At 36.4% G+C, this 288,358-nt stretch overlaps 14 protein-coding genes and 2 long non-coding RNA genes across 16 annotated transcripts; 9 read left to right on the top strand and 7 right to left on the bottom strand.

Annotated features, from left to right (window-relative positions):
* Positions 1–8,940: 8,940 nt before the first annotated feature.
* On the bottom strand, positions 8,941–23,313 carry LOC100369751 (angiotensin-converting enzyme-like). The gene is made up of 9 exons (XM_085492949.1): positions 23,204–23,313; positions 20,778–21,016; positions 20,078–20,272; positions 17,244–17,511; positions 16,866–17,089; positions 15,748–15,892; positions 13,773–13,871; positions 9,660–9,782; positions 8,941–9,097 (listed from the first exon to the last, which is right to left on the bottom strand). The coding sequence occupies exons 1-9, from the start codon at positions 23,311–23,313 to the stop codon at positions 8,941–8,943; spliced, it is 1,560 nt and encodes a 519-aa protein (XP_085349075.1).
* Positions 23,314–23,372: 59 nt separating this feature from the next.
* On the bottom strand, positions 23,373–26,259 carry LOC146731605 (uncharacterized). Its single transcript, XR_014927089.1, has 4 exons — positions 26,067–26,259; positions 24,379–24,443; positions 23,929–24,091; positions 23,373–23,492 (listed from the first exon to the last, which is right to left on the bottom strand). It is a non-coding gene; the product is annotated as an uncharacterized LOC146731605 (long non-coding RNA).
* A 33,065-nt stretch (positions 26,260–59,324) lies between these two features.
* LOC146731604 (uncharacterized) lies at positions 59,325–60,339 on the bottom strand. The gene is made up of 2 exons (XR_014926939.1): positions 59,996–60,339; positions 59,325–59,502 (listed from the first exon to the last, which is right to left on the bottom strand). It is a non-coding gene; the product is annotated as an uncharacterized LOC146731604 (long non-coding RNA).
* Positions 60,340–67,034: 6,695 nt separating this feature from the next.
* Positions 67,035–81,132, top strand: LOC100372453 (metabotropic glutamate receptor 2-like). The gene is made up of 6 exons (XM_002731581.2): positions 67,035–67,074; positions 74,751–74,971; positions 76,622–76,900; positions 77,452–77,767; positions 78,523–79,098; positions 79,731–81,132. The coding sequence occupies exons 1-6, from the start codon at positions 67,035–67,037 to the stop codon at positions 81,050–81,052; spliced, it is 2,754 nt and encodes a 917-aa protein (XP_002731627.2). The 3' UTR covers positions 81,053–81,132.
* Positions 81,133–96,347: 15,215 nt separating this feature from the next.
* Positions 96,348–103,247, bottom strand: LOC102807857 (small ribosomal subunit protein eS21-like). Its single transcript, XM_085493199.1, has 6 exons — positions 103,160–103,247; positions 102,986–103,051; positions 100,594–100,657; positions 97,866–97,937; positions 97,262–97,333; positions 96,348–96,446 (listed from the first exon to the last, which is right to left on the bottom strand). Exons 2-5 carry the CDS (start codon positions 103,033–103,035, stop codon positions 97,274–97,276), a joined length of 246 nt encoding a protein of 81 aa, XP_085349325.1. The 5' UTR covers positions 103,036–103,051; positions 103,160–103,247; the 3' UTR covers positions 96,348–96,446; positions 97,262–97,273.
* A 267-nt stretch (positions 103,248–103,514) lies between these two features.
* On the top strand, positions 103,515–136,768 carry LOC100372603 (uncharacterized). Its single transcript, XM_085493200.1, has 18 exons — positions 103,515–103,680; positions 108,199–108,270; positions 109,530–109,694; positions 111,235–111,444; positions 112,159–114,063; positions 114,961–115,129; positions 116,345–116,483; positions 120,606–120,844; positions 121,562–121,679; positions 122,895–123,116; positions 123,876–123,993; positions 124,816–124,884; positions 126,850–126,954; positions 128,251–128,341; positions 129,368–129,476; positions 131,242–131,342; positions 133,274–133,418; positions 133,980–136,768. The coding sequence occupies exons 1-18, from the start codon at positions 103,638–103,640 to the stop codon at positions 133,986–133,988; spliced, it is 4,029 nt and encodes a 1,342-aa protein (XP_085349326.1). The 5' UTR covers positions 103,515–103,637; the 3' UTR covers positions 133,989–136,768.
* Positions 136,769–142,560: 5,792 nt separating this feature from the next.
* On the bottom strand, positions 142,561–147,981 carry LOC100372754 (uncharacterized). Its single transcript, XM_002731583.4, has 2 exons — positions 147,944–147,981; positions 142,561–143,333 (listed from the first exon to the last, which is right to left on the bottom strand). Exons 1-2 carry the CDS (start codon positions 147,955–147,957, stop codon positions 142,802–142,804), a joined length of 546 nt encoding a protein of 181 aa, XP_002731629.1. The 5' UTR covers positions 147,958–147,981; the 3' UTR covers positions 142,561–142,801.
* A 7,850-nt stretch (positions 147,982–155,831) lies between these two features.
* LOC100372305 (small ribosomal subunit protein uS10) lies at positions 155,832–158,585 on the bottom strand. Its single transcript, XM_006812508.2, has 4 exons — positions 158,447–158,585; positions 157,615–157,717; positions 156,484–156,683; positions 155,832–155,953 (listed from the first exon to the last, which is right to left on the bottom strand). The coding sequence occupies exons 1-4, from the start codon at positions 158,447–158,449 to the stop codon at positions 155,897–155,899; spliced, it is 363 nt and encodes a 120-aa protein (XP_006812571.1). The 5' UTR covers positions 158,450–158,585; the 3' UTR covers positions 155,832–155,896.
* A 224-nt stretch (positions 158,586–158,809) lies between these two features.
* Positions 158,810–186,075, top strand: LOC100372904 (transmembrane 9 superfamily member 4-like). The gene is made up of 17 exons (XM_006812509.3): positions 158,810–158,856; positions 168,032–168,292; positions 168,863–168,972; positions 170,658–170,760; positions 171,647–171,702; positions 172,095–172,222; positions 173,484–173,633; positions 174,509–174,579; positions 175,037–175,169; positions 175,635–175,716; positions 176,527–176,602; positions 178,957–179,136; positions 179,260–179,339; positions 180,068–180,131; positions 180,638–180,757; positions 181,356–181,445; positions 182,427–186,075. Exons 1-17 carry the CDS (start codon positions 158,845–158,847, stop codon positions 182,574–182,576), a joined length of 1,866 nt encoding a protein of 621 aa, XP_006812572.2. The 5' UTR covers positions 158,810–158,844; the 3' UTR covers positions 182,577–186,075.
* A 1,894-nt stretch (positions 186,076–187,969) lies between these two features.
* LOC100373052 (kelch-like protein 24) lies at positions 187,970–197,123 on the top strand. Its single transcript, XM_002731584.4, has 6 exons — positions 187,970–188,052; positions 190,514–191,495; positions 191,883–192,107; positions 193,648–193,940; positions 194,632–194,781; positions 195,450–197,123. Exons 2-6 carry the CDS (start codon positions 190,546–190,548, stop codon positions 195,704–195,706), a joined length of 1,875 nt encoding a protein of 624 aa, XP_002731630.1. The 5' UTR covers positions 187,970–188,052; positions 190,514–190,545; the 3' UTR covers positions 195,707–197,123.
* A 2,311-nt stretch (positions 197,124–199,434) lies between these two features.
* On the top strand, positions 199,435–226,017 carry LOC100373199 (elongator complex protein 3). Its single transcript, XM_002731585.4, has 16 exons — positions 199,435–199,580; positions 200,741–200,843; positions 201,172–201,262; positions 201,799–201,846; positions 202,753–202,887; positions 203,126–203,194; positions 203,450–203,604; positions 204,151–204,231; positions 204,521–204,601; positions 207,377–207,503; positions 210,059–210,252; positions 211,243–211,399; positions 212,155–212,327; positions 213,644–213,698; positions 215,657–215,738; positions 225,676–226,017. Exons 1-16 carry the CDS (start codon positions 199,559–199,561, stop codon positions 225,750–225,752), a joined length of 1,650 nt encoding a protein of 549 aa, XP_002731631.1. The 5' UTR covers positions 199,435–199,558; the 3' UTR covers positions 225,753–226,017.
* Positions 219,118–220,991, top strand: LOC102808029 (uncharacterized). Its single transcript, XM_078013187.2, has 2 exons — positions 219,118–219,652; positions 219,937–220,991. The coding sequence occupies exons 1-2, from the start codon at positions 219,118–219,120 to the stop codon at positions 220,989–220,991; spliced, it is 1,590 nt and encodes a 529-aa protein (XP_077869313.2).
* Positions 226,018–232,585: 6,568 nt separating the features above from the next.
* Positions 232,586–253,042, bottom strand: LOC102809149 (solute carrier family 2, facilitated glucose transporter member 12-like). Its single transcript, XM_085492948.1, has 14 exons — positions 253,018–253,042; positions 251,298–251,468; positions 250,481–250,597; positions 250,032–250,138; positions 249,362–249,445; positions 247,113–247,325; positions 246,098–246,184; positions 244,568–244,654; positions 243,702–243,812; positions 243,219–243,335; positions 241,400–241,739; positions 238,615–238,737; positions 238,183–238,315; positions 232,586–234,211 (listed from the first exon to the last, which is right to left on the bottom strand). The coding sequence occupies exons 1-14, from the start codon at positions 253,040–253,042 to the stop codon at positions 234,061–234,063; spliced, it is 1,866 nt and encodes a 621-aa protein (XP_085349074.1). The 3' UTR covers positions 232,586–234,060.
* Positions 253,043–256,427: 3,385 nt separating this feature from the next.
* LOC100373348 (ectonucleotide pyrophosphatase/phosphodiesterase family member 7-like) lies at positions 256,428–257,345 on the top strand. Its single transcript, XM_078014413.1, has one exon. The coding sequence runs from the start codon at positions 256,428–256,430 to the stop codon at positions 257,343–257,345; it is 918 nt and encodes a 305-aa protein (XP_077870539.1).
* Positions 257,346–259,833: 2,488 nt separating this feature from the next.
* On the top strand, positions 259,834–273,968 carry LOC100373502 (ectonucleotide pyrophosphatase/phosphodiesterase family member 7-like). The gene is made up of 2 exons (XM_002731587.3): positions 259,834–260,025; positions 272,470–273,968. Exon 2 carries the CDS (start codon positions 272,515–272,517, stop codon positions 273,868–273,870), a length of 1,356 nt encoding a protein of 451 aa, XP_002731633.1. The 5' UTR covers positions 259,834–260,025; positions 272,470–272,514; the 3' UTR covers positions 273,871–273,968.
* An 8,844-nt stretch (positions 273,969–282,812) lies between these two features.
* On the top strand, positions 282,813–284,481 carry LOC146731603 (uncharacterized). Its single transcript, XM_085493415.1, has 3 exons — positions 282,813–282,948; positions 283,666–283,932; positions 284,056–284,481. Exons 2-3 carry the CDS (start codon positions 283,851–283,853, stop codon positions 284,385–284,387), a joined length of 414 nt encoding a protein of 137 aa, XP_085349541.1. The 5' UTR covers positions 282,813–282,948; positions 283,666–283,850; the 3' UTR covers positions 284,388–284,481.
* Positions 284,482–288,358: the final 3,877 nt, after the last annotated feature.

Below are 288,358 nucleotides of genomic sequence, written 5' to 3'. Positions count from 1 at the left end.
ATACACTACATCCATTCTATTTAATCACCTTTCGCTTTTTCAATCCGTTCAAAGCATCATTTGATTGATCTTTTAAAATCACCCTTAAAAGTATATTTACTTTATATTATTTTCACAGAAACATGCTCACTAAAAATACTTTGTAAAAGTATATTTACCTATGACACAGGGGACGAGGATACAGAATCAATAAACATCCATATTAACAGGACAAAATTAATTCCCAATACATGTATTAGCCAATATTACAATGACAATATAAAGTCATCTCGTTCGCTCCGATCTTTTCTTTGAAATTTGAAAAAAAAAAATATGACCTTATCAAATAAGTAATGTTTAATCATCATTATTTTGAGCAATGCGTTATTTGAATCAGAAATATGTAATGTAAAATATTATTATTATTATAAAGTAACGCACATGTAATTTGGAGACATTGAACTGCATTCTCATGATAAACTCTGCCTAACGTTTCTATGATTTTATTTAGTGACTCGCGTCTATAAGGGATGTCGGTAAGGAATTTATGTAGTGTAGAATTCTTCTGTCCTGTAAATAAATGAACTTGAGTTAAATCAGTTACCGCACCAACCCGCACATAATGAAATGAATGGCCATTCGGTCTAAGTTGTTGTTGCTTCTTTAATGAATATGCCGTACTCCGATAGTATAATCCAATCGCTGAATGAGCGGCCTGTGGCACCTATCCATAATATACTAGTACGTAGCGCATGCGCGAATAACACGCCCAAACGGGACGCTAGCATAGAACATTAATATTCTAATTCGACGCTGGCGTACGCTATTGCAGTCTATTTATTACAAATATCGCACACTACATATAATATTTTCTGTACAGGCGAGGAACACGTGACCGTCAAGTTACCAATTACTTGACACGCAACATATAATCGTGTTCATCGTGAACACTGTCGCTTATGAAAGGTATCTCAAAAAAACAGTCCTAACTGAAATTATTGTTCACTTATTGTATTGTATTTATGACGTTTCGAAACAACAGTGGAATGGTAATGTATTATCAAAGATTTAGAGGAGCTCGTTTAGATTATATGCAAATTCACACAGGTGTTTGATATTCACCGTATTAGTCGGGTTTAAACATTGAGGCTCCGTCAATAGAATATTAACTATGAGGAAAATGAATCTATTCATTAGACCACAGGAAATTAACGGTCGTCTAGCGCTGCATCATCCAGTTTACTCGCTCTAGCATATACAACAACGCCGTGCATGTTTAAAGCGCGGTAGTCGTCGCGCTGCGCATGTGCGACATTTGTGTTGATAAACATTGATTTTCCCACAATCCAATGCGCTCTTCATATGGAAATCACAAGTATGAGGTTTGACCTGGGCGCGACTTGCACTGATTACCGCCGGTGACTCCTTCGATACCTTCCGATAACATGAAAATTGCTTAACTGAAGCTTGGAAACGTCTCATTTCGTACTCGTTGATCTGCGCAAAATACAAAGTCGCCATCTTTGTTTATATGAGACCCATATATCTCGCACATGCGCAGCGCGACGACTACCGCGCTTTAATGTCATCGGTTACTAAACTTGTGGCAGGTACATGACATGCACATGCGCAAAACATACAAAACTGTTTATTATTTGAAATACGGAAATCAATTAATTTATCGCTAAATGTACAGTGCGTCTGCTGACAATGGTGACATGTGTTGGCATTTTTTTCCAGTAAATATGCTATATACAGTAGATAATAAACATGGTGGGAATTATAGATGCATACCGTAGACGGCATACGCAATTGTCCTGTACATAAACACTTATGAAACATTAATAGAGGTGTCAATCTGCCCAATCCCCGGCGAACGTGCCGAATTTTGCCGAATGGCGAGTACACACATCGAGAATTCTCGGTTTCGCGTGCATTTCAGACATTCTCTGTATTTAGTTGAGACTCGGACAACTAATAAATAACTAATTATTAGTTGTCTGAGGTTAGGTCGATTACATATATCCCATAATGTTACGAGTCCCCAGATTGTTGTTAATACTGCTTGCATAAAATTAGTTGCATTAATCCATTAATGTTCTATCAATAAACACTTTAATGACACATTTATGTCCCCGTCAAACACCCAGTTTTTATTTTGAAAATGTGTATTTTTATGTGTTTACAATGTGCTTAATTTTCATCAAAAAGTGTTATAATAACTCCTAAAAACACTTACCTAAAAATTCTAAAACACTTCTGTTTTGATAGAAAATACAGGTGTTTTATAATATAATACACATGCTTTTTTAATTACAACAGTGTACTTTATAATTAAAATGGTGTGTTTTAAAGAAAAACATGAAAGTGCTACCAAAATTTACATTGTCAAATGCTAAAGTTTCGATAGAAAATACAGATGTCTCATAGTATAATACAGATGTTTTCAATTTCAACAGTAATAAGGAAATATGAAATTGCTCCCAAGATTTACAATGTAGTTTAACTCATACCACCACATTATCAACAGAGCTTAGAGCTTTTCAATCATAGATACATCCCAGCGTTTTCAAATCTATCTCAATGGAAGTCAGTTGCTCCTTTATGCATCATGCGACATATAGGCTAGTGAATCATTGAAAAGTGTACAAATACACCATAGGTTAGAAAGACTTCGGAACATGCATATATTCTAGCCATGGAAGTCTAGGCTTGGGAGATTTCTGAATGTGCAAAGATTCTAGGCTAGACGGACAGACCCGTAAAGATTCAAAGAGCCAGGCTACGGATACTTCAAAATGGGCTTATTTTCAGGACTGGAAAGATATCGGAAAATGCATAGATATTAGGCCAGGCATACCTCGGAAAGCGTTAGTGAGATCTCTGAAGAAATGTACATTCCAGTCATAGATCATAACAATTTAACCAACAAACAAACAAATAGATTAAAAAATAGTCAATGTATAGTTGATATTGTTTACACTCGTTTTGGCTGAATCGCAGCGTTTCCTCAATCACTCATTCACTTCTGAACCAATAGAGCTAAATTCCACTTTTAGGGGTGGGTGATTATGTTTCAATCATAACGTAGTGTACAACTAAAACTAAATTTGAATGTTTCGAGATTAATTTGACTGTAAAATGTAACATACAAGACTTGATCAGTTGAAGGACAGTTTTACTGACAAGTATTTACGAACAATTACTAAGGTTACCGTGCTACTAGTATAGACAGAGTTTCTATAAATATATCAAGTTACGGGTCTTAGAGTAAATGCTCAGCTGTAGTTGTCATAGAAACGGCAGTAGCTACTCGAAGATGGCTTGAGTGTACTTATATAGTAATAAAACTGTATTCTATGTCAAGGGGATAAAATGGTCTCAAATTCAAGTTTAATGGGAAGAATATGATATTTTCTGTAATCCTACTAGAGGAGGAGGACAAAAAACAAGAAATGTAATAGAACTTAAGTTACGATCGGTTGGGCTTATTTTCAGGCACGAACCAACTAGAGACAGTTGTTTCGCTATTCCTTTTCCATGAATACGTAACATTCACACAGATTGACCCTCATAAATAGAGCATCAATGTCTCCAGACCAAGAAATATATTAATACATTGAGAACATTGTAACAAGATTACCCCTGCGTGTGTAACATATATAAATTTGGTTGTTCAGGATTACTTCTAGGTTTAATTTGTGTTTGTGTTTTCTAGAATTGTCACCGGCTCTTCGCTCGGCGTTCCGCGTTCCTCAGCAGGGCGCGCAGGACCCGTAGAAATACTTGGTACAGTGGTGCGCGTCTTAGTAACGTGGAACGTCTTGTGACGTTGCTCCGCCCCCGAGGATAAAGTCCTCGGACACAGAATCTAGCCTAGGGAAAGTTAAAAAAATTCAAGGCTAGAGAGACTGTGTATACACTCTACTCTAAATGTAACAGTATTATTTTTGTAAACACACGCAGCTTTCTTTAGCAATATTTAAATCGGAGAGTTATTTTCTGGTATTTGTGAGCACGTAATATGAGCTTTTGTTGAGGAGAGCGCGCTGTGTACGTGAAAGGGTAGTTTTACTCAGGCTGACTAGTACTGTATTTACCAACAATTACTAAGGCTACCGTGTCGCTAGTGGAGACGGAGGTTCCATAAATATATCCGAGTATCGGGTTACGGATCTAAGCGTAAGTGGCCAGCTGCAGCTGTCACGGAATTGGTGGCTGCTTCTCGAAGACGACTCGTGTTTACCTGGTAACAATGTATGGTATATAAGGGGGATAATTAAATTGATACCTAATTCAAGTTTAATGGAGGGAATACGATATTTGTGGTAATCCTGATAGGAATGTATCCATGAGGACAGACAACAAGAAATAGCATAGAACTTAAATTACGGTGTTGGGCCTTTTTTCAGCCACAAACCAAGGATTCATTAACACAGTTAAATGAAATATTGGCTAATAAACTTGAACCGATTAAAAACGTTAAAAATAACAGCGTACTTATTAAAAAATAAAAATGAGTTTGACAACGTCACGTACGAATTGTCTGCATATGTATATGTATATGTATATGTATATGTATATGTATATGTATATGTATATGTATATGTACTCGTATGTTTCAAAATAAATTCCTGTGATGTGTGAATATCGTTAAATACAAACTAGCATTGTATTTATTATGTTCGGATACATACTAGTAGATAGATGGTCACACTGTATATTTTCAGCATGGGCCAAGTACTGTTATACAAATAACGTCAATGCATGAATGGCTAAGCCAAGTAATTTGAAGCGTGAGCCAGAGCTGTATATTTGCTGCGTGAAGCAGGTACTGTTATACAAAATACACTGACGCATAGACGGCTAAAGTTCTTGGTAAATTTGCAGCGTGATGAGTCAATTTATGATATATGTTATTTTTATTATCAAGATTTGATATTTTTTAATCATAATGCAGTCATAGAAAAATAGTTTTTGTGACAACTGCTGATATTTATTTTTTCGGTTAAAACTCTTAAAGCCATGGCTGAGAGAAAGTAGTCATTACCAGGCCATATTTCGTTATTATGTCCAAATTTCTATCTGGAGGTGTTTTGTAAACTGTTTTGTTAGAAAGACTTTCATGGTCTTTGTTGTTGTTGTTGTGTTTTTTTTTTTTGTCAAGGTATTTTATGGTGAATGTGCTGTAAGATGTAATTAGGTCTATTTTGAATGAGATGTTTATTGATTTACAGAAAAAATGGATTGGATTATAACTTTTATTCTTGTACGAGGATGGGGGCATGAGATCATAACGTGGCGGAGGTCTTATACCACCAATAAGTCTATCATATAGTTGCTGTTATCCAACGAGTGAGGGCGTACCACAAATATGTTCGCTGTTAAACTCGGGTGTGAAGCTTTGTTTGTTGCCAAGTACCGGTGATCTGTGAATCTGGAAAACTTTCGATTCGGCACTTCCAAACTGGTAGAAATCCTGACACTGAAATGTATGTGTTTTGTTTGAGCTAGCCAACAACTACAATATTTTGATATTTGTAACTTGTTTTGTATTTGAGAAATAAACCAAAAACCACAAAAGGTGTCAGCTTGATTTTTGCGAGGCGACGACCACAACATTTTTTCGACGGGGAGACCGCCCTCTCTGCCCCCCCCCCCTCGTGTCGCCGTCACTGCTGGGATAATCATGGCTTTAGTGACACGATTTTTAGTGACGAGATTTTAAATTAGAAAAACTGCGTTCTTTGCAACAAAACTGTTTCTCAAATGCAGGTATAGGACCCATGAAGGAATGCTGATCAAACTGAATGTGTGTTTTAGCCAAAGACGAATTGTTTAGATGCACCGATGACGAATCTCCGTGACCGCAAAGAAACCACGCCTTTGAAAGACAACGGATTATGAATTCAGCATTGTGAAGGGAGTTTGCCACGCAATTATTTGGTTTCTATTTTAAAATAATCATTTAAAAATTTAAGAAACTGGATAACAAATGGTCAGTAATTTACACTATACGATTTCATATGAATGTGATAGGTATTTTTGATGGTTAAAAACCTTTCACTTAGGTAACCGGGATTCAGTCGTTTCCACGCTAGGCTAACAAAAGACACACACAAGCTTCGTTCATGTTCCCAAAACGATTCTCTGCCAAGTCCCTGGTTTTCACCCGAGACAGCATTAAATCCATCTTTATTTCTTGTCACCCCTTAACCAATTACAATCAGTATAAGAGACTCCAAGGCCTTGCCTTCCAACAAACAACCAATCACATGAAAGTTTTACACATCATAATCAATTAATTACTCGTCAAGCTGTCTAGAGAAAACATTTCTATACATTGTCAACGCTAACTAACATTGATGGGGTAATAATCTCGCACTAACATTCCACAAAGATACCACCTTAGTTTAAAATCGCAAACAACATTGGTTTAGAATTACAGCTACTGTCTTGTATCTTAAAAACTGCAGAGTCATAAGATGTTTTTGGTTGATTTCGACCAGCTCGCCATCTGGTCTTGTCATTAACCTTTATCAGTATATGTCATGGCAACCACTGTCAAACTGACTGAAATATAAATCATGATATGAACGTCGGTGAAAAGTCGTCGAAGATATGAATTTCTGACGTTTTCATTCTGAAAGTCAGGTTCAACATTACCAGTTCGAAATGACAGCTTTAGGTTCAATTACGTCAGCATAATTAATTAGCAGGACACCGAATAACGTATTTCCATATGTACACAACAATTACAAGTGACACCACGAATGAGAACTGCGCCCTCACAGAGTAAACTTTTGATATCTCTTTGTATATTTACTATCTCCAAAACACAACGCCGTTTGTTTACTTGTTGGAAATTTACTCATACGCAATCCTCGGGGGCGGAGCTACGTCACCAGATGGTCCACGTTTTAAAGACGCACACCACTGTACATGGGCTCTGTGCGCGCTGCTGTGGAATGCCGGTCGAGCCGGTGACAATTTGAGAAAACAACACAAACTCAACTTTGAAGTAATCCCGAACAACCAAATTTATATATGTTACACACGTAGGGATAATCTTGTTACACTGTTCAGAGGAGTCTCAACAACCATCCCAAAGTACCGTTTTATGCGAGTTTTTGGCCTTTGTTTTCACCGCGAGGGTTGCCAGGCGGTGAAAATGCCCGGATGTCCGCCTCCAAGGATAGCGCCATTAACGTTAGTCTATATTTAATACATGAATTGATGGTGATAGCGCCCTCTAGTGCTGTATATTTTGTATAGTGGTATTTTTTGTTTCTAGGTAGTTGCTGCTCGAGATTTTACTCAGTGAAGCGAGTCTACACTCTTGGTTGATCCTGGAATCTGGTGAGCGGGTCGACGCTCTACTTTCAAGTTAAATTATCCGATCCCGCCGTTTAACTTCAAAGCCGGAGGTCAAACCGGAAAGGAACCCAGCAGATACAGTAGCAAAGGTAGAGTTCAACGCTCCTTTTTGTGAGCACCAATCACTGGCCATGGCTACATGAAATTCTCTGGACTGACCATCTCCACACTGGAATACTACGGCTTGATACATCGGAAAACAGTAATGATCATTCGTACACTCATACTAGTTAGTCCTGGCCTGGGCTTTCAGTTATTATACTATGCTTGTTAATTTATAGAATTTATTATTGTCCTGGCCAGTTTATTTATATGTATGTTATTCTTCATTTTGTCCCCTTATTGTTACTGACCTTACTGTGGTGTGCGTGGTGCGTAATTTCGTGACATACAGTTTTTGCTAACCGGTATCCACGCTGGTGAAGGCCGCGTTTGGCATTGAACTAGAGTCAAGAACCATTCCAAGTATACACTGTGTTTACCTAATAAATTATGGTTTCATCTGTTTATGTGTGGTATGTGTAAAATTGACAAGTGTATTCAACTATATCGGTGTCCTTCAGTTCAAATCATCCCTTAAACTGATTAATAACCCGCAAAAAATATTAGATATTATTGGGTGTTTTATTATAATAAAACACAATATAATAATAATATAATATGGTATACAAATATAACTGTCAATATTTCAAACACTAATGTGTTTCCCCAAAATATTATGGAAAGTGTTATAAGAATTCCATTAAGATGATGTTTCGTCTTCACAATTTCCCTAAAATATGAAGCTTTGATTATCTACATTTACTGTAAATAGTTTTTGTTAAAACATGTGGAATAAAATGTTACCGTTGTTCGGATATATATATTAGCAAAACTGGAGATGGTAATTGGGAGATGTGTTTTACAGGGTATGGTAATATTAATTGGCGCGCTACACTGGAACCTCGTTATAACGAACTTACAATTATTATCTTATAGTGAAGTGTTCACTATAACGAAGCACAAAATGCATACGTGAATACATGCAAGATGTTCATTGTATCAGGAAATTGATTATAAAGATTTCCTTATAACAATGTTACAGTGTACTATCCTTGCTAATATACTATTGTTTTTAGGCCAGTCGTCCCATATTTTGAGAGTAATGAGTGCATGTTATCCCGAGATAGTGTGTGCGAGTTCTCTTACTCAACGCCTTAACAAGACAAGACAATTTCTATGAACGCATAGTAACGTAGTAGTTCAGAAATAAAAAAAAAAAACATTCGTGGCACGAGAAGCGATATTACCATGCTGTTATACAAATTGTTCACTAGGGATTCATTGTTTCGAAGTCTTGTCGTATTATAGTCGTGTCAAACCATTTATTAAATTACACAAGATTGGGCATTCACATTCTAACCCAAAAAAGGAAAGAATACTATACGTGCGTGCTATAACTGTTTACAAAAAAAATGTTACATCGTTGGAAAATATGGAAAATAATGCCTAATGCTTTCAATAAAACATTTTGAGATGTAAAATATTTCAAAAACAATACAACACAGTACTGTGATTGTGATTCGAGGTATTTTTCTCAGACTTCTACCAGCCGACTTTGTTATTTTTGTTTGTTTCCTCCAACCAGAGCAATAGGGGCTGGAAGTAGTTACGAATCGCTGACGTATGTATTTCCCGTTGACCTGTGATTACCTCCATGGCGTCTGCCCAAGGTCGACTACGGCCCATTGTCATCATTTCACTGGGGGGAAAAACATAAAAAATTCAAAATGAGAGAATGCTGCATTCAAACCGAATGACGCGGTGAAATAGTCTGAATCATCCCGTTCCCGCCTCAAGTGTCACGGCGTACCAAGCCACGAGAGGCCGGTAACTAGTAACGGTTTCGGCGTTCTGATTGGTCCATCAACGTTCTCGCTGCTTGTTCCATATCCCTTGGTTACCTGACGTCAGCGCTTACGCTCGTGGCCCGAGAGCAGGGGTTTCCTTTTACTCTTGAATATAAAACTGTTTCTTTTGTTTATAAATTTGCACAGAAACAGCGAGAAATGTCAGAAACATCTCAAATATGTAAGTCAAAGAAGGCAGAATGTATGGGCATGGCGTAATGAGAACTTGTTTACAGAAAACGAATATTAGAATGTTTTCAAATTACATCCGGCCTAGTGGAACAATATGGTCCCTGCGACCCGTCCAACTTGCCATTTGCAAGGGACGCCGGGGACCAGCGAAAGCTGGCCTGGGCAGTTACTACGCCCTCGTCGACGAATTTGTCGATACTTTTGTTAATGAATATGACTAACCTGAGAAGATTCCCTGCTTCTTTCGAGCCATATACGTCACACCTATGAAAAGGACCCGTATGTCCGGCAGCTGTACACAGTGCCTCGTGAAACTGGAACTGAATGATAGTACTAACAAAATACCTGCAATAAAAATCGGTGATAATGTCTTATTAATAATAAGTAAGACATGGTCATTTAGCCCAACGGCCAAATCCTCCTAATGTCAGCTCTGTTGCACACCGTGTGAGAAAAGGCACACCACATTAAATAGTTAGATGTGACATTTACCGTTCCAAAAAATGAGTGTTGTGGGGATGGGTTGATTGGAGATCCCGAGGTGTGAGCTTTTAAAACTCCAAAAAATGAAGTAATTGTTTTAATTAGTCGAGACAATTTACCTACCCCCCCCCAAAAAAAAACTAGTACTATGTAAAATTTTGATGTAGAATTCAATTCTGAGAGGAGCAAGATTGTTTGTAATTTTCTTGGTTTTGTTATCAAAAAAAATACTAAAAAAGGAAAATTATTCACACTATATCAACATTACCATATTACTCATCAAAACATTTATTATTATGTAGAAAAGTATTCTGGAAACAGATTTACAATTCGACGTTTGGACAACACAAGGTTTCCAGATATAACACATTTTTTTTAAATGGGGAAAAAGTATGAAACAAACTGTTGGTAGCCACCCCTAATTTGCATATTTATCTGAATGTATGACGTAGTGGTATTATTCGCATCACCATGTGACGTATGATATGAAAAACACTACGATAAGGACGTTTTCGACATTCTTTCGTTTTTGAGATAAAACACCTAAAAAAATGATTTTGACAAAATAATTCAGAAATTTATATTAAGAATAATTTATAACGAAATGTATTCCTTATGCACCCATAAATAATTTGCATAATTACCGATTACACAAGAATATTACAAAAAAAAGATAATTTGCTATATTCTCTATATGTTTGCCTTCTATGTGTCTAGAATTATACCTGAAAGAAGCTGAATGAAATTACAAATTATGTAGTGTGTTCAACAACTCACGTATGAACAATAACTTTAATAAACATGATTTTACTTGGTAAAAATACTGTAATTTTTTACAAAAAAAACGAAAGAATGCACACTGTCAAAAACGGAAGGTCTTTATCGTATTGTTGAATAATATTTAAACGTAAAATACTATTCTGCACTACAGACCCGAGATAATGGTCTAGAAATATTATTATTTTCATCATGATATTTCAGTATGATTTCGCAATTTTATAAATAATATGATTTATCAAATGGGAAGTAATTCAATGTAAACTTATGATATGCATTCGCGGTCAGTTAAATGTAATAAAAATATGATTATTGTATTCAAATTGCTCATACAAACTATTATGTAATAGGTCAATTATGTTAATTGATCTAGTGACTCAATTAGAAATGCATATGTTGTGCCATGCACATATCCACCGTCATATTATTATGTGCTTTTTCGGGATTACACTACAATATTGTTCTTACTGAATGGGCTACTCAGGTTAAATTTCATACCAAATCTTAGCAAATTAAACATATCATATATGTTGGTTGATTCAAGCAAAGGAAATGACTTATCCTCAGCAAAGAACACATATTTAAAGCGGGAGGGTCGTCACCTTCGCACGCGCGGGAATTGAGTCCCAAGCGATGATAACAACACACGCTAAAAACGCAAAGGCTCGTGGGTAGACGTTTGTTTATAAACAATGACACGCCATGGCCCTCTGACGCATGCGCAGGTGACGACTCCCCGCTTTAAGTGAACAACACCAAAACAAATATAGCACATTGATACGTTGCATCAGCCCGGTTGTTTATAGAAGGAAATTTAATCATGAAAAAAAAATAAAGGAGGGCTTTAAACATTTAAAGTAGGCGAACCTGCAGATAATATAAGCAGCACTTAGGAAATTAGTTCTCGAGGTCAATAATTTACCAAACCTAAACTTCCTGAAGTTGTTACATTCGTGTGTTATCTTGATTGAAACCCGATGCAATACCCTGCGTATCGTAAGGTATTACTTGGCTTCACTACAATATCTTCTGTAACGACTTGCTTTTCGAATTCTGCTTTGACATCGTGCTAAACACAGCTAACCTAGGAAGTACGTAATGTTACATTTTTTGAAGTTCGCTCGAACGCGCTCGTAAGACGAATAAAATAATCGTCCTATAAATTGAACGAGGATGGACCTAACTGAATTTACAGGAATTTACAACAACCCAGGTGTGCGTCTCGGACTAATCTCAATGGGAAATTTGTGATTTCAGTATAAATTGATTTTTTAATATAGTTCATCTTTAATATCAATTTAATAACAGAGAAGAATCCCGCATGCGATCCGAATTTACGTGACTGTTCGATGATGCTCGGCTTTTGGTAAGGCGGATATCAGGCAAATAACGCAGTACCCGTATAACGTAGCATGTCAAAAACTTCAAACTAAACGCTGCTGACAGTACAACTGAGCCATTATATTGCTACGTAATAATATATATATATACATGGGCATTGGATAAACAAAGAGCTTAAAAACAAAAATAGAAATGTGGTCGAGGATATACAAAGGAATTAAAATTCGTTACAAGAAACTCCAAGAGCATGTGAAGTGACTGGTGATTGTCAGTTTGGGAGAAATATACTGACAGGACATGTTTTTTTTTTATTTGACTAGATACTCTGCCATATAATAAAGAAACTCAATGACATATATTTTACGCATATAGTGTATGTCAATTTTGGTTTAGGATTGATCAGTCAATAATAAGCACATCTATTAGACAAGTTTAGTATAATACGATTACCACCATTTCTGTGATGTAGAAGTAGACAGGCTACATTATGTATAGTACTGGTCATATTTGGTCTAGTACTATTCAAAGTTGATTTAGAAATGGATACATGAATGAATGAATGTTATTTTACTGTCAATGAATGACACCACATTAACAATTAATTATGCAAATTACCATCTGCTGGTAATATAACAAATAACATCTGCTGAGACATAAAACAATTCATCCAGCTTGAAATATGTGATAGTTTAGGGTTAGTATGAATAGGCGAGTACTTTCAATTTGAAAGCTGCAATTCATAATAAATAAATAAATAAATAAATAAATAAATAAATAAATAAATAAATAAATAAATAAATAAATAAATAAATAAATAAATAAATAAATAAATAAATAAATAAATAAATAAATAAATAAATAAATAAATAAATAAATAAATAAATAAATATGCCAATCAATATCCCCGAAACAACGTACTTATTTTATTGCACTATTGTATATTCTATGATTTAATACTTTTTTATGCAATATATCACATGTCGTAATTTGAGGCGGTTGGACAATGTATACAAAAATATCCAGAGGATAGGATTTGAAAAAAAGTACTTATATATACATAGTCATGGCAATACCAAAGAGAATAGGTAGCATTTGGGTGTAATAAGTTAAAATGTATAATTTTACGCTTATAAATAAACTGTGATACATGTTAAGATATTTTATGTTACATATTTCAATAATAAATCCAGTTTAAATTCTGGTCGCATAATCGGTTTGTACATATAACACGCTACAGTAATAAACATAGTGTGAACAAATTCCTTTTTTTAAAGTAATTCATGAAAAAAAATTTAAAAAATTAAAAATTTTAACTTATTGCCACCCAAAACTGACAAAGGCAATGTTCACAAACCCCTTTTCCGATATATTCAGTATTTTGTTGAATTCTACATTAAAATACCTTTTATTTGACATAGTACATGATGTTTTTGAAGTTAGGTGTTGTTTTTTCGACCTGAATAATAATAGATTCAAAAAAATCTTAATTTGTTAGAACTTTTAGGTGCTTATACAGCAGGATTTATATTTTCTCACGGGGGGGGGGAGGGGGGCTGCAACAAAACCTTGAATATTTTGGCCGTTGTCTTCAGACTAGATTTTGAAGTTGCTCAGTCTTATTTTAATCGATTTGATATTATTTTTCGATTTTTGTCACTGTAGTATGTTGAATGAAAATATTTACTAAATTATTATCACAAAATGGAAGTAAGTTATTTTGATAAATATTTTTACCTGATATACGGTGTTCCCGACGCTATGTGATACTTGGCACCGGGGTCAAAATCTTTCTCACTTCTGGCAATAGGTGGCGATATTCCTTGATACTTTTCTCTATATTTTAATGAAAACAAATTAAAAAACAGGAGATCCACATGAAAATGATGACTAGCAGGAAAACATACAGAAAGTATGACACATTCTTTTTTATTTTAGACCAGTGTAATTAATTAATTATTTAATTAATTATTTTTTTTAAATTAACTGTATTGCTGTGTTTAACGATCACATGATATCCATCCACGTGATATTCCAGAGTAATGTACAATTCCGGTCGACGAAGGGTCTGTCGTAGATGGCGGCAGTCAACGAAGACGTTCTTTCGTAGATGGCGCTATGCAACACAAGCAAGCTGATACTAGTAAATTAATAGTATGATTTACCGTAAAAAAAGAAAATTTATTATTCGTGTGCTTCCCGAATTTACCTATGTTTACAGAAATTACCGAGCATACGTGCAATTGCAATAAAAAAGAACGATTTCACTATTCTATCGCTGATGGCGCCGTTGGAGAAAGACGCGAGTGTCAATTCGTTTAAATGCTTCGCTCTAAAACGTCAATCTTTTGGAAGAATACTTTGTTTTCAGTTCACGTTTAAAGGGCGGTAGTCGTCGTGCCGCGTCCTGTTCAGTATGGGACTCAGAGCGACGTATACAACGCGTGTAAAATACATTGTTTATTTACTTGCTGCAGTTTAGCAGCTCTTATTGGCCGCTTAAGCTATTTTGATATTACGTTGCGGCAACGTATACCACGATCAAGAGAGCTGCATAAACTGCAGCAATTTATTTACATGAAATTCGAACACGCGCTGCGCGACGACCACCGCGCTTTAACTACCGAAACTTTATTGCAATGTGCGTGATTTTTAAATAGTCGTCTCATAATCGAGCCAAAAAAGAAATGATATTGCTCCCACTTTTCTATAGTGATGATTTATGAACCAAGAGCGGATTTAGAGGGGGCCGCCCCCTATTTTTAACAACCAACAAGGCTTCGCGCCATCAGCGCTAGCGAACTTCGCCTTCGGCCAACTTATCGCCCCCCCCCCCTATTCCAGAATTCTAGATCCAGTCCTGTAGAACTGCACGTGTCTAAGAAAAGCTGAATTTCCTTTATCAATTTTCTTTGATTAAAACATCTCATAAAAATAATAAAAATACTAATAGTCGAGTCATTTTTTCATGAATGGAACTGACCTCCATTTGTCACGGATTCACTGCGTGCCGTTTTGTAGATATACAACAGATATTACTTTTTTTGTTTTAGTATTTTCAAAAAAATCGGTCGCTTTTTGGCCGGTTCTACGAATTCAATATTTTTCTCATTTGATACAGCAAACCAGTTTAGTAATGCTGAAACATACTCCTGCTTTATTCTGTTGACATGTTCGTGGGTAACTACGATGTCGTCTGCGTCGCCATATTTGTTGTAAGCATGACCCTCACCCAGGGCGCCCTCACACAGCAACGCCCGGGACAAATTCGCCGCTATGACGCAAACTCGAATAGGGCGTACTGCGGCGGTGTACTGTAGAACACGTGGAAATAGCTGCATGCAACTTTAGCGGATTTTATTCTTGGCATGAATTAACAGAATCTTTATTTAGCTAAAGTGTCGACTATCTCCCTGTGAGAATTTACTTTCGGTTAAATTTGCTGCATCTTGAATTAGCTAAATTACAGATTAGCTAAAATAACTAAAATAACATGCTACCTAAAAATACATGAAAAACGCATGTTTTCCAACAAATTAACGTTTTTATTTTACGATAAACTATACTTTGTTGTTACTATTACAATGCATTATAAAATGGAGAGTTTTTCGTGTTGTCGTCACCCTATATTCGAAATACTACCACTTAATATAATTATATGACAATGGGGAAGGTAAATACACCAATAACCAATAGTTCTATGCACACCAACCTTAGCTCCCACCATTTGGCGTTGTACCTTTCTGGTTTTACTTCTCCTCTGAACACAGTCCACCTCCATTTATCAACTACTAACGCGAACGGAAGTAATGCAATCTTTTCCAATGCCTGCCTCATCAAAAAATTGATATCCTCCTCTATAGAAAAAAAAACGATCAAAAAAAGTTATTACCCATGTTCTTGAAAGCGCTCAAACGTATAATGACATGTAAGTGAGTGCCATACACAGAAGTCGATTTCAGAGACATCATCGGAACACTTTATCGATCATGTTCGTGGTGTGCAAGCTTGTTTAAACCGGGGGAGTCGTCACCTGCTTATGCGTCAGATTGTCATAGCGTGTCATTGTTAACAAACAAGTGTCTATCCATGAGCCTTTGCGTTTTTAGCGTGTGTTGTTATCGTCGCTTGGGACTCAATTCCCGCGCGTGCGCAGGTGACGACCCTCCCGCTTTAATGATGCGACAAGGACTTTAGGTAGTGCATGCTCGATTCGCGTGTGAGAAACAATGGATTGTACTACTTGACACGCGTTGTAGGCGTCGCATAGAAAATCGAACACGACGTTTCGACGACCACCGCTTAATTACACGAATGCAAGGCCGGGCATAACTACTACCGTGCCTCGAAAAAAAATTAGTGTACATTTATTGTGACCATGAAAATAAGAATATATAAATAAGCATTATCATCATTAGTAGACTTCCGCCTTCTATGAATGGACTTAATTTAATATAATTATCACATTTTATGTTATTGCTGGTAGCGATTACCACCGATTTCGCAGAGTAACGATTCAATTCACCAAATCACTCAAATACAGCGGCGTGGTTCTCTTTGTTGCATACAGCCGCCGTCTCGTGCATAGAACTTAACACATTTTTTCAAGATTTCTTGGTGTTTCGAACACAATATCTGTCTGTCTACGAAGTGGTATGATGATAGATATTTTGTAGGCGTTTTTTTAGTGATTAGTATACGACTGGCTGCGAACGAGACAGCTGGGCCGTCACGTATGACGTACTCGGACGCGGATATCACGTGATACTGAAAGTCGAACTGATTTGACAAACAAATCCCTGAGTTAACAGTTTATGTACATATCCGTACCTTTTGACGTCCCGGGGCTTTTCGTCAAGCCCACCGTATGCAAATGATCAGGGGTGTTAACGGAGAGAGCTATAGTGTCGCCAATGGCTTCGTGGAATGCCGGGTTGGCGCCCCCGCGGTAAATCGGTGGTTGTCGACGATAACTTAGATAATACTGGCAGTGACCCATTTCGTGGTGTACTGTGTAGAAATCGTACATGTTTACCTCAGTGCACATTTTAATTCTGCAAAAGAAACCCATATTAGGCATTACTTTATTTATCTTTTAGGCATGTTTTACTATATTTTCATATAATGTGTTTAGTTACCAAACTAAGTAGGTGTTTTTTAATTATTCGAATAATGCCAGAGATAACACTGAAATCTAGGCTACTTCACCTGACATCCTTGTCCTTATTTAAGTCTTCTGCTGTTGCATGGCACTCCACTTCACGGTCTTTTGGTTTTACAAACATTGATTTCTCCCAGAATGCCCTGGACATTGGTTGCAGACCGAGTGACTGGTAAAATGTATCCGCCATCTTGAACATGCGCAGAACGGTATATTTTTGATTGTGCATCTCGGAAGTGACGTCAATGGAAGGTTCATTTGGATACGGCACGAGAATATCGTAAATGCTTGACCACTGCTGGGCCCACATATTACCTGTGAACGAAAAAAAATAAATAAACATGAACAAATACTGTTATATATAAAGCAATAAGTGTGTATACAACATACACAAGCGACATTTAATATTGTTAACTGAAAAGTGTCTTTACTGTAAATCAACAGACTATTAACCCGTTCCTCCCCGCCACTAATAAAAGGCCATCTTGCATTAGAGTAGGCGCAGCTACTGTGGTGATTTATTGCATATCACTCAGACGACAATTTTTGTTTTCTCGAATAGTTACATGGTAGATACAATGTCACAGTATGATATTGTTTTAACTGATCGGAAACTAGATTCCTTGCAAACCGTCCAACTTTTAAATGGTTAGTGCATACTATTTTCAATAGGACCGATTTAGTTCAGACTATTTATATTTTGGTTACAGTGATATTTAACGGCTGACATTGTCGATCATGCCTAAATTACAACTTAATAGTTGCGATAGTGTGCGGATAACAGATGTCTGCGAGGCGATGTTAAATCTGATGAGACCCTGTAAGATGCCAAAGCAAAGATCAATTGTACAGGGAATTCCCTTAGAGGCATCAGCCATTGCACGTTTAATGGTTGTATTTCGCTGCCAAGCTAGGCGTTCAGTGTGTTGTAAACACTGTACAAACTGTCCAAGCAGAGATCAGAGACTTTAATTTACCTGGAATTTAATAACATGTACGTGTCTGATTGAAAAAATCGTTTTATTATTGCGTGATATAAACTAGTAAGCTCATCCAAAATCCTGAACATGTGTAGAACGGAGTAGTTGTGTCTTTGCATCTAAAATACGTGACTGCCAGGTCACCAGCTTCACTTGTAATAAGTATGCACCTCGCGCGTGAGTGGTGCGCGTTACTGGTTTTGTTAACATATAGCGCAGTTAATGTGTACGGGTCTAGCAAAAAACGATACCGCTCATGACATATTTTGATTTATAGACAATTTGTAGACGTATAGAAACCCACACATTTTCTCCGATGTCATAATCCGGTCCCACAAAGTAGATGTAATTGCTTCCCGAGTGGAACGCATCGATGCGGTTATGCTTCTATTATCTGGGAAGATAGACGAACATTTTGAGTGCAACTAAGTTATTACCAGAGATATATGAATTGTGAATTAATGTACTGGTGGATCATTTGCTCTTAAAATGTTGCAAAGCTTTGATATTTTACGTTTTTTAGAATATTGTTTTGGAATACATTGTAAATGCGTTTGAAACACGGTTCATTAAAAATATGATTAATTGAGCTTCAATTGTGTTTTCTAGCTAATTTACCAAATCACTGAATTGTTAATTAACTATATTAATTAAAGACGAGATTGCTGAATGAATAAATAACAAATTGATAAGATTTAGAGACTGAGATTTCCTGAAAAATATTTAATTAAACGCCGACCCCCAAAACTGCCTAAAGCACTATGTATTTAAATAATCATTCAAATAATAATTATAAGTAATTACATTGCAAATAGCTGCAAATATGGATTATAAATATGGCGGATGTGATCACAATTCGACGACGCACTCGGAAAAAAAATATCACATGACAGAGAAACCTGACACTACTTGGAGTGGGCGCTGACCAATATCTCGTTTAATTAAAGGCAGCTTGTGCGACATTTGTGTTGATAAACATTGATTTTCCCACAATCCAACACGCTCTCTAATGGAAAACACAAGTATGAGGTTTGACATGGGCGCGACTTGCACTAATTACCGCCGGTGACGCCTTCGATACCTTTTAATATACCCTGGCAACGTCTCAGTTTGTAATCGTTGATCTGCGCATGCGCGGCGCGACGATTATCACCCTTTCACACATGCGTATGCACACACACGCCAGTTTATTGAAATAGCTGTAGCTGGAAATAACTGGAACACAATTTAATGGACAAACATAAGTCTTGTTACTCTCTCGCTCTCAACGAGATTAGCGGCCATTAGCGTCGTGATAATATGAAAAGATTGTTCAAAACAAACAAAACACTTTTTTGTGGAAATTACAAAATATCAATCGTATGTCAATAGTTACCATGTGATTTATCGATATTATAATTTGGAACCTTATAAGAAAAAACATTCACACTCTGCCTTATTAGGAAATGTGCACGTGTTTCGTAGGCATGAGTATTTTCGGAGAGCACCTTTCACACGATGCCATTACTAAACTGATGTGACTTGTTCGCGATCTTTTCGATTCCAAAGATGTACAACCCCTTACGATAAAATTGGTTCGAGAATGCTTCGGAAAATATTCCCAGTAGTACTGGGTTTTATATCTTAAAGCGGAGAAGACGTCACCCGCGTATGCGGCAGCCGGTCAAGCGTCTATCCATGAGCCATGAGCGTACGTTGTTATCGACGCTTAGGACTCGATTCCCCCGCGCGCGCAGGTGAACATCCGTCAGCTTTAAAATTACATAAGTAATTTTAATGTATATATATTATATGATTATTTATTAAGTGTTAACATGCATATTCATATACAATTATTCACACATACTCAAAAAATACACAAAATTACCCACAATTCCTCTTTATTAATTAACTATACGTACCAAGCAAGTGTGCCGGGATGGGACCGTTGTTTGTAACTTTATCGTCACCATAGTAACGATGTAAAGCGTTCCTAACATAGGCATGGAGTTGCTCGTACAGCGGCAGTATCTCTTCATAGAGCTGTTCAACCAATTTATCAAAATTCCTAATTTCATATGACGTTTGCAGCGATTCCTCGGCTAGATTCGGAAAACCTGTAAAAATCAGAAATGAGTGGGTCTACGTGTGTGATTTTTTTTCTGTGATGCATTGCACGAACCGGAAATGCATCAACACCCATAATACTTGACGGTTATAGAAGGTCACGTGGTCACGTATTCAATAAAATGCAGTAGCGTAAAATAAACAGAAAGTACACGTGACCAATTAATAAATAACATCGCGACACGTGATACGTACGTCAGGTATACATTATTGTCGATACTAACTAATTTATATTTTAGATTAGAGAAAGAATAAATCGTATTACAAAATTTAGATAGTACGTTAGAATGTCACCCGTGCATTTTCTTAAATGTACAACAATGCAAAATGTCGTGAAAACCTATGTCCATAAACAATCGTATTTAGTAATAATTACTAGTAAGGTGTTCTATTATTATTTTATTAACTGTCAATTCGTATTCATAAAATGGCAGTCCAGTAGGGATGTTCATGGGCCATAAATAACAAAAGCACTTTTTTTCATTAAAAACCAACCTCTTTCTTTAGCACCGTCGTTTGAAAGCGTCACAAATTCTGGATATAGCTTCCCTATCGGCACGCCAACAGCGTCTCGCCAACTTTTCCAAGCCCACAACAAAACGTCGTAATCACGCGAGTTTGCCATCATGTCCACGAGATCAGGCTCGAGTTGAAAACAATCCGCATCTTTGGTCGGACAAACTTTCCCAGTACTGTATATTTCATTCATGTCGCTTTGCAGATTCTTCAAACGACTGAAACGACACAAAATGACGTCATCACTATGTGTTGAACGTTTTAACAATCAGTTTTTAGTTTTATCATGTGTACTTCATTGTTGTGAATTATACCGGTAGTTCCAAAAATCGTGTAATTTGTAATTCTGCCAGGCTCGAACAGAAGCGAATTACTTTCAAATATTAGGCTTATGTTTTAAAGCGGAGGAGTCGTCATCTGCGCATGCGGCAAACGGCCATAGTGAGTCGTCGCTTACAAACAAGCGTCTACCCATGAGCCTTTGCGTTTTTAGCATGCGTTGTTATCGTCGCTTGAGCCTCAATTCGCGCGCGTGCGCAGGTGACGACCCCTCCGCTTTAAGATGTAGTGTGGACGAAAGCATGCGAATTGTGATTTATCGTGAACTAAAAATGTCGCGTTTGCAGGAAACCACTTATACGCATGTGCAGTGATTATTATTGTTCGTACCAACTCAACCAGTGCACATGCGTACTAGAAAATTCCATTGTGAGATCGAACGAATACTCAGATATGTGCTACAAGAACATTTATTTTCCCACAATCCAATGCGCTCTTATAATGGAAATCACACGTACGGAGGTTTGACCTGGACGCGACTTGCACTAATTATTACAACCGATGACTCCTTCGATACTTTCCAATCATCACTTTCCAATGCTTTATCAACATAAACTCAAAATAGTTTACCATTATCCAGAGGTTTCGTTTATTTAGTTTATAATCGGTAGCCTGTTATCAGTGATACTTATTTACGATACGAATTGAAAGAAATAATTTACATAACTAAAAATGTACCAAATGTAATAAAAAAAACATGTAAATATAGCTTACTATGATTATACTGTTCGTTATGGTTTTCATCAATGCCATTGAAAAATATGCAAAAAATAATGTGACAGAATGTTTTGCTAGAGTTATTATTTATGTAATGTGCACATTATTTTTGCATATTTTTATAGGTTCACGTATTCTATGATTAATTATTATGAAATACCCACTAGATATAAATTATATATAATTTATAACTGGTGGGGATTTCATAATAAATAATCATATAATACGTGAACCTATAAAAAAAACGGGGTGAATTTATGATTAACCATTTAATTTGTTGTTCATTTCAGTTGGTACATTCCTGAAATACCTCACTTAACACGAACGATTTCAGATACAGTCGATATAGTACATCTGCTGGGTTACTGTCGTTGAGAACAAATTGCAACATCCTACTAATATCATAACGTCTAGCTTCCGAGTTAATAGTGCAAATCAACTACAAATTCCAAACAAATTAATCGGCGAACACAAACGAACGAACTACAGCAAGGAATTATAATAGTCTAGAAATTATCAAAATCGATCATTGGTTGCAACATCCGCTCAGAAAACTCAGAAACGACGAGGCTTTGATATGTCTGCAAACTAAAATATTCACAACGCTGTCTGAGCGAATGAGCTTTCGGGGGAGATTGTCAATTATGGAATCGGTGAACCACACTCACGGGGTTAATAGAATATATCAATTCCACAGTCCCCGAGAGTAAAAAACACGCGCAGTGGAACTACCTGTACATACGGGACCTGACTCGTTGTCACTAGAGTATACTATGCGTCTTCAGCGAAATCCGGCGATTTCTGTAATAAGAATCGACGTCATCATCTCGAAAAAGTCGAAATTAAACTGGTTCACATATGACGATTTTTCCTAGTAAAACCCAAAAAAAAGAAAACTTTCGCTTTTTCCGTTTATTCTATCTTCTGCTTCTGCATCGCGCCTGTCTTGGTAATGGAATTAGCATTATGTGCATTATTATTATATGAATTAATATATCACATTCAATTGAGTACATATTATATTATATGTTATAAACGAAATTTGTGTGAAACCCTGGGGGAAAAGATAAAAACAACAAAGAATAAACGTTCTCAATGTTCTGATGCTTTCAGCTGCATATATGATTTCATATTATAGTTATCAAGACATAAAACAGTATGTAAACCGTTTATTTAAAATGATTAAATAAATTATTTGTTTACTTCACTGTATTACAACTGAATACGCGCAATTCGGTTATGTACTTTCCAACTCGACTTCTTAAGCTTTTTTCACAACAGTCCTTACATGCATTGACGGTGATTTGACCTCGTTCATTGGTGCAAATTCTAAATTAGTAAGTCTTTACCTCAATTTGTGCTTGTCCTTCATTGTACTACTCTCCATTATAAACATGAACTGTCTACGGACATCGTACGAGAAACTCTCGTACTGGAATTTGTTCGCAACTTCTTTCATTTCGCCGCCATATTTGAACACTTGTGTCGTCACATCCGCTAGTTTTTCGGCGGTCGCGTCGGTGATGTTGGTTTCATAGTTCCATGATGCAAGCGAGGCTTGATGGCTAAGATCTTCTATTTCTTTGTTTGCGATTTGTAGCCACTCCTTTGCGACGGACTCGTCCAAGTATGGAGAATCTGTAGGATGCAAATTAAAAAAACACGTAATTAAGATGATTTATCACATCTCACTGTTGTTACGCATGCTGTGATTGGTTGAGTCACATGACATTGAATAAAAATGAATATTACATGGTATATTACATGGGTATATCACATGAATGACGTCACTCTCTGGCATCATCAATATTATGGTCATGACCACCATCCCTTGGGCAGGCAACAAATCGTGATATTACTCTCACAAGCATGTGTTATTATTTAATTGTTGTTAATGTACTGTAACTGTACAGCATTCAACATATCATATCCGTCACGTGGCTTATATTTAAATGAATAGAACCGACGGCGATGTTATTCATGCACGATATTACCTGAATCCAATATGGCAGACTTGTTTTGTGGGTGATGAATGCGGGAAACATTATTACATCTGAATAACAAAAACGTTTACCTGTCGATTTCATTGAGCAGCATTCCATGTCTAGGAGGCAGCAGATTTCATCCAGAATTTCATTATCATTTGCATATTCTGATCTCACGCAATATAATTTACTACTCCAAAACACCAAGACGAGGTAAATCACGTGACATACGCACCTATTCATGGTGCTTACCTAATTCAATTACAAAATATTAAATGTCAGCATGATTTGCCGTGGCAAAAAAAAAAACCACGTGTATATATTTAGGGTCGGACATACTTCTGGCCAGAGGGCGCACTTTTGGCCATACTGCATTTCTGATGTGTGTATGAGAATGGAGATTAATGTGCGGCTCCAGCGTCGGGTATACCAACTATTTTATTTATTTATTTTTTTTTTGTAAAATGATAAAGTTTAAAACCTTGGTAAATAACAAACATACAGACGTACAGATAAGATGTACTAGATTTCAGTCTCACCTGAACCTCGGATTGACAGTCCTCCTTCTCTTTGTCTCTTACTCTTGCTGGGTGAGTGTGTATTTCTTTTGAAAGCCGAATAAGTTTGGTAGATTGTACACCCCGTGTATCATTTAAATGAGAAAATAATACATTAATATTAATAATGAGACAGTATACCTTTAACGCAGCAGCTAGTTGTCCAATTTTACAGTATGATAGTGTTCTGAGAAATAATGATACACTGGGTACTTTTTTATGCAGGCCGCGAGAGAATTTTCTGTCGCCCCCATATCTTATTCTAATATTTTACTCATTACATGCACAACCATTAATGCAATGAGGCAGTTGTAATTGCGACTTCCCTAACGAGATATCCTGCTTACGCCCCTGTAGATTCAGTACAACGATGATGTCACGTATTGTTCGTGATGTAGTGTGATACATTTGTGTGGCGGGATGTGGATATCGCATTTACTCAACGTCAAATCGTAATATAAACTTTTTATAATACATTAATTGCCCCTTTTCTCGTATCCTTTCGATATACGAATGAGATGCGGTCAGCGGTTTTGTTTTTGCCTAATCCGATCGAGATTTCGCCCGGGGCCATCATGATTTATTTTGTCACGCAGTCATTTTTAACCCTACTGGTGTCTTCTTAACAATACCAAAAAAAACATCAAAAACGTCAAAAGTGCTGTTAAGATGCCGGGGGAATGAATAACTCAACAAGTGTGTCGGTGTCTAAAATTAACAAAATGTGTCTAGAAAGATGAACGGTTTCATTTCATATGGCGATTTACGTTGCCAATTTTATATATCCCTTCTCCGCACATTACCATTCGCGAGTATTTATAACAAAATATAAAACCAGAATACCCCCCCCCCCCCGGTACTTATGCATTCACTGCGCCAACTATATGTACGTGTATAATATAATCAATATATTCCTTTATCTGTTTTTGAGCGAGTACGTCATCAAATACGCCATTTAATTTATCCCGATTCGTAGCTAGTCGTTTTATAATCGTTATTATCACCGTCGAATCAACTAGACATTCAGTTCTCTGTTAGGTTTTTTGATATAAAGATTAAGAAATGTCACTTTGGAAAGCGGAACCATGTTTACGTTCACATGTCGGATTAGTTGCAGTGTCGCGCGAACGGTTTTTGAGCGAGTACGTCAACAAATACGCCATTTAATTTATCCCGATTCGTAGCTGGTCGATTTATAATCACTATTATCACCGTCGAATCAACTAGACATCCCAGTGTGACTTGGTAGGTAAGTGCAATTTCACAAATATTCCGAAAATATAAAGTTCCTTGAGATAAATATTCGAATATGCGCAAGCAGAATGTTGCGCGCGTCGCGTCCAACCTGGTACGCGCCTGTACGTCGCTGACGCTATTGAACAGAGTATTAGATGAGTCAAAAAACCCACACAATGGCATATTTGAGAGTCGCCAAACTACGTACCATGCACGTCAATGGCGATATACCACAAGTAGTTTTCTTTTTCAGTAGAACAAACATAACATTTAATGCCGACTATAGACCTATGTCTATTCAATGTAGTAAATACTGTTGAACATTTGGTGACATTTTTTTTGTGGCGTTTCAAAATATAGCTAATAAATCGAAGCATTAACGTTTATAGAAATTAAATAATACATAAATAAAAAAAATAAATGACAAAACATACTTATAGTTACAGCCAGAGAATCGGATAGCGCTTTCGTCTGCACCTGCAAAAGCTTTTACACTAGATCCCCGTATTCAGAGGGTAGACTCGTACACGCCTGAGAGTTATCGTCTCTTCCCGACTTGTAGCAACTCGACAGGAAATTAACAAACACGAAACGCAACCTCTGTGACCCGCACGCTTATTTGCCAACGCGATTGTAATTGGAAGCGGTATGACAACGTGGTGCGACCTGTCATCGATAATGACGCATTAATATTGACAGTGAGGAAAAACACACGCCTTAATCACGAATTAACGTGTGTCATCATCTTTATCCGCCGTAATCGAGTCGTATAGCTATATCTGAACTACCGTCATTAGCTTTTCGCAACTTGAATGGTGCGCGTAAACAACAATCGACGAACTGCTTCATTAAAGGTACTGACGTTAGTAAACGTTTATCGCAGCAAGCAATCTTCCGTTCACTGTCAATTTTGCAGACATTGTCATTAAATATCACGTACGTTATTATTAATTCAATTTGCATGTTGCTATAATACAGCGTGAAATCACCTGTTATTGGCCAGCGTCAATAATTTAATATTCTATTTGATTTCTTGTTAATTTCGTACACCCGTGATTGGCGCTGGGGACTGTTAACAATCACACCGAGATCTGCCAATCTCAGCTACCTAGGTCTGTCCACAAGTCTTCCCCGCCGATGCTTGATTCTCATATCGATGCATGTTCTCATCCTTCAATTTGTCTCAAATACCATCGTAATTCAGTTCAATTCCATCACGTAAATTGCGTTCATTACAGTAAAGACGTTTTCCAACAGTGTAATAATCTAAGATACATAAACCCACATTTTTTATCCATCATATCGAATCCCAGTTGAGTGCACGCAATCCCAATTGACAGTATCTGCTTGCAGATGACTAGTGTAAAAAAAAAAAAACAAATTTTAATTAACATATAAAAGTGATTGACTAGCTAGTATAATTGCAATTACAAAACGAGTTCCCGTTCCTATGGTAACCAAATTACACATTAGTATATGATATATTCATTACGATGGCTTCGGGGCTATGCTAGAAACGTAAGAACAATTTTACATACACGTAAAGAGAAAGTATCTCGAATGACATATGTGTCTACTTCTGTCTGGCAAGCTGAGATAGTAGACGTTTGCATTCGGCGGATAAATTTGTGGTATGAATGGCCTTTGTAAAAAGATACTGGTTGGACAGCATACAATGCAAAAACAAAATTTTCCAAAGTTTAAATATTCTCATTTTCCTCCGGATATAACATTATACATTGTATATATCAGGTATTCTTGACTTAAACGATTTCATCAAAAATATACTACTATGAACAAATCCGAAGTCAATAATTCTTTAATCTGGAGATTAAATTAAAGAGAGTTAATAACAGGGTTCGATCATAGATCTTAGAAAACAAGTCTAAGGTCTATGGTTCGATGTATCGGCAAATACATTCAAAAGAAATTAAAAGCGAGATTTCCCTTCCATCCGTTCCTCGCCATCGAACTCCAAGCCTCTCTCTAATACATTAATATTTGTAAAAACTTGCAATAAAACAAATCATTGTGGTACCATTGTAGTCTCAAAATGTCTCATCTACCAGCCTTCCAATAGACAGAGGTTTAAGTTTTATTTGTAATCACTAGAAGTATTTACTTAGTTGAATACTAATTACTAACAAAAATAATTAAAATTTTTACCCAAATTATACCTGATTTGTCGTACCCCCTAAAAACACCAATATGGTGTTTCATAGATTGACACTGATATGCAACCACCGACAGAAAATACGTCGGGAATAGCGCCTCTTGTCTCTGACAAATAACATCAAAATGTACGAGCTTACTGATATTCCAGCACACACGATTAACATCCGATTTGAATGGTGTATTACTGAAACTCACTATTTAAATGTATGTTCATTTAGTTCGTGTCACTCACGTTGTCAATTTTATTATGCATTTTACTATTACCTTGGTGCCCTTGATTTGGGTGTCTGTATAATCATAAAAAGTAAGCTGAAATCTCGCTGATCATATTGTCTTGTTTCACCATAGCTCGTTACCTTCCCCCAGTGCTTTCCGTATAATTGGTCACCTCTTAAGTTGCTTCCCTTGCCATATCCCAGAAGAATTCAGTCACTGGCATTTCAGCGTCAAGATCACCTCGCAAACACCTCGCGCCGTCTTCAGTGCCTGTGATCTGTCTTTGGAAATTACAGGTTGCGTAATCATTTCAATATTTTGGTGATTTATGATCACATTTTTATGATTATTTTGCATGTTCTGTTGATGTAATGAATTGATTATGGAATAATATTTCTTGATGGAAACTACTGTCATTATATTAACGGCTATTGGCATTAATAACGCAAGCTGTGAAATTACATTACTGTACCTGCAGATTCGCAGCAATTACCAGAGTCGTGAGGTCTCGGAGGCAGCACGGTATGATGTGACGTCTTAATAAGGATTCCAATCAGGCGTGGAAACTTGTTTGCACACAAATACACGCAAATATGATATCAGTATTCAAAATCAGAGGGGTGATACAAAGCTGCTGTTGTTTTGTATAATGACAATGTGTTTTTTTTGCAAGTCTGATAAATGGTAGTATTGAATAAATTGGGTATTACTTTAATTTGCTTCGTGTGAGTTCTTATATCTAAATTTGTACATTCTTTAAAATACAGTGTGATAACGATAACATCAGTAACACCAGCAGCATTATTATTTTATTAGTCGTTTCGCCCCATTACCCAGGGTTACATGATTGTAGAGTACACGTTTACGATTACGTGTGAAAAAAACCCCACTGTTAAAGATGCATTACGGACGAGAACATGACAGTTTCTATAACGTTGTTTGGCACCGTATTGATTTATTTTGACCTCAAAACACTGTTTTTGTTGCACAAATCTAAGTATTCGTTTGATGTAACGATGAAATGATCTGATACGTATATGAATTTGTTTTTTAGGTACGTACAACAACAGTCACTGCACATGCGTAATAGTGGTTTTGGTTTTATCACTTTTATCACGTGTCCTGCAAAAGCAACATTTTTGGTTTATAATAAATCATAGTTTAATTTTGTCTGCAGTATTCAGAATATCGAATAGCAATATTGAAACATACATGTGTTCGTTCGTCCCTACTGCATCTTAAAAATGTGACGTACACAAAGTTTGTGATACACACTGTTCGTGACAAGATGTTCGCACGCGCGATAAACATAGAAAAGCCAGATTTTTCACAATCTCTACAATTTTCGATTCCGAAAATTTTTTCATTCAAGTTTTTCATTAAATGTCAAAGTACAGAAAATGTTCAATAATAAATAAACCATTTTAACAACGATCGTTCATAAAATCAAATTGTGGAAAACTGCTCAATTCTTAAAGGGCGACAGTCGTCGTGCCGCGTCCTGTTCGATATGGGACTCATAGCGACGTATACAACGTGTGTAAAATACATTGTGTATTTACATGAAATTCGAACACGCGCTGCGCGACGACGACCGCGCTTTAACGGCGACACACATATTACAACACCACACACGGAATTCGAACTCATGATCCCGACAAAGCGACTCGCCATCAATAACCAGACGTGCCCATCACCACGCCACAGTCACTTCCCCCCGGGAACATTGTGATGGACATTTTCCCCGCAAAGTGACTCGTCAATGCACATTCAAGCTGAATATAGAGCAACTAACGTATAATATACAACTACACGCATGTAAGCCATGAACGTAAGCCATTTAAGCCATCCATGGACCAATATGAACTCTATAAAGTTTAAATTTTCCTCGAAGACAATTCTGTGCACAAGCCGAGGCAATCATTGTGTGGAATTAATGTAATAACAGGCAAGCGAAGATAACACTAAACACGAGATTTGAACTCGTGATCACGGTAAAGCGCGTCGTCGCCAATGCTGACTGACGTGCTCCTCATCACGCTATCTTTAAGCTTTATTGTGTCTGACTAACATTTTAATGGCATAATTAAGAAAAAAAAATCGCTTTAAAGGAGGACTAATAGCATGCACACGACGTCCTTCGATTTCATCCAGACACAGGCCGCCGCGGGTGTGTTTATCAAGTGAAATGGTATATAAGGATTGGAAAATGTGGATTTATAGACATAAACCTACTTACTGTTTTTGGTCAGATTCGAGTAAATTGTGAAAGGGCACCGGCCAACTTACAGTAGCATAGTCTCAGTTATCTGTAGCAATTACGCTTAGCGTACGAATGCAACTGTAGAAATTACACATATGATTACAAAGTGTGGCCGGTTAAACAATTAGTGTTATGAAAATGAATCATGTATGGATTAACAACAAATAAACCAACGAACCAGAACTAACTAACTTTTTTTCATAACACTGGAGAGCTGTTTTCAAAAAAATATTATTAATATAATACTCTCGTTATCGTGTTCCCATCCTTAATTAGTGTCTTGACATTTGACCCAAAGGCCACGCAATACATGAACTTACACATACAACTAGTCATGGTGGTCGAGTTTTAGAGAGTATTTACGTAAACTAGTTTATACTGGTATGTTCATAGACTACTAGTATGTTCATAGACCCTATACCCTCCACAGCTCGTGGGTGGATAATCCTTGGAATATTGAACTATAAACAAGCGGCGTAAATTCCAGTGTGTAGGCGTCTTCCTTTTTATTGTTTCATTCATTCATTCGTTCGTTCGTTCGCTCGCTTACTCGGTCATTCGTTCATTCGTTCGCTCACTCGGTCATTCGTTCGTTCGTTCGCTCGCTCAGTCGATCGTTCGTTCGTTCGCTCGCTCACTCGGTCATTCGTTCGTTCGTTCGCTCGCTCACTCGGTCATTTATTCGTTCGTTCGCTCGCTCACTCGGTCATTCGTTCGTTCGTTCGCTCGCTCACTCGGTCATTGTTCGTTCGCTCACTCACTCACTCACTCACTCACTCACTCACTCACTCACACTCACTCACTCACTCATTCACTCGTGACGTCAACAAGTGAGATATGAAATTACATATTTGTGTACACCGCGGTATTCTCTTGATAACCTTATCCATCTTCGCATGCCTGCGGTCTTAATTTAGTGAGATATTAGAACAACCCGAAATGCCAACAAAAAAGCAATTTTACGAGAGTTGTGCGTGTGCGATCATTTGTGTTCAATGACGAGAGTCTATCCCCGCCGTCTTATGCAAACAAGTGCTCGAATGTTACGTAATGTAACTTACGTTTTCCTAATAAGGTAGACGCCCGTAACCTCGTTGAACACGACAGCAAAGGGTTTCAAGTTTGGCTGAATTATATTGTTATATCGCATATATGTATAATACGACATATCATTTTGTCTCCTACCAATACGTCACTAATCTATGACGTCAGCATATGGGATATATTGTTGCCACCAATATTCATGTAATATTCATACAAACAAAACAGAGATCATGAAACACCAGTGATCGCGTCTCACTTCCCAATTTAAAACAAAATCGTTATTTTCTAGTTATGGCTGCCATCAACATGTCGGAGCTAGAACGTGTTTGTAATTGTCTTTGACTAATACTGGTACACTATCTCACTTTTGTTGAATGATGACATAGTAGGGAGGAAGACTGGTGTTTCTTGAGTGACACTGCATCGTTCTTGAACTTGTAGTAAATTACATTAAATATGTGTAAAAACAAAATGATGCTTTATCATTGTGTTTTATATACTAATGCCTTAGAAAATGCTGTTAAAGCTGGAGGGTCGTCACCTGCGCATGCGCGCAAATTGAGTCCCAAGCGACGATAACAACACACGCTAAAACGCAACGGCTCATGGGTAGACGCTTGTTTGTAATCAATGACACGCTATTGCCATCTGACGCATGCGCAGGTGACGATTCTCCCGCTTTAAATTCTCACAGTAGTCACACCGTGTTTCGTTCAACATGGGACATATGACGTATATTACGCGTGATAAATTCATTGAAAATTTTATTTAAACTGTTTACTAATGCTATTTTCACTTATATTGTTTCAGGGAAAATAATTCATCTTCTTTAAACCGAAGAACGTATTCACCCTCCACGATGACTCCATCATAACTTGTTATACATAGAGCATCCAAACCGAAAGTGACGATAATCAATCATTTGGCATTGTACACACATTTACTTGACGCATATTAACGTAATCTAGTTCTATACCAATTAAATGTATACAAATCATGTCAATTTCTCGTTAGAATTGCCCTCTTGCGCCCAGGGTCATCAATCATTGGTAATGATTAGCTATTGTAAGTAGTTGTGATTGTTAATAGTCGTTATATTGCCTTTAATATAAACCACTGTGCTTTATCGATTTAATGGGTTTTTTTTCACAAAAAAATAAATTCACAATAAATTATTTAGTGTTATTTTATCATTATTGCCGTCGGTCAGTGAACCCAAACTGTACCGATTGATTGGTCAATTACACAAAATGTGACCCGACTGATTACGTATATAGTAAATTTGATTATACTGCGATTCTTATAAATGCCAATTAATTATAATTTGAGATCTGTATCAGATTGCATTTTAAATTAAAAATCATATTCACGGATGGTTTTTTCTGGTGTTCAGCGTGTTTCTAGTATTTGTACGTTTGATTTGTGCTATACTCCCTGTGTCCACTCAATACAACGTTTCGATTAGAAAAAATACCATTTCTAAAATACCCTTTACTTGTATAATGCCAACGATATGAAAGCTATTATTTCCACAGACGAGTATTCAGTTTTTTTGGTGGATACTAGTATGAACTGCGCATGTGTCTGCGACAGAACGAAATATGGCCCTCCATTTTATGAACAGTCATTTGTGAGTTCATTTGCTTTATTTACTTTTTTTTCAAGATTATCTTATAAATGTATATACTAACACCAATGTGTTATAAATTACATTCGGATTGCATTACGTGTGTATAGGAATGACGTCAATACCTACAACGACAAAATCTGTCTAAAACTGCGTATTCCCGATGACAGGAAGTGAATCAGCGGCGATTGGCTCTCTCCCAACCCTTGCGCTCATACCTATAGCTAATCAACCAGAGAACGCTACACTCCAGAATTCGACAAACGCAGAAGACAGAATTAAATTGAGTTTCTGCAAAATTGTCTGGAATCACCGGGCTACTTTGTTGACATTATTCCAATAACAAAAACATGGCTGCCAACTTGAATGGCTATATAATTTATTACAGATGACGACTAATTACAAATGAGATAAACGTAAGTCGCGATTCATCCAATAAGCGTTGATCTAGTAACTAATGGCAACACAAACAGCAAAACACGATTTGGGGAGATAATAAACTCAAATCAATGGTACTTTGTTGGTTTGTTTTTAAACTTAATAAATAAATTTATTAGTTGTCTGAGTTTAAACGATACCTAATGCTGAGCGGATATGACGTATATATGTATATATTTATGAACATAACTACTGCGACGTTACAACATTAAATTGTACATTCAATTATAATTGCATTCAGGCATAAAACCGAAGGTTTCTATAATCATTAATATCGCACTAAATGTTTATCGAATTAGTACCATTACAATTTAATACGAACACAGTTTTATTATTATAGCGTCTTGCCATTTTTAAAGTGGGTGGCTTATGCTTATTAACTATATTTCTAGTATCAGCCTGGCTTTTACAATTGTTTATATTTGTTTACGTGTCGTATTAAAAAAAAAACATGTTCAACGCGTGTATATGCAATCCCGTAATAGTAGGGCATCTCTAATTGCCAATGTTCGCTATAAAATGAGCGATTGCCCCGACACCTTCATCTATTAAAAGCTGATAACTCTGATTTGAAATTTTTTTGTTGTCAATGAATAATTATACTACACTAATATCAAATTCGCTATAAAATAAACGATTGCCCCCGACACCCTCATCTATTAAAAGCTGATAACTCTGATTTGAAATTCGTTGTTGTCAATGAATAATTATACTACACTACGGTAATATCAAATTCGCTATAAAATAAACGATTGGGGGGGCAGAGAGGGCGATCGCCCCTCGAAAAAATTGTTGGGCGGCGTCGCCCCTCCCAAATCAAGCTGAAGCTCTTTGTATCAGCAAAATTTGCCCCTCAAAATGCAGGAAATAGCGTTTCAGAAAGACTAGATTTCAGATTTGTTAATAAAGAGCATGCCCGGACCCCCTTGTAAGGTCGCGCCTTCGCGCATGGTTGTTGAGTAGTACTCGCCCTTCATGCAAAATGTCTTGCCGCCGCCTTCACATTTATATCTTAAAAGCTGATACCTCTGAATTGAATATCGATGTTATTATTGAAAAACTATAATACTACATTAATAACAAGTTTATACGATCCAAAAAAATCTGTGCTTACCCAAATGGTTGAAGTTTATTGCACCATTATAAATAAACTAAAACTGTACTAAAAACTTATGCCCATTTATTAAAAATGCAAACACGAATTTCGCCCGTGATCGCACGAAACACACATCTGATACCCTCGTTCGCAGATTCATTTACGTTTTGGGCGAACTTCGACAAAGAAGGGACAACCTTGATATTAACGTCGAGTATTTTGAAAATAGCGAAATGAAAAAGCGCGAGTAGCCAAACAGTGACAGCGTTACGGGTAATGATGGCCTGGATTGGCGAGAGACAAGTCTTTGTGGCTGGCTATATTTCCTCTATGCAAACCTTAAAGCAGCTGGTCTGAAAGTTTCAGTGAGTTGTTCAGAGGATTGAGTTATTTTAAGCGGTGATGTTGTAAATCAGATGTTGCCGTGGGTTTTTAATGGTCAGTATTAACAAATAGTCAGACTAGAGTAAATTAGAGATAGGGGAATTGTGTTGACCTTGCCTAGTAATTCAAACTAATTTAAAGTAGTTAGTTAATAAGTAGCTAATACCACGTGACATCTGCAGTTGTTTGGTTTGTTTTCACAATCCCCCTCTATCGCATGGTGTTTCCTACTCTTCCCCATCCTGCGGTATTCGTAGTTACAAGCTTGGTCAATAATATTGGTTTTGACTGCGAACACATATACAAAAGAAATAAAATAGTACCTTCAAATGTTTGGGGTCACGGTGCATTTTGATGCGGTGTACCCATGCTGTAATTTTACTCGCTTCGTCGTGAAAATACGACCGCAGGATACGCCGCACTACGCCCATACCCTACAAACGCCAGAACGAGGCTACCCGTGTCGCTACTCATGTACTATCGAATTACCTGCATGATTGACGGAATCCGAGACGCAAGTTAAATAGTGCACTATCGTAAGACGAATATTTTTATTGATATTTAAAACTTGTTAAAAAAAGTGTTTTCATCTTGGGCCACGAATTGCATTGAAATAAGCGAAAGATCGGGAAACGTGGGAACAATTCCAATAACAATTCGGCTGGAGCAAATCTGGCGCTGAAATAACCGTAATTCAGTGGTTAGCGTAATTAACGTGACGTTAAGCTGTTATTTGATGATAAAACAAGATTCATGTACATTAATGTACAATTATTCCTTTATTGGTTGTCATAACTCAACGAACGTCTCCGCCATTCAGAATGAATCAGCTAGGGGCTAATTTGTTGTTCCATGAACGATATAATTCACAATCAAAATACACGTAGTGCTATAAAACATCTTTGTACCCGATTCAATAAAACGGCAATTATCATATCACCATAGAAACGCTTTTACTAAATTGCACGATTCGGCGTGTTGCACCAGTTAGTGAGTGATCTCCCACTGGGAGTCACAATTAAGTCCTTAATTCACTAGGCGAAGCGATTGAACGCTGGATTTAGGTATCACAAAATGACGGAGATTTTCACTGTTGCACGAGTCAACAAAATGACTCCCATGTATAAGCATTACAGCTTTTTTTACAAACTACCCGGTAATTGAACATTTAAGATGGAAATAACAACCTGCGTGGGAGTAACATACTAGCAATATAACATTTGAAACAATATGCAAATTATACTTCACGCAACTGAGCATGCGCAATCAGTATGTCAAATTTGCACGCAGTTTTCTAATAGCTCTTCGACGTTTATAATATAATACAAAAAATAATCTTAAACACCGAGAGTGTAAATCTCAAATGCAGGCAAACTTATTTTTTATTCGTTTATTGTTTGTTTGTTTGTTTGTTCATTTTGAGTTTGGCGACTGAATCGAAGGTAGTATACACATGTAAAAGTTACATTCAATCCATTATTAAGAAAAACATCGACCAACTTACCAATATACCGCAGCTTTTTTTTTAGGTTGACTCAACACCAAACCATTCATTGCAAAGTCATGTACTTTTCGATGCTCATCGAAATCTAACAGCGTGTATACACTGACTGACGCCCCCAGTGAGGAGACGCTTGTAAGGCCTGTGTACCTAACCCTATAAAATGTAATTTTTACACCGGTACTCATTATTCTGTACACCACACCACACCAAACCAATCCATGATATGCAACCACCTTTCTAACAATTGGTGAAACGTGAATTTTGGTGAAAAGGAATAATAATGAACAATGAAAAAAGTCGAAAATAGCAGACTATAAAACGATTCCAAGAATTACAATATGCTGAATTGATAATATATCTGCTGCCATTGATGGCGTAGTCACCATTCACAAAATCTAGTGATGCTGCACCAGTTCTCATACAAAAATGAAGTAACAGCTACTCTCTGGCAATTCTCACGCGGATGGCGCTATCATGGTACATACTAGCTCGTTTAAGTTGAAAATAGACCTTACCAAGAATAAATTTGTACCAAGTTGAGTTTGGTATCATTGGAAGCGCAATTTTAAGCTGAGTAACATATCCAAAATCCACCGAAATGCACATTTTTACAACATGGAAATATAACTATTCGAACATATCTTAATTCTAGGTAATGTATTTTAAAAATTCATGATGTTATGATACTGTTTTGAGCCGGAGAAGGTATGAGAGTGCCAAATGTGTTGATTGGGTAGATGAACATTAGCATAAATCCAATATGGCCACGATAATATAATTATTTATTATAACATCTCTTCCGGCTTCTCTTCTATGTGGCATAAGTAATAAGTTTAAGATGCTAGAATACAATTTTAAACAGAATCGTACAGTACAGAAAAGATGTAAATAAATGGTTCCTGGGTAGACGGATGCATCATCTGCATGAATCCAACATGACCGTCACAGCTAAAAGAAAAACTAGAAAAATGAAACCCCTTGGTTGGATCTACAAATCTGCTATACTATATTTACACGTAAATTTTCAACTCATAAAGGCGACACACCCATCCGAGAAGGACAGGGCCCTAGTTCAGCCTGACGCCTACCTGAGGCGAGGGTGAGTAGGAAGACTGTTTTCCACGTCAAACGTTTGAGTGGTGATTGGAGAGGCTCAAAGGGCAGTCTGCATAGAGCGGCCAACGCAACCGATAAGTTCCAATTGGTTGGTTCCCTCGTTCGAGGTTTGGGCCTCTGATTAAACAGTAAACCTAATGGTAGGACAACTGGCTATCCTCGTCCTCGGAGAATCCAAATGGTGGATGACAAGGCTGACCTATAGCCAACAATCGCTGAAAGGACAAGTCCATTTCGTTCAAACGATAGACGAAAAGTCAGCTGTCTGGCCAACAAAGGGATGGCATTGATCTCCCTTCCACTACACCAATCAGTGTACGCACATCATTTCGAGGCGTAGGCTGTGTTGGTGGGATCCCTGTTCGCCCTGGCCAGGACGTTGGCAGCCCACTCAGAAACAATCTGAGTGAGTCAACTGAGAGCCTTGATGCGTGCAAGTGTACACCGCTGGGCTCAAAGGTAGTGCGCCGTCCGATTGGGACAGCAGATCCGGAAGGAGTCGGCAGGAGTGAAGGAGTCGGCTGGAGTCGGCAGGAGTGTCGTGTACATCGGAAGCTTGGAGCTCCGGGTGTGGTGAATAGGTCTAACCTTGGACCATCCCACCACCAAAACAGTCTGGAAGTTAGCCATTTAGGTTATCCGCCACTCGTTCTGGAGACGGAGCCGCCATGACTGTTTTGCGCCCCTGGGAGGTGGTGTGTGGCTAGCTCCACTTTGTATTCCAGGTATCAAAGAAGAATTTGCTCCGCTAGAACTGACAATGATGGGGATCTGGTCCCCCCTCCTTGTAGCTATAGGAGACCACTGCTGTGTTGTCCTTGCGAAGCAAGACTCTGTGGTCCCGAACTATGGGTAGAAAGTGAAGTAGTGCTAAGTGCACTTCTTTCAGTTCGAGCCATGGCCAGTTGATATGGCAGTCCTGAATCTAACCATGGATGGTACTAACGGAAGGAGCCACGACACCTATCAAGTGGCCGCTTAATCCTTTTAACTGGCTTATTTCCTTTTGTTTCAACCAAAATAAGGACATTGTCTAGCTCATCTTTGATGTTGATGATAGTTTGCAATTGTTTACACAAGTAACGAGTTAGCGGAGTATGATACAACCCCGCCATTTTTTTAATGTGACTATAAAATAAATGCGGTGGTCAAAAATGTTGACAGTTTCGGGCGCCAAACCCACGCACTGACATTGGTACCATTGAATAATACAATCGTCAGAAGCAATCATTGATTAAGTCTCATTACCATTACAAATACAAAATTCACGATATTTCATCAGTTCTTCTTCAATCAATGTTATATCTGACAAGTTTCCATTAAAGTTTGCCAAGATCTTCGGAAACAACAGTATTCAAACTAGACGCCATTTTCAATATTGTACATGCGTGGTTCGACTATTGCTTTCGAACATGCTCCGAATATTACCGAATGCTCGAGATTAGCGTAACCCAATGTACAAAGGTGCTAGAAGCTAACAAGAACAATGTTTGTGAAAAACATTGACAAACAATCATGGGGTAAAGCTAAAACAATAGCTTCATGGCTCCTTCCGTTAGTACCTTCTATGATCTAATGCAGGGGCCATATTTTCCATTGGGCTTGTTTGTCCAATAGGTCTGCTCCCCAACTGTTTCCAGAGTCATAGCTGTGGCGAGTAGGTCCAAGGTGACCCCCTGCCTGAGGTTGGCAATTGCCGACCACCAGGGCAAGGCATCCCTCACTTGGTCCAAGAGTGTTACACTCCTCTCCAGTTCCCGTAAGAGAGCCCAGTGTTGCAACAAAAGTGCACTGTAACAGGCAGCTGTGCAACGCTGCCGGGGAGAACTACCCTGCAAACCTCTGACATTATTTTGATGATCCGCAATAGTTCTCGGAGGGACACAGAGGGAATGCTGAACAGGCGAGCCTGGGGCGACCATACCAAGCCCACCTACGTGTCGAACTCTCTGGCCAGGAACACCAACTGTTGTGTTGGCTAAGGGTGGGACTTGCTCGTTGTAGTCTTTGGAACCACCAATAACTTGCGAGTAGAAACCCAGACTTAAATCCAGGTCCCCTATCCTGTGCATAGTACCCTTTGTAAGCAAACTAACTACCTCCTGTCGGATTGCTCCTGTTTTGTGGGGGTCCCCTGGTAGTGCCCCAAACGGGGGCTAGTGCCAGGTGAATAGAGATTGCAGCAGGATCTTGTAACCATTTATCACCACGTGGAGAGTCCAGGGATCGATTAAGCACTGCCTCCATACCGGAATACACTGGCGCAATCAGTGTGACAGAGATGTGTGGGTTCGGCAGTTCCAAATTAGGGTGATCTCTTCTCTGCCGAGGTGAGACCCCGCGAGGCCTGTAGAAGTTGATAGGTTCCGACCGCTGAACATATGCCCATCTCCCTTGTTGCAAGTGGAAGCATCAAACCTGCTTCCCCTGTGAGCTGGGTAGGTGCCTCCTGAAAAAGAGGGGGGCACCACCTGGTCCCTTCTTCCTGGGGGCGTGTCCCCACTCTTCCCTCGCCCGGAAGAGCCGGGACGCTTCTCCTCCTGGCTACTTCTGGCCAGTGGGTGCCGACTTTGATCATTACGTTTTCTCAGCTTGGGGTTCTTAACTGGCTTGTGGGTCTCACCTGTACCAACTGGTCAGTGGGATCCCAAAGCACCAAGACTGCTCCTTCCATCCTTAAAAAAGAAGAGGATTGGGAAGGTCCAGCCTGCGTGAGGCGGTGGTGTGCCCAGTGAAAACAGCCAAAATTGCATTCCTCTGTACAGAAGCAGCCCCTGCCACGAGAGCCAGATGACACTGCAGGATATCTCGCTTAGCTAGGTGGTGTCCCACCAATGGCTGTGTATGCTATTCTAAGAGGCTGGTGTGTTCCGCCATTGAGACTTCAGAGTGCTGGAGGCGCAAAACAATTCATTCCAGTGGGCTGGCCACAACTCGAAGGTTGAGGGTCTCCACTCTGCTCTCAGTGCGTGGATTGTTTCCGACTAACCAGTCGAAATATTCCATGAACGCGGCCACCCCCTTTGCCAGTCCAACCGAACCCCAAAAAATTGTGGTATTGGGATCGGGGGAGGAATCGAAGAATCCAATCTGGGTGCGAGATTTGACTCCAGACTCTGCTGGCTCCGGTCTCAAACACTGCTCGATCGGGTAGCGCTTGGTACACCAGGAAAGGTTGAGCATAAAATTGACCTACCCTAAGGACCCATCAACACCGTCTGTGCATTCCCCCTATGTCCAGCACTCGGCGGGATCCAAAGCAATACAGAATCGATGTTCTCCCCTCACCCCAATGCGTGGCTCACGGAGTCATTACGAGAAACAGACTCTGAGGGGCTGCCCGAGGTTGTACATTTAAATGATACTATGTTATTCAATCAAATATTTCACAATCACATACATTCGCACACACCAAACCATATCGCAGCAACTTAAATATCTAAAAAATGTCATCTAGAATTAAAGATATGTCCTAATAGTTATATTTTCCAAGTTGTAAAAATGCACAAAACGGCCATTTTGAATATATGCAAATTAGCTATATCTCGGAAGCCTAGATTTTCCTAGACTTTTAGTATAATGTCAATCTAGGCACCTCCCCAGAATGTATTGTGAAGAAATTATTTCTGTTACAATTTGTGATAGGTCAAATCATAAATTGACTGGACTAATATCCCGGTTCTAAACTTTGAGTAAAACGGGTGCCTTCAGTAAAATAACTGTCATTTTTTTCCGTGGGTGGATTTTAGTGGATTTTACATATGTTACTCGCCTTAAAATTGCGCTTCCAATGATACCAAATTCAACTTGGTAAAAATGTATTCCCGGTTCCACCCTAAAACGACTGCACTATTTAAGGAATTGCAGTATTAAAAAAAAGAAGAGCTATATACCAGCAGCACATAAACGTCACCATGGCAACTATCATTGCGTGAAAATATATGCTTCCCTTATAAACAGGTTGAACAAACTTCATTTTGAAAAAAAAATATCTGCCCGTGCAGTCGGTGATACCTAAGTTAGACAAGATATTTGAAGTACTAGGTATACCAAAATTAATGAAGTCTGACTATGGGCCTTCTTTCACACGAGTTTAAACGATTTCAATGAGCAATGGATTTCAAACACAGGAGAATATTGTTGTACTGGATAAAAGCCAGTGGTGAAATAGAACGCTTCATGGCATCACTCGAGAAAATCATTTGAGCTGTTCTTATGGAAGATAAATTATTGAAAGCAGGAAATTTACAAGTTAGCTCGAAACTACTGTGCGTCTTCTCATAGCAATACTAGAGTTCCACCAGCATCATTAATATATTAACTGTCTCGAATCAAGCTACCAGACATAAACCAGCTGAAGTTTTAGATGAAGAGAGATTAAGAGAGGAGACAGAGTACGTGTGCAACAACGGAAGAAATGAAAGCTATCAACACCATTCAATAATACGCCATAAAGGAAGTAGACAAAAAAGGGCTCTGTGATCACATCTCAACATGACGCACACGAATAATTAGAAATTGTTGAAGGAAGAAGTGACAACGCCAAAAGAAGAAATTCACGATTGCAGTCAGGACAACCACATGAATGAGGACACTGGAATCGGTCAAAAAGATGTTCATGATGATCAAGAACAACAAATGCGAAAGCATTGTTTGTTAATAAAAAAAAAACTGAAAACCACCATTGGAAATAACAAATTAAATTGAAGGGCGTAATAATTCCTTACACTTATTGTAGGGTAAATAGGTCTTATTAGTAGTAATTTATAACAGTTTCAATAGTTTAGTTAATCATATTAAATTGTTATTAGTTCTAGATACGCTGAACTATAAACTGTTTAATGACCGTGAACAGAAACAAATGCCAGAAAGACAGTATGGTAGCAAGGGTTGATTTATTCACAACATTTCAAATAATATAAGTATAAAACTAATATAAGTATTGGTTTTCAATCGTTTGATTTAGCTTGTATGAGTTCTATACAACTTGGTTGCTATCTATGTTCTCCTGTTGGCTGGAACTCTCACATTTTCAGTCGCGGTTGAGTACTGTCGCTGGAAGAATATTGCATTTTTTTTCTCCACAATTGGTAATCAAAACCTGTTAAGAAAGTCATACTTCGTAAGTCTGGTCCAAATATATCATCAGAAACAATACATGTTGGCGGCAATAAATCTGGCGTGGATCAGCAAATACAATCAGTGATTAGCGTAATAACATAACATCTCCCACAAGGAAGCACAATATCGTCTTTAATTCACTTGGCGATGAGTTTGAACGCTAGATTGCGGTATCACAACATGGCGGAGACATTACATAAACAATTGCTTATAACTGATGTGCATTTCATTGTTGCCCGAGTCAACAAAGTGTCCCTCATGTATAATCACTGCAGCTTTTCGAAAAAATACGCAGTAATTCAACATTTAAGATAACAATTAATAAAAACCCGTGTGGCATAAACGAATTAAACAAGAAACGATATCTTTTTGTAAATTATACTTCATACTGCTAAACACGAGCTAGACTGATATGTTCACATTCATGTTGGCTGGGACTCTTCACGCGCATGCGCAGTTACGACATTTTCAGTCACGGTTAAGTATTGTAAATTATACTCCATACTGCTGAACACGAGCAATCAGTATAATAAATTTGCACGTAGTTAAAATACAATAGAAATTGCAGGCTCGCGAGAACGAGGATGGTTAGATCGGAGGGGTGTGCACATGATGTAAATCATTATGAAACATTACAACTGTTGTGCATGTACATTTCAAAGCGTGTTCATAAAATGTATGACTGTCTTATTTATAGAAGAATTAATACATACTCAAATAATAATTAAATTCCTTCACGCACCTTTCCGACAGTTAAGTGTTAGTGAGAAAGCATAAATAACGGATTGTCTCTGACAGGGGGAACTCAAATGCGCACAATTTTCATCAAGCGCATTTAAAATCCAAACAACGAAAAAAAACGTCGAAAAAAGCAAATTATTAAACAATTCTAAAAATAAAATGATCCAGTCACCGGCATGTCAAAAAATGACTGTGATAAAATGTTGAGCTGTCAATGTATTGGTAGTTGACCACCACTCACATAGTCGAGTGATCAAGTGATGCTGCTGCAACATGATTTCTCAAATAAAACAAAACAACAGTTATTCACAATTCTCACATAGATGGCGCTAACATCATTAATTGTAATATTCTTCTGTTGCAGCGTCGACACTAAACAATATACTCACTCGTTGGGTTTGGGTTCATCGAGAATGAATACTTCCTATGACAAAAATTGGCGTGAGTATAATAAGACCTCGCATGAAAATATCCTGTCTACTGTTGCGGTGAAAGTATAAATTATTTTGAAAATTTTCGTGCTTAGAATCTACCAGGCACTTTGAGAACGTCATTTTCCTCACTGGCATTGACGCTACTGTGTTTTAAAGTGGGAGTGTAGTCACCTGCGCACGCGCGGGAATTGAGTTCCAATCGACGATAACAACACACGCTAACAACGCAAAGTCTCGTGGGTAGACGCATGTTTGTAAACAATGACACGCATTGACCATCTAACGTATGCGTAGGTGACGACTCCCCCGCTTTAAACATAAAATGTTACTTTACGAAGATTATTGTATATAACATGTGGAGTGGGGAATGCACTGGAGACGAGGCAGACATTTAAGATAGAGAACACTTAGTCTTCAGCGAGCAGTAACATGGCAACGAATTATGCAATATCAGACACAATTTTTCATAGACAGCAAACAATACAGATATTGAATATTGGCTCTTACCCTACTTATAATTTACGTTTATTTTACCAGTAAAATACGCTAGTCTTGGGTGCATTAAAGAAAAAGAATCTAGAACAGTGCCACCATCAGAAGACTCTGACTACCGATTGGATGGTAACTGAGAACCCAGTCGAGAAGTGTGCACAAATAGCTAGTGAATCTGGGTTCAAAGTGTTTGTTGTTCAAGATGGTGGTTGGTGTTGATCCAGTGTTACTGCTGTTGATACGTATAATAAGTATGGAACATCAAGAAAATGTTTAGCAGATGGACAAGGCGGACATAAAGCCAATGAAGTGTATGTAGGATATATGTATTTTGTATTAGTGCGCCCTCACAGTTTGTGTGCAAAAGCGCCCTCATAAGTCAATAGTGTGTTTTACTGTGTACAAGATGGCTGCCTCCTATGCTGGTTGCTACGTTGGTGCCGTGAAGCTTTCGGGATCGTGTTAGCATTGTCTGAAGGGTGTGTGTATGACTCTATCGTACAGATTTTGAACTCTTAGTGCCAGCAGCAGTATCTGAGCCATTATTGACAGTTCTGTTGACAAATAGCCGTGATATGACAATATCGTCTTAGAGGTTGGTCTACACATGTGCATTATGCAAATGAGTAAATTTGCGTGGTGAGGGAAATTCGTGACATTTCTTGTTGTTATCTGAGTTCTGCGTTGAAGTGTTTATTCTTGTACCTGATGTTCTGACATTTTTTTATATTGAACCGTTTTGCTGAATTTGATTGTTCGTCTCACTTCCTGTATCTGGCTGCTGCCTTATCTCCGAGGAATTCTCCGAATGTGTCAATCTACCGTCTACTAGCTTCCTGTGGTCATCTACATTGCCCGGGCCGACGTGGGACAATCCAGTAAATAGGACATTTTAGTTGAATCGTGTGTATATTGAACTGCATCTATCACTATAGTACCCCTATAGTGTAAATTGTATTTCTGACCCCGTGTGTTATGTATCTTTTATTCTTATCCACCAATGTGTACTACATGTATATACTAGGATAGTGCATTCCAATAATACATCTATGAGACGTATGTTTTGCATAGTAGTGTCTTTATTAATTTAACTATTTGATATTGTGTTGAGCAACACCAACGCGTATTAGTCCCCACGATCATTCAGTCCGATCAGCACACAGTCGTTATCTTAGTGGATATAGTGTTATAATTGCACTGGGGTTGGTATTGTTGCTAAATACCTGAGTACCCTACCCTTACATTTGGCGCCCAACGTTTTTGGGGCTGTGTTGCTGTATTTTTAAGTTGTGTATCTACTGTTTGAAAACTTGAATTGTAGGCTGTGCTTGTACAGCACCCTTAGTGTACAGTAGTAGTATAGTGAGTTGAATTGGACTAGTTTGGTCAGGACTCCCACTACCCTTTTTGTTGTGCATTGATATTTTATTTTACATCATTCTACTTGTATTTTTGTATTTCTACAGTGTATTTTACAAATTTTAAGAATCTTAGTATTTTTAACACTTAGGTGTTAGGTCACAACAGTCTACTTTGAACTTGAAGCAAGTGGCTACAGTGTGACCATCCATGTGCTACAGTGTATCCTTTACTTAATATTATTCATTCAGTGTACCTAATACTGTTACAGTGCAAACTTTTATATACTACAAGTGTCATCCACCTTGTGCAGTTACCAGTGTATGCCATTTGTTACATTGTTACAATTATCCCCTGTTGGTAGACATAGTGTATGCTACATGGTCACTAGAATATATATTCTTTTTTTTCCGTTTGTAAACATAAATTGCATCATTAACATCTTGTATTTTCACAGTTCTTAGGTCATTTTTACATACTGCTTAATAATGGCTTCTGAAGGTGTTCCTGAGAATGACATGCAGTGTTCTGTACTTGTTGATGATATTCCCCCTGAGTTCAGTAAAGAACAAATTGTAGAACGTTTTCAGGAGTTTGGTGAGATCGTTAAGGTTGTGTTACCGATTGATGCTGAAACACAACAACATGAGGGATATGGTCTGTTTCAATATGCTGATAAAACACATGCACTTCAGGCCATTAACACACTCAATAAGGTTGAACTTGGCTCTTCAGTACTAACAGTTGCTCTAGTTCCTTCTTTCATGAGAAAACAGCTTAGAAGAAATGAAAATAAAGCAAGACATGTCGATGGTAATAATACAACGCCACCACCTATACCTGACCAGTCGTCAGATGGCTCCAAGGTGAGAACAACTACTAATAACCTTTCTGGTAATTACAGTAGTAATATTCCTGTAATGTTGCCGCCAGCCATGTTTCAACCACCACGTCTGTCCACGTTTTCTGGTATTGCAAGTAACAAGGCTGATGTTAGTTTTGTCGCCTGGAAGTATGAGATTGAGTGTTTACGTGCCACTCATAGTTCTGACGTGTTGGTCCCTATTATCAGAAGGTCACTAAGAGGTCAGGCCTATGAAATCATTATGCGCTTAGGGTCAGGTGCCACCTTGGATGACATTGTTGCTAAGTTGGAAGGAAGGTATGGTGTTGTGGAAAGTGGTGCAACATTGCTACAGCAATTCTACAATAGTGTACAGAAAGAAGGTGAAAGTTGTGCTGATTATGGATGTCGCTTAGAATTAGCCATTCATAAGGCAAGAGACCGTGGCGGCATAACAGACACAGCTGTGGATGAAACGCTGAGGACTGTGTTCTGGAGAGGTCTACGAGAGGAACAGGTGAAGAACATAGCAAGGCATGAGTACAGAGGTTGTGAATCATTTGATCGCTTACTACAAGTTGTAAGACTGGCAGAAGAAGAAGTGAGGGAAAGCAAGAGTGAGGTGACTACAAAACAACCTCGTTCTGGCCAGGCTCGACAGTCAGTGGTTGCAGAGAAAGAATCAACTGAATCTGTTTCTGAAATGCGTGAGCTTCGGAAGACAATCCAACAACTGACAGAACGGTTAGCTCGATTAGAGAATAAAGAGTCTACACAAACAGAAAGAGGAAGGCCACAAGAAAGAAGACCAGCTAAGGGGCCGTGCTTCGGTTGTGGTGAGGAAGGACATTACGTGAAAAACTGTCCAAACCATAAAACTCCAGGTACGTGGACAAAGAATTTAAACGTCAAGCTGCCTCTGCCACAGGGCGAGCAGTAGGTAGATTGATGGTGAGCCCTAAACATGTCCTCCTTGGTTCAGCAAGTGTGATGAATAGGATCGTTGGTAAAGCTAATGAGGAAATGGCAACTGTCAATGGTGTAAATTGTAAGTGTTTGATTGACACTGGTTCTCAGGTAACCACCATTAGTGAGTCTTTCTACAAGCAAAACTTCTCGGAACTGTCCATTAAACCGGTAACTGATTTCTTGTCCATCGAGGGTGCAGGAGGTCATCATGTACCGTTTTTGGGGTACCTTGAGTTGCAGTTGACATTTCCCTTGGAGGCTTTTGGTAACGATGGTGTGTTTGATGTATTGACTCTTGTTGTTCCAGATAATTGTTATAATAGTACCGTGCCTCTCACTGTTGGTACTAATGTGTTGTTGGAGTGTAGAGAGTACTGCAGAGAGACGTGTGGTTCTCGCTACATGAGAAACATAGATATGTCACCAGTATGGAAAGCTGCCTACCACCGATTGAACGCAAGAGACCGTTTCTGTGGGAAAGCTGGCTATCTGGGTGAAGTAAGGGCTAGTTCAAAACAACCTGTTAACATACTACCAGGCCAATCTACTGTCATTCATGGAGCCATAAAAGCTGGACCGAAGGGTGACGAGTATGTTGTTGTCGTTGAACCTGTTGAGAACAATGGACTATCTAGTAGTCTGATGGTTAGTCCAACAGCTGTGACAATGAAATGTGCTGGCAACAAATGTTTTGTCCCAGTGCATGTCTACAATATTTCGACAAAGTCTGTTACTGTTAGACCAAGAGATGTGATAGGTGAAGTGCGAGCTGTTACGTGGGCAGGTGAACCATCAAGTTATGAAGCATTGTGCCACCGACAATCTGTATGTGTTGGCACAACTAACAAGGATACTTTTGATATGGCAAGTAGACAGAGTGCCAAATCAATGTATTGTGAGACATCAAAGAGAAGAAATATAGAATTTGACCTTAGTGAGTCACCGATAGACAGATCACGGAGAGAACATTAGATCTGGTGAGAAGTCGGTTTTACTGGCCAAGAATGGCACAGGATGTTGACCATAAGATAGTAAACTGTGAGCAGTGTATATTACGTAAGACATCAGGGCGACAGGTTACTGCACCGTTGGTTAACATTAGAACATCTTACCCTATGGAACTTGTCTGCATGGACTTTCTTTCCTTAGAGGAATCAAAAGGTGGTGTTGCCGATATCCTCATGATTACTGATCATTTCTCGCGCTATGCAGTTGCCATACCCACACGAAACCAAACCGCAAAAACTACAGCAAAACATCTATGGGAGAACTTCTTCTTTCATTATGGATTTCCCGCAAGGTTACATTCAGATAGAGGTCGTAATTTCGAGTCTGAGGTGATATGTGAACTGTGCAAATTACTAGGGATAGAGAAATCAAGGACGACACCTTACCACCCACAAGGGAATGGTCAGGTTGAGAGACTGAACAGAACATTGCTAGGCATGCTGGGTACACTGAGTGATGAAAAGAAACAAGATTGGAAATCTTATGTAGCCCCCCTAGCACATGCATATAATTGTACCAAACATGATTCGACAGGCTTTGCACCGTACTACTTAATGTTTGGACGACATCCACGCTTACCCATTGATGTATATCTGGGTATAGAACTGGAAGATAATGTGAACAGAACTCACCATGAGTATGCTAAATCGTTAAGAGACAGACTGAGTTTTGCTTTGCTTACAAACTTGCATCTAGAGAGGCTGAGAAGGCAGCAGATAGTAACAAGAAGAGATATGACATGAAATCACGAGAATCTATACTTCATCCAGGTGATAGAGTGTTAGTCAGGAACGTGCGGATCAGAGGTAAACATAAACTTGCTAATCGTTGGGAACGTCATCCTTACAGAGTAGTCAAGCAACTTGACTCAGAGCTTCCTGTTTATGTGGTTCGTTCAGAACACAAGAAAGGCCGTGATCGTACATTGCATCGCAACCTGTTACTTACCTGTTCTTCTTTGCCCTTTCCTCAATCCTCTCAGCATAACCGAGATGCTACACGAAGGAAAAGAGTTCTTCAAAGTCGTGACCCAGAGAGTGATGATAGAAATAGTGAAGATTCTACAAGTGAATGTGAGACTGGAATCGAATATATTCCAGCCGCCGTACCTGTACATGTAACTGATACTCTTAATCAGTCTGATAATCCAGTCAGTGGCGAAGAAGAATCTGAAGTGCTGCTACCAGTAACCCCAGATGACACAGATGACAGTGTTCGACCCATTGCTCAAATGGATACTAATGAACATTTGTTAAGTTCTGAGCCTGTGGTGGAAGAGGACATGGTGGTTGAAGCTCAAGATGATGATGATGATACTGTCCCTGTTGATGATCAACCGGAAGAAGATGATCCGCCGTTGAGAAGGTCAACTAGAGCAATTAAACCCCCCAATCGTCTTACATATGCACACATAAGTACAAAACCTGATTGGATAGTGAAAGCGGAGTTTCTTGCTAAAATGAAGGAACAGTTCATTGACGAGTCTAGCAGTATTTGTAATACAATACTTGACATTGTGTCAAAAGCTTAGGTTAGGTTAGGTTAGGAGTGACCATGTTAGCTTTTTAAGTTAATGTCGGGACGTCATTTCTAAAACCAGGGGAGAGTGTAGGATATATGTATTTTGTATTAGTGCGCCCTCACAGTTTGTGTGCAAAAGCGCCCTCATAAGTCAATAGTGTGTTTTACTGTGTACAAGATGGCTGCCTCCTATGCTGGTTGCTACGTTGGTGCCGTGAAGCTTTCGGGATCGTGTTAGCATTGTCTGAAGGGTGTGTGTATGACTCTATCGTACAGATTTTGAACTCTTAGTGCCAGCAGCAGTATCTGAGCCATTATTGACAGTTCTGTTGACAAATAGCCGTGATATGACAATATCGTCTTAGAGGTTGGTCTACACATGTGCATTATGCAAATGAGTAAATTTGCGTGGTGAGGGAAATTCGTGACATTTCTTGTTGTTATCTGAGTTCTGCGTTGAAGTGTTTATTCTTGTACCTGATGTTCTGACATTTTTTTATATTGAACCGTTTTGCTGAATTTGATTGTTCGTCTCACTTCCTGTATCTGGCTGCTGCCTTATCTCCGAGGAATTCTCCGAATGTGTCAATCTACCGTCTACTAGCTTCCTGTGGTCATCTACATTGCCCGGGCCGACGTGGGACAATCCAGTAAATAGGACATTTTAGTTGAATCGTGTGTATATTGAACTGCATCTATCACTATAGTACCCCTATAGTGTAAATTGTATTTCTGACCCCGTGTGTTATGTATCTTTTATTCTTATCCACCAATGTGTACTACATGTATATACTAGGATAGTGCATTCCAATAATACATCTATGAGACGTATGTTTTGCATAGTAGTGTCTTTATTAATTTAACTATTTGATATTGTGTTGAGCAACACCAACGCGTATTAGTCCCCACGATCATTCAGTCCGATCAGCACACAGTCGTTATCTTAGTGGATATAGTGTTATAATTGCACTGGGGTTGGTATTGTTGCTAAATACCTGAGTACCCTACCCTTACATGTATATTTTTTGTTGATATACCAAGTAAATATACCGTTTAATTGTGTCCAATCAGCATGTAAATATTTTAAAATTGGAGACTAACAATACGCTCGATACGTATGCGCGAAGTTGGTGCTTTTTGGATTGGCAGTGAGATAGATCCATACTAACTCTTGAAGGAACTGATTTCCGACTTGACGGTCAATCGAGCAAATCTGATACAAAAATGTGCTGAGGTGGTGAGCGATAAGGTTACAACATATTTGCTTTACAGAATAGAGGTTGGTGTGCATCAAGCAGTGATGCGGATGAGACATTTGCTAAAAGAGGCTGTATCGCAAGCTTGCAAGGATGATGGCGAAGGTGGACCAAGTGCAAATGAAGGGAACGTATTCACTAATGACAAAGGTAATCATCTCGTAATAAATTACAGACTTTATTTGTTAACCTCTGCTCGGATATATATATATATCTATATTGTCATGATATGCAATCAACAAAGTATGTTAATTATTAACATATGGTAATTGACCCTGTATACACAGGAAGTCCTCATTATGCAAATTATGTAACCTTGTTTACTTATATTTGTTTGGAGTTGAATAAATCAGTTCTTGGTAGTAGGACCTAGAGACAGTGTCTTTGTCAATTACTAAACATAACATGGTGTCAGAAGTGTTGATTCCTGCATGACAATTGTTTGAAACTCACCCAAGATCAAGTTACAACAGTGCAGAGAACAAAGATAACAAAGGAACTCACAACAAGAAACTGTGACCTTTTGAAAAGAACAAAGACGACTGAGAATTAAGTGTTTTTAGAAGTCATTCATTGTAAATTATGGCACACAATAATTTTAGACAACCACCAGAAATGGATATTACCACTGAAGACAATAAGGCTGAAAGATGGAAACAATGGAGAAAAACAGTAGAGTTGTAATTAGATGTTGGTATGGCAGAGAAAACTGATGCTGAGAAAATCAAAGTTATTCAGTACATCATAGGCCCTGAAGGTAGGGAGATCTTTGAAACTTTTGAGTTCACTGAAGAAGATGATGACAAAAATGACGAACTGATTCGTGACAGAATAATATGTGGTATTTACTGTGAGCAAGTTAAAGACAAACTACTGCAGAAACAAGATCCAAGCCTAGAGAAAACACTAACCATATGCAGAGCTCATGAAGAGTCAAAGAAAAATAGGCAAGATCTAGCTGAAGAAACCAGTGTACATAGTGTTAGATAAAATAAAACGTACACGCAACAAAAACAAATCAACAAACCTAACTACGGTGGCACAAGCCAAAATCAAAGCCATGATTATCCTAAGAAAAAAGTGGTGTGGCAAATGTGGAACTGTACATGCAAGAAAACAATGTTCAGCATATAGCAGTACATGTCTGAAATGCCACAAAATGAATCACTACCAAAATCAGTGTCTATGGATTAAATGAAGAAGAGTCACATACTGAATCCAGCACACTCTATGTTGAGGCCATAACAAATGCAACACTGAGGTCAAAGAAGACGAGTGCTATGTAACAACTGATATCATGGTACAGATGTGAGATTAAAAATAGATACAGGATCTCAAGCAAACATCATACCAGTGAAGATATTCAAGAAAACAAGGACTCAAGCATTCAAATTCAGACTTGCATTACACTAACAAGTTATAGTGATGAAAAAATTAAAAGTGCATGGGAAATGCAAGTTAAACTGCATGGGAAAAGATCTGGATTTCTATGTCACATATACTGACCAACCACCTTTACTGGGATTTAAAGCTTCACAAGACTTGGGCTTAATCAAAGTAGTCATGAATATTCAAAAAGAAGAGAAGAAAACCATGATAATGGGGAAATTTCCACAAGTGTTTGATGGAGGATTAGGCTGTCTAACTGAACCATATCATATCAGGCTAGACACATCAGCTGTACCAGTAGTACATCCACCAAGGAAGATACCAGCATCACTTCGTGACAAACAGAGAAAAACACTGGACGAGATGAAGAACATAAAGTACTTTGTAAGGTAGGTGAGCCAACAGACGGGTGAACTCCATGGTTGTTGTAGAGAAACCAGAGACTGGTAAACTACGCATATGTCTAGACCCAAGAAACTTAAATAAGACAATCAAACGAGAGCATTATCAATTGTCTACACTTGAAGACATAACAACATGTATGTCTGGAGCTAAAGTTTTCTCAAAACTAGACGCCAACCATGGATACTGGCAAATATCACATGATGAGTCAAGTCTACTACTCACTACGTCTAATACACCCTTTGGTAGATATTGCTATCTGTGAATGCCTTTTGGAATCAATTCAGCACAAGAGAATCTCCCAACACTTTGAGAACCTACCTGATGTTGAAACAGACATAGATGACATTTTGGTATGGGGTACAACAACCACCAATCATGATGAAAGTTTGAAGGCTACACTCAACAAATGTGAGGAAATAAATCTCACACTCAAGGGAAAATGTGAGTTTGGTGTCACAAAAAATGGGTATTCTTACCCCAGAAGAAGTACAACCGGATCCAGAAAAGATGTGAGCTATAACAGAGAAGCATACTGAAAAAGAACATAGAGTTCCACTGGTCAGAAAGTCAGCAAAATTCTTTTGAGGCAATAAACAGAACAACCAGGCCCTGTGTTAAAATACTGTCACTAAACCAGTAACTGTTAGTTGTGAAACATCCAAATTTGGCCTAGGAGATGTATTGCTGCAGGAAAACAGACCAGTAGCTTATGCATCTCGATCAATGACTGACGCTGAGACTAGATATGCTCAAATTGAAAAGGAGCTATTAGCCGTAATGTTTGGTTTGGAGAGATTTAACCAGTACACTTATGGTAAGACAATCCATGTTGAGTCTGATCACAGACCCTTGGAATCCATTATGAAGAAACCACTTGTGGCAGCACAAGCAAGACTGCAGCGAATGCTTCTCAGACTGCAGAAATATGACATATCACTAAGATACAAACCAGGGAAAGAACTAGTCACAGCTGATGCGTTGTCTAGGGCTCCCTTATTATCTCAGTCACTGGGAAGTAATGACAGCATCGTGGATGAAGATTGTCATATGTAGTGCATCAATTCATGTCAAATATGCCAGTATCAGATGAAAAGTTGCAGATAATTAAAGAGGAAACAGCAAAATATGTTTCTCTCAAACATCTTACATCTGTACTAATGAATGATTGGCCAAAGAACAAGTCACAACTCCATGTCAGTATTAAAGAATACTGGAAGCACCAAGATGAACTAACCATCATGGATGGAGTAATATTCAAAGGAGAAAGAATATTGATTCCACATTCTTTAAGACAAGACATGTTGAGATTAGTACATATAGGTCATATGGATAGAGAAGTCAAAGCAATGTGCAAGAGACATTCTATTCTGGCCTAATATGAACACACAAATTGTGGACATGGTATCAAAATGTAGTATTTGTTTGGAATATCATAGATCAAACCAGAAAGAACCAATGATACCAACAAAAATTCCAGATGGTCCATGGCAAACTGATGAAATGAAAGAAACTTATGGTGATGATGCCCCATCATGTGACCTTGTAAAACGCTGGCATCGTGAATTCAAACATGGCCGGAAGTCTGTGGAAACAGCTCCGAGACCTGGTCGTCCTTCTTCTGCCATTGATGAGGCATCTGTCCGTCAAGTTGAGACAGCCATTTTGGAAGATCAACGCATTACTGTTCGACACATAGTCCAAGGCGTCAAGATTAGTACAGGATCTGTGGAAACTATCATTCATGAATGACCATTTGCATATGCATAAGGTGTCTGCCAGATGGATTCCCAGGTTGCTCACACCTTTCCAGAAACAAGAACACGTCGAGTGCTTAAGGATGAATTTGGAGATGTGCAAAGAAGATTAGTCGAAGTTTTTCAAAAGGCTGAATACACAGGATGAAACTTGGGTCCATCACTATGATTCAGACACCAACGCCCAGTCAATGCAGTGGAAGCACTTGGACTCACCACCTCCAAAGAAGGCAAGGGTGCAGCCCTCTGGGACCAGGACGGAGTAATGATGACAGATTTCCTGACAAAGGGTACTACAATTAGAAGAGCCTATTGCGCTTCACTTTTGATGAAATTAAGAGAAGCTATCAAAATCAAGAGGCGGGGCAAGATCAGCAAAGGTGTCCTCCCCCTTACTCTCCTAAACCTTCGCCCTCTGACTTTTATCTCTTCCCGGCCATGAAGTTGTTTTTGAAAAGAAAGCGTTTCCCAGATGGTGCAGCCTTGATTTCTGAAGTTACAACGTGGTTGGAGGACCAACCTGGGGTGTTCTACAAAAACGGTGTCCAGACCTGCATCAAACGATGGGAGAAATGCATAACACATGGGTGGTTCCTACGTAGAGAAAAACTAATAACTGTTTCATTAATCTGCTGCTATGGGAAATGGGTCAGGGGCATTACTTTTCGAACGCTCCTCATACACCAAGCCATTCTTTTCAAAACATGGAAACCCATTTGAAGTCAGAAGTGACAATGGACCACAATACACTGCAATTGAATATCAACAGTTTGCTGAACAATGGGACTTCAAACTTGTAACAACTAGCCCATATAGGAGCCAATCAAACGGTTTGGTAGAGAGAACAGTACAGACCATAAACAATCTACTCAATTCAAATGCATCTAGTCACTAGAAAATAACACATATACACACTACACACCAAGTCAATGGTGTATTTTTTTAACAAACATGTTCTTATATTGTAGAATTAGGACAGGTCCAAAAAACAAAATAAAAAGACACACAGGTGTTGAGATATATGATTTCTTTTGAACCATACACCAACTGAGTGTGACTAAATTACACTGACCCAGCCACTCTACATGTCACGGTATTAGAATAACATCTTAAAGTACAATAAAGACGGCGCAGGACATATCATAGGACCATCTTTATCATAAATAGGATAGATTTATGAACATCTCAAACTCACTCAATAGTGAAATAACTTGAACAGACTCAAATCCGAATTACACAGTACATACCTCATATAACTATAAGTTTTTTTGTTGATGACGATTATATAATAAACAACACATTATGTTACTCCCACAATCAAATAAAATAATGTCATAGGTTCATTCTAAACAATTAAATTGAATAGGATACGAGTGATTGTTGGTCTATAACTGTTTTTGCTGAAACAAACAAAAGTAACTCAACAGATGGGGTAGAGGGCGCTATGCTTTTCACCTGTACTAGTGATATTACTAGGTGTGGATTTGGCATCATTTTAATACATACTCGGAACCAGCAATTAATACAATTTGAAAAAAAAATGATATATTGTTTCATAAACACATCGGTAATATAATCGCCATCTTTTATGGAATCCAGCCCGCGTAACCTCACAAAATCCACAATAAATTGCTAAGTGCACACACAAGTTAATGCTGAAAGAATTAAAATTAGCCATAATAATTCGTTGTGTATGGTCGCCATTCGTTTATGCTTATGCACACGTTTTCTAGAACACTAATATGTTGCTGTTTCATTTTAACATATTAAACATCTACATTTTTTCAAAGTAATGTTTGTTTTGTTGTAATAAATGAATGAAACAACGAAATATTGGTGTTTTAGAAAACTTGTGCCCCGTTTTCAACATTTGGAATTTGACCATTTGCCCTAATCTCAGGTTCGTTAACGCATCATACGATTATAAATAAACGAATGGCCTAATGACCATGGATTGTTTTGGGTACCATACAATGGCGCTTGCTGGACGTATTATTAAAGCGGGAGAGACATCACCTGCGCATGTGTCAGATGGCCATAGCGTGTCATTGTTTACAAACAAGCGTCTACTCTTGATCCTTTGCGTTTTCAGCGTTTGTTTTTATCGTCGCTTAGGAACTCAATTCCCGCGCGTGCGCAAGTGACGATCCTCCCGCTTTATTGATACATTTGATGATACATTTCTTAATTGGTAGTTACGATGTTTTGGAACTTTGACTTGAGATGGCATTCTATACATGCTATTGACCAAAAACAATAAATCATGAGCGAGGATTTTCGATTTTTCATTTCAGCCAGGGCAAATTGAGAATATGAATATTTTGGATTTACTTACACAAAATACTGACAATACGTGTTAATCAATAATTATATTTATATAATGTGACGTAATGAATATGGTAATTGCTATAGTGTCGTCGATTTTGTTTTCCGATTTTGTTTATTCTATGGTTGTAGAAAAATACAAATGGGTATAAAGAAGAATCCATGCAGTAAAAACCATTGTATATAGCCCTTTTTATGTATTCATCATTTGGCTGGCCACTATTAAACGAGCATGCTGTAATCAGTTATATTGTAAATAAAACTATCAATAATCTGTACTGAAAATTAAACACGATAATATGCAAATGAGTATATGCAAATGAGTATATGCAAATGAGTATATGCAAATGAGTATATGCAAATAATTATATGCAAATAAATATCAATCTATGACAATGAAAAACATTACATAAATTGATCTCCTACTTGAATTTCTTGCATTGGACGAGGTAAGTGGATGTTCAGAATGATAATCGATATATAAAAAAACTGGCGTCATTGCGAATGAAGTTACTTTCCGAAACAAAACAGAAAAAACGCACGCCATCTCTTTTGTTCGGCAAACAAATATTTTGAAAGAACTAGGTCTAAATAAACTTATGAACTAAGCCTCTTGAAGTAGGTGAGGTAATGAGAAATAAAGGCAGCTGCTGCCTGGGTAAATGTTACATTGTCAGGTAAGTTTTCTCCACCGCCACTGCGATTTTAAAGCGGGGGAGTCGTCACCTGCGCATACGTCAGATGGTCATAGCGTGTCATTGTTTACAAACAAGCGTCTACCCATGAGCCTTTGCGTTTTTAGCGTGTGTTGTTATCGTCGCTTGGGACTCAATTCTCGCGTGTGCACAGGTGACGACCCTTCCGCTTTAAATAACTGTAATGCTTTACACACTGCATGTACGTGACGTGGGCAATGTTACTAGTATTCTACGATCCGCTATAAAGTCACATTTTAGTTCACGATAAATTACGTAAACTAGCTTATCTTATAGTATGATTATGAAATTGTAGATTTCTCTTTTTTTACCCAAAATGTACAGTCATTTATTATGTCCAATGTCCGAGCCCGTTGTTCTAAATCAGTCAGATGAAATCGGCGATTGTGTATTCGCGAACGAGGATGGTACCAGTTTGTAGTTATGACCGTATAAGGGTCACTTACTCTGACAATACACACTGTGGTACATTTCACACTGTGTCAAAGTCAGGATAGTAACACGTATGTATTATTGAAACGACAGCTGGATACATTATAGTGTTTGTTTCAGTTGTCCATTTCACAAGACACTCTCTCATAAGTGTTTGCCTGTGGTCCGCGGGTTGCTGGGAAGGGCTTGTTATCCAGTAATCGCTGCACACAGACAGAAATACTCGTTGATGTTTGTAGGTGAATAAACTAAGTAGTGTGAATGGTGGGCAAATTTACCGAGTCTACAATAGAAAACACCTTTTCTGGTTATAAATATATATATTTTTAGAACTTAACCTAGTTTAGATAACAACTGATTTCAGTCTGTGCATAGCCCTTACGCTTAAAGGGCGGCAGTCGTCGTGCCGCGTCCTGTTCGATATGGGACTCATAGCGACGTATACAACGCGTGTAAAATACATTGTTAATTTACATGAAATTCGAACACGTGCTGCGCGACGACCACCGCGCTTTAAACCTCGATGATATGGTACTGTTGATTACGAATTGAAGATTCATTATGAAGAACGCATATTTCGTATTAAAAGTATATTCTAGTAAAATTTCAAATTATTCAATACCGTACCAAATAATTAGCATAATAGACAATATGTATTCGATTTGGCTTTCACTTGAAATATATATAATCTGTCAAGACGAGGGTAAAATGGAAAGTATGGTCTACACGCCAGGCCCTGAGTGAACCACAATCTGATTAAAATCTGATGTAGTGTACGGGCTTTAATTATTTTGGCTATAAACTTATTTTAATTTTATTTTTTATTACTTTTGTTATTAATGCCCTTTTATTTTATTATTTTACATTGATTTTGATTTTTTTTAATTCCGCCCTACCTACATCTGATCCGACGCCTATGTAAGTCCCGTTCAAATCTCGCGTAAGTAACAGCCAATCACAGCCCCCCTTTTATACAGGCTGTCGGTTGCTTACTTTTCAGTGTATACGGACAATCTTTCTGTACATTATATTTTGCTCACTTGAATAAACCATTAATAGAAAATTGCTAGTATATTTTTATTTTCAAAAGAAATTCCACAGCATTTTCCAATTTTTGTCATTACATTGAATATTTTGTTCACTTCCAACAAATGTGTACACTTCCTGATACATCTTCGCCAGCCAAGGTTCGTTTATTCAGTCATCGCTTCAATTTTACATCAAACACTGAGCATAATTATCTAGAACGGAAGCAAAAAAATAAGTAAATCGTAATGATTAGAACACTCTAAACAGCTATAGTAAACAATGCAAATTGTAAATTGTATAACGGTCACCGGCCCACGGCATCGACGCAGACAATTGGAGCAAACAAATATTTCCTGATCAATTGCGATGTGTTCCAAATAAAAAATATTTTATTCCAGTCCAAATCAGCTCAATTACTTTAATAAAGAGTTATTGTATAATGTACAAAATGTTGATACATTTTGATGAATATTTACAGCTACGGCTTCAATACCGTAGACGGTTTTGACCCGATCGTCAACAAAACATCACCCGTCTCCAGGGCAAGCGACTGGTAAAAGACACCGATGTTCGGTCGAGCCGGTGGAAACAAAATCGTCATTCCCAGAATAACTACGCAAAGTAACGATCCAAACTCGAACCATTCGAGCCACAATATAAACATAAAAAAATGACTTTCGTTGCATTTGACAATGATAAACTTACCGAAAAGCCGTGTTCTTCTCGGTCCTAACGTCGGTATAATCCGCCATTTTATGTTTGAGTGTGTTTGCCACCTGACTCTGCCCAGTGACGTCATCATGTGCGCTATAGAAGAAGGTCTGTGATTCGTTGACTAAAATCGTCGACAGTGGGTCTCGTTGAAATCTCGTTACATAGGCATCGGCTCAGATGTATGTAGGGCGGAATTTTAAAAAAATCACAAAATCAAAATCAAAGTAAAATAATAAAATAAAAAGGCATTAATAACAAAAGTAATAAAACATAAAATTAAAATAAGTTTATAGCCAAAATAATTAAAGCCCGTACACTACATCAGATTTTAATCAGATTGAGTGAACCATTGCCTCAACAGTAAACTATTGCATCACGGTCCCTAAGCAAACTATTGCATCACGGTCCCTCGGTTAACTATTGCGACATCTAGTCGCCCCTTGTCTATTGCAATTGAAACACGGAGCACTGGGTAAATACATTATTGCAACGTCACCCTCTGGGTGAGCAATTGTAACATCGATCGATGGGTGAGCTATTGCAACATCGATCGATGGGTGAGCTATTGCAACATCGATCGATGGGTGAGCTATTGCAACGTAACTAAGATTATATATATTGTGTCGCGGCACTTAATGACTGAAAGGCGTTTATAGTATTTGTCTAATGAGCTATTTTCGTGATATGGCCACCGAGTCTGCTCTCCCACGGTAAGACAATCGTTAAATCACAGTCATATGACGATAAGTTCCGGACCATGGCCTTCTTGCACGTATATTATTAACAGTAGCTATTTGGTACTTGAAGAAAAAAAATAGATATCAGCTAAATTAATTCATTTACTATTTTAATACTAATATCAACTATTTTTTTTAATTGGTTATTGTAACACCTCCTCTTGGCGAACCGTTACAACGCCGCCCGCCCGAGGGAACCTTTGCAAAACCGCACCTGGGTAAATTTTTGCAACACAGTCCCCTGGATTACCTATTGCAACACCGCCCTAGGTGAACTACTTCATCACAACTATTGCGTGTTGCCACGACGGAAAGGTGGATAATTGAATTGTTGGGAGACAAATTAGCCTGGCTCCCTCATTGTCTTGTACTTTCAGCAATGTTTTGTTTATAATATTACATAACTGTGGGTATAATTGGTTTCACACGTCGCGACTATATCCATGGCGTTAACCTGTAATTGGTCCCGATGGTCACGTCAACACTTGTTGCCCTGTATGTATCCCCGCTGTTGTCATGGACACAAAGCTACTGATACTAGTATATTGAGCCCGGGTAGTTGCTTGGCAACGAACCGTCAAATGTAGAATAGACACTGCAGGTACTCGTAATAGCATTTCTCTTACATATACAAGTGACAAACTCATTCAATGCTTTCGTTATATTTGCTAAACTCGATCATCAAAATATATTCTTCGTTAACGACAGTCTTCAAATTCTACCTGAGCATGAAAATAAAAGTTAATTCAAAACGTGAAGTGAAACTCTGAAAATTAAAATGTTTCGTGTATATAGAAACATAAATAAGTGATTATGACTTCATAGCTTCACGTCATTCCTCGATGATAGCGCGTATCCTATGCAGCCGACAACCCCTGTAATAGGTAATGGTATATCCCGGCGTCGTTTGCACATCCCATGTACGGAGACAATCTGACTTCTTATCACGAGATGCTGTAGCCGCTTTGACGTCGCTCTTCCCGCGATTTCACTCACTTCTGAGTTGATACTTTCTGGCAGAAACAAACTACGTAGACCGTCAGTGGATCGCGTTGGTGGGGGTGCTGTTAGAGACCGGGCACGCGGAATTATATTTTTTTTTCCTGCGCGTGGATCCTTCACTCCGTTTGATCGCCTGAAATCAGACCACTGCTTGTGTTTTCATCGGGACAGCATAACCGATCCATGAAATCACACACTCGTTCGAATAATATACTCCTTGTATTATCGACCAAATTATCGATCTAAATGCCGTCTTCCTCTCGTTTGCTGGATTTTATGACTTTATAAGATTCTACCTATTTGGGATGCCGCACTTAATGACTGAAAGGCGTCTATAGTATTCGACTAATGGAACGAATGGCGCTGTCTGCTTCCGTGATATGGACACTGGTGTTGCTCTCCCACGGTAAGAACATAGTTCAATCACAGTAACGTGACGATAGGTCCAGGGCCATGGCCAGCTTGCACCTATTTTATTCTTCCTTGTTGCTATTTTCTGAATTATACGATTCAAACACATAATTTACAAACAATGATGAATGATGAATCACTGTCAAGAAAAAAAAAATGATATTAAAAAATAATGAAAAGTGTTATCCCTCCTTGCTGTACAATTTGAAGAAAAAGAACACTTCATTATTGAAAACAATCTGCTTGTTTAGTAGTAGTATATGAAATTAGATGCTGCTGTGTCTGTATCTATCTATCTGTCCCACACTTAACCTAACAGCGTGGCAGGTGTGTACTCAGTGAATATGATGACCTAATAGAGACTGATAACCCAATATGCGAAGTAGGGGTGATGTGATCAATGAATTGGCAAAATGTTGACACAGTCGCACTCGGCGAAATTCGAGAGTAGGTAAATTAGATAACGCAGTGCTTTTTCATCTGAAAAGCATTCGTCACCGTGACGAAGTAGAACTTTAGCGATCGTTTTAAAATCTGTTCTAGTTGTTTGCTTAACGTTAATACTAGAGTGCCTAACAGACACTGCGTATTCAATTAGCGGTCTAATGTAACCAACATAGATAGTGATCACGTCAGCGGGATTACTAGTATATGGACTAAGTGGTCATAACATATGCGGACGGTCCGTTGACTTTTGCAACGATGTAAATTTGATTAATTTGTAAAGCAAAAGACATCGACTACATTGATTTATTTGAATTTACATTTATCGTCCATTTGAGATTTGAACAGTTACCCGCCTGCAGTAAAATACAAAGATTCAACGCTTTCGTCATAATCCTATGATCGCGAGTAAATCCATATTCAGCTTACCCAAATCTGGATACGTGGTAGGATCACATTATTAATCTCCCTATAATGTCGTAGGTCCTAGTAGAACGCTGTCGGAATAGTTGCTTTAAAGACTGACGCAATACCATCACACGAAGTAACCATATAGTTTATTTAAAATTTTAGCTTACTTGTTTGATACTGCAAATTAGATTATGATTTACTGTAAAACATGTCTTTTTCGCGAATTTAGCGAAAGAACTTTATTATCAATTCAAAATGGCCGCCAAACAAAGAAATCAGCAATGACAAGAGAGATTCGCTAAATTAACATTTCGCTATTACGTCATTTTACCACAATTCGCTAAAATCGCATGCCGCTTTTTCAACATGTTTTACAGTACCGGTATAGTATGGTAAACTGAAAATATTGTTTTTCAGCACACAGTCCAACATTATTTGTTTACTTTACAAATTAGTCAGCGCACATACTGAAAATCTGCTAATATCGTCAACATGATATTATAGTTTTTAGTTTATGGTAAAACAATGATCCAACATACAGTATCAAACAGCAATAAATGTAAGTGACATGTCCAATATTACTTGAAATGAACAGTGACATCGTCGCGTTGATTGGTCAGAACCCGCGGGCTGCGCCTTGGTAAATGATGCCATTTTCGGTGGTTAGTAATTAAACTGAATATTCACCTCCGTCTCGGAAGCTATTTGTTTATTTTGTATCTGTTACACTGCTGCTGGGTGTCATAATTTTTCCACGGTTGAAGTAGGATATTATATATGGTGCGAAACACAACACTGGCACCATTACTAATTCATTGTGTTGGAGATTCATTTCACTATTTCGATATATCGAACTTGAATACTAGCATATAGTTTTGATAGTGGATTTTCCTGTGAAACATTGAGCTGTGTCATAATTTTTCACATTCTCGTGGATATAGTTTTAGCGAATTTCACTTAAAGGACGTCGCGCTACGCATGCGCGAGATATATGGGGTCTCATATAAACAAAGATGGCGACTTTAACTGTTGCGTAGATCAACGAGTACAAACTGAGACGTTACCAAGCTTTAATTAGGTATTTGTAGGTGATTGGAAGGTATCGAAGGAGTCACCGGTGGTAATTAGTGCAAGTCGCGCCCAGGTCAACCTCATGCTTTCCGTTAAAAGAGCGCATTGGATTGTGTGAGAATCAAGGTTTATCAACAAAAATGTCGCATATGCACAGCGCGACGACCACTGCCCTTTAACAGTCAACATGTCGACTGAATTATTACGTTTACAGTATGTGAAACAACGCATAGACTAACATCTGGGCGTCTCTTGGTGTACATCGTAAACAAGAGTAGTACATCAGCGGACATCCACTTTCTTTTAAAACCAGTTTATCAGTTTCAAATGCTATATTTATCGTTCAAAAGATTAACTGTCATTGAGTTATGCGCATGCGTAATTATGCCACCCACCATATACAGCTAGAAAGTACGAACACGTTCGTTATTTTTGACACCGGAATTATGCTTTGATTTTATATATTCAAATGGGGTTATTTGTGGCCAAATTCATGTTTTACGTCATATATATTTTTTACAACATTTTGCTACGTAACGTTACATTTATTCGTTCTGCTTTACTGTAAGAACTCAGTCAACGCCCACCTAAAGCTGCAAAAAAAAAAAAAAAACGGCAGAACATGAGCTTTACCCTACCTTTGAGGAAAACAAATGTATACAAAGAAAAACAGCGATGTCTTTTTTTTAATTAAATAGCAAACGGAGTTATCACAGAAGTTGAACGAGACCGAAAAAATAAATCCTATACAACCTCAGTGGTATAAAAACGAAACTGAGTACTTTCAGTCTGCGGTTGTTTTAACCTTTCCCACGCACACACATATATCCGGATAATATTACATTATAAGCATTACTCCAGTTGTGAATGAATTGCAACAAAATTGCGTCAATATGCCTTGTGTATGATGACCTCAGGCTGAAAGGTCACACATCCTGTTACTCTCCGGGAAACAATTTATCATCAATAAAAATTTCATAATATTTTCTTCCACAAAATGCAAATCGTTTAGCTGAAGTTAAAAAATAGTTAAGAATGGTAAAAAAAAGAGGTGATTTTAGATTCACCGCGAGATCTCGCGTATTGCTTCAAATGCCCGGACCGAACGTCTGCCGCACAAAACGAACGATTTTACTTTGAATTTGATTTTTTTATAGCTCAATGTCGACGGCGTTTCCCTCGCGATGTTTTGACGCCACTATAACCTTTGCTTGCCTTGTTTTTACGTTCGATTTCACGCATAACGCGGGATCTCGCAGTGAACGGAAAATGATATATGGCTGTATAAAATTGTAAATTACATAACGCAGTTACTATGTGAATACCATTCCCTAAAAGAACCAGGATGAGTGACTATTAGGGGGGTCATGTATAAGTCCTGTGAAAAGAAAACTGCTCTATACCATTTAGAAATTGACATTTTAGAGCTTGGAGCAAGGGAGTCGTCACCTGCGCATGCGTCAGATGGCCGTAGCGTGCCATTGTTTACAAACAAGCGTCTCCCCATGAGCCTTTGCGTGTTTAGCGTGTGTTGTTATCATCACCCGGGACTCAATTCCCGCGCGTGCGCAGGTGACGACCCTCTCACTTTAAAGAAATGGTGCGAACATTTGTACTAGTATTTTGGCATTATCGTATTATCACATGACAACAGGATTTATCATTCACGTTTGTTTTAACTTTAATTTTCTAGTTTGGAGTAGTAAAAAATAATATTAATAGATTATTTTGGTTGTTTTACCATTCAGTATCCTTACATACTAGTTTTTAGGCAATTATTTTATATTTTGGAATAAAAAATACTTTGTTGTAAACCACCCCTCGTGGATTTCGTGACATGGTCTTTTTTCCAGTGAAACTGAAAGGACGATGGTCGTCGCGCCGTTTCTTGCTTAATATAGATCCATAGCGATGAACACACGAAATTCGAACACGCGCCTTAAATCAAATGAAAGGCGCATCGCGGGGTTAGTAAAGAATGCCGCTCTGAACTTTGATCTGGGAACAAACCCGGTGATATGCTATCGGGCTAGTAAGCCGGATACGCCTCGCTGCGTTTACTCGTACTTGAACTAGTCGTTGTGTTCTAGTTTCGATACGTGCCTAGAGACTCACTTATCGTACGCTTCGAAGATGAAATCACGGCTAATTGATGAGCACAATCACCATGTACGACTGTCCTATATACACAGTTTGCTATGCAGTTAATAACGAGCTGTGCACGCAAATGCGTCTATGACGGCGACGATATTCAATAGTTATTTCCCTTTCCCAGACTGTTCGGACTTCTTTAGTTTGTGAAATATATATCTCTAAACTTCTATGTGTTTTTTTTCTAAATCCTAGGGATGGGCGCCATTATTCACTCTGAAGAGTTAAAATTTACGGGAATGAATTTGTTTACTGTCAGCCAGGCCTGAATGCATATTTTTCTTTCTTCTCAGTAATACATGTATATTTACACGGCAAATGTTATGGTGACTCTAGCTTAAACCCCTGCTCACATAATGGTACACTCCTGGCTACGGCACGCACACCATGCGTCAAATATCTAAGAAACATTACAAGTTTTATTTTATTTTGTATTCCATATTTTATCACATGACTTATTGTTTTTCCCGCGTATTTATTTACTAGTGTTTATTGCTGCAGATATATCTACTTTCCAGGCGAGGAAGTTACCCATTTTTTTCAGATAGTTAAATACCGAGATGGCATGTATGGTTTAATTTATAGAGCATGTTATGATAACAGACATAATGGATCGGGTTTTCTCTGCATGTAGTCGTCTTAATGATAAAATTAGAATTCTCATGATATCTCGTACGTGAACTTGGCAGTGTAGACATATGTTTGACACTCAATTAGAATCACATGAAGGAGCGGTTCACACACACCAATTAATCACCTTTGCAAGCTTGTAATTCGAACGAAAACCATCTGGGTTTGAAATGATGGAGGCTAAGTGGTCTTTTAGAGAGGGTACTCATCTTGGTGAGTTTTTGTCAATACTGCCAATACCACTAAGGTTGTATAGGCTACATTTTAGGTCGTAATTAAACAAAACTATACACTACTAATTTATATTTGTTTGCCACCTAAGTATAGTGAGTAAAAAATAACCAGTCGTACGACTAGTATGGGAAACTTAATTGTAGCGTGTGACCTATAAGCCAACCACTCTCTCCTATAAATAGTATACTGTTACGATCTGCAGTATGGTTTATATTCCATCATCTAGTCCACCACCGGTTCACGGTTCATATTGCCCGAGGCTGCATGTCGAGCCTTTTCTTTGACGAATGTTAAGACGGTTTCCGGATTCTATTCAATGTTATTACTATAATACTGTGGTTTACTGGATAACGTTTTCATTCCCTCTAAATAGTATGACGTCATGGAACTCATTCGCATATCTGATATTGCATATTTATGCATTCTTTCCTTTATAAGGCCTTTTCCGTAAGCCGCGCCCTCTGGAGGGATGGAGCGTTCCTATGACGTCAAAATGCCAAGTGTAGAGGCACAAATGAACAGTTCGATTTGGCTTTAAACCATTCTTTGTGTAGAATATGGCAAATCTCAGTATTGTTTATTGATGATCGATTACTGATCACAGCGACATCAACGTTGTTAGTCACTCACACCCATTTACGTCACAAAGGCTTTTCGACGCTAGAGGGCGCGACGGTCAAACGTATTCATCTGTCGTCTTTTGAATGCAAATTTGGAAGTTGATAACAATATCGTAGGAAATACCGTGTGCATGTGAACAATGCATACCGGTGATCATTCGTGTTCATTAATATGAACTCACCTTTGTATGGAAAAAAAATGATAGTTTACACGCCTTTTTCATGAATGAATTTCGATAGCTACTAGTTGAAAGTAGAGGTTGTTGATGAATCATCCACAGTGCCGAACTTTAAGAACGTATTACGCAACAACATACTTTCTAAATATATTCTAAATATATATATATATGGATATCAGTGACGTCCTGAATGGTCACCGGCCCTTCTCCGCCGCCATTTTGAAACTAGGCTGCCTTATTGTGGCCGGGGCAGTACATTATATAACTGTCGCATACGACTTGTTTACCACTTCCGTGTCACTGAGAATGTTCTAGAAACGTACTTTGTCTGGGTAGAATATTCTAGATTTTTAGGAACTGGTTGAATAGGTAATAGAACACTGTAGGAGGCAATAGAAGGTGATGGAACATTCTAGAAATTTGTAGTAAGTTCCAGACTCATTATGTTTGCTGATGTAATGGTCTATTTATAGACAGTGGGGGTATATATAGGGCAGTTGTTCAGCACTGAGTTCAGATCGGAGATCTCGTTGAATTGTGTTGGAGTTTAAGTATCTAGTTATTGGAAGTTTGGAGTTTTAGCGCGTTATTGTACTTAATGTTTGCAGAGTATAATAATACCAATACCAGTTGAAACCTCATCTGCTGGCTCCGTGTTCGTATGTTATCATCGCCGCCAGGGAAGTCTTTATGTAACTGTTGCCATTTTGGTATTTGAACCATCACACCTGTACTATACCAATTACGGTAATATTACGTTGCGTGTGACAATAACAAATAATGCACGACTGGAGCACAGTCCTTACGATATTTAACAACACGAAGCCGTAAATCCGACTGAAATTCAACAGCTGAACGTTTTGACTACATGAACCGAGGTCCCTGTTTTAAAGCGGGGGGAGTCGTCACCTACGCATGCGTCAGATAGCCATAGAGTGTCATTTTTTCAAACAAGCGTCTACCCATGAGCCTTTGCGTTATTAGCGTGTGTTGTTATCATCGCTTGGGTCTCAATTCCCGCACGTGCGCAGGTGACGACCCTCCCGCTTTAAGCAAATTATCTAGAATGTTGTCCATATTTTTTAGCCTGAATTTTAAACAAATTTGGAGAAAATAAATGTTGTTCTTTTTTCAAACATCACTAAAAATGGCGTCGTGAAAATGATCATGCTTGGAAAGTTGTTCATTTGTTACATAGTGACAACTCTCTGAAAAATAAACGTAATCAGTGAAATGGTATCCTGAAAGCCGTCTAAAAAGGGGTAGATATTTTCACGTGCTGGACTCACGCCCCCTTTCGAAGTATCCCAGGTGATTCAGATTAAAATATCACGTGACACTGAAAACCGCGTTATTATGTAACTGAAGAAAGTCACAATGATCACGTACACTTTGCTTATTGCGTTTGTCGAGTAAACAATATTATGACGTCATCTGATGAGAAATCCTAGCTGGCAGTATCTGTCAATTCGCTATATGGATGTCGTCACACACATCGTGCCACCTGCTGTCTAGAACTTGAATAAATCAATATTTTAGGTCGTTGTTCCCCATTTTACAGTTTTGCTTTCTGTCAATTCGCCATATGGATGTCGTTACCCACATCGTGCCACCTGCTGTCTAGAACTTGAATAAATCGATATTTTAGGTCGTTATTCCCCATTTTACAGTTTTGCTTTCTGTCAATTCGCCATATGGATGTCGTTACCCACATCGTGCCACCTGATGTCTAGAACTTGAATAAATCGATATTTTAGGTCGTTGTTCCCCATTTTACAGTTTTGCTTTCTGTCAATTCGCCATATGGATGTCGTTACTCACATCGTGCCACCTGATGTCTAGAACTTGAATAAATCGATATTTTAGGTCGTTGTTCCCCATTTTACAGTTTTGCTTTCTGTCAATTCGCCATATGGATGTCGTCACACACATCGTGCCACCTGCTGTCTAGAACTTGAATAAATCGATATTTTAGGTCGTTGTTCCCCATTTTACAGTTTTGCTTTCTGTCAATTCGCCATATGGATGTCGTTACCCACATCGTGCCACCTGCTGTCTAGAACTTGAATAAATCGATATTTTAGGTCGTTGTTCCCCATTTTACAGTTTTGCTTTCTGTCAATTCGCCATATGGATGTCGTTACCCACATCGTGCCACCTGCTGTCTAGAACTTGAATAAATCGATATTTTAGGTCGTTGTTCCCCATTTTACAGTTTTGCTTTCTGTCAATTCGCCATATGGATGTCGTTACCCACATCGTGCCACCTGCTGTCTAGAACTTGAATAAATCGATATTTGTTCCCTATTTTACTCTTTTGCTTTCAATCATCACGTGCAGGTCGCGCCAAATTAAAATATTGTACTGTGGAGTATGTAATTGCAGATATATGCAGTGCATTGTGGGAAAAATCTTCCAATTGTAACACAATATAGAAATATTATCATACAGGAAACACACTAAATTAAATACAGTGCTAGAAAAATGAATAGTTCGTCGTGGTTTTTGAAACTTCATGGCCGTGTATAGGGAGAATGTAAACTAAAGACACCGCCGAACTCTTCGCTGGAAGCGTTGTAGGCACTTTCTTTGTAGCTCATCAGCGGTCATCTTTGTTGGCACGCAAAGTACTAAAAGATTGCTCGAGACGATAAGTTGCCGATTATTCGACGCACGGCGATCACCGATGTGCCCGTGCCTTGACAAGTGCACTAGGCTGGCATGGATTTTCTAGTGGGGTTACGTTAACTTTGCAGACGCCATCATGATTCAGTCAGCGTTTTGCCGTGTATTCTCGAATGGTCCAATATTGGAAACACATCGGTTAATTGTCCGTGGTAATGTTTTTCCCAACAACTTTCTTTGCAAATGTTTCTAAGATTTACGTATATTTTGCATCATATTTTTATTGTTATCAAATATTTCATAATTTGCTTGATATTTTTTTTTCTATGAACATGGAAATGTGTTTGAAAAAAGCTATATTATGGAAAATAAAGTTAATTGCGGTGATTTGATCAACTAGAATGGTCACTATCTCGCGGTGTGATCACCTAACATGGGTAGATGAAATCAATCGTAGTCACAATATGGGGTACAATTAGCCAGAATATATAACGTTAACAAAAAGGGAACTTTTGCTTTTCATAGAATCAATTAATTAATCATTTTCTGCGACCATCCTCGTAATATGCGGCATGTATATGGTGTTGGCTTTTCAAACGTAAGACATTTTTCATCTATATATTTTCCCGGTATTTCTTGGTATAATATATACATGTATCACCCTTTCCGGTGATGCTAAATGCTGAAAACCCTTTTTCAAAATAAAGATAGCATCCTCGTTCGCGTCAAATAGTACGGCTATCATACAATGGAACCGTATTCGTGGGGTCATGTGATCTGTCGTTGAAGGGCAAGTTAAATCAGTTCCTTTAGCATGTCAATCGCGAAAAGTTTCATAAAAAACTTCCTTTCCGCTGATGCTAAATGCTGAAACCTTTTTTTTTTCAAAATAGAGATAGAATCCTCGTTCGCGTCAAATTCCCTTCCACAGTACGGCTATCACACAATGGCAACGTATTCGTGGGTTCATGTGATCTGTCATTGAAGGGCAAGGTAAATCAATCCCTGTAGCATGTCAATCGCGAAACATCGCGTAAATAACAACGTTTAAGCACCGTATTGAGGGTTCCCTTGTGATTAGTACGACTCTTGGGTCTCGGACTACACTTCCTGTACAACATTATCCACTCACTCACAACACAATCACTATATGCAAATTTATGCACACATCGATCTCCTTCGATGGCGCCAAGGTACACAACTGAATAATTGGATTGTCGTCTGCTTCACTATTTGCGGGACTAATATGCAAATCAGTCGCATTTATTTTGGCACAAACCAATATTATAGGAGGGGTGATGGTTTTGTTCAACTTTCATGAAACTCGTGAAACGTTTCGCAATTGTCAGTTGGTCGAAATAACGATCGGATCACAAAAAAATCACAGAAAATTCCTTTTTTAGTTTTCACGTTATTTTAGCTGATTTAGCTAAAATAAATCTATTATTTCGTTAATCTAAGATGTAGATATTTTACAGTAGAGTTCTTTCCTCTAAAAATGAAGACCTGTGACGCTATTGTCTGGCGTCCAGGATAATAGTTGGGCCATGGGAACCAGTCAGAAGCAATCCTCAAAGTAATTCACGTCTACATCAAAGCGCGATTAGCAGCCGAAGAGATAAAACCCGAATAAGATCACTGAGCACAATATTGTTAGCGTTCAAAACTGCTAGAGTTATTAGTTTCTGTTTATATTAATTTCGAACATGGATACTATTAAATTTGGTCTGGAGCTATTTCTCCGACATTTCATTAATCAAACTTGGTATGATGACACGCACATTGAGTTGAAAGGTGGCAGGCTGGCGGCCATTTTCTTGTTTTGCTGTGTCTCTATCTGTTTCTCTGACATGCAATGAGCAACTACTGTATGTTCAAATTTGGTACACAGATTCTCACGGTATTACACAGGCACTTATTTTAGTATTGTGAATTTGTCGCAGCCATTTTGTAATAATTATATAAATTGTGAAATCCTAAAACTTTAACGTGCCGGAAACTACACCAGGTTGTCAAAGATGACCCGGCCAATTTTACCAATCAAACTTGGTATGCTTGTAATACATATTAGAAGAAAGGTGCCGGTTGTGATTATTTCGAGATCCGATTCAAGATGGCGGACTGGCGGTCATTTTTTCGTCACTATATATTTCTCTGGAGCAACGTCGTTGTATCAAACCTTAACTATTAAAGGGCGGAGGTCGTCGCGCAACGCATGCGCGTGAAATGGGTCTCATATGAACAAAGATTGCGACTTTGACTGTTGCGCAGACCAAAGAATGCAAACTTAGACGTTACCACGTGTAATTTGGTAATTTCTTTGGTGATTGGAAGGTATCGAAGAAGTCACCGGCGGTAATTAGCGCACGTCGCGTCCAGGTCAAAACTCGTACTCGCAAATTGTACTAGAAGAGCACATTAGATTGTGGGAAAATTAATGGTTATCAACACATTTTTCGCACATGCGCGGCGCAACGACCACCGCCTTTTAAGTTTTATCCCAGTGACTTGATATGCATTTAAAATGTCAAGGCACTTGAATTATTTACGAGGACTGAAGTATAAAGTTCATTATCGCACCATCAACAACTACAATCCTGTAGGCCTAATGAGCCATAACATATACTGTACATTTGATGTATCAGAAGTGTAGTCTCAATTTGATTCGCTCGACGAAAGCATTTGTGACACAAAGGTGCAAACGTCAGAAAATGCTTTTAGGCCAATGACGTACCACTCTGTCAATATGATAACAGTGTGCCCCCCTATCTCTTCCGAAACAACCAAAATATGAAAATGGATACCCTTACACAGAATTTTGCAAAAACCAATGTACGCCCCGACGGACTAGATTCCGAAACAGTGATTTCTCAAAAACAAGAGACTTGTTTGTTTTTATATTGCTTTATATTGATTGCTGCATGTTGTGTGACGATTATCCTATTGTGCGCCGTATTTTTCCCCCCGCCAAATTTTGCCTGTATTTTTCCATTTTTGGGTGGAGGGATTTTTTTGTACCAAATGGACATACTTTCTATTTGAAAAATGATATGAAAAATAGAGTGAATGGTGACAATAGCTGACTTTGACGCGTAAAGAAGAAATTCGTTCGAATAGTATTCGTTCGGCGTAATGTGAAAAATACTCACACGCATGCGCAGTGATTGTTATAGTGGGCACAAGTCAATCAACGCATTGCGCAATCGAGAATTGTCATTTTTGAGTTTTTTGGTACTCGAACAACGTATTTTAGGTCAAGGTATATCACACTCCAATGTATTCATCATCATGCACAACATTACTACCGTAACTGTAAAGTACTCGGAGAGCGCAGACCAGCTTTATTGCCCCTATATTATTAGATTCATTGATCTTGAAAATATACACTCAGCATTTGGAATTGTATCATTTTCACTTCATTTTTTGTTTCCATGGCAACTAGATTAACATTTAATTGATCGGCCATTGCAGAGAGGGCAGCCTCTCCCGAAAAAATATTATGAAAAATCTTTCATAATTGTTTGTTATAAATACGAAACATTCCATTCGATTAATCCATATCATATGTTTGTCATATTTGAAAAAAAAAAACATTCCCAAATTGTTGTTACCATGGCAACTGTGTCCAAAATCGATTGTTCCCCATGTCCATATCACCCCGTTCTGATAATTTTATTCAAGTTGGAATTCATCCACAATCTTTCGAGTTAGAAATGAGAAAAAAACATTCCCAAAATTGGTGTTTCTATGGAAAGATACCCATATCTTTACCAACATTTATTGGATTTGTGCTTGTATCAAGGATAACCCCTCCTTGCTTATAATTGTATAAGAATACATTTATAACTTCTCGTGTTATTCTGTCAACAAACAAACAAACTGCTGATTCAGAAACGAAACTACTGAAAACATAACCCCTTTGGCAATTACGTGTTTTCATAATCGAAAATGGTGACATTTATGCTTTAATAACGGATTAAGTTGATAATCAAAGATTATTTACAGCGACAGGTGTTGATTGTAGACCTCCAAGTTCCAGATCGCACTGTGGCTCGCAAAACGGTACCATTGAAAAACTACGATCCTCCTTGGGTTAACCATATTTTTGATTAAGTACATTTGATCGCACGATTGCTGGCATGAACATCTAAATTCGTAATATTCATTAATATTCCCCTCTATTGAAACTTACTAGAATTTTTAAATTATTATTTATTGTTGGATATTTCAGACGCTGCTGGTGCGAAATGGAATAGTTCCACAGATACACAAAGTCAAAATGGCGGCAACAGATCTAGACCTTTTCGGACCAATACAAACGACACGCTGCCCAAGCGATTTGTGGCGTCGATAGCGGGTGACGTCATCATCGGAGGGTTGTTCCCGATTCACTCCAGTTCACTTGGTTACCTGTGCAATCCAATGACAAGAGATCAAGCCATTCATATCAAGGTAAGAAATGTCACGTAGTAGTTTTCGATTCTAAATTCTATCCTCGTTCGTTGCAAATAAAATAAAAGGCTATGAGCTGTATGTTTTGACCTTATTGATTGTAAATTGTTATTGTGCAGTTATATTTAAATAAAACCGATCTAATATATCATTCTTGTAAAAAAAAACACAGAAAGATCCGTCGTTTCACACTGGCAACATAATATGTGTAGGTCCCAAATTAAGCTGATTCAAGAAGCTGTAAATACAATCCCCTTCTTTGTTGGTTCTTCATTTGTCCTGTGGTAAAATAACGTACTGCAATAATTGCAATTATAAAAAAAAAACGTTAAATGTCGTCAGGTTAAGTTGTAGCGTATGTCTATTTAATCAAATTATTAATTTCAAAAGTATGGCGAAATGTCGCGTGTCCCCTCGCACACCGACAACTTACGGCATGTTCACGTCCTGGAATCATTACCGAAACTTGAGTGAGTTCGGATCCTGGCGAGGCTGGGACAGGGGAACAAGGTCACACGTCTCCTCTCTTCACCACGAGAGTCATTGTAAAAAATCGACGTCGAGCGATACAAGGTAAAATGTTTGCATTTTATTAGTGCATGATTAACAGTTATGAGAGTTACATTTTACATTTGAGCCACAGGGCGGCAATTGTATGACGAGTTCAATGCAAATTTCACTTATTTTCTTGTATTGATATCACATACAATTGACGTATGTCACCTCAATCATCGTGAAAATACTCACGCACGTGGCAGAACATTGAGATGTTCTCCATCATTAATACAATTCAACCAAATAACATGTCATATATACTGCGGTTGCTAGGTAACGACGAGGAATGATGTTGATCTTTTGATCTTGCACTACTCGTGTTGTTTCTCCGCTTCGATTAGCATCGCCTGTTGAGAGTGAATGTTTATGCAAATCGCTCAGTGACATGAATTGTGGTTGCTATGATTACGGTTTTTAGCATTGATTCATTTTTTTTATACATTTTGGGGTTGGCACCAAACAAACACATCTCATCCGAACTCTGCGTTCATCTCGGGTGATTATTTATTGTTATCTTGACAGATAAACATGATCATTTTAGTAAATTAGTCGACACATCAAAGATACGTACCGATCAATCATATACATTACATGCAAAGTGCCTAAATGCTTCGGTATTTTACGTGTTGATGATAACGTTTGGATTCTGTGTGTTTGAACCCTAATTACGTAGGAATATGCGATGAGTTGAGCTGTAATGGTGTTTGACCATCTAGGAAATTATTCAAATTCGTTCAATAAACTCTGAGTCAAGTAGATTGTGCACAAGTGAATGACATACGTGGCGATTTTAGACTACGATTCTCGGGAATAACTAAATATCTGGGGTCGCATTTGCTGAGAAATCGTGAAAATAATTACAAATTGTGAGTGATTTCAGTTTATTCCTCAATGGAAATACCATTGCGATCATTATTTATAATATAGGACACACACTTCATGTGTCATGACACCAACAGGAAATAATATTTTTCTTTCGCGATTCCATTTCAGCCGTGTATTTCAAATTTCAATTTAGTGGGCTAAGCACACCCGCATTGCCCTTATTGCAATTCGATAACGACGTAATTGTCAAAATATATGCTTGTCTTTCAGGAGATTGAAGCCATGCTGTTCACAATTGATAAAATAAACGAAGATACTAGCCTTCTCCCAGGGGTAACGTTGGGAGCGCACGTCTTAGACACCTGTGGTAGTTCGGCCTATGCTCTGTCACAGGCGTTTGATTTTATCATGGGCGCACTTGGTCAGGATTACGGTATTGAACACGTGGGCGACGTACGAGCTGTGCCAGTGGCAGGTGTAGTGGGCGCACTTCGCAGTGACGTCAGCATTGACTTGGCCAATTCTCTACAATTGTTCCACATACCCCAGGTATAGTACCTTACACTTAGAGCCTTTCATATAGGTCGCGCCCTCAAGCGAGAAGGTTCTGCTAGCGTCAAAGTACGTAAATGGATGGAAGCCAAGTGATTCAAAACTGTGTCCAGTCGCTTTGTCATTCAACATTTAAAATATAGAAAATCTGTCTACAATATTATTGTTTTATTGTCGAGCGACAACATGTTAAAAACAATATTGATCCTATGGTTCTCCTTTCACTTAGTTACGTCACCAGAAGGCTTGGTCGCTAGAGGGCGCGACGTGACGTACAAATTCTCATCCGTTATAACGAATAGAATGCCGATTTTTAATTCAAAAAGTAAATGTATATTTTGAAAACTGATTTTTTACTTATGTACATTGTATATTAATGCACATTTATATACCAAAGATTTAGCTTCCATATTTCACAATTTTAAATGCATATTCCAGCTACATCACAGAGCGTTCTACGTTGCCATGACGCGCATCACTCTATTGAACGATTGAATGAACCTATTATAAAGTTTACGCTCGGCCTTATTACTTATTACTATTACTAGGTAAGCTATGCATCCACATCCCCCGAACTGAGTGACGGACATCGGTTTCGTTATTTCGCGAGAACTGTGCCAACCGACACTTACCACGTACGAGGGATAATGCAACTAGTGAGGTCTCTAAACTGGACTTATTTATCGGTGGTATACGAAGACACCAGTTACGGCGAGTCGTCTTACACCACAATGGCAGAGCTGGCGGAAGAATATGGTGTGTGCATCGCCGCTACTGTAAAAATTCCTCTACCACTCGAGTTGATAGAGGACGGTGATTACGATGAAGTTGTGGCGAAACTGTTGGCGAGGACGCATGCGCGGAGTAAGTGTCATTGACTATTATTGCTAATTTGACATTGACTAATTGCAACACATAACTGTTGCATATTTTGTAAACCACTATTGCAAATCAGACCTTGCACATTGGCTAGGACTGAGCAGCTTTAGTCAGGGAGTTAAGGGGGAGAAAAACGTATTCTATTCGAATTACATTGTATTGAACAAGTTGCCCTATAAAGGATTCGAAACCACAACATCAACCACAGGAGCTTTAGCCTCTAACGACTGAGCTATTGCATTTCCGATGGAGTATTAAGGGGGGTATTAGAAAGGTCATGTCAATATCAAGTGATATTATTCAAGCGTACAATAAATCTTTTGTATTTATGTCAATTAACATGTACGTGACGTGAGTGTGGGCGTGAGTGGCGGCCGGATTAACGTGTGTTTGGTTTGGAGCACGGCGGAGGGCGCGATCCACGACCTTGTTAGGCTAACCGAATTGGTCAATTATTTAATTTTATCGTTATTTCGAGATTTTTTCAAATATATATTTATTGTTTGGCCGTTCTTGTGTATGATGTGGTTCCCGGAATTAAATAATATCTTTATTACACAACTAAATCATCAGAGGACTTAGTAAGGTAAAGAGAATAACAAGACAAAAATGAGAATGACTAGAAGGACGTTTTTTTTTTGTTAATTTAACGGAATCCGGGAGATATATATAAGCCATGGGCTTTTGATTCAACCAATTAATACACCAATAAATACAATTTTCTGCTTATTTTTCGACAGTTGTTGTTGTGTATGCTTGGCATCACTATGTTCGCGGGATATTCGAGGCTGTCATCCGTGCAGGCATGCAAGACCGCTTCGTGTGGGTGGGACAGGAACCATGGCCCACCACCGAATGTCAACAGAACAACGAAGACACGCCGCAGCCTTCATCGCCATTGAATGCCGAGTTTGCTCGAATCGCCGAGGGCTCCCTCTCGCTACATGCCCGTGTCTTACCGATTGCTGGATTTAGAGAGTATCTCAGTGAGCTGAAGCCCGAGACAAATGCACGAAACCCAGCATTCGCGGAAGCATGGGAACATTTATTTGCGTGCAAATTAAATAACTTTCCGAGTTACTGGAAAAGTGGTTTTACAACGTATTGTACAGGTAAAGAAAACTTCACAACCATTCTTAATACATACCCAACACTAGTAATGGTCTCAGACGTAGTTGACGCCGTTCTGCTCTTTGCGCATGCTCTAAATAACATGCACCGTGATCTGTGCAAAGGAATTCCAGGGCTATGTCCACAAATGAACCCGGTTAACAGAAAGGATCTCATGCGATACATTGAAATGACGTCATTTGAAGGTAAGCTTGTAATGGTACTATTTTGTTATATATGATTAGCGCCAATACAACCATAATCTTTGTGGAGAAGAAATGTAATAACCCGGTTTTTTTTAATAACGAAGCGTTTGTGAAACGTCATTGGATGTAAATGACGTCACAGGTAGCGACTACAAAGTAGGTTTTCTATTTGAACGCCGCTCTTGTAATAAATAAATACACACTGATTAAATGGTAAGGATTACTTAGAGCCCCCTAATCCTAACTTTGCCCCTTCCTATTCGAATCGTATATGCTCATTCTCAGACATGTATAGTTCTGGAGGGGTATTACTACATTGGGGCTAGGTGTTAGGGTTATGGATAAGGTTAGGGATGATAGACCCTCTTTCCAAATAAACAACACATGACAGCCAGATATCTGTTTCTTTCGTCTAAATACAAATGCTATAGACCATGTGACATGATTGTTTTCAGTTGCTGCAGCAATTTTCACATGTTTACATAAATTAAATCAACTTGATAGAAATTGCAGCTCGTGGCCGTTTATGACAAATGTCTGGCACATTAATGCAACATGCATATATTTTTCTGCGTATCTTGTAATAATTATGACAAACTGATCTATGTTCTGAATCATTTCTTGTATACTAGATTGGTCGGGACATCTTATTCAATTGGATGAACACGGCGATGCCCTAATCCCGTACCAAATATGGCATACACGACAACAACCGTCAGGGGAGTATGAATGGATAGAGGTTGGATTGTACGATTTCCTTCATGACAACTTTACCCTGGATTACAGTGCACTGCAGTACAGACTGGACCGTCCAACATATCCTATCTCTACGTGCAACCCACAGTGCGAAGCCGGGGAGATGAAGCTGTTGTTGGAAGAAGAAATCTGTTGCTGGACATGTAAATTGTGTAGCGATTTCGAGTATCTCTACAATGACTATGAGTGTCTGGAATGCCCCTTAGGAGAGGCACCAGACACTTTTCATCAGACTTGTAAACCGATCCCCGAAGAATACATTCAATATTATAACAAGTTCTCCATTATATGTATGACTTTCGCTTCAGTAGGTTTGCTAGCAACCGTGTTCACATGTGCTGTGTTTATCGCCAATAACAACACCCCGGTAGTCAAAGCGTCTAGCAGAGAGCTGTCTTATATCCTTCTTGGAGGCATACTCGCGTCTTACGCCATCACCTTTGTGTTGCTGGCCAAACCGTCGGAACCACGATGTGCGTTATCGAGGGGAGGAATAAGCCTGTGTTTCACGCTGTGTTACTCCGCACTCCTAGTAAAAACAAATCGCATGTCGAGATTGTTTCAACTGGAGATCGGCGAAGAGCCTAAATTCTTAACAGTATTTTGGCAGGTTGTCTTCACGCTTCTTCTTTTCTCGGTGGAAATAGTTGTTATGGTTGTCATGTTTCAGTTCTACCCGCCAACCGTGACACATCACTATGCCATACGAGGCAAGAATCTGCTGATCTGCGCAGGTGATAAAGATGCTACCTATCTTATAGACAGTGCTTACCCGGCGTTATTGATGCTTCTATGTACTGTCTATGCGTTCAAGACTAGAAAAGTTCCGGAAGGCTTCAATGAGGCCAAGTTCATAGCTTTTACTATGTACAGTATATTTGTTGTTTGGCTAGCATTTGTGCCCATATACTTCACAAGTGGAGAGGAGATGGAAGTCAGGACAGCTTCTATTAGCATTGCAAGCTCGCTTTGTGCAAGTGTTATTCTAGGTTGTCTTTTTCTACCGAAGGTTCACATCATTCTCTGCCGACCACAGAAAAACTGCCGAGGTACTGTTGGAAAAACATTTAAAATGTCAGCCAAATCATCGAATGGTTCTGTACTGACCTCTCCCCACAACTGTCCACCCGATGACATTGCATTTGAGCGGCGTGAAATAATTGGGACACCGGTTGAAGGTGACCAAACTGTGGACTAGTTTTTGTATATCTGGTAGGTTTCTATACGTGATTGAGTAGACAAGTACCAGATAAACATGTACATGTAGACTGGCACCGGTCGGGCGATTAATTTGTTTTTTCAGTTTAAATAAAATAAAAAAATCGCGAAATCACCCGACTGGTTTATTCTGCAGAAAATTCATTGCTATTAAATATTCATGAAAGCACGTATACAACAAAGTGGGCGCAGAAATACGTGCATAATGAGGTCAACATGGTAAAGGTCACACTGCAGACCCAACATGGCGGCACGTTGAAATTCGAGATTGTCGTAGTTGTCGTAAATAGACTTAAAAAGTAACTCATACTAGTCGTAGAATTAAAAAAAAATCGGCTGGTACAATCAGCCGACGTATTCTCGGTTAGAGGTCAGTTGAAGAGAAGTTGTGATTGGCTTAGATGATTGTCAATTGAAACACTCATTAACATAATTACCCGTTGAAAAATCGACCATGAGGGCCATGTAGAATAAACCAGTCGGGGTGATTTTGCAGTTACAGGGGATTTCGCGCTAACACCTTCATTTCGCGATTTTTTTTATTTTATTTAAACTACAAAAACAAATTAATCGCCCGACTGTGCCAGTCTAATGTACATGTATCAAATATATAATCATTCCTCTGTCGGCAAGCGCGGATTTGACAAGATGGATTTTTCTTGCACTTAAAGGGTGGCAGTCGTCACACTGCGCATGTACGACAGTTGTGTTGATAAACATCGATTTTCTCATAATCCAACGCGCTCTTCTATAGGAATTCACAAGTGTGACCTGGGCCCGACTTGCACTAATTACCGCTGGTGACTCTTTCGATACCTTCGAATTACCTAAAAAATATCTAATTAGAGCTTGGTAACGTCTGAGTTTGTACTTGATCTGCACAACAATCAAAGTCGCCATCTTAGTTTATATGAGACCCATATATCTCACGCACGTTGAAATTCGAGATTGTCGTAGTTGTCGTAAATAGACTTAAAAAGTAACTCATACTAGTCGTAGAATTAAAAAAAAAATCGGCTGGTACAATCAGCCGACGTATTCTCGGTTAGAGGTCAGTTGAAGAGAAGTTGTGATTGGCTTAGATGATTGTCAATTGAAACACTCATTAACATAATTACCCGTTGAAAAATCGACTGGTTCCTGCAGTGTCGGTAGAGGGCCATGCAGAATAAACCAGTCGGGGTGATTTTGCAGTTACAGGGGATTTCGCGCTAACACCTTCATTTCGCGATTTTTTTTAATTTTATTTAAACTACAAAAACAAATTAATCGCCCGACTGTGCCAGTCTAATGTACATGTATCAAATATATAATCATTTCTCTGGCGGCAAGCGCGGATTTGACAAGATGGATTTTTCTCGCACTTAAAGGGCGGCAGTCGTCACACTGCGCATGTACGATAGTTGTGTTGATAAACATTGATTTTCTCATAATCCAACGCGCTCTTCTATAGGAAATCACAAGTGTGACCTGGGCCCGACTTGCACTAATTACCGCTGGTGACTCTTTCGATACCTTCGAATTACCTAAAAAATATCTAATTAGAGCTTGGTAACGTCTGAGTTTGTACTTGATCTGCACAACAATCAAAGTCGCCATCTTAGTTTATATGAGACCCATATATCTCACGCATGCGTGGCGCGACGACTACCGCCCTTTAACGGATATTAATGATGCAGTTGACGCTTGATTACAGAAAACATAGAGGGCGCCCAACATGGCAGTATCGTAATTATAAAATGTATATACTAATCTATTTGGCAATGTTTGTCAAGTTAAACGTTTTTTGAACTCAAATTACATTAAAATAACTTATTGTAAGAGAATTTGTCCTCACAAAATAACTTGTCATTTTACCACTTGCATCAAGAGAATTTAAATATTTAACATATTTTTTTATCTTTTTTCAAGTTCACATTCACAGTGTCTACCGTCTCTTTATTGAACATATCGTTTTGTGTAATCAGAGAAAATGTTAAAATTTTTCATTGTAGATTTCTTACCTTGATTGGCATATTTTATGGACACAACCATCAAATATAATTACAATTGTTTCTATAGACATTAGAAATGTAATACTAAATCATAACATACGAACTGATTAACTACTTTATTACTCTTATGTGTTGTTGTAATTTGGGAGAGACGGGAAGCCGAATATATAATTAATAAATATTTATTGAAACACGTATAATTCACTGCTTGAAAATAACGTGATTAAGTGGACTTAACAAGTACCTGATCTAATAATATCCGCATAGATTATAATCCATGCCTCTGAACACGGCGTTGCAGTTTGCATTATATCAAGATTCCACTAATATACCACTAAGTCATGCGTGATATAATACTGGATTTACAATTACATAACAGCAAGGAGATTTTATTTTATTTTTCTCTTGTGTTACTGGTTTCATCCCAATGTTGTCAATATATTAAAGACATCCAACAGTGTTCCAAATTATAATGTTTGCACATGCATTTTCAGCGATGTTGACTGACTGGCGGATATTTAGTTATAACACGTTAATAACGATGCTTTAGTCCCCGTAATGGCGTCGGACGGAACTAAAACACGTATATCCACATTCATAATTTTAAATTCCACTCAGAGGTATTTTAGAAAGCTTTTAGAAGTGGATTACTGGCAATGAACAGCGCGATTATTATGCTGACAGTTACCGCCCGTCACATAATGTTGTTTGTTTGCAAAACAATTCGAAATAAATGTCGCTTCACAACGATTCATTTATGCAGACATGCACCGTCCATGTCACATATTCAGCGCAAGTCGTATATTGTACTTTGTTCAAAAAACAAAACAAACAATAAGTAAATGGGGAATGAAATCAAATTAGGCAGCCTGCCATACTAAGAACAGTTTTTCACATGGAATCAATTATCAAACTATGTACTCATACACATCCTCCCCGATTTCACGTTAATGGCGTTCACGCACAGCTACTTAGCACGAGCTAAGAGGTCAAATATCTTGGAACGTGCTAGGAAATATAGCCCGTTTTTAAGACCTGGGCCAGATACTTAGCACGGGCACCGTGAGGGACGATGGCACGGGCTAATGAAGTGTGTGTGAATGCTTAGCTCAGGCTAATGAAGTGTGTGTGAACGCTGAATCGTTATTGTATTCATTGTACGTTTGGAAGATTTACTATTATATTCATAACTATTCATTTCAGAATGCCATTTCCAACATGACAATCAACGCGAGCACATATAGTGATATTGTTCTCTTGTAGATAATGTAATATCTGTGGGCGTTCCTTATGCCCCTGCTAACCACTGTGTCCCCCATGCGTGTGATTAGCTAAATATTATACCGTACTTCGTGTAGCGTGTAAACTACTAATGTTACCGCCAGTTACAATTGCAACCCTGTAACCATATGCACCATCTTCTTTTCCGGCATAACTATAGCCCATCACAGCATGGAAGGTACTAACATTAGTACCTTCCATGATCACAGTAAGAGGTCCACAAAAAACTCAGGGTAAACAACTGGACGCCGTTGTACGGCAAATAAGAAGTGCATTCTTGAAATTACAGTTTTCAAAACAATCCCATTGTACCATTGTACAAAGTATCCTTGTACACCATCACCAGTGGGGGATTTGACTATGCAATTTTCTTCCAATTATTGCTTCCCGTGGTCACCAGGGCATATAATTAGTACTACCATCAGTGGTGACGCTATTTAAGAAGTCAATTTTGTGAATTGTAGTTCACCTGTACGAAAATAATGTAGCTTAGCAACAATGTTCCGTGGATTCGATTCAGGCAAGTACATTTAATGCTCGGATCAAACAGGATGTGCACAACACCTTGACGATGGAAACACGGTTACTAAATACTAACTAAACTTAAGCCAGAGGGTACTGTTTTCGACCAGCCTGGTCATTTAATGGACCTCACTCAGCATTGCAATGTTCTATCTAAGGTGTGTATACTCAAATACCTAGTCTATAGTATGCTACTTTTCATTGACATATACACAACACAGTAAGTAACATTAAATAATAAAATTATTGCTGAATCAATTATGGCATCTTTTAAGAAAGGTAGTTGTCTGAGAATACAATTTTGGCAAAAACGAAAAACATTAAAGGGCGGCAGTCGTCGCGCCGCGTTCTGTTCGATATGGGACTTATAGTGACGTATACAACGCGTGTAAAATACATTGTTTATTTACATGAAATTCGAACACGCGCTGTGCGACGACCAGCGCGCTTTAAACATTTCTTATTTTCTATCATATACTGTGTATGTGTTTAATTGTGTTTTCATAGCTGAAATTTCATCGGACGACGTCGACGTCCAACTGTAAAGCGTGCTAAATTATTTATGTCAGTCGTAAGACATGGATGGGTGGATTCAACTTTATGGCGTCATACATACAAGTCTGAGTTTCGATTAAAAGTGCGACTGTCTGAATTTTACTTTTTTAAATTCCCCGGCGTATGGACCATACACATTTTTACTACTTTCATGCAATGAACAATAATAATCTTTAATTACCCATGGTACAGTTTGTTTCTATAGACATTAGAAATATAATACTAAATCATAACATACGAACTGATTAACTACTTTATTACTCTTGTGTGTTGTTGTAATTTGGGAGAGACGGGAAACCGAATATATAATTAATAAATATTTATTGAAACACGTATAATTCACTGCTTGAATAAACCCTTATCATTGGTATTAAAGTAACTAATTTGATAATGTCTGCATATGTTATAATCCATGCATCGTGTTGGACTGGTCCTCTTGTCAATAGCAATCTCTCCTGAACATTCCAGGAAAATATCTTCGTACATTTTTAGTTATTCTGCTCACATACCTAGGTAGACAAACAGATAGACCAAGAGACAAAGAACAAATCAAACGCCGGCAAAACATAACTTCCTTGAAAAGAATGACCAAATTGGTATTGTTATTGGGTGGGTCACAATGGCGTGTCCGCGGCACTGTAAAATATATTCCAATACTTAGTCTAACGGATTTACTAGTTTCTTTTACTTTTGATTAAAAGTATCATGGAATTGAATACATTTGTTCTCATATATATATAGGAAATGCATGTTATTCTAAAATGTTACACTAGCAATTCTTGCCCCCATTGGTCACCAGGTATTTAATTATGACTACCATTAGTGATGAGGCCATTCATGAAGTCTGTTTCGTGGATTGTACTTCTCCTGCAATGTTCCTACGCAGGAGTGTTTGGAATTCTGGTAAGTACGTTTGGAGAATGTTCTAAATGAATCAAACAGGAATTACACAGCCTATTGGCACTTGCACATGTGTTGATCTGATTTTACATCAACATCCCTGCTGACGATATGATATGGCATTGGCAAAAATAAGAACATATGCATTCAAAACCACCAAGTGAAAAAATATATAAAACGGGGGTGGCCATGTTTTGTTTGATACCCCGCGTAAAAAAAACAAAAAAACTTCTTAATTCTTAATTCTATTTGATCTGAAAAAGACGCTGTTTCCTTCCACAAAGTATAATATAATAAACTGAATCTTTATGGCTACATCTAAGCTCACCGGAACTACGTATTTTGCGACTTGAATTCTGACAATATCGACGTACACAGTTTGCATTCAACACTTCACAGCTAGTTTTGTTCAGCAAGTCCGGGTCGCGGTTTACATTAAAAATGTGATTTCACACAAAACATTCTCCAATCTAGGATACATGTAAAAAACTGATCTAAAACTGATCAGAAATAATGATTAGAGTCTGCATTGTGGACTTTACACCAGCAGTTTGGCTGTCTATAGTTCTGTGTATAACAGTCAAGAGAACGGTATTACCGACGGAATTACAATTTAAACATAATTTGATAATAACACAAATTCAATAATAAAAGTATCTTACTTCTTAGCAAAACCATTCTGAAAACGACTGAACCAGATTTTGCAAGTTAAATTACATCTTCAGACACGGAATTTGAACTGGTTTTCATAACAACTAACGGTAAACAAAAATGGCGGTACTGCTATTTTTAGAATGTGTCTAAGCTAACTCACGAGGGCGCACTTATATCTGTCCGACTAACTCAACCGGACTGCCACACGTACTATATTCGGATCTATCACAAATAAATAGCATACACGTAGAGTGCGGTGGTTGTTATACCCGACATGCATTTAGTTCCAAAACCAGATCTATGTCGATAACATTGAACATTATTTTGTTGCAGTAGATATTGTGTGTTTTAGCAACTGACAATAATTTGCCGGGCTACCATGTGAATGCTACAATTTACCAGTTACAGCTTCTGATTGAGGTAGAGTGGGCAGGGTTCCCAATTTGCCTGTTCCACGGGTAGCAGCTGGACAGTCCAAGGGTTCGTTAGACTGAGGATTCTGGGATGGCTTAGATTATAATAAATTGATGAACGTAAACCAACTCAATCTAGTCCCCAATTCCCTAGAAACCAACAAGTTTGCGAGGCACCCTCTCGAAATGGGCAAAAGGTCCGTTATGAACATTTTCAGGAATCAATGAGATCGTATTTTTTCTGTATTGATATAACATGTGATAGATCCAATTTAACATGATTTTGAATTAGTATATATTAATAAGAGGTGTGTTTCAAGTGTTGAGTTTTATTTCAAAATGGGTTCAACTGGGGTTTGGGGTGGGTCTGCAAGTAGGAAGCAGGTAATTTTGGCTTCACGTGATTAAGTGACATAAATTTAAAACATTCCAATTTTTTGTTCTGCACAAACAAATCTGTATTATTGCAATAACGCCAAGCCCATTCTGCCTGCCTGCTTACACTTCATGTTTAGGTTGGTTGTGGCATTTCTCGTTATTTGTGTGCAAAGTGATAGTAAACGAAACATTATATATATATATTGCGCGTCTAACAGTCATAGAACACAAAGGTTCTAGTACGTTTATAAAGTTAGTCATTTATAGTAGAAACTAATGCTTTGGCATGTAGGAAAAGATCGTACTTTTCTAACGCAAGTCATGTATATTTTTATCTAATTAACTGAACATTTTATTCGGAGTCGGGCGTGAAACGTCTTATTAAAGTGATTAAAGTAACCAAGTGACTTACGCATAACTTTGTTAACCGACAGGGTCTTATAGTTCGAACATATTCTAATATGCAAATGAGTTCTATGCAAAGCTGCTTTGTGCAGTGATGATAAGTAACGCGCATCGAACTGTGCATCGTCCGCCTGCACGGTGTTGCTCCGTTCGGACATTCCTCCCTCTACAACACCGTGCGGTAATTCTATTCATAACCGTGTATGTCACGTGGTTGCGCGATAGAAAGTTTACCGACCAATAGAAAGCTTTGTTACAATGACTACCAGTAAGCCCTTGAAGCTTTGCGTACCCGATGTCTTTGGCTTCATTTCTGCCAATATATGTTGCAGTGACATCATGGGCTTTGAAATATAACACCTAGTCTTCTATAATACTCAGCAGTGACGACAACACTATTACCACGCTCGATGGTCGAAAGACCGGTAAACCATAATAACATAAGGATTTACTATTTTCAGTGCGACAAAAAACGAACACATCAGACTCGGCACTAAGTATAGTTTGAATAGCTTTGGTCTGAATATCTGTGAGTTGCATGATGTATGGACGTCGTCGCTGTATTGCCTCGACATCCAAGCCAAAAAAGCTTCCACTGTGCGCAGCGACATTCATTCTCAGGTCAGGCATTTTCACCGCCTGGCAGAAAACGGTATTTTTGGGACGGTTGTTGACACCCCCTGAACAGTGTAACAAGATTATCCCTACATATGCAACATATTTAAATTTGGTTGTTTAGGATTTCTTCAAATTTATGTTTGTGCTGTTTCCTCGATTTTAGCTATTTTCACCGGCTCGCACAGAGCCCATAGAAATACACGGTAGAGTGGTGCGCGTCTCGTGACTTTGCTCCGCCTTGAAGATTTTGAGAGCTTTCCAAGCGCGTTGTAGAAAGGAGCAATATGATTGGCTGTTGGTAAACTGATTCTAAACTGTGAGGGCATTGTCACATACACATAGTTCTAATGAAATACTTCAAGGTGATAGTGGAGTGCTTCGCCGGAACATTCACCTTGAAAATTCAAGATGCGAACTGTGCGGAGTTCGGTGTCATGGCGTACCAAGCCACTTGCCATTCGCAAAGGACGCCGAGAACCAGCGAACTGTGCGCGCTGTTGCATGCTGTGGAACGCCGATCGAGACGGTCACGGTGAAAATTCGAGAAAACAACACAAACTTAACTTTGAAGTCATCCTGAACAACCAAATGTATATATGTTACACACGCAGGGTTAATCTTGTTACACTGTTCAGGGGAGTCACAACAACCATACCAAAGTACCGTTTTGTGCTAGTTTTTGGCCTTTGTATTCACCGCGATGGCTGCCAGGCCCGAGGATATATAGAACGACCACAAGCGTAAACGATGACGTCAGGTAGCCAAGGGAAATAAAAGCGAAGAACGCGAATGTGCGTTTAAAATAACTATGAGTTTAAAATTATTTCTCAGTACTTATTCACTGTTATAATGCTGTACCATTACTTTCACCATCCTACTACAGCCAGATCTGAAGGCCTTTGCCGCACAGTACTTATCACTTATTTATACACGTAAAGCGCAAAGACCTCTGGGAAGGAGATTGCGTTGTGTCGTCACAGGAGGCGCTGTTCCAGCACAGACGATGAGAACGCCGACCTCCAGCGTCAACGCGGGATTGTGATGAACTATTAAATGCTAGACCCATTACTACTCATAATAATGAGAAAGTTGGACATAAATAGCACGACAATGTTTATTGGTTCATTATGTAAAATCATTGAGCTATTGTCCCATGGCACCATAAAACAGCAATTTATTTGTGTGTTACAGTGACATATTTTGAGAAACTTGTACTAACATTTTTTTTCAAAAATCGCTATTATTAGAACAGTTGCAATTGCAAAAAGTACCTGATAATTAACAATATTTTTTTTCAGCCTATGCCACTACCCTACAATTTGAGGAATCGTATATCTCGCCATAGGAACCTATGGTAAAAGCACTATAATACTGCCAAAATTGCCACTATATCCACTAAAATACAATTTTCTTGGAAATTATTATGGTGACCCCCAACTTTTTAGGTCAATATTCTTATATTGCCCGGAAGTAGAATTTATTAAAATGGATAACTTCCAGGTAAGTTGAGTTCAAGAGTAGGCTTCTACCCTAAGAGCGCCATCTGTAGTGAATAATTCTGTTTTAAAATAGTATTGTCGTTGAGGGCGTTGTTTGAGGTCAACTGGGCTCTCACTCAGTCATTGTTCCATTGATTTCATGAAACAGATTACAGAACAAGCTAACGTCTGAAATTAACCGTGGTCTCAATGCTAGGTAAGTGATAGATGTCTAAGATCAGAGTATACTTGTCAGACATGTTTTTCACAAGTCAATGAGTTGCCCGGGAAGGCCACTCACAGTCGCGTGTATCCCGGGTGACGCTTTGTTATTTTTAGGTCAATTTGACCACAGTCCCTCTAGAGAGGGATAGAGGGACTGTGATTTGACTATCGATTGTAACGCTGATACTATAATATTTCATCGATAGTGAAATTGACATATAAATAACTTAACGCCAAACTGTGATAAACGCGACTCTGAGACACTCGAGTCGAGTACACAGTCACGTGTATGCCGAGTTGAAGAGTAAAGTTAGACCGTGCAGCTAAAAAATCCTTTTTAGCTCCATGGTTAGACAATGGGGGGGGGGGGGGGGGTAAGGATTTCTTGACGTTCCGGCCCTGGTACCAGTAATTAAAGACGTTACGGCCTTGGGTTGGATACTACGACCCTAAAACAGGTTGGTCGTTTACGGCCTTGATATAAAAGTAAATTCAATATGAGTTCTAGCCCTGCGTACAGTGCTGTGTGTACGGGACGCGTTCGGTTGATAGATGTCCCCACCACAGCCCTGCGTACCTCCATAGACAAAGTCCGGGAGGGAGCGCACCGTAATTGGTGCACAAGTTAAAAATAAGTAGTTTTCCAGCCGAAATCGGTTGAAATGACGAGAGTTATCCGTAACAACCATTACAAAGTTATCTGAATCTGAAATGTCTTTAAAATGCGACTAGTAAAGACGGACAAAATGTAAACGCGTAGGTACTGGAGAAATTATCCACCAAGCGCCGCCATTTTTAATTTCATTCACGCAAGAGAATGTGTTTGTTTTTAGGTCAAAGTAGCCGATTTCATCCACAATTGGACTCCGAACTGGGAGTTCTGGATATATCTGGTGATCGATCACCATTTTTGGTACCTGGGCATGCTATTTCATTAAAAAAATTATATTTTTCAAAGTCCCGTACTTTGTCTATGGAGGTACACAGGGCTGTGGTGGGGACATCTATCAACTGAACGCGTCCCGTACACACAGCACTGTACGCAGGGCTATATGAGTTCATATCTAATGGTAATGTATTAAATGTACAACGAATGTGTTGATTTATTATTCACAACTTATTTTTTGTCTTTTGTATGACATTTTTCAGATTTCATGGACAGAATGCAGCAAATTAACACCAAGTGTTAAATCATGAAAAGTGTCCTGCAATAGACATAACAAGTAGCAACGAATTCGTATTCTAAACATGTTTCTTGTAAAATACTTGACTCAACTATTACTGTATAATCTGTATTAGAAACCACAGCTTCTATTAAAATGCTACAATGCAATAGAGGGGATGCGGTCTCTATTAGAGCATTTACACATTTGAGAAATGATGAATTTTTGGTTCTCAATTATTCCAAAAGAATGGGTGCGACTTCTATTAGGAATGCGGCTTCTGATACAGATTTTACGGTACTGCTAAAACAGAAAATATGCCACTCTGAAGACCCTCAAATTTAGTTCAAATTCAAGGAAAATCATGTTCCTTGCATGGTTGTAGAAACAATTTGGTAATGCACATTACCCATGAGTCTTTGCAGGTTTCCTTCAACCATTGGCTGATTTACTGCATGTACATGTAAAAGATACTGTCTATAGATGGTGTGCACCAAGTACACACACTGCTTATAAATCAATAACTGTCATCAAGATAAGTACACCTCAGCATAGTTACTAACCGTGACCTCAGCAAATGTCATCATGCTATTGAAAACAACATTAAATTCTCAATATTTCATTTAATGACAATATTCAAGGCCATCCCTTGTGTGTTAATACACATACTAACATCTGTGAAAAATCACTGTGTTTCTATCATACAGTTAAAAATGGATGACATACTAGTACGACTTTGGGTGTTATTGCATGAAGGCCAACACTTCAAAATGGCTCCCCCCCCCCCATGTCCAGTATCACTCACTGGAACCAATCAAAACCTCTATAGTCCTCATGATTGAGAATTTCTGGAAACTTGACTTGTCAATATTGCCAATGTCTGTTATGAATTAAATTTTCTAAACTTTATTTTGTAGGTTAACAACAACTCTTGCCATTGTATTGTTAAGGAAGACTTTAACTTCAAGAACAGCCAGCCATTTAACCATAACAGAAAGAATGTTAAAGCATGGAACTATAAACCCCAGGAAGAACAACCACTTCGTTTCCTTTGAACTATAATAGTTGCCGCGATGTCGAATGTTTATTTTGACTGTTTATTTTGTCGCATTAAAAAATAAGCCGATTTACGCAAATGAACATTTATCTCCGACTATCGGTCATTTTCGGAGTCAATCGGACGACTCCGGGAGATCACGTGACCGAGTTGTTCCGGTTATAGCATAAAAAAACAATGGCGCCAAGACAAAAACACTGATAAATGATCGACATTCAACGGGAAAAAAAAACACATTGCCACTTCTGGCGATCGAAGGGAGACACGGAATTAGTCGGGATATCTCAACAACAAACAGCTCACCAAACCCCATGTTTCGCAAACTTTCGCAACCTTATTTTTTCGAGGGTTGAAAAAAACAAGAAGTAATCTAAAAACGACATTAAAAATTATGAAAACTCGCTAAAACTCTGACCCGTTGCATGATTTCCGGTACACTGAAGGTCACCCTGCAGACCGACTTGTTTGCACATGCGTAGTGAACAAAATATTTTACTGCGCAGATATGAAATTTTTTTTTCAAGTTTTCTGTTTCCAGCAAAGCGGTTGAAACGGGCGTATTGGCGGCAACTAACATGGAGTATGACTAATGTCGTGGAAACAAAAGCGAAAGCACTGTAAGATAAACTAAGACAAAGGTTTTTTTAATCCTCTTAGTTTCGTTGTTCTTCCTGGGGTTTATAGTTCCATGGTCAAAGGCACTGAACCCGTGTACCAGAACTGCAAGTTAAATCATATAGGCTGTAAAGAGAATTGTATACAGAGTCTACAATGGCTTTACAAGATCTTCAAGACAGAACTGATGGCAAAATGATCATTATCCATAAAAACAAACAGTTAATGAAAGCATTTCAGTGCAAACAATGTGATAAATATTTTACACGGCCAAGTCATCTAAAACGACACATGCTTACACATACAGGGTTGAAGCCATTTCAGTGCAAGCAATGCGAGAAATGTTTCACTCAGTCTAACCATCTAAAACAGCACATGGTAATACACTCAGGGTTGAAGCCATTTCAGTGCAAACAATGTGATAAGTATTTTACTCGTCCGAGTCATTTAAAAGCACACATGGTCACTCATACAGGGTTGAAACCACATAAGTGCAAGCAATGTGACCAGCGTTTTGCGTGGTATGATGGGCTAAAACAACACATGGTCACACATACAGGATTGAAGCCATTTAAATGCGAACAATGTGAGATGTGTTTTGCGTGGTATGCTGATTTAAAACAACACTTGCTAACACATGCTGGGTTGCAGCTTTTTCAGTGCAAGCAATGTCAGATGTACTTCACTCAGTCAAGCCATCTAAAACAGCACATGCACAAACATTCAGGGTTGAGACCATTTCAGTGCGAGCAGTGTAAAAAGTGTTTTACATGGTCTGGTGATCTAAAACAACACTTGCTTACACATACACGTTTGAAACCATTTAAGTGCAATCAATGTGAGAAGAGTTTTGCTCAGGCTAGCCATCTAAAACAACACGTGTACACGCATACAGGGTTGAAACCATTTCGGTGCAAGCATTGTGAGAAGTGTTTTATATGGTCTGGTAATCTGAAACAGCACATGCTTACACATATGGGGTTGAAGACCATTATTTCATCGAACGATCTACATGTACATCATCACATACAAACTGAAAATTTACAATCTGTAAATATCACACATCAACCAAGCGCTCGATTAACAGTTTTGTTAGAATATTTGATAACTGGACAAGAGGTCTACTCAAGTGCAATTGGTTCAGTGGAACAGGATATAGAAACATTCAGAATGTGTTACTTATTTTAGAAATGCAGTGACCAAAAAAAAAAAAGTTTATCGTGTATGTGATTCACACCTGTTGACTTATTTGTATAGTGTGGTTGTTAGCTAGTTTTGTATAAAAAAAATGTTTTTCATACTACTAATTGTATTTTGTCTTTCAAAAGAGCAAATATTTTATTGGATGTGATATATATCAGTATAGTCTAGTTAACAAGTTAGTATAAAATAAGCTGAAAATACTTTGTATAGAATTTATTTTCACTGAGTTTAATGAAAATATAGATACATTTGCTAGATTTTATTTTCACTGAATCATTCTTTCATTTTTGAAGTGGGTGCTCATTATCTTGTAAAGGCAAGCATGGCGACATTTATGTTCGGTTATCAGATAGTGGTACATTGGTATACTCTACTTATTAATGAGTTTGTATAAAATAGGTTGTTTACTTTTATTATTTGAAAAATGGCTGCTAATATTTTGTATAGACAAGTGTGATTACATTTATGTCTGGCCATAAGCTAGTGGTATATTGGTTATTAACTAAATAAATAATATTGTATGAAATATGAGGCTTATATATGTATTCTTTTAATATGTTCATCGTTTCGGTAAATGTAATCATGGTCAAAACATGGAGGCAAGACTGGGGGAAACTGAAAACCCATCCAGAATGTTGTTTAGTAACATACATGTAGTCGATTCTGGAACTGTTGAAAACGTTCTTAATTAGGAGTTTCTCCATTATATTACTATTAACCTGAAGTGACTATTCACCAGACTCCCTAGGACAGGTAGTTTGCCAATTTTCGGATCACAAGGTCAGTTTCTAGACAGGGGACTACACATCGCGGCGACTGACAAGCAGTAGTAGCACAGATTTAAACTTTCCAACTTCGAAAGATGAACAGGTCAGAGTTTATATGTACAACACTAACGTATCTAGTGGGAAACAAGTCTCAGTCTGTAATCAGAAGTTACCTCAGACAAGACAGCCTTCACCAGCACAGACGTGTCATAGTGCTGACAAGAGTTCCTTGGTATCCCACTGGAAAAAACATAGCTGTGTGGCAAAAGATCTAGTCTTGCACTTTGCAGCAATGCACCACCCAGGTTTCCAGTGAAAACCCATTTCTAAATACCAGAGGGGACCTATCGATAGTCTAACAGTTTACCAGCCAACCACCTGTTGATGACAGAACTGCAATGCATCTACCAGTGAGCCGAGTTACCTTCCTATTATTTTTGTGGCTTTTTTTTTACTGTCTGGAAACATTAACTCAATAACCATGTAAATGTTTTCAGTTACAAGAAAAGGACAGTCACACTTCCGTCTCCATGGCAACTATCAGCTGATAAAGTGTGTGCACAGAGAACAGTCATCGATTGTTTGTGGTAAATTAGCATATTCAGATTAAGAGTGTGCTATATGTATCAACCAATCAACGTCGTGGTTACCCACAGATTGTAAAAGTAATCTTGCCAAAAATCAAATCTGAACGGCAATCACAAATTATACTGATCAAAACGTGACGTTAAAGCGGGGAGTCGTCACCTGCACATACGTCAGATGGCCATAGCGTGCCATTGTTTACAAAAAAGTGTCTACGCATGAACCTTTGTGTTTTTAATGTGCCTTACCGCTTGGGACTCAATTCCTGGTGACGACAATCTTGCTTTAATCAAACGAGATACTATCCTGTGTGCGATTCAGTAACTTGACACATTAAGAAGCTGAAAAACTGAATTATATCCAAATCTACAGAACTACCCGGTACTTGGTGATATTGAGCATTTAGCAAGGCATATGAATCAGAATGACCCCCCTTGCTACTCAAGTAAAAAAGAAGAGACCTTTGTAAGTGTAGCTTGCTTTTATTCCCAAATTAAAAACATGGAAATGCACACTATTTAATACGGAACATCATCCTGGTGGTTCTTGAAATTATTGATCCTGCAAAAAACAAAAAGCACAAATCTATGAAACTATACATGAGGGGAAACTATACATGTGCTGGGTAAGAACAATAGTTACAAAGAGGGGCAAGAATGCATAGATTTCATGCAAAATGGAACTCTTGCATCAACCATTCCGGATCTAAATGGAATCACACTTTGAATTCATTCCCCAGAGGCAGTATACTTAGAAAATCAAAATAAATATGTGTAAAATCGATTGAAATTGGCAGCCACGACAATTTGTTTGTGTTTCATCAATACAGTCAGAGACAATTTCATTTTTTCCTTGTGAACCAACCTCCCCAGCGGGTAAACAAGCTGATTCAAATTGATTTCAGAATTTTGTTTTGACTTCAGGGCACCCACAAAATACAAGCGTGAGGGCACACTAGTGGAATGATCTCAAGAGTGCAACTAAACAATATTAATAATATTCATTGTGAGGTCATTTATAACTTCACAAACTATTTTTTTACAAGAGACAATTCTCACAAATTTGATGAGTCTATGAACAAGAAAATCAAATAGTAGTTAATATTTTTCCTTTTTCACCAAATCCGTATGAACAGTGATGCTGGTACAATTAGGTTAAAGCAGGGGAGTTGTCACCTGCGCATGTGTCAGATGGCCACAGCGTGTCATTGTCTACAAACAAGCGTCTACCCATGAGCCTTTGCATTTGAGCGCATGTTATCGTCGCTTGGGACTCAGTTCCCTCGTGTGTGCAGGTGACGACCCTCTCGCTTTAAATTCGCAAAACAGTGGCTTGTGTGAAATTTTGATAGAATTCAATAATTTATAGCATCATACCTTGATGGTTGTTTACTTGGCCATAATACCGTCCTCCTCGGCTAATCTGTTAATACAATCATCTGATTCACCCTGGTAAATAATATAGTATAAACGGCTATAGATGAGAACAAGTACTGGTACCAAATGCATGTAATTGGCATGACAGTCAAATCTGTGTAGTGACCTCCCAAAGGAGTTATTAAAATGGCCTTTATGGACAGGAGGTCTTTATATGTGCGAGCATTTTTTTCATGCATTGCCAACTCGTAAATTTTGACAAATTTATACATAAACACATTTTTTATCAAAATGAAAATCCAATAAATATTACTTGTAATTATTACAAATTGTTTTATGCATTCTAATTATTATTTTGTGTCCCAAACAAAGATAAATCGGCATAAATGTTGCTAAAAAGTGGTCACATAAGACAGGTTTGACTACACCATAGTTGCTCCATTAGACAATGCGTCTTTAATGATCAAATAGAAAAATAAATGCACAGCTGTCTCAAAAATACTGATACAGCTTGGTGGTTTGGTTAAGTACTGGATTTGTTTGCAAAGTTTGAGTTTTGCTTAACATATATACCAAACAATGTGCACGAAAAAAAAAAGCTTACCATTCGTCTGATAGTTCCACACAAAGCGTATGTCTTGAAGTTACCATTGTAACGACCTGTGGTTTCGTCAACCTAGAAAATTAAATAAAATTTGCATGTGATTTTTTCGGCCAAGCTTCAGTAATAACATAGGATAGCAGCAATTGACAAGTTACGAGTTCCTGTTATGTTAGAAATTTCATCTGCATAGGGGAGGGCGAGGGGTTCATTGCATAAATATTAGAACACTGGGAAACCAAGGAATAAATTCGCACACGGAAACTGATGTTATAACTCTAAACTTGTATTTCGTTGGTTATTATAGTATAGTTTTCACGGCCAAAATTTATAAAATGGCCTTGGAATAATGCGAGGTTATTACGAGGATACCTCAAAGCATGCACGAAGACAGTATAGCTGGAGTATTGACCAACGAGCAGCAGAGGTTGATGTGACTGTGTACTGTCTGAGTTCATATTTTGAGGTATCCTCGTTATAACATTATTATACATCTTTTCCATCCAAGGATACATCAAGGGAATGCCGAAATCCAAAACAGAAATCAGTGAATTTCTTTGTATGGAGTCCAGTCAAACTCTGGTGGCAAGCCATGTTTGTTTTTACTATTAGAGGATGCTTGCACGCGTAATCTTTCCATATTTGGAATTCGCATTTTTTAATATGGTAGGATGAAAACACCCCGTAAAATACCACAAAATTACAGCACGCTATAACTTATGGCGTTACGGTGACAGATGTATAATATTAGAATATACAAGACACCAAGAAAAACTCGTTTGGCATCACTGCCTCCGTCAAAGTTTCACATACCTTAGACCGCCTCAAGGACAAAAAGCTCAATGCCAATCATTTCACTTTAATTTGTTATTTCTAATATATTTTTTGTGTACAATTTTGTAGCTGAAGACCCTTTGGAGTGCGTTTGTGGAATGTTTGCCCCAATATGGTCTAGCATGATATGGAAAAGTCGTTTTGATGCCAGCCAATAAATGTACTATACATTTATCTGCTCTATTAGAAGCGCATGATTTAACATAAATACAGGGTTCTCCACGGTTTGAAAATTAAACAGGGCGCGCCAATGTGAAGTGGGCGTGGCACATTTGTAACGTGCATCATTGGCAAGGATGTTGATAAAAGGAAACCAAAAAATCTATTAATCTACATATTATTACATATGCATAATATATATTTATTATTACAAAATGAATAGGAATTTTGAAGAGCTATTATTAAGTAAACGTCAGCACGTACAATCAGCTGATTTTTCAACTTCAATCAACTAAGTTAGCTGCACGATTCCTCAAGCGGCGACATCAGTTCTTTACAAGTAATGATCGCGTCCAGAAAAAAACGTAACAAGTTTGTTAATTTATTTTCCCAAATAGATACATACATGCTTTATTTAATTATTAGCAAAAATGTATATTTATGATTTATATTTATTTGGACGAAGCAAAATAAAATATATGTCGCACAAACGTTCGTAATTGGTTCATTAAAAAACTTGCATGAATGGCACCAAAAACCAAGGTGATCGAACAAAATAAAATGTACACAATAGAAGATTTTCGATCTGCAGTTAACAGTTACTATCAAAAATAATAGAATTAGGTATAAAAAAACAAAATACATATTTAAAAGAATAATTTTCATTCGAATCAAAAGTTTGTTGATGTCTGCTTCGTTGAAAACAGCTATGACCCGGAAACAGTTCATTTTACTGTGTGCACCCTGATACTATGTAACGATGCTTTTGATTGGCCAAAGCCACGCATTGACGCGAAAAACAACCAATCAGAATATTTGTTCCAAAAGAACACAAGTAAATTTATTTCTTCCACTTATGATGCGAGTTGAAAGCATGGCCGTTTTACCGGGGTTTTTAAATCGTGATTTAAAGAAAATTCAACTTTAAATAGTGACATTTAAATATAAACATTTACATGTTCAAGCAAGCATTCGTGTGGACTTCTTGGTGATCAGCAATGTCTGTGATGGTACGTCGGCTGCGCTGGTCGTTTACCGATCATGCAAGTGCATAGCTGCCCGGTTGCTGCCTTTGTTCCACTCGGCGGTGACGATGTTGCCGCTACCTAGTCACGGCGTGAACTTGGTTTTAACCATAGACCTTATGTTTAACGAATGGTTTTACCGATAACGATTTTATATATTTGACGTCACCCTGGCAGTAAAAATATGGGTACGGTAATGCACTTTTCTGGGCCACATTTTCATTTTTTAATCGTGTTGAAAAAAACTTGTAACTTTTTGTTTGGTGGTGTTATCACCTCACGGTGACCTGCTACGATAACAAACCAGAATTTTCACAGTTGCACCTTAAAACAATGAACCAGTTACCCTGAGCACGATCACAGTCCCACAGTGTTGAGGGACTGTGGCACGATGAATCATCTTTGGAAGACAATGAGTGTTGACCTGTTTTGTAAACAATTCTTTGTATGGGACCATGCAGGGCGCACAGGAAATATAACAGGGCGCTGACAATTTAAACAGGGCGCCAATTTCAGATAACAGGGCGCAGCGCCCTGTAAAAAACCCTCGTGGAGAACCCTGAAATAGCATATGTGTTCCTATTGTAATGTTGTAATTTAATAAACCAGTAAACTATATATGCACTTGCTGGCTTACACGAGTTTCTATTGTAGATGCACTTCTATTAGAGCAAATATATATATATTATTTTAAAAACATTAATGTAACCTACCTCTGCTAAATTTATTTGAATTGAGGCATGATCCTTAGCAGCAATAATTCTGTTTGATGCTGAGCTGAAATGTAAAAAATGATAGTGTTAATGATACTCATTCCGATACCTTCTTTGAATATAACTGACAGATATTGAGGATTTTCTTAAAAGTATCTTACACCTGGACTATGCAAATAGACAAGTTTTAAGTTTCCTGGTAGCAACAATACAGAGGAAGTCCATGCAATACAAGAGAAAGGGTGGGGGTTGGTTGGGTATGTGTGGGAAATTTTATACCCAAAAATTGGAGAACCTGTTCTTCATTGAAAAAATATAGGATAGGTTCTTTCTAGGACAAAATTGTCGCTGGATGTAGCGAGAACGCCAATTATTACCGATGAATACAACTAATCAGAGACTGGTACCAGAAAGAGGCTGCCTACCACTTCAGGGCGCCAATTTTATTACTGTTCGATTGAGTTCTTGTTTAGGAGTTTTCACGAGCTCAAGCAGTGATGTAGATATAAGCCGGTAGCCGGTCAAAACGACCGCCTACTCTGGTGAAAATACCGGCTATTTTTTCATTATAAAACAACAAATTTAGATAATAAAAAAATCCTAAAATTATATTCTGTATACACGGAAGCGTATTTAATACTTTTAACAGTTTTAAAAAACGAATTCACGTATTCAAAGAGCTACGACAGTCTTTTTGCAAAGCGACACTGGTAAATCTGTAGACGTTCGCTGAAAATGTAACGTACTTCCGGGTTTTACGTTATTCGGGTATGCACAAAGGCTTTCGGCGTTGTTCGGATATGTTAATTACAATCACATGTGCATGAGGTCATTATTACCTCCATTCTGACCTCTGGTTTTCTATGGCTTTATGCCCTCTCTTTTTATGTTTAGTCAACATGTTGACAAACAAATCATCTACTCGAAAGGGAGCATTGTCGAACCAGCATGAACAGTCATCGATCAAAAAAATGTTCAAGTCGTTTGAATCGTGCAACCAAACTGAAGCTGACGGTTTTGCTAACTCGTCGCTGGTGACTCCATAAATGACCAGCGATCGGCAATGTGACCCACTGAGCTCAACTTCGTCCGATTTGATTGTCGGTACCAAGTTGAAATCCTCACAGAATGATGCCGATGGATCGAAAAAAATAAATATGCGGTCAGTACAGGATGGGAATAACATTTTAGTGTCAGCATTTCCTGCATTGTTTGAAGACGTCGATAAACATAACAAGCACTTTTATTTTTGTCATGGTTCGTCCAATCAAATTTCAAAGGCGATTCTATCACGGTCAAACACGGGGATTCAACTACAAAATATTCACACGAGTGGATTAATGATAAAGAACTACTAGTAGCTTACGATGTAACTACTGATTTATGGTAGTTATTTACTTGTAATTACACAGAATTATAATAAAAATACATCACAGTGGTGAATATACACAGAAAAACACACCAAATTTCTTGTAGAATTAACATTTTATTAGCTTAAAATTGCATGAATAATGACCCCGTTATTAAAAAAGCTCCAAAACATGGGAGGGGACACACCCCCTAACAGACCAACTCCAAACCCCAGCGCCACCTGCTGCAGCGTGTGCCTACAGCACACGCTATTTCAGCTTCAATATAAATTTGTACCATCTACTTTTCTTATTTGACCTTCTACTCAAAAACAAATCTACATCACTGTCAAGAGTGTAGTTTTTTGTATTGTTCTAACCTTAGTCAGTTGACAATAAACGGTATTTGACGAGTTACATACTACAAGACGTTGCGTTATCTATAAGTTTACAAATTGAACCTGCTCTGCGAAGCCTGATAAAATATAGCTCAGTCGTCAAGCCACAAAAATAATTAGCTATAATACTAAACAGGAAAGATACAATGTGGATACTATTAAAATATAATTGGACAACAGTCAATTCAAGCCCCAAATTCATGAAGCAAAGAATCACAAACCAATAAAACACAATTCAAGAAATCCTGAATGAAAAGTGAATTATCACTGGCCATATAATAATAATAATGAATTGGTTTTAAATGGTGGCTCTGCATCCCCGTACCCAACACTTGTATTCAAAAATACTCGTTGCAATATTGATGATAAACATTTAGTCTTGGATTAGTTCATAATAAAATGATTAGTAAATCCTAAAATCAACTATAGTCTAATATTTTCACACTTTTTCAGAGACATCAATATTTTACCATAAGTTCAAATGAAAAGAGTTCCTCAAAGACCCTTCACCCCTAACATGAACCCTGAAATCAAAGTTGAAATAGAAATTTCATAATAAACCCAAGAAAAAAATAAACCTTCTAACGATCATATGTAACATTATTTTAAGTTGATTGAGTAAGTGGTCACAATATTTCGACTTACCATTTTCGAGGGATGTACATATCCACGCATTCTCCGGCTTCGTTCTGCATTTTGTTAATTTACCGCCTGAAAATAATTGAAGAGTACTTAATATAGCATCGGCTGACTTTATTAATTGGCAGGAAATCTTAACAAATTGAGAAAAAAATCAATAAAAGACCACAGTTCCCATACCTAGCTCACTTAGTTGACAAACCAATTCGTGAAAAGAACGAGCATGGCTTCCGATTTCTCGTTCAAATCTCGGACCCGCAAACTTATGCGAGATCTAGTATAAAAGGGAGAAGTACATATTTAAAAGCACAGCCTACATCACAATTTTAACAGATAAACGCTACAATCTGTTCTACGAACATTTAAACTTTAAATTAAATATATTTGATAAAATTTGTGTTTATTATTTGACTAACAACAGACCACTGTTTATTTCTAAAGAAACTAATACCCCTCTTCTTAAAATGTTATCTCCCAATCCTTTCAACCCAATCTGCCGTTCGTCAACCAATGTTCGGGTTTCCTTGAGGTCGCCCTTTTCCAATATGGCGGCGGTCTTGAAGCTTGAAAGTGCAATTTCCATTGAAAGAATTGGTATTTTCGAGAGTTCAGATAATCTCATGATGGTACTTTGAGGTGGTCGAGCAACAAGACAAATATGTCGAGGCACAGAAATATTCGCAATCGAAATTTCGATGACGGTAAGTGGGCAAATTTAAAAATAGATGTTGACGACAGTGCTAAAACCTACAGTTTGCGACATTTGTCGGTGATATTGCACACGTACAAAATGCGTGGCACGATCTGTGACCAAAATGGTTTTGTTCTGCACTTTGCACTTCATATCGACATGAATCTATTTATACAATAATTATCCTGTTTATATTATATCGTCATCGGCATGTGTTGTCATTTAGTATGGAACTAATCCAATTTCAACTAAAACTTGATTAGACTTGCTTCCGCTTTGAGATACTTGATATTTGGGTATTTTTTATTTTGATCACACGTTTTTCTCTTAATCAAGGGGGGATCCCTGAGATCGCACAAGGGAAACACAGGACAATATTGTATGTTGTTTACATTCATGAAACCGCCCTTTGTTTGTTTTCTATTGTCATTTTAATCCATTAAGACAGATTTGGAGGACATTCTTGCAATGATGTATGGAATTTAGAAAATTTAAGCCAATATAATTGCTAAATAAGTCGATTCCATAATTAAGAAGTACTAAGAACAAGACAGAAAGGTCACCTTCTGTGTCCAGTGTGCGTGAACCATTGCAGGATAACTTTCACCTCATCCTTATTTCATGCAAACAATGATATAATATGGAACATGGCAAGTAAAGTCACCAGAGCAATATGAAAATCATTGTATTTTTCCTTGAAAAATATTCATAATTCGAAAGGATAAAACTGACTGAATGTGTTAATACATGTATCCTTAAAAGTAACTATCGAGTGGGTCAGTCGCTATTCAACTTCATTGCATGAATTGATCACACATAAATTAGAATGCATTATACCATAGACCTTGTTTTCTCAGGTCTATGATTATACTGACTTCAATGCTCAGGTTCATTAATATACAATGTACAACTACCATTTAATACTTAGTTTTATAAATAATTCATCACACACATGCTTTTGCTGACTTCAGTGTATATATGCCTGTTTGCAATTTTTTATGATTTTGCTATGTTTTGTTTTTTTTAAAGAAGGAAGATGGGAAAATTAACTGCTTATTATCAGTATTTTTCCGTCTACTTTTCCATAATCAGTACACCTAATGAAACAAAATTAGTGAAAAATCACCTTCATTTCAGGTTAACCCTGTTGTAAGGCCATCCCTGATTTTGATGACACATCGCTAATGATTTGTGTCTCAAATAAGTCAATCAATTCAGTGGGATTCAATACAGATCAGAACAAAAATTCTGTTACTAACAGTACTTTGTACTAATATTTCTAATCATTCACTGGGACATAAGATGCGTATAATTTTGTGAACTTTTACAACGTCATATGTAGTTTAATTTTTAAATTTAAAAGTAATTCAACAACTGAAATTGACTAGGTAATTATTAGTAACAATTTTTCATTACGAGCAGCCATGCTATTGTATTCCAATCTATTGAACATTTTTAAATATACATGTATATCAATGTACACAGTATGCAAGTATCATTGGTTTAGCACTAATGCATGTAAAAACACCTAGCATGACAAATGTACCTCAGGTCACCAGATGTTGTTTACAAAGTTCATTCACATAACTGCATTATTTATTCATTCTGATGCAATAAATTGTCATGAGATTGGTGATGTTTTTATTCATTCGACCCACTTTTTGAATTCATAATTTTTTTGTCATACACAGAATTATTTGACCAAATGTCGAGGGTTATTGGTTGGGTGGTATTTATACAGTTTATTTTACATGTATTACACTGGACTACTGATTCATGGTCATTATATAAAAGTTGCTTAACTGTATTATGCTCTACCTTGCAATGCTTCCAAGGTGAATTGGGTCAGCATAGTTGAAGGTCGCGTTTTTTTTTGTAATAATTAATTTTGTAAGAATTGTAAAATACTGGCTTTGTATATATTTAAAGGTAAAATTTACAACATAGCCAAGGCTAAAGAAATACCGGTAGACCATGCTGGACATACCATATTTATCCGGGTATAAGCCCAGGGTCTTGAACATGGAAAATCGCCAAAAAGAAGGGGTGGGCTTTTGTCCGGATATCCCCAGCAAAAAAAACAAAAAATCGCGAAAATTGGCAACACGCAGATCGAACTGCAACAGGGTGAAAAACGGCAAATAAAAACATGCAACAAAAATTAATGAACAATATGCAGCATTAGAAGTGTAACAAGACATAATTTATTGCTTAGAATGTGACAAATATTAAAACCATAAATAATAAAAATCGACAGTGAAGATTCATTTGAATTAGAATATCCCCGTCGACAAACGCGCCGCCCCATATGCGTGAATTATTTCCGGTTTCAACAATTTTAATTGCCGGATCAATCAATAATAATTTACGCAGTAAAATTACGAAAGTTCATAGTTGTTAGAAAAAAAACCTTCTAAGATCTCTATTTGTACGTTCATTGCTATCTTCGTAAAAGTCAAAACCCAAAAATTCCAAGTCGGCGCCACTGTCGCGATCGAACTAAAATCCCTATAGCTTCGTCTTGAAGTTTGTCGATGTCGTCCCACACAATTTGGACTTTGCACATTTAATTCACGGATTTCGCTGTCTGGTAGCTTGGCACTTTTAATTCACGTCTAATCAGAATAAAGAGACAAGAAAAATGGGGTCGCAGCAAACGACTCGCACGATGCTTTTGTTTACCGTCTGGCAATCATCTTTGACCTTTAAGCATCCGCTTTACCGATTGGCTAAGAATGACATCACTACTAGTGTTTCGTCATGGAGGTAAATTCAACATCGCTTTTTTATCAGACTAGGCGTTCGTTCATCAATCACAGTCAAAGTTACCATTCAGCAAGTTATATGGATATCGCGGTGGGCTTGAAATAGGAAGATTTGTTTTTCCAACGACAGAAGAATATTTTCCATGAAATGCAATAGCTGTGGTGAAAGATGGTAAAAAAGTTGGCAGTCTTCGGCATGACATTGCAAAATTGCTGGCCCCAGTTATGGATTCGCAAAAATTTTATAAAGCCAAAACAACTTGCATTAAACCACTCTCCCAGGTACGGGTTGCTACAATATTGCAACATTGGTTTCATTGTCGGCGACGCTAACTACGTAAACAGTGGTGAACGCACTGCTCTATTTATGTCACAGCTATTTTGCGTTCACTCCTCGTTTTATGCAATTGACATTTATTTTTCAAACTTTGTTATCAGAATCAAAACAAACTGCAAGGAAGTACACTGTTAATACAACGAACAAAAATAGGTTTTTGTTTTTTTATTTTATTACAGGTGTAAAAAACACCCCTGGGCGTTTGCTAGGATATGACCTCAACTCCTTTATTTTATCAAAAGTGGGGGGTGGGCAATTGTCCGGGCATGGGCTCTTAGCCGGATAAATACAGTACAAGTTCAAGATTCTGTTCTTTTTTTTTTTATATGTTTTTAGTAAAGTATGGATTAATCAACATTTCGGTTGTGAGAAAGATTTCTTGGCGACTACTGTAAAATCTGTATTAGAAGCTGCAACTTCTATTGAAATGGTACAATGCAACAGAGGGGATGCAGTTTATATTAGTGCCTCTACACATATGAGAAATGATGAATTTTTTGTTCTCAATTGTTCAAAAAGAATGGGTGGGACTTCTATTAGGGATGCAGCTTCTAATACAGATTTTACTATACAAGTTGCGATATATTGTGACAAATTCATGCTGTCCAATTAAGTCCAAACTTGTGTTATAGCACATCAACTTTCATCAATTCAAGATGGTAGACAAAGCAGCCATTTGGGTTTACATTTTGCACATTAGATCCTGGCAATCCAAGAAATTTAGTTCACAGTTGTCATATCATGGGCGAGAAAAAAAAATGTGTGATAAGATTCCTATAACCGACCAACACTATTATGACTGCTTGAATCTAAATATTTTTTAGCCTTATACTTTTCACCACCAGTACCCTTTTTTCATCACAAAATAGTCAAATTTAAAGTCTGCACTTTCCCTCAGAAGATTGGGACAAAAATAGCTAAAATTTTGTATGTTGGCTCCAAAATTAGGGTTCATTTCTAGAAATACTGAAAAAAAAAATGCACATAAATTTGGACTGAGAAAGTCTGGTGGTAAAAAGGTTAAATGACAAAATTGTGCAGTGCTTGAATGAGATTTGACAGAAATTACAAACAACATTAAACATGATTTATATAACATTCATATCTGTGAAACAGTTCTTAGATGCAAGAAAAATGGAATACAATTATATCCCCCAAACAATATACAAAAAAATTAAATACCCTAGCTTCCTAGTCTATTTTTGAAAAGCATATTACAGGAACCACAATATTTTGTTTAGTCTTAAAATTAAGTCTTAGATTTACAGAAGCCCTTCCTACAACAACATTGCTGGACAGTAGTGGGACAGATGTTGTGCCTGCAGGCTTGAATCTCATTGGCTTCATGTGATTTCAAAATGACAAGGGGGCAGGGATAAATTACTGACAGGAAGTCATTTATGATGAATTGTTGTTTTTCTTTCAGAGTATGCAGGATATGACGATATCTACGGTCATTCTGTGGAAGATGACTCCTATGGTATATCCCCATCGACAGGTAACCATGGCAACACTAAAATATTATGACAATAATGAGCAATCCATAGTGTTATCATTGGCAATTACTGTATTTCCTTTATTAGTAGTACATTATTCTTACATAATTACATATTTCAATTCATATTTCTATGCTGTATTTTTATTTTATTCATTATGCAAAAATTACAATGACAAATTACAGACAAAACAACAATAAAAGAAAACAGAAAAACATTTACAGATCATAATATTCAATAAAAGGCCCCCACTTCTTTAGAAACTTTGTTCTTCTTTTCTGAGCTTTCACAATGATACTTTCCAAATCAATGGTTTGTTTTACACAGGATTTGAAACCTACAATGTTTGGCATAATGTGTTGTAACTTGTACTTAAATATATAATAACGACCTATAAGTAGGACATAGTTAAGCATTGGATTAGCATGCTCATCAATATCTCCCAGAATACATTTTAGAGCATTTAATGTTAAAATGAGTTCTGTGAACGAGGATAACCATTTTCTAACTGAATTCCAAAAAATGTATATAAATCTACAATCCCAAAATAAGTGATAGTAATCTTCACTAACATGCTAATCCAATGCTTAACCTCTTCACAAAATGAGCATAGTGGAGAATCTTTGAGATTCCATGCATACAGAAGTTGATTAGAAGGCAAAAATTTCATAATAAGCTTGTACTGGAAATTTCTAAGCTTTGTATTGGTTGTGATTTTATACGGGAGTGTACATACAGCTCCCCATGGTATTATAACATCCAGGATATCATGCCATTTTCAATGACTTTTGACAAGTTGAATGTAAAATACTGTAACACTGGATGTAATACTGGGTTTTCATTTTGCTTATTTCGCTGACTGGAAAAATGTGCTAAATTAAAACACAGTGAATATGTAAAATTTAGCACAGAACACATTATCTAAATGACGAAACCGTGAATTTAAAACCCACTGAATATGCCTGAAATGCTAAATCAGTGAAATTTAAACCCAGTGAAAATGAGTCATTTTACAGTATAGGAAAAAAAGTATATTCGCTGGATTTTATTTTCACTGAATCATTCCTTCAGCGAAAATAGCGAAAATTAATTCCAAGTGAAAATAAAGTATTCCACAGTAGTGACTGCAATAATGAACAACCCCATTTTTTTTTATCTCTGGGTATAAACGAACAGCCAGTTTTTATCAACCTGTGTCTATGCAAGTGTAATCGTCTAAAACATGTGCGATTACCTATAAAGAATGTTGTTACTTTTACAGCGGATGAGTTCTTATACCATAGAAGTCATCAAGATCACAGTCTGTCCTCATTCATGACAAGTCATAACTCCATTCAGGAAGACGACGAAGATAACAGTGATAACGAAAACCCACTCAGTGATTCCAAAGATTATCAGAAACCCAAATTAAATTCTGTAGATGAAGGTAGGTGTATTGTGCATTATTATCATTTTTATTAGTCCCCGTTCGGACGCAGTCCGAAAACAGGGACTTACAGATTGACCTCTGTGTGTGCATTCGTGTGTATATCTTAGACATGCCTGGACCAATTACATTCAAACTTCACACATACATCATACATACCATTATGGCCATTTTGTTTAAATTGTTGCTGTTTCCAGGGCAATATCTCTCCATATAGACAAGTACTCGTTTGATGATCAGATACAAGATGACTGAATGTCAATCATTTTAATGTTAAAAAATCATCCTAATCAAGCATCAGCTTCTGGATCCATATCTCTGACATGTTTTTATTCTCCAATTATATTACTATAAACAAAACTATATATCTTAAATTTGATAATAAGAGGAACTGTGCCATGCATGGCCCCACAAACTATACTCACAAAATAATACAAAAGTTGAAAATTGAAATTAGAGCATACGGTCAAGCAGATCTTTAACTTTGTAGTGGCATCAAATGCATTTGCCTTGATGCTCAACAAATTTGCCTCAATGTTCTTTGATATTCTCTATACTGTATTTGCTCTATCAGTAGCATATTTGCCTACTTAAGTTACAGAGGTATTTCTATGGGCAAAATAAATTAAGATTTGAATGAGTTTTATAGAAAGAGTTTCTTGCACCAAGGACCAAAGTTGTGGAACAAGCTACACCCAAAAATTAAGGCTGCTGGCAGTATTAATTTTTTTTTTTATATTTATACCTCATAATTTTGTATATATGTTAGTGATGTGGTGACTCACGGCACTACTTTTTATATATCAATACACTTGGGTGATCAGGTAATATATAACACCATTACAAAAGTATGTATTCTGACTCTTGCAATAAAGTAGTCCCAAAAAACTTTGTTTTCACTAATTTTATCTATATCAAGTTTTTATGTAGTTATGTTCATTTTTATAGTATGGGCCTTGTGGTTGACTAGATTTGTTGTGAACCAGTCACCAAGGATGAATAAATAAATTTATTTTTATTATTATTATTAATGAGCTATTTCCATGACCCACACCAGAATCCTTTGCAGTGGTAAAATTAATTGTGTCATGTATAGTTTCATTTTCTGGTGTAAATAAGTACAATACAATGATTCAGTGTACGACAAATGTGATTTTTTGGTGTACATGTGCTTCTATTAGACAATTTTCTCAATTATTTTTTTGGTGGGGCGGGGGTGTCACAGTCTCTAATACGAAGAAATGTGCAGCCAATTATCACGCTTGTAGTCTTGATTTTGTTATTTTTGTTAACAATTTCAAAGTCATTGTTTGCGTCATTGCTGTCACTGTCACTGGTGGTTGAATTTTCTGGCATCATGCTCAAAACAAAATGGTTCAATCGAACCAACATTTCTAAACATGAATGCTCCATCTATTTTTATGCTGTTCCAACTTCTAAAACTTATTCAATATTTATGGTATCTTGATAGGTGGAAACATTTTGCAGGCACTTTAATGGCTCTTTCTAAGCTTGTTTTTTAAATATTTTTCTCTTACAGCAAAACTACAATCATGTCTTGAGGAAATCCGTAATATTGTTGGAGACACTATCCCAGAGCATGTCCTGATTGATGTCATCATACAGTACAACTTCAACTTTGAAAGGTCCCTGGATGCCATTTTGAACCAAACTGAGTCACCTAGGGGAGCTGCACCACCTAGAGCAGCAGCTAATTTTGCTGCTCCTTTCACAAAAAGAAAAACAGCAGGTAATGATAGCAAACAAATTTATAGAAGCATTAATCAACCAGATTATGGTTATGGAGCCATCAATGTCTGCCATATTACTGAGGTAGATTTAGTAGATTTCTCTCTTCAGATTAGATGTGGTTACCTATGTTCATAAACATATTTTAAATTAATTGAAATAAAAATGATTATATGTTTCATTCATAATGCAATATGGATTCCACAATTCAATTCTACGACCACTTGTTATTTAATGCATCACCTGCTGGTGTATTTTTTTCCCATCCATTTTGGACATACGTGGAAGCTTTTAGCAGGCACTTTAAAGCGAGGGAGTCATCACCTGTGTATGCATCAGATGGCCATAGTGTGTCGTTGTTTACAAACAAGCATCTACCCATGAGCCTTTGCGTTAGCATGCGTTGTTATCATCGCTTGGGACTCAATTGTTGTGCGTACGCAAGAGACGATCCCTCCGCTTTAAAAATATTTGGCTCTCTTTAAAATTATTTATTATTATCAATTATTTATTGTATATCTACATAAAAGTAAAATATTTCTATTTAATTACATTTTTGTTGATTTTTTTTAAAAAAATACAATTTTTCATCAAACTTAAGGAATGCCTTTTTTTTTTACTTTTCTTTGCATATGTTCCTGCCTTACCTCTTTGCTTGTTCTGATTATAAATAAATCTCTACTGCCCTGGTGATAATTGGCTGTGGTAAGGTAAGACTCCACATTCCATTCTAGAGTACATTCCACACACATACAACCTACTAACAAAAATACCAAGCCCCCACCTGGTTTTGAGGGTGTTTCATCACCTGATGGGTGTGTTGCTAGACCTTCTTCGCTACTCGACTCCTCTCTTTCAACAGAGAGTATAGCCATTAATCCCAAAGCCAGACAAAGACTATTAGATCTTCAAACCCCTCCCAACACCCCGACTGACCAAATATATTCACCCATTCCCGAAAGCCAAGGGGTTTCCATCCAGATGTTATCCGATAAACTCTCCGGATTGACATACTCTAAATGTGAGGAACCATATATTCCGGATCCTGGCATGCCAGTTGTCATGCCAACAGTATCTGGAGGTCAACTGCCAAGTCTGTCTGAACTTTTCGCGAGTACGAGTCTTAGTTCTTTGAAGTTAACAGAGAGTACACTTCAGCCAAATGTTAGTTTGACTGAAACAGATAGCACAAAGATTAGTGCGAGGTTTAGCGGTCACTGTGATGTCTCTCAGGGCACTTTGAAGGATGTCTCAGGGGAAAAGAATGTAGATTCTACTGGAGAGAAGTTGCTTTGTGGATTAGGTGGTCTTAGCTTGGCTTCCTTAGCTGAGCAGCATGTGAACAAACATGTAACTGATAAATGCGATGTCATGTACAATAATAGAGGCGAGTCAGTGCCTCCTGGACTCTGCAGTGCAGCAGACTTCACATTGCCAGGACAGAATAAAGACACTATAGGAGATGGTCATTCAACATGTAATCAGCCAGGAAGTCCTCTACGGGTGTTCCCTCAGGGTGTATCATTAGCGAGTTCAGCACATAAAGAGAGTTCCCAACCAGTGTCAACTGGGGTCGTGCAATCTACACCAATCGGTCTTTCAAATTTAGCATTGGGAAGCATTCTACTCGATCAACCAAACTTAAAGAATGAGGACAGTGTTCATTTTACAAGTAGTTTGGGTGAAGCTGTTGCAGGTGTAAAAGAACCAAGTGGTTCTCCACTAGAGGTAGGTTCGCTAGCAAGCCTAGTGCAGCAGGACATTGATAGAAATACAGCCAGTATGGCAGATATTACTACACAAACTCTTGGGTCATTATCGACCTTATCATTTGGAAGTTTTGCAACTTCTGATTCCATGAAAAGTTATTCCAGTACACCCCTGTCAACTCTAATGTTGCCAGGGAAGGTACAATCTTGTCAGCCAGATCCAGTGATCGGGCTTAATCAGAACATTCCACTCGCTGGTCTTGTTGGCTCAAGTGGCTCATTAAATCAGGGCATATCACTCTCTGGTTTAGTCGGAACAGGGACAGCCACCACAACCAAACCAGTCGTTGGACTAGGTGAGGCCATGCCACTTTCTAGTTTTCTCGCCATTCAAAAAACACCGCCACCATTAGAAGATGCAAATATCAATGATGATTCCGTTCCATCTCCTATGACTGCGCTGAAAACAAAACGTGGACCACGGCGCCGAGGACGAAATGACCGGAATAAAAAAACTGAACCTTCAGAAGAAACTGAAATGTACACTACAGAAACCGCACTACCATATATGGAAGACATTACCGTTGAATGCAAACACTCTGACGTGTCTCTCAGTGGAACTCCTTCCATGTTTGCAAGGGCTCTCTGCTGTCAACTGACATTTAAAGAGTTGCCTGAATCTCTGAAAATCATCGCCAAAATCTCCAGCGTGAGCCATCCTGTTGCGGTAATTGACACAAACCAGCAGAATGCCCGTCAGCACAGGCAGTTTTCTTACCAGCATCAGACGCTGCTATCGCCAAAAACCAAGACCAAATCAGTCATAATTGAACCGTTTGATTTTTCAACCCCGTCACCAGATGATGTCGTGAAGGAAAAGCAGAGAGGAGCTTTCACCAGGGATGGAGAGAGTAAGAACATGTTTCAAATTTTGGTGTGATAAAACAAACTATCTATTTACATAGTGTTTATGTCATTTTGTAGCATTTTTAAGAGATTTGAGTTTACATTGAATCTGTTTAGTTGTGTTTCTACTCATTTTAACCTGTGGAATAGTGGCAACTGATTTGTGTCTTATTGAAAAAAACTATGATAATTTCAATTTTAGAACCAATGTGTCAACTTTTCTGATAAAAAAAAAATGAATGGATGGTACTACTTGTTTCCATGGAAACTAAGATTCAGTCAATTTTTCTTCTTATTGCATTGGACCACAAAACAGTTCCCTTCTGTTAAATATTTCAGAATCTCTATTTGACCAAAATATTTTTGAGAGATAGATAGTTGTTTAGTTTACTTGACAAATTACGAACATTTCCAACTCATCATTTTGATAAAATTGTTAAAATAATGACATTGCGGTAGTTGTTTTTAATTTTTTATTTTGTATTAAAATTGTTCATTACCTCAACAAAAAGGTGTTCTTTAACGCTTTTGAAACATGCTTTGAAAACATAACACATCAGTATGTTATCTCAGTTGATTTTAATCATTAAAAAGAAACGTCATTTGGAACAGAAAAATGTCTTTTTTCACAATTCTGCACCATGTGATGTATATGATTTTTGTACATGTATATGATAATGAGAAGGAAATACTATTTTTTGAGATAATTAATCAACTGAACTTTATTTTATTTTTAGAATGGAATGCATTTTTGCTGAAAGAAGTGCACATTCATATTTGAAATTCCTATCTCTTTATATCATGTCTATATATGGTGCAACTTAGGGAGCTCTTTGTACAAGTAATTTTGAGTAACCTAAGGAGCTCTAAATCTGCATGTAGTTTGTTATCTCTCAAACCAGGAACAACAACGCATGACAGTGTGTCTACCAAACATGCTGACAAGCCGAGTGATGTCTCGAGGATTTCATCTGATGAAGACCAAGCCAGCCAAGGAGCTACGCGGTTGTCTTTCCCGGCCCGTTCTGAACCAATGTTTCGGATAGGAGGGGATGAACCTTCACATACAAGGTATAACAACTACTGTAAATGTTTGGTAACTTTCCTGAATTGATGATTTAACTGTTTGTATACCATCATTTTTTCACAACAACATTTTGTATAATTTTCTGTAATTTTAGACCCAATGAACATAATTTCCTCTTGGCTACAGGAGTTGATCAACATTTTTGAATAAATATGGAAAGATTTTGTGAAAGGTGACTTAAATTGACTATGGGACTGGAAATGGGGATTTATGGGTATTTTTGTGCTATATTAACTAGTATATTGAATGTCACTGTTGTCTCTCCTGATTTTTTCAAACTGCTTGTACAAGTGCTGACATGTAGTGTATTTTGCCACAGATTCTTTGGGACTACATGACAGGGCTTTGTGACTATCTTTATGTCAAATGATATCATTCATTGTCATATACTTGTCAAAAATTATACATGCAGACCATGCAATTTCAGTGGTTAATTTTTGCTCATTCACACCTTCAGTGAATATGAATTTTTCATAAAAAAGAAATGAAGAAGCATATTTGCGTTTTTCAATCAGACCAAATAAAACAAAAAATGCATCTATACCTGATCATTATTAAACTTATGTTGACTACAGACTATCAACTAATATGTCTTATGCTTGTGGCAATCATGGACTACATGTAGTATTGCCTTCAGTTCGTGGTTAGTACTAGCTTACCGGATATGACGTAACTTATATCAACCAATTAATCTAAGAACAAGTAATATCAGCTGATAGTCTCATAATATTTTTTTTTTCCCCCCCCATGTCTACTTTTTTTTTTATTTCGACTATATAAAACATTACAAAACTGAAAAAAAACAAAAAAAAAACACAAGGTCACAAAAAGTACATAGCTATTTGACGACAGATAAAGAGAATTAACCAATAACTTGGTATACGCATATTTAATATTTTCTTAAGAGGGTACCGGTATGCACTATAGATTTTTGAGTTTAAATTTGTATCAACAATCATTTACATACTTTAATTTTTGATAATATCCAGGTAATTATTCATGCAAATGATACCAAAGTTATTCTCAACAGATAAAGAAAAATTACATTTAAGAAAATAATCAGATTTTTTATAAATTTTTAAAAAAATTTTAAAATAATAATATTATACATTTCAGCATAGATATGAGAAAATGGTTTATGATTTCAATCAATTCAATGTAGTGCCATAATAATACGTTATTAATTTTTTTTTATACAGGGAATCGGACAAGCTGCCTGACAATGTTACCTCTACTAGTGTCACATTGACATCAGGTACAGAGGGAGGTACTACCAGTATTCCGCACTCTAGCAGCTCAACTAATCTACCAAGAATATCTTCAAAGGCAAGACTGCCTGTAAGTAATCACATGATCAGTCACATGACCCATGATGCCTTAATTATCAAATGTTTACAGCCACTGTATATGATTATACTATTTAAACCTGTAAAATGCATATTTTTTCCCATCATAATTATGGTGCAACATTTTATCAAATTTATGTATTTCTCTATAATTATTCTAGATAGTAATTCTGAATAATAAATGAACATAGTGCCCTATTAACAATTCTTGATAAAAACTGTGTGCAAAGTGACAAAAGGTCACCAAAAAGACCAGGATGTTTGACCCCTGTCATATACCAGTACCCACCAAAAATGCCAGGATGTTTGACCCCTGTCATTTACCTGCCAAAAATGCCAGGATGTTAGACCCCAGTCATATACCCACCAAAAATGCCAGGATGTTAGATCTCTGTCATATACCCACCAAAAATGCCAGGATGTTTGACCCCTGTCATATACCAGTACCCACCAAAAATGCCAGGATGTTAGACCCCTGTCATATACCCACCAAAAATGCCAGGATGTTAGACCCCTGTCATATATATACCTGGCAAAAATGCCAGGATGTTAGACCCCAGTCATATACCCACCAACAATGCCAGGATGTTAGACCTCTGTCATATACCCACCAAAAATGGTAGGATGTTTGATCCCTGTCATATACCCACCAAAAATGGCAGGATGTTTGACCCCTGTATATGGAATATCAGTATAATTTCTCATATTTATAAAAAAAGGAGACAGATCTGAACCAGATAATTACAGGGGAGTCGCAGTTTCAAGTTGTATAGGCAAAACATTTTGCACAATAATAAATATTAGGCTATGCCAATTCATAGAAAGCAAGAATATCATAAACAACAATCAGGCAGGATTCAGAAAAGGGTACCGGACAACTGATCACATTTTTGTCTTAAAAACAATAGTTCATAAATATCTGAAACAAAACAAAAAAATTTATACTTGCTTCATCGATTTTAAAAAAGCGTTTGACAAAGTGTGGAGAGAAGGATTATTCTATAAACTGCTAAATAATGGTATTACTGGAAATATCTACAAATTAATTCAAAATATGTACCAGAATACAAAGGCATGCATTCGTTTCGGTGATAAGATATCTCCGATATTTGAAACTATCACAGGTGTAAGACAGGGATGTGTTATGAGTCCAATGCTTTTCAATCTATACGTCAATGTCTTAAATAGTCCAATACAAAACAATGACAAAGATCAAGTTCAACTTAATAACATCAAAATTAGCTCACTGTTTTATGCAGATGATCTAGTTTTAATATCAGAAACAAATAAAGGTCTACAGAGATCAATCAATAATTTGGAGAAATATTGCCAAAATTGGAAACTCCAAGTGAATATGTCAAAAAGTAAAATTGTAATATTTAAAAGAGGATACTTGAGAAATACTGAAAAATTTACATATCAAGGTCAAAATATTAGTTGTGTATTTTCATACAACTACCTTGGGGTATCATTACAGTCGAATGGTAAATTCAGCGACACAAGAAATAATTTGGCAGACAAAGCCACAAGAGCTTTATATGCAATGATGACTTCTGTGCCAAAAGAAACTGACTGCAAAACAATGTTACACCTATTCAAAACATGTATAAGACCAATACTATTATATGGATCAGATGTATGGGGCTTCGAAATTCAAGAAAATAATAAATGGGACATTACACCAATCGAGAAAACCCATCTGAAATTTAGTAAAAGAATGCTTGGATTGAATAAATTTTCATCAAATCTAGCTTGTAGAGCAGAAATAGGTGAACCTACCATTACTAGTAGACATCAAAATAAATCTTATAAAGTATTTGGCACGGATCAAAGAACTTCCAGAATGTAATTTAACAAAACAGGCATACCATGAACAGATAAACTGCAAACTCCCATGGATTATGTCAATTTACAAAGAGTTAAATAAGGAAGATAACACATTAGATATAAAGAATATCAATGACAAATTGAATGCAACAAAACAAAATATAAAGAGAATAGGAAACAATATTAAACAAAAATATATTGAATTCTGGAAGGAGACAATTATGGATAAACCTAAGTTGAGAACATATACTCAATTCAAAACAAACTACAACTTTGAAAGTTACTTAATTATACTGAATCTAAAACATAGAATTTCTGTCTCTAGATTCCGAACAAGTAATCACAGCCTAGCAATAGAAAAGGGTAGACATACCCAACCTAAAATTTCTTTGGAAAACAGGATTTGTAAACAATGTACTTTAGCAGACATAGAAGATGAAATGCATCTCCTCATCAAATGCCCAAAATATCACACACTGCGAATGGATATATTCTCAAATATACAGTTTCCTGATGAAACAAAAACTGACCAACAGAAATTTACATACTTAATGACAAATTCTAACACAAATGTAATCAAACTTGTTGGAGAATTTATACACAGCTCGTTCTTAATGAGAAACGAGAAAGATACTTAACAAAAACACTAAAATCTATCATTTATTATTTGCTATAGTTATTTTGTTATTTTGTTTTTTAATATCTTACTTTTGTTGCTATAAACTGATGGAAACACTGTATTTCTAAGGATGCAATAAATTATCTTTATTATCATTATTATACCGGTACCCACCAAAAATGCCAGGATGTTTGACCCCTGTCATTTACCCGCCAAAAATGCCAGGATGTTTGACCCCTGTCATTTACCCGCCAAAAATGCCAGGATGTTAGACCCCTGTCATATACCCACCAAAAATGCCAGGATTTTAGATCCCAGTCATATACCCACCAAAAATGCCAGGATGTTAGACCTCTGTCATATACCCACCAAAAATGCCAGGATGTTAGACCCCTGTCATATACCCACCAAAAATGCCAGGATGTTAGACCCCTGTCATATACCCACCAAAAATGCCAGGATGTTAGACCCCTGTCATATACCCACCAAAAATGCCAGGATTTTAGACCCCTGTCATATACCCACCAAAATGCTAGGATGTTAGACCCCAGTCATATACCCACCAAAAATGCCAGGATGTTAGGCCCCAGTCATATACCCACCAAAAATGGCAAGATGTTACCCCTGTCATATACTAGTACCCACCAAAAATGCCAGGATGTTAGACCCCTGTCATATACCCATCAAAAATGCCAGGATGTTAGACCCCTGGCATATACCCACCAAAAATGCCAGGATGTTAGACCCCTGGCATATACCCACCAAAAATGCCAGGATGTTAGACCCCTGTCATATACCCACCAAAAATGCCAAGATGTTAGACCCCTGTCATATACCCACCAAAAATGCCAGGATGTTCGACCCCTGTCATATACCCACCAAAAATGCCAGGATGTTAGTTAGACCCCTGTCACATACCTATCAAAAATGCCAGGATGTTAGACCCCTGTCATATACCCACCAAAAATGCCAGGATGTTAGACCCCTGTCATATACCCACCAAAAATGCCAGGATGTTAGACCCCTGTCACATACCTATCAAAAATGCCAAGATGTTAGACCCCTGTCGTATACCCACCAAAAATGCCAGGATGTTAGACCCCATATACCCACCAAAAATGGCAGGATGTTTGACCCCTGGCATATACCCACCAAAAATGCCAGGATGTTAGACCCCTGTCATATACCCACCAAAAATGCCAGGATGTGTGACCCCTGACATAGGCATTGAAATCCAGCTTGGCCAAATCTATGATATTTCTTCACCCCATACCCAACTATCACCTATGTCTGAATGCTTTTGTTCCTAACAAAAAAATCTCTGCCCAATCTATATACTGAGATGGGAAAGAGGACAAAATGTGATTTTTTTTCAAACATTTATGGGAGCTTGAGATGTATCCACCACCTGTCTTATTAACATGAACAACACAAATGACACCTGTTAATTTATCCAATCATTGCACAACATCTGTACAAGGCCCCTTAACTTGTGTTCATATACATAGATGAAGTGTATTATCCATAACTTTCATACAATTTTTCATCAAACATCATCCAGTCACAGGCAACAATTTTTAAAACAATTTTTGCATATTAAGACATCTCAGATATCAACAAATATTATTCCACCTATATTTTTTATCTCAAATATTTTTATTTTCACAGACTATAGATGTTATGGCGGAATACGAGAAGCGACAGAGCAATGGAAAAGATTTACTCAATCTTGTAGTGATAGGCCATGTTGATGCTGGCAAATCCACTCTTATGGGTCACTTATTATATTTACTGGGAAACGTGAATAAGAAAACAATGCATAAATACGAACAGGAATCCAAGAAAGCTGGCAAAGCGTCATTTGCATATGCGTGGGTCTTGGATGAAACTGGTGAAGAAAGAGAAAGGTAATCTGGCATGGTTTAAAAAGTTATAAAAACTTCAGTGATTACTTCTTTTTAGTCTTCTACTGAACTATGAAATATGACTGACTAATAAAGTTGTTTATCTGAAGTTTTTTTAGCATTTGTTGGACTGTAGACAAAAATTTAAATTTACAAATTTATCCACTCACTTAATGACAGGAGTTTATTTCTAGACCATACCTCTTTCAAACTGGTCATTATGTGAGAATTGATGCACCGATCGCAAAATTTTAGAAAAGCGCATCTCCCTTCACAGACTAGATTCGTATCATTCATTTTGCGTAATATGAGCCATTTTCCCTCAGAAATAGCAATTATTAATACATGAAAACTTTCCAGACTGAAAAATTAGGCTTCTTTTGATGTGTGAAATAAGAGCTGGAATTAACTTTTGCTGAAAAGACTTTTTGGGTGTTTTGTTATTTTTACTGATTTTTGATGAGTTGCATGTGAAATATAGGAAATAAGGTATATTCGCTGGATTTTATTTTCACTGAATTATCCATCCCATCAGTGTAAATATCTAAAATAATTTCCAAACTATTTTACAGTAAGTATACTATTTATATGGAGACAGTATTACAATTCTTAATGAATGCTGGAGGACACATTTGTCTCCTGTAATTGGTCCCTCCACTCTCACATACACCATATTTTTATTTTGACATTGACATTTATGATGCCATGTTCTGTTTGCAGGGGGATTACAATGGATGTCGGATTAACTAATTTTGAAACTCCGCAAAAACTAGTTACGTTATTAGATGCACCGGGTCACAAAGATTTTATACCAAATATGATTACAGGAGCTGCCCAGGTGAGAATAAAATCAGATGTCTAAGGATCTGATAGCCATGAAATCAATGGCCACATGTGAATGCGCTATAGACAAATTTTCCCAGATGTTCTGCAATTCATGTTTATTCTGTAATCCTCGAGGGCGGAGCTACGTCACAAGACGTTCCATGTTGCTAAGACGTGTACCACGTATTTCTATGGGCTCTGTGCGCGCTGCTGTAGAACGCCGGTCGAAGAGCCAGTAAAAACAGCTGAAGTTGAGAAAACAGCACAAGTAATCCTGGACAACAAAATTTATATATGTTGGACATGTAGGGTTGATCTTGTTACACTGTTCAGAGGAGTCTCAACAACCAACCCAAAGTACCGTTTTCTGAAAGTTTTCGGCCTTTGTTTTCATCGTGATGGTTGCCAGGCGGTGAAAATGCCGAGATGTCCGCCTCCGAGAATTGCTTTTATTAGAAGTCATGCATGACAGAGGCGTATCAAAATGTGATTCTGTATATAATAAATGCAATTTTTGGTTGATCTGTTTGAAGTGTACAATACTTTTTATGAAGCAAATTCATGCCATCAACTGTGTCATATAATACCGTATTTGTTTTATTAGAAGCACATCTCCAATATATGTGCAAATACAGTGTTTTTAAATACTGTGTTTTGATTCCCATATGTGAAGAAAGTACAATGTAAAGCTCATTCTGAGTGTAACAGTGACACAGGTCAATATGTATATCAATAACAACTTGATGCAGGACAATTATATACTGTGTTCATACGTGTGCCAATAGAGCCATCTTGACTAACTTGTAACAATCAATATCTGTGGTTCTGTGTTCACATGCGTGCCAAAAAGCTGCCTTGGATTTCACACGTGCTAAAGCCGTTTTTGTAAGAACGGGGTGTCAGTCGAGACTTGCCATTTCAGGCTCATCGTGTTCACATCTGTTTCAAAGACGGCTTCACTACAAAGCTGGTCGGCTTTTCGCCACTTGTGTGAACGCGATATTATACTCCCTATGTTGTTACATTGTACCAACAAAACACAATTTTTAGACCCAGTGTATGCCATAAATCACATTGGCTGTTTACTATATCTTTGAAATATTACTTATTTTAGCCGTAAACCAATCTCACATATACGCTACTAATAGGAAGCTATTACAGTAGTCATCAAATTTAAAAACCTCATATTACCAGCAGCTGAATTTATTTTCTTTTTCTTTTTCTGTAGGCTGATGTTGCCACCTTAGTTGTGGATGCAAGCCGTGGAGAATTTGAAGCAGGGTTTGATGCCGGTGGACAAACAAGAGAACATGCCTTATTGGTTCGGTCGCTCGGTGTTACGCAGTTAGTGATAGCTGTTAATAAACTAGATAATGTTGATTGGTCCCATGCTAGGTATGAAGAAATCGTGTCTAAATTGGGTCACTTTTTAAAGCAAGCAGGTTTTAAGGTTAGTAAACCCGGGATGTATGTTTGATCCTTGATAACCCTTGATAAGCATTGACTTGTATATTTGTTAAGCTTTTTACTGCTACAACAACTTCTGCAAAAATTTGAGTATAGCTTTTGCAGTTGCATGTGTTCTATAATTTCATTGTTAATTTTAGACCAAATAGACAAAATTTTTCATTGCCTACAGGGGTTGATCACATTTTTTGAGACAAAAAGTATGGGTTTTTTTGTGAAAGATAGCTAAAACGTTAAAAAGTGATTCATTGAAAATTAAATTTTTATAACAGTGCCCAAGTGAATCACTGAATGATTGATTTATATGCAAACTTTTCTTGACGATGAGAAAAAACAAAAAACAAACACTGCGGACAATGTCCTTGTTTTCGTGTTTTATCAATGTACTGTAAAAACATTACCAGTAATTTCCAGAGTTATTTAATTTTACTATTATGGGCATATTGTGAATTAAATCTTTTTAGCTAACATGTTATTTTAGCTAATTTAGCTAAAATCCACAATTTCACTACGGTAATTCAAGACTTTGCTAATTTAAAATAAAGTATATTCTCACAATGAGATTGTTGGCACTTTGGCTAAATTAAGATTCTATTAATTCATGCATTAAGTCAAATTCTCTAAAATTGCAAATAAGTTTCTATAATTGTTTCGCCTAACAGGGAAAATATCAAAATTTAATTTACAATATCCGTTTTCTGTTCCCGCTGTACAAAGTGATGAATAAGTGTTTTTATTTCAGGACTCTGAGGTGTCTTATATTCCCTGTAGTGGACTTACAGGTGAAAATCTAGTGCTGCCGCCCAAAGAAAGTAAACTCAAATCATGGTACAATGGATGTACTTTAGTACAACAGATTGGTGAGTTGTGGAAGGGTATCAAGACAATAATTAGTGGTCGTAGCGCAGCGCGTGTTCGAATTTCATGTAAATAAACAATGTATTTTACACGCGTTGTATACGTCGCTATGAGTCCCATATCGAACAGGACACAGTACGACGACTACCGATCCTCAAAGTATCGTAATGGTCATTTCGGAAACTTAATAATTCACTTTGACATTTGAAGTCTTATTAAAATTGTAAGAATTGAAAGTGCCCTAGAAAATGATTCGCACAGTAGATATGCTCGTTTAGTATGAGGTTATTTCAAGGACATTTCACACTAGTATACATAGTGGGAGTTAGTGCAGTCGTATAATCAAAAACTTGCAATGACTTTTTTGAAATAAAAATTATTAGAATAGTTAATATTGTTAATCTGTAAATGTCATCAAATATATAACTTGGTTTTGTCATTTTCATGGCTGATGTACAGAGCTCAAAATTTATGGCAGTAATATCCCTTAGATGCCTGACCTTATTGCCTTGATGTCCTTCAGTACTACCTCTCTAATTTCAGTCAATCCATGACATATTTCGAAATGTTGGCGTTGAAATTGGGTACCCTCAAAATAGCTCTGGATGTATAGTACCGTAAAATCTGTATTGGAAGCCGCATCTCTAATAGAAGCCGTACCCATTCTTTTTGAACAATTGAGACCCAAAAATTCATCATTTCTTGTATGTGTAGGTGCTCTAATAGAAGCCGCATCCCCTCTGTTGCATTGTACCATTTTAATAGAAGCCGCAGCTTTTAATACAGATTTTACATTAATACATTTTCTCATGTTTTGTTGACAGATAAGTTGAAACCACCAAAGAGACCTCTTGACAAACCTTTCAGGTTATGCGTTTCAGACATTTTTAAAGGTTGGTTGGGATTTTTTTTCACTTTCTCCATATACACTGCAGTAAGGTACACCCACACTCATTCAAATAAAACAACAAGTACACAATAATGTGAAAGGAAACATTGGGATAATTATTCAATTACCTCGTATACTGTTTCTGACTTTACATTGTTCACACTCAGCTCTTGCATTGATCCTCCTTTCCCTGCCTGGGTATCCAACAGTGTGCCCCTCTAACAGGAATGATTTACTGTAAAATACTTTATTATTTATTAATTCCAAGTGAAAATAAAGTATTTTACAGTAAAAGGGATTCAAAGTAGAATATCTAAGTTCAAGTTGACTAGGCTTGTTGACTGCTGGGGTGACCGGTCTTCAAGAAAAAATTGTACGTGGCCATACAGGCGATTTGAGGCACAAAGTCTTATGGTCCCTGATGATCTTAGTTTTTACAATTATTCTGTTCATAAAATGTGAATTTATTTTCTCCAAATTACAAATTCCATAAAATGTTTGTCAAGATCACTATAATCAATGTATGATTTCCTGTTGCGTCAATTACATGCAAGTTAATTAGCCCAACTAGTTGCGTCACAGCAAAATCTTTGTGTGTCAGTGGCATGTCATATCGCCTTTAAGTGCACACTGGTACCCAACTATCGTTTTACTGATTACCCATTCTCCAGTAGTGCCTGCTAATATTTTACTCATTAACTGTTTACTGCAACATCATGGATGGTCACGCTTTCGTCAGTCATCTCCATTTCAGTTATCAGTTGATATTTATTGGCCAATCAATGTCACTCACCGGCCACAGAGGCAAAGTCAATATGTCCACTCTAGTGCAGTGAATTTAGCAGGATTCCGCTTATCTGTCAGAATAGTGAAATTTAAAACACACTGAATAATTAATGCATTCACAGTACTCTAGGTAGTTATTTTAATATTCATTAGATTTATTAGCAAACATCCTTTTTTTAGCTCCGCTGTCGACTTTGTCGAGCGGAACTTATCATATGAGTGATTGTCTGTCGTCCGGCGTCTGTGTCAATGTTTTACTTTTTCGACTTCTTCTTGAAAACTACAAGGCTGAATGCTTTGATACTTAGTGTATATGTACTTTGGGTAGACCTCTCTCAGATTTGTTCATTTCATGATCTTATTTTCAATTCTCTAATTTTAGTGAATATTATTGTCATTTTTGGTAAAAAGTGATATTTTCAACTTCTTGTTAAAAACCGCAAGTCTAATTGCTTTGATGTTACATATATAGGTACTACATGTGGACCTCTCTCAGATTTGTTCATTTCATGATGATATCTTCAATTCTCTAATTTTAGTGAATATTTTTGTCATTTTTGGTAAAAAGTGATACTTCCGACTTCTTGTTAAAAACCGCAAGTCCAATTGCTTTGATATTACATATATAGGCACCGGTACTACGTGTGGACCTCTTTCAGATTTGTTCTTTTTGTGATGATATCTTTAATTTTCTAATTTTAATGATTATTTTTGTCTTTTTTCGTAAAATGTGATATTTTCGACTTCGTGTTAAAAAACGCAAGTTTAATGAATGTTTCTGTCATTTTCGGTAAAAAGTGATATTTTAGAATTCTTGTTGAAAACAGCAAGTCTGATTGCTTTGATACTATACATATTGTTCATTTTCTAATGATATCTTCAGTTCTTTATTTGAAATGTGCATTGCTATTTAGACAGCAGAGCTATCTCAGCCGATAGGCTGCTTGTTTTACTTAAGTAGGGATCCTTGTCTAATATTGGGTATACAGGAAGTAGAATTTGGGTTTGACTTGACCAGATAAGGGTTAACTCGGTCCGTATGGCCCCCACCATGTGATGTAAAGACACCATGGCTTACGACAAGATGTATTAATGTTATACTGCACCATGGAAGATCTGAATGTAATGTGATACCCAAGCTCGGGGATTTATATAATATTTACATCTTAATTTTTCTTCGCAGGAATGGGTTCTGGTTTCAGTGTAACTGGTAAAATAGTTTCTGGTAATGTCCAAAGTGGTGATAAAATACTGGTTATGCCAGCTGCTGAGCAAGGTTACGTTAAAAGTAAGTCATTGTAATAATAGGTTTTACACAGACATAGTATAACCATAGAAAGTGCAGAAATACACCTGCTTTGTCACGGCGGAAAATATAAACATGCAAGTTTGCTGATAGTCTATAGAAGGGAATTTTATTTTTGTGATGTTGATTGGTACACCCAGAGGTACAATATCACGCGTGCAAGCAACGGTATGCTGGCGCATGTGAAGCGTGGAAACTTTGACTTCCGGGAAAGTTGTTTATTCTTCAGTAGGTGATTTTCTGTTCACTGTGATATCTTGTGTAATGTGTGAAAGAAAGAATCAAATGTCTACTACAATTAATTTGATTTTGAATTAGAATTCCTTCTTTTTTCAAAGTCAAAATGCTGATCTTTCAAAGAAGTATTCGACATTGAGATATGCTTACTGTAAAATACTTTATTTTTGCCTGGAATTGATTTTCACGTTTTTCGCTGAAGGAATGATTCAGTGAAAATAAAATCCAGCGAATATACCTTTAACCCTATATTTTACATTCAACTAGTCAAAAATCAATGAAAATAAATTCCATACAAAACACCCAAAAACTCTTTTCCGTGAAAATTAATTTCAGCTGAAATAAAGTATTTCACAGTACTTCATCATAATAGACCATAATATTAAGTGTGGAAATACCAAAAAAATAGTATCACGTTTGTCAAATCTTCCTTGATGCTTTGATGCTACCAGTACTACAAAGCCATGACTTGTGTTTTTCAAGTTCAATTTCATGCATAACACAAGATCTCACAATGCATGGTAAATGGTGCCTCAGATACAAAAAACTTTAAAAGAAATATTTTTACTATTTTACACATTGCATCATTGAAAAAACAGATGACTTTTGCCTCATACAATTAACACGGGTTTTACATCGTAATAAAAATATTTTATTTTTGAGAATAATTGTATTTCAGTTGACAAAAAAAAAATTTATAGTTGATTACTATTTTCTTGCATTTTCTCTCCTGTCTCTACACAAAAGCCACACACCCAGTGACCCAATCAAAAAAATGAAAATTTAAGATTATTCAAAGTTGAATCAATACGAAGCTACTTACAAGACTGTACATGATTGGCTACCCGACCTTAACACCAAACAATCAGACCAATCAGAGAGCAGCTTGTTAGTTCTTTTTTTTTAAACATATTGAATTCTGCCTTGTATTTATGCTTAACAGTGCAAGTTTTACCAGTATATTACATGATCACTGCCAAATCAAACATACACTTCGTATTCAAGTTATAATCAGAATTACAATCATGCATTTCCTTCTAGCTGTATTTATTCATGATGAAGACACAAAATGGGCGTGTGCAGGTGATCAGGCCGTTTTGACTGTCACTGGTATTGATCAGATGAAAGTCAAGTAAGTTTAAACACAATCTTCTATCAGTTTTTCATTAACCAATGATAACTAAAGTGTAGCAGAAGTCAAGGCCACAAGGCTGAATCGTGCTTATTTTGCAAGATTTTAATAATATTATGTGCCCAGAACTGCGCAAGATTCTAAACTACTTTCTTAGCTCTGCTGTCGTTGAAGTTGAGCGGAGCTTATAGTATTATAATATAATTAACTGATTGTCCGTCGCCGTTGTCAACATTTTCGACTTCTTCTTAAAAACCACAAACTGTATAGCTGTGAAACTTTCTAGGAAGGTACCTTGGATGCTTCTCTCTCAGATTTGTTCATTTTGTGGGGATATGTTCAATTGTCTTATTTATAGCGAATATTTTTGTCATTTTTGGTCAAAAAGATATTTTCAATTTCTTCTTGAAAACCGCTAGCCCAAATGCTTTGATACTTGGTATGTAGGTATCTTGGGTGGACCTCTCTCAGATTTGTCCATTTCGTGATGATATCTATTTCTCTAATTTTGATGAGTATTTTTGTCATTTTTGGTAAAAAATTATATTTTCGACTTCTCTTTGAAAACTGCTAGTCTGATTGCTTTGATATTGTATATGTAGGTACATCAGGTGGACCTCTGTCAAATTTGTTGATTTTGTGACGACATCTTCAATTCAATATGCCTTAAATATATCATGTTATATTTCCATATTTGGTATTCACATTCCCGAATAAAGTAGAATACAAATTCCGCAAAATTGTTGAACACTCATCTAAGCGTGTGTAACAAGCTTGTATTTTTTTTAAATTTAGTAATACTGTAGAATACTTTATTTTCGCTTGGAATTTATTTTCGCTGAAGGGATGATTCCGTGAAAATAAAATCCAGCAAATATCCTTTTTTTCCTATATTTCACATTAATCTCATCAAAAATCAGTGAAAATAAATTCCAAGCAAATTGCCCAAAAAGCCTTTTCAGCAAAAATTAATTTCAGCGAAAATAAAGTATTCCACAGTATTTGATTTTAAATGTTTATTTACAGTGTTGGTAGTGTACTGTGTTCACCTGTTGAGCACATCAGGTCAACCAATAGAGTGCAGGCTAGAGTTATTATCTTCAACATTGAAGTGCCAATTACTAGGGGATATCCTGTAAGTTAATCTTTTAACTCGCATTGCATCTGACTATTTTCTTCCTTTGATATTCACCATTATTGTTTGGGCTTAACACATAGTTGAGAAAGGTCAAGGAGGTCAAGGCAAAAAATATATGCTCGCGGTGTTTCATAATAAATACTTTCTATTAATATTTGCACCTTATAATAATATTCATGAGATATGTCTACATCATAAGCTCATTTAAGTTATTGCATATTGTGCATGCAGTGCGCATGATACAGGTCATTCTTATGTATTCCACAATTCATGCATGACATGACAGTGCCGTGAGCCACTATCCCAGTATTGTTGACATCGACAATTTTTGGCCAAGTCTATGGATTTATATACTGGTACATCTTATACACACTTCCTCTCGCTGCCAAAGTCTTGACATTACCATCCATTATTTCATAATTCCCATCACAACCATCTACATTGTCTATTATCAACCTTTTCACTGACGCGCTGCCATCAACCTTTTCACTGACTCGCTGCCATCAACCTTTTCACTGACTCACTGCCATCAACCTTTTCACTGACTCGCTACTATTGCCTCTTTCACTGACTCGCTACTAATGACCCTTTCACTGACTCGCTACCATCAACCCTTTCACTGACTCGCTACCATCAACCCTTTCACTGACTCACTACCATCAACCCTTTCACTGACTCGCTACTATTGCCTCTTTCACTGACTCGCTACTATTGCCTCTTTCACTGACTCGCTACTATTGCCTCTTTCACTGACTCGCTACTATTGCCTCTTTCACTGACTCGCTACCATCAACCTTTTCACTGATTCACTACTATTGACTCTTTCACTGATTCGCTACCTTCAACCTTTTCACTGATTCACTACTATTGACTTTCACTGACTCGCTACTATTGTCTCTTTCACTGACTCGCTACTAATGACCCTTTCACTGACTCGCTACCATCAACCCTTTCACTGACTCGCTACCATCAACCCTTTCACTGACTCGCTACCATCAACCCTTTCACTGACTCGCTACTATTGCCTCTTTCACTGACTCGCTACTATTGCCTCTTTCACTGACTCGCTACTATTGCCTCTTTCACTGACTCGCTACTATTGCCTCTTTCACTGACTCGCTACTATTGCCTCTTTCACTGACTCGCTACCATCAACCCTTTCACTGACTCGCTACTATTGCCTCTTTCACTGACCCGCTACTATTGACTCTTTCACTGACTTGCTACTATTGACTTTCACTGACTCGCTACCATCAACTCTTTCACTAACTCGCTACCATCAACTCTTTCACTGACTCACTGCTATTGACTTTTCACTGACTCACTGCTATTTACTCTTTCACTAACTCATTACTATCAATTTTTTCACTGACTCATTACAATCAATTCTTTCATTGACTCATTACTATCATTTTTTTCACTGACTCATTACTATCAATTCTTTCACTGACTCATTACTATCAATTCTTTCACTGACTCATTACTATCAATTTTTTCACTGACTCATTACAATCAATTCTTTCACTGACTCATTACTGTCAATTTTTTCACTGACTCATTACTATCAATTCTTTCACTGACTCACTACAATCAATTCTTTCACTGACTCACTGCTATTTACCAACATAATTTATAATAACTACTATTTGTTCATTACTATGTCCTTACCCATTCTCTGTGTTTAATGTGCATAAAATCGAACGTTACAATCTAATACAAGTATTGCTTCATTACATGAAATTTACTAATCCCTCTATTGCAGGTTGTGTTTCATTATCAGACTTTGAGTGAGCCGGCTACTGTCAAAAAACTCATCAGTTTACTTCATAAAAGTACTGGAGAGATCATCAAAAAGAAACCCAGGTAATGTGAATAGGTGATTTTCCGTACAATTGCGAGATCTCGCGAGATGCATGAAAGACGCGCGTCGAACGTCTGCCGCAAAAATCGAACGATTTGATTTTGAACTAGAATTTCTTTATTTCGCAGCTTACATTGACCGGCCGATCTTCGACAGAGGAATATTGCTTCCGAATACCCTCACTTAATCAAAATTGCCTATCATCAAATGTGGACAGCACATTATTAAGCATGGAAATGTTCCCGAAATACTTTCGCATTTGTCGAATCCCACGCGATGTTTGACGCGACTACGACGCTATGACCTTTGTTTGTCCTGTTTTTACGTTCTATTTCACGCATAACGCGTGATTCTCGCAGTGTACAGAAAATGGTCTATTAATTCACCACTGTCATTGCACAGCACATATTTTCACCACCAGGCGTTCTTGCCCAAATTTTGTTGCTTTTTTTTCTTATATTCGTCAATATTTCTGGAAATGAATCGTAATTTTGGAGCCAACATACGAAAGTCAATTTTCAGTTTTTTACTTGGCTATTTTTGTCCCAATCTTATAAACAAGACTATTTTGTGAATTTGTGACCAAAAGAGGGAACTGGTGGTGAAAAGGATAATTCGCCACTGACGTCACACAGCACATATTCAGAGTTCGTTAATGTTAAAGATTCTGGTGCATTTCTCAACTGAGATGACATGTGCCAAAATTTGTGTGTGAGAGCAGTTCAGCCGGGTCAGTACATGCTAAAAAATATATCATTTGCTGAGATTGGTGCGTGTACGTGTACGTGTACTTAAAATCATGCCCTCGTACATTCAGGTGAACTTGTAAAATGGCACAGACATCATTGTAACCAAATGATATGGTCTCATGCAGAAATAGGATCACTTCTCAGTATCTAGACTGGCAAAGTCGGGACTTCTTTTTTGTTGTACAAAAATAAATAATTATTTGTTTTTTTAGTCCTTTTAGCGTGATCGCAAAAACTAACCTGCCCTCAAAAGAAATCCCGACTGAACGCACCTGCAGGCATTTTCACTGATATCAATTATTCATGATGTCATTGAATATTCATGAGTGGGTGTGTGAAAATAAACGTGACCTTTTAAAGATTGATTCGATTTGATCGCGGAGTTGGATACTTTAACTTTTTTAAGTGCAGCGGCGATACTTTCATCCATGTTTACTGAAAACAAGTCGATTTAAATGTCCAATGTATATAAGTAGTGTTTCAAAATCAACGGAACCTCAGAAGTGAAAGGTCACGTACATTAACATAGATAAGAGATGACGTATACAGCTGCATTTTTATTCGTTGTCAATGCTAGTCAACATCTTTTAATTAGCATAATCACCGGAGTGTTTCCGCCCCAGTTTTCACTCCAACGCAGGGGTTGCCTGCAGATGCGTCCAGTCAGGATTTCTTTCGTAGTCACGCTAGTTTTCGCGATCGCGTTAAAAAGGCTAAATTGACAATTAATTATATTTTTTTTTTGTAAAACAAAAAAGAAGTCCCGACTTTGCTAGTCTACTCAGTATCTTAAAGGATGACATTCTTTATGATAGAGATAGTTCAACATGGAACAAGAAACACGCTTATGTTGGTCATGAAGGACAAATTTGACAGACTGAATACCATAATCGAAGAAATTGATTCATACTTTGCTGTGCTGCTAAAATGATTAATAATAAATAGCATAGGAGTGAATATCATGCGTGCAGAACTGTTTAATCTGCCATGTTTAAGACAACTAATAAGTGGGGGGGGGGGCGTAATTTTAGAATGAGTGGGTCCCAAGTAGATCCCAATGAAAATGAATGCAACTGCAGTGACCTCTCTACAATCACGATGGATTTACAATTTTGTTATGGAAAAAAAAAACATGACTACAGACTACCAGTACTAACATTTCCTGTAATTTTGTTATTACACAGGTGTCTGCAAAAGCAGAGTAATGCTGTGATTGAACTTGAGACGGCTAGGCCTGTGTGTGTTGAACTTTACAAAGATTACAAAGATTTGGGTCGTTTTATGCTCCGTACAGGAGGTTCTACTATTGCAGCTGGTGTCATCACAGAAGTAAGTCGCAAACACACGAAGTTGTCTTCGCTGTAAGCAACACAAAATCAACATGAACACCTTCAATAAGTTCAATCTTAAAGATGTCAATACATCAAATTACAATTACCTGCACTCTCAACTTTGTTTTTGAGTTTCTCTCTGGAATAAACTTTGGCATTTCCCTTAATGAACAAACCATTATCGACTGACGATTTCCCACAGCCCTCGCCAATATGTGATCTTGTTTATAATTTGCATATACCATCAGAGACATTTCCTTAAGATACAATTTTTAAAAAAACTTGTACACAGCAACTTAGGATAATACTGTAAATGCATTAATTATTCGCTGTTTTTTAATTTCGCTATTTTCACTGATGAGTTAAATCCGCTAAGTCTACATGAACATTTAAAATAAAAATAAAATTCATTGTCCTCCTGTCAATTTTGTGAAGTTGAAACCCAGGGAAATTGGTTTCTCGGTAGTTAATTTAGGTATGATAATAGAATATTCTATTTTGCTTTATTACTGAAGTACTGGTTTTGAATAAATATTTTTTTTTTCTCTTTTCCTCATAGATTCTGTGATGACATGATTGATGACAGCGTGCGGGCGTATTTTATTTCCTAACAAAACTTTCTTGAAGAATTTCAGAGATATAACTCACATTTGAAACATTGTAAATTCTTTATTTGATGTGTTCATTTCAGCTGCCTTTCCAATGGCCTTCAAGTGCCTTTCTGACAACACTTGAAAGCTTATTGGAGTCATGTGATAGCTTTCTGAAGACATTTCAATGCCTTAAGGCTAGCAATACTTTTTCAATGTCTATCAGAACCCTTTTCGATGGGATTTAACGTGCTTATTTGATGCCCAACGAAAAGCTTTCATTGTCCTCCCTGGTAGCTATCAAAAATCCTTTATATTATTTTCATTTGCTTTTCTGATGGTTAGAAACTTTCTTAGGTCTTCTCGTACTTTTTCAAAGGAAAGCTATTGCATGTGTTTTTTTGTACTTCCAAACACCTTTTTCTCCATGTATCTCTAGAAGCTATTAACAGCTTTTCAATGTTCTCTATTTGCTTTTCTGGTTTTTTTCTCTTTGTTCTTCTCCTAAGGATATTTCTGATAGCCTTTTGAATGCCTTGCTTTATATATTCAAATACTGGCACTGCCTCCTAGCAAACAAATGATGAATATCAGATGCAGATGGATCGTGTACAAAACAGTGTGCAATAAAACAGTTTCATCACCTGAGATTGAAGGCCAAGTGTACACAGTGAATCAAGAAATGAAATAATAAATTTCAGAATGGTTCTTCATTTGTAAATGAGATAATCCAGATATACCTCTGATTTGATTGAGTCATTCTAACGTTGTCCCTTCCTCTGCAATGTGCTGTCTGATTCTGTAATTAGACTTTAATAAAAAAAATTGTTTTCCATCAAACTTTAAATCTGGGAACACAATATGTAACTTTACTGTGAACCATGATATTTTCGCTGCCGGAAATGTTTTCTGAGAAACATTGTGAGGAAATTTTGCAAAAGTCGGTGTGCCTCAGTTTTATACTACCGGTAGTAGTTGCATTCTGAGAGTGTTCATAAATTTATTGAAGTCTTATAACTATTATGTAACATGTCTGATCGTCTGTATTTGTGCACGTTATCTGAAAAAAAAGAAGAATTTGCCAGAATTATAATTACTACAACCAGCAGTGATTTAAAACACAATCAAATCTTTATGAATTCACACATGTGAAGTCCAAGCAACGAAAATTTGTATACACAATAAAATGGGAAGCGAAACGGTCACCAGCATTTGGAAGTGCTGAAAAATGTTTGAATGATTATTGTAAATTTCACCACAGAGTGCGACTTAATATTGTATTCACTGGTAATTTTCTCTCGTGAAAAAATTGTCTCATGAAATTGAAGCAATTAACAGAGTACATATTTCCAATTTGAGAGGTGGGGGAAATAGGTTAAGTTAATGAAATGTTTTGTTTTGTAACAAAATTTGTACCCCCCATCCCTAACCCTACCCTCCAGCACTCCCCATTTAATTGTACATGCCCCTCCTAAGGACATCTATAGTTATCTAGTGGGGGCATATACAAATGAATTGGGTAACTGGGAGTGAGTGTTAGAGTTAGGGTTAGAGATGGGGGGTACAAAAGGAACTCTTGCCAAATTTGTGACGGGTATATCAGTATTTCCTATGACTGACTTCACCTTTTACAAATAACGTAATTGCTCTATTACTATTTTTTTTTGCCTTGTGTATTAAGTAGTCAGATTTCATTCAAACTTGATTTCAAAATGCACTGTATTTGTTTGGTCTAGAATGTATACCATATTTGCTTTATTTGCAGTGCATTTGCATAAACGACAGATGTACATCCATAGACATAAAATTCTAATACTGTAGAATACTTTATTTTCGCTTGGAATTAATTTTCGCTGTTTTCACTGAAGGAATAATTCAGCGAAAATAAAATCCAGCGGATATACCTCTTTTCCTATATTTTGCCTTCAACTCGTCAAAAAAGTGAAAATAAATTCCATACAAAACTTCCAAAAAGTTTTTTCAGCGAAAATTAGTTCCAGCTAAAATTTTATAATTATAAAATTAGTATTTTATAGTACCGGTAATGGAGTGTACATTTTCAAAAATATAAACATGCATAGCGCACTGACTCATTTCATTCTTTTTCCCATTGGAAACTTTTTTACATGGAAAATATTTTCATTGTAATTTGTTGACTGTGTGCATTTCTGGTTTACATGACCACATTAATCTGTTGAAATTAAACACATCTGATTTTCAAGAAATCTCACCATATCTGTGGTTTTCACGGCCAGGCTATGTCTGATCAGACCCATCTTTGTAAAATCATCTGAAAAAAAGTTAGTTACGTTGTAACAAGTTCTTTGTGTCGTTAGCGCATTCAGTACATACTGTCTGTGAATAAAATCATTCAGAATTTTATTATAGACTACCTGTTTTTGTTCCTGACAAAGAATGCCATGGAACTTGTACAAACGTGTGATAATCACACGTTGATATTTTCAATGTATTCTGAGCGTGTTGCAATATATTCTTAACTACCGGGTAATAATGAAATTGCTTCCTTATTTAGGCAGACAAGATGAGACATATTTTAAATAAAAGAATTCTTTATATTGTGAATATTTATCTCTGAAAGTTTTTCAATTGTCAGGTCTGCAAAAATGATTTTAAATTGAATTTTATTTTATTTTCTGGAATTCAAGCTAAAGCGTGTCAATTATCTTTCTTTTGGTTTGGTTTTCAATCAAAATTTTTTTCTGTATGATAGTGATTAAAATAAACTGAATTACATTTACTGATTGTGTCCTGTTATTTGACTGATGCTTCTGAACTTGCATCCTAAAGCGCCCTCTATGTCCCATGGTTCAATTTTCAACTCATAATCCTTTGAAAATCAAATATGGCGGAAATGCATTTCTATCCTATGTCATACTTTACCCATAATCCTTTGCTTGAGAATCAAGATGCCTGACTACATAATACTGATATAAAGCTGAATATCTAGAGAATGAATAGCGATATAAAAAAACTGTAAATTGCATTCTCCTACATTTGCTGAGCTTTTTCTTTAGGGGTCATTATGTTGTTTGGATTTGTGAGCGTGTCATTGTTTACAAACAAGCGTCTACCAATAAGCCAATTCTTAGCGTGTGTTATAGTGGCTTTGGGACTTAATTCCCGCGCATGCGCAGGTGACGACCCTCCTGCTTTAAACAGCTCAAATTTAGTATTGCCACATTGTAACGTAATAAAACAAACGCTGTATTGGTGACTTTGCAGACAAGTATTCGTTAAGTGAATGTATTGCGCATGCGATCTAAATTATACAAGTGTGTGTCGACATGGTCATACAATGCCAAAACGAAATGCATTAAAAAAACATGAATTATTTATGTTGTGCTTAAACGATTGAAAAGACTGGCCATTCTTGATCTCGTTACTAGCTTAAAGATTAATCAGAGACTTCTATATTAACAATATACCGATCTGTATAAGGTATTCGTGTACTGTACCCTGGGGTGACTGACACACATTTTAACTGACTACGGAAATGTATACACACCATGTGTGACCCCCTGAACTAATCTAAGTAAGAAATCACGATATCCACCAGAAAATTAAATTATTGAACAGGTCAAACGAAAAATCCGTGTTAGCGAAGTCTGCAGTAATAGGTTGTGTAATTTCCATCGTATTACACATTTATAGTCACATTTGCCTAACTCCACTAATAGGTTTGTATCTTCTGGGTGTTCATTGCTTTCACTGTGATATTGTATTATTTTCATGGTGAAACATACATTATTTGCCGCTTTGCTCAGTCTGGTAATTTTTGCCTATTCCGTAAACAGAAGATGTTTACTATGCAATTTCTGTTCAAATGTCTGTATGATAATTTTGATATTGAAATAAAGCAACAATTACACGAATATTTGTAATATAATTCACGCCATCTAACGACGTAGATGGATGAATTAATGTACCCTGGTATGTCCAAGCGTTTGGTTGTGTATTCGTGTTTGGCTGTGTATCCGTGTTTGGTTGTATATTCGTGTTTGGCTGTGCATGCGTGTTTGGTTATATATTCGCGTTTGGTTATATATTCGCGTTTGGTTATATATTCGCGTTTGGTTGTATATTCGTGTTCGGTTGTGCTGTGTATTCGTCTCAGACAAATAATAACAACTAATTAGTTGTCTGAGATATTCGTGTTTGATTGTTTATTCGTGTTTGGTTGTGTAATTTGTTTTGGTTGTTTGTTCGTGTTTGGTTGTATAAACATTGCTTTTTATTGACAGATTACTACAATTCTATATAACTATATCAACGCAATGACGGTCATTGTGTCAACTACGCCACACGAACGTTTCCTATGGAAGAGGCGTATTACGTTCCCAATGAATAAAAAAAACTATGCAATATGGACGAAGACATATAATTTTTAGTATGGTTGTTTGATAATGTATGCTGATGAATACATTGGACTATGATTATCCCGACCTGTTTTGAGGTACGCACAATAACAACTACTGCGCATGCGTATTAGTGGTTTCATCTAACAAATACTGTTATATGTTCAGTAAATTATAATCCGATTTGGTTTACAATATGGTGTATCTAGAGAAACTTGAACAATATATATATGTTTTCATCCATTTTGCATTTTGAATGGTGTGCACAATTTTGTAAGTCTGCGAAATGTTGCTCACTAAGTCAGATAAGAAATATTTATCGTAAACGGTAAGCAAAATTTCTTCTTTAAAACAGGACTAAACGAACATTGCGACCTAAATAGTTCGGGGTACTGCTATGGGGGAGTCTTCGGCGTTATTTACAGTATACATTAATTTACATATATATTTAAAACTAAAAGTGTGTCAGTAAGTTTTTTTTTATGTGGTATACATATACCACTATAAATTTAGTTTATCCTGCAAATGGTAAATTATTTTCATTATGCATTCTCAACAAAAGGTATAATTCAATGTATGTATGTATGAGCATGCACGCCCATCGCTTGTTCTGTGGCACTGTAAACTAATTTAAATTTCACTGGAATTAATAGTAATTTTCGCTGGAAAGACTTTTTGGTTGTTTCGTATGGAATTTATTCAATACTGATTTTTGACGAGTATACTTTAAATTATTGGAATTTATTTCACTGAATCATTCCTTCAGCGAAAATAATGTACTTTACAGTATTCATAATCAGTATCGCAGTATTGCTTTGCGATAAAACAAATGTATCTCATGAAAATTTTGTCTGTTTAGATATAATACGATACATTACGATAAGACAAATGTATATAGATATTCTAGTTGCTTTGGTGTGAATGTTGTCAAATGATACTACTATTGTGCCAGAACTTAAACCTATTCCGATCTGGTCGATTTTTGTGACGAATGAGTAGGCCTTTAGTTTTGACTGTTAAGTCGGAGCTTGCTTCAAGTAAGTTGTGCCCTCTAACGACTAGATATTTATGTGACGTAAATAGGGTGAGAGTGACTGCTCAAATCGTGGCTGCCACTGTTCGACATAAAAAAATAACTTTTTGGAGAGATCGAATATATTCTAAATGCCGAGCGACACAATTATAGTACTGCACGACACTGCCTTCAACAATCTACGTAATTTTGACGTCATAGAAGAACACAGTAACTAGAGGGCGTTTACTGTACTCTTGCACTTTGTAGTTTTCATGTACATCTATCCAATGAAGCCGTGTGGAGCGAAACGTAGTGAACAAAAAAAATGTATCTCATTTGTTGAACAACCAGAAGCACTATCCGTGTAATTTTTTTGTCAGAACCGAAATGTTTTGTTAGCCTGCGCCATGTGAACAATGATGGCAATATGACCCGTGTTTTCATTTTCGTGCACGCCGTTCTAGTTTATTTTACTCTAATATGCCATGCTTCTGACCCCCCCCTCCCCCCAAAATAACAATTATTGGCTTTTTATTTGTCATATTTGAAAATTAGGTTCGTTCTGTACATCGTGTGACCTTTCGTGATGCATGTACATCGCCTCCATCATATCTGTGTATACCCGATGGCCACTGCTACTCTTACCGAGTAGCCACACTAGCTGCATGTAGACGTCAGATAAATCAAACGGGAAATAATCCCGCTGTGGTGAATACAGTGTAATTTACATTCAAATGTGGGCACATGCCCCCGGTGTAATGGGGGTAATGAGAGCAATCAGTAATAAAATACAAAAGATGAGCACTGAATGAGCAGATTGACTATATGAATGAAGAATATTATGAATAATTGGTAGTATTCAGTATTTAGGATTTCTTTATAGCTTTGTACTTGTTTTTGAAGTCGAGTAATATTTTCTGTACGGTTCGACGCTGAAATCAGTAGGGATTGTATTTGTATTTGTCTTTTGTATTGAGTTCCGATGCGAAAATGAAGAGGAATTCACAATATATATATGCTGTGTGTTTTTTATCACGGGACCACCTCTTTTACTAAAATATGGGTCATTTTCTGATATTGAGGGTCCGGGGAGCAGAGTATAGAGTTAACACAATCCGTCAGTGTTAATAAAGCGGCCATGTTAACTGTACTAATGGATTTATTTATTCCGGTCTCAGACCGTGACTAATGTTATTATAATTATATGCAAATTAGCATGTCGTGAAATGTAAACAAGTTAGAGAGGAGAAGTGGTAATGAAACTCAGCAAATTATTTGTTTCTTGATTTTGAGCTGCATTTTTTTCCAGAACGATGTTGCTTTTTCGGTAATTTTTCCTGTATATTCTTTACCTGTGCCACGGTTAGTAACCGTGCCTGTTCACATATTCTTTTTTTAAAATCTGCTCTACTGAGTCATTGGTGGACGGTATTTTACGTACTATCAATCTGTGTATGTTGTGTGTGTGTGATTAACCAGGGCAATGCGTAGTGACCCAATCTATGTAATACTTCGTATGACTCTGATTTTCGCTGATACAAATGTAAAAACTTGAATATAATATTTCGTGCAATAACTTTTTTATCACTACTTGTGATTCCGACGATTTGGGTTAAAGGGTGGTAGTCGTCGCGCTGCGCATGTGCGACAGTTGTGTTGATAAACATTGATTTTCCCACAATTCAATGCGCTCTTCTAATGGAATTCACAAGTATGAGGTTTGCCTGAGCGCGATTTGCACTAATTACCGCCGGCGACTCTTTCGATACCTTCCAATCACCTAAAAATTACCTAATTAAAGCTTGGTAACATCTCAGTTCGTACTCGTTGATCTGCCCAACAGTCAAAGTCGCCATCTTTGTTTATATGAGACCCATATGTCTTGCGCACGCGTGGCGCGACGACTACTGAAGCTGAAGCTGAAGAAAATGCGAGCACATTTTGGCTTCTTCACATTGCGTACAATGAATAACAAGACGACGAAGATGTCTGACAGCCAACAGCAGTGAACGTAGTAGGGAATTATGTTGATCTTTTTGCATTGATTTTCGGATGAAATACCTAACAGTCGAACCAATCAGAGAGCAGCTTGTTTGTTTACAGAATTGTTCGTCGTATCAAAATCCGCCTTGTATAGACGCTTCGACTCAGCTGTAATGCTAAGTTTGTTCGAGGGATGAACCAATCATACTCGTTTCATGAAAAATTATCGATTTTTGACACAAAATCTTCAACTTTGGTGAAATCGGTCGGTGGTCGTACTTTTTTTTTTTATCTCGGTTTGTTGGCGCGAAGTGTTGTTAAAAGCATAATGAGTATCACGTCTCAGAGCATGTATATGTTGCATGCTGCACTGTTAGTTGTCAAACATTTCCGGTTACCCTACCTACTCATTGTGGGAAGGCGGTTCGAAAATTTTATTTCATGTAAATGAGATCAAAATGATTTATTCCTATGCAAATTAGCTATGGTCATTCCACTAATGTTGTATTGTTCGATTTCATGAACTTGTATCATAGACCTTAGAAAGATCTATGCTTCTATACAGGGAATGTGTAGGACTTGGTTGTTTATTGTGAAAACTAACTTATAGATGTAATTGTTTGCATCGATAGTAAAAGCATGATTACATTCCCACAAAAACCGAAATCCACCAACTTCTCAGTATTTTTAGACCGTTACCGTGGAAACACTAAATCTGTTTTATTTTGTCTGAGGATCTTGGCGTGAAACTCATTGATTCCGGCAAATTATTTTTCTAGTACATGTTCGCTATAAATTTCTCGGATAAATTTAGTAATGGCGGCAATTTGTAAACTACATAACATTATTACTATATTGGTTTCTATAATAATACAATTTCCACCCTATTAGTATTTTTAGCGACGACGGATTTTTGTGACATCACAATGACGAAACGAGTACAGACCAATGGATATCGATGACTAGAATGGCCTACCTATTAAATACGAAATATTACATTTGCGTGACAGAAGTGTTTATGGACGCCATGTTGCAATAAACATCAAGGCATCTGCAAACAGACTTACACATACATGACATCGCATATTATTTATTTGCTTTACACAATTTGCGGATGTCGGGACTATTTTAGTGATTAAAATATTAATAATAATAATACGAACTTGGGCAATACTATCACGTGACATTAACACCTGTGAATACAAATTTATTTCTTTTATCAAAAATCCCAATTCGGGAAAGACAGATAGAAAACTGGAATACACGAGTAATATATCTCACTTCTCGTTCGCAATCTAATTCGCAATTTGATCTCAGCATCTTTTCCGGCCATCTCGTATGTCCCGATTATTTTCACAAAAGTCTTTCATTTGATAATAGGTCAACCTTTTGTCGGCCCTCGCAGACAAATCACTCGCTACCATACATCATTCATGTTTAACCCTTTCAATAGGAGCGGAACACGTGACACCGTGTGTGGAGAGTTATATTGGTGATTATGGAAAACTGGGCCGTGGTTACGCGCTCTGCCTCGTTTTGCTTCAACCGGCACGTGATCAGAAGTGTAAGTGTTTATTGGCCGCCTGTTTTTCAATTTAGATTGGTGCTTTCGGACGTTAATTTGTTCATTTGCACCTTTTCTCGAGTATATTTGTTGACCAGGGCTGAGAAGGTGAAAGGCGTTCCGGCGATAATGATCATCGATTCTGTCGTTTTGAAAGTATCCGTCGCGACCTAAATCGAGCAGAGACGCGGCGTTTAAATCAGTCTCCGTCCAACCATGTTCTTCGTCTCCGAGTCTGTCAATCACTGTATTATACGGGGATGCAGATGTCCGCCAGTTCCTTCCATCGCCATCACTGTAACTGTTGCCAAACGTTTCCACCTTCAAAAAGGATCGGCAGGTTACATTCATACACATACACAGGATCATCCACAGTACTATGCATCTGAAAGATAGAATAGAATTCATGTAAGTCGCGCCCCCTAGTGACAAAGTGCTTTTGTGATGTAAACCGCAACAGTTTTGTTGTTATCAGAGTTTTTTTTTTAGCTCCAATACAATGTAACCATACATTAACAACTAAAACGTTGCTTGAAAACAGAAGAAGTTTATAGTTGATCTTAGCACAAGATTATATAAAAAAAGTTCTATTTCCGTCCCACAGTCCCTTGCAAAATCTAATAGGGTAGAAATGACGTCATTTGTTTTACCTCAGATTATAACGATGCTATTGTTATCTGAGGTGTTACATTTCTGTCAACCAGCTTGCAAATGTGTGATGAGGCCAGCCGAAATTAAATCTGTTTCGTCAGTTTCAGGGGCAGCGCTTCGCTGTTTCCCGGCATCCCGGTGCACCATAACACTTGAGGCGAGAACCAGCCAAATAAAAAAGCCGCGCTTGAAAAAGAACAAAAGACAGATGTTCCTGCGGTTGGTGGCGCGATTCCTTATTCACGCATGCGCATATTGAGTTTATTGATATAAAAAAAGAATTACCGCATCGTTTTTTTTCTATAAACTTTGGACCAGAAACAAACCCTTGTTTTGCCCGCGCATATGTAGCTCACTGACCAAAACTAGCTTGCGATATACTGTAACAGCAGCGAAAAACACCATTATTTTATCTTCGGGTGCGAACGACCCCCTACTTCCACATAAGGTTGGTAAGGGTGTGAAGCCCACCTCTCGTAAACCATACTCACTTCTAAACATTTTTTTTTCTATTTATATACCCACTTCTAAACACAAGTGTTTTCAGCGAAAAAAACAACAACACGCAGCTTACAACTTTCGCAACCAATGTATTTATTCAGCCCTTTCCGGTATTTGGCTTTGAATATAAGGACTTGTGAACAGGTAAATAAATGCTACACACTTCTAAACAAAATAACGTGAAATGACACCCCAGTCGGGCGGCACATACCCGTATTGCACTTCTATGCAAGTAGCCCCCCCCCCCGGGCGAACGACCAGTTCCAGCCAACCAATCACTACACACGCGCGCAAAACGGAAGTGCGTGTACTAATATTCGTGGGTGGCACAAAAACATAAATGGCTCCTTTGATAATGACTTACAAGAGTAATCTTGGATTCCAGATTAATCTTGACAGATTACGCCGTATGTTTGACTCGATGAAATGTCAGCAAACAGTCACGGCACTAATGGTTTTACCAGGCATAAAAGATTCTACCGGGAGAAGTATTATTCACTCAGCAGGTATTGTGCCGACAGTGAATAGGCGTACCGAGGTATGAATACGTACAGATAGTTGCTAAGTAATTAGGAATGCGAAGAACGGAATCGACGATGTCACCCTCCCACTGACGATAGTTACTACTATTGCCGGTTTATATTCTGTGGCATCGATTTGATGAGCCGAAGTCATGGAATCTATTACAAAGAGGATAATTTCTAGCGATCGAAAGTGAAGTACTTTTGTACGATCAGTTAGCGCTATGAATGACACGTGTTTAATATTGCGATGGACGACTGATATCTGGGAATTGAATCGAAATTTAATTTGGCAGGAATATTCTTTTTGATGCATTTGATTGTTTGAGATGTCGGCGATGAGGTGTATATTTTTCGTTATTTTGACAAACAATTACAAGTTTTAAAGTGTTTTAATCTTTAGTAGAATTTGTAATTAAGCCCAACCTGTGCTGCATTTAATTACATACATCGCGTCTACCCATCGTGTATATATTCAGATAAGAACACGTGATAGAACATCAATTCAATGAAGTAGGTTTCTTAGCCATTACAAGACGCGTGACCCGAACCGTTCCGACAGAACCCGACACCACACGACACAACCAGATATGACTTTTACTAATATACATAGAGACAAACTATGAAATGTATAGTTACTGAGAGTTAAAGGGTGGATACGAGGACGCAAACGTAAACGTAGTAAACGTCCGAAGCCTGTATGGGGGGGGGGGTGTTGGTAGGCAAGGGTTATTTCGTTCAATGTAATTGCAATATTTTTTGTTCGTACAACGTAAAATGAAAAAATAAATTCCGTAATTCTGTAATCACAGGCTAGACGTACAACGTAATCAATCAAATATTTGTTCGTACACTGTAAAAATGTGTCATTTTTCTCGGTACGTACAAGAATTTACATCCAAATAAAAAAAGTCGTTGAAAGAATATTCCAGGGAAATTACATTTTCGAAACTGTAAAACGACTAGATGACACAATTCACTGCAAAATTAAATTTTCACTGTAAACTGTAAAAACGTCTTTTTTTCCCTGTAAATTGTAAAAAGCACTTTTTATTTCCCCGGCCGTAAAACTGTGCCAGCTACTCATTGCCCCCCCCCCCTCTGTATGGTTACTAGAACCACACACGGTTACTAAAAAGATCATTTTTAGTAACAGTGCTAGAAACGTGTTGAGTCTGAGTGCCGTACTTAACTACTGCGAATTTGACTTTGGTGGTTTTCTGTAGCCCCACCCAGTGTGCCGTGCTACGTAACTTCTTTTTTGTTTAGGACAATGACCCGTAGAAATCGCACCTGATTCATGGACGTATCACAGTGAACCACGTGCTACATTCACCTACACATTGAGTATCATTTGTTTTGCACATTAAATTTTCAATGCCGGTGATTCCCTCGCATATAATTATATTTGAACTAGGTCTTAGAAATAAACATGGTGACATATCGTGTTGATCAAACTAACCATGTAACTAAAAAGGCTCGAAATATTTTCTACTTCTCATGTTAAAGGGCGGTAGTCGTCGCGCCGCGTCCTGTTCGATATGGGACTCATAGCGACGTATACAACGCGTGTAAAATACATGGTTTATTTACATGAAATTCGAAGACGCGCTGCGCTACGAACACCGCGCTTTAAACGCAGCAAAACGTGGTCTGTTAATGAATTGATAAACTTCTATGGCTTAAACTTACTGCTGGCGCAATATTTCTGAAAACTTCTAGACAGCTAAATGTCTCGCTAGTTTGCATCCAGCCACTTCGCTGAATGCTTAGGTCACGCGTGAGTTCAACATACTTACAACAGATAGACCGAGACCACAGCAGGTGAATCATTGCATCTTTCTCTATACCACTCACCGTGAATTCCATTTTTGTGGCGAAATGGGCAAAACTTGAACGACATAAATATATATTCATATTTTTTAAATTTTATATTTTTTTAAAAACATATATGGACGCTGAATTACAACAGACAAAGATAGAATGTGTACATTGACTAAACGTACCCCTATGTTCGAATGTTATATTCTCATAGAGATTTATGAATTGTTCATGTGATTTTTGTTTTCACTTATGATTACTGAAACCACATAAAAACAAATGAGATTGGCGACAAATGCCCAGAATGCCCAGGCCCGTTAATTTAAAAAAGGGGGGATACAATTACCAAAGCTATCATTCAAACGACTGTGTGCCATTTTCTTTAAACTGGGTTTCTGTACAATATATTGTACTTCACCACAGTACATGAACGGACGTTTCGGCCGCTATTTTTTCTGGCGTTAGTGAATATGTTTTTAAAAACTGTTTAAGTGACAGGGCCAGAGCCAAATCTTAGCTGAACTGCTTGTTTAAACATAACCATATGAACATGATACATAGGTATCGATACTAAAATAATATTTCATGCAAGTAGTGGCCATTTTCAGAGCGTGATCTATAACTTATATTGACGTTAAATGCAATCGACGTCTTCTATTTTCCAATCTTTTTTATGTTGACCGAATATTAATATTAATATAAGCATATGCAGCTTAAATTGGTGCCTTACCGTTTTTTTTTTTCATGTATCATGCAGATTAATCTTAATATTAATTTTGTATTCTAAGAATGAATACAAAAAAGTGGTTAGTCAAATGTACGTATGAGACATGCGCAAATTTCCTCGATCGGAAGACGAAACAAGTGCGCCCGAAGCGTCCGGCTTTCTTTTTCAACATATCACAAAGAGCTACTTCTAGTGTACGTTTAAAATGACAAATTAAACTTCCGCCGAACATTTAACCGAAAGTGACATAGAATTGACATTGCGTTATTATTTCTTGTGACACAAAGTTTGATACAATAACAACTTGAAGACCGATACGACGATGTTTGTTTGTTTGTTTGTTTATTTATGTATTTGTATTGGGAAAGTGACGATACTAAACTAAGGGCTATTAGAACAAAATTGGAGTAAGGGTCGACAGAAATTCTGGGTGTGATTGCAAAAAATACATAGGAAAAAATCATGGTAACAATCCGTCATGACTCACTAACAGAAAAAAAAAATCTGCACTCAATCTAAATTTTGTGGAAAATATATTTCACACGGTGGAACAAATATTGCTCACAATTTTTTCTACCATCGCCCACTCGGAGTTTTTAATGGTCCTCCCCTAATCGTCAAAAATTCTCAAAGATACCGTTATGACCAAATAAACATTTACGAAATCTGCTAGCGAGCCTGAGAAAGATTCACCCTTCGGCATGGTTCAATACGATCAGCTCTGATGCGTTATCTGATAAATGAACGAAGCTAATATATAGTATATTTTCTTACCGTGTGCCGCTCATTTCTGCCTTACTTCCCGATGCAGTTTGTGCAATGCTTTAGCTGTCGATGAATATAAATCATGTCACGTACGTGACGTCACAATAGAAAGCAACGAATCAGATTGCTTGAACCCCCGCTTCTGATCACGTGCCTTCGTGCGCGAGAAACAATTCAATAGCAGACGACAACACGTTTGAACTTTAATGTATGACATGTTTAGGATTGTATGTTCACGTAATGTACTGCACGAATCTACGTTTAAAATAAAATTTATTGGCGTGAGTTTTGTCAAAAAATAATTGTTTATAATTCATACTATAACCTTGTACATTTTCAAATGATCGCATACGTACTGTGTACTGCACATTATAGCATTTGCCAATATTATTTTTTTCCGCATTCGGGCTAATCGTTTATCCAACAAAACGGTGGTCTACTTTTTTTTAGTTTTCCCCCAACTTAACGCTTATGACTGAAACTAATCCTGAAATATCAACAAACATCTTCTTCAATAATGGCGATATATCGCTATATCAGATGGAGAAATTAACAGGAAAACCTCTCATCGATACATTAATCCTGAGCCGAATGTGAATGTATGTCACAAATCAACTTGAATTCAATTCTGCATTTCATAAACAGCTATCCACAACAATACCATAGTAGATCGTTGGTACGTCATTGTGACGACGGTAAAGCTAAATATAATTACATCAGAAATGAAATAGTTACTATTTCCAACAGCAATACAAGATATATATATATACATATATATATATATATATATATATATATATATATATATATATCCATGGCATCGCCAATGGTATCTATTTACGCTGGAGATAGTGATAACTAGAACTCAATATTTTCAGTGGATATGTTTTTTGTTTTTTTTCATTTACTGGTTAATGTATCTTGTGTAAAGGATTCTGTCTTTTCATTTCAAGTTTACTCACATATTTTTACAATCTGATTAAAATAAGATCCTAGTTTGGGCTTTTTCCGTTTTTTGTTGTTGTTAATATAATATCATTCATATTTTTTTTTTATATATTTTATTTTATTTTTTTCAATATAATTGCTGCTATTTTTTTTAAGTTCTGCGAAAGCAAATAAATTGAAAAAATAATAATAAAATTTATGAAAAAAATATGAATGATATTATATTAACAAAAACAAACGAAAAAAAAAAAGCCTCAACTAGAATCTTATTTTAACCAGATTGATATTTTTATATCAGTTCGTTGTTTCCTGGTTCCGATCTGGTCACATCATCAAAAAGGCGATTTAAATTTCATTACGGGATAGGATAGATTTTATTGACATTATCTATGATCAAATCATGGGACTGTCAATTTCAAAAGCAGTTTCTTTGACGCGTATAGACGACAAATGAATGACCTCGAAGCAGTGAGAAAACGTAATTATTTGTTACATTGCCTCGCCGAAATATGTCTTAGATATCCCGACATCAATACTGAGATTGGTGACATGTAGTACGTGGTATTTGCGTATCGGAGTTAGTCGATGACGTCATTTCTACTACGTCACTCGAAAGTATGTGCGTATGTATATGTAACTGGTGAAAAGTTGTAGATTAGATGTAATGACAGTTGTAGCAATTAATATTGTAACAACATCTTATTTGATATTTAATATTCATCGTGGTGAATTCCTCTAAATGTAAAACAGTAATTACATACTAAAATTCATAAATGCGATCCAAATCCAGGTTTTAAGTCTATCGAACATGTTACTACGTCCAGTCGAAAATTTAATAGTTTGCAACAAACTTTGGACCCACACGAATAACAATCTACGTTTATATGAGACGTTGTCGTCAGCGCTTGTCATTGAATAAACTGTTCACAGAATGGATATGAAATAACAACTTTGTCTTTTTCACAATAATATATATGGCATACGGGGTATTCCAAATAAAATGGCTTATAAATTATTTGCAGAACACAGTTTACTTACTCAGATTCAACTTCTTCTTCACTTCTCCCTATATCGCGTGGTGTCCCACGAGGGTCAGTTCTTGGTCCAACATTATTTTTGAGTTATATTTACTGACTTTCCAAATTCTACAGACTATTTCAACTTATAGGTTATTTGCAGATGACTCAAATTTATTTCACACGTTCCCATCAGGTGCTGACACACATTTATCTACTGTTAATGATCATCTAAATAATGTAGTTGATTGGTGTGATGCAAATAAATTGACAATAAATTGCTCAAAAACAATTTACATGATTATTAGGGGCCAATGCACATCATTTAGAGTCGTAGGGTCATTGTCTGTAAAAACTTTCCCCATTGAACGAGTTTGAAATGGCGACTTTCGTGGGAATTGAAATTGACAGATATTTGACATGGGAAAAACATATAACAAAAATTACTAATCTTATCCGGAAAAAGATAGGCGTTCTACTGAAGTTACGACATTATGTTCCCCAACATATTTTACTGTCGGAACCCCATATCGCTTATGGATTAGAAGTCTGGGGGAACACATATCCCACAAATTTGAAAAGCATTAGAACAGCACAAAACAGATTGCCAGATTGATAACTTTCTCTGATTTTACTGCCCATTCTGCACCTATTTTCAAACAACGTAGAATACTTGATGTCCCTAAATTGTGCACATACTCAATTTGTAATTTTGTATATGATATTATCCATGGTAATCTCTACACTCTATGCAAACATACAACTTTAAGTACATTCAGCATTGTCACAATACCAGACAAAGGCACCGATGTGATTGACTTGTTCCAAAAATGAATACAACTATAGGCCAATTACCAATCTGGTATTACTAAATTATGGAACAGTCTGCCTGTCACATTAAGATCACAACCAAAGCATATATTCAAACAAAACACGAAGAATCCACTATTGGCGAGATACACCACATAACTTTATTTTGTTTCTTTATTATATTCTTCGCTTTTGTAAAAACAGTATTGTCATGAAGTACTATATGGCTGCATTTTTTCTATTTACCTATTCAGTTTAGCGCAAAATATCTAAATTATTGTATATTTATTTACGTTTAAATGAATTTGACAAGATTAGCTTCCTAAAGCCGTTTCAAATTCCTTTTACCTGTAAATGTATTTATTTTTTTCCTATTTCAGAATTGTATTTTTCACGAATAATACGGGTAATAAACCATCATATTTCAGTAAGTTATCGTTTTGTATATTAACATTTTACCCACAATACACTCCGCGTTTCTATGGTATTGACATTCTGCCCGAAGCTCCTTCAAGAAATAGTTTCGTGTCATGTTTCCACACCATGTTAACAATATACCTTGATGATGAATGACTGCATATAGATCAATACAATTTGATCAATACAACCTGGGGCAATATACAGACTTGATTACTCAGATTAGGTACGAGAAAATACACTGCCCGACACACCGGGGATGTTTTATGGTCAACGTGTCGCAGATAAATGTGATATTACTTTGATAATCACACCAGAATTTTAATGATGACTTTATCATAGAATGTAATGTATTGTAAAATATGCAGTTATAGTAGACTGTAACATTTACAAAAACTACCGACGTTCCGATATCCGAATATACATCTACTCATCGATCCTGATAATTTGTAACCGAAACATTGCACTAGTGATATCTTATAATCCCTACACGATAATGAATGAATGAATGAATGAAAGCGCAAACAAATAATGAATAAATGAATTAAATTTCATACACATAAGCAATTTATTATCGCGATTGTGGTATAACATCACCATTGCAATATTCATAATCACACATATCCAATTTGGAGTGATGTAGTGACATACAATTTGACCAGGAGCTGTTCAAAACTAGCTAAACTTGAAAGGAACCGAGTCCTATTTGGGTATATGTAGTAACATGTAGGCCGACGATTTGAAAAGAACTTAATGAGCTGTTCACAACTAGCTAGCATTGGAAGGAAATGGAAGCCATTATTATGGGCATTATATACCTTATATTGGACTTCATATATCATGTGATTAAATTTAATTACATAATTCAGTCTTTGCTACTTGCACCACCGTGAGAAAGGAGAAACTTGGATATGAGACTTGATGATACATGTTTCCCGCGAGTCGTGCCCTCTAGTGGCAACGCGCGACATGAAAGGTGGCAGCACAGAATGACGGAGTCATGAAGTATTCATTCGAATTAGCTATATAAGATACTAGTATAAGACAAACTAAGCTAAGCTGACATAGAAGATAAGGCAAAAGATAAGATAAGCTAACACATAAGCGAAAAGTTGATAAGCTATAAGACAAGATTAGCGTTCACGCACAGCTCTTTTGTACGGGATAAAATGTCAAATACCTTATCACGTGCTAAGAAAACGTGCGTGAACGCATGGGCTAAGTACGGATGAAATCTGGCCTGTTTTAATAACTGGTCCAGATCTTTAGCATGGTGGGCTAACCGTACAAATAAAAAGTATACCTTCCTGGTTACCGCGTTCCTTGGCCCGTACAAACTACTGTAAAATACTTTATTTTAGCTGGAATGAATTTTCGCTGAAAAGATTTTTTTGGGCGTTTTGTATGGAATTTATTTTCACTGATTTTTGACGAGTTGAATGTAAAATGTAAAAAAAAGGGTATATTCGCTGAATTTTATATTCACTGAATTATTCCGACAGCGAAATGGGCGAAACTTAATTCCAAGCGAAAATAAAGTATTCTACAGTACTCCTCGTGCATTACCGTGGCGCTTTATAAAGCTTACGTGCAACTGAATCACTACAATAATAAAATTTAGCCCTGACGGAAAAAAAGTATCTTGGCTCAGTTTCAGGAGAAATTTTGCTAAATCGGACAGCAAGAAAGCAAAGTTTCCTGTAATTGGAATGCAACTAAATATGTGGGAAATATGTTGTCAATCAACGAGTAAAGCATACTTCAAATGTCTAGACTTGTTGGCCAAAATATGTGGATCGTAACATAATGCTGTATATTTTATAACGATTTGAACTATTGTGGAAATCTGGGTCATTCAATAATGTTAAATTTAATTCATCGTGTAGGTTTACAACGTAAAGGTCAGACGAGTCGAAATTGATGCTACTCATAAATTTATATTTAACTATTTTGTATGAAGTATTGGTTGCAGGGACACTCCATCTAAACATCAAATAAGGATACGACGTCACGCGCAACGAAATAACATCATGCACAAAGAAATGTAGAAATGACGTCATGCCCAAAGAAATGTAGAAATAACGTCATGAGTGATTACAGCACAGAGCCTTGAAGTACTAAGTTCCATTCTAATGTGAAGTTACTTGAGGTATCAGTGAAACAACTATCAAATAGGCTAATTTATGTCAATTGGGTATACAGTTTCTTGTAGATCAACATTTTACAGTTGATCTACAGTGACCATTGTCCGATGTTATCAGTAAAGCACTGGCTGCATATTCCCATCTGCAACAGTGTTTCAGACATTAAAGTTGTGCATAATAATGAGGTCACATTACCGTATATGGTCATCTAATGTGCTGGTCAAATCTCTTGTTTAATGTCGTACTATAGAATTTGTTCCACATGCCTTTATACAAAAGTTTTCTAGATACTAGAATTATGCATACTAATGAGATCACATGACCATACCTGGTCATATGATACGTCAATCATATCTCTCATCTGATCCACAGAAAATAAACATCTTTTGGACAACAAGAACAAAATTGACCCAAAAGGTCCAATTCACTAAAAAATTTCTATACTTTCAATGTCTGAATGATTCAACTCCACTATATTTTTATTTTATTTATATTTCTTCATGCTAAGTTGTAATTTTGTAGTCTGTCTGCTAATACACCCCCCCCCATGTAATTCTAAAACTCTACATAGAATTTGGCTTGCAGAGATGCATAAATAAATACTACTTGCTGCATATCATGGTAGCAAATGATTTTTGTCATTACATTACATTGAGTGTGAATTGAATCATCCGAGGTGAGCTATTTACTTAGTGCTGCAGGCATTCAAACATTAACCTTTACACCACCAGACTTTTCCGCCCAAATTTGTCTGCTCTTTTTTCTTATATTCTTCAATATTTCTGGAAATGAACCCTAATTTTGTAACCAACAGACAAAATTTGACTAATTTTGTAACCAACAGACAAAATTTGACTAATTTTGTAACCAACAGACAAAATTTGAGTCAATTTTAAGTTTTTACTCAAAAAAATGTTATTTTTTCACAATCTTCTGAAGGAAAATGCAAACTATAAGCAGAACTACTGTAAAGGGGTCAATTATTTACTAGGTTTTAATTTTGCTTATTTCGCTGACTGGAAAATGCGCTAAATTAAAACCCAGTGAATATGTAAAATTTAGCATAGAACACATTATCTAAATGATAAAACTGTGAATTTAAAACCCACTGAATATGCCTGAAATGGAAAATAAGCAAAATTTAAACCCAGTGAAAATTAGTCATTTTACAGTATTTTGTGATGAAAAGAATATTCTGGTGGTGAAAACATTAATCTAATAAAGTATTTAGAGGATAGCACTTGTCGACTTTTCTGATTTAGAGACATTAACAGAGGTAAAAATTGCTTCCAGGACAAGCATTCCCCACCTGAATCCTCATCCTCACTAAACAGATTACTGTAAATAAAACACGTGATTTTGCACATGCTTGTGCCTGAAACAACCCAACATGATGAAACACATTAAATCTTTAGAAATGAAGTTTAGGCTATGTTGGGCAAGTTTAAACAATTTTGTTTTGTATCAAAGCTTAATGTACAATTTATTGTAAAATTAAATTCCATTATGGCAATAAACATTTTACTTGCTAGTAAAGTATTGTAACTGCTAGCTAGCATTCGTCAAGGATTTACTGACAATCCAAGACTATGCGTTTTTTCCCGCTCATATTCATTACAGACGCATTTATATATCAAAAGCAATTAACGATTCTGCAACAAACAAATGTGATGCGTTTCTAATAGACCAAATACACGGTGAATCTGTCTAGTTTTGCATACAAGTCAGTCTACACATATACTGAAGTGATAGAGTCAGCTGATTAGTAACACAGAATTCTGTGCAGTCTACACACGTCTAGACTATCAAGACGATTCTAGTGTACACTGGGAAGGGCACTCTGAATTTTATTATTTTTTTTTGAAATCAAAGAAAGCTTAGAATGAACTGTCGAGTTCAAAAGATATGGCATTATTAGAGAGGCAATACAATTTTAAGATTGGCCTTTCAAACAAGAAGCTTGGCAACCAATATTTGTTTAATATTTGAGATGCACAACATGAAAACAATGCAATTCTCATTATTGAACTTTTATAATACTTTCAGAAAATAAATTCGATTTTTATCTGTGGTTTTCAGACCACCTCTATCAGAAGCTTACCGGTAATTTAAATCAGTTTTTTGAAATATCAGAAATTGGGCAACATCGCTAATTAGATAATATGCACGTTTTCCACATTTCATTGTTAAATTAGTACATGGACCATAAATTGGCTAATTATGCAATTAATATATGCATGGAATTTTACCCAAAACTAACATTGACCTAGCATCTATGTACCAATTTTCATCAATACCCATTAAGCTGTTCTTTAGTGAAAGAGTGATTGAACAGCTTAAAATAGGTGAATCGTGCAAATTAGGTAATGGCATAGACTTCAACAAAAAACTAATCAAATCTGCGCATTAGCCCAAAGCATCCATCTACTAAGTTTCATTGAAATCTGTTCGGTGATTCTTTAGATATCAGTTGACCAGACACACAAGCACACAGACAGACATGCAAAGACTCAATTGTGAGCTTTACACACAGGAATAAAAAAACATTCACACAATTACAAATAAATTTATACGATTTTTATTGGTTGAGTCTTTGAAAATCAATATCTCACAATGGAAATAACATTTCAAACATCAGCGATGGTGACTTCAACTTCTACGCCGGGTTCAATACTGATTGATGTCTGTAGATGAAGTGTTAAGGATATTAAATGCGTGGTGAGAGATGACAGACCGAAGATGAGTTGAAGCACCCCCTCAAAACATGTGTAATTTGATCACACACACCAGGACTAAATTTCACAGCCACAACACACCAGTCTGAACTTCAAAATTTTGCGATATTCCACAAAATTGATGTGCACGTCGCATTGTCACAAAGTTGCAGAGGTGACAAGGAATGAATGAATCTATGCCAGTGCTCTCCCTATAAAGTTTAGTGATACTCGTGTACACTACAATGGAACAGAAACCAACTAATTTTTAGCAATATCCTGTACAGATACCCTTATATCATAACATATATTTTTAACATTATTCTCTATATACTAGCAGCCATATTGGAGCCTCATCAAAAAATCCCTACATAAATAACATGTAAAACATCTTGTGGTGATGTCGCATTCTTCATTCTGAAATTTTGGCTTGTGTAAAATAAAACAGAAAAAAACAATACAAAATAGAAAATGTTGGGAGTATGACAACAAAAGGATACAATCTGCTTGACAATCTCAGATGGGCTGTGCAAGTCGATAACTCTCTTGTGAATCCGCATCTGAAATCTATCCCATGTCTTCGAGCCTTCACCACAAGGGGTCTTGCGTGTGGTGATGCGCAGAATCTTGGTTGGCATACGGACAGGTCCCTTGACACGAAGCTGCTTGTCCTTGGCACCACGGATCAGATCAGCACATACTTTATACATAAAAAAAGAAAGAAATTTGTTAGTCTGAGATCAATCAACTTTAGATGCCAAATTTTTTCTAAGGACGTTTACTAGGACCTTGACCCCCAACAGGATATGAACTACCATTAGCGTCTTTGTAGCAGTCTTGACTTGATGCACCATTAATAAATGTTACAGTTGTAGTCAGCAACTACTAAGCACTCAACCTTGTACATGATTCTGACCACAACTGGCATTTACACTCGTACCCACATCCATGTTATTATGTATAATAATACTTCATGCAAATTCTGCATATATATATATATTCTTTTAGTTTGTTAAATAATATTATTAACCAGGGGTTTTCCTAGAAAAAAAATGAAGAAGGTTTCTGCGCCGTTTTAACTGTATCTATCGCCATTGAAATATTTTTGGAGTAATTTTAGTGTATTTGGTGTTCAGACACATTGTCAGCTGGTGTTGCTGGGAAGTTTTCATAAAGAAAAATATATTTGAGAAAGATTTCATGTTGTCGGGCAGCACGGAAGTGTGCAGGACAAGAAATACATTTATGACTTCAAATTCAATCGGCAATTCGGTAAGAGGATGCCAGCCGAGAGTATCACACATATATTTGATCACACTAGTTGAATTGAACTGCAAGATGTACATAATGTACATTCATATTTCAACAATTTTTATGACGGCTACCCATTCTAATGTTTTCATAATTAGAGAATTCATTTGAAGACAGTAAAAATGGTCAGAAGATGAAGCAGGGGAATAATCTAATATTTCCTGTAATTTATAATACTGTATTTGCTCTATTAGTAGCTTATTCATCCAACTTTTGGCTTATGTGTGCTTCTATTGGAAATGCACTTGTAATAGAGCAAATACGGTAGCCAACAATACCAATCGCAGCCCACCTTCAAATGATTAATCTTTTTTATTTACCTTTTTCCAAGCTTTTTACATTGCGGCTTGTCAGAGTAATTCTAATACGATGGATTGGTAGTTCCTCTGCAGGAGCTCCTTTACCGGTTTCCTTATAGTGAGACTACAGAAAGAAGAAATGTATTACAGGCAATTGAATGCAAGAATGAAGGGAATCTATGTGCAGTAGCGCCCTCATAGGGTCATATTGAGAACTTTGTGGGAATGACTGTCAGAAATGTTATATTGTTAGGCTGTATCCGAATAAATTCGTTGTAATGGGACATAGAATTATAGTTAGATAATTAAAAGTGGGCATCAAAAAAAAAATATCCATATAAAATACAGTCATTAGCCACAGACTTTGGGTCTAGTTTTGATGACAATGTTGTACATTCAGGTTTGTTGGCTTGTACTCGTCATACATAGAATTTATTACAAGTCAAAAATGCACGTTTGTGCCTATCCTCAAAGAATAATATATATGATGATTTGTAACTATTTTCTAAATTTACCCAAATGGAAAAAAATAGCTTGTTATTTCCAGAATGGCAACGAAGAGATTGAAACAGTTATTACAATATCATGGGTTCTTTGTAGGTACAGAAAGAACATTTTACCGTTTACATTTAATAAGCACATACCTCGCGAAAATTAACATCTGTAGTAATATTTTATGTGTTTTAGCAAAATAGGTCAACATGGGACCGAGATGCAAGGTTTAGTTACAACGCCATCTACGACACACTTAAGGTTTTCAACCGGTGCACTGAGAAAACCTTTCTAAAATACGCTAAACAACCACAGTAGTAAGTCTTTTAAGCGTACAGTTAGATAGAGGAGTTGTTCTTACCATGGTTTTATTAACTGGCCGACGTAATCGATTGCGAAAGTAGCAATGAACAGCGGTGAGCCAGGCGACTTGACACAGCTACACCAAAACGTGGACGATTCTTTCCAAAAAGGACGAAGCATGGCTACCCATCGTGCTTAGCGACAAAAAAAAATATCTTTATTTTTTGTACTACAAACTTTCAAAATCAATCAATATAAATTACTTCAGTTAAATACAAATATTGACAAAATTTTATTTTATTATAGCCATTCTTATCATATACGTAGTATTTAAAATTTTTCGAGACGAATTTCAGGAAATTATTATTTTCGTTAACAAGCGTCGCCGAATGTGGTACTAATTATATGGAAATACATTCGTTTCTACTAATTTTCTCTTCCACGTTGGAGTACAAAATGGCGGTGAAGGTAAGTAGTGCTAATTTAGGGTGGAAATTTTGACTGTTTTAGGGATAGTCGGTTATTTTTAAAGACTTCTTCCTGTTTTCTATTTAATCGACTATATAGATGTGGGATTTATTTCTGGCTGTCATATCGGTAGGGTTATTTGTCCCGGCTTTAAGCCGCCGGTTAACGTGTCATCAGCTACGTGTTTTGGCGACATGTTGCCAAGTTCCCCTCCAGTATACACCACTGAGTGTTTCACTGTAATGACACTTATTTCGTGATATGTTGACGAAATCGTGTTTGATTGTCGATCACAGCATCTACTATGAACCGCTTGGTTCTTCATTCGGCCAGTACATTCAGAGTTCCCTCCTGGCCTGCCAGTTTACCCTTATAAATTACAACCATAAAATAACAAATACGATCGAAATACACTGTGTACTGGTTTGGTTTCGTGATATACTGTATTTGCAAATAATATACGACGTGGCGGTTATTTTAATAAACCAGTGTATGCTATTTAATATCATAGGCAAATGTGTCATTTGTCTTCGTGACACGCCAAGAGCAGTATTTATAACAATGCATGTAAATCATAATTATTGTAAATATCGGATTGAGTTATTCAGGACAACGCATTTCATCAACTTGGACTACATATATTTGCACCATGCTTGTGTTCAACCTTTAGACCGATGGCCATTATACTTAGTTTTACTATGCTTACTGCAAATTTCAACCGTTTCGCTTATGGTGCGCCCAGTGCACAGTTGTTACCAGTGGGTGTGTCAGCTGGTGCAAAAGCTTTAGTTCTAATAGAGACCACTTGTAAGTTGCAAATTTATTATCATTGGGACATTTTTGTGTATTCTGTTCAGATTATTTTTATTTTGACTAATTATAACACTAAAGAAAGTGATAATTTGAAAAAAAATTATTGTTTATGACGTAGTCCCTGTCCATACTTTTCACAGATTCACATACATACAATGTAATAGCATCTCTATACCCTGATAAGAAAGTGAAAAAACAATTTAACAAAACATCTACACATAAGCAGCTAAAAGTTGAACTTAGAGTCTGTGATTTGGAACTTCCCAAATTACCAAATAAGATTTGTAAAAAAAAAACAATTCTTCATTCACTGAACACATCTGAAATACTCGATTAAGCTATTAATACTTGTGAAGACAACATTTCGCACAAAGCATTGAATTTAATTTCTAGGTGAATGAATCCAACCTGCTTACTAACATAATTGTAATTATATGACAATAACTTAAGTGTCATTGTAGTAGCTTCATTGCCTTTCCAAAAATCCAATCAATGCCATTCATAGTACTTGATTTTGTTGTAATTTGAAAACATTTGCTTTAATTAAGTACCATGGTTTATTTTATTTATTTTTTACTTGAAATTCATTTTCAGTCTTTTCAAATTAAATCAAGTGAATATATATTGATCCCACTGTGGTATAAATTTCTTTTTACAGTAACTCATGAGTCTTGAAAAATAAATAATAACATACAAAAATATTGTTTTCATTGAAAATGAGTGTTTGTACAGTATCCTTATGCTATGTTGTCATTGTGATTGGCTGTAAAGTATACATATACATGCCTTGTCTTGTGTTGAGAAACAGAGGGTGAGATTGCATTGTGATCTGTTCATACATTACAGTGGTTTACATTTACTGTAAAAGAATTAATTATTCACTTGGTTTTAATTTTGATTATTTCGCTGACTGGAAAATTTGCTAAATTATAACCCGGTGAATACGTAAATTTGAGCATAGAACACATTATCTAAATGATAAAACCGTGAATTTAAAATCCACTGAAATGCTAAATCAGTGAAATTCAAACCCAGTGAAAATTAGTCATTTCACAGTAAATCGGCATTCATACCTGCCTTCATGCCTTATTCACCTACTATTGGATCACAGTAGGAGGGCATTGTTTTAACTGTGGCACCTTGTTCATGTGTCTCATCCTGGAGTTAAACCCGACTTTTGTTAAAATTGTAGTTTTGGGTCGTTTTTGGCAAATTAAATTGGTTTATACTGATTGTGAGGAATCACAATGAAAGACTCAATAGACTTTTGGCTGAATTAATTTTATCTTTACTTGTGTTTATTCATACTAATTAAATAACATGCTAATAGAATTACTACTGTAAAACAAAAAGCCTGAGCATGTTGTCATGGAAGCAGATATTTTTATTATTTTTTTATTATGATCTTGATTGAAAAGTTGTCACAATTTAGATTAATTTTTTTGTGTAAATTTTAATAGTATGAGGAGTCAATGTATTTCTAATCTTTACAAATATTTATAGTGCCAGTCTCCATTACGTGTCATGTTTGATGTGAATCCTATGCGAAGTATGAAACTGGAACATTGTTTACTCAAAATTTGCTACTCTACAATAAATTTATATCATCTGAATGTATAAAAATATCCTGTATTTCAGCATTTGCTTATTGTTTCCATTTCAATAATTTCATCTCAAGACTCAAGAAAACAAAGTAAAAACTATATTCAGAGATTAAAACTAAGGAGTATGCAAAACAAATATTTCTTGTACATTGTATTTACCGGGTGCGCATCCTGAACCTTACTTGAAAATGTATATTCTCTACAGTGCTTAGGTACATGTATATTACTTCATGATATGCAACTTCTTTTGGGGAATGAAAAAAGACCAATCATCCCAGATCTGTCATTCTTACATTGCAAATACCATATTTGCTCTATAAGAAGCAGTTTGTTTTACATCTAACGTGCAATGATCCATTAAGGGCAGTGTTCGTTTGTGCATCAAGTGATATTTACTAAAGTACCATGTATATACCTATAGGTTAGGAACAGTACTTCACAATTGAAAGGCTGTATTCAACGCTACATTCAATAAGTTGTTGTTCTGGAGGGCTTGTCAGTTAAAAGTGACATTTCTGGTGGAACTGAAAGTATGTCCTTAAATCCACCAGTTTATTCAGTCTTGTTCGTATCCAGTCGTGCAATAATCACTAAAATAGTAAAATATGTGTTACTTACACGATGTCAGATTTGTTGTCTTTAGGCTGAATTGTTATTGTGCCTGAGTCAGTGAGCATGATCATCTTGAACTAAATACTACTGGCCGTCATAATCTGAAAAAATATCGCAGATTGCAGAAACACTAGTGTGGTCTGCTGTTGTCATTTTATATTTGATGGCAGATTATAAAGGGTATCGGTACATTGTTGAGTCACTGCAACAGTCTGTCTGGCCCAGTTGACTATTAACTGCAATCGTATAATGCATATGATGTGTACCGTAAAAACTCCAAAATTTCGACCCCTCTAAAAATTCGATCGTCTATTTATTTTCCAGGGTTTCGGTAATTTGTTTACCTCAAAATATTTGACTCCACTAAGAATTGCCAACTCATTCTTATTCGAAAATTGCGACCAGTTTTGGTTTTCCCCCAAACGAAAAAAAACAAACTATGTGAGCGTCCAAACGGGACTTTCCCCGAAGGCATGAATCCGGGTTTCTGATTGACAAAGAGATTTTTATTTTATTGGTAACGAAAGTATATTCTAAACGAAGTTTCAAATAAAAACGAACACAACACACATCTTCTACATAGAAGCAAATGATCATGGTTGCAAAATCCGGTCATGCTGCGTTTTTGAATTGTTGATTATTACTCAGTAGTGATTATAATAATGTACACAAAATAAATTTGTTGAATTGTTATGAAATACAAATAAAAGTCAACTTAGTTTCATCGTAAGCGAATGATTCCGGTCTCGTATAAACGTTTGATGCTGTAGGATATCCGCCATGTTCTCTTAGGTCAAATAGGTCAAATCGCTAATTAACCAATCAAAAAGCTGGATGATGCCAACGTGTTCAAATTACCATAGCTTATTTAAATATGTTAATGTTATTGAACGCAATGCGGAAGAGATTGGTGTTGTAGTACGATATTTTGGCTTGGATTTTGATGCGAAAACGGCATGATTTTTTTTAAATAAAAAAATTAGTTGTTTTTAAAAAATAAACTGGTCATCTGAAGAATAATTTAACATTGTTCACAGTGATAACAGCTCATTCTCGAAAGGAAGCTTACCCGCTCACGCTAGTCACGATAAAAATCATACACGTGTACTCTTGAATAGACAAACGTCAATGACTACGGTAAAACTTAGACTCTATTTTAGCCGTCAGGAATGATTGAAATGTCCGGAAAATTACGCCAAAATACACCTTAAAAGTTCCATTTTATTTTCTTAAATCCCATTTTATTTTTTAATCCAAGTGCGAATTTACGACAGAATCTGGTCCCTCAAATAAGGGACACGTGAGCTTTGATTCTAACCGGACACATTGCACTGGGTCGGGGAGATAGTTTGCTAAACTTCCATGTATCTTTTGTCCAATGGGTACCTGTACTTCGAACATTCGCAAGTTTTCCTAGGTAGTGCGAGACAGTTTTGCGGCTGATCTGCACTGGCTCGGAAGATGAATTCTGATTGGCTAAAAAAACAAAAAAACTTGTGGCGTTGAATGCACGTTCATTGTCAGTATTGTTATGCAAATTCAAACTAGCTAATCATTTACAACCTTCCGAGCCAGTGCAGATTAGCCCCAGTTTTGTCTTTTGACCTATTAGTTTTGTGCTGACCTCTTCTCCATGTCTTGATGTTTTGTTTTCCTTGTCATAACACTCACTGATTGATGACTTTGTTTTAATTTTGAGTTGTTTAGCCTACAACTCGGCCACGACCTTTGCTTTTACCGTGAAACATGGGGAAGTTTACGTCAATTGACGGACATTGCATTTTTTAAAAACTAACGAAGCACACTGTCTATCATCCCCATTTTTTTCATTTGCTGATTTCTATTCCGAAAAATTCGACCGTCCAAAAATGCACCTCAATTTTGACTCTAAAAACACGTCACATTTCCAACACCAGTTATTTAAAACCGGTCGAAATTTTGGAGTTTTTACGGTATATGTGTACCAATTGTATACGGGTCTTTGCAAGAGATTTGTACATTTGTATTATAATCAGATCAGACTGCTGACGGTTACAAATACATCCCATTCCTACTGCCATTCTCAATAGTGTGTCCAAAATTGGAGACACACATTGGTGGTAACATTTGACATGAATGGGGTTTTTCCAACAGCAGTGTGTGTCAGCTGGTAGAGTTAGAATTTTGCATAATAATAAGTTTATTACCCTGAAAAGAAGTCTGTAGTGTAATAACTGGCACACAAAGCTTAGCTCATCAGATGGGCATTATTGCATGTATGCTTTTGTAATGACACACAGGGATTTCGTTAAGAGCCGGCCGTTGGCCATATGGCCTGCTACATGCCCATATTGGCTGTCCACTTTCTACACTGGTCTCGCTGTAGCGCTTCGGCCTTTTGGCCTGTTATAGGATGATGGCCTGCTATTAAATGCATTTGTCAAACCCCTGTGTTTATTGATGTGGAAACCAACCGGTAGCTGTTCAACATGATCTCCTACTTTGAATAAATCACGGGCTAGTTTTATTTGCTTTTTGCCACTAAAGAAACAAAACAAAAAATGTATACATTTTTTACAGTAGCTATCCAGTTTTGTTCATACATTAACATTCCCTTTTTTTAAAATTTACATCACTGGGGTAGGTGAGTCTATACATGCATGTGTACTGTACTTAGAAGTGTTCTCCAATAAAAGTGAATTTCAGGCTAAAAAAATGTTATTTTGGTATAATTTTAAACAAATTTTACAACAAACATATGCAGGGTGATTTATGATAAATAAATGTTCAATGGGTTTTACTTGTTGCTTACCAAACACTAACTTACCTTGTTTTAGGGTTTGTTTTCTCAGACTGTCCAATTTGCTTGCTCTAAAAATTTTTTTACCTGGCCTGCATTTTAAAATTGGGGGGGTGGGGGGTGGGGTGTAAATGGTGAAGAAAATTTTGCAAGTCAGCAGAATTTTGCCCACCAAAATCTTGTCGTAAATGGTGAGCACAATTTGCATTGTTTTTGTTAACTTTTTGTTTTGGCCTACAATACTGTAATCAAACATGGGTAATAGTAAAATTTGCATATTGGACAATTTTAAACATCTTCACTTGCTTCTCGTGTACCATTAACAGATTTCAATGAAACTTGGTGTATAGATGCTCTGGAATAATGAGCTGACCTGATTAATTTTTGGTTGAAATTTGTACATATTAATTACCCAATTTGCAAATTAATTAGCCAGTTTTAAGCCTTTTCACTTTTTCGAGAATCATTCAACAGATTTTAATGAAACATAGTCCATATATGCTCTGAAATAATGCGCAGACCAGATTATTTTGTTGTTGCATATTAATGAGCTAATTTGCATAGTATACAGCCATTATTTGGTATATGTATGTTCTTGGATAACCCATATAAATTTTAAGTTCAAGGTTAAATTTTTGCTTACTAATTACCTAATTTGCATAAATTAATCAATTTATAGGTGCTCCAGAGTACAAATTTTAATGAAACGAGATACATATGTGCTTTTGAATAATCCACAGATCTGATTACTTCAGGATTGAAATCCCATGCATATTAATTACCTACTTACCTAATGTATCATGACTAAATATGGTCATGTGACCTCAATAATAAGCATAACTGTAATATATTAAGTACTCTTGCACATAAGGACATGCAACTGGTGCTATAATTTTCTTGTCTGACAAAATATATGACTGAAATATCAAGTCTTGTATATTCATGATTTCTATAAATATTTGTAATTGTTAAACCATAGCTTCTTATTTGCTCAAATAGAAGGATGTGTGCTCATTGTAAACATAAATGGCAAAGACCAAGTCTATGGTCAAAATAAGATGTATTTCAATGATTTTGCATGCAATTAACACAATTTTTGCTTCGTGTGTATGGTAATATGTGCTTCTAATATAGTAAATACAGTATTCCTTATTTGTACTTAATGCCTCCAATACCTCGAGCACACATAGTTCTTTTTCAGCTTTTTTGATTTCTTTTTGACATTTTTATGTATTTTTCTCTAATTTTAATTGTGAATTGGATATGGATATAATTTCCGCTGACAACAGATTTTGTGCTTAAAAGGGGTAACATAGACTTATAGAATATTTACACATTTTCCTGAAGCTTAATTTACCTTTTTGTGTTTTTTTTTTAAACAAGCTTTTTCGTCTGAATTTAATATTTTGTATAATTCAAACGTAAGTCATCATTGGTAACTGGAGGAGGGTTGCAAGTTGCATAAGCTCAGATTATCAGTCCTGACCAATCCCTAAATGAATGATTTACAAATTAATTTTATACAGAAGGCAGGATTGACTCGTTAATTGAGCATTTATGAAGACTTTTTCTCTAGGATGATCAACTTTTATGAATATTGCATCCTGGTGTATCGTAAAATTAATACCCTGTGTAATGCTAACACACTGACTGACTGGAGTGGAATGAATAATAAGGTGATGACACGCTTTATCTCTGTCAGCTGTGTTCTTCATTATTGGAGGTTGCTGCTACAATAGATTACTATAAAACCATTTCTTTTCACTGGCATTTACATTCACTATTTTGATGTTTTGAGCAGTATTACTGGGTTTTAAGTTCATGAATTAACCAGGGAAATAATGAGTTGTATTGTTATTTCACATGTTCATGTGAATTTGATTCTTAGCAGATTTCACTTGCGCGTATCAACGAAAATAGCAAATATTAAAACCAGTGAATAATAAAGTACTTGTATTACATGTGTAATAGGTGAAACCAAATCTGTGTGTTTTATACTATCTTATATCTGCAGGAGTATTCTGATAGAAGGTTAACTACTGCGTATATATACCACTGGTTCATGTACTGTAGAATACTCCATTTTCGCCGAAGGGATGATTCCGTGAAAATAAAATACAGCGAATATACTTTTTTTCCTATATTTCACGTTAAACTCATCAAAAATCAGTGAAAATAAATTCCATAAAAAAGTTTATAATCCACTGCTCAAAATGTCAAAATTGTGAAATTAAACATCCACAAAAATTAGTATTTTTAAAGTACATGTCATTTTTTTTAATTCATCGATGTTATCTATTCAATACAATTGTGAACAAGTCGAGACAATGGAGGTCTGAATTACGAATCGTCGCCATTGTTAGAACACGTAAAATTGAGGCTTTTCCTCCAAGAAGAAACATAAGTGTCACTCCAATTCCCACATGTTTCTTGATTAGAATTCCTGGTTTCTTGATAAATATATTATTTTCCATTATGCTTCACTTAATTCAACCGGATCTGAGCGCGATATGCAATCCGAGTGGGAAGTTCATGCTCGTTGGATCTTACGTGGGTGACGCCATCTTGGATCCAGGAAACTTTACAGTCTGTGAGAGACTGAAGAAATCAAATCACGGGATAAATAATAGCATCTTGGAGGAAACACATAGCGTCGCTGGCAAATCCGATAGCGTCGCGGCCCGCGGCGCTGTTTTGGTCTGGGGAGAACACTGACCCCGAGCAAAAATCTTCATTTCTTTGATATTAATTATTCAAACAAAAAACTAAACTAAGACATTGCGACAACTTATCTATGTTCTCAACATTTGAGATGGTTGATGTGTCGACAATTTTAAAAATTGCATATTTTAAACAAATTTATTTAGTAATGTATTAGTATTTAGTGCTAACCCCAGATTTTGAAAGGGACTCTCATTTTAAAAAAAAGGACTAGGTCCCATTCATTTACAATGATGCACAGAGTAAATTGTACATTCTTTTTCATTTTTGCATTATACATGCAACACAAAATTACAAATGCAGTTCCTGGTCCTGTGAATTGTCATTTACTGTAGAATACTTATTTTTAGCTGGAATAAATTTTCGCTGAAAAGGCATTTTGGGTGTTTTGTATGGAATTTATTTTCACTGATTTTTCACCAGTTGAATGTAAAATATAGGAAAAAAATGTTTATTTGCTGGATTCTATTTTCACTGAATCATTCCTTCAGCAAAAATAACGAAAACATTAATGCTTTCATTGTATTTTTGAATGTTTGTAAAATAAAGATGAGTTTGATGAACGAACATATATTTACAATCATAATTTTTTTTTTTAAATCATAATTATCATAATTATACACGATAATTATTTTTTTTTTCACAGATTCAGCTGATATTATCTTTAGTGCTTGTGGCTATCATCTACCAAAGCCATGCTTTTTATGTTCCTGGAGTAGCACCAGTAGAGTTTTTGGAAGGTGATGAAGTTGAGGTGAAAGCTGTTAAGATGACGAGTACAAAAACTCAGTTGCCATATGAATACTACTCGCTGAAATTCTGCATGTCAGGGAATGAACCTGTGTATAAAACAGAAAACCTTGGTGAAGTACTTCGAGGAGATCGAATTGTCAGCACAAATTACAAGGTAGGCCTGGTTTATTTCTCAATTATATAATGTGTCACTGACAGAGATTTTTTTTTTTTTTAAACGTTTTTGGGCCAGGCGACAGTGTCGGACATTGAATTGAATGTCACTGTTGTCTCTCCTGACTTTATCATATGAATGATTGTCCGTCGTCGTCCGTATCAATGTTTTACTTTTTTTGACTTTTTCTTGAAAACTACAAGCCTGAATGCTTTGATACTTGGTGTATATGTACCTTGGGTAGACCTCTCTTAGGTTTGTTCATTTCATGTTGATATCTTCTATTCTCTAATTTTGATGAATATTTTTGTCATTTTTGGTAAAAAGTGATATTTTCGACTTCTTGTCAAAAAAATGCTGCTTGTTTCGTTTTTGTAAGTGCAAATTGCAAATGCTAATGCTGACACATAGTGCATTTTATTATTATTCCCTGGCATTCAACTGAAAATTGTACATGCATTGATATAGTGACCTTGAAAGAAAACTTCTTACTATAATAATTTGTAATTCAAATAAATAATTTATAGAATTCGAAAGTGTCATTTGTTGTTTTTTCATTTGTTTACACAGGTTGAAATGAATCGGGATAAATCATGCACAGTGCTTTGTGAACAGGACTTGGATGGTAAAGAGTCTAAAAAAATGATGGGTCGAATAAAAGAAAACTATTACATTCACTTGTAAGTTTATTATATGGGCACCGTGACGAGATCAACTTAATGATATGTATATCAGCTGATGTATGTTTATAGGTCAGCTGATGAGATGATGAATCTATGCATGTCAGGTGATAAATCTGGTTATAGGTCAGCTGACATGGATCAGGTGATAAATCTGGTTATAGGTCAGCTGACATGGACCAGGTGATAAATCTGGTTATAGGTCAGCTGACATGGATCAGGTGATAAATCTGGTTATAGGTCAGCTGACATGGACCAGGTGATAAATCTGGTTATAGGTCAGCTGACATGGACCAGGTGATAAATCTGGTTATAGGTCAGCTGACATGGACCAGGTGATAAATCTGGATTCAGGTCAGCTGACATGGATCAGGTGATAAATCTGGTTATAGGTCAGCTGACATGGATCAGGTGATAAATCTGGTTATAGGTCAGCTGACATGGACCAGGTGATAAATCTGGTTATAGGTCAGCTGACATGGACCAGGTGATAAATCTGGATTCAGGTCAGCTGACATGGATCAGGTGATAAATCTGGTTATAGGTCAGCTGACATGGATCAGGAGATAAATCTGGTTATATGTCAGCTGACATGGACTGGGTGATAAATCTAGTTATGGGTCAGCTGACATGGACCAGGTTTTAAATCTGGTTATAGGTCAGCTGACATGGATCAGGTGATAAATCTGGGTTCAGGTCAGCTGACATGGACCAGGTGATAAATCTGGATTCAGGTCAGCTGACATGGATCAGGTGATAAATCTGGTTATAGGTCAGCTGACATGGATCAGGAGATAAATCTGGTTATATGTCAGCTGACATGGACTGGGTGATAAATCTGGTTATGGGTCAGCTGACATGGACCAGGTTTTAAATCTGGTTATAGGTCAGCTGACATGGATCAGGTGATAAATCTGGGTTCAGGTCAGCTGACATGGATCAGGTGATAAATCTGGTTATAGGTCAGCTGACATGGATCAGGTGATAAATCTGGTTATATGTCAGCTGACATGGACTGGGTGATAAATCTGGTTATGGGTCAGCTGACATGGACCAGGTTATAAATCTGGTTATAGGTCAGCTGACAAGGGTCAGGTGATAAATCTGGTTATAGGTCAGCTGACATGGATCAGGTGATAAATCTGGATTCAGGTCAGCTGACATGGATCAGGTGATAAATCTGGAGTTAGGTCAGCTGACATGGATCAGGTGATAAATCTGGTTATAGGTCAGCTGACATGGATCAGGTGATAAATCTGGATTCAGGTCAGCTGACATGGATCAGGTGATAAATCTGGTTATGGGTCAGCTGACATGGATCAGGTGATAAATCTGGATACAAGTCAGCTGACAAGGGTCAGGTGATAAATCTGGTTATAGGTCAGCTGACATGGATCAGGTGATAAATCTGGATTCAGGTCAGCTGACATGGATCAGGTGATAAATCTGGAGTTAGGTCAGCTGACATGGATCAGGTAATAAATCTGGTTATAGGTCAGCTGACATGGATCAGGTGATAAATCTGGATTCAGGTCAGCTGACATGGATCAGGTGATAAATCTGGATTCAGGTCAGCTGACATGGATCTGGTGATAAATCTGGACACAAACCCAATCTGTTGTCCATATAACACAGCATGGTGCCACCATACACATACATAACAAGTAAGCACATTTATATTCCAGACTGTCAGACAACTTACCTGCTGCCACCAAGTTTGTCATGTTAGACACCCATGAAAACCAGTATGAACATGGTTATAGGCTGGGATTTGTGCAAGATAATAAGGTAATACCATCTTTACTTTTTTGGATACACCTGTATTTAATTGTAATGAATATCTCATGGCCATAATGACACCAATGATAAATTTTTATCACATCTGAAAATGGACACTTAGGGAGAATTTTCCATGGTAACTTATTATTTCCCAAAAAATTAATAGTATTCAAATATTCTCATTATTCGTGACAACCGCAAGAACTGATCTTATAACAACATATGATTTATTTTCACTTTGTGTGGGCTGAACAAAATTTTGAGATTTTTCACATTAAAAACCAATGCCCAAAAATCACCATTTTCATAGAAGTTTGACTTGTGTTGTGTCTTGAAGTAGTTCAGTGACTATATATTTTATCTGAGTTCTGAGAACAGCATATAATAAAACCATATCGTAAAGTCTGAAGAATCTGATTAGTTGCTTTATTTAGTGGTGGCCAACTACTATAAGTATAATATAAGTTTATTACGAAGATGCCTCAAAGTATGCACGAAGACAGTACAGCGGCAGTATCGACCGACACGCAGTGTTCTGTTTGAGTGCATACTTTGAGGTATCTTCGTAATAACCTTATTATTATACATTTTTTCCTACCAAGGATACATCATGGGAATGCCGAAATCTAAAAAGTTTGGAACAGAATCAGCTAACTTCTTTGTATGGAGTCCAGTCAAACCCTGGTGGCAGCCATGTTTGTTTTTATTATTAGAGGACGCTTACGTGCGTAATCGTTCCATATTTGGAATGCGCATTCCCTTATATGGTAGGATGAAAATACCCCGTAAAATACCGCAAAATTACGGCACGCTGTAACCTATGGCGTTACGGTGACAGATATATAATAATATTTGATATTCAGAAGTATTTTAATATCTTGTTTTATTATCATAGGCGTATATTAACAACCATCTGAAGCTTGTATTCAAGTATCACAGTGCAGAAACTGAGTAAGTGCTATTTTTATATGTACCTAGTTTCATTCTAGCCCTTTCACTCAGGTTAGCCCTTTCACGACTGTGATTGTTAACATTTGTATCCTTCCACTGACCGATCAAAAGGTCATAAACCAAATGTTAGTAGTTTTTTGCTACAGTGGTCTGAATTCCAGAGTGAAATATAAAGAAGTTTTTCATTTATTCATGATTTTTGTATCTACTCCCATCAAAGAAAAAACCTAGTTTGCAGATGATATTTTTCATTGCTCATGAATATTAAATTTCTCATGATTATTAAATTTCTCATGATTATTAAATGTGATGTTTTTTTCAGTCAATCACATCAGCCCCCCCCCCCTCCCTCTCCAATGCACTTTGGGTAAGATATTTCTGATTGATTCTAGGAATATGTTCCGAATCGTTGGTTTTGAAGTTGAAACAAAAAGTATTAAAGATACAGCGTACAAAGAGAAATCAGAAACAGAATGCACAATAGCAGCTGATGGGGAGAGACAAGAAATCCTACCTGACAGTAAGTGTCAATGAGACTTAGAATTTGTTTTGTTGCTCAGTGTTTAGTCAAAGAGAACGTAACGATGTCTGTTCTGTCCTGTCCTGTCCTGTCCTGTCCTGTCACAGTATTCTTGTAGCAACAAGGAGCGGTCACCACATGAGACCCAGAAGTTACTCTTACCAGGATAAAATATCGACACCAGCGGGTTTCTAGCTTTTTGAAACAATGTAATGAGCACATCCAATGGTTAGTGTGTGCCTCAGCGTGTACCCCAACGTGTACCCCAACGTGTACCCCAACGTGTACCCCAACGTGTACCCCAACGTGTACCCCAACGTGTACCCCAACGTGTACCCCAACGTGTACCCCAACGTGTACCCCAGCGTGTACCCCAACGTGTACCCCAACGTGTACCCCAACGTGTACCCCAGCGTGTACCCCAACGTGTACCCCAACGTGTACCCCAACGTGTACCCCAACGTGTACCCCAACGTGTACCCCAACGTGTACCCCAACGTGTACCCCAACGTGTACCCCAACGTGTACCCCAACGTGTACCCCAACGTGTACCCCAACGTGTACCCCAACGTGTACCCCAACGTGTACCCCAACGTGTACCCCAACGTGTACCCCAACGTGTACCCCATCGTTTAGAATAATGAGTCTACTGGGTAGTTTATAAATACATATATTTCTGTGCATTGAATTCAACAGTATTCCAATACAAGAATACTATTTACAATTGGTTAAATCTTGTTTATAACGGTACTTGTTTGCAAAGTTAAAACTGGTTTGGTAGTATTAGTTCCCATGGCTGAAACTTTTTCATCATCAATGAAAAGCCTTATTATGCACTAACTTATATAATGCTGTTTTGTGTTCATTACTTGTCGACATGAAATGCAAATAATGGTCAAACGTGCCAAAGACCCGTTTTACAGCAAAACTTTTAATTAACAGATGTAAAAAACATCTCTCCTCACAAATCTCAATTTGGCAAGGCTTAGTTTTTCCAAGTTTTCTGGATTATGGTCATAGATTATTGAGATATAACAGAAAAGTGTTTTACAGTACATTATTACCAGCTTTGCGAAAAGTGTATGAAAATGTTGAAAAAAGATAACAAAAATTATGATTTTCTATGCAAATAACATTTGTGAAAATAATTTTAATTTGAATTATATGCAATCTAACAAATAGTTGTCAGCTTAGTGTGTTAAGTGTACTACTATCCATCTCTGAAACTAATATGTTTAGTTGTTTTAATTTAATATTTCAGAAAACCACATAGTTTTTACGTATGAAGTACAATGGTTGCCTAGTAACATTCGCTGGGCCAGTAGATGGGACACTTACCTTGCTATGAGTGATGTACAGATACATTGGTTTTCTATCATCAACTCTGTGGTGGTTGTATTCTTTCTCGCAGGTCAGTCCAATAGAAAGGTTGATTTATTCTTACTTTACACTTATTCTGTGAATTACGCAGTCAGTCAGTGAGCAAGGTTACTTGCAACTTTGCAAAACAAATTGGATCGTTCCATTATTAGACTGGATCGTTCCATTATTAGACTGGATCGTTCCATTATTTGACTGGATCGTTCCATTATTTGACTGGATCGTTCCATTATTTGACTGGATCGTTCCATTATTAGACTGGATCCTTCCATTATTAGACTGGATCGTTCCATTATTAGACTGGATCATTTCATTCTAGATGAGAGTGAAGTGTAGTTTACAATGTAAATAAGAAAAAATGAAGAAAATTGTTTTTAGTGATGACTGCCAGCAATTCTAGAAAGTGTTAGTTTTGCAATGTGATAGTTGTTAGTTACGAGTATATATTCTAAGGTATGTACAAAGTCAGAGTGGTCTTGATGACCACTTTGTTAAGGAGGTCAATACTGCCCAGCCTGTGTGTGCATGCTTTGCAATTGCCATGTGATTCTTAATATATATAGTCATAAAGTGCACTGAAATGCCAGTAAAAGGTATCCATTCATTCACTAACAAATGCGACTTTGGGGGAACCTTGGTTAAGATCCGCAGGTGCTTGTGTTCGACCGAGCCTGGTTGACGCCAGAATAGCGCATTAAAATTGCCATTTGATAGGGAGATGGCCACACAGCCCTGTCATGTAGTCCCAAACATGAATATGACTTCTGTGGCAAAATGCACTATGTGTCAGCACTAGCACTTGCAATTAGCACTTACAAAATAAAATCAGGTGAGACAGTGACATTCAATGTCCAGAAAAAAAATTCCATTCCTGGTTTTCATGATCAGTTTGTTTTCCTATTTAAGGTATCCTCACTATGATCATTGTGAGGACATTGAGAAGAGATATTGCAAGATACAACAAAGAAGAAGATGCAGTAAGTACCTACAATGTCAGATAATGCCCTCACCAGGAATCGATATGTAAAATAATACCTTGATGTCCTGTGAACAACCACTGGTTATTCACATGGAAATTTGGTTGTGCAAAAGCTTTGTTATATTTAATGTGACTGAGTTTGTTTCGTACAGCTGTGTTTCAAGCATTGTTGCTTTCAAGAATTCAGCAGATCATTATCAGGAACGTTTCTGGCTACCAGTTTTCAGATTTGATTGCCTCATGACAAAAGTGGTTGTCCAGGACAACTGGACAATTTAGAATCATGCTCTATACTTTCACTACACCCCATCTGTACCCGCTCAAAGTCGCTGCGAGTCTTTTTCAGACCCGAGTTGAATTTTCACTACTGCAAAATTCATGCCTTTTACAGACTCTTAAGATTTGAGATTTTCTTTCAAAATTTAAGATGTGATTGTGTTTTTTTACTTTAATAGGAAGACACCATGGAAGAGACTGGTTGGAAGTTGGTACATGGCGATGTATTCAGACCACCTCAAAAAAAGATGTTACTATCATCAGTCCTCGGCGCCGGAGTACAAATATTTTGTATGGCTCTCATCACTATTGGTAAGTTTTGTAACTTTTTGAATGCCATAATCTTTTACATTTTACATTTTTTGACAATTTGGAACCAAGTAGACACAATTCCCTACTACGCGCTTGGAAAAAAAAATATAAAAATACCAAAATTCTGATCAATACCTGTGAATGAAGTTTTGTGTCTGATTGGTCTAAATTTTCAAAACTATTATTGAAAAGTACCTAAAGATATGCAAAATTAAGGCATGAAAAATTAACGCTTAATAGGGTTAAACTTCATCACAATAAGTTAGCCATTTTGTTGAATCACAACACAAAATAATGTACATAAGTAACCCACAATTCGGTATTCCATCGTTTCGTGTAAATACAGTCACTTTTTTGTTTAGAAAAAAAAAATGTTCAATTTTATATTGCAAACTTTTGTTTAAAATCATAAAGTGATATGTTGAAACTTGATGGTAGATGTAATTTAAATTATTTAACTTTCAGTTGTGGCCATGTTTGGTATGTTATCACCTAGCAGTAGAGGTGCCTTGCTGACAGCTGGACTCTTCCTCTTTGTCTTTATGGGGTAGGTAGTATGAAGACGAGGTATTTTTATTTCTGAAAAATGCACAATGTTCCCGTCCGCCCACTGCAAGTCAAAAGGTTGACCTCATCAAATGAAGTGTGTGTTTTGTTTTGTTTTAATAACCAAAATCAAACTGGAAAATTGACAAAAGCTTAAATTTGGTGTTCCTGTAGATTTGCACCTCGCGCAAGATTCTTGAGTATCCCTCTGTATTCCCACCTGATTTTTGCAACTCTCGCAAGAGTATCCCTCTGTATTCCTACCGCATATTTCAACTCTCGCAAGAGTATCCCTCTGTATTCCTACCTCATATTTCAACTCTCGCAAGAGTATCCCTCTGTATTCCTACCTCATATTTCAACTCTCGCAAGAGTATCCCTCTGTATTCCCACCTCATATTTCAACTCTCGCAAGAGTATCCCTCTGTATTCCCACCTCATATTTCAACTCTCGCAAGAGTATCCCTCTGTATTTCCACATCATATTTATCAGTTCTGAAATATTTATTGACTTTGGCATAATTCACAACATAATTTTTTTTATTCTTTGTCAATTTCACGGATTCACTAAAATTAGCACGATTCTATCAGTGGTTTTCTGTCCACTGTCCTTGTAATGCGTGAAATTGCGTATCGAACGCCAGCTGCAAAATTAGAATGATTTAATTAGAGTTATTTTTTCATAGTTTAATGTCAAAATATTGATCTTTCAGAGAAAAATATGCCATTACAATATCCTCACTTCAAATGTGTGTAGCACATTATTTCATGGCAAGGTTTCATTAGTTTTACTATGTTCTGTCTTGTGCAGGGCATTTGCTGGTTTTTATGCAGGTAGGATGTATAAAACAATGAAAGGTACAAACTGGAAAAGATCAGCCTTCATGGTAAGTCAGTTTTCATGTAAAAACTTTTCTGAAATTTAAGATGTGTTGTCTTGACGACAGTGATATCTCAAAGAATGATAGAAATGTTATCTTGCACTGAATAACAAACATAGATGACATCACTTGCACTAAACTACAAAGATTGATGACATCACTTGCACTGAACTACAAAGATTGATGACATCACTTGCACTGAACTACAAAGATTGATGGCATCACTTGCACTGAACTATAAAGATTGATGGCATCACTTGCACTGAACTACAAAGATTGATGGCATCACTTGCACTGAACTACAAAGTTTGATGACATCACTTGCACTGAACTACAAAGATTGATGACATCACTTGCACTGAACTACAAAGATTGATGACATCACTTGCACTGAACTACAAAGATTGATGACATCACTTGCACTGAACTACAAAGATTGATGACATAGATGACATCACTAAGCTGAGTCGCAAAGATTGATGACATCACTCAAGCTGATTCACAAAGATTGATGACATCACTTAAGCTGAATCACAAAGATTGATGGCATCACTTAAGCTGAGTCACAAAGATTGATGGCATCACTAAGGCTGAGTCACAAAGATTGATGACATCACTTAAGCTGAGTCACAAAGATTGATGACATCACTTAAGCTGAATCACAAAGATTGGTGGCATCACTTGAGCTGAATCACAAAGATTGGTGGCATCACTTAAGCTGAATCACAAAGATTGATGGCATCACTTAAGCTGAGTCACAAAGATTGATGACATCACTTAAGCTGAGTCACAAAGATTGATGGCATCACTTAAGCTGAGTCACAAAGATTGATGACATCACTTAAGCTGAATCACAAAGATTGATGACATCACTTGAGCTGAATCACAAAGATTGATGACATCACTTAAGCTGAGTCACAAAGATTGATGACATCACTTAAGCTGAGTCACAAAGATTGATGACATCACTTAAGCTGAGTCACAAAGATTGGTGGCATCACTTAAGCTGAATCACAAAGATTGGTGGCATCACTTAAGCTGAGTCACAAAGATTGATGACATCACTTAAGCTGAATCACAAAGATTGATGACATCACTTAAGCTGAATCACAAAGATTGGTGGCATCACTTAAGCTGAGTCACAAAGATTGATGACATCACTTAAGCTGAATCACAAAGATTGATGACATCACTTAAGCTGAATCACAAAGATTGATGGCATCACTTAAGCTGAATCACAAAGATTGATGACATCACTTAAGCTGAGTCACAAAGATTGATGGCATCACTTAAGCTGAGTCACAAAGATTGATGACATCACTTAAGCTGAGTCACAAAGATTGATGGCATCACTTAAGCTGAGTCACAAAGATTGATGACATCACTTAAGCTGAATCACAAAGATTGATGACATCACTTGAGCTGAATCACAAAGATTGATGACATCACTTAAGCTGAGTCACAAAGATTGATGACATCACTTAAGCTGAGTCACAAAGATTGATGACATCACTTAAGCTGAGTCACAAAGATTGGTGGCATCACTTAAGCTGAATCACAAAGATTGGTGGCATCACTTAAGCTGAGTCACAAAGATTGATGACATCACTTAAGCTGAATCACAAAGATTGATGACATCACTTAAGCTGAATCACAAAGATTGGTGGCATCACTTAAGCTGAGTCACAAAGATTGATGACATCACTTAAGCTGAATCACAAAGATTGATGACATCACTTAAGCTGAATCACAAAGATTGATGGCATCACTTAAGCTGAATCACAAAGATTGATGACATCACTTAAGCTGAGTCACAAAGATTGATGGCATCACTTAAGCTGAGTCACAAAGATTGATGACATCACTTAAGCTGAGTCACAAAGATTGATGACATCACTTAAGCTGAGTCACAAAGATTGATGGCATCACTTAAGCTGAGTCACAAAGATTGGTGGCATCACTTAAGCTGAATCACAAAGATTGATGACATTACTTAAGCTGAGTCACAAAGATTGATGGCATCACTTAAGCTGAGTCACAAAGATTGATGGCATCACTTAAGCTGAGTCACAAAGATTGGTGGCATCACTTAAGCTGAATCACAAAGATTGATGACATCACTTAAGCTGAATCACAAAGATTGATGACATCACTTAAGCTGAATCACAAAGATTGATGGCATCACTTAAGCTGAGTCACAAAGATTGATGACATCACTTAAGAAGCTGAATCACAAAGATTGATGACATTAAATATGTCTTCATTAATTAAAATACTACTGACAAACATAAACTAATCTTGTTGAAGCATTCAGTGTGAAACGTTAGAACTTATTAATGTGTTGATTTTTTTTATTTCAGACTGCAACTCTGTATCCTGGCATTGTGTTTGGCGTAGGTTTCTTCTTAAACTTCTTTATCTGGGGAAAACGTTCGTCTGGCGCTGTACCATTCACCACAATGATTGCCCTCCTCTGTATGTGGTTTGGAATCTCTGTACCACTTGTCTACTTCGGTTATTTCTTTGGATTCCGAAAACAGGTGAGTTGTTGACGTGTGTAAGCAAAGCACTTGAGTTGTATGCTATTCTATTCAAAGTGTAAAATTTTAAGTTGCAGAGGTAATGTATTAACTGTAAACTTACAAACGTGCATTACATTTCAGCCATATGACCATCCTGTCAGGACTAACCAAATTCCAAGACAAGTACCAGAACAGATTTGGTACATGAACCCAATTCTCAGGTAAGCTATTATAAACATCAATTTTATACTTTGAGTACCCAGGTTAATATTTGACCCTGCTTGTGGTGTTTCATTATAGTGTCTCAGTTGTTGTCCCATATTATGTTTGGTGTTCCTTGCAATGTATTGTAAACTGCTTTAATTTTGCAACCTCTTCCAGAATTTTGTTGTATCAAATGCCATGATATCAAGAAAATTTCTAGCTTCGAAAATTAGGTGGTTTACGGTAGTACAGCGTGTGGAAAATATTATTTACACAAAATTCGAACATGCACTGCAAGATATCTTTAAAGCGCGTTGGTCGTCGTGCAGCGAGTGTTTGAATATCATGTAAATAAACAATGTATTTTACAGGCTATGAGTTCCATATTGAATAGGACACTTCACGACAACCAACGCGCTTTAAGTCTGGTTTTCGTGGACTTGTATATTCATACCTATGTGTGACTGTGTGTTCGCACTTATATTCATGACATGTTGTAGAGATAATAGTAATTTTAATTTGACAGCAATGTATTTGGTAGTTGAATGGAGCTTTTCAGGAATGTCATTTTCAGCCTTAGCCTTCAGATAAAGACTTCTTACTACTGGTGGGATTTGACCCCACTTTCTGATTAGGAGTTTTTTTGTTACTTGGTTCACCAAGAAGTGATGAGCTGCCATTTTGTTTGTTTGAAATTGCTGTATCTAAACACTGTTTTACTGTTTTTTTTTTTTATTCCCTGTAGTACATTAATGGCTGGTATCTTGCCATTTGGTGCTGTGTTCATAGAGTTGTTCTTTATTCTTACTGTGAGTATTTGAAATTTACTATATATACTAACATTTGCATATTTCTCGTATCATTAACATAGATTTGCATATTATTAGTAACATTTGCATATTTCTCGTATCATTAACATAGATTTGCATATTATTAGTAACATTTGCATATTTCTCGTATCATTAACATAGATTTGCATATTATTACTAACATTTGCATATTTCTCGTATCATTAACATAGATTTGCATATTACTAACATTTGCATATTTTTTACTTAAATTTGTCAGACCTTTTTATGCCTGTGAAACATGGCAGTGTAAACCTTTGGAGCTTGATTTTACATTCAACACACAAATCATTTTCGGTTTCTTCACTATAATTCTATCAGATTATGATCTTAAATCTTGAGTATATATCTTAGTAATTAACTACTCATATTAAAATCGATTTTATTGATAACTGCTGCAGTGGCAGCCCAGAACTGATTTTCCTGTATTGAATTGTTTTTTGCTTATTTTTTCCCCCCTCATTCAGGCTATCTGGGAGAACCAGTTCTATTATTTGTTTGGTTTCCTCTTCTTAGTATTTGTTATTTTAGTAATTTCCTGTTCACAAATTGCCATAGTGATGGTTTACTTTCAATTGTGTGGAGAGGTAAGTATTTACATTCCTTCATATAAGATTTAAGTTGGAACCGGACACAACTAAAATATGCTGTGCATAGTAACTTTTAGAGAAAGTTTTGATTTTGTTTTGAAGTGAAATGTACTGGATACTATGTGTCTATCATTCTTGTGAGCACAATGATACTCGAGTAAATTTTTAAAAAAATGTCAACAGTTTTTAAAGTAATAATGTAATTTTTATTTGTATCCATATCTGAGACTTTGAATTTTTAATTTTTTGAGTCAATACAAAGCTACATACAAGATTGTATCTGATTGGCTACCAAACATGTAACAGTCGGACCAATCAGAGAGCAGCTTGTTTTGTTTTTCTGAGGTATCAAATTTTGCCATGTGTCTATGCTTTAAATCAACTTAATTTTTCTCTGCCCAGGTGAGACTTTCAATCCCGTAAACCACTCCAAATTTTTTCTGGGTTTCTGTGCATATTCCATAAGTCATCAAATCGGGGAATTTCAAATTTTTGAAACAAAAATTGAACGGTTTATTGTATTCAGGCATTCTACCCTAAAGGAAATTTGTGATTGCCATGACAATGCATAATTTTGTCTGATCTTTTCATGTAGGACTACCATTGGTGGTGGCGCTCTTTCATAGTGTCAGGAGGATCAGCTTTCTACGTGTTTCTTTATGCTGTTTTCTATTTTGTAACAAAGGTAAGTGAAATCTCATATTTTGTTTCATTTGCCCTGTTTTATGGACAGTTGAATGCTATTGTTTTCTATGTGTATAATAAATGTTATAAAAAAAATGATGCATAGTATGCACGGAAGAAGTATGACGATTGTTTTGTTTGGAGCTTGTTGCAGTCTCGTTCTGGCTTTCTGCAAAATTTGCAGTGTACTCTTGATAACCTTACAGAGGTTTTTCTTGAAAAAAACTGCCAGAAGGAGTACTGCAATTCAGCGGTGCCACCAAGTTGGGGGGGGGGGGGGGTAGGGTTCTCCCTACCAGGGTGTGGAGTTTTTGATAAAATGGAGCATTCTATGGCTTCTTTGGGGCCACAATAACTATCAGACAGGTAACAGTTGAAGACTGGCCACATGTGTTCCCTCCTGTCAATCAGAAATTTATGGTTGCCAAAGGATCTGCTCCCCAGGGTAAGGGGGCGCATGGCCATGGCATGAGGGCGCTGCGTCCCTGTTCCCTTGTTTAAAAAAATCCCTGACCTTTTTAATATACATCTGTTTAACTCTGCTGTTAACGTATTCGACCGAGTGGGGCTGTTTATTTTACTGATTGTCCTGCGTCTATTTTTTTTGCTTTGCTTTGATACTTGTATATATATATATGTACCTTGGTCAAACCACTCAGATTTTTTCATTTTGTGCAGATATCTTCAAATCTCTGATTTTAATGAATATTTGTTGTCATTTTTGGTAAAAATTGTTATTTTCAACTGTCTATATCACCAACAGGCTGCTTGTTCCTGATTTAATGAAAGATAATGCATGAACAGTTCTGCATCCGATATAAACATGAGAAAGTGTTTGAATATGACAACAATAATCTTGAATGTGCCAATGTATGTGACCAAATAAGGGAAAATTTAAACGTTTGAACAAGCTTTCTACTTAATAGTAAATTGTGTTGTTTTCTTTTACTATTGATAAGATTGATCTCGCTATCTTTTTCAGTTGGAGATTACCGACTTCATTCCAAGTTTGTTGTATTTTGGATATACATTCCTAATGGTTTTGACCTTCTGGATTCTAACCGGCACCATCGGATTCTTCGCTGCCTATACGTTCATTAGAAAGATTTACGCCGCTGTCAAGATTGATTAGCAAAGAACACAGACTTTGATTGTAGTTTTAACCATTCGTCCAGATGTATTGATCTTGTAAATGGGTATTTTGCATGCTGGCTGGCTGATTGATTCGGAGGTATACGACTTGAAAAAGACAATATGTCTCGGATGTGTTTTTTGGCACTCTAAAACAACACACTGAAACAGTAACACATGTATTGTATTTGTATATATATATGGCAGTGTGTGCTCTTTGTCAAAAACTACTGCCCTCGGATGAGCTATATAATATGTATATAAAACAGGACCACTTAACATGACATTTTTAAGTTTAAAATTTGAAAATGTGAGCGGTATTGACTTAATTTTTAGTTTTGTCTTCACAAAGCTACAAAGAAGAGAAACAATTATCGTATACTGTGTATTACTACAGGAATTGAAATGTACAGGTCTTGTCAATTGGTGTGCAAAGACAGTCCAGTCGGTATATTTGATGCTGCCCACCCCTACACATAATGGAACAACCCACCTCCCATACAGTATATTGGTTGACAGGGCATACCCATTTACAAGTTTATACCAGATAGGCTTTTTAGATTTTTATTTTCTGGAAGTCAAGCCTTCCTAATTTAACAGCTGGACTATTTTTTTTTCTTTTTCTGAAGAACCTTTGGATTTTTGTTGAATTTGAAAAGAGTTATTTATCAGCGTATTTGAAGGGCGCCATCATGTGATCAATTTTAGTTTATCTCCATGGGTGGTGGTCTACCTAAAATAATTTGTTTTTCAACAAAAAACAAAAAATCAAAAACAAGGTTTGCTGCTTAGTGTGAGGGGCTGTTGATCATTAAAACTTTTTGCACGGGAAACAGAAGTCGTTCAATTTATGGGGCCAAAGTTAAATCCAAGAAGCGTGCAGGAAACACAGACTAAAAATGGACATAAACAGTAAACTTACATTTCACATGCATCAGTTTTAGTGATTTACAGCAGCCCCAAAGCAACCTTTGACTGACTGAGCCAGCATTAAATCGTGGCCGTATGTTGGCTTTGTGTGCAGCTATTTTAAATTCATGTTTCAAATTGCTGTCATTTCTTTTGGGGTTTGCATTGCTGCATGGGTAAACATTTAAGTGCCTTTAGTTCTGGTTAAATGCGATATAAAAGATAGAATCTAGCTTGTGATAATAGTTGCCCAGTTGTATTGGTTTTTAAAACCTACGTTTAAAAATTGGCAGACAAAATCTGAAGTCAGCGTAGTCGCTTGTTTGGTATGTGGACAAGCTGAATTCGAATTAATTGCAAACACCTTACCAACAATTAAAGTAAAGTTATCTGCAGTATTTAAAGTGCAACTTTCCTGATGTTGTACTGTCTATTTCAAACTATCGAAAAATTCTTCCACACCAAAACAATGTTACATCACTTGCACGTAAAACATTGTGCATTGCAAAATGGTCCACTGTCATTGGTCTGTTTTGTTACAGTTTACAATGCAATTCAATTTTCAATTTTCTTTCGAAGTACTATTTTAGTTTGATGTACATTTGCTAATCTAATCTGTACACCAAGAAATTAACTTCATCAGTGATGTCTGCCCTCAGTGGCATATTGTTGGGAACTTTTGTTTTGTAGTCTGTTGGTTGATTCACTCAATCTGGATAATTTGAAACATTCAAGCATTGATTTTACTTGTTGTAATATCATAGATTGAATACTAGTATATCTTATGTTGATAAATATGTAAAAATTAAGGTAATCAGAAAAATTAAGGTAATCACAACTGAAAAATTCAACCATTCTAATTCTAATCAAACATAAATTATTTAAATTAGGCCATCATTCATTAAACCGACTAAAGTGATCTTAGCAAAACAAATAGAGGTTCTTGTCTGAATAATTCTTTAATTTGTAGTTACAACCAATATTACTTGTTTCTTTGGTAATTTTTTTTTTTTTTAAATTAGGGTCTTTTGTAATTTAACTTTTCATTCTTAGAACAAGTGAAACTAATCATTGTATTTGCACTCCCAATTGTATTTTGCTCCTCTCTCCCATGTGTAATAGCCTCCTTCCCTCTGTTGAGAAGTGGTTTGTCCAATACATTTAACTTTCAAATGTAGATTTGGACAATCCTATTATTTTGAAGGGGTGTCGGCTTGTGTAAATAGGGTACTTAGAGAGGTCTGACATTTATTATGGGGGTGTTTCATTAATGTTCATTTATGTTGGGAATCAAAGAAAATTGCGAAAAAATTACGGATACCAAATTGTAACTTAATTTTATGCAAATGTGGTGGGGAACTCTTTGCTGAAGACTGTGGTGAACGAAAACTGGTCTCATTTTTATTTACTACTTATATTTCAGAATTTCATAAATTATTTGCATGTACAAAATTTGAATTATTTACTAAAAATCGCAATAAAATAATTTAATTTTTGTAGATTGACTAGAAACCATGTAGCCTATGGTTTGATTTTGACAATTTTTTTCCCCGCTGCTTTCAATCCAGCTTGTAGAAATTATCATCTCAAAGTGCCGTTTTCTTAAGTGGAATTTGTGCCAAAATCGTACACTACAAAGATAAAATTAATGCTGAATTCAAATTGCACAATTTAAAACATTTTTTTCTGATATGTGGCACTCTACGACAAAGTGCCTGTATCCAGTAATGGAGTATTTACGAATACTTTTATTGTGCGTTCATTTGTTTCTAGAAGCAGTGACGTTATTTATTACTAGCCATTTTAAAACATTTCTCGTTCCAACCAGTTTTCCTTCACTGTTGTTTTCAACTTGTAGATGAGTTAGGTCTTGTAATTACAATTGCTTTTATTTCAACTGTGTACAACTACCTACTCCACTAATGCCTAGGTACAATGCTAGTAATATCATGAGATTTTGTGATCGTAGAGAATTCCCCACCAGACTGGGATTATGGAGAATTTCTCATGCACAGCATTTAAATTGGAAATATTTTATTTCACAAGATTTTTATAACATCCCATAGTGCGTGGCAATTGCATAAATCTGAATATGCATAGATATATTCCTGGCATTAGTGGAGTATTGTAAGCAAGTGGAACTCCTCATTGATTCTATGCAGCTGTATATCGAAAACACTGCATAGAGTGAATATGAGTCAACAATCCTTTATTTGTAGCGATCGCTTGCCAGGGCGACGTTGATTGCAAAATCTGCTTTTATGAAATTGTTTATATTACGATATTCGTCTATCTATTCACGTTCGTCATATTTATGACAAAATGGTCTGATCTATAGCTTTAAACCATAGTTGGCTATTGATATGTTATGTTGATCGAAACAATTTCCTGTTTTATATTATCGCCCCTTTGAAGATGCATTTATCACATCTTGCAACAATCTCGTTTTCTGAGAACAGTGAAATTTTCGATATTCAGTGGTTGTATTCTATTACAAGACTCAACTTGTGTTGGTATGTATTTTAAAAATGGAGATGTAATTTTTTTTTTGTGGTGGACACAATTCAATAATAAAAAAAAAATAGCTTGTATATTGTAATGTTTAATTTTGTTCACGTCCCAAGTCGCTTTATATTTACACTCTTGTGGTATTTATTTTGTATACTGTAAAATACTTTATTTCAGCTGGAATTAATTCATTTTTAAATATTACAGTAGTCACACAATGAATATAATAATCATTAATTTTTGACAGATACCGGACAAAATACCTGGGCAAAAACCAGCTAAGATTTTCTGCTATCTTGCATGTCTAAATGCAGCACTTTTTTTCTGAGATAAGACATTGGTTTTTATAGAAAAATATCGGAATTACTTTGAATAAAGCTGGAAATTATGTCCCTTAAAATAATTAAACAAATTAGGCACCAATGTGTTAGTAAGATATTTACATCACTCAAGAACATTTGGTAGACTGCTTTCCCACTGCCATTTCAATCCTAAAACTAGTTTGTGTTCAAAATTAATTATGGCAATGCATATTCATATTGAAACAAACTATGTGTAATGATTTGAGGCTATGACTTTAGTTTAATTATTTGCATAATGATATTGATACATTGTATGGAACATCTTGTGAGTATTTAGATTCAGTTCCAGGCCTAGCAGTTGAGCAATAAACACCTTGGCTACAAGTGCTCCTCTTCTGTGTGTTATTCTCCCGGATTTGGTGACCAATACTCGCTTGGTTTACTCTACCTTGAGAAGTCTGTTCTCAGTTTACACTATGATAAAAGGAATAGTATTACCGGTATATAACAAAGGGCAAGGTCACCAGAGTTCAACTATGTTTGACGAGTTGAATGTGAAATATAGGGAAAAAAAAGGTATATTAGCTGCATTTTATTTTCACTTAATCATTTCTTCAGTGAAAATAGAAGATTAATTGCAAGCGAAAATAAAGTATTTTACAGTATGTGGTACTGTGCTGATTGTGTGTCGATTTTTATGGCCTGCATGAACCAATTATACCCGTGTAACTTGTTCTAAAACAATTGATCAAGACTTGCTCGTGAAATAATGTTCATTTGTCCAAAATGAGCAAAGAAATTATAGAAAAAAAATGTTGACAATTTGGTGTTGAAAGGCATCAATTTTCCTTGGGGGGGGGGGGGTAACTCATTGATCTGCTTTAAGTGTGTGATTGCACTGAAATAGGAGAAAATCAACGAATAATGATTGGGCTTCCCTCAAGTCAGGTGTGTACTTTGATTTATTGTTTGGAGGTGGCGCCACCTTGTTTCCATTTGACCAGTAAACAATGGCCTGTTGTATATATTGAAACGACCTAAATACATCACAAACGCCCTAACCGATCTACAAACAATCCAACTGTGACTCAAACCACTCAAAAATCAATCAATCAATCACATGATCCCATAAGTATTTATTCACAAATCAGTTACTTTGGCCGTGGATCAAGCGTTAATTATTCTATAAGCTTAGTGAGGGCGCTGCTTGTAAGCCCAGTCTTACTATAAATATGAAAAATCATGAAAATGAGGATGTTAAAAATGACAAAAAATAGTGCTAATTCCAGTGAACACTCAACAATTTTTTCATCATGTTAACAAACGTCATTAACAAACGTAAGTCGTGTAATTGTTTTAAAAATGTATTTTTTACTAAGAATGTTGTTTGGCGTGAATGTTGTATTGATATCATCATAATATTTTGATATTATTAATATTTTTTAGTGCAGTACTTTTTTATTGATTTAATTCGTCGTTTTACTAATTAAATTTTGTATTGTTTGCGGGTCGATTGGGTTGTTTTGGCTATTTTGTTTTGTTTGAGTCGATTCAATATTTTGTACTATAATAATAATACGTATGATGAGTATTGCAGAGATGCCTGTAAACAATGTAAATTATATCGCTGATCGTTGAGGGCGTTGCGTGTCAAAGGTTGTGAGCAACAGCAACACGACTGTTGACACGAAGATTCATGGCCGCCGATCGACTTGTGAGTCAAGTTTTCCTATTTCTGTCTTATTATGTTTGACTAAGGTAAGTTGCGCTTCACCTACATTCTATATAGAGTAAACGTGCGTTAGTTACTGTATTAACGCAATTATATGTGGATCTTGATGTAGGCAAGCATTCCCGTCAAATTCGTGAGTGCCATTGGCGTATTCATCACACGACAGAGCCGGGGAGCTGACCGGGGACCTGACGGTCTATATTGTGTGACTGGTTGCTGAAGTCTCGAATTCCGTCAAATATTTTGAAGGCCCAGGCGATTAAAAACAATGTATAGTCTGTTGAGGGTCTATGTGTAATATAAGCATATGATACACCAATAAATTCGTTCATCCACGCTGTGAAACTACGACAACCTTATTCTCGGCGCAACAAAGACATATTGCCTTCATCTTTATAAATACTTATAATAATTTCAATAAATCAAACTAAAACGAAAGGTTTCTATTGGCTGATTAAATAACATTTGAAATTTTTGAACATTTGAAAGTCGATGCGCGCTGTGCTCTTTGATTAGCTGGTTTGATTCAACTGCAATTGAAATTTATAAATATTTATAATATAAAGATGAAGGGAATGACTTTGTTGCTTGTTTCTGTTAGATCTATAATCACAATTCAAATCTATAATGTGGATTATTTGGAATTACGCCATTGCTTGTATCGGGACCTGATCTCTCCATTCCATAATAGATATTAAAGCGCGGTAGTCGTCGCGCTGCGCATGTTTGACATTTGTGTTGATAAACATTGATTCTCCCACAATTCAATGCGCTTTTCAAATGGAAATCACAAGTATGGGGTTTGACCTGGGCGCGACTTGCACTGATTACCGCCGGTGACTTCTTCGATACCTTCCAATCACATGAAAATTACCTTATTAAAGCTTGGAAACGTGTCTGTTCGTACTCGTTGATCTGCGCAACAGTCAAAGTCGCCATCTTTGTTTATATGAGACCCATATATCTCGCACATGCGCAGCACGACGACTACCACGCTTTAAAGCGCGGCTAGACTTCAGCAAAAGAAACAGATATCGTTAGTTCATTGTGTCCCAGACAACAAACTACTGTAAAATAACTATGATTTACCATTTCAGGCATATTCAGTGGGTTTTAAATTTCACTGATTTACCATTTCAGGCATATTCATTCACAGTTTTATCATTTACATAATGTGTTCTATGCTAAATTTCACATATTCACTGGGTTTTAATTTAGCGCATTTTCCAGTCAGCGAAATAAGCAAAATAAAAACCCAGTGAATAATTGCTGTAACTCCTTCACAGTATTAGTTGTCTTAGTATTACTACTGTTGTACATACCGTTCAAACCAATGCAGCGTGTTAGTGAGCAAATTTGCTAGAGACTTCACATTGTCCAAGTGTCCAGTAATATGACTGTGGCATTGACAATGTTCACTAGTGCATCAATAATTACATACCAGAAAATTGTCTTTGAGATATGAACTACATATGTTATCTCTTTCACAGATATGCCAGCTCCCAGGGCAGGCTGAAAACTTATTGTGTCTCTCTCCTTTTGAGAGTTGTTTACCCACCGAGTGTTACCTAACTTTACTATGAGACTTATTTGCACTGTATGTATGGGGAAATCAGTTTGTAGAAATGTCAGAATAATAAGATATATAGCAAAAAATAAAATATTACTTTTATTGTATAACAAAAAACCCAAATATGGCATACTGTTCATTATAAACAATATTTAAAAGGCTATAGTGGTTTAAATTACCCCTTAACATAATGGAATCTTTCTTGATGTGCCCGACTTTGATGGAAAGAACTTACATATAGGGTGTTATAATTTAATGCTTGTCTGAAAGCAACATTGCTTTAACTGATTGGAACGCACTGCTATGTCGCTCAAACGTTATATGCGGTGGTAGTAATCTTGGATATTTAACAATTGCATGATAGACAAAAAAAAAATTTGAAATTGACTTGGTGTTCATTGGAGTTGTAATATGATGTGTACACCTGTTTTGAGTCTGGGGTGATAAGACCGCGATCTTACCTACTGCAATCAAAACGAATGTGATTGCACGTGTATCTGTTTCTGAGTTGTTTTTTTGTTGTTAAAATACACAAGATTAGAAATCAATTGAAATACATCTACATATGAAACCATGCTACCTAAAGGGCAGTCGTCATTGCGCTGCACATGTGCGACATTTGTGTTGATAAACATTGATTTTCCCATAATCCAATGCGTGTTTCCAATGAAATCACAAGTATGAGTTTTGACCTAGGCGTCTTTTGTACTAATTATCTTCGGCGACGCTTCCAAATCCCCCCCCCCCAAACCTAATTAAACCTCTCAGTTTGTACTAGTTGGTGTGTGCGACAGTCCAAATTGCACAGTCCATATTTTGTGCATGCTTGGCACAAAGACTACCACCCTTTAATAAAATGTGTTGTTTAGTTATCTAACCTTGTGTACTGCCATATTGTATCTTGTTGCCTTCATCAGGTGTTGAGAAAAAGACTAGTTGTGAAGTAACCATGGCAACAGGAGGCTGCGATATTAACAAAGCTGGACAGAGTGATACTGATGATGTTGAAGATGAAGTCACTTATGAACATCATGACACGAACTTTCCGTCGGAGTTAGTAACACTTTTAAATAACATGAGGCTCACGAATGACCTGACCGATATGATCCTAGTTGTTGGTGACCGTGAATTTCCTTGTCACCGAGCGGTGCTTGCGGCGAGTAGCCCGTACTTCAGAGCGATGTTCTCATCTGACTTACGAGAGCGGCATGAGGAACGTGTCACTTTGTACAATGTGCAAGCAGACTGCATGGAACTTTTACTAGATTTTTCCTACACGGGAAAAATTGTTTTTACGTCCAGGAATGCACAAGATGTTCTTGAAACGGCTGACTTTTTACAGCACAAGAAAGTAGTACACGCTTGTAGCGATTTTTTAAAATCTCAGTTAGACGTTTCAAACTGCTTGGGTATACACCAACTCGCTGAGCGGCACATGTGTATCGGGTTAGTGGAAGCCGCCAACCTATTCATACTGAACAACTTTTCGCGAATAACCAATCAAGAAGAATTTTTCGAACTTTCTGCTGATACCTTGGTCGGGTACACGTCGAAAGATGAATTATATGTACGAAGCGAGGAGGACGTGTACAAGGTGATCATGCAGTGGGTGATGGCAGACGTTGTGGAAAGACTGCCGCAGCTTTGCAGGGTTATGAGGAATGTTCGTATGCCTCTACTGAGTGACGAGTTTTTCAAGAATCGAGTACAAGATGAAATTGAATCGTTACTCCGTAAATCTGAGGAGTGTATGGAATTGTTGGCAGAATGCCAGGAATGCAGGAGAGGAACGCGAGAAGGTCCGAGTGAATGGAGCCGACCTAGACCTTCCACAGGGATTGTGAACGTGATGGTTGTTGTTGGTGGTGCTCGGGAATCACAGCGGAATAATAAACAAAGGTACAAACAATCTCAACACATTTAATATTTTTTATTATTTTTTTTTAAGAGCTTCCCATTCTAGTATTATTAAATACAGTTAGAGATATATAATGAATTTCCTGAATGGTATTTTTATATGAAATATTTTTGAATGTTTCAATTTCGAATAACGGTTGAAAAGGTCAGTCACTGATTAGTTTACAGTATCCATAAAACAAATACATGTAAAAACAAAAATTGAAAATATGTTTTAAAAAAGAATATAAAAAATAAAACTAGGATGTTATTTTCTCGCTTTGAAGGTTATAGCTGACAGTTTACGACTTCATATCTATGCAAATATTTTCAGAAAATTGTGTTGACTTAGTCATATTTATTCATTTTATTGTTATATTTACTTTTCAGCTTAAATATGTATTGCTATGAGCCTAAACAACAGTTTTGGAGTAACCTCTGTGATTTACCGTACTCTCTTGCCAATGTGGCTATGTACAGTGTACTGGCTTATAGGAATGACATCTTTGTTACCGGGGGATACGATGGCCATCGAGGCGGTCCCATAGCACAGGTGTGGATTTACAGGACAACTGAGGGATCATGGGATGGATGCAAATCTTTGAAGAAAGCCAGGTATGTATAGACCCTTGACTCTGCAGGACGGCGTCTTTCTACACCGATCTGATGCATATCGCGCAAGTTGTGCCGGGAGTTTGTTTGAAACATCGAACGTTTCAAAGTCAATCGTCCGTTGGCACGTATTTTACGGACATATTAAATCGTTTGAGGGGCCTGTTTACTAAATCATGATAAATAAAAGGCATGGAATGATAAAGTTTATGCATCTAGTGTCTGGTTCGGAAGACGTTTCACGCGTGATTTTATCGCGTTTAAGGACGTTCTATTTTTGAAACTGGAAATTATGCAAGTACTTTCGAACTTCAAACACAAATTTGATTATCGTTATTATGTGTTAGTTTCTGTTGTTTGAAAGATTGAATTATGTATGACATTAATATTCCACTCCCTAAACAATATTTCACTAAAATACAAGGTTAAAAAGCAACTTAAATTGTAAAAAGAAATATCAAGTTCTGTGTATAAACACTAGTGTAAAGAGGCAGCGGAGAGCTATTTTAGCCAAAATTGGCTAGTAAGGCATCATATGACACAGGTCTGTGACGACACAATGATGTATAGGCCTTATGCATGACCCCAAAGGTCACACATCCTGGCACTTATTCATGACCCCAAAGGTCACACATCCTGGCACTTATTCATGACCCCAAATGTCACACATCCTGGCACTTATTCATGACCCCAAAGGTCACACATCCTGGCACTTATTCATGACCCTAAAAGTCACACATCCTTGCATTTATGAATGACCTTTCTTGAATTTTCAATTTATTCCTCAATTTGTGTCATACTACATTGTTTTCGAACTGCAACTTGTAGCAAAATGAGCATTCTATTCAGAGCTGCGATTGTTCTACCCACGGTTACTCCACTAAATAAATGCTGTTTACAGTTGTCCACGAGAATTCATGTGGATCTTAAATAAAATCAAAAACTTCTGTAATTATGGTAGTCTGGCACAATCACTTAAACTTTTGCATTTTAATAACAGAGCATTTGTGAAAACAAAATTCCACAAATTTATGAAGTTTCGCAGTCTCACAAAATTCCTACTCAAAACATTAATAATGGATTACAGGGTGAATTTTTTATATAAAGTCTGTTATAAAGAGTAGCATCGGTTTAAAATGTTAACTTCTTACATCTAACAGTGTTCTTCCCTGGTATCTTTGAACATGTTGGTTGGTTGCTATGCTGAAACTTTTAAGAAAACAGTAGATGTATCGTAATTATTATGCTGATGATGGCTATTGTTACAAATTAATGTCCTTATTATTGTTCCATTGTTATGTATCCGCAATGCCTTTAAAAATCTGAGCGAGTTCAAGAACATTATCTAGGCATAGACCATAATGCAATTCCAGATTACAGTGCATCATGGGATAGTTGTATCAAGTTGCACATGCAGACATGCTTTGTGATTGATGAAGTTGTGTTTGATTCAGTCTAAACTATGCTATAATTTACTATGATTTGCGATATGGTCTATGTGCTTTATTTTGCTGGCACTTCAACATTTTCTCATTTTACGCAGGTACCAGCATGCTTCAACAACCCTTGATGGAAAGATATTTGTGGTTGGCGGATATGACGGTCAACATTCCCTGCCAGACGTGGAATACTACAGTACTGAAAGCAACAGATGGACACTGATTCAACCAATGAGAGAAGCTGTTTCATGCCCATCAGTGACAGCGTTTCATAGAAGCCTTTTTGTGATTGGTGGAGTGCAAGACAACAGTACGCTTTGTTGTCCATTCACTCAGTGTTACAATGTAGATACCAGGTTGTGGTCTACGATATCAACTTTGAAAATCGATAAGAAAGGTGAGGACTGTTTCATTCTTCTAGAATCTATGGTCTGTTTCATTATAAAAGGGGAGTATTTGGGACAGTTTCATTCATACAAGGGGGACTTTGGGGCTGTTCCATTCTTGCAAAGGAGGAGAATATGGGACTGTTCCTTTATTACAAGGGGAACTTTTGGGCTGTTCCACAAAAGAAGATAATTTGGGACTTGTCCATTCTTACAAAGGAGGGGGAGGGGGGATTTGTAGCTGTTCCATTCCTGCAAAGGGAGAGATTATGGGATTATTCCATTTTTATAAGGGGGACACTTTTATTCCATTCTAATAAAAGAAGAAAACTGGGAACTTGTCCATTCTTACAAGTTTCATTCTGGCAAAAAGAGAGAATATGAGACTTCCACTCTTACAATGGGAGAGAATTAAGGGCCTTTCCATTCTTATTCTGTTCTTACAACGGGCTCCCACATTCTTGCAGGGGGCATTCATCTAATTTATGGTGCCAAAGTCATAATCAATCACATACATATTTTACATGTACTGTATTTACTAGTAGTAAATGACAGAGGTGTGTCAGTGGTCAAAATAAGTCATATTTTAATGATCCAGTATTTGCTCTCCCAGTGTAGAGCAATTATGGTATTGTACAATATGCTATATCGAAATGTGAAATTGATAATATTAATCAATGATTTGGTCTACCTTGTTGCTAGGATACCAGAGTGTTTTACTGAATGACATGATATATGTAGTTGGTGGTTCATCTCGAAAGACGTACGTGTATGATCCTAATGCTGATAAAGCATTGGAAGTTGCCATGACGAAAGAGATGCATCTGTGTCCTGGAGCAGTAGCAATTGATGGTGAGAGACCCACCCCCTCCCTTCCACAAGGATGTGCCCCTCCCTTGAGCCAGGAATCAATATGATTTATAAGAACTTCCAGCTCAGGGATTTTGCCAAATTCTGGAGTTGGCAGCTCAATTTCAAAAATACTGTAGAATACTTTATTTTCGCTTGGAATTTATTTTTGCTATTTTCGCTGAAGGATGATTCCATGATAATAAAATCCAGCCAATATACTTTTTTTCCTATATTTGACATTAAACTCATCAAAAATCAGTGAAAATAAATCCCATACAAATCACCCAAAAAGCCTTTTCAGCGAAAATTAATTCCAGCGAAAATAAAGTATTCCACAGTAGAAGGCCAAAATGTGACACTTTCCTATTGATTGCAAGTCTTAAGAATACAAAGTAGCAACACACCTCTGCAGACCTCCCCAATAATGTCCAGCATTAATGGTTGGTTTTATATTATTAGATATGCAAATATATTCAAATGCAACGTTCTGAGGATCAGTAAAATCCTAACCATAGTAAAGTCAAATAGTTGTTGGCCAGATGAAACATAGCAAACAAGGAATTCCCTCTAATCATGCGTTTCTTTGTTATTTGACAAGGGTTTATCACTGATATGTTGATCTACGTAGCACAAAACAACTTTACTGACCTCCGAACATTTGCTTTCAGGAAAAATATTTCTCACTGGCGGTGATTCCGTGTCTGACAAATCTTCCAAGACTGTTGAATGCTATCATCCGGAATCTGATGAATGGATCGTCACCAATCCGTCGTTACCGATTCCATTGTACTGGCATGGATGCGTTACTATTATGAAAAATATCAAAGACTTAGAGAAAATGACTCCTCAAACAGCTTTGCATTCTCACCCTATCTTCCTGTACAGAGGGTATGGGGAAGCTGACCCCACTTATGATCCAAGGTAGAGGTCATAGGTCATCACTATATCAACACGCTGTTATGTCTTCTTCCATTCATCTTCTACATTACCCAGTCTTGTGACTTTCAGATAAAATATATTACCATGGTTTTCTGTGTTGTTGTTCTTTATTCTTGGCCCTTACAGTGCAAGTAAACCATATTAATTAAAATGTACTTTGCCTGGCAACAACTGTACTTTAATGTGCTGTCATGGGGTCATCCAGGTCACGTAAGGGCTAAAAGTCAAATGGTTTGCTCAGTAACATCAAAGATTTATATGATATGTGTTTGTAACTTTCATATAACCATATATGGTGATATGCATTGAAGATATCCTGAGAAGCTAACTCTCACGGTTTGTGGCTAATGACGGCTAAGTAAATTTCTAATATTTTTTTGAATCTAACATTTTGGTTTTTGACAAAATGTACAAATGACCAAAAAAGACCTCTAGCAATTCAATAAAATGAAACGTCTCAAATTGAAAATAAGTTTTTGATTTTCGTTGTTCATTTCAAAATCCTATTGTTGAAAACTAAATGTTACCACCGCAGGTATAACTTTGAAAATCATAACTAAAATCTAAATTGTGATTACATACTGCAAATTCATAAATTGAAATTACGTCACAAACCGGAATGTTAGATTTCAAAAAATATTAGAAATTTACTTGGCCGTCGTTAGCCATGTTCGAAAGAGATCTAAATTGTAGTTCTAACCGATAGTGTCACAGAATGTAGTGGGTGCTTCGAAATGTTTGATTGTGTAAACTGAAATGAGCGAGTCAAAAATGGTCTGAGATGAACACGAATTTGCATTAGGATTTCTAGAAATGCAGGGATTGTGATCATATCGCAATTCCAGTGAATTTTTCAATTTACATGAGATCTTCATTGCATATCACATCCTAGCAAACGCTAATCTTATATATCATTGGTAATATTTATTAAAGCGGAAGAGTTGTCATCTGTGCATGCGTCAGATAGCGTGTCATTGTTTACAGACAAGCATCTACCCATGAGTCTTTGCGTTTTGAGCTTGTGTTGTTATCGTCGCTTGGGACTCAATTCCTGTGTGTGCGCAGGTGACGACCCTCCCGCTTTAATCTTATAAATTATTGGTACCGGGGGTAATATTTATTAAACTTTTTTCACTGCATGATTTTAGTGTCAAATTTCCCTTCACAAGCATGTAACAGTATTTCCTTGTTTGTATATAATCAAGGTTAAATGTTTTTAAATGTTGCATATCATTTTTTTTTTCAAAGATTTATAATTTATTTCTGGGAAATTTGAAATTATTTTTAAAATATAGATTCTTATCTGCTTATATCAGAGATTGGATATGAAATATGAATTGACTGATATTGTATTAATTACCTAATTTGCAGAATTAATAAATTTTCAGCTTTTGATATTTTAAGTAGTAAGCATTACATTTCAATGAAACTTGGTACATAGATACTCAGTCTATGCAGAAACTGATTGTTTTGGGATAAATATTTGTGCATATTAATCACCTAATTTGCATAATTAGTTAATTTTCAGCTTTTCCATGGATATCTCAAGTACTAATCATCACATTTCAATGAAACTTAGTACATAGATCTTCTAGGACTATGCAGAGACCTGATTAGTTTCAGGGTAAATAATTGTGCATATTAATCACCTAATTTGCATAATTAACCAATTTTCAACTTTCACACTGATATCTCAAGTACTAATCATCACATTCAAATGAAACGTTGTACATGGATGCTGTAGGACAATAGACAGACCTAATTAATTGTGGGTTAAAATCTGTACATATTAATTACCTAACCAATTTTAAGCTATCACACTGATATCTAAAGTACAAATTATTCCATTTCAATGAAACTTAGTACAAATATGCTCTAGGACAATGTACAAACCTGATTAGTTTGGTGTTAAAATCTGTGAAGCACACAACGGGGGTCTTTTGGTGCGTGCGTGTGTGCGTGCGTGTGTGCGTGCGTGTGTGTGCGCGCGCGCGCGCGCGCGTCTTCACCACTTATATCTCATGAACCATATGTTAGTTTTTATGAAACTTGATGCATAGACACTTTGGGCTAATGTGCAGATTTGATCAGGTTTTGGTTTAAATCTGTGCATACTAATTGCCTAATTTGCATAATGATTAGTCAATTTTCGGCTTTTTCACTATCTGAAGTATTAATTATGACATTGCAATTAAACTTTGCACATAGATGTCATAGGACAATTCACAGACCTGGTTAATATTCATGCATATTAATTACATAATTTGTATAATTAGTATTTTTTTTGCTTTTCAGCAAGTACTAATTTCAAGTACTAATTATTAGATTTCAATGAAACTTGGTACATAGATGCTCCAGGACAGGCATTATTAGTTTGGGGTAAAAATCTTTGCATATTAATCACCTAATTTGCACATTAATTAGCCAACTTTAAGCATGTTCACTTGTTTCTCATCTACCATTCAACAGATTTCAATGAAACATGGTACATAGATGCTCTGGAGTAACCCTGATTAGTTTTGGGTTGAAATAAAGGTTTTAAATTAGACAATGTACAAACCTGATTAGTTTGGGGTTAAAATCTGTTGATATTAATTCCCTAATTAGCATTATAATTCATAATTTTGTGGTTTTAATCACATTTCAATAAAACTTGGTACATAGATGATTTGTTACACTGTGCAGACCTCATTAGTTTTACACTCAAATCTGTTTATATTAATTTTCTGATTTGCATAATTAGTTTTCAGCTTTTCCATCAATATCTCGAGTACAAGTAATTTCGAATTATTTTTATTGTGTCTCTAATACTCTCAGCACATGAGAGTTCTTTCTAAGCTTTCTTTGATTAAATGCTGTATTTGCTCTAATAGAAGCATGTGTGCTAACTTCATGCCTCTAATATCTTCAGCACACAGGAGTTCTAGGATTTCTTAGATTATTTTTAATAAAAAACCTGTGTCATTAGTGTCAATTTGTAACACTGAAAACGTTGCAAATAACGTTATATATCTCAAATTGTAGGCTATATAAATATAAATGTTTATATTGTGAATGATGGGGTACTTTTTGTTTTCAATTATTTAACAAATCTGGGTTTTAAAAAATGGCAAAAAATGCATTTTCTTATTAACATTGTGCTCTAATTGTTCTAAAAACAGCGATTTTTGAAAATTATTAGGACTGCAACACACAGAAGAATGTTACTTCATGGTGCTATGAAATAATAACTTCATGATTTTACATTATACACCAAAGAAAACTGTCATGCCATTTATGACCAACTTTCTTTAAAATTATGAGTAGGCTTCTACCTTACCAGGTAATACATTACTTATTTAAAATGGCGGTAGTTGTAGTGCCACACATGGGCGAGATATACATGTATGGGCCTCATATATACAAAGATGGCGACTTCAACTGTAGCGCAGATCAATCAGTATAAACTGAGACGTTAACAAACTTTAATGAGGTATTTTTTAGGTGATTTGAAGGTATCGAAGGAGTCGCAGGCGGTATTAAATCAGTGCAAGTCATGCCCAGGTTAAACCTCATACTTGTGATTTCCGTTAGAAGATCCCATTGGATTGTGGGAAAATCAATGTTTATCAACACTAAATTTCGCACATGCGCAGCGCGACGACTACCGCCCTTTAACCTAGACAGAATTTGTAAAAACGAGTGTAAAAGGGTTTTCCCCGTCAGAGGGCGCACTATCCAAAATGGCTTTGAACGAACGATCATTTCACATGTGCTGTGACAATTTAATCTCGAGTTAAATTGCTGGAACCCATTTCTTTGTAGCATCACTGAGTAAAAGCAGCAGCAGCTAATTACGATGGGGAAGAACCGTAAGAAAGGTAGGATCTTGGACTAAAAATAGACAGCACATCAGTCCGATAGTAGCCGTGGTTTCGAGGCGTCTTGGGGGTCCGGATAGGTTCTTTTGCTTCGTCGATCTGTTGGTGCACACAGCAGCGTCGATGCGATTGGGATCAGAATAGGGTCCTTGTCGTCGTTTGTCGGTTTACACGGCCCATAACACACCGACAGACAAAAACTCGCAGCGTATTTGAACCCTAAACGTCGGGAACCACGGCTAATACGACAGCTTATAGGTAGCACACACAGTCACTTGGGGGCTGAACATCAATAAATACTAATTTTTTTTTAAAAAAATCATACGCTATACGTATATAAATAAACAAGTTGTGAAACATGGCATCTAGTAAATCGACACCCTGTCGGTTTCAAATTTCGATTTCTTACCTTAAAATGAAAAACAAAAATTTTAGAGGGGATCAGGTGTTAGGTTAATAACCATTGTTCATAATCGCTAACTTGGTTTTATTCAAAACTGCACAAATCACGCGTTTTCTGATGATACTAGTATCCGACGATTTCATGAACGAAAATGGCCAGCAGCCAGAATCAAGGGAGATTCGCACAGAGTTCTGGGTAAATCAAGTGCTCATACTCATTTTCAGCCAATCAGGCGTGCCGTAACAGCGAGTATTTCCACACAAAGTTATATTTCTGGATACTGAAACATGTTATTTACAGCCTGTTTTACTTTGTGATTAAAATTGTTCAATTAGCCTACCTCAGGTTTATTTCAGTGAGAGATTTATTATTTCTACATAAATGTAGAATATAGTTATCCGATTTCATTTAATTTAATTTTTTTTTGTAAATAAAATAAAAATGATTTACTTGATTATAATATTGCTGAAGTTGCAAATCCAGTGTTAAGTCTGAATTTTTTTTTAATGGTGAACATTAAGTCTTGATTTCAGCAATTAATTTTCAACTATTAGCTTATTTTGGTGATCATAGGGTCTTTTATCAACTACATTGTACAATATTGTTGATAAAATTGCTTTGACAGTTGTGATTCCCACACAGCAGAACAGATAAATCCCCCTGGAAAAATTCATTCAGTCAGAATGTCGTCTGAATAACCTCATAATATTCTGCCCTCAATTCTCATTTTAAATTGTATTGTGTGACTGTGTTTCAGTTCCACAGGCATCCCATGCTGAGTTAATGGCCATGACTGTGGCAGAGATTGTAAAACAGTTAATAGATGCACATGAACAGAATAAAGACATCAACTTGAACAGGTATGTTGCTAGTTAGTAATTTTATTCTGTGACTTGCTAGTCTGTAGTTGCTAATAGTTGCTGAATTGCTAGTAGGTAACAAGTATGTAGTCAATGAATTGCTAGTTAGTAGCAAGATGTACTTATGGATTGCTAGTTAGTATAATGTGTATACCTGTAAATCGCTTGTTAAAAATTTTACCTGATTTTCACTCAATCGAAAACCACAGTCAGTTGTAATAGTGTTCAATTGTCAGTCAATAGAGAATATTTGGATAATTGGTTGAACCTACTCAGCCATGTTAGGAATATAAATATATTTATTGAGTTCTTGTTTGTATATTTCAAGGGTAAAGAATAAAATATCCAGTAAATATGGTCTTTCAAACCAACCAAGACTAGTGGATATCATAGCTGCTGTACCACCTGCTTATAAAAAGGTAATTACTGTATTTGCTCCGTTAATCATGTTTTCTGATTACAGAGACCAAAGAGTTTCAAGGTATTTGACAATTATTACTCACCAAGTAGCTTTGAAAATTGATTTTCATAAATCATCTGATTTAAATAAAATAGCCGGCTTTTCTCTAAAATCATACAACTGATTCTAGTTTGAGAGCGATGGGCAATAGTAGTCTTGTTGTTTTGGTACCTCCTCACTGATACATCTGCTACTGTCTCCAGCATCTACTCTTGAGCTAGCATACATGCGCATACATGTGATATTTGCACTATTATTAGCACATCCACTTACATAAATAACGGAGGTATGTTTATGGTCAAAATAGTTATAAGTTGTATGTGAATGATCAAGTAAACATTAATGGTGATTTTTGGCTTACCTGTAAAAGTCTTGAAAAATATGTAGTCTTGTTTTGCAAATCCGTGTCTCAGTATCACTGTAGTTGTGCTATAATCTTACAAAACTGAAATGTAATAAACAGTTCACTTTTTCATTATTCATTTTCCTTTCTAGGCTTTGTTACCAAAACTCAAAGCCAAGCCAGTGAGAACTGCAAGTGGAGTGAGTAATATGAGTTTAATACATTTATACATCACCTCTGACTGTACCACATGACAAATCCAAATCTTGTCCATTTCACCATGGAACACCAATCAATAAGTATTTTTCGTACACGTCATTTTCTAATTGGTTGATGAATCCTCCAGAAATGAGGTTGCCTGAACATGATTTGCAGCTTAGTCGAATTTACTCCTAGAAGTGATGTGAACTGACGATCAGAATTAAATGTGAACAGAGCCTTGGATTAAAATAAGGTTGGGGAGCAACTCTGATGGCATGAATATCTATCAAAGAATGACACATATGATCTTAACACAAAACACACAAGACTGTAAAAGTTGTCTAGATTAAAGTCATTCACTGATATTTCAATCTATCAAATAGAATGAAAATTGTATCACAATATGTTTTGTTTTAAAAGTGCTACTTAATTATAACTTTGGAGATATGCCACAGCTTTTTGAGTGTTTTTACCCAGTGCAAATAATTTTTTTTTTCAACAATATCATGGCCAAAAATGTTAGGAACAAATTCTATAAGAATCCATTATTTCGTGAAAAAATAAAAAAAAATATTTACCAGAATCTCCTAATTAATTATGGCAACCAGATTTACCCAACTTATAACAACTTATACACATGTATGTCACTGAGCATTATTTTCAGATATGATGAGATGTTGTTCCCATAGAAACCAATGTTAAAATGGCTCAAATATCACAATTATCATGGTTTTTTGGCCATTCCTTTCTGAAAAGTAGTTCAGTAATCGTCTATTTTTATGCGATTTTTGTGATTAACAACATAAAATAATACCTTAAAAATCATGGAAATCTGAATATTCGTTCTAATTCCCGTGAATGACCTTAATAATGTTTTGTTTTTGTTTTGTTTTATTTTATTTTAGATTGCTGTTGTTGCTGTCATGTGTAAGCCCCATAGATGTCCACATATCAATATGACGGGCAATATCTGTGTTTATTGCCCTGGTGGACCTGATTCTGATTTTGAATACTCAACACAGTCCTATACAGGGTATGAAGTAAGTCTCTCAGTTGTATGAGTGGGGCAGAAGGAAAGGGGAGGGGCAATATTCAATATAGTTCACTCAAAAAGGGGAAAAAGTGATCAGTGAATAAATAAACGTTTTCTGTCAACCTAGCAACAGTACTCTAATGTTCGATCTAACGGTAAATTATTATTATTATTATTTTGATATTATATTTTGTAATTAATGTCATGGACATTAATTACCCTATTATAATCTATTGTGTTGACAGCCGACATCGATGAGAGCTATACGAGCCAGATATAATCCATATTTACAGACAAGACACAGAGTTGAGCAGGTATTTATAGTTTACACCCACCAAGAGCGGATAAATAGGGGCATGCATGTACTACTATGATACAATTCATTTTCACAAATAAGACACATGAGATTTGAACAGGTGAAGTTTATGCTTTTCAAGGGTGGATAGCTGTATAACATGTATCTATAGAATCAATATTTATTCAAATATTCTACTGCCTTGTAACCTGGTTTCAATTGAAATTTTGACGAATGAGAGTCTACAAATATATTTTAATATTATCATTTTTAGCTGAAGCAGATTGGTCACAGTGTTGACAAGGTGGAGTTCATTGTAATGGGCGGTACATTCATGTGTCTAGGGGAAGAATATAGGGACTATTTTATTAGAAATTTACATGATGCTCTGTCCGGTCATACAAGTAACAATGTAGCAGAAGCAGTCAAGTAAGTAACCAAGCATGAAACATTTAATCAATAAACGGACAGATGCAATTTGCCGCAAGAACCGTATGTTTCTTTTTGATTATCTTTATAATGACATTATGGCAATTTAATGCACTGTCCACCTGATGTGGTCGTTTGGTACATCGGCATAAGTTGCCCTTGGGCCATGTAAAATGACATAATAATATACATAATACATGTTTTCGAACCATGCAGCATACAAAATCTGTAGCGGCTTTTCACTGGTGCTGAACTCATATTTAAGCTTTTTTCTGCCAGTGTTACATGTATTATGTATTTCTTATGCCTCTGCTGATACTCCCATCCAACAACCACCTGTCCACCTGTTGACCTAAGCCATGGTTCTATTCAATTTATTAGTAAATGAATCTTAACCAATGGCTCTACATTGAGTCTGTGGCACAATCACGCAGAGTAGGAAATGACCTCTTTTCAGTGTTAAATCTCAATGTTGGATTTGAATTTGGCTCTACTGATCATGAGTCTAATGCTATTAGTGACTGGTATTGGTTGGGTTTGTTGCAGGTATTCTGAAAAGAGCAAGACAAAATGTATCGGTATCACCATAGAAACCAGACCTGATTATTGTTTGAAGAAACATCTGAGGTAAATAGTTTCATTTTCTTTTTTAGTTTTGTTTAGGGGTTTGATAAACACTTATTGTTGACAAATGTTTGAATTTACTAGATTGCATGAGAATACATAACTTTCTTTCAGTTTATCTCTAAAAATTGGCCATTATCAGTACGTGAACATTCATTTTTATGTGAGCCCTTCCTATGCACATAGCCGTTCTGATGACAGTGACGCTATACCATGATAACTTTTAGCATTCTATTTAGTTCATATGATCGATTCAACGATTTCTGTATTATTATTAATTAATCTACAACAGTGATATGTTAAACTATGGTTGTACCAGACTGGAGATTGGTGTCCAGAGTGTTTATGAGGACGTCGCCAGAGATACAAACAGGTAACAATTTTCTCAATCAGCACTCAGTCATGTGACATGCTTTTTGACTCCCATGTGTGAAGCACAAAATGGGAGTCTTTGCAGTTAGTGTGTCTGTATGTATGTGTGTGTGTGGGTGTGTGTATGTGTGTCCGACTGTTCCACTGCTATCTCAAGAACCATACATCGGTTTTTGATGAAACTTGGTGCATAGATGCTCTGGGCCAATGCGCAGATTTGATTAGGTTTTGGTAAAAATCCATGCTCGTTAATTAGCTAATTTGCATGATAATTAGCTAATTTTTAGCTGTTCTATGACTGTTCCACTGATATCTAAAGAACCACTCATTGGATTTTGATGAAACTTGGTACATAGATGCTCTGAACATATGCGCAGATTTGATTAGTTTTTGGTAAAAATCTGTGCATATTAATTACCTAATTTGCTTGATAATTAGCTATTTTTTAGTGGTTCCATGACTGTTCCACTGATATCTAAACAACCACTCATTGGATTTTGATGAAACTTGGTACATAGATGCTCTGAACTAATGCTAGGTTTTGATTAGTTTTTGGTAATAATCCGTGGATACTAATTATCTAATTTGCATAATGATTAGTCAATTTTCAGTTTTTCCACTGATATCTCAAGTACTAATCATCACATTTCAATGAAACTTGGTACATAGATGTCATATGACACTGCACTGACCTGATAGTTTTTATGGTAATATCAGTACATATAATTACCTAATTTGCATAATTAATTAATTTTCAGCTTTTGATATAAGTAGTGAGCATTACATTTTAATGAAACTTGGTACTTACATACTCAAGGACTATGCAGAGATTGATTGTTTTGGATAAATATTTGTGCATATTAATCACCTAATTTGCATAATTAGTTAATTTTCAGCTTTTCCACGGATATCTCAAGTACTAATCATCGCATTTCAATGAAACTTGGTACATAGATCCTTTAGGACTATGCAGAGACCTGATTAGTTTTAGGGTAAATAATTGTGCATATTAATTACCTAATTTGCATAATTAATTTTCAGCTTTTCTACTGATATCTAAAGTACTAATCATCGCATTTCAATGAATCTTGGTACATAGATCCTTTGGGACTATGCAGAGACCTGATTAGTTTCAGGGTAAATAATTGTGCATATTAATTACCTAATTTGCATAATTAATTTTCAGCTTTTCTACTGATATCTAAAGTACTAATCATCACATTTCAATGAATCTATAACTATGCAAAGACCCAATTCGTTTTTGGTAAATATTTGTGCATATTAATCACTTAATTTGCATAATTAACCAATTTCCAACTTTCACACTGATATCTCAGGTACTAATCATCACATATCAATGAATGTTTATACATGGATGCTGTAGGACAATAGACAGACCTGGATAATTGTGGGTTAAAATCTGTACATATTAATTACCCAATTTGCATAATTAACCAATTTTAAGCTTTCACACTGATACCTAAAGTACTAATTTCCATTTTAATGAAACTTAGTACAAAGATGCTCTAGGACAATGTACAAACCTAATTAGTTTGGGGTAAAACTCTGTTCATATTATTTCCCTAATTAGTGTAATAATTCACAATTTTTTGGTTTTAATCACATTTCAATTAAACTTGGTACATAGAGTTTTTGTTACATTGCGCAGACCTCATTAGTTTTACAATCAAATCTGTTCATGTTAATTTTCTGATTTGCATAATTAGTTTTCAGCTAAGTAATTTCAAATTATATTTAATGTGTCTCGAATACTCTCAGCACATGGGTGTTCTTTCTAAGCTTTCTTTGATTATTACCTTGCCGGTGACATCAAAAATGAAGGGAAAAGGAATATCAGTGGAAAATGTCTGTTATCGATGTCGCTAATAATTGTTGATTTGTATATGATAACTTGAGTAATTCTGATCCAAAAATTATCAAACTTGGTCACTTTTTTCATCAGTATAAAATCTTCCCAAAGTTAGAACGAGAATTGTCCTGTATGAAAATATCATGCACAAATTGAGAAAGTAGTAGTCCAAATCGAATGAAAAAATGTAGACTATTTCTACTTGACTGATCACATTGTTGATATGCATTCAAAGGTCACTGGTCCCAGAGGAATATACATTATGGTATATGTTCAATGTGGCGAATCATTTGTCTTATAATCAATAATGTATCTCCAAAATCCCATGAAAATACTTGACTGAGTTTCGATGTCTAGTTTAAGGAATAATTTCTAATACACATTAGCAAAACAAAGGGCAAGGTCACCAGAGTTTAATTATGCTTCAACTCAATTTGTTTTCAAATGACTACAGATTTTAATAATAATATTGTACACTACTATTCCTATGTTCAGAGCCATTTTTATTAATTTTGACCTTGAATATGGGTGCCCTCTCAACTCAAAATTTGTATTCCTGCTCATTTTTATCAACCAGATATTTGCGATATCTTCGGGGGCGGAGCTACATCACAAGACGTTCCACGTTGCTAAGACGCGCACCACTGTAGCACGTATTTCTATGGGCTCTGCGCGAGCTGTTGTGGAACACCGGTCAAAGAGAAGGTGAAAATAGCTAAATTTGAGAAAACGGCACGAACTAAACTTTGAAGTAATCCTGAACAAACAAATTTATATATGTTGGACATGCAGGGGTAATCTTGTTACACTGTTCAGGGGAGTCTTAACAACCAGGCGGTGAAAATGCCGGATGTCCATCCCGAGAATAAGAATTCATAGAACTAAATTTCTATTTTCTCACTACAGAGGGCATACAGTACGTGCTGTCTGTGAATCGTTTCATATGTCCAAGGACGCTGGCTTCAAAGTTGTTTCCCATATGATGCCTGATTTACCCAATGTAGATTTAGAAAGAGACGTGGAACAGTTCATAGTAAGTTCTGCAATTCACTGTTTGACTTTGGAATGTTTTATTTGTATAGCGTCCTCTGTCAACCTTTTGTGAAGTACTTTTTGTTTGATTGTTTTTATATATATGCTTTTGTAACTGGCTCTGTGTTTTTGTTGTAATTTTGGAGTGATTCTTTAAAAGATGACAGAATGAGAATGAGACATTAACTATTAGACTAAAGCTCAGTTATCAAAATTCTTCTATCCAACATTTTAAACATTCAAAGGGCAGGGGTCGTTTGAGAAAGTGGATTTCTCACAATCCAATGTGCTCTTATAATAGAAATCACGAGTGCGAGTTTTGATCTTGGTTCAACATGCACTAATTATCACCGGTGACTCTTTTGATAACTTCCAATCACCAGATACAAGTTTAGTAATGTCTCAGTTTGTACTCGTTGGTCTGCACAAAGTAGCCATCTTTGTTTATATGAGTCCCATATTTCGCAAATGCATGCACACCGGCCACCGTCCTTTAACTTAATTGAAGTTTGCCAACACTATATCGTGTTTAACCATTTGAGCAACAAAGTCAACTTTCGTCACCATTCACAAAATAGTTCTATATACCATATGTGCATATTAATTAAGTAATTTGCATATCATTAACCATTTGAGCAACAAAGTCAACTTTTGCCACCATTCACAAAATAGTTCTATATACCATATGTGCATATTAATTAGGTAATTTGCATATCATTAACCATTTGAGCAACAAAGTCAACTTTTGCCACCATGCACAAAATAGTTCTATATACCACATGTGCATATTAATTAGGTGATTTGCATATCATTAACCATTTGAGCACCAAATTCAACTTTTGTCACCATTCACAAAATAGTTCTATATACCATCTGTGCATTAGGTAATTTGCATATCATTAACCATTTGAGCACCAAAGTCAACTTTTGCCACCATTCACAAAATAGTTCTATATACCATATGTGCATATTAATTAGGTAATTTGCATATCATTAACCCTTTGAGCACCAAAGTCAACTTTTGTCACCATTCACAAAATAGTTCTATATACCATCTGTGCATATTAATTAGGTAATTTGCATATCATTAACCCTTTGAGCACCAAAGTCAACTTTTGTCACCATTCACAAAATAGTTCTATATACCATCTGTGCATATTAATTAGGTAATTTGCATATCATTAACCATTTGAGCACCAAAGTCAACTTTTGTCACCATTTACAAAATAGTTCTACATACCGTCCTGTGCATATTAATTAGGTAATTTGCATATCATTAACCATTTGAGCACCAAAGTCAACTTTTGTCATCATTCACAAAATAGTTCTATATACCATCTGTGCATTAGGTAATTTGCATATCATTAACCATTTGAGCACCAAAGTCAACTTTTGCCACCATTCACAAAATAGTTCTATATACCATATGTGCATATTAATTAGGTAATTTGCATATCATTAACCCTTTGAGCACCAAAGTCAACTTTTGTCACCATTCACAAAATAGTTCTATATACCATCTGTGCATATTAATTAGGTAATTTGCATATCATTAACCCTTTGAGCACCAAAGTCAACTTTTGTCACCATTCACAAAATAGTTCTATATACCATCTGTGCATATTAATTAGGTAATTTGCATATCATTAACCATTTGAGCACCAAAGTCAACTTTTGTCACCATTTACAAAATAGTTCTACATACCGTCCTGTGCATATTAATTAGGTAATTTGCATATCATTAACCATTTGAGCAACAAAGTCAACTTTTGCCACCATTCACAAAATAGTTCTATATACCATCTGTGCATATTAATTAGGTAATTTGCATATCATTAACCCTTCCAGCACCAAAGTCAACTTTTATCACCATTCACAAAATAGTTCTATATACCATCTGTGCATATTAATTAGGTAATTTGCATATCATTAACCATTTGAGCAACAAAGTCAACTTTTGTCACCATTCACAAAATAGTTCTATATACCGCCTGTGCATATTAATTAAGTAATTTGCATATCATTAACCATTTGAGCACCAAAGTCAACTTTTGTCACCATTTACAAAATAGTTCTATATACTGTCTTTGCATATTAATTAAGTAATTTGCATATCATTAACCATTTGAGCACCAAAGTCAACTTTTGTTACCATTCACATAATAGTTCTATATATCATATGTGCATATTAATTAGTAATTTGCATATCATTAAATTTTTGAGCACCAAAATCAACTTTTGTCATCATTCACAAAATAGTTCTACCCCCGGTATATATTGTATGTGCATATTAATTAGATAATTTGCATATCATTAATCATTTGAGCACCAAAGTCAACTTTTGTCACCATTCACAAATTTTAAACCCACCAAATTGTTTCAGAATTTTTGGTAAATTTTAATCAAGATTTGTCACCAATACAAAATTATGTCCATTTGGTCCAAAATTATCAAAAAATATTTTGAAAAATATTCAATATTTTGCTAAAAAAATGATGGCGCTCAAATGATTGAGGTGTCAGAAATAGTAATGCTTTATATTTCTTGCGGTCTCAGGAATTTTTTGAAAATCCAGCTTTCCGACCAGATGGAATGAAGATATATCCAACTTTAGTTATCCGAGGTACTGGATTATATGAACTCTGGAAGACCGGACGTTACAAGAGTTATCCTCCAAGTACTCTGGTTGATCTGGTTGCTAGGATACTAGCATTGGTACCGCCATGGACTAGGGTGTACAGAGTTCAAAGGTCAGGGGTCAGACACAAATAAGACAAATACGCTCAGACTGAAAACAATTGTAACAATGTAGCAGTTGCTTCAAATTCTGCAATAATATTGCATAATGATCGTAATAAGGATATTATTCATAATGATGTTCACCTCAGAAAAACAAATAAGTAAACAAAACTAAAATAGCGAAAACAAATTTGTTGACAACTGTTTTTTGAACCAAGGGATTTGTTAAGTCATTCTTCTATGGGATTCACAAGAAATCACTGAAAAGTTTCAGCAATATAACATATTTGGAGTTGAAAATGTTATTTTCTGTGCATGCTTTCCCTGTTGTATCTACGATAATTCATACACTGAATGACACATCATTACATCAGTTCTATGTTTAGTACTATTTTGGAATCATGACAATTATTTTTTTTTTAAAATGATGACACCATAAAAAAAACGCTGTGTTTAAACTGTATTTTATGAGTGATATATGCCAGTTCATTATTGCCTCTTTAAAAACCATTATTTTTTCCTCGGTTAGTGTTAGCGATTCCATCAGTTGAAATGATTCTATCAGTTGAAATGATTCTATCAGTTGAAATGATTCTATCAGTTGAAATGATTCCATCAGTTGAAATGATTCCATCAGTTGAAATGATTCCATCAGTTGAAATGATTTCATCAGTTGAAATGATTCCATCAGTTGAAATGATTCCATCAGTTGAAATGATTCCATCAGTTGAAATGATTCTATCAGTTGAAATGATTCCATCAGTTTTGAATTCTGAACACTACAATGATTGGTTTAACTTTAAATATTGCTAATATAACTGTGTTTTTTTTTTTTAGAAAAAGGATTGTGCTCACATTCTATAAAGCATGAACAAATACTTAGTTCTATCACTTCTTTAACTTGTATATTTTGTTGTATGGTTGTTATGTTTTTTAAAAAAAATAATATTTGCTTGGTTTTCATATAACATGAATATTGAGTTCTGTTTTTCTAATTTTAGAGACATTCCAATGCCACTGGTGAGTTCTGGGGTTGAACACGGTAATTTACGAGAGCTAGCTCTTGCTAGGATGAAGGACCTCGGTACAAAGTGTCGAGATGTCAGGACTCGAGAAGTTGGGATTCAAGAAATTCATCAGAAAGTTAAACCATACGAGGTAAAATAATACATTGCAACCATTATCTTCCAAGGTCAAATATTTTATCAGTTTTGAAAAAAAACTCTATCACATTTGTGTGACTTTGACCTTGATTGATCTATGGTTACCTGGAATCTTGTAAGAAGTATGTTACTGTAAAACCAGTTATTTTCATCTGATTTCTCTATTTTGATGTTTTGAGCAATTTCACTTGATTTTAAGTTCTTGGCAGTGAAACAATGAGCTCTGTTGTTATTTTACATGTTCACTTCGACACAATTTAGTGGACCTTACTAATCAATGAAAATAATTAATGTGTTCAGAGTACCGGTAATCTTGATCTTTTTTCTTTTCTTTTTTTAAAAAAAAAAATTTTAAAAGCGACAAAAGTTGACTTTGGTGTTCGAAGAATTATTAAAAACAATGATCATAACGTGACACCATGTTCCATAACTGTTCCATAGCAACATTTACAACGTGTCAAATATACATTGCTGCGTGATGACCACCTTCCCTCATTGTTCAGCACTGACCGGGTAGCCAGATATAAATGTTTTTTTAATGTTGACATTTAATGTGGTTTATTTACTTAGTCTGCTTGAGCCCCTCAAATAAAACAATCCCGCTGTCATCAGTTGTTTCCTCCCTTGTGCTTTAAAATCATTTATGTGTTAATTTATGAAGAAATATTCTACATTTAAATGATAATAAAATTGAGAGGGAGGTATGGTATTAATCACTTCTTATGCTTACATGGCCATTTTTTTTTTCAGGTTGAACTCATCAGACGCGACTACGTAGCTAATGGTGGATGGGAAACGTTCCTATCGTATGAAGACCCTGAACAAGATATATTAATTGGCTTGTTGAGACTGAGAAAATGTTCTGATCAGACATTTAGACCAGAGCTTAAAGGTGGTGTGTCTATTGTCAGAGAATTACATGTGTATCCTTAGTCTTCTGGGTCTAACATGATGGAGTGAGATAGGTAATACAGAGCACAAATGGGAGGTAATGTCATTACAATGTCCGTCTGTCTGTATGTTTGTCTGTGTCAAATCTTGTCCCAGTGTTATCACAAGAACCACTGGATAGATCGCGAATAAAGCTTGGAACTGACCTGATTTGGAGCAATTCGCCTATCACGTATACAAGAATTAGGTAATTTGCATAAGTGAAACTTCTGAACAAAATGAAAAATCAAATTCTCTTGATATATTTAATGTTTTGATACAGAAAGTGAAAACAAACTGTGAGTAACCAGAGAGTATCTTGTTGAATATTTGAAATAATATTCTTTTATATCTGTTATCAATATAAATTATTCTCCCATAATGCATTGTCATACAGTCAGCTGCATTATTCTTGTGATAACATTATTGTTATTATACAATTTTTTTTAATGGTTGTTACACATCCCAAACTTCAGACTTTCTTGTGAGCAGCACCTTATCTGTGTGGAACACCTTACTATTAAAATTAAGTCGAATACCAGCCGGATCTGAAAACTCATGTTCAATAAATTGTTTACACAGTACACAGCTGCTGTATTATGAACATCTGACCTGATTTGGAGAAATCTGTGTATATGTGCTAGTTAAATTGCATAAGTGAAATTTCGGAACAAATGAAAAATATAATTTTCTTAATACTTTTAATGTTTAGATACAGAAAGTAAATCAAACTGTGAGTAAAGAGACAGTATTTTGTTGATAAAAACACCACTGAACAATACTTTATAAATTCATTTAATTGATTGTTCTTATAATTGAGAGTTAAAAGTCAGTTTAATGAGATTTGTATCTGCTGACATTTTCATTACATGACAAATGAAAGAAAATATGTGCAGTTTTTCACAAATTGTTATTGTTTTTGGCACTAGATATATAATAATGGAAAGTAAATACTCCAGAAAATATCAGGATGTGTGTGACATTTAAGAATCATAGAAATGGCTATTTTCACAATCCTGAGACTGTTATTAGATGAACTCTGTAACTAGTGCCCTCGTCGTCACAGCAACTAGATTCCAGTATACACAGCTATAAACTGTGTGATTCGATCCTTGATAAACATTTTCAAATTATATTATGAACAATTGTATCACCATGTATAAGTGTGTCATCTGTGGGAAAAAAATGTATTTTCAATTCAGGAAAAAAAGATTTTTAGTAGTTTTATATCTTTTTGTTTTCTGTGTGCATATGTAATGAAGTTATTTGCACATTGGTCATGTGATCACTTTTCCTTAGCAAGACTCAGATATGGTAGTGTTGTACCAGTCAGTGCCAGAGATCCCAGGAAGTTCCAGCACCAAGTAAGTGATTCAACTGAGCACCACACAAGCACGGTCAGTTTCAGTAAACAAAAAAATGTTTCTGGTCATTTTGTTTTTAAAAGCGATGCCTGTAGGCAGCTTTTTATTAGCTCCGCTGTCGACTTTGTCGAGCGGAGCTTATCATATGAGTGATTGTCCGGCGTCGTCGTCCGTGTCAATGTTTTACTTTTTCGACTTCTTCTTGAAAACTACAAGCCTGAATGCTTTGATACTTCGTGTATATGTATGTACCTTGGGTAGACCTCTCTCAGATTTGTTCATTTCATGATGATATCTTCAATTCTCTAATTTTGGTGAATATTTTTGTCATTTTTGGTAAAAAGTGATATTTTCAACTTCTTGTTAAAAACCGCAAGTCCAATTGCTTTGATATTATATATATTGGTACTACATGTGAACCTCTCTCAGGTTTGTTCATTTCGTGATGATGTCTTCAATTCTCTAATTTTGGTGAATATTTTTGTAATTTTTGGTAAAAAGTGATATTTTCAACTTTTTTGTTAAAAACCAATAGTTCAATTGCTTTGATATTATGTATATAGATACTACATGTAGACTTTTCTCAGATTTGTTCATTTCGTGATGATATCTTCGATTCTTTAATTTTGGTGAATATTTTTGTAATTTTTGGTAAAAAGTGATATTTTCGACTTCTTGTTAAAAACCACAAGTTCAATTGCTTTGATATTACATATATAGATACTACATGTAGACCTTTCTCAGATTTGTTCATTTCGTGATGATATCTTCAATGTTCTAATTTTGGTGAATATTTTTGTCATTTTTGGTAGAAAGTGATATTTTCGACTTCTTGTTAAAAACTGTAAGTCCGATTGCTTTGATACTATACATAATGTTCATTTTCTAATGACGTCTTCAGTTCTGTAATTGAATTGTGCATTGCTAACAGCGGAGCTATCTCAGCCGATAGGCTGCTTGTTTTTTTCTCCTGAAAACCCAAAAAAAGTTGTGATGTGTACATTTTCAACTGATATGCACAGGATCAGGATTTTTTTCAGAGGAGCCTGATTTCTGCATTGTGCTTGACGATTCTGGATCCCGTACAACGAATACAATGTAAAATAAATTTTAATGTACACTGTAAAATGATTTTGCATTATAGGTCTCTGGCCCCCAATTACACAAGAGTAAAATATGGTCTTTGAAGAAATAAAAAAACATGAATGTAGAAGTTGTTTACAAATAGACATTACCCATAATCCTTTGTGTTTTTTGTGTATTATTATCGTTGCTAAGGACTCAATTTCTGTGTGTGCGCTGGTAATGATCCATCTGCTTTAAAGTTTTACAGCAAGCCTCAGAAGTATTGGGGCAGCCAATTTGCAAACTCGCTAGCGAATTGGCTAACTGCTTGGGTTTTGACTAAACATTTGGCTTTCGAGTCTTGCTGGCCCCGACTTGTGGTCGCATTCACTCTGGGCGAGTCTATATTGCATTAGGGAACATAGTACATGTATGTGTATGTACGTTCCCCTACTGTTATATAAATTCACCCAGAGTGGGCGTGATCACAGGACGGCGCCAGCGAGATTTAAAAGCCAACCGCTCAGTCAAAACCAAAGCAGTTAGCCAATTTTCTAGCGAGTTTGCAAATTGGCTGCCCCAATACTTCTGAGACTTGCAGTAATGTCGTAAATGGACAAAAAAATCACAAAATTACGTATACGTTTCATGAATGAGTAAAAGTTTGGCAAATTTTTGAAAAAATGTTGTAGACGTATTATATTAATTTGCTTAATGTAGCCAAACACCATAGTTTTCACCTCACCAAATAATTTTTACATAATTTGTTAAATTTTGAATATATTTTTCTTTGGTTTTATACAGGTCTTGAAAAACCCAACTTGGGAAATCAAAAATTTTAATGGCCATTAGATACAATACTTAATGTTTAAAACTCTATCTATGTTTTTCAGGGTTTTGGTACGTTATTGATGGAGGAAGCAGAAAGAATTGCAAGAGAAGAACACGGTGCTTCAAAAATTGCTGTTATTTCAGGTAACTTACAGCACTTCACATATAAAATAATTTATAAACACAAACCATTGATTGTGCCAGCTAGGTGAGTTGAAAACTACTATTGGTATTAAAATAAGAAAATCAGTAATCCTTGCTTTTTAAATACACCCACTCCAAGGTTCTGTTTCATCGGTAAAAAAAAACACATACATTTCTCAGTTTATTTTTCTCACAACTGAAAACTGATTGCTAATCAAACTGCCATACAATGATTCATGAGTTTAGTCACAGTGTTACAACACCCATCTGTATATATCGTATTTGTTCTATTAGAAGCGCATCACTAATAGATTTGCCCTAAACCTCAAAATTCCATTTATTTATATACCTGATCAATAAAATATGAATAGTTAGACCATAGGTCTAAAGTGAACGTTTTATCAATTTTTGAAAAATCAAGAAAAAAGTGAAAATTTCCCTTCTTGCTACCTTAATACATCATCCCAGGTTTACGAAAGATCGAAATTGCGGAATAACGTCGCTCAAATCAGTGTTTTAAAACGCTAGCAGAAAAGACTACAACTGCCGTTTGCATATTGTTTATCTTTGAAAGGGTTTAAATGATAACATCTTATCTGTATACTCCGTTGTTGACGATTCTGATATAACGGGTGATAAGCTTCCAGTCGCAAACAATGCATGTTTGTCTAACGTTCATTGTCAGCATTATTGTCAGTCGAGACTTCGTTGGAGAAACATGGTCATACAGTACTCATTTCGCCCAACCTTCCGCTTTTACATCGACCGCTTAACGCTTAATTTCCGACCATGCGGTCTTGTCCGACCGGAAACCGACCGCATTTTAATCGCGTTTTTTTTTTTTTTTTTTTTTGGCTCGCTCGCTCATTGAAAACACCAACCGCTCGCCCAAACACTGATCACTGGCGCAGGAGTAGTCGAAATGGTGGTTTTGATAGTAAAGTGTGAACGTACAACTAAAGTGAAATTTGTGTTGTCACAAATATGTTTTGTAAATGCACTCACTCTACTTCCCACATTTTTGACTATCCAATCAGAGTTCCCCTGTTATTTCCACCAATCATGCCTTGCCCTGACCTTTTCTTTGTTTATCTTGCACACGCCACTTAGCGTCCCTTCATTGTTTTATCCCCCTTTGTCTTTTATTCATTCATTCATTCTTTGTCACGCCTTGCGTAGTGTACATTGATTTCGCTATTACTATTCATAGTATTCATCCAGTTATTTCTATTACAATCAAGCTATTATTCTATTACAACTTCACTACAACATGCCTTCACGAGGTAAATCTTCAAGGGGACGTTCGAAGAAAACTCCCCTTCCACGCATAGCTCCGTATGAACGGCCGGTAACCCGTGGATCTACCAGATCTCTGGACCAGCTAGCTGCAGAACAAAGAAATGTACCGATTGCTGTACCACCATCCACCACATCAACATTGTCTGGAAATGGTTCATCATCTGACACCAGTGTCAGATCCGGAGCTTCCCCGAATACAGGGTTCGTCACAACCGCGATGTTTGCTGAGTTGCAATCTACAGTTTCAAATATTGCCAGAATGGTTGAGCAACAGTCATGCGCAGGACCAAGAAACATTGCCGGACTTTCCGCATCTCCAAACACAGCTTCACAGGACCAGCAACAACAACACTGTTTTGGTTTGAACAGTATAACGCCAGTCACCAATGAGCCAGTGCGAGATAGTGCCATACATAATTTTCATGCTAACCAGCCTTCACCAGTACAATTCGTGGAGAATAGAAGCACCGCGACAACAAACAACATGGCGGCTCGCACACAACAACAAACCCACGCCAACATCGCCGGCGATCAAACTGTTCCTATCAACTCACCGACGCCAAATGGTCTGCTAGCAACATGTGGGACACCTTCTGAACAACTCCCACATATTGAACTGGTATCACCTTCTATTCGTCACGATATTCTGTCAGGTAAGGATGTCAATCTCGCCTGTCTTCTTATCCCAGGTTATAGTTTTACGGATGGCCAACGTCATGTAATCGTCGGTGATCAAGCATTAACTTTAAAGCCCCTTCAAGACAGCCGAATAACTCGTGCATTGACTATTCAGGAATTTATTCTTGCTTTCTCCGTTTATAAAAATGTCATGTGCGAGGTGTATCCCAACAGGCGGGTCGAACTGGACGCATACGAACGTGACATTGTTGACATGTCTCGGCGTTTTGGTGGTCTTGCGTACTATGAATATCACCGGGCTTTCTCAGCTCGGGCTGCTGCCTTGCTTTTAAATCACAATGTCAAGGTAGATTGGTCACGCCGGGACACGATGTTGTACTGTTCTATTTTTGCTGGTCTCCGTGCTAATTCTTGCAATCTTTGCAATAGTGTGGCACACACAACAGAACTTTGTCCACAATTGGCATCATCTAGCAAGAATCATGGGCATCCTTCGACTATCTCATCCCAGAATTCCCTGTCACATGACAGGAATGGGCGCAAGCGCATCACACACCAAGGAAAAGAAATCTGTAACAATTTTAATTCTGCAGGAGGTTGCAAACGAAATAACTGTAGTTTTCTACATGCCTGTCTCTCCTGTTTCGCTTCTGATCACAATAGCAGCCAAGGAAAATGCCAATCGAAAGACCGCCAACATAAAGCTTGACTACCCACGTGCACAGCATCCACTCCAATTCATATTGACATTCTCAGTAACGAGCTAACCTTTCATCCTGACTCCAATTTCGTGAGTTACCTTATTACAGGCTTAAAGGAGGGCTTTGATACAGGTATTAGGAACCTTCCAACCGATACATTAATCTGTCGCAATCTACTGTCTGCACGCAACCAGCCCAAAATTGTTTCTGAGCATATCATTTCTGAGGTTAGTAAAGGTTATTTAATTGGACCCTTCTCTGAGCCTCCTTTTACAAATTACCGTTGTAGCCCGATCGGTGTTGTAGATAAAAAGTACTCTAACAAGAAACGACTTATCGTTGATTTGTCATCTCCACATGACAGTATTGAAACACCCAGCATCAATGACCTGATCGATAAGGATGAGTTCTCGCTTACGTACGTCAAAATTGATGATGCTGTGTCTGCTATTCAATCGATGGGCAAAGGAGCATGGCTATGTAAAACGGATATCGTGGATGCCTTTAAATTGATTCCAATTCATCCATCATTGTGGCACCTCTATGGCATCTGCTGGGACAACCAATATTATTTCTTCACTCGTCTGGCTTTTGGTTCACGATCCAGTCCCAAAATCTTTGATCATCTGTCATCCGCAATTTGCTGGATAGCTCAGAACAACTACGGTATTAACACGATTTTCCACTTACTCGACGATTTTCTAACCGTCGATGCACCTTCATTTGATGCTGATCGAACTATGGCTGTTTTAACTCTAATATTCCGTCGCTTAGGAATACCAATTGCCCCACACAAGACCGTTGGGCCGACTACAGTCCTCGAATACTTAGGAATCGAATTAGACACGGTTAGGATGCAAGCACGTTTACCCCAGGACAAGCTTTCGCGAATTCATGAACTTTTGAAAACGTTCCTGTCACGCAAGTCTTGTACTAAACGTGAACTTTTGAGTCTCCTAGGCCATCTCAATTTCGCATGTCGTGTAGTGATACCAGGTCGAACTTTCATTTCCCGTTTGATTGAACTTTCAAAAGGCGTCAAGAAATTACACCATCACATTTCAATTTCATCCGAGAGCAGGAAAGATTTACATATGTGGCAATATTTCCTGTCTGGTTGGAATGGAGTCTCCATGTTCCTTGATGCCCATCCAACATCAGCTTCGGACATGCAACTGTACACAGACGCAAGTGGCATTGGTCACGGAGGCTACTTCCGTGGACATTGGTTCCAAGAACGTTGGTCTCCTAGTCTCAAACTTGAAACGGACCCAAGTTTGTCAATTGCCTTTCAGGAACTTTATCCTATCGTGGTTGCCTCCATACTTTGGGGCCACCTCTGGGTTAGAAAACGCATTTTGTTTTATTGCGATAATTTGGCCACTGTCCATATCATAAACAAGGGACGCTCTAAATCACCTGCTATTATGAAACTCATGCGGCGCCTTGTCATCACAGCAGCCTCGTCTAATTTTATGTTCCAGGCGGAACATATACCAGGAAAAATTAACCATATTGCTGATGCTCTCTCTCGATTCCAGGTCCGACGGTTCAGGGAGGCAGCTCCAACAGCAGAACCAACCCAGTGCCAAATTCCCTCCGTAGTGATGTTCAGTTAAACCAGGCAGTGATGGCATGCCACCAAGCATCACTGGGAAAACGAACAGTAGGATCCTATTCAACTGGCGTCCGTGCTTGGTTACGTTTTACAGCAATGTTTGGAATACAAGGTCAGCCTGCCATTTATCCACCCATATCAGAAGATTCCTTGGTTTATTTTGTGGTGCACAGTGCTACTTATTTTCATCTCAAGTACTCAACTATCAAAGTCTACCTGGCAGGGATACGTAACCATTACATATTAAGAGGTCTCCCAAATCCACTAGTGACTGGTAACGGACAAACCCACTTACGACTCAACCAAGTGCTACGAGGTATTCACCGCCTACAAGGTTCTAGTACAAGACCACGTTTGCCAATAACCTTTGACATTCTGAAAGGCTTATGCGAATTGCTCCGTAAGGGTGTCTTCGGGCCATACTTTGATCTCATGTTGGAAGCTGCCTTTTTATTAGCTTTCTTTGGCTTTCTTCGTTGTAGCGAATTTGCTTGTACCACCAACAGTTTCAACCCAAACCTCAACCTCTGTGTCAGAGATGTTAAAGTAGTAACTCGTGGAGAACACATAGATCACTTGTCAATTAACATCAGAACATCTAAAACTGATCAGTTCCGGCGGGGCTTTGACTTAAGACTTTTCCCCACCAATACCTCCTTATGCCCTGTTTCTACTTTGTACAGATTTCTAACCGTCCGCCGTGAAATGAATGCTGCTCAAAGTGAGCCTTTATTTCTGCTTCCCGAGAGAATACCACTTAATCGTCGTGTGTTCACCACCTCCCTGCGTTCGCTCCTTACTAGACTGAGACTTGAACCACAGTACTTTGCCGGACATTCTTTCCGCATTGGAGCTGCAACTACTGCTGCAAGCGTCCACCTCCCAGATCACCTCATACAAACTCTTGGTCGTTGGTCTAGCGATTGCTATCGCATTTACATTCGAACACCTGAGAAACTTTTACGTTATGCATTTACAGCACTTACAACAATGTAAGTTTATTCAGTTCACTACTCCATGTTAGTTCAAGCCATTTTCTTTTTTGCTTATTTTTGTACTGTTTACTAACATGTATCCTTCACATTTGATCACGTAGGCAAGATTACCTGCTTTCTCCTACGCCATTCTGGGTCATTTGTGAGTCCACCTGGGCTGCACAGCTGCCTGTCACCCAGGACCCCCTTCCTCCAGGCCGAACACAGCATGTCGTGTTCCTCTGGTGGAATTCCTACCTTCTGCATGTTCACCACTTTCCACCTGGTTCTCGCGGACGCACCTCTGCCTACCAGGAACCCTCCCCCCAGGCCGAACATCACTTCATGTTCCTCTGGGCCGGAATCCTTCTACCTTGCATGCCACCTTTTCCACCTGAGCCGGGCAGTGCATCCTGCCCCCCAGGACCCTACTCCCCCCAGCCTGTACACCTGCGTGTCTCCTGGGTCGTGAGTTCCCCTCCCACCTACTAACTCTCCTTCCATGGGGGTCACTTCGGTCATGTTCTGTCTTCTCATGCCCTCCGCTTGGGAAAAGGACTCCATCCTGCCCCCCATTACAGGGTTCGACGGCCATCTGCATGGCCACCTCCCTACATTTCGGCCGTGGCAGTGTGTCCTTGACCCCAACCTTGACAGTGACCTGATTGAAGGGGCCCCTTGCCCAATTTTATTTTAGGTACTTGTTGTTTTTTTATTTACAAGCCTTATTTTGACTTGTTTTCAATTTTGTAGTTAATTAATAGATTGATTATACAGAGTGGTTTATTTTACATGTATTTGTATTTATTATTTGTTTTTTCATTTATTTTATCTCAATAAATTGCTTGTTTGTTATCCCTTATCTTGGTTGTGTGATGTGCATTTACAAAGTGAAATTTGTGTTGTCACAAATATGTTTTGTAAATGCACTCACTCTACTTCCCACATTTTTGACTATCCAATCAGAGTTCCCCTGTTATTTCCACCAATCATGCCTTGCCCTGACCTTTTCTTTGTTTATCTTGCACACGCCACTTAGCGTCCCTTCATTGTTTTATCCCCCTTTGTCTTTTATTCATTCATTCATTCTTTGTCACGCCTTGCGTAGTGTACATTGATTTCGCTATCCCACCTCCATCCCCCACATTCCCTCCTTGGTCTCTTCTGTCAGACTAACTGTTGGGGAAAAGGACTCCATCCTGCCCCCCATTACAGGGTTCGACGGCCATCTGCATGGCCACCTCCCTACATTTCGGCCGTGGCAGTGTGTCCTTGACCCCAACCTTGACAGTGACCTGATTGAAGGGGCCCCTTGCCCAATTTTATTTTAGGTACTTGTTGTTTTTTTATTTACAAGCCTTATTTTGACTTGTTTTCAATTTTGTAGTTAATTAATAGATTGATTATACAGAGTGGTTTATTTTACATGTATTTGTATTTATTATTTGTTTTTTCATTTATTTTATCTCAATAAATTGCTTGTTTGTTATCCCTTATCTTGGTTGTGTGATGTGCATTTACAACTAGTATTAACTATTATTAAATTCTGAACAGCACTTCAAATCTAATAGTTGTATGACACTTGTATCGTGAAAGCAGCTGGACTGGGACCTCTCAGGCTTGTTACGTGTTTTGGGTGCTTGTTCTAAATGTAATATGTTATTTTATTTTAATGAGACAGTTACGTGAAAAAAACAAACATAGGTAACTCATTTTGACAGAGCAGAGAAACGAGGAAATGTTAATGATTAATTCCAAAAATAACGATACCGAATCCACGTCGGTCCATGTCTGGTAAAATTTGACATTCAATTTTTAAAATTAGGTCATGATCATTGAATGACTTCGGTCTAAACCGTATACGTATACGTAAAATTGTTCCCACAAAAAATATTTTCGACTAAAAACGGCCACATGCCCTGAAAAAATCGAACAGAGCTTGACATGTATAAATAATTTGTTGGGCTTAAAAATTTAGTTACAGCCATAAATATTTGGTGGCCAGTCGAAGAACAATTTCGAAACTCAAGATTCACACCACTGCGAAAGTAGAACATTCCGGAGGCGGTGAAACGGAAGAGCCAAACTTAACGCATAAAAATAGAACGCGTATTTTGACCTCTGTGTGGCCAACCAATGGCTGGACACGGATACGTTTGCGGTCGTTACCAAAGAACTCCGCGTCCATTGCCTGGCGATGCTCTTCACCCCCCCCCCCCCCCCCCCCCCGGAATGTTCTACTTTCGCAGCCTAATCGCAGGTTTTTCGAAAAACGTCGAAAAAACACAAGAATTAGTAGAAATGTTCCTATTTTGGGCCGATTATTGATAGAGAATAATGTCGTTATTACAAAAATGCTGAAAAACCGTGAGTTTTTGCCTTAGTTATTTTTTTATCGGCGAAAAACTGCGAACTCGGCAAATTTGGTTGCACAACTTCCCTCTGTCCACAGTGGAGGGACTGTGCTCTATCATATACACCCAGCGACAACGATGCCAGCTAACTGTGGGAGAACCAACGGGGATCGACATTCCAAACAAATTATTGGGACACGGTTGTCAGACATTCCAAACAATTGAAATTATCAACGAAAGACTAGGTTTATTTTAGGCTTAGAAATATACTCTTTCAGAGCGGGCGGGAGGTAGTGCGAAATGAGTACTGTAAATTTGCGCAACTTTCTTTTAAATCGTTTTATTTTCCAAGTCAATATTCTATTTTACTAATACCATGTTTTCTAACGCAATGGCGGGAAAAAAAAAAGAAAACAAAGCGTTGACAGATGCAGCAAAGAAAAATCTGCCACTCAGTGTCGCACTGACACAGCAATGTTTTTTCAAACATTGGCCATTTTGTTTCACCATGAAAACCGTTTTATTAGATCACTTATCAGAGACACTTGAAGGATTAGCTTGTTTGTAAACTGTCAGCGTGTACAGTGGGACAGTAATGTTTGTCAGAGGATTATCCCTCGTTATTCGTTTGCATAACAATGGAAACCCGAACGTTCCTGGAGTGGGGACTCAAATGCCAGCAGTTTTCTTCATTTTTCACGCTCGAGCTTGAAATTATTCATTATCTGACACTCTTTATGAGCTCTATGATATCAGTGGTTACTATGTTTGGCCATTTTTAGTGTATATTTATAATAATGCTGCAAATCTACAGTGTTTTATTAACCAAAACTGTTTTTCGCGTTTTTCTCGAATTGAAGTTTCGATTGAGTACGACTCATTGGGACCGCCGCCAAATCAAGTGCGTTCGGACTAGGACATTCAAACTCACAGTTATCGTTCAAAAGATAATGATGGTGCGAAATATGTCTGGGTTTTTAAAGAAAATGCTTTGTCACAGAATAATAGTCTGCTAAAGGTGCCAAGTATGAAATAATTTGAGGACAAAAAAACAAACCTGCATAGAAATCGGAATAATAGGTCTTTTGATTATCCGAGACGCATTTCAATGGACTTGATTACGGACAATGCATGGCGTAAATTTCAGCAGGAAATTCCGCAGTGTGCTCTCGCAATCGAGGACTTAGTCATTTTTACAAGATTCGCCATTTTTGATGTCACGTGATAATTATGTAAACAATGACTGTCCAGTTTGTGCGAACTTGTACCTCTATACTTAGTCTTTTGAAATATATAAGCTAAATTACTGTTCTGAACAAGACAACAGACAGAGAATGTTTTATTCGAAAACGTCACAAAACCCTTCTCGCTACCTTAATAATTACAGAAAATGTTGTAGTATTGTTTTGTAAATTCCTTCATTAAGATTAAAAATGTGTGTTGTACACTGTACATTTGATATTTACTGATAGTTAAGTACGGCTACGGAGACACTAATGGTAGTTAACAGCCTTTTTGTGGTTGATGTTCTAGTAACTAGAACCAAGACCCTGTGTTGCTATACTTTAACAAAGTAATCCTGCAAGTTAATCAAGTTTTAGGGGTTTTCTTGCAGCCCCAGTGAATGGATAATAAAGTGTACTCTCCTAGTAAATGCTGAACAAAAAACGTTTGCTATCAAGGTTTAGTGAATTGTTGGAACAATAGCGATGAGCCAAAAAGTAGTATTACTGTTAGTATATATCAGTCTCGTCAAACTATGAAGTGCGTGTACTGTAAATGCATTAAAGGGGAAGCTTTCAAGCCCAGGGATTGCACCAAAGAATCATGGGACACTATTGTTTATGTTGTTTACGATGTTAATGTATGTTTTGTTATCCATTGTAATTTTAATCTAGAAAGTAAATTTGTTGTTATATTAGGCTTAACTGGAGGATGCCCTTTTAATTGATAAGTAAAATCCACTAAATTAAATAACAATTAAATAACATTGTTTCCTTAAAAAATTTGTGAAATTGAAACACAGTGAATATGCTCAAAATAGTGAAATTGAATGTCAGTGAAAATAAACGGTTTTACAGTACTTTGCAATACTGTAGAATACTTTATTTTCGCTTGGAATTTATTTTCGCTATTTTCGCTGAAGGGATGACCCTGTGAAAATAAAATCCAGCGAATATACTTTTTTTCCTATATTTCACATTAAACTCTTCAGAAATCAGTGAAAATAAATTCCATACAAAACACCCAAAAAGCCTTTTCAGCGAAAATTAATTCCAGCGAAAATAAAATATTCTACAGTATTGTCAATATCGTCATTCTAACCTTGTACTGTTTTTATATCTACTACAGGTGTTGGTACAAGGGACTATTATCGTAAACTTGGATACGAGCTTCAAGGACCCTATATGGTGAAGTCTCTGTACTGAAAATCACAATTCCTTGATGTACTGATACTGTCCTTTTTCATCTACAAACCATTTCTGTACTGTTTGAAGACACACTGATTAGATAGTATTTGTACAGCCTAACACATCACCAGCTGACAACCTATATAGATATACTGGGAGCTGAAATGACTGGTGTATGACAGTATCAGTGGGCTATGTGTTAATAACTGTGGCTTTCATATTCCAGAGTATCTTGATCTAGAAATGTATTTGTTGTCATAAATTAAATATCTTGATATATGTATGTCCATATCAGTTTTAATAGCTTGATAAAAATGCAAGCGTTTAGTCTCAGTCTAGCAGTTACCATGGCAATAATGCTACTTTGAACTAAAATGTAATTTTTCTACATGTCTTATGCATGATCGGGCTCCTCAAAGGTCATACATTCGGTAATTTCTGACCCTTAAAGGTCATACATCCTGGTACTTTCTGACCCTTAAAGGTCATGCATCCTGGTACTTTCTGACCCTTAAAGGTCATGCATCCTGGTACTTTCTGACCCTTAAAGGTCATACATCCTGGTACTTTCTGACCCTTAAAGGTCATACATCCTGGTACTTTCTGACCCTTAAAGGTCATACATCCTGGTAATTTCTGACCCTTAAAGGTCATACATCATGGTAATTTCTGACCCTTAAAGGTCATACATCCTGGTACTTTCTGACCCTTAAAGGTCATACATCCTGGTAATTTCTGACCCTTAAAGGTCATGCATCCTGGTACTTTCTGACCCTTAAAGGTCATACATCCTGGTACTTTCTGACCCTTAAAGGTCATACATCCTGGTAATTTCTGACCCTTAAAGGTCATACATCATGGTACTTTCTGACCCTTAAAGGTCATACATCCTGGTAATTTCTGATCCTTAAAGGTCTTACATCCTGGTACTTTCTGACCCTTAAAGGTCATACATCCTGGTACTTTCTGACCCTTAAAGGTCATACATCCTGGTACTTTCTGACCCTTAAAGTCACACATTCTGGTACTTTTTGGGTGAATAAATGCATTTTTAACAAGAATTTTCTCATTTTCCCCGAAAATAATGCATTTATTGAATTTCAAAAACAGTTGTTGGAAATTATAGCTGTTAGAGGTCATGTAACAACTGCAGAAAGTAGTGAGGGGGTCTTGCTTATAATTATGTGAAACCAACTGTAGGCCCAAACTCATGAAAATAAAAGCTTACTGGTTGTGTTTGAAAGTTTAAGCAAACAAGACATACACACTAAACTACAGCAGACTACAAACTTTTAGAATTGCAGTATTTATGTGTCGGTACTTTTTTTTTGCGAAAGAATAAAGAAATATTAATTAATTTTTGGAAAAATATTAATGTGTCATTTTAAAAAACAATGTGGTTATAATTGTAGAGGGCACTATATTAACTTTTGCTGTTTCCATGACTGGATGCAAATGTGAAGAGTTTTCATGAATGTTTGCAATTCAGATTTACGATGATGTCGACAGCAACAGCTGGTCATACTGCACAGTGCAAATGAACAGCTACTGTGAAATGACTAATTTTCACTGGGTTTAAATTTCACTGATTTACCATTTCAGGCATATTCAGTGGAATTTAAATTCACAGTTTTATCATTTAGATAATGTGTTCTATGCTCAATTTTACATAATCACTGGGTTTTAATTTAGCGAATTTTCCAGTCAGCAAAATAAGCAAAATTAAAACCCAGTGAATAATTAATCCTTTCACAGTATACATTAGTACAACTTGCCACAAGTATGATACATGTAATTTGGATCATGACAATCGTAACTATTCACACAATATTTACCGAAAATTTAATGCATGCCCAGATTAATGTCTGGATTCTGATCTATTTATGTAGTGGTATTATGTTCTACTGGGTTGCTATTGTGTTTAATATTTTTCCTTTGCATTAAGATGTTGACAGCAACCATACATGTATCTTACCAGCCCCACATAAACAATACAGTATTTACTCACATGAAATAAACAGGTTAACTTAATATAGATTTTGATCACTGATAGGCTAGGAGTTGTTACTCTGGATCTATGATTAAACACTAAAAAGAGATTTAACCTTTACCTGAACAAAGCTGCTACATAGCTTTTGGCCTGAGTTCCATACACTTACAGATTTAACTTTGGGGGATACCTTGGATACTTTCACATGAGGCTAGTGTTCGACCTGGCCTGCTTTACACCAGGATGAGAGATTGTAGTAGTACATGTAGGTTGAAAATTAACATTTTTTAACAAAAATGACAAAAGTATTTGCCAAAAAAAGTGAATTGAAGATATCGTCACAAAATGTACAAATCTGACAGAGGTCCACCCAGGGTATCTACATACCAAGTATCAAAGCAATTAAGCTGGCAGTTTTCAAGAAAAAGTTGAAAATGCAATTGTTGACGAATGACATACGATCAGCTATATGAACAGCTTCACTCTGCCACGTGCGATGACAGCAGAGCTAAAAAAAGTTGTTGTTTAGTCACCAGAGAAATAAACTATGATCACAATGTTGGATACAAGAATATTTAAAACTTTTATTACTCAATGTAACATTATTAAAATTAATAATACAATGAAATCAACACCAGAGGGTCTGATAAAATTGTTTTGTTCACGAACTGAGGTGTTCAGTCTTTTGTATATTTTTATTGTCTCAGTAATGTTTTGCAAAATGGATCCAGTTATGTTCAAAGTATGCGTAAACAAAGTGTATGGTCACACCTGATTGGCCAATAGAAATGATTGTTGCATATTTTAGTCATTTGTAGTTTTTTTTGCTACAAACTTCCATATGATTGGCTAATGCGGATTATTCAGAAGTGAAAAGATTGATACACAATACTAGCATATAGACATGCTAAAGTTTATAAAATCCAATATGCAAATCAACCCCTATGTAAATTTACATATACTTGATCATGTGACCCCCATATACATGTACTATCATTAGTGCTGACATTAGACAAAATAGACCTTACGGTAGAAGCCTACTCGTAAACAAAAATATCCAGAATTTATTTCATTTTCAAATAATAAAATATTGAGATAAAAAAAGTTGGGGGTCAGCAGCTTAATTTTCGAGAAAATGATGGTTGAATTTTAGTGGATGTGGCCATTTTGACTTTTATAACACTTTTACCATAGGTTCCTGTGGCACAGGTATTATGCCATATCTCAAATTGTAAATGATGGGGTACTTTTTGTTGTCCTCAATTATTTCAATAATCTGAATTTTAAAAAGTACAATTTGTTTTTAACATTGTGCTCTATGGAATTGTCCTAAAAATAGCCATTTTTGGAAAATATAACGTTTCTCAAAATACGTCACTAACACAAAAGAATGCTATTTCATGGGACAATAGCTCCATGATTCTACAATAATAATAATAATGAATTTATTGCATCCTTAGAAATAATTTCCATTGGTTGAACAGCAATAAAATGTTAGTAATAAAGTACAATACATATAAAATTAAAGTAAAAGTAAAATGTCAGTTATTGATATTTCTGATTTCAAATATTTTGTATAAGTATTCACCAACTTGTCTTATTAGTACGTCTTCTCTTGAACTCATAATATATTTAAATATCTGGTTATCACTTTTCAATTCTTCTGGAATACTGATATTATTAAATAGCTTTTGTCTTTCCGTTTGGTACCTAAGACATTCCATGAAGAAATGTTCTTCATTTTCAATTTTGATCTGGGAACATTGCTTACAGATTCTGTCTTCTAAAGGTATTTTGGGTTGGGTATGTCTACCCTTCTCAATTTCTAATACATGACTGCTTATTCTGAAACGAGTCAATAAGATTTTATGTTTCAGATTACATAAAAGCAAATATGGTTCAAAAGTGTATGAGTCTTTAAACTTTATATACGTTCTCAGTTTTCTATTATCATTTGTTACACTCAACTTCCAGAACTCTACATACCTTTGTTGGATGTTGTTTCGTATGTTTTTTATTTTACTGTGTGGTAATTTTTGAGGTATGACAGACGAGGACAAGTTTGTAATATTTTCGGAGACCATGTTTTTTACTGATGTAAACCAATTTAAATTTTGTTGTTTTTGTTCTTCAAAGGCTTGTTTTGTAATATTACTGTCTGGTAAGGCACTAATACGATACCAGTATTTAATAAGATTTTCCTGAATATCTATAAGTAATGGGAATTTACCAAGTTCAGCTCTGCATGCTGCATTTGAGGAGAATTTACTCACACCTAGTATTTGTTTGCAGAATTTCAAATGTAACTGTTCAATTGGTGTTTTGTCCCATCTATTATTGTCTAGTATGTCATGTCCCCAAGTTGTTGATCCATATAACAAAATTGGTTTAATACATATCTGAAAAAGGTGCATAAATGTTCTACAGTCAGTCTCTCTTGGCATTGCTTTCAACAGTGCATACATTGCTCTAGTAGCTTTGTTTGTTAAACATTGTCTTGTTTCTTGGAACTTTCCATTTGATTGTAAAGTTATACCTAAATAAATATAAGAATTGACACAACTTATATTTTGTTCTTGGAATTGAAATAACTCTCTCTTTCTCATTGTTCCCTTTTTGAAAATCATAACTTTGGTTTTATTAAGATTTACCTGGAGTTTCCATTTGTGGCAGTATTCAGATAGTTTATTTAATGCATTTTGCAAACCTAATTGTGTTGTTGAAATCAATACTAGGTCATCTGCATAAAATAGAGAGTTAATTTTATAATTATTTAATGTTACCTGGTTTACTGAATCTTTTAATGTGTCATTCAAGTCATTAACATAAAGATTAAAAAGCATTGGACTTATAGTACATCCCTGTCTCACACCCTTATTTGTATTAAATATTGGAGATATTTTTTTGCCAAAGCGAATACATGTTTTAGTATTGTTATACATGTTTTTAATCAAATGATAAAGTTTCCCATCAATTCCGTTCTTTAATAATTTATAAAATAAACCATCCCTCCAAACCGTATCGAAAGCCTTGCGGAAATCTACAAAGCATGTATATAGTTTAACATTTTGGTTCAGGTATTTATTAACTACATGATAAACCAATAAACACTGTCATGCGATTTATGACCATTTTTTCCCAAAAAATTATGAGTAGGCTCCTCCCAAAAAAAACATTATATAAGGATGATCATAAGTTAATGCAACACCTTCAAAGTCAACTTATTCCACATTGCACAAAACTAAAACAACAATTTCAATATTTTTTCAAAAACTTTAATCAAAACTTGTAGTCACTGAAAAATTATTGTTCTATGATTGCTGGGAAAATGTTGCATTAAATGTTTTGGCAGGAAAAATGATAACATTCAAACAAATATATATATATATATATATGTATGTAAATTACACGTAGGAATTTATTTGAAAAAAGCTGGACTGGCAGTTTGTTAGTAAAACCTGAGGGGAGATTACTGATAAAAGCAGTGTCGACAGACAAAATCTATTTGTATATACACAATATGGCTACCTGCTCAATGTGATTAAATGTCAACATATCTGCTACCCTGTGACCTTTCCATTTATTATTTACCACACAAAGCAGGATTGAGCATAATAGAAAAGAAAATTATTAAATTTTGTTGTTTTTTACATACACATATTTTTCGGTTTCCCAACGTTAATGTCATTAACAGTTCTCAATGCATGTATAATTAATACAAATGCATCATTGCCAGTCATTTGCAGCTGAGATGTAGTATATATACAAGGCAAAATTTGATACGATAAAAAAAAAACAAGCAACTCTATGATTGGTCTGTCTGTGAGGCTTAATTGGATAGCCAATCAGATGTAATCTTGTAAGTAGCCTGGAATTGGTCATCCAAGATTGGATTCCACTGTGATAAATTTGTATTCAAGACAGGATAGAATACATATTTTAATATTTGCAAGTAAAAAATTTAATTGATACCCACTCGGCTTGCCTATTTTAAAATTATTTCAGGATTTTAATCTTTTCCTCACCACCAGACTTTCTCCAAATTTTTCTGCACTTTTTTTATTTTTTTTTAATATTTCTGGATTTGAACCCTAATTTTGAAGCCAACAGACAAAATTTTCAGTTTTTACTCAGAAAATTTGGCTATTTTTGTCCTAATCTTCTAAAGTAAAGTGCAGACTATAAACGGGACTATATTTGTAATGAAAAAATGGAACTGGTGGTGAAAAGGTAAAAATACCACACCACACATCCTGGCACTAATGCAGGCACTGACCAGAAACAAACCAATAATATATTTGCAATTTAAATCACAATTTAGATTACCTGAATCCAGCTATTTACTTTGTATTTTCAATCACAATTAAAGTTAAGGTAGAAGCCTAGTCATAATTTTGGACAAAATTGGTCATAAATCGCATGACAATGTTCATTAGTTTATTATGTACAATTATGAAGCTAATGTCTCATGGTATAATGAAATAGCATTATTTTGTGTGTTACAGTTAAGCTTTTGAGAAACGTATCCTAACATTTCTTGAAAATTGCTATTTTTAGAACAATTCCATATAATGTTAAAGAGAAAATGTATTTGTTGACACTTTTTAAAACCCAGACTTTTTTAGGTCAATATCCTTATATTGCCTTAGAGTACAATTTATTGCAAAATGAATAGATTATGTTTTTTTTTAATTTATGAGTAGGCTTCTACCTTAACATCCAAATGTCAGTGATTTGTTTAATTATATTTTAATCTGATTTTGATATATACCTATAATATCTCTCTATTTTATTAAAATTGACATGCAAATTATGTCCAGTATTTTTATCCAGTTTGATTATAAAAATTGGACGTATCCGGTTACCTTGAATATTAAGATTTATTAATTTGAAACACAAAAGTCACATTGTTGTCACCTTTCATAAAATAATTTTTACTAAAATGTCTATCATTATAGCTAATGAAAAATTAGGTCCATTTGTCTCACAAAAATATGCATAAATTTTGCATCATTATTGAATTCAAAGAAACTGATCAGAGGATTTAACAACTACAGCTGTATATAATGAAAGACTCCAATATGGTACAACTTACATTACAATTGAATGTGTAAAATACTTTTGTTATTCAAGTTGGAATAAGCATAGACCCTCTAAAACAAGGATAGGAAACTGTGTTATTTCCTCTGATCTATGTACTGTAAAGGGTTAATTATTCACTGGGTTTTAATTTTGCTTATTTCGCTGACTGGAAAATGCGCTAAATTAAAACCCAGTGAATATGTAAAATTTAGCATAGAACACATTATCTAAATGATAAAACCCTTAATTTAAAACCGACTGAATATGCCTGGAATGGTAAATCAGCAAAATTTAAACCCAGTGAAAATTAGTCAGTATGATATAATCATTTTAATCCTGTTTAACGGTTAACGTATTAGCAATAATCTCAACAAAGTCTCTCAAGTTACGTGAAGAGGTTATGCAAAACAGTGTGAGATTATGTAAATTAGGGAGTTTATATAATGAGGGACGCTCACTGAGTCCTACCTAAGCTGCACTACCCAGAAAAATCAGCGAACATAAACAATAGACGATGTTGAAAACACTGTACATACACAATACACATGTGAAAATACTTTCCCTGTGATTTACGTGAGAATACGGTTACAGGTATCAGAATTGAAACACTTCTCTTATTAATAAGTTTTTTTTTTGTTTATAGAGAGATCTCTGATCACTACCTAAGTAATCATGCATTAGTTATCAGCCTTTGAAACGATAACAAGCAGCCCCTCGACTGAGATAGCTCCGCTGTTAGCAATGCACATTTCAATTAAAGAACTGAAGATATCATTAGAAAAAGAACAATATGTATACACCCTAGTAATCAGACTTGCTGTTTTCAACAAGAAGTCGAAAATATAATTTTTTACCAAAAATTACAAAATTGATCATCAAAATTAGAGAATTGAAGATATCACACAATGAACAAATCTCAGACAGGTTCACACGTACCTTAGTACCCATATATATAATATCAAAGCAATTGGACTTGCAGTTTTTAACAAGAAGTCAAAAATATAAATTTTTAGCAAAAATATTCATCAAAATTAGAGAATTGAAGATATCACGAAATGAACAAATCTAAGAGAGGTCTGCCCAAGGGACAAATACATCAAGTAGTTTTCAACAAGAAGTCGAAAAAGTAAAAAGTACGACAGCGAACGCCGGATGACAACGGACAAACACTTATATGATAAGCTTCGACAGCGGAGCTAAAAATGTTAAAAATATTTGAATATATATTCTTTAATAAAAATATAAATTTTAACTTTAAATCAAACTACTTGGTATTGACTCCAATGATGCCATGTTACTTGTTCTGTCAACTTCACTGTAGTTACTATGTGAGATGTGTAACTGACGACTGTCATGGCAACACGGAAGAAGGTGACATCGATGAGCGCTCTGGTTATAGAGTGAACTGGAAGAAAACAACAAAAATAATTGTCAGAACAAAAATTATATTTCTTGAATTTGTAGAGTCGGAGGTATTAGAATACAACATGACACTGAAGGTACTGTGATGTATGGCTACCGGTGTATTTGTTTGCTGGCTTTTAATTTCATTATTTTCGTTGATAAGTAAAATCCTCAAAATTAAATTATGTGAACATGTACAGTAAATCTGTATTAGAAGCCGCATCTCTAATAGAAGTCACACCCATTGTTTTTGAACAATTGAGACCAAAAAATCATTTTTCATATGTGTAGATGCTCTAATAGAACTAATAGAAGCCACATCCCCTCTTGCATTGTACCATTTTAATAGAAGCCACGGTTTCTAATACAGATTTTACAGTAGAATAACAATATAACTCATTGTTTATCTGCCAAGTCCGTGAACTTAAAACCCAGTGAAAATTACTCAAAACATTAAAATAGTGAAATTAAATGCCAGTGAAAATAAATGGTTCTATAGTAGTTTCACAATAAGACATTATGATAGTATCTGCCAGGTGGTTGTATCAATATCGACAAAATCAGATGGTTCGAATAATCTTTAAAAGCCCATATATATTTGTGGTTATATGCTACCAATTGTCTGTGTTGTGTACACTAAAGGTGGTATTTCCTAAAAGTGTATCGATATGCTTCAAAATAAATCTGACAAATAGCATGAGGGTTAAAACCTAAAAAAGAATTGACCAGTGTTAGACAGTGTACGGTTTGATTCATGTACAATTGATGTATGATCCATACTCAAAAAGGTCAACGTCCTGACACTTTGTAGAGGTACAAATGTACTATCATTGAGAATTTCTTAATTATTTACCCCTAATAATCCAAGTTATCAGTGAAGTTCAAAAAGTTTCATAGCAAAAATTTACATTTAATATTGGAAATTTTTGCTGTACGTATGACTTTTAAGGTTCAAAAAGTACCAAGATCTGTGACCTTTATGGGTCTGATTTACCAAGATGTGTGACCTTTAAGGGTCAAAGTACCAGGATGAGTGACCTTTAGGGGTCAGAAAATACCAGGATGTGTGACCTATAGGGGTCAGAAAGTACCAGGATGTGCGACCTCTAGAGGTCAGAAAGTACCAGGATGTGTGACCTTTAGGGGTCAAGCACAAGACATATTCAAATCAAGATGCAGCTCAGACAATGCAAAGCCTAGTTCAACAACAAAATACTAGTAACAGTAGTTATCCTTTATCTTAATCAAGTTGCAGTTCTATAAAACCCAATGTACCAATTATTATATATCATGTTTTTATAGTACATAAGCCCACACCAACTATCCCTTTCCTTGAGCTGGAAATGAACCACCTACAGTAAAGTGCATGCATTACTTAACATTCAGCTGGCTCAACCTTTTCACCACCAGACTTTCTCACCAGATTTGTCTGCACTTTTTTCTTATGATTCTTCAATATTTCTAGAAATGAACCCTAATTTTGGAGCCAACAGACACAATTTGAGTCAATTTTCAGTTTTTACTCAGAAAATTTGGCTATTTTTGTCCTAATTTTCTAAAGTAAAGTGCAGACTATAATCAAGACTATTTTTGAATTTGTGGTAAAAAGAGAGAACTGCTGATGAAAAATTTGTCTGCACTTTTTTCTTATGATTTTTCAATATTTCTAGAAATGAACACTAATTTTGGAGCCAACAGACACAATTTGAGTCAATTTTCAGTTTTTACTCAAAAAATTTGGAAAGTGCAGACTATAATCAAAACTATTTTTGAATTTGTGGTAAAAAGAGAGAACTGCTGATGAAAAGCTTAAATCTAGCTTAGCTTGCTTTTATCATATATCTGAATTGTACAGAGTAAGCTGCATAAACATGTCTGTTGTATTTAATAGTGAATACTACGAAGAATATTTTGAAATTACTGATGATAATAAAATTTATTGCAGAGTTTATGAAAAGTCAAAGTCAGCTCACAGCCAGCTTAATAAGTTAAGTTACATCCAGACTGTACTATACCTCGCCATAAGATGACACACTACCATTTGAGCTGTTTTTAACAGAATGCAACACATTGGAGAGTGTCTCTTATGTTTTACAATTTTCTGTTTAAAAAAACAGCTCCATTCATTAATAGTTTGTCACTTTACTTTCCCAAAACTGTAAAATACATTATTTTCACTTGGAATTTATTGTCGCTGAAGGAATGATTCAGTGAAAATAAAATCCACCAAATATACCTTTTTTGCCTATATTTTAAATTTAACTCATCAAAAATCAGTGAAAATAAACTTCATACAAAACACACATAAAGTCTTTTCAGCGAAAATTAATTCAAGCTAAAATAAAGTATTTTTACAGTACCTGTACATTAAAACTATTTTATAATTATGAATTTTAGTATACCCCATCACTAATGGAACACAAACACATGCTTTATAAAAAGGCAATAGAGAATCTATAATCAGGCTATTATTGTTAAAGCAGGATGGTAGTGAATGACAACTGCCAGATTTGTTTCCATGGAAACCATTGAATCAACTAAGCCTACATAGAAAAATAACATTTGAATAGTGCTTACTGTTTTTTTTGCAATCTAAACAAAATAGTTGTGACAAAATCCTGACTAGGTCAGGTTTACGATTTGCTTTATTTTCACAATAGAGTGAAAAGTTCATGAGCCAAAAAAAAATTGTGATATTTTTCAGCCATTTTTTACAAGAAATATTTATGACAGTACGGCAGTGATTATCGTGAAATTTTGTCTACATGAGTGCAGTCATGTAAAATTTATAATGCTGAAAATTAAGCAGTACCGGTACCATGCTTTAAAAAGGCAGCCATTTTGGGCTAGCAAATTATGAATTTTTAAAAAGTGCTACCATATTCACTCTATTAATAGCGCATGCGCTTATGTAAGTTTCTATTTCTATGGTCAAAATTAGTCATATTTAATGATTCACTATACAAATGTGATTTTGATTCTCTATGGACTTCTATTTGAGATGTGCTTTTAATAGAACAAATATGGTATTTTAAAATGAAGCTGGTCCTTAGGTTGTTGGTTCCCGATAAAAATATCACAATTATAGAAACTTGTAGGCATCTGTTACTTTCACTACCAACCCTGTTGAGTACAAACATGTCCAACCATGCATTAAACGATAAAACTTGCAGTACTAACGATGTCACAAGGAATTGTATCCAAATTTGTGAGTTCCACAGGGACACACACACCTAAAATTGCTATGGCAACAGAAATAAATAAACAAAAACAGTTGAAATGAAACTAAAACAAATACACAAAGTACAAGTTTAGAAGAAATTGTATTTTATATTTTGAAACCATGAATTTTTATCTTGAATGTTTAATATTATGAATATTATATGCATTCATGATGATATGTATTCCGCATACAAACGCTGGATGCACCGGTTACTAAGATTTTATGCAGTTTTAAAGTCCCATATTTAACACGTGACCTGGAAACTTTGCTGCACTGTTAATTTTAACTAACGTATATTTTTTTTACTAAATATTCATGTAGTGTGTTTTCTTTTGATTACCCTACAAAACTTTTAAATTCATTTATGATTTATCAAAATAAAGAGGTTTACATTATTATTATACATTTTGAGGAAAACACAATTTATTTGATTATAATTATTACACTATAAATGCTGATCTAATTTCAAACTGAGGAACTTTTATTATTTCTCATTCAATTTATAAATTTGAAAATGACCTGGTGGCATTTAATACCTTATTAACTGGACAGGTTCTGAAATGATCAATGACATTACAAATACATCAGTATGGTCATGTACTAATGCATTAATGCAAACCTTAGCAACATTTTCCCCCTGCTTCAGCAAGCCACCACCCCCAAGGCATTACACATGGTATAACCCATCTATAGAAAACAGGGTTGTCTCATTATGAAAGAGGTGAGAAGATTGTTATAATTAATTTTACCTCCTATTAATATCTGCTGACACTTGTTCCAGTGATCTATTTTTAGTTTCTGGTACAAATAAATATACAAACACAATGGACGCTGCACAGATAAAACCATACAATATAAAAGTCCATGATATACCTAACCCATCTGAAAGAGAAAAAGTTAAACAAAATTGAAAATTCTGAGGTGGTCCTTGTGTATAAGCCCACCCCCTACTTTCCCTAATTTTACATTTTGAGGCCCCTGGGCTTATGACTGGGGAAGTATGGTATATGACAGTTAGGTACAAAAACATGTTGTATGATCTTCAATGTATATTTCATTAAAATATTCGTACAGTGTGTTTTCTTTATGTCTGTATGTGTGTTAATTTGCTTTGTAATTTCTTACATGCATTTTCGCAATATCAACAAGTCCGAAACAAAGTAAGTACTGATGATACTTACTAACAAGATTAAGAAATGTCAAAGAAATCACCAAGTTGGTACCCCAATTAACAACTGTTGCAAATGACGTCGCCCGTCCTCTTATTCCAGATGGAAAAATTTCACTCAACAAAATCCAGGTAACTGAAAATGAAAACGAGAAAGTTAACAATGACGTCAACGACAACAGATGGGAAGGCAAACGAGTATCACATGATAATACCAGCTGGAAGTTAGTTAGCTTGAAAAAAATATTGGCGACTGAACAATTTTTTGTTGATTTTTAAATATATTTCTGTAATGTGTAAAAATGATAAATTAGAGACAACAATGACAGATGGAAAGACAGACAACTACATGTCACCTGTGCGTCAGATTGCCATAGCGTGTCATTGTCTACAAACAAGCGTCTACCCATGAGCCTTTGAGCTTTTAGCTTGTGTTGTTATCATCGCTTGGGACTCAATTCCCGCGCGTGCGCAGGTGACGAGTGTCCCGCTATATACTAGTAAGACATTTGTGCTATTGTTGTATATAATCTCAAAATATACATGTACAACTGTACAGTGTACATATGCCAAAAACAAGTCATTGTCAATGACACGTCCCCGTTCCGTTCATATTTGAGTGACATATACATTCAAAGCAGATCATGACCGAAATGCACCTGCATATGTACAACACATTGTGCTAAATCTGAACAAAATCCATCCATGCATGACTGAGATCCGGTTCTGGAATTGTGAAAATACGTGATTTTGATGCATTTTCGGCCTTAAAATGGCCATCATTCCGCTATTGTTAAGCAGATCATGAAACAAATGCACATATCTATTTGTGACATGATGTACCATGTGTGTGTGAAGTTTGAACTTGATCAATCCAGACATGTCTTGGATACGGATCCAGAACTGAATTCTTTAACAAAATGGCCGCCAGTCGGCCATTTCGAACTTGATCCGAAAAAAAAAGACGTGCATCAAGGTCCTATTATGTTTAATGTATGTACCAAATTTGAACAAAATCCATCCATGCATAACTGAGATACGGGTCCAGAATGGTGAAAATGTGCGATTTCAATGCATTTTTGGCCTTAAAGCGGCCCCCATTTGGCTATCGTTAATGAGATCATGAAACAAATGCACATACATATTTGTGACATGATGTACCTTGTGTGTGTGAAGTTTGAACTTGATCAATCCAGACATGTCTCGGATACGGATCCAGAACTGAATTCTTTAAAACAAAATGGCCGCCAGTCGGCTATTTCGAACTTGATCCAAAAAAAAAAATGACGTGCATCAAGGTCCTATTATGTTTAATGTATGTACCAAATTTGAATGAAATCCGTCCATGCATAACTGAGATCTGGGTTCGGAATGGTGAAAATGTGCGATTTCAATGCATTTTCGGCCTTAAAGCGGCCCCCATTTGGCTATCGTTAATGAGATCATGAAACAAATGCACATACATATTTGTGACATGATGTACCTTGTGTGTGTGAAGTTTGAACTTGATCAATCCAGACATGTCTCGGATACGGATCCAGAACTGAATTCTTTAAAACAAAATGGACGCCAGTCGGCTATTTCGAACTTGATCCGAAAAAAAAAATGACGTGCATCAAGATCCTATTATGTTTAATGTATGTACCAAATTTGAATGAAATCCGTCCATGCATAACTGAGATCCGGGTCTGGAATGGTGATAATGTGCGATTTCAATGCATTTTCGGCCTTAAAGTGGCCGCCATTTGGCTATCGTTAATGAGATCATGAAACAAATGCACATACATATTTGTGACATGATGTACCTTGTGTGTGTGAAGTTTGAACTCGATCAATCCAAGCATGTCTCAGATACGAATCCAGAACTGAATTCTTTAAAACAAAATGGACGCCAGTCGGCCATTTCGAACCCGATCCAAAAAAAAAATGACGTGCATCAAGGTCCTATTATGTTTGATATATGTACCAAATTTGAACAAAATCCGTCCATGCATAACTGAGATCCGGGTCCGGAATGGTGAAAATGTGCGATTTTGATGCATTTTCGGCCTTAAAATGGCCGCTATTTGGCTATCGTTAATCGGATCATGAAAAAAATGCATGTGCATATGTCCCATATAATGTGTGATGTATGAGTGAAGTTTGAACTTAATCGGTCCATGCATGTTCGAGATACAGGTGATCACGGATGCACGGACGCACACAGGGCAAAACATAAGTCCCCGTTTTCGGACTGCGTCCGAACGGGGACTAATAAACACTATCGGTAACTAAATTTAAATTTAAGAAGATTTGAGCTGAATTTACGACTATATGTCATTTTTATCATACCTTTATTTTTATGGATTCATGCCAGTAGAATACAACAAATTAAATACATAAATTGGGGTCATCGAGCAATTTTTTTTTAAACAAAATCCAAAAATGTCATTAAAAATGGTCAGAATTTGTATTTTTACCCAGGTTTCTATGGTGAAATTAATTCTTTATATTACGGTAAAATGACTAATTTTCACTGGGTTTAAATTTTGCTGATTTACCATTTCAGGCATATTCAGTGGGTTTTATCATTTAGATAATGTGATCTATGCTAAATTTTACATATTCACTGGGTAATAATTTAGCACATTTTCCAGTCAGTGAAATAAGCAAAATTAAAAAACCCAGTGAATAATTAATCCTTTTACAGTACCTACAATCTGAAGTTGTACCCATAATGCTTTGCATTCATGTGTTGTACATGTAATATGTAGTGCGAAATCTGAATTTGGCTTGAACTACCCTAAAGTTATTCTTACCTGGGCCGAATCCAATGGAGTAGGCAGCCACGTACAGCATCAGAGATATTAAAGCAACGTACTTTGCAGCTTGCGAGCCTGAATTGTTATCATCAGTGCTGTTAGCGCTGATATTAAAAATGTTCTCTCTTTTAAAAATATGTTTGTTTTGTAAATGTGTAAATTCTCTTGAGTCACCCAGGAGATGACGTAAAGTTCTTTTTTTCTGCACTGATGTGTCTGACGCTGAAACGTTGTCGTCTGATAGAGGTGTCAAATATGGAGTGCTGTCCGTTGTCGTCAGGTTATCATACACTTTGTAGTCACGACAAGGATTTTCTGAAGCTGGTGATGGTAGAATCTGAATGAAACATACATTGGTTACCAGGGTCTCACAAGTTAAACCACAGTTTCAATAAGTGACCATTTTCTGTTCAACTGCGAGATCTCACGAGTTGCATGAAAGACGTGCGTCGAACAACTGCCACAAAAATCAAACGATTTGATTTTGAACTTGAATTTCTTTATTTCGTAGCTCACATCGACTGGCCAATCTTCGACAGAGGAATATTGCTTTCAAATACCCTCACTTCATCGAAATTGCCTATCATCAAATGTGTACAGCACATTATTAAGCATGGAAATGCCCCAAAAATATTTTTGTGTTTGTCGAATCCCACGCGATGTTTGACGTCACTCAGACGCCATGACATTTGTTTGTACTGTTTTTACGTTCGATTTCACATATAACGCGTGATTCTCGCAGTGAACCAGAAATGGTCAATTTAGTTGAATCTGTGGAAAACATAGATCTGAGCTCTGTATTTAAGTGGTTGAGCAATCTAAATCATTCACTCACGATAAAAATACGTTGAATTTTATGAATATTTCACAGCAAATCAAATAAAGAGGATTTTTTTGTATAGTACCATGGAAACCATGAAAAGTATGTTATTTTTTTTTTGTACATCTGTAGTTGTACATCTTTTTTCTTATATTCTTCAATATTTTCGGAAATTAACATAATTTTGGAGCCAACAGACAAAATTTGAATAAATTTTCTTTTTTTACTCAGAAAAATTTTATCTGTTTTTGTCCCAGTCTTCTGAAGAAAGTGAAAGCGGTAAAATTCCATCAATAAAAAACAAAAAAGATGGAGCTTTGAATAACAAAAAAAAAATTCTGCAATTGTAGGAATATAGTTTGTACAATGTGATTGATTGTTTTGCGATTAGAAAAATATTAATTTATTTATTTTGCAATTAAGTGACTTATTTATTCAATTGAATTATAATTATTCACCATATCAGGATAGAGCATAAAAATCACATATACATATACATGATTACCTTTTGATATTTGTTTCATTGACAGACTGATTGTTTGCTTGATTTTGCAGTTTAGTGATTAGTTTATTTTGTAGAAAATGATTTATTAAATTTAGTGATTTGTTTATTGTGCGACAAAATAATGTTTATATTCACTCAGCAATTTCAATGACTTATTTATTTTATTTTGATATTTAGTAATTGAACTATAATGTTGCGCCACTTCACGATAAAATATATGTATATGATAAATTTATGATAATCCGCACGTCATTACAGTATTATTTCTTATTCCGGGTCTAGGACTCGACTAGCTCAAATGAGCTATTTCCATGACCCACACCAGAATCCTTTGCAGTGGTAAAAAGGAAAAATTAATTGTGTTATGTATATTTTCTTTTTCTGGTGTAAATAAATAAATACAAATACAAATACAAATACAAACAAATTATGCAAATATGCATTGTATATTTACAATATAATTTTAATAAAATAAATATCCAAGTATATACCTGTGTAATAATTCCCAATGTCATAATCACAACCATCATACAGAATGCCCCAAAAAGAAGAAAACGTCTTCTTCCAACTTTATCCACACTCAACAAACATACAATAGTAGACAGCGCCTTTAATTAAAACACATTAACATATTAATTAATCTTTTCACCACCAGAGTATTCTCACACAAATTTTTCAGCACTTTTTTCTTATATTCTTCAATAATTCTGAAAAAATTAACCCTAATTTTGGAGCCAACAGACAAAATTGTGTCCATTTTCAGTAATTTTTTGCTGACAAGTAAAATCTACAAAATTAGGTCCATGTAAAATGTAAAATAACAACACTAGGCAGAACTTTCTGTTTCTCTGCCAAGTTCATGAATTCAAAATCCTGTGAAATTGCTCAAAACATTAAAAATATAGCATTTATATTTAATAGATATCATAATATTAATAATTAACATAATCTACAGAATGGTCACATGACCATACCTTGACACCTCCGAGTCCGATGGTGGCTAAGGTAGCAACTGAATCAGTTTTAAAACCAACCAATTGAAAAACAGTTGGTGCATAGTATAAAACATTTGTCTGTCCAGTCACCTGTAATAATAGAAACATGTAGTAAATGTTAATGATATGATTCTTTTGTTTTTAACTACTGTATTTGTTCTATTAGTAGTGTATGTGTTAATGTAAATGAGGCTGTGGTCAAAATAAGTCATGTTTTATTGACGGGAGTAAACAGTAATTGTATTTATTGGTTTACATGTACATTAGTGTATGTACCAAGATCATTACATGATTAAAACTGGTTACCGTATTCAACCACGTTAGCGCTCATGGTCCTTAACTCAGAAAATCATGTCTTTGAGGTAAAATAAAATTATGAAATTAGTTTGGCAGTTCAAAATACTTTTACGAGGATGAGCTGTTTGGATAAATGCGCTCATTTACGAGCGTTATGACAAGAACCAGACACGCCATCGACTATGTACTGACATTTCATACTGTGTCAGTACATACTTTTCGTTTGCCATTTATAATATATAGAAATTTATACGTCTAAATGAAATAAATTGAAAGGCAATCACATCGCGATCTTCTATTTATATATGCAATGTGTCCGAGTCCCGTTGAGGTTGGCGTAATGATTTCCAGGCACGTATATTATTCCAGTCAACAACTTAGATTGCAATTTTGATGTTTGGATATTCAGAACAAATTCAAATTAGAAGCATATGAATCATTGAGGAAACATGAAAGCATAGTTGTACTGAATCTAAGTACTTTTTCATTACCCTGTACATATTGTTATATATTCTGAAATATCGACTATTCAATGCCTGAAATCTTACCTGTTGGAAAAAAACCAAGCCAACACCAATGAAGAGCCTTCCTCTCATGTTATCAACACTTCGAAATAAATCACAGACTGAATAATCCTGAAAAAACATGAAAAGCTTCAAAACAGATTTCTTCTAAAAGTGAATTATGATAGAGCTTATACGTTGAACATACTTGGATAGGTATAGTAAAGTGGCCCCCCTAGTTGACTTCATATGATCACTCAAAGTTGATTTGTGATCTGACATGGTATTAAAATGTAAAGACAAGGGATTCTTTAGAAGTGAATACCCAACGAAACCAAGCACCCCCAATTTATTATCGATATTTGAATAATTTAGATCGGATTTTGCTGTTTTGTTTTGTTGGTAGTACTGTGAAACATGTCTTTTTCGCAAGCATTTCTTTTTAGCAAATTTAGTGAGAGAACTAATTCGCTATAAATTTAAGATGTCGCTAATGACTTCATTATAAATTCAAAATGGCAGCCAAACAACGTCTTTTTCTTTGTAAACAACACAGAAAACATAATAATCTGGAGCGCTTCCCTATTAAACTTGGCAATTTTTCTTTGTTTTTATGGAGGTGATAACTGCGCATTTGTTTTGGCAGGCGACAGACAAGTATTGTGAAAACAGGAAATCAACAAAAACAAGAGAGATTTGCTAAATCAACATTTCGCTATGGCTACTACGTCATTTTACCACAATTCGCTAAAATAGTACGTCGCTTTTTCAACATGGTTTACAGTATGTCATTTTATGACTTTAAGTTTATGTTGAAAACTTAAAATTATTTTTTTTTTAAAGGATTTATTTGTATACAATAAGTTGTAGGATTATTATATCAATTGTGTACATTTGTTTTATCAATAATGACCCTCAGCTTATCAGTATTATACCATAACTCCCTAGCGCTATGATAATTGAATTTAACCTACATATACATTATGAATACATTGCTTGGAACCATTAAACATGCACAGGTGTGATGAGAATTATCCTACCAATACACAAAGTAAGCAAAGCAAAGTCTTACCTTTTAATTGCACATTGACATGATGATTTGTGTCAGTTTATCATCTTATGAGATTATTATTACGAGGATACCTCAAAGTATGCACAAAGACAGTACAGTGGGAGTATCGACCGACATGCAGCGGAGGTCGATGCGATGGAGTACTGTCTGAGTGCATACTTTGAGGTATTCTCGTAATAACCTTATTATTATACATCTTTTCCTTCTAAGGATACATCATGGGAATGCCGAAATCCAAAATGTTTAGAACAAAATCAGCGAACTTCTTTGCGTGGAATCCAGTCAAACTCTAGTGACAGCCATATTTGATTTTTTTTATTAGAGGACGCTTATGCGCATAATCATTCTATATTTGGGATTCGCGTTTTCTTAAGCAGAAAAGACTGTGTAAAATACCGCAAAATTATGGCACGCTGCAACTTGCGGCGTTACGGTGACAAATGTATAATAATACCTTTCAATTGCACATTGACAGTGTGATTTGTGTCAGTTCATCGTCTTACCTTTTCATTATGGATTGATGTTGTGATTTGCATCAGTTCTTCATCTACGTTGTCTGAGCCTCTGAGAACGACTAAGACATTGCGTGCCTGTAAAAATAAACATTCCATATAAATTACAATAATACCGAGTACTGTAATTTCCCTGAAAAAAGCAGGGTAGGAACTCAATAATATCATGATATAACAAAGAGATTACTTGTAATGTGCATTTGAAATGAAGACAGTTTATTAGTCAATAATCACATCCGCTGCTAAGCAGACAGACTTTTCTTGACACGATTTGGCTGAGTTGATGCAAATAAGCAACTCTTCACTGACTTGCAAATATTTCAATGAATTGTTGTGTTAAAGGGCAGTGGTCATCGCGCAGCGTGTGTTCGAATTTCATGTAAATAAACAATGTATTTTACAAGCGCTGTATACTTCGCTATGAGTCCCATATCAAACATGACACGGCACAACGACCATGTACCATCGTCCTTTAATTTTCAAGATTTGTATTTTGAAATTCTAAATGTGTGAGTTTTTATTATTCATAGAGGTACTTTCAGGTGTCCGACTTCTATTTTAAGTCAAGATTGTGGTCACTCAGGATCCAAGGAATATAGGCCTCCCAAGCAGGAATTTGATTCAACACTGCCTGATGACATGGTTTTACCCTATTCAGTTATGGAGGCCTTTTCGCAGGCACTGTGTTAACCTTTTCACGACGAGTTCCCTTTTTCCATCACAAATTCTCAAAATAGTCCAGTTCATATTCTGCACTTCTCTTAAAAAAATTTTTGAGTGAAAACTGAAAATTAACTACTGTAAAACCTGTATTAGAAACCGCGTCTTCTATTAAAATGGTACAATGCAGCAGAGGGGATGCGGCTTCTATTAGAGCATCTACACATATGAGAAGCAATGAATTCAAATTCTCAAATGTTTAAAAAGAATAGGTGCTACTTCTATTAGGAATGCGGCTTCTAATACAGATTTTACGGTATATATGGCGAGTTGTCCATAAACTTACTTCAGTATCTCGTTTCCTAATAATAAGATATCTTGGACTTGGAGGCAGAATGTACATTCCAATACCCTGTACAATAGCGGGAATCATCGATAAACCGAACATGTATCGCCACCCATTGCGTACTGTGATGAATAGAAAGTTGACGAGATATGCCAGCAACAAACCGACAGTGATCCCGAGTTCGTTTAGTGATACTAATGAACCACGTCGTTTCTAGGTACAAATCACAAAGTATAATGAATTAACAATATTTCTTGCGTAGTATATGTTCGTATTCGAGGCGACTTGATATGTATTTAACATATCCTGTGTACAGCACACATGGGACCCACACTGACCTGACGTCAATTCTGTGTCCATTTTATCATGCCCAAGTACAGAAATGATACACGAATAATAAATTCTCCAGCAGCCAATAAGGCCAACATTCATGCCTGTGCATATCTAAAAATGGTTGTTAATTGCCACTATAACATAAAGTTGTTCATTTCACTAGAAACATGTTGTTTTTAGTGGGTTTATTTGGCTTAGGGTGAGCCCAGTGTGAGGTTTCTTTTCATGCAAACACGTCATAATATGTAAACATATTATGTGTTAAATTAAAATGGTAGACAGTTTTCCATGTGTGTGGCTCATAAATCATAAAAGTGACAGTATCTTTGGAAGAAACTACTGAATATAAAAATACCAACGAATCGCAAAAAGTTTGACTAAATAAACAAACAATATGGTGAACATTTGAGATGTTATTGAGAACTTTAGCAAGGATAATCTTGCAGTCTAAGTCTATAACTGTATAAGATATGTGTTCTAACTATAATAATAGTAGTATAAATGTTAATATACAGATTTGAAAAACAAAACAAAACAAAACAGAAGCAATGCTAAATTGTTTGTGTTTCTGCCAAAAATGACCACGCCCACTTTTGCGAAACCATGCAATAGACCATTTTCCGTACACTGCGAGAATCACGCGTTATGCGTGAAATCGAACGTAAAAACAGGACAAACAAAGGTCATAGCGTCGTAGTGGCGTCAAACATCGCGTGGGATTCGACAAACGCGAAAGTATTTTGGGGACATTTCCATGCTTAATAATGTGCTGTCCACATTTGATGATAGGCAATTTCGATTAAGTATGGGTATTCGGAAGCAATATTCCTCTGTCGAAGATCGGCCGGTCGATGTGAGCTACGAAATAAAGAAATTCGAGTTCAAAATCAAATCGTTTGATTTTTGCGGCAGATGTTCGACGCGCGTCTTTCATGCATCTCGCGAGATCTCGCAATTGTACGGAAAATCACCTATTGGAACTAAAAGTTTAATTACCAATTACCAGTTGGAATACTTGATTTTCGCTTGGAATTAATTTTAATAAAATAAAATTCAGCGGATATACCTTCTTTCCTGTATTTTACATTCAACTCGTCAAAAATCAGTGAAAATAAATTCCATACAGAACACATAAAAAGTCTATTCGGCGAAAATTAATTCCAGCTAAAATAAAGTAACCAAATTTTGAGTTACGGGCAATATACATATTTCTTATTGTTGAACGTCCACATTTAGTAACTCAAACTTTAAGTAACAGTTAACTGGACTTTGAGTCACGGGGCAACATACAACAGGCATGGTTTCTAAAATATGGGTATGGCCATTTTTGTAGCTCAATGTTTTTGTTACTCGATGTCCATAACCCGAATAATACAACATCTCCAATGAGGTCACTCACAGTTGATGTTCACTTTGCCTCGGTCAACAGCGCTCTATTCAGGTCAACAAATCTGTATATCAACCATCACCAGGGTCAACATTTGTATACAATGGACTGAACGTTGACTTTTATACCAAGATAATGTGTTAGAAGATACTGTAAAATACTTTATTTTCACTTGCAATTAATTTTCGTTGATTGAGTGAAAATAAAATCCAGAGAATATATTTTTTTTCTCTATATTTTACATTTAACTCATCAAAAATCAGTGAAAATAAATTCCATGCAAAACACCTAAAATGTCTTTTCAGCAAAAATAAAGTATTTTACAGTATTAAGAAAAATGTTCTTCTTGCATAGCAGGTATTTAAACCTATGTTATTTGCGTGAATGTAAAGGCATGTAATATTGATATGACAATGCAAAAGTGATATTATCTAAATCACGGTTGCAATAAATAACAAACTTTGCAGCACTTTGTGTGTATTGGCAATGAATCAATCATTCAACGAATCAATACACGTCATGTACTTACAGCGGGAGATATCTCCGATATGTAAATACACTCTCCAATCACAGATAGCGACACAGCAAATCCGATAATCAGTCGTCCAGCTACCTGCAACCAATCAAATTACTCCATGTTTATATAAACCGCTTTTGATTTTGCAATACAAACATATTTCGTGAGTCGGTGACAATTGATGGAATTTTGTAGCCGTCACAATTTCTGGGAAGTTCTACAACATTAAGTGTCATTGAATTTTGAAAAGTTTTGGTTTCACTGTAATGCCATATTAAAATCATCAAATTACGAGAAAATTCCTAGCAACGAAAAAACAAATATTACTGTAAAATCTGTATTAGAAGCCGCGGCTTCTATTAGAATAATACAATGCAACAGAGGGGATGCGGCTTCTATTAGAGCAACTACACTTATGAGAAATGATGAATTTTTGATTCTCAATTATTCATAAAGAAATGGTGCGACTTCTATTAGAGATGCGGCTTCTAATATAGATTTTACGGTAAACAGATTACAGTATATTTCATATTTTTTGTTGTCAAGGTATTTCTGGTCAATCAAGAGAAGTCTGTACGTTAAATATTTTCTTCTTGATATTTTGATTAGGGGGGGGGGGGGGTATATGACAGGTATTGAATCACAGTACACTAATTACTTTAAGCCTGGATAGATAACTTACCAGAGTGGTAAAGGTATTCGCCACTAACAGTATAATAGCTCCAATTACAAATATGACATCGTTGAATATAATAGCCCATCTACGACCAATTGCATCTATTATGAAACCTGAAAATATAAGATATTTGTGAGAATGGAATAAATAGAATAGAATAGAATAGAATAGAATAGAATAGAATAGAATAGAATAGAATAGAATAGAATAGAATAGAATAGAATAGAATAGAATGGAGCTGAGCAGAGCTGAGCAGAGCAGAGACCACAATAGAATAGAATAGAATAGAATAGAATAGAATAGAATAGAATAGAATAGAATAGAATAGAATAGAATAGAATAGAATAGAATAGAATAGAATAGAATAGAATAGAATAGAATAGAATAGAAGTCAATGCCATAAAATGTCTGGGTAATATCAGGAATCTCAGTACAAAAGCCATTGTATATCTCACCTCCCACAAGTGATCCTATCAGGGCGCCGAGTAACAAAGCACTCACAACCACTTCTTGTTGAAAACAGTCCAAATGAAAAACCTCTCTCAATTGAAGTAAAGCGCCTGATATTATACCTACAAAAAGAATGTTCAGGATAATGCAATGGAAATATACATTAAAAAGGTGCAAGCAAATCTACACAATCTGAAAAATACCACCTCAGAAAGCTTTTTGATAAAATATTAAAGCAAGATTATAAGTATAAAGATACAGCCAAAAAATGAACAAGTCTTAATGACACATACGCACCAAATTAGAAAGTAATCTGATTCCCAAAGAAAAAGGTAAAAGTTTTTGTTTTTTTTTATAATGTTTTTGTGCCAGGCGACAGTTCTGGACATTGAGTGTCACTCTTGTCTCTTCTTGTATATGCAAATTGCAAGTGCTAGTGCTGACACATAGTACATTTTTTCCACAAGTTATATTCATGGTTGGGACTACATGACAGGGCTGTGGGGCCATCTCTCTGTCAAATGGCAATTTTAATGTGCTATCCTATCATTCGTTAGAGAATGAATCTCGACCAGTGGAGTTGGCCTTCCCATTGAGTCTGTGGCACACTCACCCGGGGTAGGGGTCGACCCTTTGATGTTCAGCCTAAGGTAGGATTTGAACTTGGGTCTACCGGTCATGAGTCTGACTAAATTTGAAGTTTTGGCAGTAAAAAATACCTGTCATGAAAAGAACATATCTGAATGAGGAGGGACATACTGTCACATTTATTTTCTTGGTTTTACAGAATTATAATAATCAGAATTTATAATGCTGACATACCAATATCGTATCCAAAAAGAATACCACCAAAGGCAGCCATAACTGAAGCCAAAACCAGATACGCGGTAACCCTATTCTGTTGCTGATGCGACTGGACCAATTCCAGCGGTTCAAGTGATTTGTTATCCAAGTCATCTTCCATGTCCTCGTCGTTCTGTGACAATAACAATACTATAAAAAAAAAAAAGTACCTGTATTACGGTATGTAAATAATACAAAATTACCAGCAACATTTACATTACAATTATATACCTGCATTTCATAAATAATTTTTCTACGATTAAAAAAAAAACTAATTTTTACTATTACCCACAAAAATAATGTACAAATACAAAAAAGTACATTACACCGTTTTAATGTAGATTCTGAAATGCGACCCAAAAGCAAACATGACAGGCCTTGCCCTTAGAAAATGGCTGGTGAGTGAAAAATAGCTTTCCCAAAAGCACTGAGGTGAATTATACGGATAATTCTTATGTATGCAGAAATTATTTTGCATGTGTTTAACTAAAAAAACAAACTAATTTTGCATGTGTTTGATAAATGTTGTATGTGTTTACAAAAAAAATAATAATTTTGCATGTGTTTAATTTAAAGGAATAATTTTGCACGTGTTTAATTTAAATAAATGTTAATTTTGCATGTGTTTACATTGTGTAATTACAAAAATAATAATTTTGCATGAGTTTAATTAAAAAGAATAATAATTTTGCATGTTTAATTTAAAAAATAATAATTTTGCATGTTTAATTTAAAAAAATAATAATTTTGCATGTGTTTAATTAAAGAAATAATAATTTTGCATGTTTAAATTGAAAAAAATAATAATTTTGCATGTGTTTCATTAAAAAAAATAATAAATTTACACAAACGAATCACTCGTGGGCGATTGTTTGCTTTGAAGGTAAAGGTCTGACATGATGAGCTACAACAAAATGTTGCTTTTTAGCAATATCTTCTCAATTTTATGTTGTTGCAAAACTACAATACCAAAGCTACTGGTTGTTAACAACAACAATTTAACTCACAGTGCTTACAAGCAGAGTGTAAATGCTACAATTCTATTCATATGCAGAGTGTAAATGCTACATATATATATGTTCTTACAATTGTCTGAAATGCAGTCTACAATTTTATTGCAGAAAAAAATAAAACACCAAAAAATCATTGTTCAACAGAACAGCTTATAGCTTAAATAACTGATATCAGAGAAAATCTACAAAACGGGGCAAAAGTGGTATCATATTTGCTCCATTAACAGATGCACTTTCATAAATAACAGGAATGTGTATTGTCAAAATGAAGTCATATTTTTAACGACCCGGTTCATGCAACAATTGTTTTACATGAGATTGAGCAAATGTTTTGTTTTTTTTGTGCTGTTTGGCTTTGGATTTTGAAGAACTGACAAATCCCTATCAGCCCCCAACCCCTCAATGAGTAAATGTCATCCAATTCAGGTAAAAATTGACTTACTTCTTCATTCATTATTCACCAACAAAAGACTAACTAGATTCAGAAATATCATGGATTATATTATTATGACCAGTACATTTAGGAGGGTTATAAATAATTTCTAAAAATACAATTCAATTTAAATGAATTGGATGAGAATTTTTATATTTTCAGATTGAGTTCATGTCAGACCGAGGTTAATAGAATTGTCTTTTCTGTAATAGTATACTAGTATTGTTTTTTATGGTTATTTCATTTTCCTAACCAATGTGACTAAAATCTTCCAACATACTGTATCGCTTGGAGAAAAAAATCGATGCACATAATATTTTTTTGAAATATGAATACGAATGGTTTTTAATTTAATAATTGTCATAAATTTGCACATTTATTCACATTTTATATTATTTCTGAAATTGAATTTATCTTTCAATTGTTCTAAAATTCGCCCCCACCCAAAAAAAAAAAAAAAAACTGTAATACACAAATTTATAACAGCTTTACGTCATCAATTTCGGAGTGAGACGGAGGTCAAAGTTGAATTACCAGTGTCTAAGTTGACGTCATCTGTTGCCTGGCGTATTCCTGTGTAACCATTTCTAGTGGACAGGTCATCACTTGGACAAATACTGATGTTTTCGTCCATTGTATTCTACGGAAGCCAGCACTGCAATGAAATTATTTGCAAGGATACTCTGTCACTGGGCAGCCTTGTTTACACTGCAAAAATATATTCCGACCAAGACGACGATATTATATATCTGAAAATGAAGAAGACGAAAAAAAAACATTTCTTTAAATGCGATACTCGACACCCAGAACGACTGGTCACAGGCAGCGTTCTCACCGAGCTCACAGTCCGGTTTGTTTGACATCTATTTAAAAAAAAAACACGTACCGTAATTCTAACCAGCAAAGCACTGGATATTTCATCTTCAGAATCTCACGAAGTGTAAACTTATAAACACACTGCAACCAAAGGTTTTTTTATTTCTTCAATGAATTAAACCATAAATAAATCGAGTAAAATGCACACTGGAGTCGCATAACACACCTCACCGGAAGTTGAATAGCGCCACCAATTTCATTTATTAACTCGTTAACCAAAAAAGAAATGTCACATTATCTTTACGGTATTAATAAAGAATTCTATTCTATTCTATTCTATAGTGATTGTTTTGTTTACAAGTTTTAGTGGGGGGGGGGGGTAGTTGTTGTGTCCAGACGCCGACCTGCAACGTCAATGGGACAATGATGTTTATTTTAGTAGCTTCAAATAATTCGCCTTCTAGCGCGTATGTTCAAAAACAGCAGGTTTTTAACAAACGTAAATCAAATCTCTGCAATTTCTTATGTTCCATCATTTGCATGTAGCTAAGGTGAAAGTTGACTCCCCACCCATGACGCTCAGGTTCTAAGAATCACTTCAGGTTTCAAAAGGGTCGAGTGACTATGAATATCCAACAACTCGAACAAGACAAGATAACCCCAGTCTTCACATGATCTTATGTTCAAACTGCACATGGTGAGACTAGCGCGGCGGGTCACTTGATAGTAGATGGTCGAGTCACCAACCCAACGACGGGAACCAGCACATTCTGGTACATATCATGTAATTTCACTATTATTGAATAGTTTTGAGTGTCTGAGTTGTAAGCAGTACTTAGAACAGGAAACTAAAACCTGTAATCAAAGTATCCCGTGTTTGTAAAAACATTTACCAGTGTGAGTGTGTGGTTCTGGTATCTCACTCGCCCCGTGGGGTGGGGATGGGGCATCCCAATCGTCAGTACCGTGTGATAAACTACCAAGATGGCTGCCATCGAAACTACAGGGATGGCAGAACAGCAGCAAAATAGGTTTACTTTATTATGAATTTGCAACACTGTGAAATATTTTTCTCTAAGATTTACTAGGCGTGCATGATTTTTTTTTTCCTGTGCATTTTTTTCACCCCAGAGATTTTAATGAATAATCCACTTCTAATTAGATACATAGTATGGACTGGGATTGTTATTTACGTCCCTCAGGTATGGTTGAACCAGTAGCAAAAAATAAAATAAATTCTTACATATTATTGTCGGAATATTGCTTTTTTTTCTGTGCATTTGTTTCAAAATTTTTTACCCCAAGTTTTAAATCAATAATCCACTACAGTCGAAATCTATCAACTTTACACTACTCCTGCACCAAACAAAATTAAAGCTTGACCTGCTAAAATAAAAACTTGAAAAAGCCACGCCCACACATTATAGCTAACTAAAGTGTTGATTATTCAAAATAAAGTTTATTAAATTGAACTTGTATTTATTTGATGGCAAAGACTACCGGTATTCACACTGCAGTGGTTTAAATGTGTGTATAACAGAAATATATGTAGATCCAATATTCGTACCGCAGTATTTGGTATAAATAACAGAAATAGAGGAGCTATTAGTACTGCTAGTACAGTGTAAACAAAAGAAATAGATTCACTTGTACCGGTACACATGCAGCAGTGTAAGTTATGGTTGTATCCGCTCTGTTACATTGTAGGGGGGGGCAAGGGTTATTTTTGTTCATCGTAATTGCAATATTTTTTTGTTCGTACAATGTAGATTGAAAAAATAAATTTCGTAATTCTGTAATCACAGGCTAGACGTACAACGTAATCAATCAAATATTTTTTTCGTACACTGTAAGAATGTGTAATTTTTCTCGGTACGTACAAGAATTTACATCCAAATAACAAAAATCGTAAAGAATAATCCAGGGAAATTACATTTTTCGAAATTGTAAAACGACTAGATGACACAATTCACTGCAATATGCAATTTTCACAGTAAACTGTAAAAACGTCTTTTTTTTCCTTGTAAATTGTAAAAAGCCCTTTTTATTTTCCGTAAAACTGTACCAGCTATCCCCCTTGCCCCCCCCCCATTGTACTATTTGATACTGATTTTACAGTAGATTTTTATTTAGTATTCAATCAACAGTGTAAATGCAAATTTCCTGAATTTGGATAAAGAAAAACAATTTAAACATATCTTACAATCGAAAGATAAAGATACTAGTACTATTATAGCCCTCTATGTGTACTTGAGTAACAGTAAATGAACAAACAAAAGAATACACTCAGTCACACTTATTTAACTTTTTATTTACATAATTTTCGCCTACTTACTTTTTTAGTAATTTTTATTATTAACTTTATTACATTTTAAACACCAAATTAGAAATGTAAAATTTTCTACACGGTTGTAATAAAGCTGTTATCTATCTATCTTATCTATCTTATATAGTGGCTAGAAGTGTCCACAATCATAAGTAAAGGAATTCAAAACTCAAAAAATGGTCTTACAGTATTTGCTAACTGTTTATCTACTCTCCCCGTATAGCAACATATTTTTAAAACCCATTTGCAACTAGTACTATATAGACTGGAAAGATCAATAACTTGGATCAAATAGTTCATTGACCTAATCGAAATTCTGAATTACATTACATTTCATAAGAGCCATGTCCCTTCCATCAACACAAACTATTCAAACCAATCAGAATAAAGATGATGTAAGATCTGCTTTTTAAATTAAATTCAATTTATCGATAAAATAAAAATTACTGGTAACACTCATTTTATTTTACAGGTATTGGCACAATATTTAAGCACATAGATAACAAACAACTGCATCTGCAATGGCTGGGTCAATTAAATATCACGTTCTTAAATCAGAAGTGGATTTCACATATCCTGATGATGAACCAGACCTCGAAGATGAAGCCCAATTGCACTCAAAAGTCATTCATAGAACACCAATGAAAAAGATCATGATCACGGTTTTGTCTATTATGTTAATGATGTTATTTTTAGTAAGCTTGGGAGTTTTATCTTTAACATTCTGTAAGTGTAAGCATGAGAAACCAAAAATTATTGTTGTCTTCGTTGATGGTTTGCGTTGGGATTTGTACAATGTGTCTATGCCAGCACTGAAATCAGTTGCAGAGAATGGTGTCAGAGCTGAATCAATGGTGCCAACGTTTCCGAGTTTATCTTCTCCAAATATGTACAGTATTGCAACTGGACTGTTCAGTGAAAGCCATGGAGTCGTTACCAATCTTGTCTTTGATGTGAAATATAAAAATCAGTTACATTCTTTTGAAGAGGGGCTGACTGTTGACTACTGGTGGGACCAGCCTGGTGTGGAGCCCCTCTGGATTACTGCTCGTAGAGCTGGTTTCAAAACAGGCACAATTATGTATCCCGGAGGAAGTGTGTCCATAAAAGAAATGCGTCCAAATAAAAATATGTTTTATTCGTTTAATGCCACTATGAAAAATGGTGTGGATATAGCGATTGAATGGTTAATCGATGACCTTGATTTGGTATTCCTTTATAATACTTCGCTTGATGACACCTTGCATCAATATGGTGTGAATTCACCGCAAGCAGATGCTGTTGTCAAAGAAATGGATGACGGGTTAGGATATTTATTGCAGAAATTAGAAAACCATACATTAGCAAATTCAGTTAACGTTATTGTTGTTAGTGATCATGGATATCATAACATCACTGAAGTTGTCCCAATGTTTATCTTGAGGTTTATGGACCTATGACGCTACTTCAGCCAAAGGAAGAAAAAATGGATAATGTCTATGAGACATTAAAGAAAATAGAGCATTTTCATGTCTACAAAAAGGAGGAGATTCTGAAAGACTTGCACTATCGCAATAACGAGCGAATTCCATCAATGCTCGTACTTGATGACCTGGGAACAAGCTTGAATGTAGACTGGAATTCATCTTCACCTGTACGTTCCATGCATGGATGGAACTCGTCACACATGGAGAATCATTTAGTGTTCTATGCCAAAGGACCTGCATTTAAAGAAGGATTCCTGTCTAAATCATTTACAAATGTTGATGTCTATCCATTGATGTGTGAAATCCTTGGTGTTGTACCACAGCCGAATAACGGTACTCTGGACATTGTACAAATAAAATGACTATACTACCTATATTTGCTTCAATAGGATACAAGTATCAACACTACAGCTGTATATATATTCAGAGTGTAAACACTAGTTGTATTCATATCCAGAGTGTAAATGCTAGTATTCGTATGCAGAATTTAAATGCTAGTATTCGTATGCAAAGTGTAAACGCTATAGCTGTATTCATAAGCAGAGTAAACGCTACAGTAGAACTCGTATGCAGAGTGTAAACACTATTTGTATTCATATGCGGAGTCTAAACGCTACAGTTCACTTCTATTCATATGCAGAGTGTAAACGCTACAGTTCACTTCTATTCATATGCAGAGTGTAAACGCTACAGTTCACTTCTATTCATATGCAGAGTGTAAACGCCACAGTTCACTTCTATTCATATGCAGAATGTAAACGCTACAGTTCACTTCTATTCATATGCAGAGTGTAAACGCTACAGTTCACTTCTATTCATATGCAGAGTGTAAACGCTACAGTTCACTTCTATTCATATGCAGAGTGTAAACACTACAGTTCACTTCTATTCATATGCAGAGTGTAAACGCTACAGTTCACTTCTATTGATATGCAGAGTGTAAACGCTACAGTTCACTTCTATTCATATGCAGAGTGTAAACGCTACAGTTCACTTCTATTCATATGCAGAGTGTAAACGCTACAGTTCACTTCTATTCATATGCAGAGTGTAAACGTTACAGTTCACTTCTATTCATATGCAGAGTGTAAACGTTACAGTTCTATTCATATGCAGAGTGTAATGATTTTTATGTCTCAGTTTAAAATACTAAGAATAATACAATAATGCGTGGAATGAGTGTTTCCATAGCGATATCAAAATTGACGGAAATTGCCTATGTGCACAAACAGAAATAGGACCAAAACATTGCATTATGGGACTGATAGTAGCCAGTTCCTATAAGTAGTAACAACGAGCAGGTCAATAACTGCTGGCAGTGGAACAGGTTGTTAAACAAAATAAGCAATACTGGCTAAGAATAAACCCTGCATCATGACTGTAAATACTGTTGAAATCTGTACATATTAATCACCTAATTTGCATAATTAACCAATTTTAAGCTTTCACACTGATATCTAAAGTACTAATTGTTCCATTTCAATGTAACTTTGTACAAAGATGCTCTAGAACAATGTACAAATTTGATTAGTTTAGGGTTAAAATCTGGCTATATTAATTCCCTAATTAGCATAATAATTCATAATTTGTTTGTTCTGATCACATTTCAATGAAACTTAGTACATCAATGGTCTGTTACATTGCGCAGACCTTATTAGTTTTACACTCAAATCTGTTCACTTTAATTTTCTGATTTGCATAATTAGTTTTCAGCTTTTCCATCAATATCTCAAGTACAAGTAATTTTTACTGTGTCTCTAATACTCTCATCACACAGGAGTTCTTTCTAAGCTTTCTTTGATTTTTTAATTTGTTTTCAATATTTCTGGAAAGGTACCTAAATTTTGCCAATAGTTAATTTTCAGTTTTTAGTCAAAAAATTTGGTTATTTTTTAGCCAAACTTCGGAAGGAAATATAATACATACATGACTGTTTTGTGAATTTGTGATGAAAAAGGGGAACTGTTAATTTTTTAGGTTGAACTGCCATGTTTTTAATCCTCGAGTAGACTTGCATACAGTCTCTTGTTAATTGTGTAAATGGCAAAAACAGTTTACCGCAAAATAAACGATAGTTTTGCGGTAACCTGGTTTTCGCGATTTATACAGTCCCACATTTTATTTTATTGAAAAAAAAAAACATCAAAAAATAAACAAGAGACTGTATGCAAGTCAAACACTTGAGGTATTATGACACCTTGAGTATTGGACGTGGAATGAGAATACGTTTCGTTTTGACAATGGCCTGTTATGGGTTTCCAGTTTTGGGGAAAAATCATGCAGTTTTTAAGTCAAAGTCGGCTAAATATTAACAGATCACTTATTCACAATATTCGATCGGATATTCACTCAGTATTCGGGAATTCCCAGAGAACTGTGTCAGTAACACAGCCCATTGTGATTGGGTAATAACAGACTTGACCTATGCGGTCAAAGGGCCTTGTTGCAGTTCAAACCATCAGTGATGCAACGTTTGCGCACGGTTAGTGCGTTAGTTAGTAAGAGATTAGTAACTTTGGTTTGCGGGGAAGTTGTTTGGCATCCGGAATTTGCGTACGAAAGAAAACACTCAACAACGAAGATAGAGATGAAGACCTGAAGTTTGACCGTTTTCTCTCAGGCTCCAATAATTATTACATCATAAATTCAGATGGTAAGTAACTCATTTTAGCACACAATGCATAGCGATCCAGAGTTGTTGGGGAACCAGAATTGTTACAGTGGGAGTGTGTACAAATCCTCTGCAGTCTGAGGAGTCGCTGCGTTGGTTATGCTTTTTAGCTGGTTTAAATATCCATTTATATACGGGTATCTCTAGAGGCACTTTGCGAGTTTTCCTACGAGTCGCCGAAAGTCGAATGAAGGCATTCTGCGAGTCGTGTAGAGCCATTTGACGAGTTTTCCTGTATGTTAGTGCATGGAACTATAAACCCATCTGATAGAGGGACTGTGGTCTAGACCATGGACGATGTGTCACAGGATGGCCGCATGAATTTGCATAAAAACAAACCGCTCTATTCACACCCACCAAGCTGTTGTTTATTTTTAGGTTTAATTATCTTTCTCACAGTCCCTATATCCCCGGTCTGGGAAACGCTTCGCAGTCTATCGTCCCAGGGCTGGATGTAGGTAAATAACCCGTTCACACCTTGGACAATTAGTCACGAAGCTGAGCGTACACATGTATTAGTTGTCCGAGCTTAAACTTTACCCATAATCCTTTGCTTGAGAATCAAGATGGCTGCCGACTACATAATAATGATATAAAGTTGAATATCTAGAGAATGAAAAGTGATATAAAAAAAATTGTGGACCTTTTTCTTCAGGGGTCATTATGTTGCTTAGATCGATGTTTCCTTTAAGGTATAGATGCAGGTTTGTAGGCACTCAGAGTGAATTTTTGTTTTGCTTTTTCCTACCCAGGCACTCTTGGCTAGATAGTATTGAAATTTCGGAGTATTGTCAATGCTGGAACTTTTAAAATATAGGGAACCGAGGCACACAGCACGTGTATGTGATTAAAAGTCCCAAAGGTTGTTTACATTGCTCTTTGATTGACAAGTAACTGTTGATGTTTGAAAAAAAACATCGATCTTTCTAAAAGACATGACAAATAGAAGGGGCCAATTACCGGTCAAGTTTGTTAGAAGTGTTCCAAGTTGCAATCCCTGACAGAGTACCTCAAATTTAATAATGTCAATATGCAACTATAGAAATACTTCATATGAAAATTTGTGCTTACATCTCTTTCTAGGGGATTTGGATTATAACAACCCTTACCAAAATTCATTAGACAAAATGTATACTTTTTGTGCGCAAAAAGTATACAAATTCTGAATAAATTTGTACATTTTAAGTATAATTTTTGTATACAAGAAGTACCCTATATTTGGAACAGATTTGTATACAAAAAGTATGCAAATACTATGCAAATTGTGTACAAAAAATGTACTTTTGTATACAAGAAGTATCCCATATTTGGAACACTTTTGTATACAAAAATTGTACAAAGCTCAATTCATAAATAGGGCATTTATTTTACAAAATGAAATTCAACTTCATTGTGCATTTCATTTGCGCAAGTGTATGGTCTTATTTCACAACAGCATGTATTTATATTTACCTATACTTACATTTAGAATTCAATTTATCAATTGTTTATGCTTACCTGACTGACTATATAGTACATTCATTTACAACCTATGTTGTATCTGTTTGACATATATGTGAGCCAAGGATGTACAACAAACTGATTGTGGTGAGAGTAATACTGATTTATTTCATTGTATTTTCCTCAACTGAAAATGCCAAAACTAGATATATAATGGAAAATTAAATTTTAATTTAGTTAAATTGATCAAAAAAAAGTTCATAAAAATTGGCAATAAGTCACGTTAGGATCAAAAACAGGATAATTTTTAATATATGCAAATTAGGCAAACTCTAAACAACTCTCCTGGGAAATGTGTTATACACTCTTCTTAAAATGACTGAATTCTTTCAGTAAACTGTAGTAAAAATATAATTTTACTGATATCCAAAAATATAGTTTAGTATTCCTGTAATTAATCTATTAAAAATGTTTTTATACTCTCTTATGAATTTAATTGAGTATTAAATTCCCTATTTTTGTACAGTTTATGTATACATATATTGTATTATTGGGCGTAGTTAAGTTTATTCAGATTCTAAGTCCAATTTTTGTACATTCTATGTATACATAAATAATACTAATATTTGTCAAAATGCCAAGTCAATAATTTGTACAATTAATGTATACATAAATTATACTTCATTCTGACATGATTCTAACATAAATTTTTGTGGTTATACTCTTTATTTCCTAGTCATGATATTGTACATTTTATGTATATGTAAATTATACAATATTTAGGCATTGAATCCTATGCAAAAAATCTTACATTTCTAGTATACAACAAATATACATTAATGAATTTGTATAAAGTGTGTATACAAATAATGTACTGCTGTTTTCTTGTATGTATGAGATTTGTATACAAATAATGTACACAATTTCAAAAAAGTATACTTTTTGTACAGAATATGTAAACAATTAATATACTATTGGGGCAGACAATTTGGTAAGGGAGATCTAAATCCAACGTTAAGCCTATAAACGTTCCATTGTTTTTAGTGCCAAACCCCTTTGTTAAGTACAACAACAAATATTTCCTTGGTGTTTGTGAGCTCTTGTGTGATTGGTCAATGCAAGGACAGCTCTTCCACTTCTGTGTTTTACTCCCTATCAATTTGGGCCCTGTTTAACCATAGACAGTATAGTAGTACTGTGGAATACTTTATTTTCGCTGGAATTAATTTTGCTGAAAAGGCTTTTTTGGCGTTTTGTGTGGAATTTATTTTCACTGATTTTTGATGAGTTTAATGTAAAATATAGGAAAAAAACTATATTTGCTGGATTTTATATTCACGGAATCATCCCTTCAGCGAAAATAGCGAAAATAAATTCCAAGCGTAAATAAAGTATTCTACAGTATATTAACACAAAAGTCAATCGCCGTATGCCCAACGCAAGCTGGGCTGGAATAATATAATGAGCAAGTAAACGATGACGTCATATTTACTTCAATGCGATGTCACTACTTTCGTATCGAACTACAAGTATCTTTCCCCAAACGAGGCGTTTTCTTTCCGCAATACGCATCTTTCGAACACACAATAGTTATCAGATGTTCTCAAGAACGTGGTTCACTAGTAAATATGACTTTTAATATATATGTTCCTGATTAATTGAATAAAATAAAAATTAGTTTCAGACGGCAGTAATGTTTCCGTACATGCTATATTCAGTTTGTACCCCGTTTTCGACAAAATATTTGAATATTTTTGTTTTCATGATGCATGAATCTTCTTATTATGTTATTGTTCACCGACTATGCTCATTTTTTATTGTTCTCTGCCACGCATTTTTTTTTCAAACAGACTTTGAATCCGTATGTTTTTCCCCGTCTGTCACCATCTTGACTATAGATCACACTCTTTCAACCGGAATTCATGACTAAGATTGTACCCGGTTTTCGACAAAATACACGAATATTATTGTTTTCATGATGCATGAATTTTCAAATTTTGTTATTTTTACCGACTACGCTTGTTGACTCCCATGTGCGAAGCACAAAATGGGAGTCTTTGCAGTTAGTGTGTCTGTATGTGTGTGTGTGTGTGTGTGTGTGTGTGTGTGTGTGTGTGTGTGTGTGTGTGCGTGCGTGTGTGTGTATGTGTGTCCGACTGCTATCTCAAGAACCATACATCGGTTTTTGATGAAACTTGGTGCATAGATGCTCTGGACCAATGCGCAGATTTGATTAGGTTTTGGTAAAAATCCATGCTCGTTAATTACCTAATTTGCATGATAATTAGCTAATTTTTAGCTGTTCTATGACTGTTCCACTGATATCTAAAGAACCACTCATTGGATTTTGATGAAACTTGGTACATAGATGCTCTGAACATGTGCGCAGATTTGATTAGTTTTTGGTAAAAATCCGTGCATATTAATTACCTAATTTGCATGATAATTAGCTGATTTTTAGCTGTTCCATGATTGTTCCACTGATATCTAAACAACCACTCATTGGATTTTGATGAAACTTTGTACATACATGCTCTGAACTAATGCTAGGTTTTGATTAGTTTTTTGTAATAATCCGTGGATACTAATTACCTAATTTGCATAATGATTAGTCAATTTTTGGTTTTTCCACTGATATCTCAAGTACTAATCATCACATTTCAATGAAACTTAGTACATAGATGTCATATGACACTGTACAGACCTGATAGTTTTTATGGTAATATCAGTACATATTAATTACCTAATTTGCATAATTAATTTTCAGCATTTGATATAAGTACTAATCATCACATTTCAATGAAACTTGGTACATAGATGTCATATGACACTGCACAGACCTGATAGTTTTTATGGTAATATCAGTACATATTAATTACCTAATTTGCATAATTAATTAATTTTCAGCATTTGATATAAGTAGTGAGCATTACATTTCAATGAAACTTGGTACTTACATACTCAAGGACTGTGCAAAGATTGATTGTTTCCGATAAATATGTGTGCATATTAATCACCTAATTTGCATAATGATTAGTCAATTTTCGGTTTTTCCACTGATATCTCAAGTACTAATCATCACATTTCAATGAAACTTGGTACATAGATGTCATATGACACTGCACAGACCTGATAGTTTTATGGTAATATCAGTACATATTAATTACCTAATTTGCATAATTAATTAATTTTCAGCATTTGATATAAGTACTAATCATCACATTTCAATGAAAATTGGTACATAGATGTCATATGACACTGCACAGACCTGATAGTTTTTATGGTAATATCAGTACATATTAATTACCTAATTTGCATAATTAATTAATTTTCAGCATTTGATATAAGTAGTGAGCATTACATTTCAATGAAACTTGGTACTTACATACTCGAGGACTATGCAGAGATTGATTGTTTCTGATAAATATTTGTGCATATTAATCACCTAATTTGCATAATTAGTTAATTTTCAGCTTTTCCACGGGTATCTCAAGTACTAATCATCGCATTTCAATGAAACTTGGTACATAGATCCTTTAGGACTATGCAAAGACCTGATTAGTTTTAGGGCAAATTATTGTGCATATTAATAAATAATTTGCATAATTAATTTTCAGCTTTTCTACTGATATCTAAAGTACTAATCATCACATTTCAATGAATCTAGAATTATGCAGACCCAATGAGTTTCTGGTAAATATTTGTGCATATTAATCACCTAATTTGCATAATTAACCAACTTTCACACTGATATCTCGGGAACTAAACATCACATATCAATGAATGTACATGGATGCTGTAGGACAATAGACAGACCTGGATAATTGTGGGTTAAAACCTGTACATATTAATTACCTAATTTGCATAATTAACCAATTTTAAGCTTTCACACTGATATCTAAAGTACTAATTATTCCATTTCAATGAAACTTAGTACAAAGATGCTCTAGGACAATGTACAAACCTAATTAGTTTGGGGTAAAAATCTGTTCATATTAATTCCCTAATGAGCTGAATAATTCATAATTTTTTGGTTCTAATCACATTTCAATTAAACTTGGAAACATAGATTTTCTGTTACATTGCGCAGACCTCATTAGTTTTATACTCAAATCTGTTCATATTAATTTTCTGATTTGCATAATTAGTTTTCAGCTAAGTAATTTCGAATTATATTTAATGTGTCTCCAATACTCTCAGCACATGGGAGTTCTTTCTAAGCTTTCTTTGATTTTTTGTTGTTCTCTCTCGCATTTTTTTAATAGACTTTCATTCCGTCTTCCGTTTTCACGTCTGTCGCCATCTTGACTACATGTCCAGTCTTTCAGCCTGAATACAGGTCTACCTACGTTATACCCTGTTTTTATTAATAATTTCAACAAAATAACTCGAATACTTGTGTATAAATGAGGCAGGATTGTCTTTATTATTTTATTTTCACTATTTTTGTTTTTTTGTTAGCGTTTCAAAGAGTTTCTTTTACGTGACGATCAAAAAACGCAAATCTTCGATATTTTCGATGTTGATGCCCGGGTTCTGAATCACACACAGGGTTGTTAACATGAATTGCTGTGTCTACTGCGTTTGGATCATTTCCACCGTCATTAAAATCCGAGAAAAAAAACATCGAGCAAATCGTGATCAGCAACGGCCATTTAGAATACCCATGGAATACCCAAGGCGACTCTCTTCAACGAAATTACTCATTTCGCGAGAGTTCAAATAAACATTTAGTTTATGTTAACGGTTAGTTTAAATCAGCTTAACTTTTTTCCAGCCTACCCTGCTACAATAGAATCGCTGGAGTTGCTTGTCCTTCCTACTACTATATTGATATGATTTAACTTCGGGGTTACGTCCAATCTGTGTTGAAAAATAAACCTTTGTTGTTGTGGTGTACGCAAGAAGATGAACTACTTATGTTTTTTAACATCACTTCACCTATTAACAATTCAATAGTAAAAATCCGTCCCAAAAATCCAAATAATCACAACCTCACCGAAATTCATTTTCTATTCTATTCTATTCTATTACCCACAAGCCACACCCAGACCATTCATCAAAACGAGTGGTCTGGGGTATACTAGTACTCTGACCCATGCCGAGGACTTCCTGCTTGTAATGCTATATAATAAATCAGATTAACTATCACGTGAAACCAAATGAAAATCATTCTAAAATAACATACTTATTCCCAATTGATTTTGGATTCATTGACCAGGGAGAAAGAAATGACATTTGCAATAATAATAGACGAGCAGGTCCGGGTAGTAACGTTCGGTTGAAGAAATAGACGATACAACAGTACTGATTGGACCTACATGAATGCTAATCCATTTCACATAACCAAATGTTGTTGTTTTTTGCTGTCGTACATTATCTTCCGTAATAACTCTGAAAGTAAAGTCTTGTATCTTCAGCAGAACGTAGCCGTTAAAACTTGCAAAACGAGTCTGTTTTGATCGATCATCGCTAAAGCAGCATACAATTTATTTATTTTTTGGCTCATTTAAAAAAATACGAACGGTGTCAATATTTAAAACTGCATTTTGTCTGTCTCTGGCGTGCTTCAGAATGATATAGATCCTGGCCGATTGTATTTTCACAAAGGACCTGATTGTACAGCACTAATTTCACCCAACCTCTTGCTCGCTTCTGCTTTTCGATCATTATTTTTACTCGCTTTTGCAATCGCATGTTGAATAATTTCCGTTTAAAATTTCTAACGCGCGAACCTAGTATTTTAAATACATGGCCGTGGCATCAATATGTTCCTGGTGTCTCTGCTCTCTGCCCTAAGGAGTTAGCATTGCCTGTATCACGTAAATGTCTCGATAATCATATTGTTGAAATGAGGTAGCAGCCCTGGATTCAAACGGAACACAGTCTCGCTCTATCAGCTTGTTGTGGAACGTTCACATAACAAGAGGTCATATTTCAAGTTACGTTCGCGAACGAAACAATGTATGATGGTTTGGAAGTGTCGCTCGAAATTAAATAATGGTTAATAATCGTTGAACTAAAACAACCATTTTGACAACTCATGTGCCAGTGTTCAGTGTTTGAACAAGCGGTCAGTGTTTTTAATAAGCGAGTGAGAAAAAAAAGGAATAAAAACATGGTCGTTTTTTCAGTCGGAAATTAAGCCATATGCTGTTGATTAAAATGTTATAAAAGCGAAATATTGGGCGAAATGAGTATTGATGCCCATTTATAGCTTGACATGCATCACCAAATTGGGACATGGTTAGAGTTGGTAGTACCATGGAAGGTACTAATCCATGGTAGTACCAGTACTAGTATACGCGGGGAGGGAGTCCAGAGAGGAAACAGCCAGCATCCCTTTTACGGGAAAATGTGAAATCTCGACGGATTTGTTTCATTCTCACATTTAATATTAGGTTTTGCGGGCTTCTGAGTTCAAAAAAGATGACTAAATCAACCAAAAAGCAAGCGTTTTAGAGACATACCTATGCAGAAGTTGGTTGCTAGTACTTAATCCATTTTTAACACCTAGGCTATTCTATTGACAGTGATTGTTTATTTCATGGATTTGGCACTTGAGGTGGCTGATAAGCCGTGTCGAAAACGTGCACAAAATGACCATTCAACGCGTTTTCGACACGGATTAAAAACCAGTTGTAAAAATTTTCATATGTTGCCGGCCAAAGAATTGTGTTGCGCTTCTAAATCTATATAAAGTATCAAAATATGTGTTTTTTGTTGTAAAAACTAGGATATGAAGGGTACATTGAGTCCATCGTTTCAATAGAATGCTCTGCTATCAAGAGACTATGCTTTGTGGAAAAAGCCATGCCCAGCGCAGTAATTCACACCTTAGACAAAACCTTGTCGGACCGGGATTAGAGAGACTGTGTCTTTATGAAGAGTTGTCAAGACCAGATATAGTTGTCCCTAAAATGTGTCGATTTATTTGTGTGCGCTCTTTATTTTACAGTGCGTCTCGCCTAAAAAATACTCTTCCAAATACTAGTGAAAAGGGTTCTGAATAAATTGTTTTGTTTTGATACACTGTTACGCTCGAGTCACGAATTGAGCGGAGCCTCGTGAATCCTGACTTTTCATTGGGCTGGATAATTGATATGTCACTGGCAGATAATAAGTATCAGAAGACGTTTATTTTTATTTTTAATTAATGTGTGCATATTGTCACCGAAAAGTCAGATAACACTGTAGCAGTTTCCTGGCTTTGCGCAAGGGTTTTAAGCAAAAGTGTTGCAGCTCAGACTAGTAATACAAGTCTGAGGTGAGCTAAGACGAGTACCACTGTACCATGCATTTCTATGAGCTCTGTGCGCGATGCTATGGAACGCCGGTTAAGCCGGTGAATATTTGAGAAAACAACACAAACTCAACTTTGAAGTAATCCTGAACAACCAAATTTATATATGTTACACACGCAGGGATAATCTTGTTACACTGTTCAGGGGAGTCTCAACAATCATCCCAAAGTACGGTTTTCTGCGAGTAATTGGCCTTTGTTTTCACCGCGTATTACGTATGTGACATCAAACTATTTATTATCCCTTGTTTCGCGAACCCGCCGAATGAACAGGAACCGAAAATGAAATAATAATAAAATTGATCAAAGTACCGAAGTCTCGCGCAGATGAGAAACAAGGTTATAAATGGAATAAAATTTTATTTCATTTCTTCTCTCCGAACAATGATCTCACTTACTATTCTTTGAAAATCACACAAATCTAATGGGGGAAAAAGAATTAATTTAATTTTTTTTCCGTCTCCTCAAAAAAATTGCCTTAAAAAAACTCAAGAAACAAGGAATAAAAAAAGTCTGGCCTTATTAATGTTAGACTTCAGTAAAAACGTAAATACAAACCATTTTATCGCGGACTATGTTTTGCAAGGTAATGTTATTGTAGTGAAATGGGACGCGTAATAACACTAAAACTGGGAAGCAAAACTTTCTGTTAACGTATATAGTTGGGAAAAAGAAGCTAAACAATAATTTCACGTTCATCTTGTATTCTGGTGAACACTTAATAGACGACTTTCTCGGAAGTAGAAGATGCGCACGCATGTCATTTTGTGGTAAACTTGCACGCGTGATATTGTGCTTCTGGGTGTACCATCCAATCGACGTCACAAAAATAATCTAATGCTTTGGCACATCGAACTGTGCGGAGTTCGAGTCTGAGCAAGACGCAAAACCAATACATCATGTACGAGTTCGAGTCAAAACATGTCACCACGGAAATGCTCGTAGTACTGTTTTTTTTTTCATTTTTAGAATGTTACTAATAACTTATTTTATCCAAGAAGGAAAATATTCATGTATTATTTCTAGTATTGTTTATTAACCCAGGCATCCTTGCTTAGCTATGTACGTTTCCTTGAATTGTATATTTTTCCATAGCATAGTCAGTGTGAAATCGCATTTGGCTAGGGAGGCTATTAGGGGTTTCCCCTTTTGGTTGCAGGATTAGGACTTTGTTTACAAGACTGAATGGTGGCATGGTAGTTTTATGGTTTCTCGTTGGTTTGGACAGTTTCTCACCTGTTAGTGAACTATTGGAAGTAATCGTTACGCAATAAAAGTATACAGTTGCACTGTTATAGCGGTCTTCTAGAGTGTTATTGTCAGCACTTTGATGTCTGTATGCAATCTGATGGGAGCTTGTACGCATAAATAGGACGATTTATTCCGGTACGTTGAAGTTTTAGTATCAATTGGGAACTTATAAGACTCATGCGGAATTACATATAGGAAGCTAGTGTTTTCATTTATCTTAAAACAATTTCACTGCAGCGCCGTCTGCTGACAGTGTTACGGCGGTCGTAACGCTACCGCTGACTTTAGTTTTGACATCCATGTTTTGACAAAGTCCTGTGATAGAGTGGTCCTATGCTTTTGTGGAATAAACATAAATGCAAAGGGATTTCTCAATTTCTCCAGAGCACGTTCTGTTCTCTATAGTAGCCTGCACAGAATTTCAATGTAGCGTAGGTCCCATCTTGAATTTTCAAGGTGAATGTTCCGGCGAAGCACTGTCTGAACGGAACAACACCGTGCAGGCGCACGATGCGTTGGTCCATACGTTGATATATAGAAGATAATATTTGGTAATCGTAGTCCTAAATAAGTATTAAAAATAGCGAGACGTTTCGAGCAATGGCTCTTTATCGATAGCATAGAAGAAAGTGTTAAGGTCCATACGTTGGGCTTGTTGCCTGTGTTACATAGGAACAAGCCTGGGTCGCTATTCAAGTTGATCTAGGGGATCACTGTTATCAGCTTTTAAATAATCTACTAATAATCTACAGGGTTTTTCTAGAAAAACTGCAAGAGCGGGCACTGCAATTCAGCGAGAAATTCAGTGGGGGAGTTCTTCCTACCAGGGTGTGGAGTTTTTGATAATTCTCTAAGTTAAAATGGAACATTCTATGGCTTCCTTGGGGCCAAAATTACTACCATATGTGATCCCTGGTCAATTAGAATTTTATGGTTGCCAGAGGATCTGCTCCCCAGGGTAAGGGACACATGGCCATGGCATGATGGCGCTGCGCACCTGTTCCCTTGTAAAAAAATCCCTGATCTAATAATTTATTCAAGATGTTTTGTTAACTGCAACAGCTTCAAACAGCATGCAAATTAAAATATCTTTAGACGCAACTCGCCATGGCAACGTGAATATTTCCCTTATTTAAACCTTACCTTCAGCTCCTTACTAAAACGAATACATCAATAACAACAATTTTTTCAGAATTACACATGTTCATCCTACTTGATATGTCTACTTAGTCCCTGTTTTAGGCGCAGCCCGAAAAGTTTCTTATTTCTGGTTTCCATCCTTTACATCTCTAACATTTTCTCAGGAATTCTGCAGCAGATATCAATGAAACTTGGCAGGTTGATGAACAAGTCTCTGTTGAATATGCACATTTTTTTTTTCCAGATCTGAAAATCCTAAGTGGATCTTTTTCATGATTTTCATCCAAAATTACCTCTCCCTACTGCACTGACAGAATAACTGAGCATGCTCAGAATAAATAATTAGCTTAGATTGTAATGCCAGGGTTTTCAGTGATGTCTTGACCTTGATCTGAATCAGTGACAGAAATGAACCACAGTCTGGTTTTTCTGAAATCTTGAAAAAAGAGGTCAGAAAAGTTGTTGTATATTATACCGGGTATCTTTAAACTGTAAAAATTGCATCCATTATTAAGAGCCATCACTGAATACCGGGTCACAAAGTTGAAGATCAGTGAAAACACTTTGCAGTAACTGTTTTTGAATTTTGGCCAGGCACATTGACACAAGCCTTATTTTCCAACTGGGGGGAGGATTGGTATCAAGATAAACCAGTTGTGACATAGCACAGCAGTCCAACAAAAACTGGGGTATGTCACTTCGCTCCCTCAAAGTACCCCAAGTGACATAGTCGTGGTGACACTGAAAGAGCTCCCAGAAAAAAGTCCTGTATATGAACATAATTTGGGGAAGTAGAATCACTTGTGTAAAATTTTTAATATTTATTAAATAAAAAAACATTGTATTTTGTGTTTGAGAAAATCACCTAAACAACTTTTTACCTAGATTTTGTTGGTGATCATCTTTTCCCCTGGATTCCCTGGAATTGGGGGCTGGGCCAGTAAAAACTGCCTGAGTTGCCCCATTTTTGACATCACATAGCAATCCAATGAAAACTGGGAAGGCTTGAGGTGACACAAACACACTCCTACCCGGTATATCTAATTAAATTCACTCTGCATACAGGACTACTTATTTAAGCTGTGCTACAAAATGCTTGTAAAAGCATAGCTATATCATATATTAAATTATTTTAAAAAATTATCCATAAATCCTTAGCCCTGAAAAAATGGCTGTCATTGTTACATGCTTTTATTACATGATGATGATTGATACTAGAAGAGTAACAATATAGATTGGTAAAATTTCATTCATTGATAAAATTAATGCTTGATTTTTTTTTTTTTTTACAGATATTGGCATATTATTAAAACCCATAACAAACAAGCTTATCTATAATGGCTAATTCGGTTAATTATCACGTTCTTGAATCAGAAATGGATTCCATGCTCCATGATACCGACGACGCAACACTTAAAGAGGAAACACATTCACACTCGATAGGCATGCGTAAAACACCAATGAAAAGCATTATCATCATGGTGCTGTCTATTGTGCTCGTTTTGTTAATTTTAGTCGTAATCGGTGTTTTATCTGTAACATATTTAAATTGTCAGGATGAGAAACCAAAAATTATTGTTGTCCTAGTTGACGGTTTGCGTTGGGATTTGTACAATGTGTCTATGTCAGCACTGAAATCAGTTGCAGAGAATGGTGTCAGAGCTGAATCAATGGTGCCAACGTTTCCGAGTTTATCTTCTCCAAATATGTACAGTATTGCAACTGGACTGTTCAGTGAAAGCCATGGAGTTGTGCATAATCTTGTCTTTGATGTTGAAAATAAAACTCAGTCGCATTCTTTTGAAGAGGGGCTGACTGTTGACTATTGGTGGGACCAGCCTGGTGTGGAGCCACTCTGGATTACTGCTCGTAGAGCTGGTTTCAAAACAGGCACAATTATGTATCCCGGAGGAAGTGTGTCCATAAAAGAAATGCGTCCAAATAAAAATGTGTTTTATTCGTTTAATGCCACTATGAAAGATGGTGTGGATATAGCGATTGAATGGTTAATCGATGATGACCTTGATTTGGTATTCCTTTATAATACTTCGCTTGATGACACCTTGCATCAATATGGTGTGAATTCACCGCAAGCAGATGCCGTTGTCAAAGAAATGGATGACGGGTTAGGATATTTATTGCAGAAATTAGAAAACCATACATTAGCGAACTCAGTTAACGTTATCGTTGTTAGTGATCATGGACATCATAACATCACTGAAGTTGTCCCATTGTTTGGGCGTGGCGTAAACAGAGACGATTTTGAATTTTATCTTGAGGTTTATGGACCTATGACGCTACTTCAGCCGAAGGAAGAAAAAATGGATGATGTCTATGAGACATTAAAGAAAATAGAGCATTTTCATGTCTACAAAAAGGAGGAGATTCCGAAAGACTTACACTATCGCAATAACGAGCGAATTCCATCAATGCTCATACTTGGTGACCTGGGCACGGTCTTGAATGTGGGCTTGAATTCATCTTCAACTGTACGTTCCACGCACGGATGGAACTCGTCGTACATGGAGATGCATTCAGTGTTCTATGCCCAAGGACCTGCATTTAAAGAAGGATTCATGTCTAAATCATTTACAAATGTTGATGTCTATCCATTGATGTGCAAAATCCTTGGTGTCACACCACGGCCGAATAACGGTACTCTGGACATTGTACAAAATATGTTAACAACATAAAATTATTGTACTACGCGCTGTATTTGCTCTGTTAGTAACACATACATTTCCGTAAATGACAGAGTGTTGATGTCATGATAATGATCCAGGATAAATAACATTTTTGTCCTGTGTGCTTTCGTTGCAGATGTGCTTCTAATAGAGCAAATAGTATTTTTTGTTATATGACCTGGTGATGGACACTTGCAATTTACTTAAACATTGCCATTGTTTCCTTCCTGTGAAGTTTTAGGATTCCATGGCCTGATCAACACGATTACTCCACCCAAATCATTGTTATTGTTATGACTCCTGCCTGTGAAGTTTTCAAGATTCCATGGCCTGATCATGGACATACTACCAAAGGATGAACCACTGAGTTAAGAGATTACAAAAATGGCTGTAAGATTTTAGCAGCGTGAAGTTAGCATTAGCATCGTATTGGTATCGGATTCACAGTATACCAAAATAAACATTTTCAGAATTTTCGCATAATCATAGTAAAACTAGAATTGATCACATTTTGAGGATGATATACAGAGCTGATAGTATGGTGATTGTTCAGCTTGTCTGGTCAACTCTTTCTCTACTCCAATTGCATGTATACCTGGTACATGCATTTCTTTGGTGAACCTCTGAGATTTTTTGATATGTTCAATTCTCTATTTAATAACTATTTTTGTCTTTTTTTTGGGATTAAGATGCTATTTTTGACTTCTTGTCTGCTACTGCAGTTGCTTTGTATATGTGTACTTTGGGTGGATCTTTATTGGATTTGAATATTTTGTGATTACCGGTATCTTCAATTCTGTAATTTTAGCTAGTGTTTATTTTTAATGTGACTTCTTCTTGATGGCTGCTAATTTGATAAATTTAAAGCCAAAAAGTCATCAAAAGTACACATTTTTATCATTCGGCAACCAGGCCTCAGTCAGATTGTGTTGACAGATTTCAGTTGAACAGTTCATTTGCATAATAATTAGCTAACTTCTAGCTGTTCCATGACTGTTCCAAATGATATCTAGATAAACTACTCAATGGATTTTGATGAAACTTACATCGATGTTCTGAGACAATGCAAATGCCTGATTAGTTTTGTGTAAAAAGCCATGCATATTAATTACCTATTAAAAGGCAATTGCAATTATTGCATTTCAATAAGTGCGTTGCATTAGTTTTGGATTGAAATTCGAGCATACTAATTGCCGAATTTGCACAATGTGCATAATCATCACATTTTATTCAAATTTGGTGCATAGATGCTCTGGGGTAATCCACAGATATGATTAATTTAATCTTGAAAACTTATATTGATATATATATTATATTTTCGGGTTTGAAATTTTCGGCATTTTGATGCATAATTGGGTGTTTTGGGTAAAAAAATGTTTGTTAAAGCGTGGTGGTCGTCGCGCAGCACGCGTTGTATACGTCGCTATGAGTCCCATATCGAACAGGCCGCGGCGCGACGACTGCCGCCTTTTAAACAATCTTGTGTCAGTGTTATCTCAATGGTTAAAGAATGTATAAACTATATTATTAACACATCAGTAAAAATAATCCATTTAATTTTACTACTATGTATATTTTTGGTTTAAAATAATACAGTTTTTTTGGTCTGTTTGTTGTGTGAGTGTGTGTTTTGCCTCTAGAAATACGGACATTTTCAACCTTAACACATGGAAACCAACAACTATTTACTATTTTAATTAATACAAGGAATTATAGGAAAATATCAATCCGTATATGTAGAGGTGTGAAGATCACTGCAGCCTTTCAACATAACAAACTTTCGACGTTAATTAATTGTCAATCGGATGTGATCACAAGCTGCTAAAAAGCTGTCTTTTCGTGCCTTTATATGTCCAAAAAATTATTTCTTTCACACTAGTGAAAATTACACATTACGATGACGTAAAGGGGTTAAACAGCGGAACTATTTCGAACGTCAAGTCGCTTGTTAATTTTTACCAAAAAATTATATATTGGCCACAATTACAGCATAATTCTTTGCATCAAATTCATTTTGGATTCACCAAAATTCACAGTGTAGGTATTTTAAATTTGCTTGTGCATGGCTACGGCTTGGCATTCACCATAGCCAGTCGATACAAATATATGTACAAGTTTAGAATTAGATTCGCTTGGGGACATATATTGAAGTTATATAGGTATAGGAACAGTTACTAGTAACCGTGGTATACTGTAAATTACTTTATTTTAGTTTTGTGTGGAGTTTATTTTCACTGATTTTTGACGAGTTGAATGTAAAATATAGGAAAAAAGGTAAATTCACTCGATTTAATTTTCACTGAATCATTCTTTCAGCGAAAATTAATTCCAAGTGAAAATAAAGTATTCTACAGTAGGTTATTAGCGTGGTCGTGAATTACACTTTATTTGTTTAATTCTAATAAAACTCAAAATTATAACAGAAACCTTATTGGTTCAATTAGTGAATAGTGTATAACGTCATGTGACCTAAACAATCACTTTGCATAGATGTAATGCAGTATAAAAAAATGCTGATTTGTGGAGTCATAACATTTTTTTTCTGATATATGGCGTCACTTAAAGCGGGAGGTTCGTCACCTGCGCATGCGCGGGAATTGATTCCTAAACGACGATAACACGCGCTAAAAACACAAAAGCTCATGGGTACTAGTAGTCATTTGTTTGTAAACAATGACACGCTATGGCCATCTGACGCATGCGCAGGTGACGACTCCACTCGCTTTAATATTTATATCGTTTAATCAATATACTAGTAAATGACTGGAAATTACCTGACTGGACACAAAGCCTAACGACAGTTTATATGGCCAACACGGATCTCTGATTGTATTTTGTACTAAAAGTTCCAGCACGTTGATTATTGGACTAAATGCTACCTGGCTCTGAAAAATGGAGGCTTACTAGTACGTAGTCCTCAAACGGGAATTCGTAGTCTTTAAATGAGAAAAGAAATCAGCTGAGCCATTTTATATATATCATTTTTATGTGAGTAACTCCAAGGGACGTTCAGTACAAGACTACTGAAATAGTTAAAGCGGGGGAGTCGTCACCTGCGCATGCGTCAGATGGCCATAGCGTGTCATTGTTTACAAACAAGCATCTACTCATGAGCCTTTGCGTTTTTAGTGTGTGGTGTTATCGTCTCAATTCCCACGCGTGCGCAGGTAACGACCCTCCCGCTTTAATAACCGTGTTCCAGTCCTCACTACGCCACGTTCAACATGAGACTCGTGTGACGTACACAACACATGGAAAAAAACATTTTTACACAAAATTGAACGTTTGATCACATTCTGAAGAAGCCTTGTGTCATTCAAATTCAAAAAACATTCTCTTTTTTTCTTCTTAAAAGTTGTTAGTTCCCAGATTGTTTGTGTTTATTTTCTTTGGCGTGCTATATAGTGCAGACAAGTTATCGGTGATGTCATTGTTGTCGTGGTGACTAATCTGTATTTCCTTATATGGATGTGTGCCTGAAATCGATACCCGTGGAATAGGTGACAGTTGGTACTCTATATTGTAGAACTCGGGTGAAGGTAAGTCTTCATGTAAAATGTTCATTTCGTCATCGTTGTTCTGCTTATTCCTGGAAATTAACAAGCACAGAATTGAATTACAATGTTTCCCATAATCCCCTATGTGATCACAGAATCGTGTTTAAAACTGGGGATGACAAAATATCGAAATTCAGTAGCATTGAACACGATCCCTCCACACCAGGTATGGTACTTTATTTTCGCTTGGAATTAATTTTCGCTGAAGGAATGATTCAGTGAAAATAAAATCCAGCGAATATATATCTTTCTTCCTATATTTTACATTCAACTTGTCAAAAATCAGTGAAAATAAATTCCATACAAAACACCCAAAAGGTTTTTTCAGCGAAAATAAAGTATTCTACAGTAACTTGTTTCTCGGAACTTCGGATCGGAACCACACGTACAAGATACTCGACAGTATCATAAGTAGGTAATTATGTCCGTGAGTACATAACAAATTCACTCATTTGTTAAATTCCGTAACTGATTAGTTATGGAAAGAGACGCAACAAAAACATTTTTATTTCGTTTTCAAATGGACGTCCCTGCGCTCTGTGCTCCTTGGAATTTATAAATATTTATTAAGATGGGGGAATGCATTACTGTGCTAAGAGTAGTTTTAGAGACTACCGTACACCGTGTAAAATTTTAGCATATCATTTAGAATACCCAAAACAATGAAATTTTCTTTTAATCTGATATTTTTATTATGATTCATGATCTACTCCGAGGTGACTCAATTAAGTAATGAGCAGAATTACGTAAACTATTTGACCCTTACTTCAGAAAATAGTGGCAAGCATTCTTTGTTTAGAATTCAATATTTGTCTGACTAAAGAATTGTTGTCCTGGAACTTTTTTCAACTTAATGAATATTTCAACTGACTTTATAATACTAGTTTGTATAACATTTATTTAAGTTGCGCCCTCTAGCGCCGGAGCGCGTCTACGGCGTAATGGGTGAAAAGAACACCGTTCACATCGCCGATATTTTGTTAATCTGTGATCACCAATAAATAAAAGTATAATACTGTTTTTTAGAGTCTTTTCTATATTCTGAATGAATCAAACATAATATAAACAAGCGAACAAGGTGTCGCTGCAAATCATCTACAAAATGTAGACGTAATTGACGCGCTTTGTTGCTAGAGGGCGTGTATTTTGATGTTAAGTTTCCCACCTGTTGCAGCACAGATATATGATTACAATTAGTAGGATCATAGCAACCACAGACTGTGCACAGACGATAACAATCCATAATTCTGAAACAGAAATAAGGGATCATCATAACAAAACCTGTGCTACTTGTTGATACACATGTGACAGATTGATGTCATGTCCTTCCCAGACAGTATCACCTTCTCAAATATTGTAGCGGTATCCCCTTTTCCACCATGTTATTTTCAAAATGGATGCTTACCCATTCCCTCATTGTCGGTTTCTGACATAGTTTTGAAAAAAAAACTGTGTCTGAATAGGCGCATAAGTAAATAGACCATTTGTGGATTTCTGTGTCACCTGATGTGTTCGAATACGTCATCATTATCCGCCATTTTGTCGTCCATGTTCGTAATTGCTAATACAATACTCCAAGTATCCATTAGATGTGAAAGTAAATGTTTGTAAGCGTTTGGTATTCATAGTACTGGGATTTCCTGAACATGTGCAGTCGCTTTGCACAAATTTTGGTAAAAATGAGACGTTGACGGTACGCGACATTCACGTACTTTGAACGAGCCTGTGGCGTATAATGTGAAATTACACAACCGACTGTAGTCGATAGTCTGCACTGTCGGTCGTCTGCAGTCGGACCTTTAATTCCGTCTTTGCTGTTGCTGTCGAACATCATATCACGCCCACTTGTACATGGAATTCAAAATGTTCCAATGGTTTGTTTTACAAGTCGAAGATTGTGGACTACGTACTTTTAATTTAATAAGTTATTTAATTCTCTCATTTTTTGTGGCTTGACTGGCACCATGAAATTACTGTTGACGTTTATTTATGCTGTAAAAACTTTAAAACTAGAGATGTCCCTGCTCGACGTCATGCATGCACGTCACGTGCTTGATTTTTGCCGAAATACTGTAAAACATGTTAAAAAAGCGGCATGCAATTTTAGCGAATTGTAGTAAAATGACGTAATAGCGAAATGTTGATTTAGCGAATGTCTCTTATCATTGTTGACTTCTTTGTTTGGCGGTCATTTTGAATTGATAATAAAGTCATTACCGACATCTTGAATTGGCGAATCAGTTCTCTCGCTAAATTCGCGAAAAAGATATGTTTTACAGTAACTCACCTTCGGATCGCTCTGTAGAAGATGTCGTTGGTGGGAAAGCTGATTGCTCTGAGGTTGTTAGTGGGTTCTCAGTGGTCATCACAGTGGTTGTAGATGTGTCCATGATTGTTGGTGAGTTTTCGGTGGTCACGGTTGTTGTTGTTGCTGGTGTTGTAGTAGGAGTTTGGTCTATCAGTGGATAAATATAAAACTATCAAACTATGATAAAACTATTTATAACTAATTATAAGTTATTTGCATAAGTAGGCTATTCTAACTTATGCGTGGTAATTTCCCAGAATAAGAAGTATCATCAATCGATTCAACACAATCGTCTAATTTGGACTGAATGAGACAGATTTCTAATAGAAGCAGTTGGGTTTATAAATGTTTATATTTCATTTATAAGTACACTGTAGCCTCGTTATAACAAACTCTTTGGGGGGGGGGACATACAATTAGTTTGTTATAGTGAAATGTTCACTATAATGAAGCACATAATACATTGGGTTTGTTGTGAACGGGAGACACGCTATGTGTTCATTATAACGGTGTTCATTATATTGAGGTTACAGTGTATAAACATTTGCTTGTTGACTTCGGTGTACGGTGAATTGCTTGAAACTGTGATCGTTATAAACGGTTTACGAATACACATTTTTATAAATCGAAGTGGATGTTAGAATTGTGGCATCACGTCCGTTCTAATTAATATTAATGGCTCGTAGGCATCGATGATAGTGATGGTGGATTGACGAACATTGAACTGATTGAGGGCAGTGTTGCATATTTCAGATGCGTATTAGAAAGTAAATTTTCGTCATTTGGTGCGTCGTTTTTTGCACATAGATTGAAACTTGCAAGTTTCTGTTTCCACGGAACACAACAATGAGAGTGGGGATTTGGGAAAAAATTTGTAAAAGCTTTGGTAAATGAATCTTGGAAAATGTACGCAACTACCGTTTCATTAAAAAGGATTGCATATACAAATTACAAATTTTGAAGGTATAGAAATACAACTATGTCATTCCCGTCCGTCCGTCCGTCCGTCCATCCATGCATGCATGTGTTCCTTTTTCATAACGTTGATCACTGTATTGAAGCTGTGTACTAAAACAGAAATTTGCTTTGCGCGTAACGTATGAATATTTTCAAACCGAATGTCAACTGAATATGTGTGAAGTCTGAGATGTACTATCCGAGCTACGGCCTTAATTAATGAACAATTCATTATATTACGTAATTATTATGACAAAACTAGCCGAACTCGCAAATAAATCCAAGAGATGCATCACGGTCATAATCATACCAAGCCCATGAACCCATTAAAGATGTTTGATTCATCACCATGGAAACGTAATTAGCCTCCATCTCAAATGGATTTGGTTCGCCATCGTCCCATCTGTTGTATGTCATTATCTCTCCGGGCGGTGTGCCGTTATCTAGATTTTAACCCCAGACAACAATGATTTACAGTCATTAAAACGTTGTTAATATTACGACTGGAATGTGTAATATATGCTCAATGAAATACATGTGTATTGGCTATTAGAGAGTTTAAGATTTGCGTACGTAACGGGAACGTAACGTGATGTTCTAATTTCGTTTGCGTTACGTTCTCGGGTGTCAGAAAACGATTAAGTACAAGCGCCCACAACGGGAACGTAACTGAAACCAGAACCATGTCAATCCGTCTCTCATTGGGCAACAATAACTACCTAAATTAATTTGTTATGTCATTTCACGTCCGGAATCAGAATTAGTAGTTAGTTCACAGACATTTTGACAGAGCTCTCACTATTTCCATCCACTCTGCTGAGGTCCTAGGCCTGTTTGCCGAATCCTCTTTCAGCAGATCAATATCATGCGTTTTCAGTGGGTATAAATGTCAGCTAAAATGCATCCAATATTTCTTATTTCATCATAAATATTCAAAAACACTCTAATATAAAACGTTTTATTAATGTCAATGAAAATTATTCAAAATTGACAGCGAGAAAAGCTCTCGGAAATCAACTACGAGTCAGTCACCTTGATCACGTTCAAAACGACTGCCGAACGACCAGGCAACCGATGACGTCATTGGTTCGCGCGGAGGTCATGCACAAAGCAGTGACGTATCCGTTCTCGTTCCGTTCTCGTATGCGCATCTTAATGTCTCTAATAACGGAAGTGCGGAACGTAAAGCGCGGTGGTCGTCGCGTCGCACCGCGTCCTGTTCGACGCGGAACTCGTAGCGGACTTTAATATACAACGCGTGTAACATACACTGTTTGTTTATATACGTGAAAATCGAACACGGGCTGCGCGACGACTACCGCTCTATAATTTTTTTTAATTTTTCACTGTCAATCGCTACCATCCTCAACAGTCACCTGTTGAGTATAATAAATTAAAGTCTCGCGTTGTCTGAGAACATGCCTTTGTATAGCCTGACAAGTTGGCGTAGGTGGCGCCCTGGACTGCTGCGATCCCCACCAACAAGTTGGCGTAGGTGGCGCCCTGGACTGCTGCGATCCCAATTGATGTATGCGCACGCTATATACCTCACGAATAGAACCTCACAGATACGACCTCACGAATAGGACTCAGGAAGTGACGTATTGATTGTTCAATGGCGTTGTGGCACATTATAATTTAACGTTAAACTCATAGTTGCTGTCGACATAGGAAGTAAAGTAAGCAAATAACACCGAATAAACGGCAAGGTAAAGACTATGTCTAATTATAGTAAATACGTACTGCGTGCGTGACTCGAACCGGCGCTCGCGTACGGCACCTAATCGCCTAGCTTCACGCCACTACACGTCTTCCCCTCGGCCACCGGGTCGAAGCTAGGCGATTAGGTGCCGTACGCGAGCGCCGGTTCGAGTCACGCACGCAGTACGTATTTACTATAATTAGACATAGTCTTTACCTTGCCGTTTATTCGGTGTTATTTGCTTACTTTACTCCTATGTCGACAGCAACTATGAGTTTAAAATTATTTCTCAGTACTTATTCACTGTTAAAATGCTGTACCACAGTCCCTCTATCACCGGTCTCGAAACGCCTATTGTCTTAGGGGGGATTAGCAATAAACATCCAGTGAGTGCGTGTAGCGGTTGTTGGCGTCGCATAGTCACGTGACAGTATAGCGTCGCTTTCCATTTTGGACAACGTATGATCGAGGGCTCCGTATTTTATTCCTTGCTCTTAGCTGTAAAATTTCATATATTTAACAACTTTTTGTTATTACCGAAGCGAAATACCATTAGTTAACAGGTGAGTTATTATCCATTCTTTCATTTCGAATATTTCGTAGTTTTTTCGATCTTGAAAATTTGACCTCGATTTTCTGACCTCCATTTTGTCAAAAAGTTCATCGCTCAAAACATGTCGGTAGTTTTTCGGTTCCCTTTTCTCGCTTGATATGCTAGCAAAATCTTCAACTCGCATTGTTTTGGCGGGTGGAAGTGTATTTGCTTCGAGTGGGAGTGTTTATATCGTATTATTTTTTGTCGAATTCTTGAAAACTGTGTGATCTTGGTTATTCACATACGACCAAACATTCTGAGAATAGTCGATTGTTGCGATAATGGGTCGTGTTTTTTAAATCAGATATTCTTACGTTATGATCACTAAATTCACTATTTTATGTGCTGTTGAAGGTGCCATTCACGGTAAAAGATGTTCTGTGCTGCCAACATTTTTTTTGTGTCCCGAAAAATAGATTTTCTGTGTGTGTTTTTCGAAACTCGTGGTTCAACTCGACGCCATTTTAGATACCGAACTGTGCGTAAATACATCAACGAGAGTTTCTCGTTTCGGTTCCTTTTTTGAGAATAATACAAATCCGGTGTAGATAATAATACCCAATACTGGTTGTTATGAAGATTAACAAATGAGTTGTGGGGTTAAGGTATATTTGGGTATCTGCTGTTTCGTTATATTCGGTGAAATATCTTTGTTTACATTTTTATTTTATTTTTATATTGTCAGACGAGAACGTGCAGCTGTTGAAGCCATACAAGCTCTTAACAACCATGCCTCGTAAGAAGAACAGTTTTCGGAGGCCCAAGAGTTACTACAAGCAATTTGAAAAAAAAGTCCAGTGAATGTGATGACTTTTCACAATCGCATGTTACCATTGCTAATGATGCTACAATGCAACATGTAAGAATTAAATGTGGAAGTTATTATATTCTCAAAGTGCTGGAAATGCTATGTGTCTTAGTAAACAAACGGTTGATGAATTGAAAATGACTGGTGAGTTGAGTCGCACTTATTTTTATTTTATGTGAAATTGTTATTCACTGTAAAGTTTTCCAGAAATTGGTAATATGCTAGTAATTTAAAATTTATCTTACGAGTTATTTTTGTTTTTCCCAGTGCATTCTTTTGTAGAAGTATCTAAATACCTACTAAACCATGGAGTGGATTTTATATTGAGTGAGAGGTTCCGTCAAGACCCACTACAAGCCCACTTCAGTAAGCATCGGCACAGAGGAGGAGGAGCAAATAACCACCCAACAGTTATGGCTTTTGGGTATCAAGAGAATGTCATCAGACTTCAAAAATCTTATCACATGCAGTGCATCACAGGCAATACAGGGAGACACAAGAGAAGGCCCTTACAGCATATAGTAGATGATACTCCTCCTCTTCTCTTTCCAAACAGAAGTGTTAGTATTTCTGTTTTTGAAAACAATGTAAAACAGTAAAAAAACAAGATATACTAATATATTGCTGTTTTTTGTATTTATTGTTAGATGTAAATAAGTTATAAATAAATAAATAAATACAAATTTTAATTAATTTTGCTTTTGTGCTTTCATTGCCATTTTCTTTAAGTTGTAGGGAATGTAATCAGCAAAATATCTGAGTGCCTGCTCTTCCTCAATACTTAGTTCACTTGTGCTTGCTGCTTCAACTGTTTCAGACTGGTAGTCCATGGTGTCCCTTCGGGTTCTTGCCAACACTGCAAAGTTAAAAATGCATGTTCTGAACAGTTCATCTATATCTGTGTCACTGGGCCGAAAATCCATAAATACATTAATTATGTCATCTGTGGTTTTTCTGTCTACCCACATATTAAAAAAAGCATGCCAAACCATCTTGTGGTGTAAGGCCTTTGCAACAACAATTTGTTATACACTGCTGGGTCTGGTAAAACCTGAAACGGAAAAACTTAATTATTGCACATGGTAATTGCATTTTTTAAATTACTATATTTTTATTTTAGGATATTACAATGCTCTTCCTTCATGGATACTAGATGGCTAGTAATAATTCATATTCAGTACATTTGAGTTGAAAAAAATATTTATTAAGCTTATCTAAAAAAAATAATCAGGCCCACAAAAAAATTCTTTGAGCCTATCTTAAAAAAAATTATAACGTGGCTCTATGGAGATTAAACCTGTAATAAAAAAATGTCTACCTGATCTGCTGTGTTCTTCACTGGACCTTCTTTTCACAGATTGTATATTGCCAGTTTGCTAGTGTTCAGGAACTGAAAACAATGTAATATAACCATGAAGTATACAGATTACCATAGATAGAAACTAAAACTTATAAATAAATATATTCATAATAAATCATTCATATATTCATATTCGTCAAGACATCGTGAGGATTTTCGGTCAACAATACTCATTCACACTTTCACAAGAGGCGACAAGTTGGTAGTGATGTCGACTTCATGTTATCGTGTCTGCCCAGTTTGATTCATACACGGCGAGTCTGCCGACCCAAATAAAAAGCAATAGGCTCTTTTTCGTATAATTATTGTACTCAAATTTATTGCCTCCTCCTTGCCCAAGATATTGTCACAGGAGCGCCGTGAAACGGAAGTACATGCAATCTCAGACAACTAATAATCGTTGGAGATGCAACCAGCTGCCTGATGCAACTGTGCTAAAAATATGAAAAAAAAATCGAACAACATTTAGACCAAACATTTACTAATTCCCCTCGATCATACAGCAATAGTAACGGACATACCTTTGACGTTTGTATCATGAACATTTTTCATGTGCCCCTTGAAGCCACTTAAACTTTTGTACTGCTTGTCGCAAGTCGGGCAGACGTAGACGAAATTTCTCCGTTTAGCAGATTCGCGTACATGTACTTTCATATCGTCTGGAACATCGGCAGCATTAGAGGGGAAAAAGTCTTCCTGTCCCATCACAAAATCCCATTCGATATCTTCGTCCTCGAAGCCAACAAAATCATTTCCGTACTTCCACGACATGCTGCTCAAAAATCGACTTCCAATGTTTTGATTCTGGTTCTGAAAACTTCTGCGCAACCGCACAATTTTTTTTCGCAAAGCATGTCGGGTAAATCATTAATGGTAATGATATGCGGGTCAACTTGAAGATGACCCCTGACAAGTTGCGTCAACTGCGGATTACGTATAGGTGTCAATGGTTTATTTACCCGCTACGCGCAATAGGACAATAGGACAGCGGCCGTTTCGAGACCGGTGATAGAGGGACTGTGCACCATCCTACTACAGCCAGATCTGAAGGCCTTTGCCGCATTCTGGCCATGCTGTGTGGCGCGTATCGTGTGGACGGGTTTCACGTTCTCTGCACGTAATAAGCTCGGTTATTAAGCATCCTTTTTTTGGGGATGCCCGGTGGCCGAGGGGAAGACGTGTAGTGGTGTGAAGCTAGGCGATTAGGTGCCGTACGCGAGCGCCGGTTCGAGTCACGCACGCAGTACGTATTTACTATAATTAGACATAGTCTTTACCTTGCCGTTTATTCGGTGTTATTTGCATAATTTAACGTTGCCGGGCCCATTAGTATCAATATATTTGGTATTTCGTAAATAGAAACTGAGCTCGCGACGTGGACTCGGGTCACACACAGTCGGACAGCAAGGGAGCAAGGGAGTGTTTGGTTATTGAATGACCCTTGGTTTGCGGTGCTACTATTCGATGACTCGCGATGTAACGGTCGGTACTGTGACTGATTCAAACGCCATGTGCCGTTATATTCCTGGGCACAGAATGTGTTTTGAGGCCTTCGAGTTCCAGTTCATAATCTTCAACTTACCGGTAGTGATGTTTTCAACAATTAGATTTTTCGGTACTTTGTAGAAGTTGGTCATGGAGAGCGACACGTTTACTATAGAGTCCTGTAGGTCCTAGCGAAGTACTCTGATGACAACAAACAATGATGCTCGCAAGATAATTCTAAAATAAAACAGCGTTTGCTTATAATTATAAATGTGTGGGTTGAATAGAACTGCGGTGCTATCTAAATTTAGCTTTGAAAAACAGATTTCCAAATAATCTGGGTGACAGGAAACTCTCAATCTATTACATAAAATATACATGATTCGTCTTCATAGACTAAAAAAATATTTGACCCATTATTTGAATTGACCATCAGCACTAAGTTTCATGTTTTAATGCTGTAATGGAATTATTTACGTTCAACAAACTTATATAGAACTCACGGTTTCAGGTTTTGTCACAGTCCGTGCTATTACAGAGAATGGCATTTTCCAGTACACTAATAACGCTTTATAAATTCTCTCAGAGTGCAAATTTTATTTCAAATGACAGCAGTGTGATGATACCATTCAAGCGAATGTTTTATTTGCAAAATCAATGTCGAAATATGTAAGATGGTATGTTTTAATAGGTGTTCTAAACTCCACTTCTTATTTATATTAGGAAAGATCTTAGAACTCAGGCTCCATTTTGAGTAAATTGTACTAAAATGGATATTCAAATTTCGACATTTTGATGAAGATGTGTTGTCATAATAAGACATAGTTCTACATTACACTGAAAAGAGGGCTTAAACAGTTTGAAATGAGAACTCCGTAGCGCAGAATGTACCTATACCTCTCCAACACAAGGAGCTTCAACTTGGCAGTGAACCCCTTCCATTCACGGTGAATCGTCATTTAAGGATGTAACCCTGCATATTGTCTGTCTTTCTGTTGTCTATTAAGTATATTAAATGAGATTGGGTAATGCCAAAGAAATATTATTTTCTATTGCTATTTTGACAAATTATTATACTCAGTTTAGGTGATGAATTCCACGTCTTTGTTTCACTCATTTAATGAAATATACATTGCACTTACTACTAAATCAGAAAATACAACAACAGCTACATACAAATTAAAACAATATAGAGTACTGAGGCCTTTCATAGAAATGTAGATGTTTTAAGAATTATCATATTTCTACCGTTAAATGCGATTTCAACTTGTTCATTAGTACGGCTACCAGTGAATGCAATTCATATTCACATAACTGACTTGCAGTTGATTGCCGAATGCACTGTGAATCAAAACACATTTAAAAGATGCGTAAACTAACCACTGAGCTTAATGTTTCATTTCGCCACGGTTTTGAGAATATGGGCTACTGGCAATAAACCCCTGCAAAATTCGCCGATTGGCTTTAATACTAACCTCGGAGTATGCAATGTTATTTTTCTTTTAAGGGGCAGTTACACGTGATTCTTTGTGAACCCTGTGACAGACTCATCAAGGCGTAAAAGACAAAATATCCGACATGTACATATAATACACATATCCATGTGATACTAGTATATCACCTCAACCATTCGACTACACTACACATATCCATGTGATACTAGTATATGACCCAACCATCCGACTGCAACTACACATATCCATGTGATACTTGTATATCACCTCA

Source organism: Saccoglossus kowalevskii, chromosome 18 (genome assembly GCF_978046115.1).
Source record: "Saccoglossus kowalevskii chromosome 18, keSacKowa6.1, whole genome shotgun sequence".
NCBI lineage: Eukaryota > Metazoa > Hemichordata > Enteropneusta > Harrimaniidae > Saccoglossus > Saccoglossus kowalevskii.
The sequence above is the reverse complement of the archived record's forward strand: the minus strand, read 5'-3'. Positions and strand labels throughout refer to the sequence as shown.

Bases quoted from the DNA above. Each gene is read 5' to 3' on its own strand.
- LOC100373502 (XM_002731587.3), top strand. From the start codon at position 272,515: ATGGCTAATTCGGTTAATTATCACGTTCTTGAATCAGAAATGGATTCC.
- LOC100372603 (XM_085493200.1), top strand. From the start codon at position 103,638: ATGTCGAGGCACAGAAATATTCGCAATCGAAATTTCGATGACG. The intron at 103,681-108,198 runs GTAAGTGGGCAA...TTTTTCTTTCAG, and splicing joins CAATCGAAATTTCGATGACG to AGTATGCAGGATATGACGAT. The intron at 131,343-133,273 runs GTAATGTGAATA...GTTATTACACAG, and splicing joins ATCATCAAAAAGAAACCCAG to GTGTCTGCAAAAGCAGAGTA.
- LOC146731603 (XM_085493415.1), top strand. From the start codon at position 283,851: ATGTGGAAGTTATTATATTCTCAAAGTGCTGGAAATGCTATGTGTCTT. The intron at 283,933-284,055 runs GTGAGTTGAGTC...TGTTTTTCCCAG, and splicing joins TGATGAATTGAAAATGACTG to TGCATTCTTTTGTAGAAGTA.
- LOC102809149 (XM_085492948.1), bottom strand. From the start codon at position 253,042: ATGTTGGAAGATTTTAGTCACATTG. The intron at 243,813-244,567 runs GTAAGATTTCAG...CTATTATTACAG, and splicing joins GCTTGGTTTTTTTCCAACAG to GTGACTGGACAGACAAATGT. The intron at 238,316-238,614 runs GTAAGTATCATC...TTTCTCTTTCAG, and splicing joins GACATTTCTTAATCTTGTTA to ATGGGTTAGGTATATCATGG.
- LOC100372305 (XM_006812508.2), bottom strand. The intron at 156,684-157,614 runs GTAAATAAAAAA...TTATGTATAAAG, and splicing joins TGTAAAAAGCTTGGAAAAAG to TATGTGCTGATCTGATCCGT. The intron at 155,954-156,483 runs GTATCCTTTTGT...CTTCATCTACAG, and splicing joins CTGAGATTGTCAAGCAGATT to ACATCAATCAGTATTGAACC.
- LOC100373348 (XM_078014413.1), top strand. From the start codon at position 256,428: ATGGCTGGGTCAATTAAATATCACGTTCTTAAATCAGAAGTGGATTTC.
- LOC100369751 (XM_085492949.1), bottom strand. From the start codon at position 23,313: ATGAAAGAAGTTGCGAACAAATTCCAGTACGAGAGTTTCTCGTACGAT. The intron at 13,872-15,747 runs GTTGGTGTGCAT...ATTAAAATATAG, and splicing joins GCCAAATGGTGGGAGCTAAG to AGAAAAGTATCAAGGAATAT. The intron at 9,098-9,659 runs GTTAGTCATATT...TTTTCCCCCCAG, and splicing joins GAAGCAGGGAATCTTCTCAG to TGAAATGATGACAATGGGCC.
- LOC100373052 (XM_002731584.4), top strand. From the start codon at position 190,546: ATGGCAACAGGAGGCTGCGATATTAACAAAGCTGGACAGAGTGATACT. The intron at 192,108-193,647 runs GTATGTATAGAC...CATTTTACGCAG, and splicing joins AAATCTTTGAAGAAAGCCAG to GTACCAGCATGCTTCAACAA. The intron at 194,782-195,449 runs GTGAGAGACCCA...ATTTGCTTTCAG, and splicing joins TGGAGCAGTAGCAATTGATG to GAAAAATATTTCTCACTGGC.
- LOC102807857 (XM_085493199.1), bottom strand. From the start codon at position 103,035: ATGCAGAACGAAGCCGGAGAATGCGTGGATATGTACATCCCTCGAAAA. The intron at 100,658-102,985 runs GTAAGTCGAAAT...TTTACATTTCAG, and splicing joins ATGTACATCCCTCGAAAATG to CTCAGCATCAAACAGAATTA. The intron at 97,334-97,865 runs GTAAGCTTTTTT...ATTATTTACCAG, and splicing joins GTGGAACTATCAGACGAATG to GGTGAATCAGATGATTGTAT.
- LOC102808029 (XM_078013187.2), top strand. From the start codon at position 219,118: ATGGCTGTTTTAACTCTAATATTCCGTCGCTTAGGAATACCAATTGCC. The intron at 219,653-219,936 runs GTTTGTCAATTG...CGGTTCAGGGAG, and splicing joins CAAACTTGAAACGGACCCAA to GCAGCTCCAACAGCAGAACC.
- LOC100373199 (XM_002731585.4), top strand. From the start codon at position 199,559: ATGGGGAAGAACCGTAAGAAAG. The intron at 204,232-204,520 runs GTAAATAGTTTC...AATCTACAACAG, and splicing joins TGTTTGAAGAAACATCTGAG to TGATATGTTAAACTATGGTT. The intron at 204,602-207,376 runs GTAACAATTTTC...TTCTCACTACAG, and splicing joins GTCGCCAGAGATACAAACAG to AGGGCATACAGTACGTGCTG.
- LOC100372453 (XM_002731581.2), top strand. From the start codon at position 67,035: ATGGAGGCTAAGTGGTCTTTTAGAGAGGGTACTCATCTTG. The intron at 74,972-76,621 runs GTAAGAAATGTC...CTTGTCTTTCAG, and splicing joins ATCAAGCCATTCATATCAAG to GAGATTGAAGCCATGCTGTT. The intron at 77,768-78,522 runs GTAAGTGTCATT...ATTTTTCGACAG, and splicing joins GGCGAGGACGCATGCGCGGA to TTGTTGTTGTGTATGCTTGG.
- LOC100372904 (XM_006812509.3), top strand. The intron at 171,703-172,094 runs GTAAGTGCTATT...GATTGATTCTAG, and splicing joins TATCACAGTGCAGAAACTGA to GAATATGTTCCGAATCGTTG. The intron at 180,132-180,637 runs GTGAGTATTTGA...CCCCTCATTCAG, and splicing joins AGTTGTTCTTTATTCTTACT to GCTATCTGGGAGAACCAGTT.